Source organism: Cavia porcellus, unplaced genomic scaffold (genome assembly GCF_034190915.1).
Source record: "Cavia porcellus strain 051 isolate PalLab524CR breed Dunkin Hartley unplaced genomic scaffold, mCavPor4.1 scaffold_1, whole genome shotgun sequence".
NCBI classification, from domain to species: Eukaryota; Metazoa; Chordata; class Mammalia; order Rodentia; family Caviidae; genus Cavia; species Cavia porcellus.
The window spans coordinates 49,005,837-49,243,409 of NW_026947484.1; the positions used below are offsets into that span (position 1 = coordinate 49,005,837).

The window sequence follows — 237,573 nt, forward strand, 5'->3', positions numbered from 1 at the left end:
AAATTTAAATAATGATAATTGCTCCCCAGCCGTGGAGCACTGCAACCCTTCCCCCAACCATAAAGGGTGGGTGAAGTGGAAAGATGTCCTGACAGGACAATGGATGGGCCCGGATCCAGTGGTCAGCTGGAACCGAGGCGCGGTTTGTGTTTTCCCACAGGAATCGGGACGAGAACCACTGTGGGTACCGGAGAGACTGACACGGGCCACAAAGCCCTCGACTGAAGATCAGACCTGCCCTACCGGAGATCCATCACAGACCAACCAACAAGATGAATAGAAATAGCGGTAGCCCGAAATGGACAAGAAGATCCTCAGGCATATGCATGGCTCGCTCGCCTAGCCTACGACCGAGTCTAGGGACGGTGAGCTTCCCACACTCCTCCTCTAAAAAAATTATGACATAGCTGGGTAGGAGAGTCAATGACGGGTAAGAGCGTACTCCCCCAGTGCGACTCAACCTAAGCCAGGCCCTACCCCATCCTGCACGTAAGCCGCTGGACTGTTAGATGCTGCCCAGGTCTAAATTTCTCTCCGAGGGGATTTCTTTACGGAGAGAAAATGAGTGCAAGCTTGTGTGCATCCAGGTTCCATCCAGTTTGTGCCTGGCCCTAGAAAAAGGACGAGGGCCTCAGGGCCTTGGCAGACCATGGGACGGCCGACCAGGGTCTAAGCCAAGGACCTACGGTGGGCCTACACATAGGGCATAAGCCTCTGCACCCAGTCCAGGAAGGGCTACGATGCGCACATTCATAAAAAATAAAAAAGGGGGAGATGTTGGGAGCCGCAGCCCCGAGCCCGGTCGCCTTACTTGGCGGACGTGAGGCCTGTAGTAAAGAGTAAAGCCTGAGGTAGATTACCCCTCCCATCGAGCACGTTAGTTTCCTGCTTACCGCGTAAGCAACCCGCTCAACAATATAGTCTGCCTGGCAACTGATGATGTTAGCCAATCAGCTTGCCTTGCTTACTTTAACATGATTGGACACTGTATCCGTATATATACTGGTGCCACCCCTGGCGGGGAAGAAGAAGCCCGGAAGTAGAAGCCCAGAAGGAGCCGCGGGGAGCGGACCAAAGGAGGCTTCGGCTGGGAGCGATCCCAGGGCAGGCTGTACGGAGAAGGAAAATAAAAGAAAAGGTTGTCCACTGCCAGACTTTGTCGTGTGCCCTTCCTGCCGGCCGGGAGCGACATCGACATTCCCAGAAGATCACTGCTTCTGTTGGTCTCTCTCAACCTTGGGTGAGGCCTTGGGGTAGACCGCGTCCTAGTGGACGTTCTCGTGCGTACGTGCACATGTGATGCGTGTGTGAGAATGCAAGCATTTCATGAGCATACTTTGGGGAGATGTTGAAGAGTCCAGGCCTCTTCTTCTACCTTTGAATCCTCTATTTGCCTAGCACCGTGTTGTAGTTAGGGGTTGTACAAAGAACAATTAGAATCAGGACATGGAGTTTATAATATTGTTTTTGGATCATCACTGGGAGTTAATACAAGAAAATGCAGGAAATCTATCCGCAACACCAAAGACATAGAATATTTAGTCAAGGGCCTAAATCCCACAGCAATGTCCCATGTGAGTCCAGATGAAGACCCAGAGCTCATGACAATGCCTCCCACGAGTGCAACTGGAGGTCCAGAGCCCACAAGAAGGACTTACACCAGTCTCTTTATGGATCCGTGTGAGGAAGACCCAAAGGTCAGTAGTGGAAGCCAGAAAGTCCATTCCAGCGGGGTGAAGGACCTGTGCTGGTGGGATGAGGGTTCTACGCTGGAGCCGAGAAGTCACACAATAAATATCAGGGCTGTCCTGAAAGACACCACAGCCATCCTCAGCAACACGGAGGCCCTGAGCTTCTCCGATGACAAGCACAGTTGAGTACTTGCCAGGAAGCCAGTGTGAAGAATTTATCCTGAAGACCAAGCGGCACACATCTTCCTCTCCAGAGCCAGGAAGCAATGCTCAATGTGAGGACCAGAGCTTCTCCAGGCTTAAACAGCAACTCATAGGAGAACCCACAGCGCCTCAGTGCAATAACGCAATAACGCCTTAATGCCCTCCTTCGCCTACTCCATCTATTTATGCTGGCAACTTTCCTCAGGTGGAGCATCTTCACTCAGCGCCCTGTTGATGTAATCAAGCTGACATTAAGTTGACCACCAGTTCTTAATCCATAACACACTGTGACTGAAACTTGATAAATATTTCTTGTTGATTGAATCAGTGAAAGACATGTTGAAGAGAAGTCCAGAGAGGATGATGACCAAACCCCAGAGTCTTTGTAGGAAGAGGAGGCTGCATCAGAGCCTATTAAACATGGCGCTGGGGGTTTAGCTCAGCAGGCGTAAGTGCCTGCGGGGCAAGTGTGACATCATGAGTTTGACCCCTGGTACCAAAAAAAGTCACGCAGGTCTGAGCTGGTTGGGGAGAAGTGCGTGTAAAGCAGGGGACTGCATACAGAAGCTAGGAAAAGACGACCCCAGTAGAAAACCAAACAGCCTCAAAAACAAATGTCATAAGCTGCAGACCCCCGTCTTATAGTACAGCGGTTTGTTCCCTTGCTGTTTATTTTGTTTTCTTTCTTTTGCAGCACCGGGGATAGAACCGATGGCCTTCGTCACACTGAGCAAGCACTCTACTACTGAGCCAGGCCTCAGGCTGGTACAGTTTCTTTAAGGTACTTTCCAACTTTAATTTGAGTCTCATCATGACCTCAGGCTGCATTAACTCATAATAGGAAACATAGAAAAACAGACCAAAAATCCTCAGGATTCTACCATCTAGAAAATATCACTGTAATTCCACCTTGATGCAATCTCCTGACATCTTGTCCTATGACATATGTAATAAATATGTGGAATTTTGCTTATATAGTTCCTTTATATATTAATTAGATATGATATGTATATAGGTATATGTCACATTTGTTAGATAAAAGATACCCATCTGTCATTATCATCTTTTTTTTTTTGAGATGGGTCTCTCTGTTTAGTCCAGGCTGGGTACCAGGATGGCCTCAAACTCAGAGAGATCCTCCTGCTTCAGCCTCCCGAGTTCTGGGATTACAGATATGTACCATCACACCCAGCCTATCATCTCAGCTTGATGTCCTGGCACACAATAAGTACTGGATATATTTTGATGAATGATTGGATGGAAGATAATTATTCACTGTGCAGATTTTAACACTTGTTAACTCCTAAGGTAACAGTTATATGTGACAGTTTTCATGCTTCTCTAGCCAACATATTCAATCTTTTTACTAGAAGCAACATATTAAAACTATATAGACACAGACTCCTCAGGATGCCTCTTAATACAATCATCTAGATCACTGAGCAGTGACTTATAAATATGGTACTGATTTTCCTGGAATCAGTAATCTTTGAAACCTAGGAGTTAATGTGACCAACAGTATTGTTCATGAAGCAAACACCAATGTCTTTCCCTCCCAGGAGGGGAAAAACAACTGGATGTTGTGAGCATTAATTCACTGGATAACAGATTTGTCTTTTGTTCAAAAGACAAATGACGTCCTGATGATGACTCCAGCCCACTTATTGGGTGCCTGTGCTAGGGGTGCCCCCAGGACCCCGCAGTCCCTGGCTAACCTGGTCCCTGGCTCATAGGAGGAACAGAGTATTTTTCAAAGAAATAAAAAGGAAAATAATGACTACAGACAGCAATCTCTCCTTTATCCTTTCTTTTTAAATTTTATTATTAATTTTCCTTTATCTTTTCCAAAAAGGATATTTTCACTCTGGTTTCAAGTGATGTGGATATTGGAGAACTCAATATCCATTTTTAAACTATCAATAACCGGGCATCTGGTGCCTGTAGAACAAAAATCCATATCTAAAACCAGTCTTTCTATGTAGCTGACCGCCTCACTTTACTTCTTCCACTCTCTTCTCATCAGGAAAGAAGGCCCAGAGGCAAGGGGGTCTCGGGAGTCCAGAGAAAAGTAACCCCACCACGTCAACCTTGTATCCCTTAATGAAGAGTTCTTCCACTAGATGGCGCTATTTTCGCTTCCCGCGTAAGTGCCTCGGGGATGGGTTTGTGGTGTTTTGTTTTTCAGTTTTCTGTTCCTTTAGTAAGCAGCAGGTGACGGTAAGTTATTGATGTTTCTTTGGTTTTTCCTATTTCACATTTACCCTTGGGGACTTCCAAAAGTCCCTTTGCTTCGTAGGGCAAAGACACACCCCGAGCTGCAGCTCACTTTTCCACCTCCGGGTGGAAGTCACTGCAGAGGACAAAGCTCACTGACAGCCTTGTATGTCGTGTGTCGGGGGAAATGATCTCTCACACCTCTCTGCCTCTATGGTAATAAAACAAAGCCAAAGCAAAACATTGACTGCAGAATTCCCGTTTTCTAAATAGGGCAATACATTCATTAAATGATACAGATATCTTTCTTGGTTGGTTAACACTCTCTGCTAAGAGAAACTTCGAAAACTTTGCAGCTGCCCAAGACCCTTTCAGTACCTTGGTAGGTGCAGCCACCACCCCAGTGCTGCAGGAGTTAAATCCAAGGAAGGCAGCAAGAAAACACTGAGATCCAGGGACTCAGGCAGGAGTTGAGACACAAATGTGAACCAGTGGAATTCTACTCCGGATGCTTTTTCTTCAAAATATTAATTCAGGAGAGCAGGCCGGGCTCAGTCGCGGAAGAAAATGTTGGAGAACTGAGGTTTGGCTCTGCTATCGCCCAGATTTGGTCATCTAAATCCTGCTTGTGAGTACTCAGCTCACTTTAGAAGTACAGCGGTTTTTAGGTTTGGGGATGTTTTTACCCAATCCTCTCCTTTGGAGACTAGCAGGAGACAGCCTCCGGGACGACGCGGCGCCCCATAGCCCTGCCGGCCTCTGCCCTGTGCGCGCTCCAGGTCCAGGTGAGGCCGGGCCTGCGACTCTGCCGCGCCGACAGGTGGCCTTGCCCCGCCTCCCTGTCGCCCTGGGCGGCGCGCACAGCCTGCTAGCCGGGCACAGCTCCCGACCTAACATGCTGGCCTCTTGCCCTGGGACTGCGAGGCAGAGGCCCTGGCCGAGGGTGGTCGCGCCAGGCTTCCTCGCGCTGCAGGAACTAGGGTCCCGCGGAGCCCCGCTCACTGCTCCCTGCCCTCCTCCGCCAATCGCCCCGGCGACCCCCGGGTCCCATCCCAGCCCCGAGCGGCGATGATCCCGGGTGTCCGCCGCCTGCGGGCCACGACGCTCGGCCACCCACGGGCTCCACAGCGCCGACGGGTCACCCGTGTTAGCGAGCCACATTCCCAAGGACAAGCAGCGGGTGGCAGCACTGCCCTTGCTCCGGCGCCGTCCACGTCCCCTTCTGCCCCGGACTCGGGAGCCTGCAGGGCTCGGCCCCTCCTGAACTCGCGGGGAAGCATTCACTCCGACCCCTCCTCTTCCCCAAACTTCGCCGCCGGGCTTCCCTGTTCCCCCAGCCCGACCCTCTGCGCCCGCTGGCTCCTCCCACTCGCTGCCCTCCTTCTCCTCCTCCCTTGGTCCCCACTGAGGAATCCGCTCCCCCCGCCGGGTCCGGGATCCTCCCCCCGCGTGCCGCCCCCGCCCGGCCCGACCCCCTCCCCGCGCGGCGCTCCTGCCAAGCCCATGATGTAATGGTGTATGTTAATCAGGAGCATGTGGGGAGCTCCGGCTCGGGCCGCTCAGTCCTCCGCCAGCCGAGCCCGGAGGCAGCCGGCCGCCGGCCGCACCGCCCCGCACCCGCCGCGCCGCTCGCTCCTTGCGCCGCGCGCCCCGACGGCATGGCCCGCGGCCCGCACCGCGCGCGCCCCCAGCCCCGCTGAGCGCCGCCGCGGCCCCGGACCGCGCATGGGGCTCCGAGCCGCCGGGATGAGCCGCGCCGAGGTGAGCCACGCTGCTCTCCGCCCCGGCGAGAGCCTAACGGCCGTGGTGGCCTCATCCCGGGGCGTCCCTTCCGGAGGCCCCCAGAGCCCGTCCGTCACTGGGAGAGCCCGCGACGCCGAACTTGCTCTTCTGCTGTCGTTGGGGGGCGTGCGATCCGCGTTCCCCGCGGGGCCGCCCCACCGCGGGGGGAAGCAACCCCGCGAACTCGGTGGTCCCCGCGCGCCGCGAGCGCCCGTCACAGCGTCGCCTGGGACGGGGGACGCGCGGGCGAGGCGCGGGGCCGTACCGACTCGCCCGTAGGCGGCGGCGGGGGCGGGATGCCTGGAGCACACACGCGCGCACACGCGCGAGCGCGCACACGCACGCAACACCTCGGATCGCCGGGCCGCGGCGGGGCCCTGAGCGAGAGACCGAACGAGACCTCCCTGGCGGGCGGGCTGGCGCAGCGCGGGGGAGCCGGGGCTTCTGGCTGCGCCGCCGCCCGCTGCGCGCGGAGCTCCGGGTGGGGAGAGTTTATTTTTGTCTCAAGCTGCTGCCGCGGCTGCTCACGGCCTAAATCCAGAGGGGCGCCTGGCGGTGGAGATGCTGGCTGTTGCTGTAGATGGAGCTGCAGCCGCTCGGCTGCTTCTCGGGGAGGAGGAGGGAGGAGGAGGAAGGAGAGTAGGAGGAGAAGGAGGAGGAGGAGGAGGAGGAGGAAGGAACTCGGGCTGCCTCTGCCTCCGCCTCTGCTTTGCATTAGCCCACCCCACCCCCGCGCCCCTTGGATGCAGCCGCATTGCAAGTTTTCCGCGCGGGGAAGGAAGAGCCGCTGCTGGGCAGCCGGTCGCAGGCGCAGCCCCCGAGGCCGCCGGGCGGGGCGCGCGCGGGGAGTACCAGCCCCGAGCAGCCGCAGCAACAGGGAGCTCGGCTCCCCTCCCGCACCTGGGCGGGCGGCTTCAGAGCCCTTCCCCGCGCGGGGACGGCCCATCGCCCGCAACCCGGCGCCTCGGGGCTGTGGAATTTCGAGGGGGGCTCCTCCTCCACGGGACGCCCCCACGCACCCCGCCCCGCACCCTCGGATGCGCTGTCCCCGGCAGCTCTCTGCCCGCCCGCCGAGCTCTCACTGCAGCTCTCTCTCCTTCCAGAGCTGATCGCCGCTCGGGAATGCGGGAGTGAAGGGTCCGACTGCCGCCCAGCGGGAAGGAGTCCCCAGGACGCCGGAAACCACCATCCCGGAGCTTTCAGGAGGGGAGAAGAGAGTGCACTCTTTATTCAGTTGTGTGCCTTGCCAGAGATTTTTTTTTAAAAAATCAAAAAAAAATTTTTTTTTTGAAAAGAAACATTTCCGTGCCACTGTCTGTCATCGTCCCTGGGAAAATCAGCCAGGAGCAGCGGAACATCCCTGAAACCAGACGGCCTAGGCAGGAGGCGTCCAGGCAGTGCCCGCAGCGTCAGGCGCCCGGGCCACCTTAGCACCGGGACGCGTCTCCGGAGGGGCCTGTGGGCCTGCGGCTCCCTCAAACTTTGGGGTCGGCGGGGCTGGCGAGGGGGCTTCATAGATCGAGGACAGCCCTCCAACCATGATGTTTCGCGACCAGGTCGGGGTGCTGGCGGGCTGGTTTAAGGGCTGGAACGAGTGCGAGCAGACTGTTGCGCTGCTGTCGCTGCTTAAGCGCGTGAGCCAGACCCAGGCCCGCTTCCTCCAGCTCTGCCTGGAGCACTCGCTCGCCGACTGCGCCGAGCTGCACGTCCTCGAAGGCGAGGCCAACAGCCCGGGTAAGTGTGCTGCCACCACCGCCGCCGCCGCCCCGCCCACCCCGGGCCTCGGCCCCACCCCCTCCCGGGACGGCGCGGCGCGGCCCCCCGGGGGACCCAGTCCCGCAGCGCGCGCGCCCCGGACCTGTTCCTGCCACCCACTCACCTTGGCGGGCCGCGTTGGGGTTTTGTAAACTCCTCAGGCTGTTCTGTGTGGTAGCTACGGTAGCATGATTGATTGATTTTTCTCTCATGCAGTTTCCCGGGAAATAAGTAAGTCAGGTCACGTAGAGTCTGGATTTTCTGGGTTTGCCCCCCCCTCCCTTCTTTTGGGCAGTGTGGCTCGCTGGATTTCAGCAACCCATGAAGAAGCCCGGACTGGACTGTCCACCAGCTGCCGAGCTTGGGTCAGGCTGCAGGAAACGCACCTGAACGTGCAATTTTAATATCCACCCCTAACCCCGTGGACATTATGTTTTGAAGGTTCGCCTTCTTAATACTATGTAGATAACGCCACCGACTATCAAAATGACATTTGCAGCAGGCACGGAGGATGGGATACACTCACTGGCCATGACGTTATCTCTACGGATAGGGATCTCGGAGGCGCTAGTGTGAATTGGGGTTCCACAGTGTTTTCTGTTGGGAAACTTTCTTGCATGGAACCCAAGTGTTTCACCTGACTAGCTGGCATTTACAGACACCTTGAGTGGTATAGAAAGTGAACACATTTAAAGGTCCAACAGTTTACCGTTGTTTGGCGAGGGTGGTGACAGCTTGAAATGATATCCTTAGCGGTCAGGGGTGGCTGGGGTGGAGGGAAGGTCTTAGGGTCGGGAGTTTGGATGCGGAGAGGGAAAGCTCAGTTCAGCACGCTGCAGCAGGAAGGTGAACAGAGCCCCCAGTGTTTCTGCAGAGAAAAGAATGCAGGGTCCTCTCTCCCAGCTGTTCTGTGTTAGAGGCAGCCAGGGCTACACTGCCTGCTATTGATTGGGTCACTAGGTCTAGGCCAGGGGCAGGGGCTGGGGAGTGTGTCTTTTCGGAGTTGCCAGCGCAGTAACGGGGAGGAGAGGCGGCCTCTTCCTCATTCTTGCTGCCTGGGGTGGCCCTCCTGATGCTGAACGCCGGAGGATGGGTTGTTTCCATATATAGCATCCTAGGGTGGAAGTGACCGCTGGAAATCCTGGCAGGCCTTTGCCTGACTGCATCCACAAGATCCCACACTGCCAAGTATGGAGGGTGATTCGGAGGGAGCCCATTCAGCCCAGCCCACACGCCACTCACGAGGGTGACAGCAGCAGGCAGGCAGGCAGGCAGGCCGGCCACCTTCCCTGGGGCTCTATGTTTATAAATAGCGGAGCAGCCAGCGCCTTCCTGAGGGATGAGGAAGGGGTGATACAGCCCCCTCTTCGCTTTCATGTCAGCAGTGGTTAACCTGCTTCGTTTTGCTTTCTTGGGTTTGAAAAACAAGGTTACATAAACCTTTTCGTTAAAGATTTTAAGTGCAGTTGTTTGCGTAGAGCCTGACTTCAGCCCTCTTAGAACTGTTTAATGGGAACTGGTCTGTATGTAACTCAGATGGAGGAGCAACATTTTTTCCCCATGAGTAATGGAGAGGATATTCCTCTCCCAGTATCGCAGCAATCACGTTAGCTAAGAAAAGCAAGTAGACCTAAAGTATTAAAAACACATGGCGGAGCTTCGACACACAGAACTATTCAACCTCTGCAAGGTTGGTTTTTTTTTAAAAAATCCTTCGGTGGTTTTTCCCCCCACAAGCTTTTATAAACCTTTATTCATTTGTATAAGATACCTACTTATTTGTGCTGGGAAGTGATGTAGATGCACAAAATGTAGAACCATTATGTAAGGCAGGCACCGGTTTCCGGTTTCTGGATTAATCGTTCCACCTAAATATTTTGCCTGGCTGGAAACCTTCGCACTTAATTTTGTTGTGCGGCTGGGATAGAGATTCACTGGGGAGCTCCTCGGAGGCTTTGACTGACTTTTGGACGATGGGAATCAGAAAGAGCATGGAAATTTGTCAGTATACCTCTTGTGCCTGTCTGCGTTTCTGGAACTTGATTGAGAAGCAGGAAGGAGGCAAAGGTGTCTACTTAGCAACCAGAGAGGTGGCCCAAAAATCCAGAGACTACTTCAGACTCTCCCTCAGGATATATTTACCGTGACTCTAGGCACAATCCTAGCATTGCTTTGTTTTTTTTTTTTTTTTAATTTGAAAAGTAACCCACAGGACATTAGAAATAGCACCTTTCAAATGAAGAGAAGGTCTACCATAGCCAGCAGTGAAACGTGACCCCTGATAACTGTTCAACTAGATAAGGATAGAAAAACTATAGCTTTTGACACACATTTGGAGCAAAAGGCCTGACACCTTGGCAGAAACCCTGAATTGACCCTCCAGGATCCCTTTGCAATCATGTAAATCAATACTTGCTATTTATGGGTCATCACGGCAAGCTATCTAAAGAATACATTGATGTTAAACAGAAAGAATTCTTAGAAGATAGGGAAATGTTCAGTATACTTGGAAAATGTTTACACTGCAGATATTTAACCTCCGAAGCTGAGTTGGTGCATAAAGTTCTTACCAATTCAGAAAAAGAGGCTGTGTAGAATGAGTCATTCATTGAACTGCTGGGATTTCCTGTACCCAAGTCATCCTATTATTTATTTTGCCTGATGTGGTTGAAACACACACACACACACACTCACATACTCTTCTAGTGGTTAGAGATTTTAAAAACTTGATGAATGAGAAACTTGATATCTGGGGCTCAATGCAGCATAATAAAGAAAAGACAGGGATAGGGTGAACTTGGTTCTGTTCTCTGCAGAACTGAGTTTAAATGGAGAGATTGCTCTTAAACATGGTTTGTTTGAGATCTGGAGGATGTTGACAATAACTTACTTTCTTCAGTGGGTTGAGAATCTGGCAATTCACTGTTTCATCTTTCACCTCAGGTTCATCCTCATTGGAAATGCAAAGAAAAGAATTGTCTCAGTCCCTACTTAGTTTGCATCTTGACTGTCCCCCGAAGGGCCATGGGTTAAAGCGAGGCTCTTTTGGCAGAAGTGGGGTTTGGGGTGCGTCTTTCGGTCATGAGGGAGGGGTCTGCCCTTGAAGAGGAGATTGGACCCCTTTCTCTTTTCCTCTTTGTCTCCTGGCCATGAGTTGAATAGTTTTGCTCTGCCTTATGTGTCCTGATAGAGCCAACTGATCACAAACTGAAGCTCCAAAAACCATGAGCCAAAATAAACCTTTTCTCTTTATAAGTTATCACCTCAGGTATTTGATAACAGTGATGAGAAGCTGACTGGTGCAGTCCCATGGATTTGTATGTAGCCTTCACCTTGGCTTGGCAATGGGTACTGCTACAGGTCTCCTCTCTAAGTTTTGGCTTCTTTGTAGAATGCTCCTGCCCTTAACTGAGGGCCCTTTGGCCACTAGCCCCACATCACCACTGCCACCTCTAGCTGGGCTCCTTTTGCAGAGAGTGATTTCTGGGAAGAGCAGTTCATTAGATCCTTATAAATAGCCAAAATGAAATTCCCCAACTTTATCTGTGATTCTTAAAGGAAAAATAGGATGTGGCATTGTTTGTGACTTTTGTCTTAAATGTGAAATACATTTTGCAGTAAAAACAGTGTAATAAAGATTCACAAGTTAATCCATGAAGACTTTTAAGTCAGAAAATAATACGTATTTTGTGGGGAATTGTGGTGTTTGTATTAATGGCAAAGATATTGTTGCTCATTTCCAGTTAAATGTGGGAGAAAGGTTTATCTGAAATAGTGGTGCAGGAGGAAAAATGATTGTGGATATTGGAAGGAACTCATAGGTGTATTTGCAAATATAGAAGGCTTCTGTACTGGTTCTATGATTTTTATGATTTCTCATTTCCATGGTTTAGGTATGGCATCCTCTACATTTATTTGCTTTTTAAAATCACCAGTGGGGAAGAAGGAAGGTAGAAGAGGTTTTTCTGATGATGTGGATAAGGTCTTATTTGTAGTTCTTTCGCTCAGGTATTCATCAACAAACGTTTTGTGGCAAGCTTTGTATTTCCTCACCCAGTGGGCTGCAGTGGGAATACACAGTGGCTGGTACATGATGCATAACTCTTGCTGTCGAGTAAATGACTGATAAAATAGTACAGATGCCGAAGCATAGAGGGGAACTGAGGAGTCTGAAGGGAGGGCTGCTGGGTTATTGTGAACCTAGCAGCTAATTGTTGGAGGCAGGAGGTTCAGGGAAAGACATGTAGAAGTGCCAGCATTAGACAGACAGTGCTCTGTGGAAGGGACTGGTGCGTGCAGGAAAAGCTGAGCTTGCGGTGGCTAGGAGTGAGCGGAGCGCTGGGGTCTGAGAGTCAAAAATTAGAAGCAGAAACGACAAGTGTGCAGGACTCCGCTCGCCAAAGAATTCAAGTTAATCCTCAGAGGTGACATAGAATCCAAGTAGCCAGTAGGCAGGAGCATGCTGAGAGCTAAGACGCAGGAGGAAGGGGGCACAGTGGAGTGCACGTGTGGTGTGTGAGCCGTGTGTTGTGCTTCACTTGTGTGTGGTACACGCACGTGTGTGTGAGTCGGTCCAGCTGGGTGTGTGCATATACACTTTTGGGAAAGACTTTACCTGGCGCACACTCCGAGCTGTTTGCTTCCAACAGTTTCTCTTTGGGTGACAGTGGCATCACCAGCTTGGGGCAGCTTGGTGGCCGTCAGCAGCAGCGTACAGGAGACAAGAACCAGCTATGCTAGCAGAGGCGGTTCCTGTCCTGGGCATACTCAGAGGGCAGTGGTGGTAAACCTGTGGCCATTTATTCTCATTTAAAGCCCTGAGAGGTTCGCCATCACTTCTTAGAGGGTTTTCTTGGAACCCACATTTTGAAATCTATCAGAGTGGGGCTAATTTGTGATCTTCTGTGTTTGTATCTTTCCAAGGAGGATGATCAATCTCATGATTGTCTAGAAGTTCCTCGTTAGTGATCCCCGTAAGGATCTGTCTTATTTTTAGATTCAAGCTTGATTTTCATTCGTATTATTTGTAGTATTTTGAGGAAAATACAAATAGTATTTTCCTCAACTGTCAAAAACTTTTCATTTAAAGGATTATCAAGGTGCGATGGGGAGTAACTTGGAAATCCAAAAAGGTGTGGATCTGCTGTGTTCCACCTCGCTTTGATTTTGTTGTCCCTCTCCAGCATGGTGAAAAAAATATGCAACCTGACTCAGGTTCCCCAAGTAACTTGTCAACACTTGTTTCTTCTTCTTTAGTCGGTAAATGAAAAGAAACCACTGGGTTGAGTGAGCTTTCGGGGTTGTCTTTTCGCTTAGTGTGTTGTTATTTTCTTTGGTTTGGTCTGGGGTCACTGCACAAGGTCCTGATGGTCAGCTGTTGCTGGTCACCCACAATCCTACTCTTTGCTGTGAATGAGTCAGATGTGGTTGTTTAGCCACTCAAGGGCTCAGCTGCCACCGGGTGTGTGTTATAAACAGCCCCCATCAAAGCGAGAGAAAGGCAGACAAACTTCACAGCAGTCAAATGATCTTGTTTACATTTAAATAAACAAGCAAGGGCAAACCAGAGGCTGGGAGGGCTAAGATATAACTAAAAACTGCCTGGCCTGTTCTGCAGGGTTGTGATTTTAAGGAGAATTGAACACACAGAAAGGAGGGACGCATTGCTTCCCCTTGACCCCAGGAAAAGTTGGGCCGTTTTTGTCCACCAGTGAAATGCCTTGCATAACCTATTTTCCCAGGGAAGTATAGGGCTTGTAGAAAACACTCTTAATACAATCACTACTTTGAGTTTGTAGCCCGCTCCTTCCTTTTCATCCTTCCTAATCATCCCTTCCGAGGCCTGACTGAGCTCATCTGATTCACATAGATTAAGATGCAGAATGAGACGTCTCTTCGGAGCTATTTTTTGCTCCCATGGAAGCCGCCTGAGGCAGGATTTTCCCAAAGAAAGCAGAGAACTCGCAGAGCTGGAGCTGAGAGTGCTCTCTGGCTGCAGCAGGCAAGGCCTGGGCCCTGCTCTGAAGTCTGCGCCCCAAGAGCCAACTCACAGCACCCCCAGGAGCTGGCCTGCTTCCGGGAATTCAAGCCAATTCCTGGGTTTTGTTCCTTTTCCACGTGGCAACATTTTAATACTGTTTTTTGGGCTCTCAGTTTACTAGGCAAAAAACCAAATGATTTGAGGGCCTGGGGATATAGCTCAGGGGCACAGTGCCTGCCTGGCAAGCATGAGGTCATGAGTTCGATTCTCAGTGGCAAAAAAAAAAAAAAAAAAAAAAAAAAAATCAAATGATTCTGATCAAATAATTTTTCACAGTGGATATTTCCAGCATGGCCTTAGCAGGTGATGCCTATCCAAAGAGAAGTGGAACTGGGCTCCTGAGCTCACGTGAATGCATCAGATTCCCCAGCTGAGAGCTGGGTGACATGCCAAAGAGTGAAGTAGCTGCCATCCCTCCTCTCAATGAGCTGTGCTCCAGCTGTAGAGGTAAAGCAAACACAGCTCTCATCATCAGACCAGCCAGAGTTGCTGGACGCCGAGGTTCTAATGAGAGAACGAAACAGGCGTTGGAGAGAGGGGGAGAGATTGGGGACTTGCAGACTGGGAGATGCCAGGGGAGTGGGAGTGCGGCCACTTGAAGCAGGCGCCTGCCAGTTAGTACCTCTGGTACCAGGTGCACTGGGGAAGCCACACTGTGGGGACTCCGACCCTGTGCCGTGTGCGGGGGCGGCCGCTGAAGGTTGAGAGCAGGTTAGAGACCAGAAGCCGGACATGCATTATCCAATCAGTGAAGATTTCTCTGTGAATGGAGAAAGTGGCTTTCTCAGGGTCACTTGACACACTGAGAATGACTTCTAATGTTGCGTTTAAAAATAGCGCCACAAAACATCTGCTCACTGAATATTTTCATCCCTCTTAAGTATCCATAAAATCCTGAGACTTAGGAATAGTTCTCTTGGTTCCTCCCAGTAGGATGCTTTGGCAGCGTGCTTGGATTAGAACCAGCATGAAGCAGTAACATCTAAAACACTTACGGGAAGAGATCACAGTGGCAGAGCCCTCCTTTCCCAAGTGAACATGTGTGCCGATCCCTTGGGGATCCAGTGAGGAACCTCAGTTAAGAAAGTCTGGGAGGGGCCTGACCTGAGGCTGTTATCTGAGGTTGATGCTGTGGGCATGGGTCACCTCTAGAGTGGCAAGACCGAGGTCCATAAGAGACGTAAGTTAATTTAGAGGCGATGTAGTGCAGTGGCTTTTGCGTGATGTGAACGTGCCTCTGAAGGTTTTGTTCACATGGTGTGTGGATGCTTCCTGTTCCCCACTCTCTCTGTTCCTAACTGACCAGAGACCAGTTTGAAAGTCAGTCAACAAGCATGGTGATTTTCCCACACTCTTGAGTTGAAACCCTGGTGGACAGAGCTGTGACCAGCAGATGTCAGATTGGAAGTGGGCTTGCTGCACACAGTGCAGTGCTTGGGCCACCATCTCACCTGCTGTCCCATGTCACCTGCCTGTTGCAGCCCTCATTCGAGGCCAGGTTTAAGCTGGCCCAGATGTCTGAGTGTTTGGATGAGGTCACTTGTCTTCTTCTCCCCCTCTCCCCTGGCTTGCTGTTCTGAGAAAGGTCAGTTTCAGAGTCTCTGGTTGGAGTTTTATGGTAGCTTTGTATATGGAGCGCATGAAGAGACTCCTTTATTGTGGTGGCCACGTATCATTAGAAGACAGGGGTGGAAAGGGCCGGGACAGGACAGGGTACACCTACAGTCCTCTGTGGTCAGTGCTGACCAGTGAATGCTCACCTGGGAAAGCTCTGTGGATTGTTGTAGTCAGAGTAACTCGGGATGCCAGTATGCTTCCTACCACAGAATCACTGGCTTGAAAATCCTTTCGTCTGTGTAGTGTGATCATTCATTACACTATCGAGCCTTCTGTGTATTGCTTTCTGCAATAATTTATGGCCTGCTACTTGGAACTGGTGCTCATAGCCTGGACTGAGTCTGTGCTGGAGGAGGGCAGAACTGGACTCCGTTGCCAGGCTTGTCCAGGTGTTTTGGCTGCAGAACGGCTGCAGTTTTCAGGCATCTGATGATTAGTGTCCATGGAAAATGAGACTCCTGGATATATATATATGTGTGTGTGTGTGTGTGTGTGTGTGTGTGTGTGTGTGTATTTACTTATTTAAATTTTGTTTTTGCTGATGCTGTCAACTATAAAATTGAGCTGGATAGAGCAAGAATGTTAACAGATACTAGATGGGAGAGATCTCTTCCCACTTCCCCAGTGCGCAAAAGTACAATCATTGAAATTTCTGAAGTGGCGGGTCCTGGTCCGTCAGTAGAATCTTGAGTGTTTGTGTGTGCGGCATCAATATGTACATCACACTGACTTCCATGGATATATTTCTGTCAGGGTACATGCACCAAATGTGGGATTTTGACATAGTTAGGCTACGTGATAGAGACAGCAGTGCTGAGCCACTTTGAATTTTCCAAGAAGTGAAAGATTATGAGACGGCACCCATGGCCTTGGGGTAAAGACCATTGTCTCCCCTGCTAGTGAGAGGGAAGGAGGGAGAAAGCGTGTTCCCTGCATTCATGGGTGCAGGCAGGTTCACACATCTCCAGATCAGAGCACACAGTGCTCTGATCCAAAACATGAGCACACAGTGAGGACGCAGGAAGCAGCAAAGGTTTGTAGGAATGGGAAGGGTGGGCCATGGGGAGCCAGTGCCGTTTGCTTTTTGAGTGAGGACTGGAGAGGCAGGGAGACAGCCCTGACTGTGGCTCTGCCGCATCAGGGCAGCAAGCAGGGTGCTGGGGCTGCCCCACAGCTGAGTGCCAGCTCAGCCTCTGCAAAGCCACCTAGGTCCTGATGAATCAGATGGAGAGTGGGCGGGTGTGCGGCTTTGGTGACTGACAGGTCTGCTCCCCACTGTCAGCCAGAAGGGGGGTTTCTGGTGCTGTTCCTCAGGGCTCATGTGTGCCAAGGGAGTGTGACAGGGGAGCGGGCCCAAGGTAAGAGCTGGCCACACAGTGATTTCCTTTGGGCACTGAGCTCAGGCAGCAGGAATAGGGCTGGGAGGAGAGACGCAGAGGACCGAGGCCCAAACCTGCCTGGCTGGGGCTGGTGGGGGCTGCTAGGGGCAGTAGAGCTCAATCCCTAAGGGGTGCTTCAAGGGGCCACATGAGCTGTGCCAGAGAAATGGCTGAGGGACAGGAGTTGTGGACATGCATCTGCTGGCTCCCTTCTTCTCCTGCTTGAGGGTTGCCCAGGGTGCTATGTCCCTGCACTTCCTGGTTGGCACACAGATGACTGCAGAGCCATCTCCACAGGGACCTCAGGACATGGAGTCTCAGAAGATGCAAGGCAGAAAGCTAGAGAAGTGGTACAACTGAGGCAGGACACTAGCAGGTTATATCTGTGTGTAAGCTGCTCTGAGAGCCATTGATTCACAGAGTTGTGACCCAAGGTGTTAGCACTGGCTTCGTAGCTGTGGCATTCATGGCACATCGAAGCTGGCTTTCTGTAGACTTAGAGCTCCATATGAATAATGTCACTGAGCTGTTTAATACTGCCATTCTGCTCAGGACAGACCTGCCCTGTTGGCCAGAGTGTCCCTGCAGACTGAGTACAGTTCTGTGTGCACACTCTAGGTGATGGACAGGTCAGGAGGTGGCCAGAGGAGGGTGGAGCAGGGGGACACTGGGAACTAGGGTGAGCTGGGAAGATGAGCAGAGAGCTGTCATTAGTGACCTGCAAGGTTGGCTTAGAGTGGAGGGTTTCAATTCTGTACCTATGAGGGGCGATTGAAAAGTGGGTTGTTTACTTAAAGTATCTTTTTTATTACAGTAAAAGACACACTGCCATTCCTCTTTCTCAAAATACTCCACCTCTTTCGGACCAGTGCTCTTAGCGCCTTCTGAAGCAGCTCTAACGTCCTCTTTCTTTCCCGAGTATCTTTAGTGTCCTGAATTGATTCAAAACATTTACCTTTCATGGTCATTTGACTTTGGGGACAAGCCAGAAGTCACATGGTACTGATCTGGTGGATGCAATGAATGAGGAGGACACACGGTGATGTTTTTATGAGCTTTCCCTTCCATGGATGGCACATGGCAGCAGCATCATGTATAAATGCATGTATTTATATGTATTTTTAACACATGTCATAAAGACTCAGGAAAGAGCACTTCCAGAACCCAACTACTGCAGAAAGCGGCAAGGACGATGGGATAAGTGTGTTCAAATCTAGGAGGATTTTGAGGGGGATTCAAGACAGCATTTATTTTCCCTGTAATTATTTTTAAAAAATTTAAACAGTCACTATGTATTTAGATTACCCCTGGAGGGTAGGAGGCAGAAGCTGTAATTCTTCTAGAAGGCAAGGAACAACTGGATAACGGTTAGGGTGTCAAGATAAAGTGAGTAAGTTAAAGAAGAAACAGGTTGGGTTTTATCTGAGACGATGACTTTGGCATCGGGTTGTTACACATAGAACGGTGAGTATGTCTAAGCAGGACGGCTCCTGTGTGTTGGGTGCCTGCTCCAGGCCCGCACTACCCTGCACTGTTTGCATGCGTGATCTCACTTATTCTCCCAGCAACTTGTGAGCTGGGGGAGACACAACCATGACTCCACTTGGAAACAAGCAGCTTAGCTTCCAAACCGTCTGCACCTCTGCACTGCAGGGATGAGTGGCTGTTCAGTTAGCAAAGAAGCTGTGACCTCTTGGGTGACCTCTGGAGTCCCTTCCAACCCTGTGATTGTATAACTTCTGTGCATCAGGAGTAAAGATCTAGAAACAGAACTGATTGGCCGCCACTGAGAAAGGGAGACAGCACGAATGGAGGAATAGATGAGTGGATGAAGAGTGGTCTTAAAATCCTTCTTCGAATCATTTCCAGTGTATTCCTTCTGTACTCCTTGGTTTGTGAAATACACTCCTGGGATGATTTTCAGCTCCCTCTTGAAACAGGCAGCAAGGCGAGCGAGGTCACTGTGGCGAGTAGGGTTACCGTGTTTAAGAACAGATGTCATGAACTGAATTGAATCTTTTTGTTTAGAGTTATCCAAAGGCCATAGTAAACGCTATGTCTGTCACTTATTATCAAAGATAACTCATAAATACAATTTAAATCCCCAAATCTTTTTTTTCTCCATATAGCTCTAAAAGTGACTATTGGGTATTCTTTTTATGGTACAGGTTGAGTATCCCTTATCTGAAAGGCTTTGAACAAGAATGTTATGGATTTTAAAGTCTTTTGAATTTTGGAATAATTGTATAGACATGACCAATTTTAGCATCCCTAATCCACCCCCCCCAAGTCCAGAATATTTGAAAATCTGAAACTTTTTGAGTATAAAGATTCTGATTTTAAAGTATTTGAAAGGTTGGTGATTTTCCCAACTTGTAATACCTTCCATCCTTTTCTTTTCCCCTTCCCTTCCCTTCCTCCTTCATTTTTTTCTTTCATTTGTTGTTTTCTTTACTTTTTCCTTAGCACTTTGCATGGGCCAGGCACTGTGCAAATAGCTACATAACACGAACACTGTAATTACTGAGCGGATGAATTACAGGAAGGAGCAGCGCTGTAGTTGTGAAAATGAAATGTGATACATGGCAGTAGTTTGATATTGTATCAAATGTATCAACCAGAGTCTAGCAAATAGTAAGTGCTTAATAACCAGTTTCCAAATTATGTAAATTACACAAGATAGATATAATTTTCATGTCACAGATAAGAACAGGCTCAGGGCAGCTTCAGATGTGCAAATGTTTCTGATTCTGTGTTGAATCTTTGTAACTCCAAGAATGCTGAAGATTCTAGTCTTTTAGTAAATAAAAGGATTGGCAGTTAAAAGAAAACTACCTAAGGACTTTTAATGATAGCTCTAATGAGCCACACTATTATTTAATATATTTAATCTGGGAAGAATTCTCTCAGCTTGTCAATTTAAATGTCCTTCTTGGGTATTAGTTTTTAAACGTGTGTGTTGCTGTGGCTTGGCTTCCTTTGTTCACTAGCTTTAAAAAAAAATTATATAAATGATGTTAATTCCAAGTATCATGGAATGGGCACTTCTGCTGCTCTGTGAGACTGGAGAGGCCGAGGGAAGAGACCAAAGCCATGCAGGCCACTAAGAAGAAAGACTTAGTGGTGATGGCGAACCTTAGAGCTTTCAATGAAGACAAACAGCCCAGTGCGGCCCGCGTGCCATAGGTTCACCACCGCTGGACTAAGGAATAGATTATCCAGAGCCCGTAACATCCTTGACTTTGACAAAGCAGGAATTGATGGGCTGGGTCAGGGTCTCTTTAGGACTTGGGAATGGGCCAAATACCAACTTTCTGAACGTCATTTAAGGAAACGTGAGAGTTGGTCAAGAGTGAATTCTGTTTATTTCACTTTCTAGCAATATAGCATTAAGATATGCACACAGGCTGTGGGCAGACCAGGATCATGGTCATACTGGGTGTCCGTACCACTTTCTTCCCAAGCACTCGTGACCTGGAATTGGGTCTCCCAGCTCCCCCACTGTTGACTCACACCACACTGAATGAGTTTTCTGTGCTGGGAATGAAGGCTGCTGTATTTACTTGAATTCCAGGGACTGCGCTTACTAAAATGGCCTTCTTTAAAGTGATCACCAGGACCCACCCCTTTTGTTTCTTTCTTTATAGGAAAGCACAGCTTTGTTTTCATCAGATGATGGCTGACGATCATATTCTGAAATTTCAGGGAGTTACAGTGTAGGAAAGTTTGGCTTGATTTTAGCTGGTTTTAACCGCAGTTCCAGCAATGTCCTCTTGGTTTGTACAGAATCCAATAGCCACTTTGGAGTTAGCTTCCCCTCCAGCAGAGATCTGTGTGTCATTCTTGACCTTTGCGAGGGGATTCTGTTCACCAGTGGGGTAAAGCACTTCCTTAGGGGTGTTTCCTTGCATGGCAGTGTGACCAGTCCAAAGGCCCCCCGGGCCATTGCTCCTGCTTCTGGCCTCTCAGGGCTCGCTGGCACCATGAACCTCTGTACAGCCCTAGTCGTGGGATATTTTTCTGGTCCTGTGCCATCTGACTGCACCACTCTCAAGCGCCCTTTACCCTCTGGCTCCTTGTCATGCCTGGCTCTCTGGGGACTTCAGTACATTTTCCTTGAAAGAACAGATGAGTAAATACAATGAAATCTAACTTCGAACCCTAGTGCACAAGGGACTGGCCATTTAGGCTGTGAAAATATCTAAGTACCTAAAAGATTAATCATAAAGACAGTAAGGAGAGCGCCCTCATGCCGTTGCTGGGAGGTGTGATAAAAGCTGATGGATGAGAAGAGTCATTTCTCAATCCCTTGCAGAGGACCTGGGCTGGGTGTGCTGTCTTATAAACAATATTTAAGCACCGTGAGCCTCCATTTTCTTGACTTCCAAGTGGAGTTTCCCACTTTGGAAGTTGCAGGGCTGTTTACCAAGATTGTATAGGGGAAAAGTACTTCATAAGATGTGCCATGCTATGGGTGATGTTCTTCTTCAAGGACCAACGGGGACAGTTAGATAGAAATTCAGGCCCCTGGGTTTTAAAGGTCCAGGAGGAATAGCTGTGATTTCTTTTTCAGAGCTTTTGCTTGATAAGCAAGAGCTGAAATGAACGTATGGTTTTCTCTTGATGAAGGCCAGTGAGCTGGCCAGGAGCTGGTGATTCATCTGGGACCCTGAGCTGCAGGGCCCGCAGGCCGGCTTGTCTGTAACTTGTCAAAGTTAAGTCTGCATCTTCTTTTATCCTTTTAATCAAATAGATCATTGAGTACTCCCCACGAATAGGAAGGGACTCAGCTCTCAGTGCTAAAGAATTTTTTGGGGAAAGTCACATAAAATGTGTTGTAATCCATGTATTCCTGCTGTCAGCATTCCAGTGTGAGTTCATGTGGAGCCATTTAAACGTACCCCGGGGATTCCATCCATTAATTGGGGGTCTGAATTCTTTAAACTTTTATGATAATTTTTAAATTTTATTTTTAAAAACATAACCCTTTATAAAGATTATTATCCAACTTAGAACCATTCAGGATGAAACCTATTAGTATTTTTGGGTACCTCAGCTAACTGAGAAAATAATTATGCTTTGTTGGCCTTTTTTTGGACATGATTTCCACCTTTACTTTTCATGGAACAAGCGTTAGCTGGAAAAGGAGAAAGGTTTCTTTTCCTTGTTCTCTGTCATTTTTAACAAAACTTCCCTCTTTCACATTTGTTTTTGTGGCAGAACAAGCTGTGTTAGCGCATTTTCCAAATTACTGTGGTATTTGCAGATGATTGGTGCGCAGTTAAAATACTGAGATTCTGCACGGTGAGGTCCAATTTCAGTCTCAAGTGTGCTTCTGATGTCGTTGCCTGTGTGGGTCACAGAATTTTTTTCAATGGGAATAATTAGGCTGAGTATTATTGCTGCTGGTTTTGAAAATCTTATTTATTTAATTTATTATTTTGGTAAACTCTCTTACCTTTTCACTGAGAGAAAAAAAAAATCCCAGTGTTAAAACAGGAAATGCTTGGCCACTATGCTGACATCCCTAAGAGTGCACTGGCAAGTGAGATTCCCCAGCTGTTCAGGCCTGGAACGGAGCAGATAAGTTTGTGTGCCACAGAGGCGGAGGTGGCACCTGGCTGTCCCATAGCTCATGGCTGCTCACTGTTCTCCACTGTAAAGGCCGTGTCTGCCCAGCTGACGCGAAGGAAACCCCTGCGATATGACAGCTAACAGCAAGGGCACATTCGAGATCGAATTCCGGATTGGGAAAATGCATGACCCTAAAGGGCAGTATGGGGCCAGTTGTGAAGTTTAAGTGTGCAGTGCATGTTAGGGCATGATGCTCTCACCATATTGTAGTCACATCAGAACGTGGCCTCGGCCTTAGGAGATGCATAACAGAAGTCCTCGGGGTGAAGGCGATGTTTGCAACAGTTTATTCCCCAAGGTGATAGATAAGCTGACCCCAGTGAGGAGTTGGTTATCTTGCCAATGGCTATGCGACAGTAAATTGTGCTGTTAATTTAACTTTTGTGTTGTTTTAAAAGATTTTTTTAAGATAGAAAGTTAAAATTTTTTACCACTTAGCTACCTTTTTAAAGATCTTGTCCTAGAACATTGGCTGAGAGAGGGCAGATCTTGGGCTTTGTCACCTTTGTGTGGAGGTGAAATGACAGGGTTCCCAGTTAACCACGGCCCGCAGACACAGCCTAAATTCTGGGTCATGCTTACGCCACCTTAGCGAGCACAGTTATTCAGAGTGCATCTGCAGAGTGGATTGCACGGGGGTTTCTTTGCTGAACATAGGAACTGTGTCCTGAGGTAGCAGTGCCCCTACTTTTGGTAGAGAGCGTGGCACTGGAGGTGCCATCTGTCATGTGGGATGAATGATGGGCTTGCTAGGGACTCAGTTTCCCATTGGGTGACACCCATTGCTTCTGTACACGGAGCTGGGACCTCAAGTATGGTAGGATGTGATCCCTCCCGGTTCTTCTCCCTTTGATTGATTTTTTCCTCTGAGCTGATTTGAGCTGTCTCCATTTCTCTGGAGCAGCGGAGGCTCCCTTATATTTTATACTAAGTTGCCCACACCCATCTCCTTGACAGTTTTAAGATCTTCTTCCAACACACTTGAGTAGAATGGATACTGGAATCTGTTTTGACAGCTGTTGAAAATCCAGGCTGTTGTTGCGGGAGGTTAAAGAGGTTATTTGTAACACTGTTATTATTCAAGGAACCTTTTGAAAAGATGTGCTGGCTGTTCAGGCAAATAGTGTTTTATAGAATTCAAATGACTGTTTTTTCACAGTTAGGTTATCAAGTGTAATGCTCTTAAGAATTCCATAGCTAGTAATATTTTCCATTAATTTCCCCCACCAAAGCTAACTGTATACGGTGATGGTCTCAATTACCAGCGCCTTCTGAAACACAGGTGTAGACTCTTTAAATACAGTCTATTACCAGCTGTCTCGCTGATAACCTTCCCTTTAAAAGTGACCTTTGACAATTTCATAAGGAATGAATATTTATAGTATTGTGTTGTTGAGCTGCTAAAAGAAAGTTCTATGCATGTAACAGGTGGCTTCAGTTGGCCACTTGCATTGAAACTTGATTCAAATAAAATGCTGCATTATTTCACCATCAGAATCGTGACTGTGGGCTAGACTGACTTTGTTTTCAGCAGACTGCCTTTGCTTGTGGGTTTTGGGGTGCAAGGCGAGCTATCTTGCCTGTGCATAAGCAGGAGCTCTGAACAGATGAGACACAGCAGCTGAAGGATGAGGCATCCGGGTGTTTTGGAGACTGGGAGGAATCTATCAGAGGAGCTGTTGTTTTCCTGGGTTTAGGGCAACTGTTCAGATTAACCCTTTAGACTTGATTGCTCTTTGATCTCAAGCCCGAAGCACTGAAGACAGACGCTGTATCAGGTTAGCTGTCAGCACGGTACTTAACACACAGTAGGCACTCACAGTAAAATTGGTTGAGGAGAACGTTGGAATCCTTATGTTTGGGTTATCGTTTTACTTTTTGGTATGATTTAATTACTGGAAATAGAAGATCTTTCTGTTACTGCCCTTTACCCAATTGCTTGGCAACACGGTTAACATGTTTTCTGATTAAAATAAATGTTCTGATCTAAGTTTATACTTGATAAGATTATAACATAAAGACTCAGAAGCATGAAATGGAATTCGGCACATAAGTTATTTCCAAGAAGTTAATTGTATTAAATATACTGTCTCTTGTGCCTTTCCAAAATTTAGCAAATTTAGCAAGTCAGGTTCTAGCAAATCGGGTAGAATTTTTTTTTTTTTTTTTGGTATCGGGGATCGAACTCATGACCTCGTGCTTGACAGGCAGGCACTTATGCCACTGAGCTAAATCCCTGGCCTCAGGGTAGAGTTTTTTAATAATACAAACAGAATATTCGTATAAGAATAGTTACATAAATTATATAAATCCCACAAACCAGATATTATTTGCATTTTACAGATGAGGAAACTTAGGTTCAGACTAGTTGAAAATGTACCTAAAATCACCAATGTATTTCTTTTTTTTTTTTTGTACCAGAGATCAAACTCAAGACCTCACACTTGCTAGGCGGGCACTTAGGCCACTGAGCTAAATCCTTGGACCCTCACCATTGTATTTCTGATCCCACATTGAAATCTTTGCCAGATTTAAAAGAGAGAGAGAGAGAGAGAGAGAGAGAGAGAGAAATATCTCATAAATTGCTTCTGTAGTTTGCATCTTCTCTTTTTGCAATACATACATGACTCATTTTTTATAGAAATTCACAAAATCATGATATATGAAAGTATTATACAATGTTGTATAGATATGCACATACTATTTGGTGAAAAGTATGTTTAAGCTGCTTTTTATACTTAAAATATCATTAACATTTTAGTCTCACCACAGATTCTTTTAAAACAGTATTTTATTTTATTTTATTTTATTTTATTTTCAAGGTAGTAGTCTTGCTGTATTGCCCAGGCTGGTCTCTGAATCTTAGACTCAAATGATCTTCTTGCCTCAGCCTCCTAAGTACTAGGACTACAGGTGTATGCTCTGTGCCTTGTGATAGCAGAGTATTAATGGTGTTTTTGGGGTGGGGGGTGAGCATCAAACTCATGACCTTGAACTTTGTCAGGCAGGCACTTGTGCCACTGAGCCATATCCCCAGTCCCTAATGATATCTTCTGTAGGTCTTTTAAGGTTGCTGTTCTCTGATTCACAGACCTAAAGGATCAAAAAGCTTCACTCCATTGTGATTCCTTTTTTCTTTCTTGCAGTGCTGAGGATTGAATACAAGGCTTTGACATTGAGCTACATCCCCAGCCTTTTCTTTATTTTTTTATTTGTGAGGCAGAGTACCGTAACTCACTAAATTGCGTAAGCTGGGTTCAAACTTAAGATCTTTCTGCCTCGGCCTCGCAGAGTGCTGGGATTACAGGACTGAGCCACTGAGCCTGTTTGTGTCTGAATTTTATAGCCAAATATGGTATAGACGCTTCGGTTGGATTTTTCATGTTGGCCTTCTTTTGATCCCTTCTACATCAAATTTATGTTAGGAATATAAGTAGAAAGCCTGGGCTCAAAACCAGGATTGTTTAACAAGCCTCGTGATATTTACAAGCCAGTTAGAGACAGTGAGTCTGTTTGTGGGAAGCACATGTCCTTCCAGGAGGGAATAAGTTACCTTGTATTCATTCATTCATTCATTCATTCAGATTTTGTGCCTATTCAGAAATATAGCTGGAACTATATTTTTATTAAAAAAAAAAAAAAAGAACCATACCATGTTAGTTGAAGACCCAGCCAAAGAGAGGCCCTTTGCTAATTTAAAACAATGTCTGTGGCTTGCACTTATTGGCTGTCTGTGGTTAATCCTGGTATCTCCCTGTCGTTTCCTGTAAGGCAGGTGCTCCCTGGATGCATTGCACGCTCTCTGAATATCTCTATGGCTCATCTATTTCCTTGCAGCTTCTGCTCACATGTCCCCTTCTCAGGAAAGCCCGCCCCCCATCCTCTGTAACCTCTGCACCCTGAATTAGTTTATTCCTGGTGTCTCACCACATGACATCTTGCATTATGTATCTTGTGTAGCATCTGGATTTCCCACTAGGATTAAGGTAAGTAGAAAGACAGTGTTGTGAGTTTGTGGGCTCCTTTCCCCGGGCACCAGCAGTGCTATGTGAGATATAACATATGCATTAAGTGTTTGTTGAACGAAGTCCCTGAATATTCATGTGGTCTGGATGCAGCAAGCACTGTACCCGGTGAGCAGTGTAGAAGAGAAATAAAGCAGAAAGTTCTTGAAAATGCCTGTCGATGGAGGGCCTGGGTTATAAAAGGCAGAAACGGCTAGGCAGCTCACTCCTCTTCTCTCTCTTGAGTGGCTTCAGGTTCTTCTCTTGGCTGATCTGATCACAGCTTCTGTGGGTTGACCTGTGTCATTTTGAGGAATATTATGTTCTTCTCATGACCTTCCTAGCAGAAAACCCAAATGTGGCAGGCTGAGGCTTGTGTTTATTTTTGTTTTTGTGTTTTTGAGAAACGGTCTCACTAGTTCAGGCTGACCTTGAACTCACGGCAGTCTTTCTGCCTCAGCTTCCAGCGTGCTGGGTTACAGGTGTGCGCCACCATGCCTAGCAGCCTCTGAGCTCTATGAGTCCCAGACCAGCAGACAGCCTGCCTCCTAGCGGCCACCCCACCCGAGAAAGAACAGAGGCTGCCGAGGGGGCACAGAAACCAGCAAATATTGGCAACGGGACAAGAGTGTTTTGATTATAGTTTTCTTGCTTTAGAATCAGTCACATGATTCAGAATCTAATTTCTCTGAGGAGTGCATCATAGAGAGACTTCAAAATGTTTAAGAATCAGAGTTCCTGATCTCAGGCCTTGCTTTTCCCCCCTGTACTAGATGTCACTCAGGCTGGCCTCACACAGGGTCAGTGTCTCACAAAGGGCACACCCAAAAAGGACAGAAGAAGGCAGCTCTTGGCTAGGGGCTGGCATTAGCACCTGTTGTGCACAGGAGAAATGACCCTTCTGGGAAGCCCGTGCATCCCTGTGGGAAGGGCTGACTAGGGCTGTGACCCAGAGACTCTCATCGGGGCTGCTTATAGCCCCTGAGGGCAGCATAGATGTTCATGGGTTGAAGTCTGCTTCTCACAATACTGAGGGGCCCTTTGCTTCTGGCATTTAGCAGACAGGGCCACTAGATGCCTGCATATTCGGAGTACAGGACATCTATCCCCATCTCGCTTGCCTTCAGCGTGTCCACCAGGAAGCCGGGCCATGCAACAGACTCCATTGGAATCATCAGAGCCTCGAACTTGTTCCAGAGTGAGCAGAAGATATTTTTTTGCCCAGTTTACATGAAGGGAAGCCTGCATTTTGTTTTGTCCAAGACTTTGCGGAGAGCCATTGTCCACACTGGCATTGCAGTGTTGAAATCTGTGTCCTGTCAGCGCGAATAGCGTGACATTCATAGTCACCATTGGGGACAGCACCCACCCTGTGTGAGCACCCGGTCCAGCACTGGGTCCTTCAAAGAGCCCGCGCTTGGGTGCTGCCATATTGCAGTGTGTGTTGGATCATGACGAGTTATTGCCCTGGGATTTCTCCTTTCCATTGCAGCTAGGACAGAACAGTGATTTAGTAAAAATAATATGTTGATGAAATCAAGTCCTCTGTGCTTTTCATATCAGAGTGCTTGGTGCTAGAGGCCTTCGCTTAATCCTAACTCCCGGCCGCAGGCCTCACAGCTCTTCATCATGAACTGTGACCCAGAGGACTCCCGCTGGGTGCTCCCTCCTCCTCGGTGCTCCTTCTGGAGCACCACAGAGCCCAGAGCCCCTGCCACCTTGCAGGGCCACTGTCACTGTCCTGTGATTCTGCTCCTGCAGAGTGACCCTAATTCACTCAACACTGATCCGCACCCTGGCCGATCAGCTGTCTTTTTATGTTTGTCTCTTTGGATGGCCTCCGGGCTCCCTTCGGGTGGTCACTCGCATTAGCCTTAGCTTTTATCTCGTGCAAGATCTGCACGTGCTTTATATAGAAAAGTCTGGAGTGTGGCTGTGCTCCCCTGGCTTCTTTCCTTCTCCACATGTGTTTCTTTTCCCTGCTGTCACTTTACTAATTAACAAAGTGAACATTCCATGGGAAGATGTTTTTAAATAACGAGAAGTGAAAAAGAAACCATCATCATTGATTCTGAATCCAGAACTCAGATGTTCAATATTTTAGGGCATTCCCTTCCAGGCCATTTTCTCATTATATGTAAGCAGAGTAAGAATCATGCATTTGTTTTTCTTTTTGTTGTTTTGAGATGGGACCTTGCTGTATAGGTCAGGCTGACCTTAAACTCACGGTGATCCTCCTGTCTCAGCCTCCTGAGTGCTAGGATTACAGATGTGTGCCACCATGCCCAGTTGAAAATCATGCAATGTATAGAGTTTGTATTTTTTTTCTTCTTCACATTTCACTTAATTCTATATCATGAACATTTCCCTCTCATCCCTAATTTTAGAAAACTTATTTATATAAAAACAAGATGACATAACAAGACTCTACACACCAGTGCTGAGTGCAGTCGTGTTCGGTACTGTGACATTCCGAAGACGTGGCTGTATTAGATGTATAACATTGCGTTGTTGGCATGATACCTAATTTATTTAGTTGTTTCTCTCTATTGAACATTTGGATGATTTCTAGCTTTTGTTTCTTTTTTTTTTTTTTTTTTTTTTTTTTGTCTTTTTCCTTTTTATTGGTACCAGGGATTGAACTCACGACTGCCTGCTTGCAAGGCAGGTGCTTATGCCGCTGAGCTAAATCCCCAGTCCCGATTTCTAGTTTTCTCTCATTACGGATATTTATGTTTTTGTCCTTTAGGTCATAATTATTATTCTTGCTTCCTGCAGAATCTAATTAATTTCTTCATGATTAAGTAATTCTTGATCATTATTAGTTTCATAATGTGAGGTTTTATTGTATTTCATATGTGAGGCTATTTTCACTGTCATGTTTCTATTCTTCATCTGTCAAGTATTTCTTGCATGAGCTGGAATGGTTCTCAAATGAATTGGAATAATAAGTTTTGTTTCCCTGTTCACCTTTTTGGAAGACGATAAAACTGGAAACTAGAAATGTATGAAGGGTGTTTACTCCCTGCTCGATTATTTGAGAGGAAAGCATAAGAAGAAATAAGGAAATAATTTTGGGAGGAATGACAGCTGATAAATTATAGTCTCTGGAAAATCATTTTACCATGCTTAATTCTTATTGAAAAATAGTCCCCCTTTAAGGGCTGAAATAGTGGCCATCTAAATTAAGTGCACTTAAAACCAATATGTAGAAGTGTTTTTCTTCAGCTGATTTAAATTTCTACTTGAACAAGTGTGCTCATATTAATAACACCCAGCCTCTTCCAGGGAGAGGCCCCTCCCTGGAAGAGGCTGCCTCTCTTTGGAATCAGGGCTGTGTTGGGTGCTGGAGAAGAGAATTCTCTAGCTCTGGCACAGGGTGAGCTGGGCAGGATAAGCCAGGAGGTGGAGGCAGAGTGGGCAAGATTATAGTGCCCATGGTAGGGTGTTGGATCCCCCAGTTTGGACAGGCTTTGTCCTGCAGGATTTACTGACCACATCCAGGAAGATGCTCATATATCTGCCTACTCTGAGAAAATACCTTTGCCTCTTCTGTACACTAGTATCCTAGGATTACTATTTTTAAAAATAGATTTTCAGAGATTTGCCTCAGAGGTGTGTAACACAGAAAGTAAAAAATCTCTCCTAACTTACAGCCCTCCCTGCTAGTTGAACGCTATCTCCACACCCATGTTAGCACGCATGCTCTGCAGAAGGGCTGCAAGAAAAATGCCCCTTCTTAAATTACTAGTGTTAATTAATCAGCCCTGTTCAGACCTTTGAAGTCTATAGACCCCTTATGGTTCTCCTGGTGGAAGTAAGATAATTAGTACAAATAACAGGACAGGGCTTGTCAGTTGTGGGAAACTGTACCAAGAAAAAGCCTCAGAGTAAGAAAGCGTCAAAAGCATGATTTTTTTCTTTTTTTCTTAGTGTGCGTTCGTGGTGCATAATAAATTGGTTTGTTGTGGGGGATCGGGAGTGCACATGTTACAGTTTGATCTTCCTTACTTCCCTTTGCTTTCTTTCCCCTACCCCCGTCTCCAGCTTCCCTTATTCAGAGGTTAAATTTTTTAATCTCTGAGTCAGATTTAATTGGTGGCTGTACTTTACCCCTCGGGAGCACATTAAAATAGTCACTATGACAAGATGACTAAATCATGAATGAATTTAAAATATTAAGCTAGACTCCGTCATACTAACATACCAGCAACTTGTTGGAGCTTAGTTTTTGCGTTGGAATTTAAGAGACAGGAACTTGCATTGCTAACATATGACTTTGTTTTAATTCCCAAGCACTGCAAATGATGCATTTCACAAGGCCCCTTTCCAGGTTGGGATCAGCCATGAGTGATTAGTTATATTGCTAACCATAACAGGAGTCAAATCATGATGACAATGAAATTCACTTCATTCATTCAGAAAATACCCACCCTGTGCCAGGAGCTTTACTCAGTAATAGGAAGACAAACTTTCACACCTTGCCCGGCCGTTCTTTAGTATTTTGTAACTGCTGTTCTATCCGTCTACACCACCTTCCTCTCTCACATGTCACAACAGCTCTCTCATCTTTCATGTCCCAACACAAAGGTCATTTTTAATGTCTTGCCATTTTAGCTTTCCAGACTGTCCTGGCAAAAATCCCTCACGAAGGTCTCACACTTGAGTACGTCTCTGCTGGAGCATTAGCTCACTGTCTTATAAGTATGGAATCACAGCCGTGCTGAATTCCTGGAAGTGCGGTCTCCTTATCTTCATAGCTCCAGTGCTAACATGGGCACAGAGTTGGGGCTGGGTACATACTTGTTGAATATGGCTGGAATATGAGCTAAAAAAAATTAAATGAACTGTAAAAATCTGGTAAGGTTTAACATTTTTATATTCTCAACTACAATCCAAAGGATCAAGGGACAGTCTTGAGAGATATCACTCTAATATCTTAATGTAGATTTTTTGCAACCTCCTTTTTTCTCTGATGGGTATGAGGAATTGAACTCAGGACCTTGTGCTTGCCACTGAGCTATATTCCCAGCCCCTTAATGTAGATTTTTAATGCATGATTTATGAATAGATACTTGAACTAAGCAGGACACTAAAAGTGAACTGGGAGGAGAAGCTTCAATATAACATATCTTATCTCATTCAAAATTATAGAAATTACCAATCTTCAGATGGAAGCATTTTAGGAAAATATAAGGGAAGGATTTTTGTCCATGGAGCATATATGATTTCCAAATTGTATTTTTAGTAGGAAGTTACTGGTTTTTGTGTAAATCATTCCAGAATGAGGCTGTTCCTCTAAGAGTCTTAACGATTCAAAATTGTAATTTAGAAATTAGAGTCAACATCTTTTCAACCCAGGAAAAATCAAATCCAGATGGATTCACTATGGGTATTTTCCCTCCGCGAATCAAATCCCACTTCTCAAAGGAGGGAAACTTTGTCCCTTCCGTGGAGTGTGGTGACTAGATCAAGCGACGTGGCCTGGGAACATGCACCAGCCAGGTCCTGACAGGAAGGACCTGGTGTCTCAAAAGTGGAAGCGGGGAGCACTTAGATGAAATGGGTCACCTACACAGCTATGCACAGAGTGGAAGGAAGTCACCAAGTGCTGCCAAAGCCTCCCAGAGCTCACAGAAAGCCATTGCTAGACAGTCCCCAAGGAGTAAAGAAAAGGACAGTATTGGAACCTTGCAAAAAGGTCAGCTGTAGAGAAGGAGCACATTTTCCAGGAGCTCTGTGGTCTTGGGCAGGGGATGGCAGCCGATGCCAAAGCAGGCCTCAGGAAGGGAACCGGGGTGTAAATACCCTTCTGGTTCTCTCTCTCTTTCCTTCACTTGACCATTGGCCAACCTGCTGGGTTATCTGGATGAACCCAGAGAGCAGGAGCTAGGGAGATCTGGAGGGGCAGTTGGGGAGTGTCCAGTCAGGAGGAAGCATCTTCAGGTTGAGCAAAGCAGCCCCTCTTCCCCACTGCTGTGGTGAGGTCAGTTGGAGGGCTGGCTGGTGAGCCTCATGTGTTAGGATCTTGTGGCAGACCTGTGAGTCCGAAGTCACAAAAGGGAGTCCAGTGCAAATGTGGTGTGTATGGTGCACTAGCTTGAAAACAAATCAAAACTTAAACATAGATCTATTTTGGCTTTGAGAGAATTCACATCAAAATCTGAGTTCCCTATGTTTGTGAAAACTGGAAGGTTTGGCAGCTCCAAGTGTCGGAAGGACTTGCTGAGCTCTGGGGAGCTGCCCTTTGGTCAGGGGGTGCTCTGATTCACCAATCCCCACCACTGCTTATTGTGATCTCAAACCCCTGTGGCTTCTCCCTGTCCCCTGAGACTGCTGAATGTGCGACCTTTGGCCTCGAAAGTGCAGTTTAGGGAAGGAAGGACACAAGAGCCAGGCTGAATCTAAAAGAGGCTGAGCTTTGTGTTGGAAGATGCACTTCTTGCAAAGGGGAGCAGAGACAGGAGGACCCCACTTGTCCCAAATATACGGGCAGAGGGTCTGCTGGACCAGCTTCACTTTTGCAGCAGCAAGTGAAGCCCCAGATGTTAGGCTGGTCTCAGGGTTTACCTGCAGCAGATGACTGTTGAGGGGGATGTGTTTCGCGCTTACTCCAAATTTCAGTGCCAGGGCGTGGGAGGGAGGAGGAAGGGGACATTTAGCACAGTGTCCTCAGGGCTCATCTGCGGCATGGCGAATGTGAGGATCTTACTCCTTTTTAGATTGTGCTCCCATCGTGTGGGTACCCTTCCATCCAGCTGTGCACGTCTTGGTGGTTTCCACCTCTGTGTCTGTTCTGAAGGATCCTGCTGTGAACATGGGTGTGCACATATCTGTCTGAGTCCCTACTAGCAGTTACTTTACAATTGAAAAAATGCAAAGTGTAAGATACAGATAATAACATGAGTCACAGATGATAACGACAGTGCATCTACGCGAGGCACTGACGGAGTGCCAGGCACGGAGTGAGGATGTGCCTCACGTGTTTATTGCTCGGAATGAGTGGGCCAGTAAGGCAGGTACAGCGGCTTATGAAGTATGACGGAGAAAAGCGAAGTCTAAACAGGAGTTTACACGCTTTGGATTATACGGCTGGAAACTGGTACAGTCTGCATTCAAACTCAGGTACTCAGTTTGCAGAGTCCTTGCCTTGCTTGCCTGAGGTCACTGCCCATATCATCATGGTCTTCTTAGTCTTTTTCTTCTGCAGATGTTACAGGTGCATTCACAGGCTGGCCTTGCGCTCACTTTGTAGCCCAGTCTGGTCTCAAACTCAGGATGATGCTCCTGCCTCAGCCTCCTGAGTGCTGGGATTACAGGCATGCGCCAGCGTGCATGGCCTTCTGTTTTTAATTGGGCTGTATCTCAGTAATTAAAGCAAACAGCAACACGGTTAGTAGTTATGTAATGTTCAGTCCTGGGAACGTATCATAATTGTTATGGTTATGCTATCACAAAAATTGTTTTATCCTGACTTTATGATACAGTACTGTGATGTGTGTCTTTTTAAAAAACTTTTTTAAATGTTCCTCTCACTCTTTTCCTTGGTAAACAGTAGTTTTGCTGCGTCAAAAGTTATTCTTCCTCTTTCTTACCCTCCTTGTAAAACAAATCTTTTACTTTTCTGATTTTAAAGGAAACAGACTCACTACAAAAACCATACCAAAAAAGTTAAGTAAACTGAATATAAAGGCAAAGTAGAAAAATAAATGGATAATCTATGCTTTTTCAGTGTAAACAATGTCTTCAGGGACGTGATGTAACATTAGTATGTGCCTGCCCGTATTTCTTCAATGCAGATTCCCAAAAGAGGACTCGTTGGGGTGACCTGCATTTAAATTTCTGGTAGAGGATCTCTAATAGCATGCCTGCTTTAAAGACATTTGCTTCCTTTTGTCACATTGCTATGTACGTTATATATTACATGTAAGAGAGAGCCATCATTCGAAGAAGCGAAGTCTCAAATATTAATATAGATTGTTCAATATAAAGGCAAGGCGATTGTCACATGAAATTACTACATTTTTGTCTATTGGCACCATAATCCTAGCAGTTAAGGGTTTTTTGCTTGCTTGTTTGTTTGTTTTTAAAACTATGAGAAGGATAGCTGGAGTCCTCAGATTTTTTTTCATGAAAAGCATTTTTTGACTGCACTATAATTTTTTTAATATAATACCGCTTTGGTTGCCTGAAGACAGATGGCCCTCATGTTTCTGGTGAGGACTCAGAGTAGAAAGGGCTGGGCTCCAGTTTGGGCCCAGCTCTGTCTGTCTCCCTGGACTTGCATTGACGTTCTTACCTAGTCGATGAGGAGAGTACTGTAACTCAGTTAGCTAGACGAGATCACACCGGAGGTGAAGATTTAAAATACTTTGTGAACTATGAAACCATATACAAGTACACTGGTATCATTAGCAGCTAGCAACAAGGGTGATTCTCTTCCTGAGTTTTCTGGTATAATTCTTTCTGATTCTTGTTCATGTTACAGGTTAATTAGCTGGATAGTCATCCTCTTAAAACTGTCTCTTTTTTTCCTTCTTACAACACTGGGTTTTCTCCATCTGAAATAAAAATTTCGGGACTATTTATGGACTTGGACTCTTAGAGGCTTGAGAGAAGAGATATGTATTCCTGCAGAGACCAGGTCATTAATCCTATGCTTAAATTCTACTTCAAATCGTCTGCCACATTGTTTCCAAATGCCTGAGTGGGGTGAAGAATGACCTTTTGGCAGATCGAATTGTAATTTTGGAATTTGGGAAGCAAAGCTGTGTCCTGGTTTTTCTTCTTTTAAAATTGCAGCTAAGCCTTTTCTGTTTGGGGGTGAGTTGGATGCTGGCCTCTTGCAGAGCAAAGGGGGCACAGGCCCCTCCTCCCAAGCACAGCCCATCTTCATCCTGGGGCACCTGGAGCAGCAGCTGCTTAAGAAATAGTATTGCAACAGTAAGTGTCCGAAGTTAGGACTTTCAGAGGGTATTTTCTAGAACTATTGCTGTTACTAGTTTTTCCCCTTCTTCTCCTTCTCCTTCTGCTTGCATACAACAGAGCTTCGTCAGATTCATCCAGTACTCCCATGGACACAGCTGCTTGGAATCCAGGGCACTGTCAACAGAATATAATTTCTCTTGGGCTTGCTTGTCTACTGGAACTCTGCCCTGAGGGCTTTGATATTGAGTCGCCAGATAGCCCCTTTCCATCTCTTTCTAGACTAACATTATCCTTTTGTGTTATTCAGAACTTTGTTAACTTCCAAGTAACTGTCTGGGATTCCCAGTGTATTAAAAAGCTTGTTTTTGAAAAATAAGGAGTCTTGCCTGCAGGAGCCAATGTGGAAGCTGGAAGCCCCTTTCCTTGTGAGAATTCTTGGTAGGAGCCTTTGTTTCCCCTGCAGAACGTCAGCCGAGGGTACTGATTGGCTGCCCTTGAAATGCTCAGCAGCAGGCTGGATCCTTCCTGGAGAAAGGAAGTCTGCAGGGTAGCTTAGCCACTCTTGCCTCTGGGTTCTCCAAGAGAGCTGGTTTCATCTCGATGGTCCTGCAAGACCACAGCCGCGCACCAGGTGAATGCAGCTGTATGTTGATGTGTTTTCTAAACTGCGTTTTAGAATCAGAGCTTTGGTTTCCACCGTCATTCGAAGAAAGGAACAGTCACCCAGCTTCTTAGCGTGTTATGTGGGGGTACTGGGCCGACCGCTCCTCCTGGGGCTCAGGATGGGCCTCACTGACACATCACCTTGGTGACACTGAGAATTCGTAACCTATGATGCTTGCTTCCTTTTGAGCTCAGGTTCCCTAAAACTCGGAGCCTAAATTAGTGCTTCATAACAATAACTCACGTCTCTATTTCCTGGTGGCTACCGCCTCTCTCTTCCAGTGTGGATTAGCTCGTCTCCTTTCTTTCCAGCTGTCCTGTCCGAGTGTTTATTTTAAGCCATTTTTAAATCCGTTATGGAAGTACGGAGCGTCCAGATTATAAATAAAGCGCATCGCCCGTATTGTTGCCTTGGCCACGGTATCGATTTATCTTTGGTGTTAGTCTCCTGTTTCCCTCTGTGTGTGTCCTTTATCCTTGCGGATCCATTCATATTTGGATGAAGATGAAAAACAGGAATAAGAGTCTTGGCAGAAGCTTTGGCAGCAGTTTAAAAGTCTAAAATTACAATTTGTACCGGACCAATATTTTCATTTTCGTGTAAATCAAAGAGTGATCACTTGACTTAGGTACAGTGTAACGGTTCATTAGTGGACTTTGCTAGGGTTGAATAATGAGCTACATGGCCAGGGCTCCTCTGGAGGATTTATCCACCCCTTAGGGTATTTATAGGACTTTTAGTTTGGTCTTTTTGAGACAGGGTTTCATTATGTAGTTTAGGCTGGCCTCTAACTTGCAGCGATCTGGCTGCCTCAGCCTCCCGAGTGCTGGGATCACAGTTTGCTAACACTTCTGGACTTGCAGGACATTTTTAAAGTGAGGCTTGCATCTGGTGTTAGGAGTTGTGTTTTTTGGCAGAACCCAAGGCTGAAGACTTGGAGAGAAGAGTCTGACCCTCAGATACTGTCAGGCTACTATCAGTGGAACTGCAGTGTGGACCCCGGAGTTGTGAGGCTGCAGTGTGGCTGCTGGAACTTGATGTGGCCAGCCAGACCCAGGGAAGCCTCCTGGCTTAGAGAGGCTCATGGAATGGGGCGTGGCGTGGCTTATATGCCTGGGGTTAGCGTCCTTTTCCTTGGAATGTCCTTCCAGGTCTTAGCACTCCCTCGGGTGAGGTGGGAGGTCCCAGGACACATCCACGGGCTGCACAGTGTGTTTGCTAGTTGCTCGAGGGCTGCCTTAAAACAAAACTCACCACCAGAATGGCTCAGCCAGCAGCTCTCAGGATCCAAGACACTTCTGATGTGTCTGTTGTAGCCAGCCTTCTCCTGGCTGCATGGAACAGAAGCCGGCTCACGTTAGCTTAGGGAGATGTGGGGGTGTGTTGCAGGAATATGAAAACACTCTCAAAGGAGTGATGTGAGATTCCCAAGGACACAAACTTGTGCAGTCCCTGGAGGAGCTACGATTGGGAAGCTTTTGGGACTCAACTTTCTCAGTTTGCCGTATCTGTCAGGCTGATGCCTGGGTCCCTGTCACTTGAAGTGCAGATCAGCTGCCAGCAGTGTGGAAGTCACCTGGCATCATGTTGGGAATGCAGATTCTTGGCCCCGTCCCCTGATCTACTGAACCCCAAGCCGCACGTTGGAGTACGAGGAGCCCAGGAACAGGCTGCTGGCTCCTGGCCGAGGTGTGGGCATCCCAGATGAGGAGTATGGGCAGGGCTGTGTGTCACAGCATGAGCACAGTTGGAGCCATGATTCTTGCATCATATACGCTGCCTGAGACTGTTGTGTCTTTTATCTTGGGCCACCTCTCCTGGCGCCACAATGGTCCCCAATTGCCAAGGCAAAGTTGATAGAGAAATGGAGCAGCTTATGTAAAAACATAAAACTAGTTGTGCTGCCATTACTATATTTTTTGGTAATTTTTATTGTGGAGAACAAACAAAATCAAAAAGAATAAAGGCAATCAAAGCAAAACAGTGTTAGTGATACAAGACTTTAAAACAAGGTAATAGGAAATCAACAGTGGTTACCATAATGCTTCTTGTTTTCTTCAAAATAGCTGCCCACACCCTTAAACATAGTAAAACTCAAACAAAACAGAACAGAACAGATCCAATAACAACAAAACAATGAATGCAATAAACTTCAAAACAAAACAAAACTTCAAAACAAAAAGATAGTAAATCCAAACGGCTACCATAATATATCTTGTTATCTTTGAAATAGCTTCCCATGGGGCTGGGGATTTAGCTCAGTGGCATAAGCACCTGCCTTGCAAGCAGGCAGTCGTGAGTTTGATCCCTGGTACCGATAAAAATGAAAAAGACAAAAAAAAAAAAAAAAAAAAAAAAAGAAATAGCTGCCCATGGCATCAGATATAATAAAATCAAACAAAACAGAATAAAACCCAACCCAACAGAAAATGAAAACAATACAGGATTTTAAAACAAGATAATAGGGAATTAACAATGGCCACTCCTTCAGAAGGAGATCCTTGTGGATGCTATATTGCATATTGTTATCCTCTGAATAGATGATCAAACCACCAGCTTTAGACCTACAAAGTCAGTGAAACACTAAACACTACAAGCATTAAGTTGTATTTTACCTCAGTAGCCATCATCACAGCCTGTGTTTCTCTGGATCAACAGGTCGTTTATGGCTGGGGGCTGGGGAGGGGCTTGGCTCTTCTTGTCTCCCAGCCTGTGCACAGGGGCTGGCTTCTGGTTCTCCCCACAGTGGTGGATACACAAGGAGGGCTTAGCTTCTTGTTGACTTCTTGTTCTCCTCCCCTCAATCTGCAGATGGCACTGACTCATGGGAAAAGGTTGGCATCTGATTCTCCCCACCGCGGCCTGTGCCCGCATTACTACTTTAAAGTTCCTTTTGTGTTTATATCTTCCTTTTCATGAGCCCAAAGATAACTGAACCTGAAAATGGGTGGAATATGTATAAGGCTGGCAGTTTTATGAATATGGATTTTGGAGTCCAATATCAGTGAACCCTCTGGTGTTTTAACGGTAGCTACCTCTCATCCCAAGCCAGCAGGAGCCCATCAGCACATGCATTTACAAAGCTTGGGGTGTCCAGCTTTATTTGGGGTCCTGTGTGTATGGTTCTGGCTCCCACTAAGCCCATTTGCCTGTGGAATTGATTGCTTTTCACAGTTGCAAGGCATTTGGCCTGTAGCCAGTGGATCGATGGAGCGAGTCCTATTTGCAGTACTACTCTATGGGTCAGAGATTAGACCATTCAGGGCTGGGGTTACACGGTTCATTCATTCCCAGGGACGCTTACGGTTCTCCACTTGGCACATGCAGCATTTTAGAAGGCATTAAAAGAAGAACTTTTCCACTCATATTGTTTTATGTTGATGCTGCCTTTCCTCTGCTCGCACCGTCTTGACCATCCTCGTTTATGGTATAATTAGCCTTTCACTTCTTACTTGGTGGCTCCAGTTTTAGGGGATTTCAAGGAACTCTTCTAGAAAGTGTGGTGGGATTTCCAGGATGCCTTGAAGCTAGGATATTTCTCTTCATAGTATATTGTAACTTTCTCTCTGGATTTATTGAGGAATCACAAATTAAATCTGCTTTACAAAAGTAATTCAGGTGATTGGAAGAGGTTCTTGAATCCAGAAAAAAAAAATAAAAGAAGAAGAAGAACTCTAGTAGTGTTAGGAATGGAGTGATTTAGGACCACTCTTCTGTCTGGCAAAATGAGCTTCTGGTGCTGAAAAATCCACAGCTCTAAGTAAAGAGTTGACATAGTACCTGCACGAGGCAGAATTTTATTCCTAGGGTGTTACTTAAATTGTATTCTATCTAATACACACAGAGTTTCGGTTTTCCTTGCACCACTAGTCTTTTTAAAATTATGAAAAATGTACAAAAGAATACATATCATTCATATACTGTGATTATAAGAGGCGTGCCCCCGTGCCTATCACCCCACCTAAGAAACGGCATTCCCAGTGTCTGTAGTTGTTTCTGGGTACGTGTGTTAACATCAGCGTGCACTGTGGAATTGTACTTGAGAGCACTTCTGTGAGTGTGTACCAAGTGAGAGACTCAGCCCCACTTGGCTTATGCCTCCTAATCTTTTGAAGTTTTTGATCTGTCTGATCCAAACTTAAGAACAGTTTTTAGCCCTTTGAAAACCAATCTTTAACAAGCTAATTATCTTGCTTAAAAATAATAATGTCGCTCGTGGTCCTAATTTCCCAATCTCACACTTGACGATCGCATCCATGGTAGCTTCTTGGAGCCCAGGAGCAGAAGGTGAGCTGCCTCCTCGCTGAAAACCCACCAGGCCCCAGAGAAAGCAAACAAGTAGCAAAGCAGAACTAATGGAAACTATCTCTAAACCAACAGCCTCAAATCAGACAGGGCGGCAGGATTTCCCGGATGCGTGATGAGGGCATTGAAGTTATACTTCTTGTTCTCCTTCTCCATTGCTCTCTCCCTACCTCCCTTCCGTTTTCTTTTTTTCTGCTGGGATCAAACCCAAGACCCTGCACATACAAAGCATGCGTTGTACGAGCGAGCCACACCCCTATGCCCACTCTTACTTCTGATGGTGCGGTGTGTTTCTTCCCGTATGAAATTCCAGACAGCTGAGATTGGAAACACCTATTTTAAAAATACCTGTTTTGCTAAAAGTCAGAATTTTGAAAACAGCAGAGTATAGGACACTCAGTAGCCATTAAATTGAACTATTTTAAAACAGAGCTGTGTTTCCCTGGTGACAGAGTGACATCAGTAACCTCCATCCTGCTAGACGTTCAGACTCATGGTCCAAGGTTCTGGCCCTTCTTACGTATAATTTTAATGGCTACCGTGATTTCTGTATTGGTTCCATTTTTGAAATTTGACTATTACTATGATACATAGTTATAATTAATTTTATAGACATCTTTGTGAGTAAAGTTATTTTCTTAAAACAGTCTGAACAGTAAACACGCACACAACCATAAAACTTTTCAATTATTAGTTTACAAAGTTGTCACTTTTCATTGTAGACTTTTTCAAGATCCCATAGATTTACAACTCCGTTTTTAAATAGTTAAAAATGAATTATCTTCACTCCTGTGACTGCTATGGTCAGGCTAGAGCCTAACTTATAGTAGAAGAATAATAAACCTCCTTTGATGGGTGTTTATTAGGAATTTTAGGAGGCAGTTCTGAGACAGGGCCTTGCGTGTAGGCCAGATGGTCTTGAACTTGTGACATCCTCCTGTAGGGGCTGGCTTCTCCTGGGGCCTATTCAGGGTGCCAGAAAGCTGCACAAAAGAAGTTTCAGGTATAGCCTCACCTTTTGGGGAGCACAAAGCCCATCCTTTCTGCTCTAACAGCAAGACCTTGGCCACTGTGCCTCATTCTGGGGCATGTGTGTGTGTGTGCTCACACTCACTCTGGCAGTGTGGCTTCTGTGCCATGGACCTCTTCATCGGGTCACAGTAGTGACCTGCCATGCAGATGGGCTGGCCTGGTCCGAGTGGCATTGGTGTTTATAAGCTGTTTGCAGAGTGTTGCTTGGTGCTGCTAAGACTGGCATATACCTGCTTCCAGCACGGCCTCTGTGGGTGGTAGAGCTGTGGCAGGGAGGACGTGTGCCCTGTGCCATGAGGCCCCTGTGGACCCGTCAAAAGTAAAGGGCACAAGCACTGCTCATGCCCCCCTTCCATGAGAACCAGTCACTCGTGCCTGTCTTTGGGAGGTTTCCTTTGAAGTGTCTTTCATGATGATTTTTTCAAAGATTTGATCTTTAGTGTCCAGAGAGACTCAGTGACTTGGAAAGGTCTTATTTTAGCAAGATGCACGGGACCTGTGCTGGAAAGATTTTGTTGCCTGTCTCCTGTGGTTTGGTGGCTGAGGGTGACCTAGGGGTTGGCTTTGTCCTTCGCTGTGGAAACGCTACAGAAGGTTGCGTGGATGGTCCACGTGTGAGCTTGTGTTTGCCAACACCATCTTTAGCACTTCCCAAGGAGAAAAAGGACTCGGGTCGAGCCATTCAGGCTGGGCGTCCTTCCTGCTGGGTGGGGAGGCAGGACCTGGGGTGGGGACGGATAGGGTGCACCCTGTGAGGGGAGAGGCTGAAGGCCAGGGAGCATTGCTTCCTACCACAGGGATCAGTACTGGACCTGGCCAGAACGGAGCGGCAGTGCAGCGGTTTCACAGCCATCAGTTGGAAACTGCAGCCAGAGAGGGGAGAGAAGTGCGGCTAAGGTCAGGGCCTGGACCTTGTTGCCCAGCATGCGCTGCTGAGCACTGGAGGGAGGGTCTTGTGCACCCTGGCAGGGTGATTTCCGAAGAGGTTAAGGCTGTGGGGCAAATAGGAGTTCAGGGCAGTGCTGTGCCCGGGAGGCAGGAGGAAGTGTAAGGAAGGAGGCAGCGGAAGTTCCAAGTAGCGTTTGCCCTCCGGGGAGCCAGCAAGGGGCAGCTTTCAGCGAGAGGACCCAGCAAGGGAGGCTCCCAGCCAGCTGTGCTGTGATGACAAGTGCAGAGAGAAAATCACCTGAAGGAAGACCTGGATTTGAGCCCTGGGCTTTGCGTTTCATGGTGTCACCTCCTCCAACTCACTGACACATGGTCTGAGGCTGTCACCTTAGGGGTGGGCAAATACTTTCCAAGCCTGGCCCAAGGGTCACATGGATTGAAGAGATGATGTTTTCAAAAGCACTTAGGACCCTGGGTGCCTGCTACAAAACTACAAGACTCTTCTTGGACCCTCAGTGTCTCAATTGTGTCCTCACCTACCGTAATAACTATTAATTTTTGTTGCATGCTTCCTAATTATTATTATTTTTCTTTGAAATAGGGTCTTGCTATGCAAAGTGGCTTTGAGCTCACTTTGTAGCTTAAGCCACTCTTGAACTTGCAATGATCCTCCTGGCTCAGCCTCTCGAGTGCTGGGCATACAAGCATGCATCACCAGGCCTGGATCTTACACTTCCTAATTTTAAAGACTTTGGCTGCATGCATGTTTTTAGAATATGCTCCCAGATATGGAGTGAAGGGAAGAGAAGAATATAAAGAAAATAGCTTCCCTATGTAGCAGCCTGGTAGGGAAATGCTAACCTGAGTAAAAGCAAAGGGTACAAAACTGAGCTGCTTTTGTTCACTGCTAGACAAGCTGTGCCAGAACATAGTAGCTGTTGAGTTAGCATTTGGGTGACAAGTGCCTTGCCTTGCTTCTTGAATGCATTTTGTATTTGTGCTGGACGGCCACAGGGCCACCTGGCTTTGTATTGCAAGTACAGGAAGAAGGCTGTCCTTTCTTAGGTGACATATGACAAGAGCCATAGTTTCAGAGGCGGAAGCAACAGCAGATGCAAGGGCATGGTCTGACCGTCAGCCCCACTCTAAAGGTAAGGTCTGGGGATCATGTTAACTCGCTTCATGAGAATACGTAAAATGTACTTTTCATGAGTCGGAATGCTTTTGTTGAAAACTTCATGAACAGCAACAAAAAAGTTTGCTTTACTCTTGCTGCTCAAAGTTGGCCAAATAAATTATAGCCTCTCAAACGCTCAGGGCCTGGAAAAATGTCACATTACTCGGGGAATGGAATTCAGATTTCAGATAGAATAAAGTTTCTTAGGCAGTCGACCTTAAATTGGAAGGATTATCCTGGTTGTCTGCTTGGCTTCGATACAATCGCAGCATCTTTCCAAGGCAGCAGAGTCCACGGTATGGGAAGGACTCAGCTGCCATCGCTGGCTTTTAGATGACAGAAGAGTCACAGAACTCAGAAGCAGAGAGAGGGTCGGGAGTGGATTCTCCCGGGAGCCTGCGGCAGGGACCAGCCCTGTAGACACCTCCATTTCAGTCCTGCGAGTCTCATTTCTGTCTTTCGACTTCTGGAACTGCGCGTTGATCCATGGGTATTGTTTAAGCCTCTGAGATTGTGGTCATTCATCACAGGAGCCAGCAGGAAATGAACACAGTGTAATATGGCCACCGAAGGGAGGCTCTGTCTCCTCTTGCTGGTCACCTCTCAAGACAAATGGCACTAATTTCGGTGCTCAGATGGCTTTATGAGGGCCAGTGTATGACACTGGAAGAGGAAGGTGAATCCAGCAGGACAAGAGTAGAAAAAACAGCTTTGTAACTGACTGATACCTCTTTCCTACTCCACACTGTGCTTTTTTGTGCACCTTTTTTTTGGTCTTTCTCATGTTAATTTTGAGTGGACCACAGCCCCCCACACCCACCATGACACCTTTTTTGTTTGTTTTTTGTGACAGTCTTGCTTAAGCCCAGACTGACCTTGAACTTATGCCAGCCTCTTGCCTCAGCCTCCCGAGTGCTGGAATGACAGGCGTGTACCACCACACCAGCTTGAGCGGACCCTTCTTGAGTGTCAAAGGAGGCAGTTTGTTGTCCATGATGATAACAAAAGCTAGCAGAATCCTTCAGAATGTTGTGTTGGAGTCTCAGACTTGCTTGCAGGACTCAGGCTCTGTTAGTCTTTGAAATGAAAGTAAAAAATCATTTCTTTATGGCTCCGTTTTCACAGTGTGGTATCTGCCTGCGCTGGGAAGGGGAGAAGCTTGTTAGGATTCCTCCTCGGCTGGGCACTGGGGATGCAAAGTTGGAGCAGCTCAAGTGCTTGGGTTGTGTCTGCCGCGGTCCTCACTTCCCTCCACATGGCGAGCTCCTTCTATCCCTGGATCTTCCTCCAAATCCCACTTTTGCTTTAAATAGGCTTTAAATGGGATTCCCATCCCCACCCCCTTCTAGGGCTCCAGCTCTTCCATCCTGTTTTGAATATTTTATAAAAAAGTTTCCAAAATAAAGCAGGATGTTTGTAGCATTTTCTCTTCCACGCAAAGCTGGGGCTCACGTCAACTGAGAATGAAAGTGAAATGCAGCCAGGCCGGCTTCTCCACTGGCAGTGACAGGGATGTCTTTCTACAGAAATAGAAACCGAACCTGCTCGAGTAAAGAAGGAACAGTGTCGTCTGTCGGAAAGCAACCCGGGCCCAGGGTTTTCAGAGTGCCTGTTATCATCACCCCAGAAAGACATTTTCTCTGCCCGAGAGCATCCCAGCCAGCTCGGCCTGACACGAGGGTACCGACACTAGCCCTTGGGCTCTGAAATGTGCTCCTTTTCATTTTTGCTTCCATGTCTTTCCAGCTGGATTGATGATGATGGTGATGGTGGTGATGGTGGTGATGATGGTGATGGTGATGGTGGTGATGCTGATGCTGATGCTGGTGATGGTGGTTTTTATGGCTAAGTGTTTTCTGTGATAAAGTTAATTCCTGAAGTGTTCATTCCTTTTTGGAGGCAAGTCGAGTGGGACACTGTCATGTAGATTAAGTCTTGCTACTATAAAAGTTCATTCTGATTTTGTTTAAAAAGTTCTTTTCTCCTGTGAAATAGCAGATAGCTAATGATAAAATACAGTAGTTTGAATTGGACACAGTCTTACTATAGTTAAGCTCGAGTGCAGAAGGTAAGCTATAAAAAGCACTCATAGCCGAATGGAGAAAGAGAAATTTTGGGTTTTCTGTCTTCCCCCTCCCTCTAGAAGATATACCCAAATCTGTAGAATTACAATAAAAAGCTGTGAGGACCCATGATAAGTTTAATTTTTTGGTAGGTTTTCACCTTGTACTACTGATCAAAACCTAGCATGATGATAATTAGAGTTTATAGCACTTTTAATTTCTGCATTAAAATCATATTAACTGTGATTACTCAAGGCTATATATAATAACGGCATAGAAATCTTGTAATTTAGTTCATAAAAGGAAGCCTTTGCTTCGTGGCTGGGCATTTATGTCTTAAAGAAAAAAACTAAGAACTGCAGAGGTGAACTAATGAAGCAGAATCCATGTTAACAGTGTCTTAGCTCTTGTCCCTTTTAGCTATGGGAGCCTCACTTATTAATAGTAACAGCAGCGACAATAAAGAGACCTTGTGTCCTACGTTTTGGAGCGCTCCTCCCCCACTCTGGTGGGTGAATGGCAGCCTCTGTCCCAGGAAGCCAGGTGGTCACTTGTCACTGACCGTCACAGTGTGGAGGAGACATCTGAGGAAACCCCCTCCTCAGCCTGACTGTGCCCCTGCTGTTTTGGGCCTGGGGGCCTCAGTGGGATTGGGAGGAGAAGCTGAGGTTTTAGACGATGCTTCTACACCTCACACAACAGGAAAGAAACCAGTAGCAGGTGCCGTCATTGCTGGGGATCGACACAGCCATCCCGTCCATCTGTGGATGGAAACTCCACGGCTGCCTCTTCCCTTGGGGACCTCGGGTCTGCTTCAAGGAGGGGAGCCCAGTACCCACGCCCCAGGGCTGCTGTCAGTGTCCGCCTGGTACTTCCCAATAGCGCAGGATTGGAATTGTTACTTTAAAAGTTGATTATTATATTTGGACAAAGAAACAGCTAAAAATATAAGTGGAAAAAAGGTGGTGTTTTTGTTGTTGCTGCTGCTGCTGTTCGGGGTTTTAGGGTTGTTTTGGTTTAAGGGGTATGGCGTTGGCCAGCCTCGTCTAGCTTTTCAGTCCCCTTCAGCCTGCCCTGGTGACGACCGCCTGCCGTCAGGTTGTCCTCACTTGGATAGGGTGGCCCAATCTAGGTATGTCCTCGAGGCCTCTTCGAGAAGCCTCCGGTCTTCTTTGAGTCATTAGAAGCTCTTGCCTGCTTCCTATGTTCTTTTACTCTTTATCTCTTACTTTTAAAATGTCATCTTTCTTTGAGTGTGACTGCCTTCGTTTCCCCGAATGCCTATTGAGTCAACTCTAATTGCTGTTTCTTCAGTCGAGGGTCATCTTCATTAGTTTAATTACTGTAGAAGCCTGTTTTCCTCAATGTGCTAATAGCATGAAAATGACTTATTTCCATGTTCTGAGTTGTGCAAAGCTAAGAAGAAAAAAAAACTGTGAAAGAAGACACCAGAGCATCCCTTTTCCAGAGTGACCCATTTGGGGGTGCTGCACCTACTACCCTCATCCACCTGGCGTCAAAACCTGGGTGTGTGGCAGGAAGGTTGGGGTGGGTGGAGGGCTGTCGGAGACGTCAGGGGCAGAGTGAGCCTTACAGAGCACGAGCAGCCCAGGAAATACACACACACACACACCAGTTCTAGAGGAAAGAGGGCTGAGCGTAGGAGCTGGGGCAGCAGAGGGCGCAGGGAGGGGGTTGGGAGGAGAGGAAGGGTCGCTGGCGTTGTCAGAGTGGGCCCGATTTCTCTCTCTGGCTTTGTGGGATGTGACGTGCCTGGCTGGCTTGAAGGGGTAGGGCTGTTTGTGAACAGTCATCGTGCTGTGAAAGCGTCTTCACGGTGTTCCCAGGGGTCCTCCCGTGTTGTCAAAAATGTCACCCCTTTCCAGATGTTTGGATCACGGTGCATCTCTATCCCCAGGTTCTGACTTGGCCATTTCTCTGAGCCCCTGTCTTATTTTTTTTAATTAAGTTTATTGGTGTATTTTAGGCATACATAATGATCACCCTCATCATAAGGAATTTGTCTCTGTACATGCTGTACCTTGATTCATTTTTTCCCATTTCCCTCCCCGCCCTCCCGCCTCTTGCCCCCCCTTATCTACAAAAGGATTGTTTCTGTTTTTTCCTTCTTTTCTCATTCTTTCCTTTTCCCTTTCTTTCTTTCCCCTCGCTCCCTCCCTGTCCCCCTTCCCATCTGAACATTTTCTTCCTGTTTTACAATATCTATTGTTCACGTTGGTCCTTATTTACACTTTCGGTTCTCGTATCAGAGAAACAATGCCGTATTTACACATGTGAATCTGATTTATCTTACTTAACAGTTCCTCAGGATGCAGCCTTACCTAAAAGTGTCTCAGGTTTACCCTTCTTTATGTGTGTTACCCTAGTCTATAAAAAAACGCATGTCTTCTTTATCTGTTCACCAGTTGGTAGGCATTTAGGCTGTCTCCAAGATTTAGCTATTACAAACTCTGCCACTATAAACATGGGTGCATAGATCGCTGTGGTACATGCGCATAATTCTTTAAGGAAGAATTAAAGAAGAAGGAGAATAACCGGGTTGAATGGAACCTCTAGCTTTAATTTTTGGGGAAATCCCCATACTGATTTCCAGTCTACACTCCCAACAGTGGAGAAGAGTTCTTTGTTTCCCCACTGCCCTGCTAGCATTTGTTATTGGGTGATTTCTTGATAGTAGCCATTCTATCTGGAGTAAGATAGAATCTCAGTGTTGTTTTAATCTGCATTTCTCGAATGAACAGTGATGCTGAACATTTTTTCCTATATTTGTTTGCTGTTTCTACTTTGTCATTTAAAAAGTATCTGTTCATTTCAGATGCCCATTTTTGGTTTGGGTCTTTAAGGATGGGGGGGGAGAGCTGATTTTTTTTCTAGTTCTTTATATATTCTAAATTTTAGTCCTTTGTCTGAGAAACGGTTGGGAAATTTTTTTCCTACACTGTAGGTTGTCTGTTCACTTTGTTGTTGGTTTGTGTTGCTGTGAAAAAGCTTTCTAATAAAATGAGATCCCAGTTGACTTTTTGTGATAGTCCCTGTGTGATTAGGGTTTTGTTGATAAAGTCTTTGCCTACACCAATGTCTTCAAGAGTTCTATTTACTCTATCTTCCATCAGATTTAGTGTTTCTATTTTAATATTTAGATTTTTTATCTATTCCAATTTTAATTTAGTGCATGGTGAAAGATAATAGGTCTACTTTTAATATTTGGGATATGGAAAGCTAGTTTTCCCAGTACCACTTATTAAAGAGGTTGTCTTTCTTCCAGTGAAGGTATTTGGTTCCTCTGTCAGAGACAGGGGTGCTCAGTATGTCTAGAGTTGTTTCTGCATTTCCTAATCTGTTTCACTGCTCCTTGGCTCTTGTTTTATTTATTTATTTATTTTTGTCAATACCATGCTGTTTTTTTTCACAGTAGCTTTATAGTATAGTTTAAGGACTGACCCCCCCCTCCCCCTTTTCCCACCTTATCCTGCCTGGATTCCACTTCCCAGAAGATAAAGGTAGATTGTGTTTCCACTTGCTCTTTTTTCCATTCCTTCTTTGAATGGTTTTAAGTTTCACTTGGCATCACCTTCCTCTACCAAGCTTACATCATAAGACAGTTTGTACAGGTTTTCAATGTATGGTCAGGGGAACCCTGGTCTCTAAGGCTTTTGCAGAGAATCTGCAAGGTTAAACCTATGTTCACAATAACACTGAGACATTTACTTGCCTTTCTGCTCCCATGAGCTCATAAATGTTCAGACTACAAGTTCATCAATGAGATTTTAGATTCTATGTTGGCAGTAACCTTTAAGAAATAACCATTCTCAAGTTTTAGTATCTAACCAAGAATATCCACAGCTCTCTGAAAAAGCTATTAAAATACTCCTTTCTTTTCTCCAGCTGTGTTTCTGTGCAACAGGATTTTCTTTGTATAATGTAACCAAAAGAGTGCATCACAGCAGACCGATATGCAGTGAGAGACATGAGAATATCAAGACAGACATGAAAGAGGTTTGCAAAAATGTAAAAATAGTGACTCTTCTTACTAAAGTTTTTCTTTCTGGAAAATATAGGTTTCATAAAAATATGTAATATATTTTGACATAATGGCCTTATTGCTGTTTTTAGAAAATTGAATGAATATTTTCAGTTTCAATCTGGGTAGATAAAAGCCACATGAATAAAACTTTTTGAGGTTCTCAGGAAAGTCTAAGCATATACCTGGGTGCAGGGCAGGTAGTATAGTTCAGTGGTGAGTGCTTGTCCAGCATGCACAGAGTCCTGGGTTTGAGTCTAGCTCCATCCCCCACAAAAAGAGGGTAAATGCATCAAAAGACTAAACACTTTGAGAAGTGTGGTTTAAAATAAGCATTGTTTGGATAGCATAAAACTTCAAGTTAATGACACGAATGAATTCTGTAAAATCAGCTGTTGATAAGAAAGTGGCTGTTAGAAAGCACTTGCCTGGTGTTGCTTTCATCTCCTCCACTGGTTATTGTGTTTCTCTTCTCCTTCTTCCCTCACACACTAATTGAATCCCACAGTCTCAGTACCTAATGTAAGCCTTATATGAACATGTGGGAAATGTTTGCTTACTATTTACTCTCTTTTCATAAAATGCTTCAAGGTGCCAGTAATACTTCTCTTCCTTAGCTTTCTCTCATTGCTGAGGCAAAATACCCAATGCTCAAAATGAATGAAGGAAAGGTTTATTTAACTTACAGTGTGTGGAGGTTTCAGTCTATTCTCAACTGGCTCCAAGGTAGGGTGGTGTGGCTGAGGGGCAGCACTTCACTGAAGCTTCAGCAGATAACAGAAGCCACAAGAGCAAAAGAGGAGGAGCACAGAGAGACTCTATTTTTGTATGTAGACTGCATCACTTGTATGGGTGTAGCACTCATACCCATAACCCCAGCATTGGATCATGAGTCATTCACAAACTCTACAAGCCCACCTCCTTGACTGCATGAGGCTTTGGGGGGACATCCAGACTCAAACCATAACAATAATAAAAGCAAGCAGTGTCACCTTTCTTGCCCAAGGGACACAACCATTTACCAAAAAAAAGAAAGAAAGAAAAAAAAAGTTTTCTCTGGTTCTTTCATTTGTTCATTAAAACAAAAGGCAAAGAATCAAGTTCCTGCGAGGAAGATTGGAGAAGCTATGGTATTTCTCCCAATTTAGAGACCTTATCACGTGGAAAGCGGATGTGTGGTTGTCTAATAAAGGCCTGGAGTTGGAGAGGAGACCTGGGGTGGAACTTGTTTTCTGGGCTCTGCTAAGTCATCTAAAAATGTGTCATTTGTACTGTGTCCTCTTTTGGTGGCGGCAAGGTGTGTGGGGACAGAGTAACCATGAAAGGATATGTTAGAGACCCTGTAGCTAGTGTGGAGAGGGAGGTAGGCTTCCCTCCTCTCGGTGATTCTCTCTCTTCCTTCTCCCTTCTCCCCTGCTCCCTTTTGAGCTTACCTTGAACTCCTTCTAGGTCATGCACCTGAAGACTTCTGCACCTGGAGGGTGAGAGGCACCTCTATAGTTGACGACAGCATTGCTTCCTGGTACCTTGAATTCTAGGGAGCTTCTTTGCTAACTTCCATTTTGCACCTGAAGCCACAGGATTAGTATATGATGGTGCTTACTTCTGCTCCTTTTTCCTAGCAATACAAAACCTCTGCTGCTGGTTTACCTGAGTCCCTGTCTCTTGGCCCCTGAGAGATCCGTGTACGGAGAGCACAGGAGATGGATTTGATCCCTCAAGTTACAGTGGAATTATTTCCCATAGAAATAGCATTTGCCTGCGGTTCTTCAAAATTTGTGGTGCTGGACATCACATATTTGGACCCTTGTGGGCCAGAGAGATGTGGTGGGTCATCCTGGGCCCCTCATCAGCCTATAGTATTGTTCTTGATAAGAAGTATTCTTTTAAGTTTTGACAAACTGGAAACTTGAATCTTTTCTGTGTAGTGATTTTTTAAAATTCTAGTTTTCACCATCTGGAAATCAGACTGTTACATTCATGGGATCTGCGTAGTGTCTCACGGCTGGAGTTTGCTGTGTTTTATAGGCTCTGTACTCTGTATTTTTAAAGAGCTGTTCTGTAAACAGATGATGTATTGCTCCATTGAAAGCACAATATAATTGAAAAAACAAGAAAGGTGTTTTAAATCCTATACAGCCTGTTCATTAACTTTTAGAACACCAAGCGTTCCATAGTTGGGTATTGTTTGTATTTTAATGTATACCATTTTAATTTTAATTCTTTGAGATAAATGGCATGACAAATACTTTAAATATTAAAATAATACTAAGTAAAAAGCCATAGCTTTAAAAATACTATTTTACAAAGCTTTACTCCATTATTTTACTACTTATTGGGAGGCAGATTTAATTATATCATAAAAGTGAGTGAGTCTCATATTGGAATTTTCCATACAAAAAGGAGATTTCATTGTACTCCATTCCCTTTTCAGTAACATTGATGTGTATTTGTGAGTGGTGCTACAAGTCATGGACCAGCCCACGTGGCTTTATAAAATCTTGCATTATTGCTAAAAAAGAGGATCTAGGCAAGTAGCTGCCTCTTCCCAAGTTTCCTCACGAGCATGAAGACATAAACCTTCCCCGAGGAAAGGCTAAGCAATTTCACTCCATTTGCTCCCGTGCGCTTTGTATCTGTGCTCATCACTTTACTCTGCGCCAAGTGTCCCTTCACACTGACATAAATCTGGGGAACACCCTTCTGTAACTATGGTGTTATGTGATGGAGCCAGTGTCTTTTTTCCTTTCTGGTCTTTAGAACTCCTGAACTTCTGGTTGTACTGGAGCCCGTTCTTTGGGTGGGACCTGGTGTCATGGCATGGAGTGCAGTGCAGGCAGGGGTTGTGAGTATGGGAATCCTCTCTCCCGTCCTGCTCACAGCCCCTGGGCGATATCTTCAGCCATTGGGAACAAACCGTCCTACCCTTGGATAACCAGATAAACTCTAGGTAATGTACCTTATTCTCTCTTTCCCTTGCTTAATGAGGTGGAAGCTTCGTGGTTGTGGATTCCCCTGGCTCCAATTGTATGTTTTTTTTTTTAATTTTATTTAAGGAGAAAAAAGAAAAAAAAAAACAAACAGAAAAAGGGTACAAGTTTTACAGAATTTCAGAAAAAATAAACAGTAGGAAATCACTAGTTAATTACATATTGCCATCTTAGAAATAGTTGTTGAAGTTACAAAATTAAAGCATATAGAGGGGACTTTCAAACAGTGAGACTGCAAACAGTTTTGTTCAATGATCCAACAAAACTCAGTAATATGGTTATCTATCTTATACACTTAAATATATATGCAGTTATATCTTTTAGAGAACTTTCTTTTCCTTTCTTTTGTACAATGACAATTACACATTTGGGTTTTATTACTCCCACAGTTCTTACTACTTTTTTTTTTGAAAAAAGTAAAACCAAATGTGACATACCAGGACAGAGTCAGTCAAATCAAAAGGATGGACATAATACATAATGTAAAAACAAAATACAAGGTGATCAACAATGGTTACCATAATGCCTCTTGTTTTCTTAAAAAGAATTGCCTATATCATCAGTTATAATAAAATTGAACAAAACAGTAAAGAAAAAACCAATAAAACCAAAACATTGGAGACATTAGAGGACTTCAAAAGAAGATAATAGTCAACCAGAATGGGTGTCACAATGAATCTTATTGTCTTCATAGTTGTTGCCTATACTTTCAAACTTGGTACTGTCAAGCGTAACAGAATAGAGGAAAATCAGTCAAAACAAGATGGTGAGAGCAATACAGAGTTTCAAATCAAGTTAATAGGAAATCAAAGTGGGTTACTATAATATATCCTGCTATTTTTTATTTTTCCCTTAATTAAAAGGATAAAAATGAAAAAGTAGATAATAAAAAGGAGATTGAGATAAAAAAGGGGGCATAACAACAAAACAGCGTAGGTCAAAACATAGCCATTTAAGCAAAATAGTGTTTCACCACAAGATAATCTCGACATAATAGTAGTTACCATAGTGTCTCTTCCCTTAAAATCTTTGGGTATAACTTCGTATACTGTAGCATCAAACATATCAAGACAATGTAAAACCATTCAAGAGACTGACAGTATTACAGGGTATTTAGAATCAACTAAACAGAAAATGAACAATGGTTTCCGTATAATCTCCTTGTCTATGAAAGTTTTTGTTTATATTATCACATATAATAAAATCCAATAACATACAACAGGTTAAAACCGATGGAGACAGAAGAACAAAAGCTTGATGGAACTTCAAAACAAGAGGATATTAAATCAGCACTACCTATTATGATGTCTTGTTTTCTCCAAAATGGCTGTTCCTACCATCCAACCTTCTCTGCCTCATTTCTGTTGAGCTCTTTTTCTGTCATTAGTTGTCAGTTTGTCCTCTTCATTTCCCTTTCTGCTCCATTCATTGTGGCTGCTCTGCCACTGTTTCTGGAATCTTGGTATTTTTCATTTTTAGAATATCCTGCAGTAATCTCTGTAGAGTTGAATTGGTGGTTGCAAATTCCCCTAGTTCCTCTTTATCCTGGAAGCACCTTGCTTTTCCATCAATTTCTAGGGACAGTTGTGCAGGATATATCAATCTTGGCTGGAGGTGATTATCTTTCAAAGCTTGAATTATTTCCCCCCATGCTCTTCGTGATTTGATGGTTTGTGCCGAGAAGTCTGCTGTAATTCTGATGGGTGTTCCCTTGTAAGTGATCTGATTCTTGTCTTTGATGGCTTTTAATATTCTGTTCTTATATTGGATTTCTGGAATTTTGATTATTATATGCCTGGGTGTAGCTCTGTTTGGGTTGTAGGTGGCTGGGGTCCTGTATACCTCATACATCTGAGTATCTTTACCTTTTGCTAAATTAGGGAAATTCTCCTGGATTATTTCTGTGAATAGCTTTTGTAGTTCATTTGTTTGAGTCCCTACTTCTTCTTTTATGTTCTTAATTCTTAAGTTATAGATCCTCTTATCATCTTCTAATCTTTGTATTATTGCTGTTTGTTTTCTTGTTGTTTTTAAGAAGTTTTTCATTTCATGCTCCCACCTTACAAATCTGTCCTCCTGTTCTGATAATCTATCCTTGGTTTCTTTCAAGCTGTTATGCCAGTTTTCAATAGAGTTTTTAGTTTCCTGGTAATCTCTTTGAACCTGCTTCACTTATTCTATGTTTTCTCTATTTTCTCCATCAAACAATTCTCCTCTTTTTTTCTGTTCTTCCATTCCACCACCTGTTTTTTCTTGGGCGGTGCTTAGCATTTCTCTAACTATTCTACTTATTTCTTGCTTTATTTCATTAAATACTTCATTTTTGAACTCGTCTATGAGGCTCTGGAGATACCGCTTTATGTCTATAGGTGCCGTGTCGGATATTGCATATTTTCTATCTTCATTCTATTTTGCATTTACCTTTCCTGGATCAGTGTTCTCAGGATTGGGGACTGAGGACCCTTTCTTGTTGCTTCCTTTTCCCATACTTTTTGTTCCTTCCATACAAGCATATGTAGGAGGCCCAGTTTTTTTTTTTTTTTTTTTTCTCTCTTTGTCTGTTACAGTTTGTTTGACTCCGCTGGCTAGGTGTTCCCGCCCACTGCAGTGTACTAGGGAGACACAGACCTGGGCAGCCTCTGCTGGGCCTGCCCCTCCAGGTCAACCTACTGAATGCTTCACTGCTAGGGTGCACCGCCAGGTGCAGGGACCTGATTTGGGCTAGCCTACTGGATCTTAGTCCGCAGCGTTACCAGGCCAAGCACTCCCCACCACTCCCGCTTGAGAGGGGAATATGCAACTAAAGTCACTGCAGGGCCCTGTTCCGGCTTGTCTGCTCATTCCCAGAATGTCCTCTGTTGGAGCCTCCTAGTCTATGAAAGGGTCCCCATTTCTCTCACTCACTGCAGGTCGATGTAGGGCTCCCTGCCAGTCCTGCTCTCAATGCCGTTTGGTTCGCCGATTCCAGCTCTCAGAGCTTTCTTGGCATCTCTCTCCCTGCCGTGTGGATTGGGACACAGTAGTGGCAGCAGGAAATTCAAATCACGATTTCCAGTGGCGCGGGATTCAGCTTCCGCACTGAGATTTTATCTATTCCTGTTATAGCATCAGGATTGCATTTCCAGTTGGTTTCTCTCAGCTTAGTTCGTTCCTGGGTTGGCAAGGTACATCTCCCCTCGCGTAGGACTCCTCACATGGCACCGCTCCTGGGTTCTAAACTGGTAATCTCAGAGAGCCTCTATGGCTGCTGTTAATTGTCCGCCATGTTCTCCCGGAAGTCTCTCCAGTTATATGTTTACAGAACTGAATTTACTATCTTTGATTCACATAAGATAATTATTTTGTTTTGACAACTCAGAGCCATTCAATGCCTATTTCGATACGATAGTGCAGTTGTTATTTTTACTCCCATCTTCCAAAGTAACAGTAACTCTTTCAACAGTTCTAAATTTTCAAAAAAAATGCAAAATTTCATTTTATAAGGTAGCAGTGGACACATAATGACCTTGAACTGCAAAAGGAGACGTTCAGTGCAAGTGAGTGAAAGTTGAACAAGCCTGGACTTCAAATTGTTTCCAACCAATTTACCTTTAAGGGCAAAAGTTGTGCCTGTTTTACTTATGTGTCAAACAGTTTACTGAAGATCCTGATGAATAACAAATAGCAAATATATATTTATAAACCAGAGGATTCTTTTTTTTTTTTTTTTGTCTTTTTGAGAAAAGCTCTCCATATGCAGTTCAGGCTAGCCTTAAGCTCACTTTGTAGCCCAGGCTGGTCTCAAACTCGCAAGGATCCTCCTGCCTCAACCTTCCAAGTGCTGGGATTACAGGCATGAGCCACCACGCCCAAAACCAGGGGATTCATAAGGCCTCTGAAATTAAATGTTTAATTAGTGTAATGATATTTGATATGGTAATATTCTCCATGGTGCTATGAGAAGAAACAGGAGAAAATGGAATGGTTATTAATTTTTTTGAGACAATATATTCCACCCAGCATATACAGTATGTCTTTCTCAATTGTACCAAAATGGATAGTGTCTCCCCAACTACATTGGGAACTTTCAATAAAAATAAATACAACTGGTGCATTAAAATCCATAAGTGATCAGCAGATTCTGTTATTGGAACCTGAAAATGTGCATCAGTTCCTATGGTAGTGACTTCTTTGCAAGCACTTACTCATTTTTTTTTTTCACTCAGTGGCATGAGTTCAAGCCTGGTTTGTTAAAAATACGGAATGAAGAATCTGTGAGGAAGAAGGAATTCTTCCCTTCTGCTTTCAGAGGAAATTAGAAAGATATTTTAGGTTTGGCCAATTCCCTAGTGGCTTCCCATTTTCGTCTTCTTTGAAGTCAAAATGAACAAATGTCTGGTATTTCAACCACTTACACTGCATGGAGTCATTTCGAGGAGTTGTTGGATTTTATGATTCATTTTCAGAAGTCCTCTGTCTTCTTTGCTCGTGAAGCTTTTGCTGCTGCTGTGTGTTCTCTCTACACTGTGACCAGTTGATACTTGCCGGGAACAACTTCGAAGTGGACCCGTGGATGTGGCAGTGTTCCCATGACAATTTTTTTTCTCTACCACTTGTCACCATACCTTGTTTAAAAATGTCTCGAAAGTTGGGTGCCTGATTGTAACCATGATGTAAACCATATTTTCATGAGTTTATTGATATCTGTATAGTGTGGTAACAACTCAAAGCCTTCCTGACATCAAGATAGATGGTACCTTCGCATGGTCCTCTGCTAGTGGGGCAGATTGGAATGACAGGATTCGTTCTTTAAGAAGTCATTCCATTATTCAGTAGATTTCCCCCCAAGGTATTTGCAATTGATTGTCTCCAGACAGTGTTCATCTTTCAGTGACAAATATGTAAGAACATATTAAATGCTTTCAACTTGGATGAGACGGCTCCGGCTGCAGTTCAGATTTCAGTTGGCACAAGGTGCTGTGGTGGGACAGACATACTTTATTTCCTCTGCTGATTTAGAGCCAGCTCGAATCAGCTCCCGTGGCTAAGCAACACAGCCTATCCGACTGCACTTCAGCACCACCGCCTTGGCAGCCGGAAATCAGCCTCGTTCCGAGTATTTACACCAGGGAAATTGGCAGAGGTACAGATGCTCCTCTCTGTTAAAAGATGTACCATCATACCATTGCAGAAGAAGCAAAATATAATAAATACACAGCTTTTTAAATGCTGTCGGCTAAGGACTGATTACACACACAAACACAGAAATATTAAGTATGCCTTTGGACTTTGAGAAATCACAGGTTTAGCAAAACTATCTCCACCCAAACATTTGTTAAATGTATCTTCCTTTCAGATTTGAAGTAAAGGTAGAGAATGGTAACAGAGCTGAGGGTATGTTTTTAAGGGTTGGTTTGACTGAGTAGGTTCTTCTGATATGGGTCTTTCTATAAGATACATTCTTCAGGGTTGCTTTTTGCCTGGTATGTGAGGAGCCAGCCAACCACCGACACAATGTTTGCCACCCCTCTTTTGTTTGTTTGGATTATTTTTGAGCTAACACTTGTCCTTTGGAAAAGTACTCACTCAAAGATGTCTTGGGGAGGAAAGTATGATGTTCCACTTCACTATTTATTGGATCTCTCTAAAGCAATATAATTTCTCCTAGGGCTAACAATATAATATGGCTAGTATCCTATTTTTCTAAAAAGTCATGTCTTTAATAAAGTATGCAGGAAAAATACACCTTTCATGACAAGAAAAGAACCCTTTTATTGACCCAATATATAATGGTTTAAATATGTTTTTATTTTTTATTTTTATTTTTTGGTACTGGGAATCAAACTCATGATCTCACACTTGCCAGGCAGGTGATTGTGCCATTGAGCTAAATCCCCGACCCTTCAATACATTTTGAGAATAGATTTAGAGAATCATTTCCAGTGTAAGTACAGCTGCCATCAAATATATTCGTAATGGTGATATAAAATAGAATGATTTATAAATGGGAAAATTGCTCAAAATGATCTACACTTATTGATATAACTAACAGGAAGCTATTGTATGTCAGAATGTGAATTAGTTAAAAATCAGTTTCTGGTATTCAGATATATCGTTGTCAAGACTTTGAAAATGATAATGACTTTCTTCCTACCCTATTCTAAAGCATGTTTCAAGTTCTCAAATTCCTCAGGGGCAAGAAGGATACTCTCACGCTTTTGCCTTTTCATTTACATTTTTCTTTTCTGGTTGAGTCTGTAAAATGCACCTTAGCTTTGAGTGCATTTTACATAGCAGGTGTGCTTTCTCTGTGTAACGTTCACTTGGAGCAGATGACGAAAATTGAGTTTAAAATAGAGGCCATTGAGAAATTAGGGAGGGACCATGCATTGGCTGGAGATCACTTCTTTTAGTTTTAACTGAAAGACAAAAACAGAGGCAGACAAGGCAGTTAATTTTTTAAAGTACTATTCCTCTTTGGACCTAAGGGGCTTTTGCTTTTTTTTTTTTTTTTTTTTTTAATTGATCTTAGGAGAACTTATCATCTGAATGATCTTACATTTCGCATGTCTTCACCGGGAGTCCCTGACAGCTACCCAAGTTGTACGCTTCTTCTATGCCAGGCCTGAAGGAACCTCAGAAGCAGTGTTGTGTGAGGCTGGGATTATCACAGTCCTCGTTTCTTAGATGTGGAAATGGAGGGTTTGGGGGTGCAGCGTGTCCTAGGCATCACGGTCAGCAGCTCTGGAGAACCAAAACTGCACAGAGGCTTAAACATCAGAACACACCTCCAAGGATTGCCTGAGAGCGAAAAGAACCAGCGAATGGAAACTGCACAGAACTATCCCAGGAACAAAAATAGCTGCCCCCACCTCCTCTTCCTCATGGATTCTTGAGCAGAGCAATGGTAACTTACCCTCCTCGGCAGGGCCGGGGTCTCCCCAGAGGACCCGAATCAGCCAAATGATAATGAATGCAGGGTTCCATGGCACAGGCCTGCCTCCCTGGCTGCTCTAGGTATCAGGCAGAGCGGTCTGGACTATTTTTAGGTCTGAGCTCTTTTCTTTAACTAGGTACAATGTTGTAAAGAATCCTGGCTAAATCAATGGTCTCTCCTGAGCAAACTGATTTATAATTTTGAAATTGTACCTGAGAGGGGAATCACTGTTCTATTGATGATTTCTCAGGAGCCACAGAAATTCAGGCGAGGTCAGGTGGTGGATGGAGAGAGGACCCGACGGCATGCACAGACCAGGGCTGTGTGGCTGACTTGGCCCCTTGGCGAAGGTTTGGTGTGCTTCAGTTCCCAGATTTCCTGTGTGAATGTTTAAAATAGCAGCTCTCGAGCCCCAACTGCACCAGCACTGGTGAATCTTCATTACTGCTCACCACAGGGAGCCCCAAGAAGGTGTCTTGGGCAGCCCCATGGCGCACAAATGCCTGGAGACTTGTTGGCGTGTCTGTGTTCCCGACACCTCAGCATCCCTAGATTTTAGACCAGATCCTTTCTTTCTTTCTGGTCCCCTCCACCCAAACAAATAAATCTGCCCCCTTGTGTTGACAGCACATGGACGCACTGCGTGAAGCAAAACAGAGACCTGCTCTTGAAAATGTGTCCAAATCGGGCTCATCATGTTTCCTCAAGGCCCGTGAAGCAGGAAAGAAAAAGGGGGCCGAGGGGAAGCAATTCTTTTAAAAATAATTTGTGTGCATTGTATATTTTTCGTGTTGCTCATGTGGAATTTGGGGGTTGAATGATGCCTATTTTTTTTTAGAAGACTTTTCTATGGAAGAAAAGAAGTATCTTGTTGGTTTTTCAAGTATAAAAATGGAAGTACCTATGGACCATTTACGATTTTGAGTAAGCCACTAATTCTCTTGAATGGGAAGAGTTTTATGGTAAACTCTTACATTCTCCTTATCTGGCTTTACGTGGAGAAGTGTTTTCTCCAGTGACCAGGCAACTCGCAGAGCCTGATTGGGGCTCCTGGAGAGGTGGGTAGAGGACCCTGGAGGTAGCTCATGATGTCATCCACAGAGGAGCTTGGCCATATAGTTGTAGTTGCTGTTAAGGGCACTGAGTAATCTGTGTAAAGGTCACATCTGCCCCAACATGGAGGAATTCGAAGCACGGGAGGGAGCTGGACCTTTGCCAACCTGAGCCTCAGCCTCAAGCATCCTGGGACCCACAGGTCTCCTCCACGTGGACGACCCCGGCCTCTTCCTGGAGCTTTACCATCAGGAATTTCTGGCCTGGTCCCCAGTTCTGATCGTTGAGCCTGGGCGTTGGGATTTTACTCTGCAGTCATCCCAGCTGCCCACTGTGGGAGTGGTGACGCAGGCACTGCACTCAGCAGCTCCCCAGGCAGGCACATTGGACCCAGGACACCAAGCAGCCCCCGACTGTGGATGTGTGTTCATTCTTGAGGGAGCATAAGTTTGTCCGGAGCTCACTGGAGCCCTGTGGAGACACGATGTCCCTGAGGCTGCACTCACTTCTGTAAAGGCAGTTTTATAGGGCACACTGGGGTCTCCCTAGGACTCGTGAATCCACTGTATGTCCTACTCTGCAGCCAGGTGAAGATACTCAGAGAAGTTGCCTCAAATGCGCCTTCCTGGACAGTCTCTGCCGTTCTCTCCTTGCAGGTTAGGCAGGCCAGCGTGAAAGGTGGATTCTAAGACAGAAGTTGCCCTGTGAGTGTGAAATTGGAACGAGGAACGAATGGGCTGATGAAAAGAACCACACCTGAGGCTTGGTTGTTTTCTGTTTTTCTCACTGTGCCATATCATCTGTCCCATCCCCGGATCCATCATAGAGCCTGGGAGTCACCCTCCAGGACCTCCCAAAATTGTTTTTACCATCACAGAACCCACTTCCATGTGTTAGAGACCTCGCACAGGTGGGAGGGAATTTCTGTTTACAGGTAATTCTGTAATTCTGACCAGGGACTATTACAGTACAGGAAGGTGAGCCAATATAACTGATAATCGTGATGACAACTCTGATAAGAACTAGCTTGCCCATCTGTGAAAAAGGAGGAAAAGTATAAGGATGACTCCGAAGTGTGAATTTGTAGCCTGTGGGAAAACAATGGATAATTCTGTTGGAGGAAGTAGAGAAGCCAAGGCAGGGATTGGTTGTGGGTAGACTGAGGGTGAGCTTGGTTTGCACTTACTGAATCTGGAGTGTTCTCGTGTTCCCTGAAAAATCGGGAGGAAATGGACCGTGGCTGCCCAGGGCCCCTTTTCCTCTAACTTAAGAAATGAAGGATGTTTCTGTGTTCAGGAGAACGCTGCTCAGTGAGATCATCAAATGGATATCTTTGAGAGGCACTGGTTTGATGGCACCCATTCCTATGTGATCTCTAGTGCATTCACTCCAATCCCACGGTAACATCCGTGTCAGGGTGCCGTGTGGGAAGGACACAGACATTAGACCTCTATGCTTCTCTTCCGGAACCACCTCCATAGACCCTGATTACACAAACCCCAGCTGAGCCAAGGAGCACAAGCATTACTAATCTAAGACCTTTTAGATACCACCTGCTTTGACATCTATTTCAATGCTAGCAGGAAATTTCAGCAACAACCAATTTAGCTGAGCACAAATGATGTGCTCACTGAGGTCTGCTAAAAAGCCTCAGTTGAGACCCAGAAAGTAAATATCATCTTCCCTGTGAGTCACCAGGGCCTGGTAATAGACTGAGTGCTTTATCCTTAGATGCTAAGTTCAGTCAAGGAACCTCTGGATTGCTTTGTAATAGAAAGGAAATCCTGGGAAAGGAGACTTTTTTTAGGGTGGGGGAAGTGTCCATATTGACTAAAGTACAAAAGAAACAGCAAAAATATTCAGGAATCTCTTAAAGTAGCATGTTAAACAAAATAGTGTTTCAGAGTGTTTTTCTTTTTACAAATGTAAGGATCTTGTCCAGGAGCCGTCTTTGGAAGGCATATCTGAAATTGACAGCAAAGGTCTGCTTGGTCTTTAGGATGAATTGACTTGGATTTGGTTTCCCAGGCTTTTTCTAAAAATACTACTACGACAAAATGACCCATTGTTGCCATTTGAGCACTTAGCGCTTTCTGGTGGGTGCCTCCCTTGGTCCCTGTTTCTAACCTTCTCATCCATGACCCCAAAAAGGTTGTCAAGAGGGTAGGTAACCCCAGAAAATGCCAATAACAGTGTTTTGCTAATTGTATAAATATTTCTTTAAACTAGGACTGCAGTGAGACCTGACTCCGGCAGTTGGAGTGAGGGGCATTTCTGCTGTCACCTGGATTTTAGATGTAGAGCGCGCTGAGCAGGGACTCCCATGCCCGTGTCCACCACGGTCATCAGCCTGCCCTGCGCCGGGTGTGAGGTTGCAGAGAACGGAGTGGAAACATTGCCATCCTGAAATTAGCTTCCCCAGAGTTCAGCGGGAACCTGCAAAAGCATTCTGATTTGTTTATGAGCCCCAGTTGGGATTTGTTTATTGACAAACTGAGATTCAATGAAACGTTACATCCGTCCTACTTAGAGAACTCCTCGGCAAGTCTGCCTAGAGAAAGGGCCCCACAGTCAGGCAGTTGACAGCCTGAAATGAAAACTTCTGTACCTGGGAAATAGCACTTTATCATAATATACCTTTTAAAAAACTGTAAAGGCTTTGAAGTTGCCTCTGCAGGTTTGTTTGTGGAAACTACAGCCTCTTATTAACAGTGCAGTCTCGCCACGACTTTCCCTGTTCCCTGCTTACCCCTCCGTACGCTGCGCCTCCCCCTTATCCCTCCCCAAGTTGCTATCTTGTGACTTCGGTTTAAAAACTTCTCGTTGCTTGTGAACCGCATTAGGCACAGTCGGTGGTAGGCACCTGACAGGGTCTTCGTATTGACTGTGAACTCTGCTTACTGGATAGAAGCTACACTGGTGTGTGTGTGTTTCCCTAACCTTGACCAGAGACCTTCAGTACCAAGAGATCAGAAAAGTCAGTACCTGTACTATGTTTTTTTTTAAACAAGGTTTCATTAATAGCCAGGCTCATCTCAAACACAGGGAGATCCTCCTGCATCAGCCTTCCAAGTGCTGGGATTACCAGCATGTGCCACCATGCTCGGCAGTAGCTATACTTTTAACAACTCCTTTTAGCACCTGTTGCAGGGTCCTTAACACATGAAATATTTGACGTTGGAGTTTTATCTCTTCACCACAGGAATTTCTCTTGCCACATTTCCCATATTTCTTTCAGGCTAATCTATATTTTAATGACTCCTCAATTGTCAATGGAGATGGTAATTGGTTCTAATTTAATGTCAGTGCCCTGGATCTAGAGCCGGAAGCGCCGGGGAGGAGCCCCCTTTAGGAGGAGGGTGCTGCTGGGATCTCTCCCTGGACCTGCCTTGCTGCCCATGGGCTCTTGGCTGCCTGGTTTGGTTTTCCAAGGTGAACAGCTCTGTCTGACCATTGCTTTGGGAAAATTGGTCCAAACCTATGTGCATATTTGGTGAGCGCATTTTGTTGCAGCTGGAGAGAGGAAATTCCAGGCGAGGTCGGAGGACAGGCAGAGCCCAGCCCCGTTTGCCATGTTCAGCAAAGCTCCCTTCAAGCAAAAGTGACCCAGTGCCTGGCAGGTGCTCAGCAGCTTGTGGGACGCCTTCATGCCTGTGGCTTCATTAAAATAATAGAGACCAGGGCAGGAGTCATCATCACACCCATTTTCAAGCTGGGAAGTCCAGGGAGGTTGTCTGGGATGCGGTATTTGGGTGACTAGTTAGAAACTCATCACAGTTGGTCCTCAATGCATGTTGTCCCTGTCTCTGTCGATTGTCTGCAACTTAATGCACAGACTGGAACCTAGAACTTGTGTCACCTTGGCAACTCACTACCTTTTCCTGCCAAGAAAATGTGTTTGAGCCTGGTTGATTCTGGGATTCATCCTGCCTCCCGAACCGGTTACGAGGAAGGGTGCCGAGATGCTCTGGGTTCAGCTGGTTAACGGGCAGAACCCAGGACTTGAATCTTCTGACCTTGCTCCAGAGTCTTTTCTTGATTACTTCCTATTCTCTGATGTGTTTATCCATATCATCTAATTGTGTAACTCCAAGCAACCTTTAGTCCCTTAAAAATTCAGAGATGTTACATAATTATGGCGAATCCTGTCTCTTTTACCTTCTCATTCCCAGACACTAAATTAACAAATTTTACTCTGGTCGGTTTTTCTAGCTCAAGTGTCTTGGGAAAAGAGGTAAAAAGTGCAGAAAAGTTTTTCAAACATCACTTGCAGAAGTGTATTTGATCTTTGGGTATTTGAGCCCGGGGCCTCATACAGAGTAGGAGCTCTGCTCCTGAGCCATACCCACAGCTGCTGTCTCTGTAAGAAGGAAAATGTGCCCAAATCTCTGTCTTATGAGGTCAGACCCAAGACTGACCCAGCATATCTTTTCAGAGACTCAAACCATCCCAGCACTCTGGGAGGCTGAGGCAGGAGGATCATAAATTCAAGCCCAGCCTGGGCAGTTTAACAACTTACTGAGACCCTGTCTCAAGATAAAAAAAAAAAAAAAAAAAAAAAGGTGGGGGGTGGGGGATAGCTCAGTGTGAAAGCCCCAGGTTCAATCCCCAGTACTGCAAGAACCAAAATAGAACAAAAACCAATGTAAACCAAGCCTAACACCAGAACCCCCAAACTGTACCTTTGCAGTTTCCTGGCCTGTCTAATCCTGGACTCTTTTCCCGGACTTTCTCTGGCCCTCCTGTGATTCTGGATCTCCTGAATATCCAGCGGAGCCACCATGTTCAGCCCTGGTTTGGGCTTGTTGGCCTGGAACCCCTCACCTTTCAGGGAGAGTCCTTAACTTCTCCGCCAGATTGCAGGCAGAAAAACGAAGATGCAAAAACCTGAGGGTTTACTGGTGGCTCTGGGCCCGGTGGGCCACAGGATCCCTGGAAGATGATTCCTTCCACCCGCTTTGCCCTACCTCAGGCTCCTTGCACCACCGGCAGTGAGAGGGCCCAAGTGCTATTTGTGTCTGTCAGTTTATTTGTAAACTGCAGGTCAAAAAGTAATATTATGTATAAAACCCAGACGAGACAATTGCTCGTTTCATGCTGGGAGAGGGTTTCAAAGGAAATCAGCTGACTTCCTGACTTGCTGAATGAAGTGTGAGTTTTCGTTTCTGTCCTGTTAGGAAGTGACATGTGAATAGGGTACTTGTATAAGCAGGCTTTTATTTTTGTCAATGGTTGGAAATTTGGGGGTGGGGGAGGAGAGAAGAGAAGTCTGTTTCTTTTTGCATATCGAGATCCATTTCTGCAACACAAAGGCAGAAATGAGGATTTCTGAGGACTGCGGTGGTCTCCGGGCCTGAAATCCCATTTCCTCTGCTTTCCTCCTCCTGCTCAGAGTTGTTAGGTTGCCATAGAGACGTGACTCCTCCCCCACAACCCTGTAAGATTAACTGGATACAGATTTAGCAGTAAGTCAGGCCGAGATCAAAATCCAAATATAGGGGCCCGATCACCACAAGTGGGAGGCTGGCGGCTGGGGCCAGGCCCAGTCCAGCCCTTGTGCCTGTGTGAGTGATAGGCGTTGCTGGGAGACCCCAGGCACACCACAGATGGGACTGCATCACAGAAGGAAGATGGTCCCATTTACTGTCCCCAGGAAAGGAGCGCAAAGGCCCCCAGGGGCAGTCTCCAGGATGCAGCAAGTAGAGGCATCTCCAGGATTGTTTCTGTAGCCCGGGCCCTTGCTATGTGCTGGGGTACTGTGAGGAGCACTTCACACTAAATTTAACGCTATTCAGAAGTATGGTGGCCAAGGAAACTTAACTGAAGGTGTTTTTGGGGGGTTTTTTTTGGGGGGGGTGAGGGGTAATGGATTGAACCTCACGCATGCCAGGCAAGCCCCGGTCCTTTTTATTCTCTGTCGAGAAAGGATCTCAGCAAGTTGCCCAGACTAGGCTGGAATTTGCAATCTTCCTGCCTCAACCTCCCAAGTAGCTGGGGTTACAAGGCCTGGGCCTCATATGCGTTAGTTGTTTTTATGTTTTGTTTTGTGCTGTTTTGAGCGACACTGCTCTAGGTTGACTGGTGCTGCTCCCAAAGTGTTGACATCCTACTCTTCAGTTGGCCGTGGATGTGACCTTATTTGGAAACACGGTCTCCGTGCACATCATCAGGTTAAGATGAGGTCGTGAGGGAGGAGGCCCTCATCCAAGGGGACCCGTGCCCTTATAAGAAGAGGAGAGGGGACGTGTTGAGAATGCCATGTGACATCAGAGGCACAGGTCACCAAGCATGACAGCCACCAGTCCCAGCTAGGGAGCAGGACAGATCCCACGCAAGCCCGCCACGCCTTCATTTCCACTTGAGTGATTTCAGATTTGCTTCCAGAACTGTCTGACAGTTTTTGCTGCTCGGAGCCTCCCCCATCGTGGTATGCGGCTCCCTGAAAGCTGTGGGGACAAGTCTGTCCTGACTGTAGCAGATCCCATCAGTGCTGTGTGGTACTCTGTCTGTCCCCTCCTACCCCGGGGAGGGGGGCCACAGTCTCCTTTCCCTGCGAATGGGGTCTTGTTCCTTTCCATAGAATGAGTCCCTGTGTCTGTGCATTGGCCTGAAAGGTTTTTTCTTTAGCGCGCTATATGTCTTGGGGCTCTCCAAACCCTCAGTTTTCAAAAAATTTAAATTGTAATTAAGGACACGTAAAATTCACCGCTTTCCCATTTTTATGTGTGCAGTTCTTTAATATTAATTATATTCATACTGTTATACAGCTATTCCCATCATCCACTTCCAAAACTCTCTTCATCCTGAAAAACAATCTCTTTTTCTCTGTGTCTCCAGATATGTATTAAATAATAATTGCCTTCTCATCACTCTCTCTGGCACCTACCACTAGATCGCCTATGTCTGTGAACTTGACAACTCTAACTCAGAGTGAAATCATACTAGTATTTGTCCTTTTGTGTCTAGTTTATTTCATTTAATATAATGTCCTTGAAGTTTTCCCATGTTACAGCATGTGTCAGAATGCCTTTCCTTTTCAGGACTAAATAATATTCCACTACAGGTATACCCCACATTTCTTTATCATTCGCTGGTGGACACTTGGGCTGCTGCTACCTTTTGACTATTGAGAATAATGCTTTTCTGGACACAAGTGTACAGATATCTCTTTGTGATCTTGTTTTCCGTTCCCTTGGCTGTGTACCTAGAAGTGGAACTGTTGGATCCTGTGTTCAGTCTCAGAGAGGGAATTTTCTGTTCATTAAATCAGTGATAATTTGCATAACTAAATTACCGAACTAATGACTGAAATTTTGTTGATGCCCCTGTAGTTTCTAAACCCGTCTGGCTCTTTTTAAGGCTTGGACTGTTTTCTTTTTTCATAGTGTATGTTTGCGATGCATCATAAATATACTCATTGTGGGGAACTGGAAATACACACATTGATCTTTTTTTACTTTCCTTTCCCTGTCCTGCCCTCCCGTCTCCTGCCACCCTCAGGTCCCCATCCCATCTGCACAGTCTTTTTTGTTTTGTAACCTTAAGTGCATCTTTGTGACTATTGCTTACTGAGACCCTCAGCTTGGCCCTGGGCTTTAGTAATTTTCTTTGAACTGAGAACTTAATTTTGCACGTTGAGAAACTTCTTCATTGGTCTAAAGCCCTGGGATGGGCGGTTCTTCCTGTCTTAGTTCTGGTTGGCTCAGCCCTCAGTTCCTGGTCATTTATTATCGTTCATTCATTCCAGTCACTGTGCACAGGGTTATATACAGAATATTGGGGCTGAGGCTCTCGGCTGTTCACATGCAGTCTTTCCCCATGGAGTGTACAGTCTAGCAGAGTGCACTGAGTTTACACACCAAGTGTGATAAACACACACCACCCCCAACCACATAGAAAAACCAAATGCTTTCAGAGGATGAGTCTGCCAGGTCAGGATAGACACCGAGAAACAAGCTGCCACTCTTAGACATATAAAGAAAGTGCAACAGATGCTATGACAGTGATTGGTCATACTCTTTTCTGTACCAAGAATTGAACTCAGGACCTCGTGCTTGTGAGGCAGGTGCTGTGCCACTGAGCTGTATCCCGGCTCCTCTTTTTCCCTTTGGGGGCCTTGCAGTCTGTTGGCTCTCAGTGACTCGGTTCTTTGGGTCGGTGGTATGTGTGTATTTGTGCACATGCAACAGAACTCCAAAGGCACAAAAGACTACACAGTGAGATAAGAGTCTCCGGTCTCTCCCGGGCTGCCTGTGCATTCCCCTTCTGGTGTGGCTTCTCCTTCTCATCCCAGTTTCCCACTGTGCCTTACGTCTCGGTGCGGAGTCACACTAGCAGGTATATTTGCTTTTTAAACAAAAAGAAAACCCAGACTCAAAGCAGCTAACTTTACCGTCTTCTACCGTCTCCTTCCCTGCCTTGGAGATCAGGCCATTTCAGTACGTGGATCAAGCCCACCACATTCCCTTGGGTGGCTGCAGAGTATTCTGCTGTGGGAACTCACATAGGGAGGATATGGGGGCCCATAAATACTAGACCTAGAAACCAAGAACCTGGGGTCTGAACCCCCAAGTTACCATACATTAGCAGTGTAACTCAGGAGAAAATTACTTAAGCTCCCTAAACTTTAGTTTTTCTGATCTAAAGTGCTTATCATAGTACTCAACTCATAAAGTAGTGCTAGGTACAAAGAAAACACTTAATGCATTGTGTTATTTTATGTATAATAATTTATTTAACAGAGCCCTATTGGCAATGGACATTTAGGTTTTTGGCGACATTTTGCTATGAAAAGCAACCTAGCAATGAGTAATGCACATCACTTCACACATATTCAGTACAGTGGTATGCACTTGGTTCTCTCCACAATTCAGGTTGCAAACCAAAATGGATGAGGACCAAATCAAGTTTCCCCAGAGGGATGACATTGAACCTAACCACTGACTTTGATTAGTTCCCGTCCGATTCCACTGGCAACTGGAATCATGGATAGAAGTTTGCGAAACAAGGGTCCACTGTATGTGGAATAACATTTTAGAGGTAGAATTTCTGGGTCGAATGACCAGGTAGATCCATTTAGATTTTGGCGGGTATTTTCAGCTGGCAGGTCAATGGGATTCTGCCAACCCACAGTATACTTGTAGTGTAAAGGCTGGGCGTGCAGGGTGGAGAGGTGGCAGTCAAGCCAGGCCACTCTGTGGACATACATTGAGATTAGTTCCCAGATGATGAAACAGAGCTGGCACCCGAGACTTGAGTTGCAAGATCTAGGGCACAGCTGAGGTGGAGCTTCAAGGCCAGAAGGACCCCAGAGCACTCAAGGGCCAGAAGCAGGCCAGGGTGGCCACAGGCTGCAGGCTGGGAGCACGTGGCAGCCTGTGCATGGGACAGGAAGGCGGGCTCAGTAAGGCCTACATAGGTTTGGGATTTAACTGCTCCTAGAGGGTCCGTCATGTTGGCTTTAAAATCAGTCCTGGCTGTGAAGCGGACCATAGACCAGAGGAAGGCAGGGAAATAAATGAGGACCCACCGCAATGCCTGGTGCCAGAAGGGTGCGCTTGGGTGCAGAGGGAGGCGGTGGAGGTAGAGGAAGGCAGGGAGAGGAGAAGGCTCGGGGGTCATGGCACCCTCTTGGCTTTGCTGTTTAGCAGAACCGAGAGCTTGGGCAGCAACCACAATTCACTGTGCTTCGCTCACCTTTGTCTATGGAATAAGGAGAATCATTGCAGCGCTGTTTGGCAGTAGTGTGAATAAATGGTTTAATATGTGGAAAACGCTTGGTACATGCTAAATAAATGTCAGCTATTATTGCGTACGGAGCCGGGGAGGGCTGGAAGGACCAGGTGTGGACCTTCGTATCTGTCTCATTACCGGCTTCTTCGCGGTTGGAACAGCATTCTGAGCACAGTAGACAGTCATTAAATTGAATAAAATGAGGGATGAATAGAAATAGGACCCAGGGGAAAGGAAGAGGGATTGGGTGGTTGTCAAAGGAAGCTTCACATTACATGCATACAGTATATTTTAGAATGCATACAAACTCCCATTATATATATCATTAAAATACATTTTGAAAGATTTAAAAAGTATGTTGGCACAGCATATGCTTAACTGTGTCAGCAGAATTCTTGAGTTAAAGTTTTTCTTTCGGGTCTGATTTTTAGAACTAAACGTCAAGGACTAAGGTTTACTGTCCAAAGTTCCTGGTCCCCTATGCTGGGATGTATAGCTGTGCAAACTGTCTTATCCGTTGAACCCAGGAACTCGTGGTACCAAAACATTGCCAGAGAATAACGAATCTCATTTCCTAAGAGTTCACAAATCTGTTGTCATTGAAGGGAGTGCCTATAAAACATAAGACAGTCTCAAGAACCATCCAAAATGGGCATGGTGGTACACACCTGTAATCCCAGCCCTCAAGAGGCTGAGGCAGGAGGATTATTATGGGCTACCAAGTGCGCTCAAGGCCAGCCTGAACTGCCTCAAAAAGATTAAAAAAATAAACCCCATCCAAATCAATGAGACAAATAGCTTCCTATTGCAAATTAAACTGCAAGACCTGAAATTCCAGGGATCCCATTTTAGTATCCAACAGCCAAGCCATTCATTTATTATTTCTAGAAATAGTTATCAAGCAAGTACTAAGTTCCAGGCATAGTTTCAGGCACTTGAGAGCTCAGATCACATAACAAGGAGCCTTACCTTTGTGGAACTTGCATTCTACCAGAAAAGTGAGGGGAGGCAGACAATAATGAGCAATGTCTAGCATAAAATAAATATGTTAGAGCTGGGAAGTGCTGCGGGAGAAGTTAAAAGGCGAGCAAGCTAGGGTTGATGCTTTGCAGAGGGTTGTGATTTCAGATGGTGTGGTGTGAACTTTGTGGAGAAGGTCGCATTTGGACAGAAATGGATTAGAGGAGTTTTGTATTGCTTATGAGGGGTGAGTTGATAGCACACAGAAGCATCCACTGCAAAACCCCTCAAGTGAGGATGCATCAGAGGCTGGTGTGACTGGGCAGGGAGATCAAGAAGGCATGGTGGAAGGGGAGTGGGCACCGGGAATCTTAGCAGGGCCCCATAGTCCACTGCAAAGCTTCTGGCCTGCCATCTGCACAGATGCTAGAAACTCTGCAGGTTGCAGGTGGAGGGTGACATGATCTGGCTTACACTTCACCAGGAGCACTGTGGCTTCCAGGTTGAGAACCAGGACTGGGAGGATGGGTTTCAAACGCAGGGACCCGGCTGGCAGAGGGAGGGAGTGGTGGTGGCCGGTGGCAGCAGCGTACCTGGTGAAGATCGGTCATGCCCTGGAAATACTTCGCAGATATCTGGAAAGTGGAAGCAACAGAATTTCCTGAAAGACTAGAGAAGCTCAGGAATGCCGCCCAGGATGTGTTGAGACGAGATGCTGGTGATACCTGCACTTCCCGGGGGTTGAATCTGTTGGATCTGAGTCAGGAGCACAAGAGAGAAGGTGAGATGGACCTGCAGGTAGTTGTTGCCTTTGCCTGCCGTCTGTGTGGCAAGAGCCGGCATGAGCTCATCCAGGGAGACAGAGTAGAGACAGCAGAGGCAAGGACGAGGCTCTGAGTCATTTCAACGCCAAGAGCAGGAAAAAGTGTAGGAATTAGCAGATGAGGAGGAGTCTCAGCTGCCAGGGAGGCTGGCACAAAGCCAGGGAGTGTGGCACTCCCGATGCTGCGGAGAAGAATGGGCATCGAAGAGGAGAAGGTGACGAATGTTTGGCCAGAACTGCTGAGACGTCCAGCCTGAGAGGCTCAGCCCTGGCACATGGAGGGGAGGGCAGGAGGCTGCCTCTGTGGTCCCTGAGCCCACAAGGGCTCCTGACTTCCAGGAGATGAGAATTGAGCAGCGTGGACAGTGACTCTGCCAGCGATGCAGCCGTGGGCCTCTGACCTCTTGACACCAGTTACATTCAGCCGGACATAAATGGCCCTTTGGGAGCCCCAGCAGATGAGATTTCTTTCCCCTTTGTTTCATATGCTGCTCAGAACCTCTTGGATTCTTGTTGTTTTCATTAAGAATCCCCTCTCCACCCGCAAGCAACACAGACTGCACCATCTCTGCTCACAGTTCGCTCTGTTCATCAAGGAAGGTCACAGACATCCACGTGGCTCAGCAATGGCCCAGAGTCCCCACCTTGTTAGCCCCTTGCCTGATGTTCACCAGCCATACCCCCACCTCCGCCCATCCTGCAGGTGGGAGCAGACCCAGCCTGTTTTGATGCAAGGAGATAAGGACACAACATCTAGGATCTGTGCCTGTCCAGGAGCAGAACACAGTTTGGGCTTTGCTTAAAGCGAGCCACTCGCTGGATGCCATGGGCTCCAGGCACCTGCGGGTCCTTGTCATTCCCAGGGACCCCGCTGGAAATCACAGCAGCACGTGGCTGCCAGTCTCAGGAGCATGCTAGGTGGGTGTTTCCCATAGATGTTGTGCATGGATGTCCCCTTGTGTCATGCTGAGCTGGCCCCGTCCGCCCTATGCAAATCCCACATACTGTAATGTCTTACCTTGGATAAAGGCAACAGAATTCCAGAAGATTGGCATCCTGCCAGTGAATGTCCAATGATGATATCATCAACTTTTAGCTTGATGGCCATTATCTTCCTTAAAGGAATGCTACAATGAAGTATCATAATTCCCTGATTTGAAAGTGTATCTGTCTACCACTATGTGGCTTAAAATATTCTTTTATAGTAAAACATTCTTCTCCTTTGAGCAGCAAAAGTGTTTTCTGTCGGACACTCAGCACTTACTGCATCGTGCTATATGGTTACAGGAGCGTGTGTATTCTGACTGATGTAGGATCTGGAAATTAATTTATGTTTTCATGGGAATGAGATACAATAGTTTCCAGCCAGGCTACAAATTGAAAAAATTAGTTTTCTTCTCTGGATCCAGTTGTCTATGGATGTTCCAAGAGAGTAGATCCTTAGTCATTCTATTTTATTTTTTAGTTGATTTTTCAGACAGGGTCTTGCAATATAGTTCAGAGCCTTGAATTCACTATGCAGCCCAAGCTGGCCTTGACCTCTTGATAATCCTCCTGCCTCAGCCTCCCGTGGGGCGGTTATGTTTTGAATGGGAGTGCTGTAGTGATAGACACCAAAAGGCTTCATTGTGCCCATCAGTGAAGCCTCTTGGTGTCTATCACTTTTTCAAATCTAAGTTCAGGTTTATTTGTTCACCTTAGGGGACTGAAGAAGCCCCTCTGTCACTTCGCAGGGTTGGCTCCCTGAGGGCAGGGGACCGAGCTTGGCCCATCTATGTGCACTACGCCTCCTGGTGCAGTACTTTTGGACTCTAGCAAGTTCCTTTCATGTCACTCAGCTTCTGTTTCATCTGTATCCAGAGGAAATAGCCTGCATTGCAGAGTTAGGTGAAGATGAAATCTTCCGTGTCACGGTCTTGGCCAGTGTCTACGTGGGTCAGGCGTCAGGGACAGCTAGGTTGTTACTGTTCTTCTCCACTGATGTTTCCTCTTGCCTGCAGTCGGGGTCCTAAAGAGCTGGGTGTTGAGCCCTGGGGAAGACCTCAGCATTGTCTTCTTTCTCCCTAAGTCCTGCTGTCTGTCTTCTGCTGGTGACACCCAGTGGAAATGGAAGTGTCCTTCCTCTTAGGAGGAAGTCCTCCAGGCTTGGGGTCATGGCAGGAAGGGCAACCGGTGGCACATGCAGGGCCACTTCTCTTCACCACCACAGCCAGGCCCTGGGAGCAGTGGCAGCCGTGTGCCCTGTTGGATGCAGAAAACGTTTCCCTTCCTTTGACTACACTCAAGTCCCCTAGCATGGCTGGGGTCTAGCCTGTACCACAGGTCCAGCTCTGGGCTTCTCTCCTTTGCCTCTGGACTTCAAACAGCAGTGCACTCCACTCTGCTTACATCCCTGGGTGTTCCTGGTGTCCGCCGCTTGCCCACTGCGGTCAGACGTCCTGAGTGTGGAGGCAGTGTGTGGGGGTGGAGACGCACTCTCCCGTGCATTCAGCCTACTGCTTCTGCCAGGCCTGGCTCCTTGCAGAGGAGATTAAGACAAGGCCCTGCATCTCGCCATGTATTGACCATCTCTTAAATCACCAAATCCTTGTAATTCTGCTTATTTTCAGTAGAAGCAGCCTGACCAGAAAGTCTGCATGAATTGGCTAATTAACAAAAAAATACTTGTGTCTGATAAAAAGAAAAAGAACATTGGAATTTTGTTTGCTGTGTGTTTTCAAATCACCATCTGTAGCGTGGTTCCTGTCGGGCTTCCCTCAGTGGAACAAAACCAAATCTCTGTGTGCGTGCATGTGTGTTACCCCTCCAGAGCTTGGCAGTTTTGAATTTGTACGTTTTACTCTAGTTGTGTAAACTTGTTTCATAACCATAAAGACCTGAAGGTAGTCTCTGAGGTCTCATGTCTGTGTTTGGCATGAAAGAGGTCCCAATTGATAAAAAATCAATTATTGATTCAAAAGAGGAAAAATACAGAGCTGCAATGACATTGTCAGGATTTACAGATCTCATTTTAGTCAACTGCGTCTATGACAGTCCAACCAGGGACACCGTGCCGGGGAAGCCCGGGGACAGAGCTCCTTCTATGAATGTATCCTCTTGTGCTTTGCTTGCGGGGGAGCCGCAGGTTTGGTTTGCAGATGTTCTGGTTTTCATTAGCAGTCTGGTGGTGACAGCTAGCTTGAGTTCCCTCCTGTCATTGCTCGCAGGAATGGTGCTGAATACTCAGAGGAGGCATGACGCTTTGGGGATGGCAGTGACTTCATCAGTGTGCCCTCACCCAGCCCTCAGCCCTCTGGGCAGCAGGTCGTGCTGGGAGAATAACGCTGCCCATCCGATCCGTGTGGCTGGCGCGTCGGGCAGACTGGGAAAGCGCCTCCGCCTGTCTCCGCTGGTTTCCCAACAATCACATTCTCTCTGCCTCCTGCTGACCTTCGCAGTACACACAGGCTACTTTTTGTCTTGCCTTAGAAAGAATTCCCCTTTGGTCCTTCACACTAGGATTCTTGCAGGCTTTTTTCTCCGTGTCTTATAACTCCATACCACCCCCACTTTTCAGCTTCACCTCTCTGCGATTCACCCTTTCAGGCCTGCTGAATAAAGGCTCCCCTTGTACTTCCTGATGCTTTTATCCTCTCGGTCCACAGTCAGTTGAAAAGAAGAGCCAGTGCTCAGGGAGTCCCACTTGATGACGAGTTAAACTCCCTAGGCTGTAGTTTGCTTTCTCATCTGTAAAATGGGGATGAGTGTATTACTCTCCCCTAGGGTCCCTGTCATGTTAAACGAGACAGTGCCCATACAGTACGCCCAGTGATGACGGGTACACAGTCACCACTCAGCAAAAGCACCATCGTCACCGTGTCCTCTACCACCAGCGACTCCAGGAGCACCCCAGGTCCACCTATAGTTTTGCTATTACGTTCATATGTTAAACCTTCAGGCCACAGCCCAGGTCTCCTCTGAAACTCATGTAATGTGATGCCAATGTCCCCCTTCTATCTATATCCTGGATTCTTAAAGAATAATCGTCTTGACTCTCATTTTCTGTAGTCTCACTGCACATTCATTTGCCACGTTGGGTTTGACAGAGCAGCATCTACATATTATTTCCTTTCCTCACCTGCCAGCGCTGTGGGCCTTCTGCTCTCTATCTGACATGGGACCACGTTTCAGATCAGAGACAGGATATGTCTTATTTAAGACAACCAGCTAACAAGACATACCCTTACAATTCAAACCCAAGTCTTCTGACTCCAAATCCAATATAGTTTTTTGTTTGCTCTGTGTGGAGCCATTTTTTGGTGAAGGACCAAGCACTTTTAATTGTCTACCTGGGAAAGCAAGTTTTAAGCTCTTGGAAAGCAGCTGTTTGTCCTGAGTCTCTCTCTGGAGTATATTTAGCTAGTCTCCTACCCATGCTGTAGCTTGTGCGGGTTCCTGATTTCCTTCCTGCTGTCCTGTAGGGCAGAGGTTTGGGTCATGATATGTGGGCTGGGAATGGAGTCCCAGCACAGGGGTACTCTGTTCAGTGCAGGGACACCAGGTATACTGTGGGATGGGAGGTAGGTAGAGGAGATAGCAAAACAGGAGCTGGGCTTGCAAACCTGGCACCCTCTGTCCCCACAAACTAGGTTGGCTGTGGCTCTCCAATGAATCTTTTCCAATCCATCTGGCTCTGTAACTTCTTATTCCTGTTATCTGGGTAGAGTAGCTGTGGGCACTGAGTTCCTTTACTCATCTGTTAGCCTTTCATTCAGTACAAGCTATGTGCCTGGTGCCTGTTAGCTGCCGAGATGAGAAAGATGGAGGACCCTGCCCAGTGGACTTCTGATGGACTTCCGGTTCTGATGGACTTCCGGTTCCGGGTTGGGGGACTCACAGGGAGGAGGGGCAGAGTTGTTCTCTGACCAAGAGAACAGCATTCTTAGCTCAGAGAGAAGAGTCTGCTCCAATCTTCTAACCAAATCCACCATCTCAGGATGTCTAGGCATGGAGTTGCCAGCCTGTGAGCATTAAGACATATTGCCTCTCACAGTCATGACCCCCCAGTACCCCTACAAGTGAGAACACTTAGCTCACCGCGATGGATAACAGTGCTGGGACTGTGAAAGACGCCAATTTCCTTCCTCAAAGGCTTCAAGGAGTTTGCCAGTTAAGCTTCATCTTTACTTCCTCTGAAGTCTGCACAAGAAAGCAGATGGTCACCAAGGAGTGTGGTGTTGGATCAGCAAGGAACTTGGTCAGCCTGATTAAGACCACAGACAGGAGCAGAGGAGTTAGAAGCTGGCTTCAGGAGCTCCATCCCTGGCTTCATCCACTTGATCTCTCCTCTTCGACAGACTGGATTTTGAGAAGGAACCACAGGAAAGGGAAAGCAAAAGAATTCACACTGCAGAACTGACTGCCCCAACTACAAACCCCAACTACAATGCAACCCACTGGCTGTGAGTTTTCTCCTGGCTCCATTGTTGGTAACAGCAAGTGCAGGCCACACGCGCTTCATTGTTTCTAAATCCAAAGCTGTGCCTCGGACTTTACTACTTAACCAGACATTGGCAAGCACCAGCCTCCAGCCAGGAAATCTCCTAGTCCCCAAGAGTTACAGGTGAGCTCTCAGCGGGTTGTTGTTACTGATTCTGGTAAGCTTTTCAAAATACCCCTGATGCCTTGCCAGCGAGCTTAGATATTTTAATTTCCACTTAAGCTGGTAGGCAGGGATGGTATGCTCTTTGAAGTTCTGTGGTGTTAGAAGACACTGGAAAGTATGTGTGGCGAGGTATTTCGGGTATGTTTAAATTGTCAGTTATTGCTCCTTCTGTTTATGCCTTCAAAGAATGTTGTTATGGAGGTCATAGAGATTTGACTGCCCTGCTAAGACTGGAAAGCTACCTTCTTCGGATTTGAGCAGAAATTAATCAGAGTTGTTTTGTACCTCCAGCCTTCCAGAGAAGGGGGCTTTCTGCCCCCCAGAAAAGAGAGAAGAGGGGCTCTCCTGGGAGTGACCTTGAGAGGGGTGTATGCAGCACTGGGCACGAGGGCCACCCAGGAAAGACCCCTTAAAATCAATCAGTGCTCATTGTGGGCAGCTGGGGGAAACAGAGGTCCTTTGGCCCATCAAGCAATTTGAGAACAAATCACTGGGAAGGTTTCTGACTCTGTGGAGATTTGGGTGAGTTAAAAACAAAATATCACTTTTGTTTAGGAAACTTTTACATTCCATTGTGTTTTCCCACACATGCCTTAAACTTGCAAATGCCTCCGCCATCAGAGCTCTGGCCCAGCTCTTGCTTTCTGGGCATCTGAGGGTGCCAGGTGCTGGGTCAGGGTCCAGGGCTGCTCCTTCCCAAAGGAGCACTCTTGGGATCAGACTTTGCAGCAGACGCCATGGCCGTGATCTATGTTAGAAGAGGAGCTAGTGAGGCAGGTTCTAAGTTGCATGAGGTGAGTGTCAGTTTTGATTGAAGATAACTTTTGTCGGGCGCACACTGTACCAGGTGCGCGGCCGAGGGTACTCACCACACATCACTTCCTTTGGTCCTCGCAGCTTTGAGTAGCTTGGTGTTTTCACTGCCAGTGTCACACCTGAGAGGACGCAGGGGCGCAGAGCAGGGTCCTGGCCCATTTTATAAGTACGAGCCCAGGTTGTTTTTTTGGAAGATGAATGATTTAAGCATGCTGTGAATTATCTCAACCTACTCCTTCACCTTAGGATCAGGTTCCTCTCTTTACTTTCACAGTTAAACCTGCTTGAGGATTTTGCACATCCCTGAGGCATCTGGGCCGTGATGGCCTGTGAGGAAAGGAGCCTCAGTTGAGCCAAGGACGGGGAAGAAACACTCATGTGGACTGCCTTGGGTGGCTTCGCCTGGGCCCCGGAAGTCACAGTCTTCTTAAAAGCACGATTGTTTTGAGTCATGATTTCCTGGTCTCCCTTGTACCTGTGTTTTGTTCTACCCAATGGGTTCGAGGAGAGCGCTGGGCTCCTGTTCTGGTGGCTCTGTGTTTGTGAAACCGTGGAAAGCTCATGGGTGTGATTCAGGTCCTCCAAGGAGCACCTGAGCACTGCCACAGGCTGTGTAGTGAGCGACATGGTGGGGTGTTCACCAAATACCAGCTAGAAAGGCAAAGAACTGAGGTGAGGTTGAGCTTTCTGGGCCTCACTTTCTTAATTTTCAGTGTGACAGAGCTGTACAAAGTGAGGTGACACACATTGTAAAAGTTAGTGGAAACTGCAATCTATGGTAGTAACGAGACATTTAGTGTAATGGCCACCAAAGGTTAATGGCTCACTGATATGGACTTACTTTTTTGTTTCGGTCATTTTGAGACAGGATCTCATTGTGCAGTTCAGGCTGGCCTTGAGCTCACTTTGTAGCTCAGGCTGGTCTTGAACTCACAGTCATCCTCCTGCCTCAGCCTTCCGAGTGCTGGCATTACAGAAGCATGCACTACCACGCCCAGCTGGACTTAACTATTTTTAAATTTATTTCCTGTGAACTTTAAAAATGTACCTAAAGTATGTACAAAAGCAAATTTAAATAGGACCCAAGAATTTAAGATGAAAAAGTTCACGTTTCTCTTCCCTGTGCCATACCGCCCTACCCCAACCCTACTATCCAGACGTGGCTAAGTTTTATTTAAAAAAAGAATTGCAGTAAATCTTTACACGGGTTTATCAATGACTGCTGTTTTGTTAAATTATCTTAGTTGTAAAAACAATGTAACCACTGGGCAAGATGGCGCCTCCTTGTAATGCCAGCACCCGGGAAGCTGAGGCAGGCAGATCGTTGGGAGTTCAAGACCATCCTGAGCTACAAAGTGAGCTGAAGGCCAGCCTGAACCTCATGGCAAGACCCTGTCTCAAAAAGATAAAAAACCAACGAAACAAACAAACCATTATAACCATATAATCCTTCTTGTTGAGAAATCTTATTTGTAAGAAAGCACAAGACTTAAAATTTATGCATGGTGAATTTTCTTTCCTTCCCCTAAAAAATGAGTAGGGCACTCTGCTAGAGAATACATTTGAATTGGAAAAATATAACTGTCAGCAAGATAGAAACAAGTAAGTATTGAAATAAGCTTTAATTCTGGGTCCTTTAAAAATGACAACAAAAGTCATCTGAGGCATTCCTGCTTATAAATTCTTTTATGAGATTATTCAGGTTTGGGAGTCTGGAATGCTTATTTCCCTCTAAATTTTCAGTATTAAGAAATATAATGTCTTACAAAGCATGTGAACAGGACTTCCTGAACTTCTTGTTTTTTATGTGTTACTGATGGGATTGTTGTTATATAATTCTGTGATTCTTTGGTTTAGTGAAATGAAAAACGAAAAAAAAAAATGTCAGGGACTTTCCTAAATCAACTGAATTTCTCTATCCTTTATGTTGCTACTGCCTCCCATTATAGACGAATAACTCTTCCTATCAAGGCCAAGACAATTGAGATGTATCATTTTGAGCCAAGTTTTCTTTGGGTCCACTCCAGGTGGTGATAAATGAAATGAGTGATTCTGGGGTTGCGTTTTCCTGTGGAACCTCACTTTCGGGTGCCTGAGAGTCTCCATGTCCTGCTTCCTAGATTCTGCTTCATGTTAGAAATTATTCCTGTAATTTTAACGTCAGGGAAGCAAGTCTTGGTGAGGAAGGCTGACCCCGCTCTGTGGGTTCGCACAGGCAGCAGCCTGTTGAAGAATGTCCAGTACTCTCTCCCTGTCCTCAAGGCCCTCTGACTGGTGGAGCTGCCACAAATAGAGGGCATGTCCCGGCACCAGGTCCACCTGGAGGGTTTGTGCATCGCTAGAGGGACCCACCTACCCTCAGGGGTTCTGATGCAGCCAATCTGAGGCCCTAAGAATTTTCGAGTTCTCAGAGCTGCTGCTGCTGGTCCAGGCTCCACACTGTGGGAACCACTGGCTAGCACATTATGAAGTCATGGCAAAAGGGGAGTGCATGGCTAGTGAGGGAGGATTGGGATACTAGCTTTTGGCTATTGGCCACCTCTGCATTTCAGCTGCCGTGGAAATGGAGAGGTATGTTAGACTCCCAGTGCGTGGAATGTATACCCGTCTTATTTGTCTACATGGATGATGGATTTTAAACATACACCACAAAATGATGTCCATGCGTGCCCTGAATTATGAGTCTTCTCATTTGTACTGCTTGTTTTATGAGTTTTTAGAAAGACGGGTATGGTGTGCTGGACCCTCCCCTTCTAAACACTCTCCACGTTTTACGCCTAGAATGAAATCATCCGCCTTGCATTTAACTAATGGAAACTTGCTCAGCGTGCCAATCAAGGTTCTACGTCCCTGAGACAGAGTTTCCAGAGGACTGGAATTCTGTGCAGCTTTTATTCAAGAAAGGGGATGGAAATGTTCAGATTTATGACACTCTGATACATATTTTCCAAAGCTTGATATTTAAACAACATCTAGTACATTGTATCTGAAGACATACACCCAACTGCAACTTGGTGAGATAAACAGTTATATTAGGTATTTCTTTCTAGCTAGCTTTTACATCCTCATGTATTATTTGTTGTTTATAAATCTTTATAATTATTGATGTATCAGCAGCAGCATTAGCTAACTTAATGAGTGGTCATATCAACCATTGCTGACTGATTTATAATAATCTCAATTATCACTCTAAGGACAAGTTATTGCTTTTTTTATTCATGCTTAAAGTGAGGCTGATGAAGGATTGGATAATTTGCCCCAGGTCCCTTGCAAATAAGTAGCTGAGCAGTTCTATGACTGGCTAAGCCCAAAGCCTAGATCCTCCCCACTGTGTTATTGTCTTTTATTAAAACATACTTTTTAAACCATTATCTACACTTGGCATTGTTAAATATTAGCTCTTCCCCCAAGACCAGTCTAAAATAGTCAGCTTAGTAATCACACAGCAAAGGCAGAAATAGCTGAGCCAGCATGGAAAAGGTATAAACTGGATATTAATATGTAAATGTTTAAGTCAGCACAGAAAATAAGTTTTTTTCTGTTTTTTTGTTGTTGTTGTTGTTGTTTGTTTTTTTCGTTTTTATTGGTACCAGGGATCGAACTCATGACTGCCTGCTTGTAAAGCCGGCGCTTATGCCTCTCAGCTAAATCCCCAGCCCCAGAAAATAAGTTTTATGAGAGAAAAACCATGTTTGTGTGGGATGGGACTGCAGCTTTTCTCTCACTTTTTAGGTGGATCCAAGGGAAGAATGTTTTCGGAGCACCTTAAAATGGAAACAGAAAGTCTTCTTAAAACTTAGGTTGAAAAGGCTTAGGTTTAGGATCTGTTCTAGAGGATGATTTTGTTGTGAGAATTGGGTGAGACCGTCAGAGAGGATTTGCTCCAGCAATCCTGGTAGAACCTTGGTGTTGACGGAAATGCTGATAGCCCATGCTTTTTATTAAAGCCATCACCCATCGCCTGGGACCATGAGCATTTGAAATGTGATGGTACAGGTGAGGACCTGGGTTACTTAACTGAAACGTAAATAGCCACACACAGCCAGTGAATGCGGTGTAGGACAGCCCAGGGCAAGTTGAGAAGCAAGAGGCAGAAATGGAGGCCGAGAGCCAGGGCTCTGGACTTGGGTGGAGAAAAATTCCTTTGTCAGGCCTCCGGGAAGGTGCTTATTGCTGCAGTAGGAGGATATGAAGGGCAACTGGAGGATGTGTGGGGTTCTGGACTGGGCAGACCAGGACAAGCATGGCACTCAGCAGAGGGAGGGAGAAGGCTGAAGGGAACCTTCTGTGGTGGCAAGTGTGGCAGGAATGAGTAGCCGGGCGAGGGTGGGTGGAAGCACAGCGGCGTTTGTCAGCTCCTCAAGGTGTCCAGCCTGGCAGAGAGGAGCAGCTCCTTTCTGAAGTGTGTGATTCATGTTGGCATAGGGATGTCAAGCTTGAGATGTCATAGGGACAGATGTGTATCCTGAGGCCGTACCGGAGATGCAGGTTGGCAGATGGATCCATTTACTATTTGTGCAAAGGTGGCAAAGTTGGTGTGGCTGCCAGGAGCCATGTCAGTCAGACTTCTGGGTGATATTGCATATGTGGTGGGAAGCTTCTAGAAGGTTCCAGAAGGAGAATGGAAGAGTTTCATCAAACTGCAAAAATACCATTCTGAATGCAGTCCAGAAAGTAGACATTAGTAAAAGAGTCAGAGAGGAAGCCAGGAACTCGGTGAGGTTACTCCGTATGCCAGGTAGAGATGGATCAGGACAGCAGGGATGGATATGGAGACAGTGGTGAGAGTTGGGGGAAGTATTTTATAGGTAGCCAATGGGTTTGTTATTGGAGGAGATATGTTGTGAGAGAAAGAGGGGTACCGGCGTTATCCCAAGGTTGTTTTTTTCCTGAGCAATTAGTGATATCATTTGGATGGGACTGAATACCAGGTTTATAACTGAGCTCACATTTTGCACACATTAAGTTAGAGGTTAGGGGTTCCTGGTAGATGCTCTCAGGGGTCGTCTGGAGGCCACTGAACCTGTAATCCTGATGATTTAGTGAGCTATGGTTTAAGGTTTTGAGAACAAGACCAAGCCAGAAGAGAAAGAGAAACCGAATGCTAAGAGTATTCAAGAGTGGGGTAGGGGTTTTTGGAAGTGGAAAGGTCCAGGGTCCCCTTTGGGAATGAAGGGGTGGCCCTGGGGAGGAGCATGGCATTTTGGGTATGGCGTCATGGGGACTGGAAAGGTGCCTTTGGAAGAGCCCCTCATCCGAGAGTGAGTGACGGGGATCACTGAGGAAGAGCCCCACACCAGGAGGTGGATGTGGTACCCCAAGAAGGGAGGACAAGGGACAGGGGATTGTCGGAAGGAGGGAGAGGGCTCCAGGGCTAGGGGTGTCCACAGCAAGGGTGTCGAAGTCCACAGGAGGACTTCGTCGTGGCGTAAGTCACTGGGTGCCTGCTTCTTGTGTCCTAAGCTATTTTGGGGCCATTTAATCGAGATTGCAAAGCCTCTGGGTTGAATAACAGAGCGGGAAGCGTTGACTTAAATTGTTTTTTTAAGCAAGCATAAATGTCAGAATTTAGGGGAATTAAATGCTGAAAAAAGATGTGTTTCCTTTGGAAGGGGGAGCCTTTTCTCATTTGCCTGTAAGTATTTCACACATAATCATACGGCTGCCTTTATACATGTAAGATTTCCTTTTATTTATGATACATACCATATTTTTTCATTGAAATGGCCAGTATTGGTCTGTTTGATATTCAGTGTTAGTCCCCTTAGATTTTTAGCCATTTGAGTGTTTACTTCAGAAAGCAAGATTTTCTATTATTGTCACTGAATTATAATGTACCAGTGGGGAAATGTAATGAGCTATCGAGCAGGCTTCCTTCGGGAATGATTATCCCAGAGACAATTTTCTTTCCTTCTCGCTTACCGCCCTCTCCCATCTGACGAAATCAACACAAGGACAGTGAGTTAAATGAATCAGACTTACAGCACGTTAGAGATCCAGTTCTTGGACTAGAAGGTTCACATTTGTTTATGGATAAGACTTTACATCACGTATCAATCTACCAGTCCAGCCTGATCCGAAACATATGCCAGGAGTCAATAGTTGCTCAAAAAGTTAAAATTGGAATTCTTTCCCTGAGTCTTGTTTATGGAAGAGGGGCTCCTGTGCTGTGGCTGGTGATTTTTCCTTCTGGAAGGATTGGCTGCAGCTGTCACAGGCTAGGGTGGGTCCATGTCTCAGTGATCATGGAAATGAAAACAGGCCATAGCACGAACTTACAGAGGGAAGCTTGGATCGGAAAGTCAGTGCGAATGGGAAGACCCCTCAGCCTGAGGAGGGGAGGAGGGCACAGCTGTGCCCCAGCAGATCCGACTGACCATGCACGAGGGGAGGAGCGAGTTTCCAAGGGGCTGCCGAGGGGCCAGTGTCTGCTCAGTCATCCTCTCAGGCCAGGTTTGCAGCCTCACCGAAATTCTATGGCTTGATGGGCAATCGGGTGTCCAGGAGAGGATCCTTGCCAGGTCTGCGGCCTCCGCTAGAATCCAAAGTGGTTGCGGGTCAGAAGAAAACACAAAGCACACTTTTGATGAGCAACAGGTTAAGGGTCTGGGTGTTCGTTTGTCCCCTGACCCTCTGAGATGAGCCCTGTAGTTTGAGTTTCTTGTATGGTTCATTCTAAGAATGGGAGCCTGAGCATGGGGGAAAGAGCCTTGGGGACATTGGCAGTAGGGAAGAGTATACACTTTTCATGGGCAGCCGCTGCAGCATTAGACCTGGAAGTGCCCCTGCCCACTGTCCCTGGAGGTTCTGAACATCTTGAAATCACCCCATTGTTGGAGGTGCTGGGGCAGTCAAGGGAGATGGCCCACTCTGGCCCCTCTGATCCCACATGGCAGCTCCGGACTGGATGACAGTTTCTTCGTGTGGGTTGCCAGTACCTAAGGGACTTTTGACACTCCTGCTCCAGCCACTATTTCTCTGTTGCTCCCAAAACATCCATGTCTCTGGTCTTCAATGGCCTTTTATGTTTCTGAGAAGCCAGAATGTACCACATCACCGCTGGAGCAAGTTCCCCTGTGCTGGTGTAGACAGTGAGGCCCTTTCCTCCCACCAGGCTGCGCCCAGCGTGAGCTCTCAGCCTCCGAATCAAGGCCTGACTGGTCATCTTGCTTCTCCTCCCCTGCACGCAAAGCTTCCCCCCAGCATGTCTCAGGGACAGAGGCGTGTGCCCTCTCACGTACTGTACTGACTGAGCATCCTTTCAGGACCTTTTGTTTTCTTGACCTTTTAGTTATGTTCTTTCATCCTATCCAGAGCTCTAAACTGAGGTCATAGAAGGTCAGAGTTTTTTAAAAATTGCATATCGATCAGATGCTTTTGCTCGGAAACTCACACACTTTGCTTTCTGGATCTTTGCAGCGGTGACCCAGCGTCCAGTCCCCTCGCCACGTATTTTCTTCTCTACTTTCACTTCAAGGTTGAGGGGGTCCCAATGATAGGAAGAACTGTAAACAAGGACAGCCCAAGAGTATTAGGACAAACTCGGATGACTCAGCATTTTGGCCTTACTCCTGAATTAGGGTTCTTCAAGACCTGCTGTACTCCGCTCAGCGTGCCAGGGTTCAGGGCTCCTAGGTCTCTCGGAGAAAGGACTCGGGTTATGAGGTCTGTCAACCCACTTTTTATGGAAATGCCTTTTATTGCTCAAAGCACAGAGGAGGTCACGTGGGCAGAACTTAATGACATTATCATGCTCAGGGCGTTCGGCTCGGCGTCAGTCATTTCTTAGAGTAAGTTCCCTACTTCTCCTCTGCTTGACAAGTTCTCCTGTCACTCACAGAGCAGGCTTTCTTCACCGGAGATACGGATGTTTTCTAAGAATGAATGAATCCTTTGCAACTAAGGGTTGGCACATGGAATGTAACCGTATTAAAGAGCTAATGCTTTCCTTGAAATATGCGCTACTCACAGGAGATTCGGAAAGTAACCTCCTCTGAATGATTACTATTTACACGTAGTCAGGCGAATGTGTTATTTCAAGATTTCCAGGATATAAATATTGATGCAGTTGCCTTTAATAAAGGAATTATGGACATACATGTCTGATCAAAAATCGTATTTATTGTATATGAACACCGAACTTGTTTTTATTTGCCCTTGAAGGTTGGGAAGCATCTGGGGAAGCGCCACCCCCACCTCTCGCACTGTTGAGGCAGGTCCGTTGGCCACCCCAGCATCATTCCTGTGTGAAATTCTCCTGTTCTCTGCCCCATCGTAAGGGAGGCTGCGGAAGGTGAATTACACTGGAGAGTTAGTTTCCCCACGATGATGAGCACGTCACACCCCAGGCTGTAGGAAGAAAACCAGAAGGGCTTACATACTTCATCTTAATCTTAATCCCTCTCCGGGGCTCTTCAGATCTCTTCCTCCCTCCTAAACTGTCTGGAATGCTCCCAAAGTCCCTTTGTTGGAATGACCAGAGCCCCACGGCTGCGGGACCTGCTTGCACTCATTTCCGGAAGGACCAGGTCCACCCCTTGGCGTTCTAAATGAGGCCCAGTGATCTCGGGGTGAAAGAATGCAGCAGTGGTGTCAGTGGGGATCTTGTGGAGTAGTACGGAAACTCCGCATTCTTCAGGCCACTGGGCTGCCAGCACATTCCTCTCCGGTGAGGTGGAGGAACCCTAGTAGCCCGGCTGGGGTTTGTCAGCCTGCGGTGGGGAGCTGCTGTTTAAAAATACATTTAATTATATTCTTTCTCTCAGTAACATTGATACCATTTTTAGCCCATTACAAATACTGTGATTTTCATTTAAATCACATCTATTATCTTATTGACCCAGTTTTTATTTTGTAATCAAAATGTTCTATTTCTAAGTCGCTTAGCCCAGAATCTTTTCTCGGAAAGGTTACAGGCCCTTTGTGCCACTTTTTGCCCTGTCCGTGGCTGTGTCCAGATGGGCCACATCTGTGTCCCTGCAGTAGAAAGGGACACAAGGCACAAGGTGTGTGGGTTTGCCCGGCTTCAACTCTGACCTTACATGGGACCTGTCATCTGGGAACAGTTTTTGGTAAATGGATAGGAGGAGAGTTAAGAAACCCTGTTTCTACTCAAAATGAAAGAAAGAGGAGTTTTGGGGTTTTTTTAAACCTTCTTTACTTTCTCCTTTGTCCGCCTGTACCTCTCCCACGACCTCCTTTCCAGCCCCCTCTGCAGGCTGTAACGCGGAGTCTCAGCTCATGTGTACCCGGTCTTGCTCTTTGATTCCCTGATGCTTATAAGATCCCTCTTATTTGGGGTCTTTTCTGTGTTTCTTTCCCTCTTGCTTTCTTTTTCCCCTCTACCTTTCTTCTCTTGCTCTTAGCTTCATAGCCCAGTTCTTCATTTCTCTCCTCTGCTGAGACCTTTCTAGACAGAAAGCAAAAGAGATGCCCCAGACTCTGTTCTGCCAGTGTTAGTCACCAGTGCTGAGTCAGGGTCCTGAAAGATTTTTCTCACTTCCTTTCTAGACATTCATATTCATTCATATTTTCTCACTCTGTCTCTCTCTGTCTTTGTCTCTGTTATATCTCTGTCTGTCTGTTTTTTTCTCTCTCTCTGAACCCCTGAACTTTGTACTGAGCTATATCCCCAGCCCTTTTAAAATGTATTTTATTTTTTTGAAACACAAAATACTTGCTGAATCACCAACTTGCCCTCACTGGGCATAAACTCGAAATCCTCCTGCCTCAGCCTCCCAAGGAACTGGGATTACAGGTGTGACTTTCTTTTCATGTTACGTCTCACTGTCTTTCTTGACCCATGGCAGTACCTGGGCTTCTTCCAACAATAAGCAGAACTTTGAGAATTTAGGATTTAGTACCCTTTTTCCTTTGTGGAGCTAGGGGTAGGGTGGGGTGGGGAAGAAACCTGAGAGTGACTTCCTCTGAGATTCCAGGGCAAGTGAGTGGTAGAACCGAGCCACCCATGCATTGCCCCATCAGATATGGGGGTTCTGTCCTCACCACCCTCTTTCTCAGCTAGGAAGATGCCGGGTCCGGCTTTTCTTTGCATTTGTTTTTCTCATTAGCTCTTGATTTTAAAGTGTGTTAGAGTAACTGAGTCTTCAAGGTGACACGTTGGTGTTGAATGAAAACATGTCATGGGCAGAGTCCCTTGCAGGCTTCTCAGGGATTTTCTGAGGAATGAGCCTCGGTTCCAGGTCATTCCTGTTGGTGTTTTTATCCCTCCGAGGCGACAGATGACTGGGACATGTAATATTCAAGCGCGTGCTCCTTCCTGCCTGCCTGAGTCTCCCTTTTAATCAGGAAACCACACTTAAAGCTGCTTCCTGAACTCTGCCCAGCATGTCAGCTTGGCCAGGAAGGACAGGGAATTCCTACTGGTAGCAGCCACCGGGGGGACTCAGGAGTAACTAGAGGTCACGCTGGAGCTTCCCAAGGGAGCCACCAGCTGTAGGGAGGGCATCCCGAGCCCCGGGCTGCCCTTCTGTTTCCTGAATTCCCTTCCTGGTGGAGGACAGGCAAAACCCAGGCCACCCCCAATGCCCCCCAGTCGGTGATCCTGTACTTTGAGATTGTAGCATCTACCAACAGCAACAGTAGTTTCTAATCGAGGAGCCTTGGCATAGTGTTAACTTCTATCCTGAAATAAGGATATTAAAAGCAGCAGTGTTAAAACTGTCATCTCATGTCATGGTCCTTTTATAAAAACAAATATATTTCAATCTCAGAAGGAGGAGAAATTGCATTTCAGAACAAAGGGATCGTTCTCTAACCTGTCTGCACACAACTTCAGGAAAGACTCAGGCGGCATCACTCAGATTTGCATATTAGGTCACAGGCCCACAAAAGCTGTGGCAGGGAAGTAGCATTGATCTGCGATCCTCGGGCCCCCCCCCCCCCCGTCTTTGCTTTGTGGCTGGGAAGTCCCTGTCTGCCCAAGATGGAGCGGAAGGAAGACAAGGGGGGTGGTGTCTATAGTGGTGCCCCGTGCCGGGCACCTACAAAGTCAGTGCTCTGCAGAAAATATTTATTTCCATCTTTTCCAGCATCATCCTCGCAGCAGAGAGGTAAATTCCCTTGCCAGTACTTCAGGGTGGGTCCTCAGGGTGCTGGCCTTCATCGGCTTTCCCCACACTCTTTGGTCACTTTAATCTGAGCTTCAGCTCTGCAAATCTGCAGCTTGACTGTTGTCCAGCATCTCCCAGGTGACCCGGGGAGGCTCCTTTCCCCTTCCACTGGAGGCTGATCTGCAAACACAAATAGCAGCACCCTTCCGTGGAGACCAAGTGGACATTTGCAGATGTGACATTGGCGGGCCAGTCTGCCCAGGTCCCATTTCCTCCCCATGGTGGGCACAGGTGAGGTAGATGTTTGAGGTGGCAGTTGTGGTGTCCACATTTGTAAGGCACACAGAATCAAATCCTTGGGGACTGGTTGAAAGAACTTATTCCCACAAGGTTAAGGAAAAGCCTGTTTTCTTTCCCTGGCCGTGTTTTTTCTCTTTGGATGTTTCTCTTTGTTCTGGGGTGGTGATGTATAGTGGTTATGAACCCAGTTCAGGAGCCAGGGTGACTGGAAAAAGCTTTTCCTATTACTAGTTTTGTGATTTGGGGCCATTTGTTTGAACATTCTGTGTTTCTGTAGCATGGTAATAATAATAACATTTGCTACATAGGTTTTCTTTGAGGAGGAAGGGCTTGGTGTATGATTACTGTTTAACATCATTGCTGATATTACTGAAGAAGTTAGTTTGTGGTGGATCTGGAAAAGTAAAAGAAGCAAGTGGGAAGAATTGATTCTTACCCTTTGTGTTTCCCTGTTGTAGAATTCAGCTCTCTGCTGACCTTGGGTTTCCACTTGTTACTCTCTCATGTTGACAGGTTTTCAAGTTACGTTCTGTTTAGATTGTTTTAAACTGGTGTGTAGTTTTGGCTGGTTACTTCCTGGTGACCTCTGGAGGAATACTTTCCATCTGAAACTGGCTGTGGCTCTCCTTATCAAGTTACACCTTTTGGAGAGGTTTTGTTTGTGATCTGTGACCCCAGCCAGCTTTTCTGCCTAACGTCCCCATCATTGGCCTTTCCTCCTTGAATTGTTCTGTTTTCATTTTCATGTTTTGGTGGTGCTGGGGAATCAAACCCATGGCTACGTGCACAGTGTGCAGGTCCGCTGCCACTGGACCACATCCCAGTGTGACTTCTTGCATTTGGACTTGGGCTTCTGTATCCCTGCTCTTGATACACCACATGTGAACCCATCTGCCAGGTTCTGAGAGATGCCATGGTGCTTACAGAATAATAGTAGAACCGACCTTGCAGCTAGCTTTTCATGTGCTTCCTCACATTTCTCCAATCCCAAAGGGCAAAGTAGCAGCTGCCCTAATTTTTCCCATTACTCCATCCCCTGGAGAAACTTAACCATTTTATAGTGAAAGTCAGGGGCAGTTTAGTTGGTATTGAGGGCATCTTTCATGAGGAAGGCATTCTGCCCCTCTGAATCCTGCAGTGTGATCACCTTTGGATTTCCTCACTTACCTTACAGGATACCTTATAATTAATATTGACCATTAAATATTTTCCTCTAACACAGTCCAAGTTCCTTGGCCCCTGAAGCAAGTGAATGTACCTGCCACCTCTCTATGGTGTGATGAGAAATTGAAACAGAGCTGCAAATTTCCTTCTGAGACTCTGTCATTTTAGTCACACTAAAGGCTTTTCTCTCCCAGCTCCACTGCCTCTTGTCCCTGTGAGTACAGGTTTTCTCCTAATTCCTGTCCCCTTTGCAGAAAGGATAGTGTGATTGGACCGTGAGTGTGTCGCATTCGTTTATTGCCATAGAGAAGTCAGACAAATGCTAGGTTTCCAGGGGCAGAGGCGAGGCAGCTGGAAATACTATTTCTAGCTTTGTAATCAGGGTTTTCCGCTGAGTAGTATTGCAGTCCACTGTCAGAGCTGTGCTGCAGTTTCTGCAAAGACGTGGATACCTGTGCTGACCTGCAGTGGACACGGTTCATGCAGACCCCCAGCCTCCTTCCTAGGGCTCAGCCATGCCGAGTCAGTGACAATTTCAAGACCTGCCTGTGAGAAAGTGTGAGAACTGCTCAGTTCTACCCGTTTACAGAGATGACAGGAATGCTCTCTTCTCTGGTTTTGCAACAATTGGTCTACATAGTCTAAAGGTTGCCTAGATGAGAGCATTTTTGTTCCAGGAGTTCCAGTCCTGCAGGTGTGAAGATGCGCTACTCTCCCTCATGGCAGGAGAGTAGCTCAACGTTAGATCTAGGATCTTGGATTCCAAATGTCCTTTAATTGGAATCCATAACATAGGTGTGAAAGCAGCTTCTAGAGGGGACAAAACTCATTGGCTTTGTGATTCCTTACCAACGCCAGGCTAGGGCCATGGAGCCGCCACGCTGCTCCCGGGAGCTCTCGTGTTGCAGATGCTATGATCCATTCTCTGCAGGGCTCCAGCTCCGGCTTCTCAGTCTTCTTCCCTGAGCAAATGACAGCTAGGCCCCCACCCCGACCCTGGGATGCAAACATCCGAAGGCCTGCCTGACGCGCCCCACGGTAGCCATCTGGCCCTGTTGCCATCCACCTGTGTGATGAGAGCGTCTGTCTCCTCCAGCTCTTGTCATCAGTGCAACAACAGCTCGGCGGCTGTGATCATCCCGCAGCCATGGTAGCGCAGTGCCTCGGAGCCTGCCCTGTTGCCATGTCTTCTCCGTCTCCTGATAAGTTTATGCACTGCTTCCCAGTGCAGCCCTCGAGCCCTCCTCTGCTCTGGCTCCATCACAGTGCCCTTGTCATCATGCCCACATCTTGTGACATGAGTGCTGCACCTCTGCAGAAGGAGTGAAGAATAGGTGTCTCACTGGCGGGATGCTGCCTAAGAAACCCGCTGTGCCCACTGGCCAGGCACCACCTACACACTGTGTGGGGGCAGAAGAGAGGCAGTGGCGCAGAGGCCATACTGGTCCTTAGACCAGGACAGTCCCAGGCAAGTAGCTGCTTCTGTTGAGTCTCCGGCTCCATACGTGTAAGTCAAGGATACTCTGCATCATGAGGAAGGAACCAGGAAGGAAGTGGGTGAACACTGGGACCCAGGGCTGCATCCCAAGCCTGAATGTAGTACAGACAGGTGGCCTTTAGGGTTGCAGGTTCACATAGCCATCGCTTTCTTGGGCCCATACAGAGGTTTCCCCAGCCCTTTGTATGTCCAGCCCTTGCAAACATTAACATTTCTGGCACAGGCCGAGGTGGCCTGGCTGCCTGCGGGATCAGCATCTCCATGGGCCAGGAGCTCATTCAGGATGCATCCTGGCTGCCTCGGCCTCTCAGGTTCCAAAGGCCAGCAGACTTCCTGTACTGTCCTTGCCTTCTTAGCAAGGAGTGTTTGTGTGCTTGTTTGGTTTGGTTTTATGGCCTTTTTATTTTACTCTGTGAGGGTTTGGTCCCTTCCTTTTCTAACCCTTCCTTTACCTCCACTCTGAGTCATCAACAGATGAATGCTTAGACGGTCTCTCACTCTTCAGCAAACATTTACTTGGCGCTGTAAGTAAATCAAAGCCAAGGAGCCCAGCCAGCTAGTGTGACTCTGAACTCTGGGAATGTAGTTCAGGAACTACCTGCACTACACCGCTGACCACCCTTCTGCAAGAGTCGGTGTCATCACATGGACACAGTTAATGCCTGATACCCACAAGTTAAAGAAGGAGAAGGCTATTTTGGATCACAGTTGATAGAGGTTCCAGCTCAGAATCCACTGGCACCAAGGTGGGACAGCATGGCAGAGGGGCATGGCAGAGGAAATCGGCCTATGGCATGGCAACAGGAAGCAGAAAAAGTCAATCGGAAGGGAAATATAACCAGGGTCACGCCCACAGTGACCCGTCTCTTCTGACCTACTAACAGCAAGCCGGCTGTAATGCCCCTATAATCTAATCACCTTCCAAAGGTCCTGCCTGTGATCCCATGAGGCTTTAGGGAGACATCTAGATATAAACCAGAACAGGTGCCCTGGCTCTTTGCGGGGAGGCATGGGGGAGGGCAGCTGACAGCTGGGCAGACTCCAGAGGGCCCCTTGCCCATCTAACTTCCCTTGCCCAGGGTCTCATCAAGGCTCCTTTCCCAGACCTCACTGCTATCTGAACTCTACCGTGCTGTGTCATTCACAAAGCACCTTATTTTCTTTTACCCTCAGAGAATGGGGAAAGCACAGTTGCTTTTATTTTCCCCATATTTTAATTGGGGAAACCAAGAATCTTCTGAGAACTTGGAAGTAATGTTCCAAGATGTTGCCTCTCAACCATCTATTTCTCCCTAGAGAAGCTACCATAAAGTAGCTTCTGTTTTGCAAAGAAACAGTCCCGACAAAAATGTTTCCTAGAGAGTTGTGATCAGCAAGACACAAGGAACTGTAGGTTTCCAGGACCCAGGTGAATGGCGGCTCAGGAAAGATGGGGGACAGATGACCCCGACACTGCCAGTGATGAAGCAGCCACTGTAACTCATTCCCAGCTTAGGTCGCTCATGGCTTTGCTTGCCCTGAGTTGGATGAGTACAGAAAACATCACAAAGGGTTACAAAGAAAAGTTTAGAATCTCATTGTATCTAACTGCTGCCCCCTCAAGTGGCATTTTTGTAACTGTTTTATAAATCAAGATTCATAAACAATTTCCAACCAGCTACTTTGACTCCTGTTTGACTTGGTTTTCAAGCAGATGCCTCCAAGTCCTTTCAAGTGCAGAATTATGAAAATCTGCATTTCTGTGTGCAGACACAGAGGGTCAAGGTAAGCCAATCAGTGATCCATTTTTCAGATGTCTTTTTAGTTCTCCGAAGGGTTTTGTCCCCGTGGACCTGATCAGTGAACTCCTTGCCCGTGAATGCTAGGAATGTGCTAGAGTCCTGAGTACAGCAGGCTTTGAGTTAGAACACCGGAGTTCTAGACCTCAGGTAAAGCCTCAATTTCATCTTGTCAAGCAAAATTTTATGAATAATGATAGCTTAAAAATTTTGGAAGCCCTTTATTAATAGAAAAGTGATTCAGATCTTTTGGTCTCTTAATATTTAGGACAAATATGTAGCTGTATTAGATGAAAATAGTGTAGGATAAGAATTCCTTTTCATACCTATACATCAGATACATAATGTGAGTTCTATAGATTTCTTCGATGCATTTTATTCCTGAAGAGTTCAAAACCCTAGCCCTGATTTATCTGTAGTCCTTATCTGTGATCAGTTAACCAAGTGGCGAGAACAGAGTGCTAGTTAGCAGCTAAAAGCGGCTCCTTGAAGTGGACACTGGGGGGTCTGTCCCTGAGTTTCCTGTTCTGGTAAGATAGCTCCTATCTGGGTCAGTACCAGCACTTGGATCTTCTGTGTGTGCACTGAGGTCAGTCCTTAGAGAACCCTTAGTGGAGTCATGGATTCTTTCCGTGTGTGTGCAAGTTGGCTTCACCCTATTCCACAACCCCAGATCACACCCAAAGATTCAACCAGCTATTCCCAGATGGCTGTGCTTGGTCATTAGGAGAATGTGGGCGGCTCAGCTCAGTTTGTCCCCACTAAGGGAAAGACACCTTCAGATGGCCCAAAGCATCTCTGCCTTGCAGACATCCCTTTCCATGAAGCACCATTTACCAAGGCCTTATTTTCTCCAGGCATGCAGGCCAGGAGACAGGGCAGTGGGTGACTGGACAGAGTGCTTTACAACCATCTGGGGAAGACAGATGAAGTAGGCACTGGGGGAGGAAGAACTGCACGTGATGGGTTTGGAGCCAGAGAAAGTGGTTTGGCAGACAGAAGTGACTCCCAGGCACAAGGATATTTGGGGACTTTTGAGGTGGCCGCATGTAGCAGCACTGGAGCACAAGGTCTTTCAACATGCTTCTGGCAGTTGTCTTCATCCCTAAGTTACCAATGGGAAACCCAAGCCCAGTTACGTGGTTTGACCCATTCATGTTGGGAGGCTTGAAAGAATTCCTGTCACCATTGTGCTCTATCGAGCGGGACTGGGCCCGAGTGATCTCTGCAAGGAGCTGGGCTTAAGGGCTTGCTTTGTTTCATTCAAAGGGTGTGCAGCTGGTGGAGATGCTCCTGGTCAGGGCGCTTAGTGATGGCCTACATCCATCTGCAGGGAGAATCCTCGTGGCTACTATCAGCCTGCTCAGCCCCAGGGTGCGGGGCTGCAGAAAACCCCGCAAGTTGTATGCAACCTACACCCCCAGGCTGTCCCTGAGAGGTCCTGGGTACCTGGGGGACACCCTGGGAAGTTCTCCAGGGTTTCCTAGGCTGCTGAGGCTGCTCCGTGTCTCGGGCAGCCCACCAAAGGTCACACACTCTGTAGTCCAGCAGCTTAGCAGAGGACCTGGGCCATAGGACTCCGAGTTAATTGATCACCTTGGGAAAACGACTCGGTTGAAGTTGGACGCCACAGGATGAGAGACAAATGCCTGAGCTGATTAAGAACAGCCTTCAGCGGAGAGCTCAGCCATCTCGGATCCTGCATGGGAGCAGACAGGATGTAAATGATAAGTCATAAATAAATAAAATTCAAGAGTGAAATAAAGACCCTTTAACTGTACCATCCCTCACAGCGGTGGTGTTTCAAGGCAGAATTAGCCAGTGTGTACTTGACATTGAGACTGGATTGAGACTCGGATGCTTTTCAACCAAACACTGTTAGCCAAGCCCTGTATAATAACAATACTGAGTGAAATAATGGACTGAGCGGGATCTGAAGTATTGAAGCCAGGAGACTAAGCTGATTTTTCAACATAGCCAGAATTTTAAGGATTAACGTTTTTAGTCAGGGTTCCACCCTACAGGAAGCCCCTCAAATAAGCATCAATACTGCCTTGTTTCTCTGTTTAGCATGACTGCTTTATCTCTCTGTCTTGTTGTGTGTTCCTGGATCTTATGAATGGCAGGGTTTATCCAGTAGTCTATAAGATACAAATTAAGCAGACAAAATTACTCTTCAAGTCCTTAGAAAAGCACCAGGTTAGAGACCAACATGCAGTTCCCCTATTTTTCTAATCTGGTCATATTTTTTCTCCCTCAAGCACTGGAATAGATCATTAACTATTGTTTTTGTTTGGTTGAAGCTTTAGTGGGGAACGTATATTAGAAGCTCATTTAATCCATTTACGCATTGGCCCGTGCATTTTTTCCCTCTGAGGGATGAGTGCCCCCACCTCTGTGCTCTGTGAGTCCACTGCTGAGCCCCAACCTGTCTCATCAACTTGTTCAGAAGCCTGTGAAAGGTAGTGTGCTCCAAAACAGGTAACTAAACAGCATTTGGACAGGTGAAACCTGAGTGTGAACAGGAGAGCTGTTTCTGTGAAAACTACACGGCTGCCTTAAGACTTGTTAATGTCAATTTGTTTTTAAAAGGGAGAAGTAAGTTAAATATCTACAAGATAACTAAAGGAACAAGATGAAAATCATGAAAATTTCCTGGTTCATACAGGAAAGAAGGTTGAGAATTCCAGACAGTGGATCCCATCTTGAAAGACAAGGCATTGTGTCTACACCTGGTTACCAGTTATAAATGAGTATGCACTCATTAAAAAATATATATATGTATGCCTAAGGCATGAGAGTGTAATTTTTCTGATTCCACACTTAAGCCAGTTTTTTAGATTGACCGTCAGCCCATCCTGATCATGTTGGGTGAGAGGACTTTTGTAGTGGCTGCAGGCAGGCGCATTGCACACGTATATGTGTCTGCTGAGCTTAGCAAGGTGCTTGCAGTGGGTAAACTCAGTGGAGGAGGGAACGGATGTGCACCTCACTTAGCGTATCTCGGGGGCATGAACTGACTGGGGGAACCTGGGAGAGCCCTCCTCACAGGAGCTTACGTGTGACTCAGTTCCTCTCCCTCCTCTCTTCTTTCTCCCTCTCCCCTCCCTTCTTTCACCTCCTCCTCCTCTTCTTTCCCAGTTCTCTCCCTCTCTCTCCACTGTACCCCCTGACCATGCCCCTCCCTTCTTCCCTAAGCCAAAGCATTGTAACAGAGTTCAAATACAGCTGCCCCAAAATCTGACTGTAATAGATAAGGGAGAAAACATTTGTTTGTTTGTTTGTTTCTGTCTTTTTAAGACAGAGTCTCTATGTACTTCAGGCTGGCTTTGAGCTCACTTTGTAGCCCAGGCTGGTATCAAATACACAAGGATCTTCCTGCCTCAGCCTCCTGAGTGCTCGGATCATAGGTGTATGCCACCATGCCGGCTATAGGGGAGAAAACATTTGAACAAGAGAATGTATTTTGAATTCCTCATTCCATGAAAGACTGGATCTTTGGCTTCAAAAGATTTTGAAGATATATTTAATTACATGAACCACAAACTTGCCTTTGTGTGCGTGTGTGCACAGAATTCCTTAAAATAATAAGCTGTGATATATTAAAGTGTGATTTATGTTAGATCAGAAAGACACTGATTTTTAGGAAGAAAGATCAGGATGTGGTGAAAGAAATCTTCCTGAAAGTATTCCAAAATCTAATGAGTTTTAGGTTGTTTTCTATTCTCTCTGGTTAAAAAACATTTCGGAAAGCGTTTCCTGTGTGTCTAGACTGTATCAGAGCGCAAACAACCACAGGAAGAATGTGAGAATGCCTGGAGAGGCTGGAACATGTTAGCAGAGGTATTGGAGAGCTCTCAGGAAGAATAATATTTTACAGTGAGGCGTTTGTTGTCTTTAACAATAAAAGCCATGTGAACGTGCTGTAATGTGTGCTATGTGGAATGCTCCAAGTGATAAAACAGGTATAACTATTGAATTCCTGTTCACTCAGGGAAGGCAGATCCCACAGATAAGTGCCCCAGAACATGACCTTGGTGGGAAAGCATGAATCCACCCACCTCCAGCAAATAAGAGACCGTCCTTCATTTCAGGAGTAGCACCTGTTGGAGCTTCCACTGGGACCAGTCATGAGCTATTTGATTCTAGAGCGAAAGAGATGCTTTCGTTTTCCAAGTTAACAGGGAACAACTGATGGCTGCTGGGTTAACTAGAAACGTGTTCTTCTATGCAGTTCTGGGCAGCGCCACAGTGTAAGGGCATTTCGCCCCAGAGGACTTTTATGATGGGTAGGGTTGTCCTTTGCCCCCTAGGGCAGTGGTCCAGATTTGAAGCAGGTGGCCGAAAAGATGGATGGCCACGGAGATTTCCGGGTGAAATTGGTCAGTTTTCCTCAGTCCTCATTTATTCCTGGTTGCTCCTCATCCATCTCCACCTCCTCAAACCTTCCCTGATGAACCCTTATTTTGGAGGATTTTCTGGGTCTAGAAAAATCAAACTGTGCTGACCAAACTCAGTACAGGCTTGAAGACAGCTTCTGACAGGATGAAGCAGAAGCAGGAGCAGCAGCAGATGATGATGAAGTGATCTGGCCACTGAGAGAAGGCTGCCATGTCAGTAGGAGAGGGAACCACATAGAAAGAACCAGGCACAGCAGCACTCCGTGGATCTCATTTAAATGGTGCTCGGTGAGCTCTTAACCAGCTGCCCGATATTCTCCTTTACTTCCCCATTAGGGCAGGCTGAACGACACAATTATTTTTGCCCATTCTGGGCACTCCTCTGCTAACCAATTTGTCTGATTATATTTTTCTGTAATTGTATTAGCCCCCATTCTGGGCCAGATGCCATAGCTTATAAATAGCATGTATTGTCAGAGACGCTTACCAAAGAAGACAAATGATTCCCACTTAAGATGAGAATTCTTGCACGATTGACAGCGATAATTCCCCCTTTGATCACCAGTCATCTGTGGTCACACCCAGAGCCACTTGTTGGAACAAGAGATCCGGGCAGAAAATTTAAAAACCGGAAGCTGGTACACAGGAGGAGTACGCGTGGTTTTAAGAAATGTGAAGGAAGTGTGGCATGTCCAGTGGTCCTCTTCTTTCTTACTTGAGTGGAAGGACAGTATTTTATTAGTCACCCAAGAGATAAATCAAGATTTAAACCAACTTCTCATCGTTCAGGCAACGTCTACCCTCAGTAGTTATTAAAAATAAATGGGATTTAAATAGATGTGGAAAGGCCTATTTTATTTCCAATTTCACGCTCTTGTGTTCCGCAGTATTGGTTAGATCCATCTGTGAAGGCTTTGGGGTGAGAGCAGCTGGGAGGGGAACAGGTTTTCCAGCCCAAGACAAAGTCCTTAGCTCTTAGTTCAGCTGTTACCAACTCAGCAAAGGACGTTGGGTGACATGGGCCCAGCATGGTCCCCTTGACAGTGGAGATGTTGCTGACTGAGGACTGTCTCACTGTGATTGTAGCATTAGTGGTCTTGTGTGTGATTTCTCCTCTGGGTGTCGGGTGTTGAGGTCAGGGTTCTGCATCTGGGAAGGGTATTGACTCCACGCTGTCCCTTGCCTATGCCTTGGCAGACATGGCTACCAACATGGGCAGCTGTGATGCCCAGGGGAAGATCCAGGGGGGGTGACTGCATCCTGCACCATCCTGCTTTCACCTGTGGCTGCTGAGTCTCTGTCTCCTTCCAGTGTCTTGGGGTCCAAAATGGTGGCCCCATCTCCCCTTGATCCAGCAGTCACTGAGTTCCACGTGAATGGGGCCTCCTCCTGCACCGTGTGTTTCCCATGCTGTGCTTGGCTTCTGGGCCCCTTGGCCCATGTGTGGGGTGCAGCCGTAGATGGGCGACTGGGGGCAGCTGTTCATGGTGGGACCCACCAAGGACTCTGCCTTTCACACTTGGCTTCCTTGTGCCTCGCGGGTGCAGTTGCCTTCCGGCTGTTCTCCACGCCTAGTGCCCCCGTGGCCACCACCAGATTTACCTTCCCACACGGCCCACCTCTTCCTGAAGAACTGCTGACTGGCTCATGCCACACTGCTCCTCCACAGGCCACCCAGGTGTCGCCCTTACTACTTCCTAAATACCCCGCACGCCTCTGCACATTCTCCTTCCTCTTGAAATAGCCTCTGTCCCCTCCACCTCCTGGCCCCAACCCATCCTCAGGGCTGAGTGCAGTTCCGTACCTGTGATGCCTCCTGAGGCGGCCTCACGCCTCTGCCCTCCGGGTCTGCGTGACAGCCACTGCGTCATCCTAAGGCTGCATGGAACAGGACGCCTGGCAATGTCCTCATCCTCTGTGGGTCAAAATCCCCAAAAGGATCTGGTGGTTAACAGGTGAAAGAGCCGCCTAGAGGAAGTGACCATGCTAGTCCAGAGTCCAGTTTTCCTGTAAGTCAGACTGGTGATTTTTTTTTTCTACTATAGCTTTTCCTCTTTCCTTGCTTTGGAAGCAAGAACTAGATCCTGACTGTATCTAGTGGGTGTTCAATACATTTTTGTTCAGAAAAAGGCAAGAAGATAGGAAGGAAAAGGCAATAATAAAATAGTTAACACCTGGAGCTGTCTGCCCTCCAGTGCTCGGCCTGATTCATTGCCTACAGCAGACTTGGGAGGTCGATGTCTTAGTGTCACCTCCCCATTTCACAGCGGAGGCCGCAAAGAGAGGAGAGATTACGTGAACGGTGCCCAAGGTCATGGTTCTGGTGCATGGCAGAGTTAGGATGTGAATTCAGGCTCCTCTGTCCACTGCACCATGCAGTGGGACCTAGAAGGGGTAGCACAGAGGGAAACTTAAGTCAAGCTCCCTGCAGTGCTGGGGTGATGGAGCAGACACTTAGATTAGGCCCCTGATGCCAGCTTCTGTTGAGGTACACGGAGGACAAATGCCAGCTAGAAACCTCCAGGCGCTCAGGCTGTAGGGTTTGCAGTGATCCTGGGTCTGTAGGAAGCGAAGGATGAGGAGCTGCCTGCTTCCTGGGCCATATTTTGTGCCTTCTCTTCCGTTCACTCTTGGAGCCCCAGTGGCAGGGCTCTTAAAATAGTTACTGTGCCTAGGTCAGTGTACCTCTGAGAGTGGGTGTTCTGCTCTCCTGTGGGAAGGGCTGTCTGTCTGCTCTCAAGGAAAGATGTCACAGACTTGCCACCCCCGACTTAAACACGCATGGAGCATCCCCAGAAACCAGTCGGTGTCTCTGGAAACCACTGTCTTACTGAGCCCACTGTGGGTGCTGGGTTTTAACATTAGGCCACCAGCAGGTATTGGTGTCTCTGGGCATCAGAACTCCAGCTTTTCTGTCACCCACAGAAGTGTTTCGCAGATACACTGTGAGCACATCACACAAGCGTGCAAATGTGATTCCACTAATGTCCAGGGAACACTTTACGTAAGGAATCCCAGAGTGAGTAGAATAAGCCTGCAGGTCTGATGAATCAGCGCTGAATCACATTTAAGTGTGCGTTGCATCTTGAGGGATTCCTTCCTCGCCCTCCAGTGAAAGCCCTGTTTTTCCTGTGGAATAAAAAAAGAATCATTTACACCCAGACCACTGAAATGGTTTTGTGGCCTTTCTGTGAATATACCCACTATCACGGCCCCACTTTTTCCTTTCTTCTAAACAGCATAGAGTTCTCTGGCTGCCTGTCCGATTCCAAGCCCCGTATCTCAGCCCACCCACACCTGCACCAGCACCCTGTGACTCTCCTGGTACATTTTCCTGATCACTGTCCGATCTTTTCATGGCCACCAAGGACTCTGGGAGCCAGGTGAAAGTAGGTTACTGCTCATCTGGTTTTTTGGGAAAAAATATACATGTGTGAGCATCGCTCTTAAGAAGGCCAAGCCACAGGGAGTGTACCCAGTGGGAAGTAGTGGGCCCCGGTGACTCACCTGTCTTAGCCTGCAGGGGTTGAGGATGAGCTGAAAAGGCTGCGCCTGTAGAGGACAGAGCCATACTGACCCGGTGTCCAGCAGAACTGGCTTCTGCTTATGACTTTGGCTAAATGATTTAACACTCCGGAATCTCAGTTCCTATCATGAAACAAGGATGGCGAGGCTTACCTTGCAGGGTTCCACATTCAAGACTCACCCGGTGTGTGCTAATTGCCTGTCATTATTGTTACCGCTGCAGCTGTTGTCACCAGTGTCATTACGGCTGCCTCTCGAAAATACGGAAGAACAAAGCAGAGTTCAGTCCCCAAATGGCTGTTTCCTCCCGTGCTTCTAGAGCACAGCTTTGACTTTAGGATTACCTGCCGTCCTAGGACACCACTCCTAAAACTGCATGAAACTGCATGAAAACTGCAACCACATAGTGAGGAAAGCCAAGGGTCAAGTGTCTTCTTATTCCAACAGGCTATCCCTTCTCTGAGGGGCCCCCCAGCCTCCTGCCCACAAACAGTGAGCCCAGGCAAGATGGGGTGAGCCATAGGGGCCAACGAGGATTGTGTGACTGTCCTCAGGGAGCTTCCCATCCGCAGGAAAGATGAAAGGTCCACAGAGATCTCACAAGGAGGATAGAAAGTACCTCAGCCGCAAGAGTGATACAGCTGAAGGCCTATGGCACTTAGGGAGGGAGATGAGATTAATTTTAGCTAACAGAGGGATGTGAGGTGTTATGGAAGAAGCAAGTCTAGAAGGCAGGTTCTGGGCTTTGCTGTTGATTGGCTGCAGCTCCTGACCAGCTGGGACGCGTCTTATCTTTTGCAGTGTCCTCTGAAAACTTGAGATGATAACAGTACCTAGGGCTGGAAAGACTGAGACACCCGGAGTACTTAACACAGCCCCTGGCCCAGCCTGAGGGCTGCGTATGCCTCAAAAGCATTTCTCAAAGGGTGGGTACAGGTTTCCCCATTGCAGCAGAGGGGAGCAAGCCTTTCCAGTTGGGGAGGGAGGGAGCCCAAGCCAGTGTGAGGTCCGTGTGAGCTGGAGCAGTGTGAAAGGTGGGCTGGAGGAGGTCAAGGGATCAGGCAAGGTGCTGGGACCCAACTGTGGGGATCTCGAGCTCCTATGACCTGGAAATGAACTAGGTCCAGTCCGCACGTGCGAAGCCCAAGTCACGCTCGGCCTCGTGGTAGGTCTCTCCCCATCTGCCTGCCAGGAAGCGTGGTGATGCACGGGTTGCCAACACTCGTGACATTGAAGCTGGAGATCAGCACTCAACACGCAGGGCGGAGTGGGCACCCAAGGAGGGCTGCAGCAGAGCCCACATGGGGTGCCCTGGAAGGCAAAGAGGCAGCAGGGCGGGGAGTTCAGGAGCATGGCAAGGGACAGGTGGGGTGTCGACGGGGTGGTGGGTAGAGGAGTAGAGTGTCACACCGTTATCCTGGCTCCTGCTGCCTTTTCATATCGTATTGCTGAGCTGCTTTCCTGCAGAGTATAGTCATTTGTGCTGTTTGCATTTTGTTCTTTGAGCCTCAGGACTGACGTGTCTCTGTCACTTCGGTGCAGTCCTATTGGCTTGGGATGGGTTTGCATATAAAAATTGGAGGCTTTGAGTGCTAGGTTTGATCTACTTTCACTTCAGCTGTAAAAGCTGTCATTAGTTTTGTTTTTTTTTTTTTTATCATGTAAACTGTTGTGAGAGCCTAATACTGTTTTTAAGTGTTAAGTTCCTAAGAATTGCGTATAAGGCATTTAAGATTCTTTAGGGAAGAAGAGAGTCCATAAATAAATCTATATATGCACCATATCAAGATTGGTTACCACTGAATGTCTATCTGTAACACGGGAACCGTGAGGTGATAAAGTGCTACTGGAAAGTAATTTGTTGCTCTCAAACCAACTCCACACCTTCCCCCAGCCTGACATCCGCCGTGGGGAGGGCAAGGTTCTGGTCCAGCCTGGGTCAGAGGCCCTCGGAAAGAGATCTTCAGTGATCTCCAGAGAGGCAGTGCTGGCTGTTTCTCAAAGGAAAGAGGACAAGTGCACCTGAAAATGAAGTATTTGCTTCTTTGGGCTTTGAAGGCGTTTTTCTTCCTCCTCCTCCAGGGGCTGTTTCTCAGAGCCCTGCAGTCTGGGCTTGGAAGTGATTGCTTACCTGTGTTGTCCTCCCTGATGAGAGACACTGGTCCCTAGCTGTCCAGCAGCCCAGAGCCCCCAACTTCTGCAGGAGCAGAAGTTTGTCCAGAGGCAGAATTTTGGCTTTTTCACTTTCAGGCCTAAAGGGCCTGTTTATTCTATTATGCAAGCAAGAGTGACGTCATCTAGATGCTGATGGCTCCTACCTTGAAGAAGCAGTAGTGCTTCCAAAGCTAGAAAACAACGCAGGCAATAAAAGCATTCTCAGGAGCTGTGAAGCGGGAATGGGCACCTGTACTCCACCGAGGTTTTGTGACAATGGGCTGCCCGCTGCTCTTAGCACTCCGCAATTCTCTGCCACCACTCATTACTTAGCAGGACTAGTCTGGAGCCCACAGAATGTTCCTGGGGCCGGGTTTTCAGACACGGTGATGGAGAAGCTCGCAGTCAAGTCCTGGGGTGAAGGTGACCCCTGCCACTCTGGGGGCTCTAGGGAAGATGAATCCGTGAAGAAATAGCACAGCTCCTCTCCTGGTCATTGTATTGGCCAGGTCTTCTGTCTGTGTAAACAGTACTGTGGTTAGCATCGAACTCCTAACCTTAGCTCCCTCTGGATCGTTTTCTGATCTCTAGACACTGCTCGTTGATACTTTCATGGATCGCTGCCTCTCTCTCTGATCACACAGGCTGCTGTAGAAAGCCAGGCAGGTGGCAGGGACACTTAAGTGGGAAGTGTGATGAAAATCCACATTCCTCCTCCCTCCAGGACCCAAAGCATCTGAGCTTCTTTCTCCAGTATGCCAAGAAATAGCAAAATCCTGAAGTGTGGCCTCCTCATTATTCTCCTTGGGAGCCAGTGTATACAGAGGACACCCAGGTCCCTGCAGCATCACCAGGGAGCCTGGCCAGGGCTTTGTCTCGTTTCCAAAGTAAATATATTTGGTGGCAAAAGCAATGTTGCCAAGGAAGTTTATGCTGTTTTCAGGGAGCAAAGGGCAGGAGTTTTATTGCTGCTCTTTGATGTTGCTTTTTGGGTATGAATTTCTGGGTGACATTCTCTTAAAGTAATAATGCAAACAAAACTTGTTTAAAACTTGACCTTGTCTGTAATCCCAGCACTCGGGAGGCTGAGGCAGGAGGATCACTGAGAGTTTGAGGCTTGTCTGGGCTATGTGTGAACTACATGTAGTGAGAACCTGGCTTGGGAATTTGTGAGTCACAAGAGGGTGATGGAGAGTTGGCCCTGTTCGATGAAGGCCTTTGGATGCTGAATGGATCCTGACTCAGTTTCTACTGTACAGGTGTTCAGTGTCACCCAGCAGGAGGACACAGATGTGTTGAAATATCAAGAACATGAGGAGAAAATCAGCTGGTCCTCTTACCACTGCCACAGGACAGTAGATCTTCTAGCATCCCTGTACCCACAGCCTGCCCTGCCGGTAGTCAAAGAAGTGGGACAGGGAAAGATTTTAAAAGAAGGCAAACGCTTCCCTGCCACAAAGAGCAGCTTATTCTGTCACAAAAAAGCCACAGAATCCTCATAATTTTTTTCTTGAGGGCCAAACTTTAAATTTATGCCTTAGCCATGTTTTAGGACTGATGAAGCAATGGTGTAAGACCAGCAGGCCCATATGTCAGCAGAGCAGAGCTTCGGACTCTTCAGGTTGTTTCTAAGCATGAGATTTAGGAACAGTGATGTAATCAGAGCAGTTGCTTCTGGTAGCAGGTCAGTGGAGTTGTTGTGTCAAGTTAAGTTTTCTCAAGTTTTGCTGGGTAGGATTTTCTACCAGGGTGAAGACCCACACAATGTGGGCTCGCCACACTTAGGAAAGAAAATGAGTCACCCCGCAACACAAACAAGGTCACCTGCTTTAACACCCTGTGGCTTGTAGGGCCCTCAGTGCGCCAATGAATAAGCTGGTTTCCTGTTAGGGAGATCACAGGGTAGAGAGAGTTGGTTTGCAAAGTTTAGAAAACTCAGTTCTTCAGCACAAACCTTAACCTAAATATAGTAGGCTAAAAGACAGTCCTTGCATGGGAGAGGGCCCTTATATTGGCTCGGTTCATCTATTCTTCTGTGTGTGCTGACTTGTGTCAAAATGTTGTAGGCCAAATCCAAAAAAGGAAAAAGCAAGCCCAGGGCTCAACACTCGGAAAGATGTAGGACAACTGAGGAAGGTTTTGGGCAAAGGAACTGCTGACCATCCCAGCGAGTCCGTAGGAGAAAAAGCTAAGCTGGCTGCTGGGAGTCACCATCCAGCCACAGTTTACCTTTCATCCGGGCTTTAAAAGCACCTTAATGTGTTCAGATTTCTCCATTTTTCATGATTTGTGCTCAATTCTCAAGTCATATTAAGGTACTGGTTTCTAATATCAGGGAAGAGCAGACTTTTGTCTAGAAAAGGTGTTAAGCCTTGGTTGCTTTTCCCACTTTCCCTTGCTGGGAAATTCCGAGGCATCTAAAAGGATGCTAACTGGTTTATCATTTTAATAGATGATCCCCCAACAAGAATGGTTTAGGGCTTCCTCTCTGAAGCAGAGTAGCAATTCCCAGAAAAGTGTGGGGCAAAAGAGAATTGGACTCCAGCTTCCCGAACTTGAATGGCAAAAGGGAACATGGCAGAATTCAAGCGAGGTCCCTTGCAGCCCAGGCCACTCTACTGCAGAGCCAGACATCCGTCAGCTTTGTTGTTCCTGCCCACCGCCAGGCCACTATGTCACCTTAGCTGTTACCTGCTGATTCCCAGTGCTCTGTGCAAGACCCCTCATGGAAGACACCCCAGTGAGTGTCAGCACAGGGAGAAGTATCCGTGATTGGCCTAGGTTAGCGTTCTCTGTTGAGGGGAGCACGGTATTGCCCTTGGAGAGCTATCTTTGACCCTAACAGTTGCGTATACTCTGCAGTATTTGGGTAACCAATTTGCCATGGTGTGAGAATCCTTATGTTTAGATTGATCTGTTCTTTGGCTGTTGTTGAAGAAATGAATCGTGTCTTTTCTATTTAAAGCGAGTAAACCAACAACTCCAGAAGCCTCTTGCCAAGGACCCTCACTCCTCCACGTGGGTCATATCCTCCTGTGGTTTATTCCTAAAACCCATTCAGCTTTCCTCCGGAAGCTATCAGTACATAGGTCTGGCTAAGGCCTGACTGGTGGCTGGCATTTCAGAGGCTTTGTCATGGAAATCGGAGTTCCATGCTACAGTCCTCACCGTGTGGATTTGTGAATATTAATGACACAAAGCAGAAGTCCCCCGGAGTCCTGCCTAACTGTAGTCACTATAGATTCCATATCTACTGGGTGAAGTAAAGACTTCTGTGAGGCAAATTGTTCCTCCTCATGACCCACATTCGCTGGAATACTGCAGTATTGTTTTAGTCTCATAAAGCACAGTAAAATGTTTGGTTTTGGTGGAAGGAGTCACTTCTATGTTGGAGCTGTTTGGTGCAGAGGGCTTTTTTTGTGGACTGAATTAGTCTCCTGGGTTTACACTGGTCTTTGAAGGCCTTTAAAGAGTCTCTAATGCTCCGCCACCAATTTGCATTCATTCGTTCTTTCTATACATCTAAGTACCTGTCTTTATCTGTCATCCAGGGGAAGAATTATCTTTCCTGTCACTGTATTCATGGCTGAGGCTTTAGTAACAAAAGACTAATTATAGCAAGAGAAAAGCTTACACATGTATTTAATATAAGCTTCTACACCAAAGGAGCCTTAGAAAGGAAGAGTCAAAGACACAGGGCAGCCTGTGTGTTCTTCCACGTAGGCTTGGGGGACAGTGGATCGTGTGACCAGGTGAGGAGAAGGGTGTGAGCTAATGATCATAAACTGGGGGAGTGAGCAAGAGCTGTCAGCTGAGCGATGTTCTTTCCTGCAGGTATAGAACAGTTCCTGGACTGAAGATTTTACAACCTGCTGTAGGGAAGGGTGGAGGAAGGCAAGAGTGACTTTTCTACTTCTGCTGCTTTTTCACATTACAAAGGCCACCATTGCCTGTCTTTGTCAGGGTGTGTGGGAATATGGGGGTGTGCACTGGTGGGGGCTGATGTACGGTCCATTGTGAAAATGCTGACTGTTTGAAGCCCTAGACAATCTCAACCCTTTCTTTTTCTTCTTTTTTTCCCTTTGATACCAGGGATCAAACTCATGACCTTGCACATGCTAGGCAGGCACTTTGCTGCTGAGATAAATCCTTGGCCCTTAGCCCTTTGTTCTTAACTTTCCTCGGGACCCAGCTATGTCCCCACACTTCTTTCAACTGTCGTTGTTCTATGCAAGATTAAAAATAGTAGAAAGACTGACAGAACGAAGTAGAAGGAAGATGAATGATTCGAATACTTATTTTCTGTTGACTTAGAGTTGAACTCAATGTTTCTCCATGATTTGGGTTGCAAACTGAATTTCCCCATAATATCAACCTTGAACCTAACCATTGAATTTGATTCGGTTCTCATCCAGTTTGGTTTGTGACCACAGTAGTGGAAAGAATCAAGTTTGTGAACCAAAGTGCCCCTGTGTAGGACAAACTGCTAGGGCTTCAGAGAAATTCATGGATGTTCCTGTTTCCCATTGTTCTGAAAGGTTGGGGCCAAGGGTCAAAAATGCAAAGCTATTTTCTGTTTTGTAATTTTTAGATATCTGCCGTCCACTGGGTCAGGAATATTGTGGCGCTGCATTGGAAAAGTAGATATTTAGAAAAGATATTTTCAGCTCAAGCAGAGGATGAGCAACATCCCCAATAACTGAGCCACTTTTTCCTGATGCTGTCTTCTCTAACAATAGCTCCCTGCTACCCGCTCTTAAAGCACAAGTGCTAATATCATGAGGAATGGATTGTATGAAAAACAGGCTAATCTTCGCTGAAAGCGCTAAAAATACCAGTCTGTAACCAAGAGCATTTAAGCACTTTCTTCTGTTTCCAGATGATGTCGGATACCAGATTCCGGGGCCCTGGATGGGCGCTCAGGTTCTGACTTACAGGAGTGTGCTCCCTTCTTACAGGAGCATCCCAGGTGACAGACCCGTGGTACAGACCGATATTGTCCAAGGCATTCTTTGGAAGTGACAGGCAATGGAAGTGGACTATGTTTGATTTTTTTTGTATGGGAAACTGAGTTATAGAGATCACAGTCTCAGACTAGAACCCAGCACCGCATCCCTGTAATCCCATCTGCAGCTGAGACGCTCTGAACCGAATCCTTCTGCCTCGCTGGTTCCTCAGTCACTGTTCCACTGTTCCACTGCCTCGTCCTTACCCAGCCCATCTCAGAATGTGTGAGGCATACAGTTTCTGTCTGATAATCTTCAGGATTTGCTGAGAGGATCCCATCTGGGCCTAAGACAGGAAAACATGAGAGAGTGACTTGGAGGAGTTGGAAGCCAGATGACTGGGTGACAAGTGTGTGGGTCCGGAGAGGACAGCAGTTGCCATGCAGAATTTGCAGGACCATGTTTGCTGATCTTCAGTTCAGAGGAAGCGCATTCCCAGGGCCCTTGTCTGAGGTCATCGCATACTTTATTATAGAGGAACCTTCCCTTAGACTCTGCGCCATTGTGGAATAAAAATTTACAGGGGAAAGTAGCATTGTTTTTAACAGAATTGCCAGATTTTCTGTATAAGGGAAGAAATGACTTCTCGGAAAATAAGAATTAATCGGACAGTGCGTAGCTAGTTGGGCCTAGGGAGCACTCTGTTGCCAATGCGTCTGTCGTGGAGTGGCTTCTTGCAGTGGGTGTCATTTTCAGGTCTGTCATTGGCGCCCTCGGCCACATGTTTCTGGATGCGTAAGCAGAGGTAATGCATAGGATATAAGTGGGGAGCATTTTCCCCCTGGTTGTTTTTTCTTTTGGTACTGGGGATTGAACTCACGACCTCACACTTTTCAGGAAGGGCTTGTGCTGATGAGCTATATCCCTGGCCCCTCCTGTGTGTTTTGATATGGTTATGTTAAGGGAAAATTTATGTCCATGATTCTGATTTGGCCACCTCTGCCTAATATCTTTTTTTCCAGAAAACTCTAAAGTGATGGCTCGTTGAAACAGGACCCAGAAACCTCTATGTCACCCCATTCTTTGGATCGTCATGCTAAGACAACCCAAAGCAGCCAGTGACCCTGATAGCTCACGAAGTATTTTATATTCTTTATTATCTCTCCTGCTGAAAAAGCTTGTTGCAACCTCATGCCTTGAATCTTCTCAGAAGACTCTGCCAGTGAGAGTGTCGTTACTGTTAGATAATCATAACGGTCTGCTCCGGAGTCGTCCTCCGCTCGCAGGTCTGACACACCCATCTCACTCACACCCCATCCGCCAGTTGGGCCAGGAAGAAAAGAAGAACAAGAAGAAAGCGACAACTTACTCCCTTTCAGACTTTAATTCTGTATTGCTTTGGATCCATGCTGAGATTTACACTTCAGCTATTATTAAATTTCTTAATGCCTGTCAAGGTTTGGATTCCGTAGGAAGAAAACACAAATGAGGCTGTCCAGACGTACCACAGAGATCTCCCCTTAACCTCAACCGCAAAAGGTGGTGGGTGGACCAGGAGTTAGGGCCACCCTGGGGCGTAGTGATTGGCTGCCACTAACCTCAGTTTCCCCCACCACCTGTCTGTTTTGAAAACACCATATGATGTTATTTGGAAAGAGATTTGTGAAACTTTGAAAGTAGTGCTTCCCAGAAGGTAGCTGGCATTAATTACTCTTCATAAGTCAGACACTAAGTCGAGGTTGAATAAGTGAGTGAGGGTATCAGTCTTTATGTTTGGGGGGACACAGGGACATTTAGAAAGACTTTTATTGTATGAAAAATATGTAGGGAGACTGAGTCAGTGGAGTTGAAACCAAGAAGGAATTGGAAACCTCCCAAAACATGAGTGGTAGGAGCCTGTCTGAGCACGGCTGCAGAGAGGGAAGGATGGATGGTCTGTGTCACATCCTGTTTTAGGAAGCATCATAGAGCCTTTGACAAGAGACCTAAAGTAATTGTGTGGTCCTAATATGCAATATATGACTACAGAACTTACCAGAAATGCAGGGGTGAACCGTATGCAGGAGTGTCAGAGACAGGTATTTTGTTAAAGGGGTATTAGGTTCAGGAATCTTGGGGTGGCCTTTAATGCCTAGGGTTGCAGGGAAATTGCTTCACACATGGAAGAAACTGGAGGGGTGAATTTTGAGGGGAAAGGCTGTAAGCTATGCATATTCTCATGACTCAGCACAGCAGAAGTATCCGAGGCTCCTTCAGTTCCACACTGGCCTTTTGTCTCTGTTCGGCCCATTTTCTCTCCTCCATGATCTTTGTATTTCCCAGGCTCTGCCTGCATAGGAAGGAGCCACAGGCAGATGCTGTGGTTTCTCTGGGGCTGTTAAGCACTGGTACCCACGGTGGACATGTAACAGACCTGTCATACCTCTAGCCCTCTGTGTGCACACACCCACTGAAAGCTCATCTGGGGACTTGCTGACATTTCCCAGGTCCTGGTAACCCTGCCTTTAATAATGCTTGCTGATCACCGGCTGTATTTTAAGCATGTACTTGTGCATAGCCTGACTTGTTCCAAAAAGTATTTTGAGAGGAAGTTGCTCTTCAATTAAGTCTGCTGTAGATCCATACCCTATGGCTGCATGCTTAAGAAAGACAGACAGACAGACAGAAAGAAAGAAAAAGAAAGAAAATAATGCAATAAAGAACAAATAGGTACTAAACCGGAAGCAGACAGCGAACTCGATTGACTCCAAACTCCTACTCAACCACACAGGGCAGCCTGTTTCTCCCATGTTTCATGGCTCAGATTTGAGCGGTGCTGCCTTTCCTATAGGCAGTTTCCTAGAAAGGAGGGAAGGAAAGATGGGTACACAACCTGGTCTCGGGGTGCTGACACCGAGATGACCCAGCCTATGTCCTCTGCATCTAGATGCCATCTACATTTGTTACCCCTCCCAGCAAGCTGCAGGCCTGTCAGTGCTGCCTGTCTGGGGAGATAGGAGTGTGCACTGTGGCTGTGGGCTTCGTGGGCTTGGCCATGTAATCCACCAGACTCAAAGGGAGGACACTAAGGGAGTCACAAGAGTTGAGTCCTTCCCAGAGTACCCCAAAGGTCTTAGACCAGGCCCAGGGTTCAGGAAGCATTCCGAATCTACTATGTTTGTCTCAGGAGACCCAAGTGGCAGTGCCACCTGAAGACCAGAGTGGTCCCCTCTACATCTTGTGTGGTCACTGAAAATGCCGGTGCCCTATGTTGGTGGAGAAATCATGCCCACCACGAAGGTGAGACCCACAAGGCCATCTCCTCTGCCCCAGCCTCCACCTCCTGGGATTCTTCCCTAAGAATCACTTCTTGGCTTAACTTCCTCCTCCCCGCCACCCCAGCTCACACACACACACACACACACACACACACACACACACTCACACTTTGTCCACTTCACACCAGAACTCTGAAAAGTGCTCGTTTGCCTCTGTATTTTAAATCACAAAATCTAGATTCCTCCCTGTGGTTTGTCTGTTTTGTGGAAGAGGAGCACGGATGCAGGAGTCATTTTGAAATGACTGTGTGTGTGATCACATACCATACAGAAGCTAACACTGAAGTCTAAGTTATTCCACACAGGGGACAGGAGGCCTGTCACCTGGTGTATCCAGGCAGGCATGGTCTTCTAGGAAGCAGTGGCTTTTTGGTACCCTTTTTGAGAGTAACTGAGACTGAGAGACTCACTAAAGAGGAAATTTGCAGCCCAGAATCAATCTGCAGCTCAGCAGTGGAGCTCTTGTCTAGCATGCCCAAGGCCCTGAGTTCAGTCCCCAGCCCTGAAAGGGGTGTGGGTAGCTTTCCACCCCTTTGTTTTAAACGCCAGGCAAAATATTGGCATAGAAAAGTTTTCCAGAGTCAACCCATTACTGACTCACATATTAATAGAAGATTGGGAGTCAAGAAAAGGAAGAAGGTAGAGATTTTAAAGTCGGGCCTGGTTTTAATTTGTATGTGGTTATTTCAGCTAGTCAGTGAAATGCATGTGCACACACACACACACACACACACACACACACACATGCACCCCACCCACCCCATACCCTGTCCCAGGCATAAATTAATTTTTTAAGGATATCATGCCGTGGATCATTAATTTAGGAGGTACATTCTCCTAAATGCTGCAGGCTTATGCCCATAAGTAGTTAGCAAGTTAGAGACACTTTGAATGGTACCCCCAAAATTACTGGTGTCCTTCCAAAGGCCGAGCAGTTTACTTTCAGGAAATGGATTACTCACTTGAGGAATGAGACCAACACCCAGGCTGCTCAGTTTCAACGTACTTCAAAATGTGAACGGGAATCTTCCTGCCTTAAGCTTTCAAACCTTTTCCAGATGGGCCCAGGGTCCCAGGTGTCCTCGTGTCCACAGGGGCTCCTCAGCCCTGGGCACTGCCCGCGTCCAGCCTCTTCTCCCACTGATGGTGATGATGAGGTTGGTGGCTTGTAGTGGCTGCTGGGAAAGTGGTTCCCCAAGAGTCTGCTCCATTTCCACTTGCCCAACACCCAAAAGGTGCAGGGCAACAGGCTGGTGAGGTCAGTTGCCTTTGCTGGTTTCACCTCTGGCTGCAGCTGCCTGCTGCTGCCAGAAAGCATCGTGGCATGGTGTTTTATTCCCCCAGGCCTGTGCTTCTGCCCCAGCAACTAAAGTAGCAATCGGGAGCCCCGTCTGTGTGCACTCCACATGGCGTTCCGCAGGCTGCCTCAGAGCTGGGCCTTGGGGACTGAGTTCTCTCATTGTCAAACTCTCAGACAGTAAGTGGACCCTGAGGTGAAGAACCAGGAGACTCTCGGGGTCTGGGAGTCACTTTACCTAGAAACAAAATGGAGGCATGTTAGCCTGAAAAGGATGTTTTGAGGGGAATGGCTATTTCGTGAAAGAGAGAATTGTGGTAAAATATGAATCATCTAAAATGTAAGTGTGGAGGTAACAACTTGGCTGGTTTAAGGGTACAGTTTTGTGGCATGAGGTCCAACCCAGACAGGAACGGTACCATCGGCAGTGAGGCCCCTTCTCCCTGCCTAGCCCCAGGAATGCCCTGCCCAGTCTGTGAATTTGGTCTCTGTAGCCTCAGTCTCCTGAGAGAAGAGAGATTTCAGGTGGGAGGGATCTTGTCTGCTTTGAGGTGATAAGGGGTGCAGTCCAGAGCTCCCCAGGAAACTTGCTCAACTAGTATCCTAGTACAGGCCCTCGCATCTGCCCAAAGTGGGGCCTCCCAAGGTCTGAGCCCCATCTGCTGGCCAGTTGCACCCATCCCAGGGAAGGCGTGGCCCAGATGGAGAGTGCAGCGCATTTCTAGGGTAGCTGTCAGCCACATTGGGAATATCCTGAGCTCCCACTCAATTAGCCTCCTACTGTTACCGCTGGGGATTTTCTTATCATTTGTTGGGAAGGTCTTGCCAGAGAATTCCAGTATTCCAGAGTGAGTTTAATTGTGGATGATTTCATTCTGCCCTCTTTATGTCGAAGCCAGAGGCTTGCGTCATATAGCAGTGAATTCAGGGAGATTTTTATTTGCATGTGAATCATAGCTTTTCCAGCTGAATGTCACTTACTTGGAATTTTTGTCTGATTTTGTTTTTGTTTTTGTCTCTGGGTGTTTTTCCATCAGGCTCTTTGGCTAACCAGAAAAAAAAAAAAAAAACAGAGGGAGGGCTCAAACTGACTAGAGCAGGGTTTGAGTTGGCAACTCAAAAAGGAGAGTATTATGAATGTGAAAAAAAGAAAACGGATGCTTTATTTTGCTTTGAGGGAGGGACCCAAGCCAAGTCAAATTGAGAGCTCTAATTCGGGAATAGTGTTATTACAGGTCATTGGGAGTTGGTTACACGCTAAATTGGGAGGCCAGTCACATGAGGGAGGAGGGAGGAACAGGTCACACCGGGGGCGGGCAGGGCTCTTTCACAATGAGGTTTGATTTTATTTCCTACCTGGTTGAAAGGTACTGGTGTCGGCTTTGGAAACCAAGTCACTTAGGTGGCTGCTGGTGGCTCCCAGTCCCGGCCCATCCGTTGTTTTGTAAGTGAGCTTGGCCTCCCGATCTGTGTGCTTTCTGGGGCTTTATTTAGGTACTGGACTCTTTTTCTGTGATCAGTGGGGCCGGCCTTGTGCTAAAGGTTATATGCCTGTTCTTCACCTTCCTCTCCCCTTCCAAGGAGCCTGCTTCCTCTCCCCAAAGGTCTGCTTGTGTGAGACCTTGGGGTCAAGACGTGAGCTAGTTCTCCACTTTTTAGATTATCTTCCATTTGCTCTCTTACCTTGCAAAATAGAAACCAAAGGAAGACAGAAAGAAAGAGATGATTCTTGCCCCCTCCCCCCAACTATCAACCTTTGATGGTTCTTGGCATCTTGGGAAGGACCCAGCAGGGTGTGTGTGCTACCCTGATGACTTTTCTTGAAGAATCTGAAGTTGAGCTATGGTTACAAACAAAAAAACCAAGCAGCTGAATATCTAGAATTCAGTTCATTCACTTGTCATGCAAAGCATTTGTGCCCATGACCCTAAAAGGGGCGGGTGCCTTATTAAGTCTGTGACACAGAGCCTGCTGGTGCCACCAGAGCATGTGGACTGGCGATGCTTGTGGTCAAGTTAGGAATAGGAGGTGTGTGGAAACTTTCTATAAAAGGCAGCCGGATCCTCTGTGTGCATGCTCATGGGAGATCAGGAGCCAGGCACCATTCACGGCAGTGCCAGGGTATTAGTGCTTGACGATAAGCAAGTTCCTGTGTGCCTCGGTCTCCCCTAAATACTATGTCAGATGAAGAGAGGGAGAGGTGGCATGAGACCTCCCTGCACAGAGCTGGCTGCATGTCCCTCATCAGTGTCACTAGGTGGGGGACCCTGTGACATCACAGTGCTCAGCAGATGCTCAATAGTGATGCGCTGTGCCCAGTGGACCCCAGAGGAGGGGAGCCAAGGAGGAGGACAAAGTGGAGAGGGAGGCGATGGGGCGATCTCTTATGTGATAATTCCATCAACGCACGCGTTTTGCACCTAACATCTGGCTCGGCTGTAATGCGATCGGCTCCATATAACCTGTCCAGCGCCTACGCCCTCCCCGCTAAACTCCGAAAACTCTTGCAGTCCTCTGAGCAAGAGAGTTTCGCTCCTGTTGCCCGCACGTGTCCTGGCTCATCGTTAGACCAGTGAGTGGACGCTTGTTTACCACAGCTCTCCAGAGCGGCCGCTTCCAGGTAATGCTCAGGCTCCAAGGTCCTCAGACCACCTGTGGACCCAGCTCCCACCTGCTGCCTCAAAGCAGGAAACATGGACCTCCCCAGGCTTTGTCATCAGCCTTTCTGTATTGTCCTTAATGTCATCCTTAACACCCACGTGGGCTGAATGGTGGCTTCCCTATCAACCTTTCGAAGGACCAGTCACTCCTCCTCTTAGCTGGATTGCTATGAACCAAAACCCCAAGGGATCAGCCCTGCCCCAGAAATTTTAGGATATTTTACTTGCCTATTAATTGTTTGAAATCTAGTAACTTCCTCTTATAAATGGATCTTTGCCACTCTGACTTGACTCCTTGCAGCCTTGTGGAAAGAGATCATTTTCTCCGCTCTGGTTTCACATCACTCTTGCTCACTGATCAGCCCAAGTTTGGAGCCCCCAGTTCTTCGTTCTGTCTGCCCTTGGTTCTCAGACAGCAGCCTGGGTCTGGATCACCTGGAGAACTTATTAATAATGAGTTTCTGATTCGGTAGCTCTAGGGTAGGGTGTGGCATTGCAGTTCTGATCAGTTTCCAGGGTACCACCCCTCCACGCTGTTTGTGCCTGTGTCTTAGGCCTCAGGGTCACCTCCTTGCCCTCCCTACCCAGCAGGAGGGTGGATGCTGTCCCTCGGATGGGATCCTGTCCCTCAAGTGATAGTGACAGTAACTAACAAGTGTGTGGCACTCACTGGAGACCAGATGATGGGTCCGTGCTCTACAGGGACTCAGCAATCCAGGCAGCACAAGCATCTTTTGAGACTCCCACTCCTCAGCTGGGAGAGCCGAAGCTCAGAGTGGCTCAAGGTTGCCCCGGGTACAGCGGTAACTGAGCGCGAGATCTGGGAATTAAACCCAGACAATACAGAGTCTGTGGTCTGGTCCTCTTTGCTTTGCTGTCATTCTTTTTCTTTCTCCCAGGTCATTTAGAACATCTGAAACTCCCACAATTCTTGGAGAAAAGTACCTCAGAAAGGTGCCCCGAGACTACCGAGCCTGTCTTGGGTACTTTGCAGCCAGCATTTTGGGATCCAGGTTTCTGGGGGATTGGGTAGCTGTACCATGTTGTGTGTGAGGCAAGAGATGGGTGTTCCCAGAGGGACAGGACTGGTCCCTGTGTGGGAACATTCTGAACAGGTGGCCTCTGGAGGCCAAGGGAGCATACTGCTGTGAAGACACAGGGGCACCTCACTGAGACAGACGGACAGATAGAGACAGGGAGCGAGACAGACAGAGATAAGAAGAGACAGACAGACAGAGATAGGGAGAGAGACAAGAAAAGAGAGACCGAGAGATAGAATAGGCAGAGAAACACAGAAACAGATACTTAAACAGAGAGACGGGGAAAGAGAGAAAGATTAATTTGGCGCCTGAGTCACTGAGGGGAGGAGGTTGGTTGTGCTGTGCACAGGGCCTGTCTGTAGTAGTGTGTTTAAGGACAGGTAATGATGATATTCTCTTGACATCTGAACGACTCAAAGCTAGATCCCCACAGGGGTAACGGTAATGGGTGAAAAAGTCTTTGTGGATTTTTTTTTTAGTTTGTTTGTTTTTTTGTTGTTGTTTTGCTAATGTTTTAGAAGGTGGCTGGAGATCTTTTGGGGTCCTCGGGGGTGCTTCTTTGGAAAACGGGTTCTGACTCTTAAACTAGTTTCTGCTTTTAGAAGTGGAGGCCTTCTCAAAGAATTTCTCTACCTCTCTTGGTCCAATTCTCCTTACACTCTGTGTGAACAGAAGATGTTTCGTGGGTAAGGAACTTTCCCGATGGCCGTGATGCTTCAGACTCCATCGGAAAGGACTCAGGCCAGCACTCAGCCGTACTTTGGCAGGGACCATAGATAAGTGCCTGATAAACAACTGTCCCCACCTCCAAAGACAACCATGTAAAGCTAAATTGAAACTCCAGGCTCTTGTCTTCTGTGGCATTGCCACTAAAGTCCTCTGTTGCCAGAGGTCCTCATCTGGTCAGTCCTGCTGCTGCATTGACCACTGGGTCTTCTTCATTTCACGGCAGAATTCCCTGAAGGTGGGAAAGGCCTCATCTGTCCGCTTCCTAATCAGAGAACTTTCTTCTCTGACAGTCTAATGCTGTCCTCGTTACCCACAGCCTGAGCATGTCAGCATTAGGGGAGCTTCCCTTCCCAAAAGGCCTGGAAAATCCTCCTCTGATTGCCTTGACTGACCTACTAACCCAAAGGCAAGCTGAATGCACCAGAAACAGGTGAAAATGAGCCATCTTTTCCACCTGCCTTTGCATAAGTCCCCAGCATTGGCCCTGGACTCCAGCAGAGCCAGCCAGAGAGGGAGACAGGCCTCTAACTCCCTCTTCAGGGCAGTGCCTGAGGACAGCTGGGTGTGTTCCAGGGTCACCTAACTCTGTCCTTGTAGTAATCCAGGCCTTTCTTTTCAAATATAGCACTGGTTAATGTGTGAGTGAGGGTTTGAGCATCCTGCCTCCACAAAATCATTTCAGTCCTTCCCTCCATAGCATGACTTGGAGTAACTCAGAAACGTCATTATTTCCAGTTTCATACCTAAGTGAGCGACACGTAAATGTGACTGTCAGCATGTGCCATGTGCATATTTTGGGAATATATCTGTGCTATTCCTTGGTGACAGTATTTATATGGTTACACAACACCCCACTTGGCTCTTCCATTCCCACTTAGACTTTGGATTCCTAGCTCTCGAGATGGGAACGTTTGTCTCTAAGTTGTTGAGCAACTTCCTCATTTATTTTAGAAAGTGTGGGACCCAGTGACTTAACAGTCTAGAATTATTTACAGATACAGACGCGCTCACTGGGGTCAGGGGTGGAACCTGTTCCTCCTGACCTTCGCAGACTTCCTGAGGTTTATAACCTATCAGTGCAGTGGCCCTCGTGGGATTGCCATCGGACAGAGTGAGCTATGATTCTGTGATTTGCCCTCGGTGGAGTTATGCAAAGGTGCTACCTCTCCACCCTGTAGGGACCTTCAGGAAGGATCTGGGCCTTGGAGTTTCTCGTTAACAAATGATATTTCAGTGAGATCGTCATGTACTTTGGCTGGGGCTCTTGTTCCTAAGCGCTTCTCATAGAACAAGGCTTGAATCTTAGAATTAATAGAGCACATTTTTCTCCTTTGCAAGGTCAGCACAAAGATCGCTGATTATTTGCAATGACTTATTGATTATTTGCAGACTGATTATTTGTAGCGTTCTGGGTTTTGGTGGTGGTGGCCAGGAGTATGATAGTGAAGACGAGTGAGTTGGAAAACTTCCTGCATTTGAACTATTCATGGCCTTTACCTCGGAGAGATTTCGGTGTAAATAACTAGTCAAACGTGGCTTGCAAAGATGCACCCTATGCTTATCAAAAGCACCATCATAACTTTTTCACCTCTAATTTATAGTTTAGAAGACCTGTTCCTGTGCGGCCTTGTTAAAACGATCATCACTTAGTGCCCCCCAAAAATTGGTTTTGGTTTTCTTTCTTTCTTCAATGGATGTTTGCAAAAGAGTTGTATTAAATACATTTGCTTCTGCTGTCTCAGCCTTTCAAATCTTTTTCGCGAAGATTACTTTAATTGGTGTCAGTTACAATCAAGAGAAGCACCCATTATTGCTTCTGATTTCTAGCAAAATTTTCCATCTTAAATAGAATATTGAAAAGGAGGGGGGAGGTAATAAAGACTTTGAAAATTGAGATAATCATTTGATTTTCTTTCCCATATTCCTGTTTCTGCTTGACTCAAAAGCTAAAGTAATCAAATGAGAAAGGGGTGGCTGAACAGTATGTGCGTGACATTAGCTACTGTTGCTGGAAGGTCGTCCTTGGAGTAAGAAATGCAGGAATGGAATGAAACAGGGTGCCAGGATACAGTCATGGTCATTAAAAGAGGTGGGGAATAGGGACATACCGATGCATGGGGGCAGTGGGGGTACCATCACTCCCCATAGGGCTTACACTGTAGAAGAGACAGAGAATAAATGGACAGGATAACAGGTTTCAGGGTGATACATGTGCAGAAAACAAAGCAGGCCTGGGCAGTAGCAGTGCGAGGGGAGGCGGGCAATTTACAATAGTTTGGACAGTCGGTCCCAGGAGGAAGGTGACATTTGAGCAAAGATGGAGCCATGAAGTGCTAAGAGTGGGGCAGAGGGAAAGTATTCCAGGCAGGGGAAAGAGTGAGAGCCAAGCGCCTGCTGTGTTAGAGGAAGCCGGTGTGGACAGCACGGAGGGACAGCCACTGGGCGGGAGACTGGGTCGTAGAGGGATTCAGTAGGCGTCGCCAGACCTCTGCCCTTTGCTCAGGATGAGATGTATTTGTGCATTTTCTGTTGCTATCAGGAAGGACCTGAGGCTGGGTACTTTGAAAAGAGGTCCCTTTAGTTTGGAGTTTAAGAGACTAAAAGTCCGAGGTGGGGTGGCCCCGTCCCTTGAGATGCACGGTTGTGCGTGGCATCACGGGGGTGGGAGACTGTCAGAGGAGGCAAATGGGGCCAGATTCACTCCTTTTATAACAACTGACTCTAAAGGCCGGGGATTTAGCTCAGTGGCCTAAACGCCTGCCTGGCAAGCACAAGGTCGTGAGTTCGATCTCTAGTACCAATCAATCAATAAATAAAAATGTAATATTAAAAAAAATAACAACTGATTCTAGTGGGAGCTCTCGGGAGTCCCACAAGGACTACATGAATTCCTTCTGAAGGCAGCACCTGGTGACCTAATAATCCCCACCATGGGACTCTACTCCTAAAAAGGTCCCATCACCCCAGACTGCCACACTGGCGTCCACCTTTCCCACACATTAATGGAAACCCTGAGACCATATTCAGACCGTAGCGGATGGGACACTTTTGGAGTATTTAGTATGGGGAATGTCACAGCCTGTTTTCTGGTGATAAAAAGGTCATTCTTGTCAAGTGATTGTTAGGACTGATAATAGACTGGTGATGGGAAGTGAAGTCCAGAACCCTGGTGAGAGGCGGTCAGATCCTGGTGAAGATTCCACCCCCAGGATTTGCTGCCAGCTTACATATGAGATAAGAGAGAAGGGAGGCAAGGATGCTCAGAGGTTTTGACTTGACCAACTGCAAGATGGAGAAGGGATTTGCAGGATAAGAGAGACAGAGCAGGTCTGGTAAGAACAGGAGAAAGAGTGGGCTTTGGCTGTGTTGACTTTGGAGCCCCCGACTGGAGATGGAGAGGGTGCAGTTGGGTTGGGGAGTTTGGGGCTCAGAGGAGAAGAAATCTGGACTGGAAACCCCCATGCAAGGGTTGTCAGCATGTTCACAGGTCAGAAACCTTGTTTTATGTGCCGCCTGGGAGTGGGTAGCTTCACCTGCAGCGGTGAGTCACAGCTAGGAACAGGTCAGGAACCGGAAGTGAGTCCCAACCCTAGCGGAGCCCATGACTGAGATTTCAGGATGAGTTCTCAGCTGGCCTGAGTCCTTCAGGAACTAAAGCACCCTCCTGGAGCATCCAGCTATAACAGAACCTGAGGACAGGTGGAAAGTCCAGATAACTCTGGAGTGGCAAATGAGTCTTATAGGTATCTTCTGGGACCAAAGTTACCTGGCCTGTACTTTGAGCACAGTCAGGTACCCATGAATGACCAGCACTGATGACCTCCTATTTTCAGAGAAGGATTCTATGCTCCTAATGACCTCTGTGGTCCACTGCCTCTATCCTTGCCTTTTCTGTTGATTTCAGGGGGCAAAACCATTTTTCAGTCAATTTTTTATCAAGTAAAATGAAACTCTTTGTATTGGTTAACTATTGCTGTGTAACAAATTACCCCAAAAATGTAATGGCTTAGCATAAGAACAAATACCTGTGTGTCAGTTTTCTGAGCTTAGGGCAGCCTAGTTGGGTAGTTCAAGTTCAGGGTCTCTCATAAGATTGTTGTGGTCATGATTTGACTGGAGATGGAGAAGTCCCTCCCTCTGGCTCTCTCCTCTGGCTCTCAAGTCAATTCTGGCTATTGTAGAAGGCTGGGCTTCTTCCCAGGCCTGTATCGTGATGCCTAAGTGTCTTCACAGTGATATAGCTGTCTTTCCCCCAGAACAAGTGAACCAAGAAAGCCAGGTAGACACTGCAAGGCCTTTTATGACCTAGTGTGAAGTCCCCACCACACCATGTTGATCACATCCAGCTGCTCTGAGTGAAATAGGAGGAGATTACTTAGGGCAGGAATCCTAGGGGGAGAAGACAGGCCATCTTGGAAGCCAGCAGTTACCCTTCCTGAAGGTAAGAAGGAGGCTTTCAGCTTCAGAACTCATCTAATCCAGGTCATTTGCAGAGCTCTGCCAAATTATGGGGAGTCGTTCCCCCAACTCAAGAGGGTGCCTTGGGAGATACGGCAAGTGCAGTGCTGCCGCAAGAATCCCACTGTTTGCCATGTCTCTCCTTGATTTTTGGGCGCCTGTGTGAGTTCACCTCCTTACCAAATGCTTGCACGGTGATGTTATCATCCGCTTTTGAGTTGTGCAGAGTCACACTAAATTTAGAAGGCTGTAGTACCTGATATATCTAGGATTGAGTTTGTAATGTAAATTCTTCCAAGGAGCATTTAACCATGGAAGACCCATGAGTATTCCTGCCTTTGAGCACGTTTACTTAACCAGGACTCCTTGTGTGTACACTTAATTCCCAGCCATTTCTCGCATGAGCAAATTGCTTAAATGCACTTGTGAGAAGCCCTTTTATGGTAAATGTTATTAAACTGAAAACAAGGGTATAATAAAATAGCAATTTAAGGGTAATTTACTAACAACTGGAGCCCTTAAACATTGACACACCATTGTGTACTAATAATACCAGACTTGATATTTAAACATATGCTGTGTCACTCCAAGAATCGCTAGGACAGTTTTCTGATCCTTATGGTCTTTAATTATCACTCTTTTAATTTTTCTTTTACTATTCCTCTGTCATTGGTTTACAAGTTATAAATCTTTAACTTTTGCCCGCATTAAATAACAAATCTGTACATCTCTGCCTCACATCCCAAGCAATGGTAAACTACTACACAGATGTCATAGGGGTAAGGTGACGTCATCAACAGTTTTGCATGCTGCTTCCTGAAGAGATGATATTGGGGTGTGTGATGGTAAGATTGCATCTCAGAAGTGATCTGTTTGAAAAACAGAAGGATTCCTAGGTCTTCTCTAAAGAAGAGAAATTTCCGCTGTCTGGAAGTAGAGTGAATACAATAAAGGCACCAGTGGGTATGTGGCAGGAGCAGGCTGTTATGTCCCAAGTCCTCGCATGGAGAATCTGTCTTCCCTTTGGAAGAAGTGCTCACACTTCACAGTGCCCAGGGGCGGGCATCCCGAAAGGTTGATTCCATGTGAACTAGAAAGCAGGGAAGACCGGCCTGCTAATTTGCTACAAGGAGCGATCGTCAAGAGAGCCCAGACATACTGCAAGTCCACGTAATCAGCACACGCTGTGCCAGTAGGCAGATCTCCACAGGAAGCTAAATAATAATCAGAAGCCATTTATTAAGTAGCCCTGAAAAATCTCCTTTGTGGAATCTGGAAAAAGCTCAAGTCCGTGTGGTCAGCTCATTCTCTCACGCAGGTCTGAAGGTCACTGGGGAGTGGGTGATAGAGACAGGAAGGCTGAATGAGGGGACTGTGTGGTGGCCGCAGGTCAGCTTCCTGGCTATCTGCAGATGGAAATACTTTACCAGAAGGACTGAACTACTCGAAGCTAGATAGCTAAGACTTCCTTTTTCCTTGGTAATGTCTTTGTTATCTTTGGCTGCATAACAGATTACTCAGAACTTAGCAGCTGAAAGCAATAAGGCCACAGTCACATGCAGTTTCTGTGGATCAGGACTCTTAAGTGATTCTGACTCAGGGTCTCTCAGCGTCATCTCTGGGACTGCTGTTACCTGCAGGCAGGAGATTGATTTCCATTGGGGTCTCTTCATGGGGCTCGTTTGTTGGTGCTGGCTGCAGGGAAGAGGTCTTGGCTGGTCATTGTTGAACTGGTTGGGTCCCCTGTCAACATGGCGGCTGCCTTGCCCAGCAGGGAGGGATGCAGCCCCAGACTGCTATTCCCAGCATGCTCTCTGTGCTGGAAATGACCCAGGAAATCCAACATGTGCTCCAGGGAAGGGAGTGGGGGTGGGAGCATGGCGCTCAGTGGTAGAGCGTGCACCTAGCATGCGTGAGGCACTGCCCTGCCAAAAAAAGAGGGGAGTACCAAAGAAATTATGGGCCACAAAAGGCATAATTTAATTGTGGGTGTCCAACCTTGCCTGGGCCGCTCTGGTAAAGAAGAATTGAATTGGGTTGTGCATCAAGTATATAGTTTGTGTATATAAATAATAAATTTGTATTTTTATGGTAATATTAAAAGAGGGCACACATTTCTTAGGCTTTAGATTGGACAAGATTGATATTGTCTCTGTAATTTCTTTTTTCTCCAATTCCATGGCTGGCCAACAACTCTGCAGTTGCAGGTACTCTGTAATATTCTTGTATTACTGTATTTACAGCTACTAGGTATTAGCACACAGTTAAGTATAATTATATATTATAAATACTGATACATTTAGCATATGGCTAAGCCATCAGCATGATAACCATTAGGTGTCTAAGCTAATCTGCTACTTTCATTATGCCACCTTGCCAGCCAGGGGGCCAGGGGTAAGCAACCTGCCCCACCTGGGCCTCTCTGCCCTCATCTGTAGAGTAAGGCTGGTGCCAGGACCTGCCACACAAGCTTCTCAGGAGGATTAAGTGACCTATTAAATGCACAGGGTTTCAAAGAGTCCCCAGCACATAGAAAACACTCAGTGTCGGTTTGCTCTTGGTGGTGGCAGCTGTGGCAGTAGCAGGAAGGGTTTGATCTAGCCGGGTGGTTACCTCAGAACCAGCCTCATTTCTACCTCCCAGTGGGGGCAAACAAACCCATGGTTGTCTTCCTGGCCGTGCCACAGTCCCAAAACCTCTGATTTTTTTTTTTTTCCCTTTCTTCTTGCTGTGCTTTTTTCTCCTCCAAAACCCCAGGTTAATTCCTGGCAGGAGCAGTTCCGAGAGATAACCTGTTTAGTTTGCACTCTGGGTCCTGTTTACAAGTTTTGTTTTTGTTCCTGAGTTTGTTTTTGTTTTTAGGCTGACCTTTTGCAGAGGGATAGAATATCCAAACAAGGAAATGACCTAGCAGAAAGCTAGAGAGTCCTTTAGCCTCGTGCATTTTTACTGAAGGTGCTTCCCAAACACCATTTTTAAATATGCATATTCAGGGGGTCCCCTGGCCGCCTCCAATAAGTGACACCAGCTTACAATCCTCTCAGCCCTGTGCTTGTTTCCAGAGCCTCTTGAGACCCTTAGGCTCCCCAAATAATTGTATCTTCATCCTAAGCTTATTCCTCAGTTAAAATGTGCTTGGTGTATGTTGACAGTACATGGATGACATTAGGCCTTTTTGCAACTTCTCCCCAGCACCACTTTCAAAAAGGAGACCATACTTAGTGGAACACACGAGGGCTGTCTTGTGTCAAGTGGCAATTAGCTAAATATAGAGTCCAGGGTTGGGAGGGACCTCTGAGGTCATCTGTCCCTGCCGGCCTTCCCCATCTGAACGTCTCCAGTCTGTGCTGGCCAGCTCGGGAGTCACCAGCTCCACAGGTGACTCCCCCCCACTGCAGCTGGCCAGTCCAGGGGGGAAACACACCCTGGGTTTCAATGGTATAATGCAAAATCTGAGAAGGTAAAATGTGTCCCTGATAATTTTATATCGATTCTACATTGAAATGCTATTTTGAAATATTGGGTAAAGTCCAGTGTAGTGCTGAAGTTAAGTTGGCCGCGTTAAGTTTCCTCTTGTTTGATGTGGTTTGCTAGAAAGCTTAAAATGCCACGGGAGGCTCACATCATGTTGCTGTTGAACTGTGCTGCCCTTCAGTCCGCCGGCTCTAGGCCTCAAACCACCAGGAAATGGGTTCTGGGGCCTGCCTAGCTGGCCCCCGAGCTCTTCTGAGTCTAGTTCTTCCCCACATCCTGTCCTGACATCCCCCCCCCACCCCGTCTACCTGGTGACTTCTGCCCCACGGTGTTGGCTCTTTAGCAGCCCTGTGACACCCCACTTTTAGACAGCCAGGCACCCCTTCATATTGTTGTACTCGCCATGGCCCTGTTCCCTTTCACCATCTTCCTCTCTATCTCTTTTCCAGTTTGATTTTTTTAATGACTTCCCCCTGGATTGTCTCTGGTCTCTGTTATTTCTGAAATTTGAGATCCAAACCCACTCATGTCACTCTTATGTGGGTCTGCAGAATCGCTTCCACTTGGTCCTTTTTCTACTTTGATCTCTTTTAATCTAAGAGCATTAGGAAAGGTGAATGCTGCTCGGACCACTCTTGACTGATGAGGCAGCTGAGGCTCTGAGAGGTTAAGTAATTTACCAAAGCCCCACCGCAAACTGAGTGGCAGTTCTGGGATGTGTGCCCAAGGTTGCCTGACTTCAAAGCCTGTGCTCCTTCACCAGACACCATCCCTTCCTTGTTGATTGTGTTAGTCTGCATGCCATTACTGTAACAAAATACCAGAGACGACAAACTTCAAAAGAGAAAAGGTTTATTTTGGCCCCTTGTTTGGGAGGTTTCCATCCATGTCATTTGGGCTTGCTGCTTTGGGGCCTGGAAGCCAAGAAACAGAGAGAGGAAGGAGGCATGATTCCACTATCTCTTTCAGTCAAGAGTGTGCTTCCTTGACCAGAAAATCCCCTACTGGGCTCCCTACTTCCTCATGTTTCCAGCAGCTCCCAGGAACATTTGTAGTTTTTCGTCATGGGAACCCCTAGTAACCCTGCAGATGCTGCTTAAAGCCTGCCCAGCTCAGTGGAGAGCAGTCAAGCTCCACAACAAGCCACTTCTCAGAGGCCAATAAGCAAAGTGCATTCTGTGTTTTGAGTGAGAGGAGCAGAAGGGGTCCTTGTAAGTGTGTGACAAACAGATGTCCACACAGATGAGGCCATTTTGGTTGGTGAAGTGAGGCAGTCACAGGGACAGATCTCTGAGTACGCTCATCTATGGGTCCTACGGTAGTCAGTTCATGAAGCCAGAAACCATAATGGCGGTTCAGGCAGGTCCCGGGTGGGTGGGAGGACAGGGGATGATGGGAATTCACGTCCAGTGAGGATGGAGTTTCTACTTGGGGTTGTGACAAAGTTCTGCAGATGAATGCATACCTCTGTAAATGCACTTAATGACCCTGAGCTGTATACACAAAATGATCATCATTGTGCACATTTTACCAAAATAAAAACAGATCCTCGCTAATGGGAAAGAGCCTACATAGCACATGCAGAGAGGTATCCGGGCGCTGAGGCCCAGATCCATGGCTCATTTCAGCCTTGAGGCCCTGGTGCTTTTTCTGACTTCGAGTCATACAAGAAAGCTGCAGACTTATTGTGTGGAGACTAGGGTGGTAGTGCGTGGGGTCCTTTCTTTCCTGACAGTTTTCTCCACATGGACACTTTTACCAGTTCCATACAAATCCCTTTGACAGTATTTTAAGGGCTTCTCAACAAGTGTCTGGGTTGGAGAGACAGCCTTGCCCCAAGAAAGGTGGGTGGACCCAGGACCACACTGGCTGATCTTAGTCCTGGCCCCTCGCCTATCAGGAGAGGGTGAGATTTTTCCTGAGAGGCAAAGTTGAACTCAAAACTCTTTGTTTGGCTGGATTCAAGTAGCTGTAGCCTCTTTGAAGATGTGAATGAGAATTGGATGAAGATCCAAACATCTAACAGTTTTTGATTTATGCTTCATTGAGGTCCTCAGCCCCTAAAATCTGGAAGTCAGTTAATCCATCTAGAGCAAAGGGCATTTTGAAAAAATGTAGCCAGGGTCCACAGACTGGGGACTAAACTCGGAGCGCGGTGTCCAGAGTCATCACAGGTGTGTTTGCTCATTTGCTGTCTGTATTTTCCTTTCCAGGAATCATTAACCAATGGCAACAGGAATCCAAGGATAAAGTGATTTCCCTGCTGTTAACTCACCTGCCTTTGCTGAAGCCAGGAAACCTCGACGCAAAAGTAGAGTATATGAAGCTGCTGCCCAAGATCCTGGCACACTCCATCGAGCACAACCAGCACATCGAGGAGAGCAGGCAGCTGCTGTCCTACGCGCTGATCCACCCGGCCACCTCGCTGGAAGATCGCAGCGCCCTAGCCATGTGGCTGAATCATCTGGAGGACCGCACGTCAACCAGCTTCGGTGGCCAGAACCGAAGCCGCTCAGACTCTGTGGATTACGGGCAGTCACACTACTATCACCAAAGACAGAACTCCGATGACAAGCTCAATGGGTGGCAAAACTCTCGGGATTCTGGGATTTGCATCAACGCCTCCAACTGGCAGGACAAAAGCCTGGGGTGTGAGAATGGCCACGTGCCTCTCTACTCCTCCTCCTCCGTCCCCACCACCATCAACACGATTGGAACCAGCACAAGTACAAGTAAGTCCTCCCTCTGCCCCACCTGCAAGCCTCAACCCCCTTCCCCCTTGAACGCAGTGTGGTTTAGTGACTTGCTGTGTGTGGCATGTGGTGCTGCAGAGTCTGCACCCCGGAACCCTGGGAGAGTAGGGCTGTGGGGAATGGGCTGGGGAAGGGCTCTCTGGACCCCACATTGGTGGTTCTTTGACTCTGGCAAAATGAAAGTGCTGGGCATGTCAAAGTGATGGATGGGTCCAACTTTGGGTGGCAGACCACCCAAAAGTAAAGAAATAAGAGAAAATGGTGAAAGAAGGAAACATCCCATTTCCACGAAGAGAAATGCCCACACCTTTTACCCAGGGGCTTGGGATCCACCGGATGCTGGGTTACTGGGTGATTCTCTAGGCCTAATGCTAACCCCATGGCTAACCAGCCGCCTTGTAGGCTCTGTGTATTTTTTATTTTTTTCTTTATTCATATTTTTCTTTTTAAACTTTTTTAATGTTGCTCTGGAATGTGTCCTCCTGCACATTTCCTGGTTGAAACCCTGGTAGTCAGGGCCTCTTTTTACTCACGAAAAGGGAAACCAAGTTCGCTGTCCTGGGATGCTCTGTGTGCTGTGGATGCTGCAGGCTTCCTCTGGCTCAGTGCCTCTTCCTGGGAAAGGGGGGCAGGAGCCGCTTGGTGGCAGGGGACAGCAGGAGGACACTCCCTCTGCTCCTTGGGCAGCCACTAAAGCAAAGCCCTGGGCACTGATGCCCAGGAATCCTCTCGTGGTTCACCACTTGGGCCAGGCAGAGTGATCAAGCCACTATCCGTGCCACCATTGAGGGACAGCCGCCTGTCACCAGGCAGTATTCTCCAGGGCATGGATCTGTACAGATGGTGGCACTGCCAGGATTACCCTCTTGGGGGAAAGATTTTTCAAGGAGACCCAACCATTCCTGTTAACGTGCAGGAACCCCCAATTAAAACAGAACAAGAAGATTAAAAATTAGCAAGGGTACCCTCTTGGCCTCTGCCTCCATTCAGATCTTACAGCTGCCAGGCCTTTTCAGTGGCTCTCTCAAAGATGTAGAAATGTTGCATTACAGCTCCATTAACTGAAACAGTTTCTTAGTAGAATAACCAAGAAAACACTAAAAGCACCTTGCTGTTGCTGCAATGTGAGGCTTTGTTAAAATTATTTTTTCTGTCTTTACACTTAAAGATGAATTACTTGAGCATTTGGGGAACAGGGTGGATGTAGCATCTTTAGCTCATTCTGGAGGGGTTTTCATGGGGGTTGGCATCTTTCATAGACTGGTACTCAGTAAGGACCATTTCCACCAGTCCCTCTGTGATACACAGCGATGGCTGGGACTATGTAGCCGCCCTGCTGGCTCTACTGTCCCAGAGTCCCTCGGCCCAGCTCTCCTGGGTCAGCAACGGAACTGATGGTGGTTGCGAGACTCTGAGAGCTAGGAAAGAGGAGGGCTCTGAGCTGCCTCTCAAACTTGGCCTTATGTCTTTTTAATGTAAATTGTCTTGAAATTAGTCTGGGGCCATCACATATTTCCAGCTGCTGATTAATACAGTCCAGGTTGGGTCTTGACAAGATTGGCATGTTCAAGGGGTTTATCGGGTTTTAGTCAACAGGCACCTATTTTCATTAGGGTGGCAGCCAAGCCCCATGAAGGGGAGGAAGGTGAGAGGGTGACTTCACGGCCTCCTCCAACTTGGAATCCCGTGTCATTCATCAGTTGCAAAGGCCTTGGTGATTTAACCTGACCTGCAGATTACATGGAAGAAGAAAGAGGTTGGACCCCTCTCTTAGAGCATTAGAAGATGCTCCTTCCAGAAAGCTTCTAACCCTTAAGCCATATGGAGTTTGCATTGCAATGATACCCCCTAACAAAATGACAGTGACATTGGTTTATGCCTCTGTGTGGTCCAGGATGGCTCTGTTATATCCTCCAGAGCTACAGGCCTTTGGGTCATTCATTAACTCATGCCCTTCTCAGGTGGACACTTGGTACCAGAGACACAGCTGGCACAACAAGTGGCAAGAGCTGAGACTTTGTGTCTGAGCTCTGCCAGGTCCAAATGGCAGACCTGCAGGTTGGTAACTGCAGCATGGCCCAGTTAGTTACCCTGTGGTTGGTTAGCTCAATGAGACTGGGGAAGTGCCAGACCCTGGCTAATGCAGTAACAGTAAGCAACTGCTGGGTTTTTGCTAAACAAATAAATAGAAACTAGGAAGACTGCTAACATCCAGTTCTGTGCCATTGTGTTCAGTTCTGATGGTCACTTAGTAAAAAGCACCTTTTCCTGAGCTGTAGGCCATGCACAGTAGAAACGTTCCTCAATTTGCTATGAATAATGTCCCAATAAACACACTATAAGAGCTGGGCATGGTGGCACATGCCTGTAATCCCAGCGTTTGGGAGGCTGAGGCAGAGGATTGCTGCAAGTTCGAAACCAGCCTGGGCTACAAAGTGAGCTCAAGGCCAGCTTGAACTGCATAGTGAGACCCTGTATCACTATATTAAAAATAAAAGCCCACCATAAATTGAAAATATCATAAGTCAGAACTGTACTTAATACACCTAACTGTTCAAACATCATAGTCTGTCTTACCCCTGACCAGCTTTAGACATCTGCAGAACACTTGAATTATCCACAGGTGGGCTAAACCATCTGCCACAAAGCTGATTTTATAACAGAGTATTGACTACTGTATGTAACATATTAAACACAGTCCTGGAAGTAGAAAAACTGGTTGGATGGGTGTATGTTCACCCCGTCCTTCAGCTGAATGACCAGTAGGTCTACCCATTGTACACCCGGGACTGTCTGTCATTGATGGAGCCTCACACATGCTGGAACTTTAGGCCATTCCACTGAAACTGAAACGAGTTGGACTTAATGTTTCCCCAGTGTGTGCCTAGCACTGGTTGAGTCATGGGAAACAAGGAAGCTTAAAATACTGTTCCATGTTTGAGAAGCCTGCTATATAGTTTGCAGAGAGAAGATCTATTAGTCTCACAATTAAAAATTGGTCCTTTTTGCCTGACTTACTACGCACAGAAATTTCACATATTTCATGAGTCATATAAAAGGGTACTAAGAAATAATACTGAAAGAGTTTCTGTGAGACATAGGGGACTCAGTGTCAGTTGAATCAAGTATGTCTTAGTCTGTTTTATATTGCTGTAATAGAATACTATGGACTGAGTAGTTTATAAACAACAGAAGGTTCTTTAGCTCACAGTTCTGCAGACCTAGGCAGTTCAAGATCAAGTGACCTCATTGAGTGAGGGCCAAACTTACTTTTATAACAAACCCACTGCTGTATTAACAACATTGATTCGATTCTAAGAACAGTCACTTCTTCTGGGCCCCATTATGTGGGGGATGGTGTTTCCAGCACGTGACCTTTAGGGGACACCTTCCAACAGAAGCTGGGTCTGTACTGTCGGTGCTGCAAATGTGTAGGCTGGAGAGAACTCTGTGCACTGCAGGGCCAAGAAGAGGTTGGCAGAGGAAATGGGAAGTGAGCTAGGGTGGAAAAGTGGAGAGTGGGCTGGGAGTACTCGGGGTAGGGAGGTTGTGAGCAAAGGAGTGGGGTCCAGTGTGCGGGCAGGGCTGGAAGACAGTGATGGAAAGGAGAGAATCATGAAGGGAGAGGGAAGGAAGGAGGAAGGCAGTGAGAGCAGATGGAAAGGACGGGTTCTGAGAGCCTCTCGTGAGGCCCAGCAACTCTGGGAACCCAGGTGATTCCCCAGTGTTCCACCTCTGCAGATCGGTGGTTCAGTTGAGAAACTCCAGTGTTTCCTTTATTAATCTGCATTCATTTTTCTGATGATCAAAAGAACACATTTAAAAGTTTTCAGTACCATAGACTGTAAAAAAGTAAATTAGCAATGGCACTTACCAGCATGGTGTTTGCTCCATACTGGGTGCTGTTTAAAATGCTTTGTGTAATTGTTTACGCATTTAATCTGTATGACATAGCACATTATTATCATGCTCCTTTGATGCTTGGTGAACAGAGACTCAGAGGCTTTGGTAAGATTTGAACCCAGGCAGTCAGGCCCAAGTCTGGCTTCTAACCTAGATTACAATGTGCCCAATGAGCAGCTAATAGACTCTTGTTTCTCTCTGACCCTGGGTTGCCCCCCCACCCAAGTCAGCCAGCTGTCCTTTGCTGGTCTCCACAGCTCACAGATCTGAGACCCTGCCCAAACTGCTGCCCATTCCCAGTCTTCAGGCTACCATGTGGCTCACAAAGTCACAGAAACTCCCTGGGACAGAGCAGTTCTGTGCCACGGTAGCTCTGTCTCGTTAAGCCCAGGTGTGGCCTCCGGGTCCTCCTCAGCCCCTGGAGGCAGCCACTATAATCCACTAAGAGATGCATGTGAGCTGCAGCCTGCCTGCCCGTTCTGCCTAAACCGTTTGCTAAACAGCAGGCACTTAATAAACTCCTGGGCTCACTGGGCAGATGTTCACAAAAATAATGCTTTTCTAAAGTAAATGAGAAAATGTCCCTAGGAACACGCTAAAGATTCAGCAGTCACATCGATCACCTAACCTGCTGTCATATTGTTGTAGTGACATTTAGTTTTACTCTTGTTCTTTTTGTGACTTATTTACCAAATTGGTTTAAATACCAGCAGACTGTTGGAAACATACTGCAGTCTTGATGAGGGAGGTGTAGGGAGTCTCATGAATTTGTAATGGATGGGATGAGATGCCATAAAATTATTCACATGCAAAAATGAATGCCTCTGACAACTGCCAAGATCTAAAGCCCTGAGTCCAGTTACCTGTGTTGTGTTAATGTCCATTGCCTGCTTTGGGTGATGCAGTGTGGTCATGTGACTTTTCATCATAGGGGAAGCTGGGTGGTGAGTATATGAGCGCTTTCTAGGTAGAATTTTTGCAATTTCTTGTAAATCAAAACTAAAAGTTAGAAAAAATTACTTCTGGGCTATCCAGGTCCTAGGTTTATATATATAGTGGGAAGTAGGGTTATTGACCTCCCCAGATAGAAGAATCCTTCAGTCTATGGCATGATACAGACGTGTATCTAAAGCCAAATGGCTCCTATGGGAGCTCCAATTTTGCAACTAGAAAACAAAAATCTATCCATTTCCTTTGGCCTCTGTTCCTGAGGCCAAGATGTCTCTTAGGGGCAGCCAGATTGCTTGAGGCCTGGTTGGCCATTGCCAGCACACTCTGGTCAACTTGCAAGAAAGTATCCAAACACACATATTCAAAGGGAAGAGAGAGGCTCGGCCACTTTAGGCAAGACTGGTGAGGACAGAGGCCTTGGCCAGTGGCCTTTGGGGACTGGATAGCAAAAACCAGGCCTGGGCTTTAGGTTACCATTGTCCTTTGAAGCCACTAATAATACATTTAAGAATTCTTCATAAGTTCTCATGCAGTTATTTTGTCTTTCACAAACAGGCTTTCTTTAAGGGTGGGAAATTTCTTCTTTCTAAAAAGAAAAAAAAAAATCTAGCCAACCTGGCACAGAGCTAAAGAGATAACTAATGAAATAGTTGGTTTGCTTCCTTTAGAAGCATTTCTAACAGCTGGCATGATATATTTTTAGCTTTAGCTTCCTTCCCCTTTGGGGGGAACTTTTTTTAGTATGGCATTGGCCTTCGCAACACACACACTGTATTGTTAAGACGGCTCTGTGACATCGTCAAGAACTCCACGGTGAGTCCCCCGTCCTCTTCCCACCAGTTCAGGCGTCTTACAGGACCTTGCTTTTCTTCCCAGAACCTACTATTTGTTTTCTAGGGTTCAGGGGAGAGCAATCAGAAATGCTGCAGTCAGCGAGAAGTCTGCTATTTATTGTGCGTTTGAGACCCCGCTGCACGGGAAGAGGCCACAGCCCACGCGGGTTCTGTGTACCTTGGGTCACGAGGCTGGGCCGTCCACTCCCTGGCCAGGATGATGCTTTTTAGACTTGAATGACGGGCCAGGGATACACCAGATGGGCTGGCGAGGAAGGCGATTGTGTTCATGCTCTCTGCCTCCTTTGAAACTAGTGTGGACTCTGGCTGGAATGAATGGCTGAAGTATCGCCAGCCTCATAAAGGGAAGAAGGAAGAAAGGAGAGGAGCAGGATTGCATCTTGAAGATTCATTTTCTGCCCTAGCAGTCTTACGATTTCTATTATCTCACAAGATTTAGGGTCATAGTCTAACACCAGCTGCTGCACAGTGGAAAACTTTTCAATTTGCATTTACTTATTTTTTTCTTCTTCTTAGTTTTAAGGATTCCAGGGACAAACTCAGAGTAAGTGCCCTGAAGAAAGATGAATCATGAGTCATGATGTCTTTAATATTAGCTTTGTTGTCTTTAATATTAGGCATGTTAAACCCCAGTTTCATGGTTTCGGGTACCAAGGTGAAAATAAATCTTAGTGGCGGCTATTACCGTCAACGTGGGCTATGTTTTCTGCTAAATGTTAGAAACTAAATGTCACTCTTATCCTCCCCTTACCCTCACCTAGCCCGCAATATTTTGTTAGGTAAGATGTAGTATCAGGTAATAAGAAGTATAAACCAATTAAAAGGAGGATGTGAATGAGGGTGCAAAGCCCAAGTATGGCGGCATGCACCTGTAATCCTTGCTTTGGGAGGCTGAGGCAGGAGGATGGTAAATTTAACCCCCGCCTGGGCAACCTAATGAGACCTCATCTCCAAAACAAAAAAAACAGAAAAGAAATGGAACAAGTGAGGCAAGGGCTCCCAAATTTGGAAAATGCGAGAAAGGGTTTTTGTGGACTGGAGAGAGGCTGAAACTTCCCACACCCTCCACAATAGTTATTCCTTGTCAAAAATTTGGACCGCTTCCATAGACCTGTGCCATGGCTTGTGTTAGCAAACAGGGCCCCTGAGAGCACAGAAACTGCTTCAGAGTACTGTTCCACAGCCATCCTTGCTGAAACAAAGACTTTCAAAAAAAAAAAAAAAGCACAGCAAAATTCACATGGATGAAAAGATTGGATTATTTGGTGCCTGAATCTTCTGCTTGACTCAGGGAGATGTTTGTATTAGTCAGCTTTTTGTTACTATAACACAATACTCGAAGCAAGCTAACTTTACAAAGGAAAGAAGTTTGTTCAGCCCACCATACTGGAGGTTCAAGGGCATGGCACCTGAATCAGCTAAGTTTGGGAGAAACAGCCCTTTGGTGGTATCACAGCAAATGGCAGTGGCAGGACTTTTGGGAGTAGGGAGTGAGGGAACAAACATCACTGCATAGAAAGCAAGAGAACCTGAGGGGGCCGCACTCAGGCTTTTATGATGTCTGTCTTGCAGGAAGCACCAAGGGCCCATGAAAATGATGGCACCCCCTTCCCAAAGGCAACACCCTCTGTTGACCTTAGGTCCTCCTACGACATCCCCACCCCTTACAGGGCCTGCATAATCTCTCTCTGCCACACTCAGGACCAAGCTTCTGACCCATGAAACCTTGAAACCACAGCAGTGTTTCTGTAAAGGGAGCTGGAAAGCCTAGGAGGCCGCCTCAACGGAGAGCATGGCTTCAAAGTCCACAGTCACCATAACTAGACGGTATCACCATGGCCAAGTCCCCTGATGCCTAAGCCTTCTTTCCTCATCTCTAAAATGGGGATAGATTTCAGCTGTAGTTCTCTTGATCAGGATGATTGATGTGTTCATGTTAACAGTCATCGGAAGCAAGGAGCCAGGAGGCCTTGCATCCATGGTTTCAACCTTATGCAGTGTAATGACCCTTTCTCTCAGGATGGAGCCCTCGACAGGTTGCTTTTGTCTTTCCTGCATAAATCGCACCCTTAATGTGTTATTGTCTCTGACTTTTTCAATTGAGGCAGGAATTTGAAGACATTTGCAAAAAAAAAAAAAAAAAAAAAAAAAAAAAAAAAAAAAAAAAGCAATCCCAGCATAGAATCATTCTAGCTTCTGTTTTTTTCTTTTTGTAATTTAGCTTATTGTTTTCTCACACTAAACTCAACAGACCTTTAAGCAAAAACAATATTTCCAAAGCATTTGGGTTTTCAGGCAGATAACATTTTGTATCTCACGTGCCACTGTTTTTGTAATGCTTAGCGAAACTGTTTTATTTACAATGAACACCACTGGCTTGGACAGGTGTGGGGAGGGCTTCACCAGGCCCCCATGGCAGACATCTAGCAATCAGTCGGCGGTAGCAGAAAGACACAGATAAAAATCACAGTTGTGGAGGAGTTGGGGAGTTTTGAACATCAGCAAGTACTTTAAAAGGAATAGACTGTACTGGTTGATCCAGCAAGTTGGGTAAGTGAAGAAAGCTTCTTACTTAGAGAGGTCGTGGAGATTAATTGAGAAGCTTCTTCCTAGTAGGAATTGCTCTGCAAATTCCCTTATTGTTAGTGTGAGTGTGAGAGGTCTCCTCCCCACCAGCCAGACCTGCACCGAGCCAGGATAGAGCACAAGCTTGGGGCAGCCCTATGAGGAAGCTACTCTTGTACACATTAAAGTCAAGGTACTGTAAGACCCAGCACCCCACAAATACCAGCCTCCCCTTAAGGATTGTTACACTGATTGATCTTACTAAATACCTTAAAAGAGGTGAGATTTTTAAAAGGAAGAATTCAGGAGTAGGGATGTCGCTTCTTTGGAATCCGTTACCAACAAGAATAATTTTTTAATGAGTAATGTGTAAAAATAGTATTCAAATTTATTAAAATGATGCCCAAGTAATAGAATAGGAATTATGGGGGATCGATGAGGCTCTATAGAAACAAACATGGCTCTACAGGCTTTACATGTAATCACATGTCTGTATATTTATGAATGTGGCTGTATACATACATACATGGCTACACAGGCTGGGTAAGTGTGGCCAGTCCCAAGAGTTCAGAGTAAGAAGAAAAATAACGTTTGGTAGTGAAAAGGGTGGGGGAATAGTACCTTCACTCACTTTTCCGTGTGACAAACTCTGGGGGGATCCCCTGTCTTTACGAAGGGGTGATGCTGGATGCCCTTAAGGGTCCTGCTCCGCAGTTTCATTGTATGCTTCCAAGGTCGAAAAACCTCCAGCTCATCAGATACCCAGCACGCATCACCATCGTCGTATTAGAGATGGGAGAAGAGCGAAGCATCCGAGAGAAATGGCAGGTGTCTTGGAGTCAGGAAGAGACCCCTGCTGCACTCAGCGCACAGAGAGTATCCTGGTCCCTGCATTTTAAAGAGCGTGACTGCTAGCAGCGGCCACCTGGAATACAGAATCAGGAAGTGTGGGGTGGACTGCAGTTTCACTCTGGTAAAGTGAGTGCCACCCCGGTGCCATGGGTCACCTATGGAAAGACACGAAGGTGTCAGTGAAGAGAGAGGGAGAAGAAGATATCCTAAAAGTGGGAGAGAATGCTGACTAAGCAGTGACTTGATAAGTTAGAAGCATGTTAAGGTTTATTAACGGGGAGGCACCACCACGCGGTCCTTAGTGTCTTAGAAGATTGCTGAGCAGTACTGGCTTAGGTCTCAGCAGATGAGTGTACCCTGAAACATGCTCCACCTACACTTGCAGATTCTTTTCTTTCTTAAAGAAAAATAGCATCACCAGAGGTGCAGTCAGTCTGGTTGCTGGTACCATGAGCCTGCTAAGAAGCCATACTTGCACTGTGTTTGTGGTTTCATCATGATGGGGTCCTTTTAGAGGAAAAGTGGACTGGCTGAGGAGGTCTGATAAGTCTTTGTTTTAAGAGCTCCAGTAAATACCTGGTTTTATTGCCACGTGACGTGGCCAACTCAGACATTTCCACAGTGGGAGCAGGGCTATGCACGTTTGGGGTTGTCCAAAAACTGACCATTTTAGATTAAAAAATAAAAACCCCTTTCTGTAGCCAAGTCAAGATAAACTGAGACTTGTATCAGTCTCTGACTGGCATCAGTGGGCAGCTAGGGCACTCATGCTTAACTTTGGGGCCCCAAGATGTCACAGAGAGCCTGAGAAGAAGGGGCCGGCTGGGTGGGAGGAGTACTGAGACACTGTGTGAACTCTTGTATCTGTCCTTGGAATCGAGGTGAAACCTAGGATTGAAAACACATTTGATGGACATGTTTCATTTTGCCTGAAATTTCATTTTTAAAACTCAGATCACTTTCCCAGGGACTAAAATTGTGATATGAGATCTGAATTGTCTAGTTGCTAAATGGTCTTTATTGGCAGGAACTCTTAAAATCTGAGAACCTCATTCATTCCTAAGATTCTTTATCAATATTAATAATCTATAAAGTCTGTCAAATAACAAATATTGAAAGGGTTTCTGCAGGTGATTTTTGTGACATATTTCTTATGTATATGTGTAATGCATCATAACTATTCATCTTGGGGAATTGGTACATATATCATATCTTTATAATTTTCACTACCACTTTCCCTCTGGCTCTACCCTTTTCCTCCGCCCCCAAATCTCCTTTTGGTTTCCACAAAATCTATTTCCCTATTTACTACCTTCTCTGTCTTATTTACCTGTTTACATTTTGGGCTTTTCATTTAATAGAAATCATTTTATATTGAACTTTCTGTGTTGGTTTTATTTCATTTAGCATTGACTTCAAGGTGCAGTTGTATTCCTACAAATGACTTTATCTTTCTTTATGGTTGAGATAGATAATGTATATCTGTGTATCTATATTTCTGCATATCACATTGTCTTTATCTGTTCATCTAGTGATGGGCATATGAGTTGTGCCACTGAAAACCTGGGTATGCATGGATCACTGTAATCTGATGACTTTAAGTCTTCAGGGAAGATATCCAGAAGAAGCTTACTATAGCTAGATCAAACAGAATTTTTAGTTGGGTCTCTTTTTTTGACAGATCTTCTTACTGGTTTCCATAATGGCTTTGCAGTCTAGTTTACATTCCCACCGATAAATGTAAAAGGACTCATTTTCCTCACAACTTCACCAGTATTTTTTATTTTATAAGACTTTGATGATAGCCATTTTTTCTGAAGTGAGATGAAACTTAGATTGTTTCGATTTGCAATTCTCTAATGGGTGAAAATGCTGAACACTTTTTCATGTATTTATTGGCCATTTGTAGTTTTTCCTTTGAGAAGTATTTGGCCATTTTTTGATTGTGTCTTTTATTTTTATGGATCTAATATCTAGAATTAGTCCACCCTAGGTTGTCTCTTTACTCTGTTGGTTGTTTTCTTTGCTGTGCAGAAGCTTTTAAATTTGGTGACTCCCATTTGTTAATTCTTGGTATTATTTCTTGTGCAACTGAGGTTCTGTTCAGAAGGGCTTTGCTTATGCCTTTATGAATTTTACTAGTTTTATCTTCCAGTAGATTCATTGTTTCTGTTTTTACATCTTGGTCTTTGATCCATTTTGATTTGCTTTTAGTATATGGTAAGAGATATACTTAACTCTTCCCTGTAGGTGACTTTTTTTAGTGTATGTTACAATCATCTTCTTTATATGTTGGGATTATTGTTGTATGTTGAGAAACTTACTTTACAGTGTTTCATTTTGTTTTATTTTTGCAGTACTAAGGGATTGAACTGGGGCCTTTGCACTGAGCTACATGCCCAGGCCCTTTTTATCTTTTATTTTGAGATAGGATCTAAATCGTCCAGGCTGAGCTTGAACTCATGATCCTCTTGCCCCTACCTCCAGAGTGCTGGGATTATAGGCCTGCTTGGCTGTTTTTAGCAAATCCCACTTATATCAAATTGCATGAGTGGGGCAGGTGGTGGCTCTAACCCCCTTTACAGCTGTGCCTGTAAATTCAGAGAATGTGGTCTTCCCAAATCCATTCAAGAGCAGAGGAGAAATGCTGACACAGGTCTTGGCTGCAGTATAGCCTGGAACTGCATCCACTGGGCACTGGAGTTCTCAAGACTGCAAGATGGTTGGAAAGTTGGAGAATTTTGGTGTAGGCCTTAGGGAGCTAGATTGTGGGAAAGTGTATTTTTATTGCCATGTGTTTATTGTCGCTCAATACAGTATTTTTTTGCCTGTGATATTGTCATTAACTCTGCTAGGTTTAACAGGATAATTATTTTTGTAATTTTTATTTTAAAGAGGATAAAACCAAGCAAAATAAAACAGAAAAAGCTAATCAAAACAAAAGAGTGTAAGTGAGATAAGACTTCAATACAAGATAATGAAGTCAACAATGATTACCATAATGTCTTCAAAATAGCTGCCCATCCTTTCAGACATAGTAAAAATCAAACAAAACAGAACAGAATAGAGCCAATAAAAACAAAACAATAAATGTAGTAAAGGACTTCAAAACCAGATCATAGTAAATCCAAAATGGGTACCATAATATATCTTGTTTTCTTTGAAATAGCTGCCCATGCCATCAGATATAATAACATCAAACAAGACAAAACAGAATAAAACCCACCCCAACAGAACAATGAAAATGATGCAAGACTTCAAAACAAAACCATAGGGAACCAACGATGGCTACCATCTTGAGAAGGTGATCCCCCATAGATGCTACTTTGTGTATTGTTATCCTCTGAATAGTTGATCAGACTACCAACTTTAGGCCTGCAAAATCAATGAAACACTAAACACTATGAGCATTAAATTGTATTTTACTTCAATAGCTATCATTGCAGCCTGTATTTCTCCAGATCCAGCTGGTCGCTTATAGCAGGGGCAGGGAGGGGCATGCCTGGGCTCTTATCTCCCAGTCCACGCTGGAAGGGGCTGGTGTCTGGCTCGCCCCCACATGGTGGCCTGCCCATGGTGCCGACTTGCAGGGAGGGCTTGCTTCTTGTTGACTTCTTGTTCTGGCCTGCAGTCCACAAATGGCACCAACTTACAGGAAGGGGCTGGCATCTGGTTCTCCCCACAGCAGCCCATGCATGGCACTACCTTGCAGGGAGGTCTTGCTTCTTGACTTTTTGTTCTCCTCCTAACAGGACAATTTTAACACCTCAACTGAACAGATATGCAAATATTAATCTAAAAGTCATAAAGGCATCTTTGAGTCAAAATGTACATTTGTTTACTTTTGGCAATGTGACTGTACATTCACTGGGATCCCAGTGCGTTAATTGCTAAGCCTCAAAGTCTGAAAGCACCTGATTCTCAAGAGGGTCTTTTCTTTGACTGACCATGTGGTTGAGCCCAACAGGTTCCTAAAAGTAGATCTGAACTGCAGATCCTAAAATCAAGGTAAGCGTTGCTGCTCTGGCTATGGTTCACTGTTAGGCAGGAAAGAGTACTGTCAACAAATGCTGTGCTGCTTGAAGGATTTCCATCTGGGAAGTTTGTGAAAAAGAACTGAAAACTTTGGATGGTCACAGTTCCTCCTCCAGTATTCTGTTGGTGATCTCTCGGTTTCTCTAGCTGGGGCCAGCTGCATAATTTTTGCTTCTGGAGCTATTCTTTTGCTCCTCTTTCCCCACCACTCAATCTATATGCAGTTCAGAGACAGCAGCTAATGATGGGGTACTGGAGAAGCAGTTGCCTGGAGAAAACTCCCTAAGCACACTCAACTGCAGTAGCATGACACAGGGTCACACGCGTGACCACATCCTCCCGTCTACACGTGTTAGTGCCAGTCACCTTCCATCCTTAGCAGTTCCATGAGCAGACTCTTTGAAAGCTTGATGGAAAGAATAAGTGTATTTTCTTTCTTTCTTTCTTTCTTTTTTTTTTTTTTTTTGTACTGGGGATTGAACTCATTCCTTTGAGCTTGCCAGACAGGCGCTTATGCCTCTGAGCTAACTCCCCAGCCCTAAATGTGTTTTCTTAGAGCAAAGAGCAAGTATAGGATTTCATGCTGGCTTCTTGGATCTTCATTCTGGGAAAAGAGCTGCAAAGTGAACAGGAGGCTTTCTCATTTTGCCAACCCCTGCAATGGCTTAAGAGCAAGAAGCAAGAGTTGAACTTGCAAACTTGTAACTCCAGGCGGAAGGACTGCTGAGGTTCCTTGACCTGGGTCACTGTTAGCACCACTTCATCATATTGGGTAAATCACTTAATGATTTATCTAGGACACACCTCTGCCACCTTGAGTAATGGGGACTGAGAGAAACGAGATGTTTGCTGGATGTAGTTTGCTTTAGAATCCTGATTCAGATACAGCTGGCCCATCTGCCCTCCCTTTTTAGATCAGTCCACCCCCTTGGAATCATCCAGACAGGCAGAGATGTGAATGGGCCCTTGGCTGATCTGGCAGCTCTCCAAAGAACCTGCTTGACACCCAGATTCATCTTCACCTTAATGAATCCTAAGAACTCCAGTTCCAAGACTGTACCACTGAAACACTGATGAAATTTTGGTCCCAAACAAGTCCATGATGGTGGGGATGAGGATCCCATTGGGAACCACACATTCAAGCCCATGACCAGGTAGCATGGAGATGTCCTTCTGGCTGGAGACTTTACTTGCCCTCAATTCCTACAGGTGAACTCAAGGTCTAACTTCCTAGGATCGTTCCAACTTGGGTCACCCACAACTTCCAACCTAAAATGGACATGGCCAAGTTTCTAGAACTGAAGAGTTGAAGCAAATAACTCCACCTTCTCCACACTACCTTTCCTCTGACCCTCTGGTCCTTGTAGGAGTGTGTCAGCAGCACCAACCTAAGCCAGTCACTGGATAGCAGAATCAGCCCAGAAAGTTCACAGCTGTACCTAGTTGTGGTGCAGGGCACATACTTTGAGTTAGACACTCCCTGCTCTATGGAGTGCTACCTGTGTGACCTTGGAGAAACACCTTGACCTCTCTTGGCCTTGATGTCTTCAAACTACACACCCTCCCTTATACTTAACACCCAGAGAGAAAATCCTCTCTGGATGTTAAATATCTTTTGAGTTTTCTTGATTTTTAATTTTATTTTAAAGAGAAAAAAGAAAAATCAGATAAATCAAGAAGCTTGTTTCAAAACCAAGACAGGAGGAAACCCCCACAGTTGGCACAGTGCACACTGCCATCCTCCAAGTAGATGCCCAGACCACCAGCCCCAGGTCTGCAAAGTCAGCCAAACAATACAAGCATCAAGCTATTGCTATCACCTCACCCTGAGTCGTCTGAATCAGCCAGATGCTTACCCAGATCAGGGAGATGCTCTTCTGGTTTCCCAGCCCGTACACTGGCTGTTCACTGGAAGCTGTGGTCTGCTCCTTGCTGAGTCTCATATACCGGTCTGAGGGTGGAACCTGCTTCATAGGAAGGTGTGGTTCTGCTTTGTCTAATCTTTTTTCTTGAAAGTGAGCTTCTTGGATCCTTCCATCCTCCTACTCCAGTCTGTGCTGGTGACCTTCAAACTAGTTCTCTTGGTCTAAAAATGTGGGCTACTTTAGTTCTCAGAGATGTTCGTCACTTTTAAAACTAATTTCCTTGCCTTCACTTTCTGTCTTCTATTTCAAGAACAATCAGGTAATAGCTTCTTAGAGAGCTACTCTCCTCATTTCTTTCATTTTTCTGATTCCTTCTTTCTTTCCTTCCTTTCTCTCCTCTCTGGGTGATTCCTATAACTTTATCTTCCAAACCTACTCTAATTTTCAATCTCTGCTATCATATTTTCAGATTTCCATGAGTTCTTATTCTTTGAATGTTCCTTTTTGTGTGATATTTTATTCTTGTTTTATTAGTACAGAAAGTTTTTTTCTGGTTTTTATGGAGCTGTAACACTTGATGTGGTTTTCTTCTTCTATTATTAATGTCTCCTGAGAGTTTCTTTTCCTCCTGGCTTTGGACTCTATCTCCAGCAAGGGGCAGTCCTTAGTCATCGTCACTGGTTCTTGGCTTTCACATAAGGAATGTATATATGAATTTTATCATAGAAAAATCAGGTAGGCACCTGGCCTCTGTGTGTGTGTGTGTGTGTGTGTGTGTGTGTGTGTGTGTGACATCCATCACCATCTATAATTCTCTTGTGCACCAGCTCTTTCTCCTAGGGGCATCCTCTAGCCTCTCCCTGAGAGGTCCAGGCCCAGCAGCTAGGGCTTTTCGGGCTATTAAGAAGACAAGTGCTGAATGACAGTTACTGACGGTGTGGGGCAAGGTATTGAACTTAGTGGCTTCCCAGCCCTTAGACACACTTTAAACCAAAGCTGTTTTTAGCCCTCCCTGTACCCATGCTGTGAGAGGGGCCTGCTCCTAGCTTCTGGGCAGTTCTTGAGCTGTCAGGCTTTCCCTGACTTCAGCCATCTGGGGCACCTTCCTGGTCTGCGAGGCACTTCCTCCTTGCCCTCCTGTTTTCCGGCTTCCAACGTTTTGTCACCTTCCATGGTCTGTTGATAACCCCTCATCTCCGGTCATCCTCTCTCTTGCATCTTTTGTCCTTCAGTGTTTTCAGGAGGAACAGCAATGACATCTGCATGAAGTAGAGGCCTATTTTAATTTGTGTACTTGTTGATGATCTGTGTCCCCCACTAGAATATAAATGGCAAGAAGTCTTATTTACCACCACATTTCCATTGTCCAGAACTTTGCTTGGCGTATTGGAGGTGTCCGATAAATGCTTATCGAATGAGTAAGCAAATTACGCATGAGTAATGGTACTATAGTGCTGATAGCCCAATAAATAACTGTCTTACTATAATTAGTGTAAGCTTTGAAACTTAGGCAGTGGAACTTAACCCTTATGCTACTCTGAGCCATTGGCTTCAAATGGAGATGGTCTCTGTCTCCCCACCTCCACTCTTTCTCTCGGTCTCTGTCTGTCTGTCTGTCTGTCTGCCTCTGTCTTAGAAATCTTCAGTGGACATGCCCAAAATCTCTTCTCCTCCTTCAGAGCTCCCTTGAACTCTCACTTTTCCCCAGAGCAATCTTCCCATCCTAACCCTCCTGCTTGTGTGATGATACCTTTCTCAAGGTAAAAGGTCTGCACTGGGAAGGTCAGCACCTGTCAGAGATCACACTGTGCAAGCATAGGCCTAGGAGAGCTCGCTTCCTCTCATGCACTGTGGCACCAGCTGCCTGTCACCTGCTTTCCCCAGTGCCCATCTTCATATCTGGAAATGAGGCTGGAAGAACAGAAATGCTGATGAAATGATTCCTGAAGGTTTTTCAGGCTTTATAATGACAGGTTTTACAGTCCTCCTTAGTTATGAAGTACATTAAATGACAAAATAAAAGAGTCTCTAAAGCTCAGGTCTTACAGGAGTCCCATTCCTGGGACAATGTCCATTCTTCTCAGATGATATCAGTAGAGACACAATTTGGTAGCTCGATAGATGTGATTTGGTGGCCGTGCTTTGATGGCTTCTAGTAGTCTACACATGGATATCCCAAGTGGAAACCTCACACAAATGTAATTCCATGATTAAAAAATGCAGAAGTCAGTAAATACACCCAAGCTGAGTAATGGGATTAACTATCATGAAGAATAATAAGTCTTCCATGGGTGGCCAAAGAGGTGTTGCTTTTTCCAGTCCACAGACTCACAAACTGGACTTGCCTTTACAGAAGTCTCTTCAACGAATTGGGGGAAAATGGGAGGGTCCCCTACATGCTGTGACAAGTGGTAGAAGCCAAGGTGAATAGTCAGCAAGAGGAGGACAAACACAGAATGTCCAGCCCTGGAAAATCCCAGGGCGGTGTTAAGATGAGATGGCATCAAGCCTGGAAAAACTCCAGTACCATACAGTTGCCTTTTGTAGGCCCTCGCTCCTGCTGTATTGCATGACTCTTTGATTATGCGGCTGTGTGCTCCCAAAAGCCTGGAGATTCGGGTCCACCAACATATAAAACTCTAGCGCCAAATGAAGGATTATCCTTTTACATCACTGTCCTACTCCTTTGCTGTTTTTCTACACTCTTTCAATGAGATTGCCATGAAAACTGGTGACTGTTGATCTAATGTAAACCATGAAGATAAAAAATGTTAGAATCAAAGTTTTAGCTTCAATATTAACATGTTTTTTAGTGACCCTGGGCAATTGATACCTCTCTTTGATTTCTTAACTAATAAAGTAACCATGAGGGATGGATTAGATGATGGTTATCTCATCATGAAATCTCTTCCTGCTTTAATGTTCTGGAATTTTTTGATAATGTAGGCCATAGATAAATGCAGGGAACAAATTAGAGTGTTATTGCTGCCTTCCAGTCTTCTGAAAATAATGTTCTTAGGGAAAGAGTTCAGGAAGGGTACCGCCATCATTAAAATCCCATCAGGCCCTTCTGCACTGGGCACAGAAAGTGTTAGCTGGAGGCACTCTTCAGTCGGCCTTGGCTTTACCCTCCACTAATTTTCTTGAGGTCCCGACTCAAGAATGTGAAGCTCTGTCCCAGCCGCCCCTGGGACCAGGTGAGAGGCAGAATGTTCACTTCAGGAGACACAGTCTTAAAGCACAGCCTGTCCTTTAGGGAAACAGCAGGGTTATTTTAACATTTTTAAAGGAAAAAAATATATATATATAAAAGCCCAGGTTGTCTCACTTAAGTCTGCTGTTTCTCTAGCATTTAAAAGTAAAAAGATCTGATCTGGATTGGAGTTTTTTAAAAAATGCACTTGCCTCTCCTCACCACCCACACGAGACCAGAACCATAGCTTTATGAGCTGTCTGGGAGAACCCAAATGGAAGAGAGATGCTTTCCATGTGGCCAGGCAGGTGATTTCTAATTTGGTTCTGGGGAATCTTTTGCTACTCAGAGCCATGGATTTTAAACAGTTGCATGGAAGGAAACTTGAATCCAAGGAATCAGTATGAACATTTACCACAGACACCAAGGAGAAATAGCTTTTTGACATTCATCTAATTCCCCTCACACTGTCGCTCTAAAAAGGAAGGTGAGATTCAGAGAGGCATCTTGGTCTTGGCACATCACCACCTCCTCAGAAACTCCCGTTAGTCATTGATACTGTGACAAATTAATTGAAATTGAAATCACCTAAAATTTTGACTTCCTTCAGCAATTCTTCACCTTCATGCAAAGTGTTATTTAGAATATTAACACTGCCTTGTAGCTCCTAGCTGCTGTGTGTTTCCAAATGATAGAAAGCAATGACTCAGAAAATGATAAGAAATGCTGCTTGCATCTGTGTGTGCCTATCTGGTAGGTATACTCTTTTTGGCATCTGTAGCCTTAGTCACTACTACCATGCCCTGTGCATAGAGAATGAGTGACTAAATTAGAAAGTTAGCTTAAACTCTTTTTCCAAGAAGGTAGCAACTAATATTTTTTCATTTCAAAAATCAACTTCTTATATTAATGAGCCTTTATCATCATTCTTCCCAGTGCCTAGCATATGCCCCATACAAGGCAGATGATCAGCAAATATTGAATGGATGGGTAGATGGATGGATGGATGGATGGATAGATAAATGGGTAGATGGCAGGATGGATGAATAGATAGGTGGACAGATGGATGGGTAGATGGGTATGTGGATGGATGGGTTGATAGATGGGTGGGTTGGTAGGTGGATGGACAGATGGATGAATGGGTAGGTGGATGGATGGATGGATGAGTGGATGGGTAGATATATAGTTGGATCAATGATTGGATCATGCAGAGAACATCCATTTCATATGATTCCCATAGCAACAACAGAAGGTAGGAAGAATACGTGTCACTGTTGTTCTGTTCTCCAGCTGAATATGCTGAGGCCCTCAGAGGCTAGTGGACTTGCTCAGGATTTTAGATATTGATTGTTCAATGTCCAGCCCTATAGATTAAGATCAGAGTTCTTTCCACCATGAGACTCAGTATTGTTTTGAACTTAAGAACGCAGGTCAGCAAGACACTTCCTTGATGTCTGATCTTTGACAACTCCCTTATCTCGCCACACCTCAGCTTCCTGTGTGTGAATAGGGGCTGGGGAGGGGGTGATGATGGAACCTACCTCTGCAGGGCACTGGATGGGGATTACATGGAACAGTGTGTGGCCACACTTACTTGAGTCCCTGACATGCAGTCAGCAAATGGTAATGGATGTTGTCATTGTGTTCACTCCCATGTGACCTCATCAGGGGTTCAACGGATTGGGAAAGGTGGTGTTCAAGGGTGGATCTTTGGGTTGCACTGGGGAAAATGACTGTATAATGTCCCTTCCCTGAGCAGGTAGGATGGGAACAGAGCAGAGACAGAGAATCCATTCATTCTCCCTTTCATGGGAGCCTGAACATGCAGGAGCAATGGGAGGAGCCCAGAATGGGGAGGAATGATACTTCCGCTCAGCCCTTCCTCCGGGATCCAGCCCTTGGGGAGCAGCTGGCAGCTGCTGTCCTTCCACACCCTGGCTGCTCAGTCTACTGGCACCACAAGGCCGACATACAGACATACAGAGAAACAAATACCATGGGGAAAGCAGTATCCCATCCAAATGAGATGGAGTGTAAGAGGGAACTGTACCACATAAATAAGGTGATAGCATAATTGAAGAGCGACCCTGGCAGAGCTGAGAGAGCATCCATTGGGCACAGTGGCTTTTTCAACATTGTGCCCTCAGCTCTTAGAGACTGGCACATGGTGGGCTCTCAGATGTCTGGTGAATGAATGAATTCACCTACTCCAACCCCTTTGTTTTACAAGTGAGGGACCCAGTGTCACCCAGCCACATAACAGGTTTTTGGCCTGAATTTCTTGATATAACAGAGGTATTCAGGATCTTCGAGGAGGATTTCAGGCCACCAGAATGGCTTGCAAATGTCAGGATGGAAAGAAGCTCTCACAGGAGTTCCAGGCACTGAAATTTAGTAAAAGAAAGGTGTTTGGTGTGTCCTGGCTCCTTCAGGAAATAGGTATGTGAACAGGAAAATGGGTGTGGGAACAAGGAAGAGCCAAGCTGAGTGTGCATCAAGGGCAAAGACTGACCAGGCAGGTGGAGAGAAGTCCACCTGTGTAGTCAGAATTCTCAACAACCAAGGTAAACATTCATTTTGGTGTGACAGGTCCATCTCCTGTCAACCTGTGAAACATTATCAAGTGATTGAAGAAATTTTTTCAGGACAATGTAATATTTCAAAAAAGCTGCATGAATGTTATTAGAACTAGTCCTTTGAGCTTTCTCTTGCATTAGCAGTGTTGATTTATATAGAATTAGTTCCACTCTGACAACTGATAACCCGAATCTGTGGCATTTTAACATTTGCAAAACACATTCATGTACATGAAATGATTTCATTCCCCACCCCCAACACTTCCATGAGGTTGCATTTTGCTAGCTACTAGTGGGGAAAATGGAGGCCCAAAAGGGTCACATGAATTCCAACTCAGATCCCAGATTCCTGTCGTTTTCGTAGGCTGCTTTGGTTTCAGTGGAAACCTACACACACCATTAAGAATATAAGCCACTAAGTCACAGTTGGGTCTCTGGCATGTTCTAAGCTTGAGTGTTCACACAGATCTCCCGGCGGCCCTTTGAGAGGTAGGTTCTGATTCAGTAGGCCTGGGATGCACTCACAAGTCGTCTTTCTGACAAGATTCCTGGTGAAGCCAGTCCTGCAAAAACTTTTTTGCCTTGCTGAGAGTCATTTGTCAAGCAAATGAAGAGGAAGTGTGTTCTTGGGTTTCCTTTGTTTTTTTTTTTTCTTTTTAACTTTATCTTATTATATGTGCCATCACATGCGTTCTTGGGTTTGTGCAGCTGGTTCACATTCAGAAACCCTCCCTCCTCCTGCTTAGCATCAGTGAAAATGGCCACAAGGGGCAAAATATATGTCTAAGAATTCTCCAGAAGCACCTTCTCCAGTATCATTTGGATTAGCAATCTGGTACCAAAATATCAGCAATTTTATCTGGAGATCAGGGCAGAAGTGATACAGTCTTGGGCAGGAGTTTGCACAAAACAAAAGCAAACAAGATTGGAGAAGTGCTGATTTGAACTTTGATTTTAAAGGTCACTTGAAAAGTAAATGAGATGCTCTTAGTGTGGGGCATTCTTTTTTTTTTTTTTTTTTTTTGTCTTTTTCCTTTTTATTGGTACCAGGGATAGAACTCACAACTGCCTGCTTTCAAGGCAGGCACTTACGCCGCTGAGCTAAATCCCCAGCCGTGTGGGGCATTCTTACGAAGACCAGTCAGACCCAGCAGCTGACCTGAGAGGTTTGGAATGATGAAGGTGTGGGAGAAGCCTGATGCAGGAAGACAGACTGGCATGGGGGTGTCCTCAGTTCCAGCTACCTATTAAAGCCTAACCCCACGTTAGGGGTTCTCAATTGCCTGGTCTAGGACTGGAGTTTTTAAATATTCCAGGAAAGTTCGATGTCCCACTGAGATTGAGAACCACTGGCCTAAAAGGAAAGTGTAGCTTGTCCCAGGATGGGAGGTGTAATAAAGACTTTGGATCAGGACCAACTCAGAATAGTCCATTCTGAGTACTCACCATAGTCATGTTCTTGCTGTGAGCCCTCGATCTGCAAATGCTGAAGATGTTTCTAGAAGAAATACAAGGTTAGCTTTCTGCGAGGTCTGAACACAACATTTTCATCACCCAGTGAGCACCTAACATTGTATCATTTGTTTCTGTTTAAAAGTGATTACTATATATTGATGCATCCAATTGAACTCACAAGGACAGTCTTAACTCCTGGGGGATTGAAGCTTAAATGGCAGTCACTACCTCTTTGCAAGTAGGAACATAGGCAGTATTGGGCTACCTTGTGGGGACTATTTGAAATAGTATAATCACTAAGAAAAAATATAGGCACCAGACAGACCACACAGAAAGGCCAATTTGCAGTGTAAGAGCTGAAACAAGGTCTATCTCACTTTATTCAGCTTTATCTGGGAGCGTGTGTTGGGGGTGGCTCAAATTGTTTGTAACTGTGTTCATTTCTACAAATGACTGCAAAATGCTGCAAATATTGATTTTGGGGTTACAAATAGATTTGTGTAAGTAGGTCAACTCGAAAGTGTAGACACGTAAATAGATGAACACACACAGACAGCGATCCCATGTTTTGGTTAGGGGAAGGGTGGCCCTGCAACAGACAGGGGACAAAGGGAGCCCCAGTCCCTCAGCCCAGCCCCTCTGATCACCCACATGATCACCCTGTTTCGCTTGCTGCCAGGGTCTGACGGCTCCAGACAGCCTTCTCCGTCTCATACCCAATAAGAAATGAAAGCTATTCAATCTGTGCCCTCCAAGTGCAACAGTCCTGCGTGCTGAGGCTTTTTATTGCAGGACGGATTTATGATACCCAGGGAGACATATGGAGAGCAATTACCTAAAGGCTGTTTCTCCGGGATAGGGGAGAATGGCATGGTTTAAATGAAAAATGCCATGTGAAGTCAAAACTTTCAATCGTTGTGTGTAATTACAGACCACGATAAATCAGTTGTACCAATGCAGTAGCAACCCAATCGTGTTTCCACACACATAGGGTCAGGTTGTGACAGCTTTAAATTCAGGAGGAGGATGGAGGTGACGTGAGATTTGGATCTGGGGTGTGTATTGCCTCGATAACTTGCCTGGAAATCACATGGTGGTTCAGTCAAATATAATCAAGAAGCCACGAGAGCCTAAGCCATCCAGTTTCTCTTAATTAAAAAAAAATCAGCTAATTAACAGTGTAAACTCAGATTGGGTTTTTTTAAAGTGGTCATTTATGTGTTATTGTTACATTTGACATTTAGATTGAATGCTTTAATGAAAACAAGAACCAATTCCCTAATCAGTAAATTGCCTGCCTAGCGCCTTGCTGGGAATCTCTCATTTTCCTCCTTTTTCGGAGGAGCTAAGTTAAGAATTAGTCAGGACTGCATAATACATTCCTAATTATTTATAACCCCTTCATGCTAGAGAGAAAAAGAAAAGTGTTGCTGGTTGATCAAGGCAAAGTTTAGGGTTTTCAGGCTCAGAGAAATCCTAGTTCCAGTCACCCAAGTGGCCACAGAGTGAGAGGTGACAGCAGGATTTAAACCTCATCATGATGCTGGTCCTTCTGATTGGTGCTGTCACCCTGTGAGTCATCTTCCCTCTTATTGTGGAGCCTTTAAGCTCTACAGGCAGTGAAGACTTTGCCTCTGGTTCCTTTCAAGGCAGGCACTGGACGTGGTTTTAAATCATTGGCTCCTTTCAAGCAGTTGACTCACTTCTTCTCTTGGTAAGCCTTGCTCACAGTAACAAGGTGTAAAAAGATGCCCTGATGATTCGTGCAGTGATGGGCTGTGACCTTGGGACGGATGTGCCAAGAGGGTCTTGATTGCTCCATTATGAAACCCCAGGCTCTTTGCAGTTCCAAGCTTGGATTGCCTCGTGGCTCCCCACCCTGGGTAGCAGCAGTCTGGGAGCCATTAAGTGCAGGGCAGATGTCGGTTACTTAAATCTAAGAAGTTCTTCCTGAGCCAGATATTGTGGTGCACACCTGTGATCCTGGAACCCTGGGAGGCTGAAGCAAGAAGATCATAAGTTTGAAGCCAGGCTGGACCACTTAGCAATTTAGTGAGACCCTGTCTCAAAATATAAAATAAAAAAAGCATTGAAGATGTAGCTCAGTGTGAAGGCCCTAGGTTCAGTCCTCAGTGCCACAAAGGAAAAGAGCTTCCTGGGTAGGTGTACAAGCTGGTGAAATACCAGTTCGAATTTCAGGGTCATCTTGAATTTTTCTACTATTTCTCTTCCCTGAATACAGTGACCAGAGCATTTTTGACACTTACATTGGAAAATTTTAAAGAAAATACCAGCTTAAATCAACTCCTGGCCACTCACTTATCTCTATAGCTTTCTTTAGTTGAATTCACAAACAAAATAAATCAATACTGAAGTCCTGATTCAACCCAATGTCCAGGAGACTGGGCCCTGGCTGTGTTGTCCCCCATAGTCCCCTGAGCTGGTGCAAGCATCTGCTTTAATGGTGTCACCTCCTTTCCACAGTTGATGTCCCTGGTTTTGATAGAATGGAAAGAGAGAATATGGATGTATTTTATTTAGGACCACTTGATTTGAAGCTAAAATCATGAATGAGATTCTACTGATTTCTGTAAAAAGTGTGTATCGGCTTCTTGTCTAACCTATTTCATAAATAATGATGCTGAGGAAGTCAAACAGCAGTTATCTAGAATAGATTTTCTCCTGGATGACACCTACGTCTGCCCTTATAGAAACTGACAAAAGAGGACAAATGAAATGTACCCAAGATTAATGCAGTAATAAAAGTCTGCCAGAAACATTCTAATTTATTTCTTAAAAGCCCAGTGTTTAAGGGATAATGTGAAGGCAGGAACACACAGCTTTCCTCTGCCCAAAGGCTGAGCTGTCTGAAAGTAATAAGAGCTGACGCAGGTGACAGGGACTCTCAGTGTCACGAACACTTCTCAGGAGCTGTCCCTACACTGAGACAGTTTCATTTTAATTAAATAGGGAAAGAGATGTAGCTGTGTGTACTTGCCAGACTTGTTGGGATGAATGATCTTTGTAGCTTTCTCTTCTTCTTGAGTCTCAGTTTAGTTTGGTTTGGTTTGGTTTGGTTTGGTTTGGTTTGGTTGTTTGGTTTGGCTTGGCTTGCCTTGGCTTGGCTTGGCTTGGCCTGGTCTGGTCTGGTCTGGTCTATTCTGGTTTGGTCTGGTCTGCTTTGGTTTGGTTTGGTTAGCATGGGAAAGTAGACACTTTCCCTTCACAGAAAGCATGTGGCTTTGCCCTCAGGCTTGTCAGGAGCACCACACCAACCAAGCACATCTACGCTGTGTACCGTGCTCTCGTTTCCCCGTAGAAGGAGGCGGAGTCCCAGGCCGTCAGGGGGAATCATCTTCTGGTGTCCAGATGTTCTGAGCACTGGTTTTCCAAACTTTTGAACAAGCAGCAGAGTGAGCATGCACTGTTGAAGCTTTTAACCTTCCAGATTTGTTTTTGCTGACGCAATGATTGCACAGCATGTGACCTTTAACCTCAATAATTAATTCTCTCCTTTGTTCCTTGCCTCTCCCCCTACTTACACAGATCTGTCTGTGACCATCAACATGACTGGTGTGTTTTTTTTGTTTAGTTTTGTTTTTTGCATGATGTCACTTACCAAATACTCTGGCTTTGTATTTTTTCAAAATGTATTTTTGCGATACTGTTAATCTTTTCTTTCCCCAAAGATTCCCACCACAGGGCCTCAGATTACTGGTTGTGGCATCACAAAACCAACCAAAGAAGAGGAATCCAGGGCCTAATGCCATTCCCCCCTGATCCTTGCTTAGATGTTGGCTTGCTTCCTTTCTGTTTTTTAAAGCAAATGCCTGGAATTATTCATGCAAGTAATGTTACCAGAACTTTCTTCTTTGAATGGAAAGCTTCTGGTAGTAGTCATCAGATGCCCGGAAGCCGGTGTTCTCAGAAGAAATTCATAGGGTGGAACCTGAAATGTGCTTGATAAGCAAGCCTGCACCTCAGGGAGTAGACAGGAGTGCTCCTCCCTGCTCCAGTTCCTTTGGAACAATAGTCTTCTTGTAGCTTCCCGTGGGTTGAGCTTTTTTGTCTCTTAAATTTGACAAGGATCAAGCCCTGTCCTGCAGCAATTCCATGTTATGAGTCCCTAAATTGGTGTTTCCGGCCAAAGTTCTACCGCTGCTTCTAGACTTCTCTTGGAAGCAAGTTTAGGAAGTATTATGAAAGCATGCCGTTCGTAACAGCTAAGGTATTCCTCCTACCCTGCTTTGTCAACACATAGTGTTTGTCTCCAAAGTCATAAGGAACTGGCCAGTACCTTCTCCTTCAGGAAAGAAGACCTAATAACATTTTAAAATGTGTGGTCTCATTCTTTTCAGATTCTTAAATTTCCTACCTTTTCAAATTCCTCCATTAGTGTGACTTACGTTTACAAAGTTTAGTTGTACCTACTCCTAGATTGAATTCTATCACCTGATCATCTGGAAATTTGAAAATCTAACCCTGCATGTTTTTCCCCATGAAAAAGACAACATCTTGAGTTTAGAATATAGACAAATATAAATATTAAAATTTTAGATTATTCCTATAGGTTTGGATTCATAGGGCACAATGAGACCACAGAACCCAGCCTTGGTTTGAGACCATAAGTTACTTGGTTTAGCAAAAGAAGGCCATAGAAGAATCTCAGGATATTTAATGCCTTTACTCAAAAGGAAGTCAAATTTCTAACAGTTTCAGCAGTCCAGATTCTAGACTCTGCAACAAAATACTAAACCTAAACATACATATCAACACATAGTGAAAGCAGAGATGTCACAGTGGACTTGAGTTTGAGGAGGCGACCTAGGAAGGGAAGCCAGCACATGCGCTCCTGAGGCTGCCTGCATCTCATAAGAAAGACCACAGTGACCAGCAGTCATCTCTGTCCAGGAGAGGGCACTAGGTCAGTAGCACATAAGGACCAGGTGACTTCATAATTGGTATTTAAAAATTGGGATCCCCATTCAAACAACCACCGTACTTCAGGTCTGCTGATCAAAAAATGTCTATGCACTTAGCATAGATATTAATGCATCTATCATTTAAATTTATCTGCTATTAATTTCAATAGTGAATTTCCAGGTCTTTTTGCTACCCAGGGGTTTGTGGTTCACAATTTAGAAATTACTGAATTAAACTCTTCTCAGGAGGGTTCTATATCTAAAATATGAAGAATCTTCACTGATAATAATTTTTAATGTACAAATTGCATTCCATGTGTAAATTTAAGGAGAGCACAGAAGTATACAGCATATCTTTGAAAGAGCTCATGAAAGTTAATTTGAGTCAAATTTTGGTGCAGGAGGCAGGCTGCCTCTGTAATTCACTGTCTCCTTCACAGCGAGAATCATCTTTAACCTGCCAAGGAGATGTTGGTCTGGCCTCCCAAACCTCCCTTTACCTATAAACCCTGTTATTTCTCTTATTACGAGGTAGTTCTACTTAATTTTCTTCGAAGAGCACTAAGTATCCTGAAAAACCTCTTATCTCAATAATTAAAAATCAACAATATGCAATATATTAACCATTATTAATTTCCTATTGTTTTGAAATTCTGTATCATTGTTTTTATTGGGGTTTTTTCCTCTTTAAAATAAAAAAAGCATTGGTCAGGGGAAATGAAAACACGATCAGATTCTAGGCTTTCAAGGAAATATTGTAAAGAACAGAATCCAGAGCCAGGCATCATATTTTCCCTAAAAATATATCGCAAAGGGTCTCACTGATCACGCAGGAGATGAAAAAGAAGAAATTACAAGGTTGGAAGACTTGACTGGTCCTGAGTAGGACCAAGTTTATCACCAAATAAGAAGACCCTTTGTATTTCTGTCCCACTGTTAACTGCTGTAGCAAGGTTATTTTGGGGTGCTTTTTTTTTTTTTGGTATTTTAGCTAGACTTAATACTTATTTCACTTTGAAGTCACTTGAATTTATAAGTGTTCTCAATATGGTAGTGTCCTGATGGTGCATTTAAGGAGACCTACATAGAGACTTGAAATTTCTCAGAGAGAGGTCTAAAAATATAAGCATAATGAATGTGTGCTATACCCAATACCAAATATTGGTTCCATTCATTCAAGAGCAGAAGAGGCGATGTGCAGTATGATTTTGAATATAATGAATCCATCACCCTGATGATCCATCACTGTCACAGTCACACACAGAGTACCAGTTTAGGACCTCAGTTCTGCTGGCGCTCGCCAATTTCTGACCTATGTGGCAATTCTGTAAAGGCGCCCTGGTTCGGCAGCACTTATAACCATGGGATAGCTGATGTCTGAAGGAGTCATTAGCTATTGGCGACGACACTGCAGTCAACAAGCAGCCACATTCAAAAGCCTCTGGCCAGAATTGTTCCGGGGCAGCTACCACAGCTAAAAAGCTATTCAGAAGTCTGTTTTTACTGCTCGTTCCTCCCTGACTCATAGAGAATTATTTTTTCCTCCACCACATATGCACATCGCCTCCTCAGTGTCACCGCTTCAGATGAGCTTTTTAAAAAACAACAACAATAAAGCCAGCCATGGGCATAGGTGCCTGACCTCTGGTCACCTCATTAACTGCACAACCGTGTGGCCCATTTTCTTGCACCTTCTCCTGCCCGTGACATTTATTATTCCCTCTGCTGCTTGCTATAAAAAGAAAAGACCACATCACTCTAGAACTCCAAAGTCAGCTTCACACTCACCACTGTCTTCACCCTGAGTCCTGTCACCACGCAGTCTCCACTGCAGAGGACGACAACCTGCACTGGCCCCGGCCCTCAGTTCTCTCTGCAGGAGGGAGGCATTTGCCCACATGAATTGATCTTGGTTCAGTGTGATGCTCAACCCAGCTCTGAACCTCAATGCCAGTCAGAAGCTCCATGCCAGGAATGGTGCTTGGTGGCTCCCAGGGAGATGATCCTGGGTTAGGTGACCACTGAGGAGAACCAACAGGCTCCTTTGATAATACGGAGGAGATGGAGCCTTTGATTAAAAAAGTCATAAAACAAGGCCGTGGCACCTCAGGCACAATTGAGTTTTTGTTGTTGTTGCTTTTAGAGGCAGAGGTCAAGTTCATGTCCTGTGGCCTGTGGCTTCAGTTAAGCTCAGGACAATGTTTTCTTAAAAGCTGTGCCTGATACGTGTAGGTTCTTACATGCAAATCTCTGTGAGATCATTAAGTCCAATTAAATATTTAGTCCCAAATCGCAATAGCCAGTGGAGTCCTGGAAGCTTGGTAGCCTCTCCAAGGATGCGCCTCAGTAGTGGTAGGAAAGGGGTGATTTTAGGAACACTTTAGGTGCAAAGAAGAAAACCAATGCCATCCTATAATGGAATTCAGCTGCTGTCTACGTCCAACACTCTTCTCAGCACTCAGAGATGAGGAGTGCTGAGTAACACTAACAGTAACAACCCTGGTTATCAGTTATCAATTCAGTTAATGCCTGCAGGCAGCTAATACTGGGGCCCCCGCCAGCTCAGAGCCGGGGGCCCTCTTTGGCAAAGCCATTTCTACATTTGGGGCCTTAATCCCAGCTGAAGAATGGCAGAGGGACCCCGTTTCCACTTGAGGCACACCTGACTGACCTCTCACAGAGCCCCCAGGTCGGAGAGGTGCCAGGAAGCTGAGCCGTCCAAACTGAAACGTCCCCGTGCTCAGCTCAGCCTTAAACAAGTCTGCCCAGTTTTGCGTAAACATGGAGACAGGCATGAAGCAGATTTTCTGAATGTCTGGCTTTTCTTATTGGCTTCCCTCTTCATTTTTACTGCTGCTTCCTTTTTACTTATTTATTTTTCTTTCTTTCCTCCCTCCCGCATTGCTAATTCTGTTCCAACCAGGTAGCCCTGCATTTTCCAGGGAGCCTATTAAAAGAGTTTCTTCACTCATCTACTTAGTGAATATGCAAGCAATTTGAGGTCATTTTTTAAAAAAGCAATTTCCCCTTTGCATATTTTTAAGGTAGATGATGATTCCTTGCTTTGGATACAATTTACTCAAATTAGCAATTTCTCGGGTCACAAATACCAGCCCAGCGGCTCCCTTTTCTTCTTCTTCTTCTTTTTTTTTTTTTTTTTTTTTTTGTTAGGGAAGAAAGTTGCAGTGTTTCGGATCCCTGTGCACTAAGGCGGCCCCCCGGCCACCTGGGGCCAACTGGAAATGGTGACCATGTGGGAGCCTGGTCACCACATGCTGATCATCAACAGCCCCACCCACTATAGCCCACTATAGCCCCACCCACTATAGCCCACATTTTTTGGCAACACCTTTCGACTGTAATCTTTATCTTTTAAACAGTGATCATCCATCGATTCAGACCTTTCTGAGGGTGCTGGCCCAAAAGGAAATCAGCTTTAACAAAAAGCCAGGACCCTTCGTCATTGGGGTATCTGGTCTACCTACTGAAGACCACAGAAAGGTCAATGCCACAAAGAAGTACAAATCCAAAATTGGGCGAGCGAGTGTCTCCCCGAGATGGAATTTAATGGCTTCCCTGAAAAATGTTTTAAAATGCATGTGGCTCAATTCCATGTTAGCACAGCAGCAGTCAAAATAAACCGGACCTGTCAGGAACTGGCACTGAGAGACTGTTATGAATAGACTTATTTTGTGAAGTTGTCACTTTACACACCCAGAAAAACCAACCAAGAGTAACCTTGGCTCCCTCGGCAATGATGTTGGTTAAATACCTCCTTTGAATGCCTTCTGTTCAATTTGGCTAGTTATGTGAATTTTGTTGCTATTTCCTAGTTTTCTGGGAAAGAAATTAAAGACCAGGGCTGCGCAGATGTTGCCCACAGTGCGGAAGGGCCGAACATGCTGGTAAAACCCATGCCCGGCTAAGCAAGAGCCCTCGGGCTTCTGAATGAAAGCCTTGTTACCTGGAAGTGTTTGCAGTGTACAACTTGGCAGGAACCTAGGAGGCCAAGGGGAAGAATTGGCCCTTTCACCCAGAGCTGCCGGTGTCCTGCACCCCAGGCCATGTTAGTGCTGGGAACCCTCACTGAGCTGGTGCCAACCTCCAGCGCTGTGTTCCCCGATTCCTGATCAGAGGCATCAACTCGCACCCCGTAGTTCAGCCCTGCCTGTGTCCCTAATGGTGACTGGCCTGCCATCCTTCAGGAAGTCCTCCCTGACAGCGCCAATAACCAGAGTTTGTGCTTTCAAAAAAATAAATTGTCCAGCATGTTTTCTCCACTTTGGGCAGATGGCCATTTGACTGAGGCGTGTGGATCCTTGTGCAGGGTTAGAACTAAAACCCATGCACGCCATATACCAGCTAAGCCAGGTGTGAGGGTCACTGAGATTTGGCTTCCTGGGAGCAACCTGGCCCACCAAGAGGTCCCCACAGCACCTTCTTAAACCCTCTGGAGAAAAGGACCCTGCCAGGCCTGCATCCCACCTGTTCTGCCACAGGCAGAGTTATAAGGCAGTTAGGGTACCTGGGGTGCAAAGGTATTTTGGAATCTGCGTCCCAGGCTAAAGGGGGGGGAATAACCTATTTCATTTTATTTTTTTTTTCCAGTTCTCTCAGGCCAGGCACACCACAGCCCTTTGAAACGATCTGTGTCCCTTACCCCACCCATGAATGTGCCAAACCAGCCTCTAGGACATGGATGGATGTCTCATGAGGACTTACGAGCTAGAGGACCCCAGTGCCTCCCCTCCGATCATGCCCCCCTGTCTCCACAAAGCAGTGTAGCCTCTTCAGGAAGTGGTGGGAGTGAACACTTAGAAGATCAGACCACTGCTCGTAACACATTCCAAGAAGAAGGTAGTGGTATGAAAGGTGAGTGACCACCGAGGGACCACGATGTCCCTCCCTTTGTTTGGAGTTGGAAGGGTAAACAGGAGCTAGTCAGCAAGAGAGAGAGAGCCAGGCCAGCCCCTCACCCGGAGCCTGCAGCTGCCAACCATCCCCATAGGCTGGCCCTACAGGAAAGGGCCTAGAACCCCTTCCAGCTGAGCAACGAGCTCAGCACCCCCAGACGAGCTCCTGAATCCCACTCACTGGCAGGGACAAGGGATCATCTGTCCCTAAACCCACCGAGCTGCTTCAGCCCCTGCCCTGCTGCTGTGGCCGGGGCCTGTCACTAATTCAGAAAAACAAACCAATGATCTGATTTTTCTTTTCCTTCCTAAATGTCTCAGGGCAGAATTGCTTCCTCTCTCCCTTTTTCTTTGATATCCAAAGAAAACTCTCCACCCTTTTCCTTGCCTGGGCCATGAAAACACACCAAGAAGGCCTGACAGTGATCTAAGCCTGATTACGGATTTCACATAGGTGAGAAAGGCCTTTTGGGTGGCCTAAACAGAGGTTGCTGGAAATCTCCCGTGTCTCCTGAAGACTCTCATCAGGAGATACAGATTTCCAAATCACCCATGATAGGCTTGAGAAGCATATGAGATGTTCCGTATTTTTAGACTCTCGTTGTTCCAGGGCTCCAAGTTTTGGGGGAGAGGTGCTTATTAGAGACAGAAGCATAGCAACGGGCAGTGGAGAGACGGGAGCCAGGCTGGCTTCGGGGACTCCAGTACCGAGAGGACATTCACAGACCTGGGGTTTGCTGCTCTGGTCCTTCCCCTTGCAAATTGCTGGCCATCAACATGAGAGACTCAGTACCCAGTCTCCTGCTACCTGGTGCCAGCAGCTGAGAAACACAGCCCTTTGATCTGGGTCTGCCCTATACACCCACTCCCCATCTGCAGTGGCCCCTGCATTGAGGGTTCTGAGCAATTACACAGGGGCTCACCCTTTTCCTCTGATAGGAAAGGGTCTTCACCGGTGTGTAACAGACAGCAAATGCTGTTTCAGGTATGGAGGAGATGCCGGTCCTCTCTCTCCTTTACTGTTTCCAGGGGCTGCACCACCATTTTGGAGAAAGCACAAAACACTCTTGAGTTTATGCTGTGAGGTTTCTAGGCAGTGGGGAGGCTCAACCATGCTCTTGATAGGCTTGGCTTGGTTTCTGTCACCGGGCCTGAGGTGCCTGAGGAAATGTCCAGCCAACTTCTTTGCAGGTTGGCATCCCAGTGGCCTGTATGTGAGACCCGGGCCTGTGAGGACCCTGGCAGCAGGGGGCGTCTGAGGAGAGACCTTTCAGCCCAGACAAAGCCCTCCCTGGGAAGAAAGCTGATCCCATCTGGCTTCTGGATATTTGTTTTCTTTCTTCCCTTTCTTTTCTTTTTTCTTTGTTTTGTTTACTTTTTTTTTGAGGCCCTCTGTCTACCTCACACATTCTCCCAAAATAGGTAGATATTCATTGTGAGCAGACATTTTGAGGTAAGAAATGAATAAAGATATTCCCCAAAGGACATGAATGAGAAAATAACCGAATCCAATCCTTGTTTTAGGCTAAAAGCCGAAATTTGCCAAAGTTTCAGGTCTATCCCATGGTTACTTGGTAAGAATTATCTCCTCAGCCTTTATTCAGTCAGAAAATGACACAGACAAAAAATGGCATCTCTAAGACTTTCTTTGTAGGCCCATAGTTTTTGGTCACAAAATGGGTTATCTGGTGCCTATACAAAACAAAAGACCCCTTTTCATGTATTCCTACCTTTTCTGAACCTTTTTCCTACCTTTTTTTTTTTTTGACATTTCCTTCTCTCAAAGAATTGGATAAGGAGTCAAAGTATGAATCATAGTGAGTTAAATGGCAAATTTGAGTGAACTGAGTGAAGGAACATTTTAGATGATGAAGGATTCTACTTGTTGAGAAGTATATTTGAGTTCAGTTGACAGGTTAGGAAATGGAAATGTCCACATCAGAAACATTAGGATTCCAAAGTGTCAGGGGGCCAGTTATTACCAAACCCCTGTGCTTTACCCCACCCTGCTAGGATGCATCCTCTTCTTTGGCAGGTTATTCAATGCAATGCTCTAGAAGTGTGGCCAAGAAGCAGCCCTTAACACACCCATCCCAAGGGCTTGTTGTTTGACTGCCTTGTCTAAGAGCAGATGCTAGTTTAAATTTCCAAATTAATGCACTCTTGTTTTTTAAAGAAATGCACCATGAAAATCAAATGAAGTGCTTCTTTCAAAAGCCAGGTCTTTCTCTTGGACCTACGTCATTTCCTTCTTGTGACCCAGGACCTGGGGCAGGACTAGGGTCCACACCTATTCAGGATGACATCCTTGAACTGCCCAGTTAGATGAACAGGGAGTCTGCAGTAGAGCCTGGTTGAATCCGCAGGTCTTCAGGAAAGGCATTTGCCTAGATGTTGTACCTTAGGGAAAGAACAGAAAGTCACCGTCGCTGAACTTGTCTTGGTGTGAATTTGTCTCTCTGGCCAACAGGTGTGCAGAGCTTGCTGGAATAGTATCTTCATCCTTTCCTTCCTCGTCAGCCAGACCGACTAGCCAGCCTTGGCTACAGTCACCCTTTCGGAATGTACCTCTCGGGTCAAGAATGTGGAATAAACTCTTCTCGCTGTTTATCCTTCACATGCACTGCTCTAGCCCTCTTTCTCCCTGATGTTGGCACACCCTGCCACTAAGTTCTTTCCCAGGTAGACCAGCTGCTGCTGCTCAAAAGAGTAATACCATCTGCCTAACTGCTGCGTGTTTCCTTTTGTAGTAAAACCTACCCTGGTGGTTTAAGTTGGTTCCAAGTTCAGACTGACTGTCCCTTCCCTCTGCAGCGGGCTCAGGCACCGTCCTCAGGCTAAAGGAAACCTGGGATCGGCCATTCAGCTTGAAACTAACCCAAGAGGGGCGGGGAATGAGCTGGAATATGAAATGTTCCTCCCTTCCCCATTCCCCATGGAGGCTACTGGTTGTACATGTTTAGACTGACTATGATAGTTGTGGTTTCTAAATCCAGTTGTTCTTGTTCTTAGACTTTCCCTGTGATCTATAGAGACACCAATCCTGAGTTCTTCCCTTCCTGAGCAGCATGGGGACAAAAGCTGCTCTAGTTCTTCTCTCACATGAGGGCTTATGGTAGAGGGGCAGTGATTCCCCTAATCTCCCAGAAAGCAGAGCGATCACTTGGTGGAGGGATCCTATTTGCCACTCACATCTCCTGCTCAGTGATGCTATTGACCTGTGTGAGACTTTAAGAAAGCCAGGACTGTTGATGAATGATGTGCCCAGGGGAGGAAGGGTTCAGCGGTTCACTGTGGTCCTCGGTGAGGTCAGTGATGTGTCTGAGTTCCTGCAGAGAAGCTTGGACAAGTGGCTCTGGGGCCCCATTCTTCTAGAGCAGCCAGCGGGTGCCTAATGCAAGGCACTGCTGTGAAGCTGTACTGTCTTGGAGACTCGCCCTGGGTTGGGGCAGGCACCAGAAAGGGTCCTGATTCAATGAGAGGGGAAAGCAGGGAAAGTACCTGGAGGTGAGCAGCCTGGCGCAGAGTCTCAGCGTGATTAGCATGAAGGTTTGATGCCCTGTGCAGAGGATGGGGAGAGAAGGGGAGGGGAGGGCTTAGCCCAGGAAGCCCTGTCTGTCTTTTACCCTGCAATGATTGAAGGATTTCCTTCAGCAGAATCGCTGAGATTTGTGTAGTAGAGAGGGAGCTTCAAAGCAATGTGGAAGCCGGACCTTGCTGAGGAGGAGAGAAAGGTGCTCCAGATGTGGAGGCCAGCAGAAAGGTAGAGAATGTTTCAGTAACTGGCGAGGGAAAGGAAGGTGGACCCAGGCAAGCAGCAGTGGTGGTGGAGGCGGAGGACTGGTGACGACAGTGCAGGGGAACTTCCTGAATGGGGACAGTGATGGTGTGGGAGGCGTCTAGATTGATGCCCAGGTTTCGGCCTGAGACATCTGGATGACCCTTGATGTCACCTTCCAGCAAAGGATGCACAGGACGAGAAAGAGGATGGGGACAGCTTGGGGCATGGTGAATGTGGGGAAGGGTGCACGCCCCTCAGTGTCGTGGATGGGAGTGTGACTGGTGCTGGGTTCTCTTCTCACTATTACCAATCAATATCAGCTGGGCGTACTCACAGCACATGGCGCAGACGTACAGGTAGGGACCGAGATTGATGTTTTATTTGTATAGAGATGTGATAACCAGAAAAGGTAGAACCCTTGGCTCCTGCAAGACACATAACAGTGAAGAGTGGAGGTGGCCAGGACTTGAATATGTGGTCTGCCTTTTCTGAGCGTTCTTTCTTAGATAAGGAACTTGGGGAAACTTTCTCTGTAGCAGAGAAAATAAATCATCTACTCTGAAATAGCCAGTGTGAGGCTTGGAGGTGTTTTTTGAAAGGTAGACCTTTAGTCCTCTGCCTGTCTTGGAATGAGGCTAGAAAATTATTGAGAGGTGAGATGCTCTTGAAGGAAAGGAAACCTGTCTGAGCCCTTTGGAGGAGTGGTGGTGAATACTGCACCTCTCAGGGCCATAAAGAGCCGAGTGATGGAGTGGGAATGACACCGCCCCCTGAGTGCCCCGGTCACCTTTCAGCATGTCTGTCACTGAAACTAGTCATTACTTTCTGAATGTTGACTTCCAGGTGCTGTCGGGACCTCATGTCATCTGCACACATCTGCTGCCTTTTCTTTATCTCCGAGTGTCAGTATGTGACCCGCACGGATGGGTCCTTGCTCATTGATGCTCATTGCTCATTGATGTCTTTGAAAAGTGAATCCCTAGATTCCGCCCAGGTCCTAAGGCCCTGCGATTTGTTACCTCCACTACTGGCCCAGATCAAGAGATTTCAGGAGGGTGCCGTTGTGCAGAGAGCAGCTTCAAATGCAGGGCACAGTCACTGTTTCATGATGCAGGACAGCTTGTGGAAGAGCTTGTGGACATCGTGGTGAATGGGAACAGCAGAGAGACAGTCGCTTCCTCTGTCCACATCATACACCTCACAGTGGACATTTCCCCCAAACTAGCCAGCTCTGTGCCTCCCTAGACCCATCTGTGTCCCTGTGAGCTTGGAACCCCTCCTGTAGCCCACCATGGACGTGTCCCAGGGTCAGAGAGCCTGCTGGGGAGGATTCACTGCAAAGGGCCAGAGACCAGGCTTCCTCCAGAGGCCGGGACATAGGCTGCTCATTCACTCTGAGATAAAGATAGGCTTTGGCCATCTTGATGGTGTCTCTGAACTGCTTTTTGTTCCTGTCCTGCTTGACAGTGAAGAGTTGGCACCTCCTCATCTCTTGGCTGGCTTTCTTCCTCTATCCCTCAGAGACAGTGATGCAGTCCTGTCTGGGAGAGAGGGAGCCCTTTGTGATTAGCCTGGCTCTCCAGGAGCGCCGCACATGAGCCCTCCCAGGGGAAGCTGGGTGAGCTCTTACAGCTGGGTCTCCCTTCTCTCTGTGCCACTCCCGCTCTCGGCCCTCGCTCGTTCTGTCCCTCTCCTCCTCCTCCCTCCTGGGACCTTTTTATGTGTGACTGGGTGCCCCATGCCCTGTCCACCAAGCTGACACTTGCAGCCATTCCTACTAAGGGAAAGAAGCCCAAGGTCTCCTTGGAGCCCAGAGCCTGCGTGAGCATTGGACACCCCATAGCTCCTCTCTGCCCCTGACTTGGCCAGACTCTAAAAGGAAAATAGAAATGGGCACAATTTAAAATGTGACCCCTTTGGTAAAAACCTGCAGGTAAATATAGAACATACACAAGACAAGCGTAGCACTGTTACCAAACATGGCCAGAAGAAGATAAACCAGAGTGGACTGCAGTAAGGCCCTGAAGGGGCTTCACGAGGGATGTGGACTGGGGCGTGGGAACCACTGTCATGTGCATGGAGACAGTGGTGCTGTCACCCAACGACTTCCTACCTGCTAAACTGCTTTCCTACCTTGGCCCCAGAAAGCCGGGTGGCTCCTCGTGACTTTTGGTATTTCTCGCTTGAATGATCTCACCTGAAGCAGCCACAGGGCGCTACTGACAAGGCAGGGTGTTCTCCAGCTCAGACCTCCCTTCCAAGAGCTTGGCCAGTTGACGTCTTCCCCATCTGACCCAAACCAGAGACACTCAAGTGATCAGAACAGTTCACGTGTCTTCCCCAAATCCACTGGTCGCCCATGTGACTCACCAGACCTGAGCCAAAGGAGCCATCCTTGGCTCCTCTGTCACTTTCAGTCCCTGCTCTTCGCTGATCATCAAATACCATTGTGTTCTACCCTTTCCTTCTCCTCTGGTGCCTGTCCCAGGCCTTGTACCCGTGTCCCGGCCCCCTCTCCAAGTTCCCCCTGACAGCCTCATCTTCCTCCCAGACCCACCTGATGGTGCTTCTCCTGCGCCCCTTCCAGCACCTTCTCAGCACCCACAAGATGCTGTCTACTGTCATCACCTGAGGGTCTCCTGTCTCCGTCATCCAACACCCCTGCCTGGGTGTCCTCCTCTCCAGCCATTCTCCACCATTCCCGGGAGCATTTGCTCTGCCCGGGATGCCCTGGGCTCTGTGCTTTGTTCCTCCTATGCCAGCTTCCTCAGTCTTCCCAGTGGACTCTAGGTTGCTGCTACTGCAGGCAGCAGGTTGCGAGAAGCAGTCCTCACTCCCTGCCACAACCCCAAGCGCTCGATCTTCCCTGCTGCTCTGGAGCTCTGAGCGTGCTCAGGCCTGTGTTGTGGCCACTGTCCTTTAGGAGTGCGTGAACCAGCCATGCTTTCTGGGTAGAAAGCTCCTTACTGGCAAGAACACGTCTTCCTCAAGCCCGGCCCCCACGGAGAGTGCCCTGGCGCCTGGCAAGGAGTCCGCCTGGCTATCACCAAACAGCTTTCCCTTTCTCCCTCTCCTGGAGAGTGACTTTGATCTCTGGGACCTCCAGCAGTGTGTCCAGCTGCGTATCTGCTGGAAAGGGGGTGCCCTGAATGTATGTGCGCCTTCCGTTACCTTCCAGCCTCTCCCGTTTGCCTGCATCTTCCAAGCACAGCTGCAGGGCTGGTGCAGGGGATCTGAGGTTGCAGTCCGTGCTTAACAGCATCCAGCAGGGTGCCAGATGGGCCTTGGGAAGGGCCCCGGCTCTCGGAGCAAATCCTCGACCACATCTCATGGAACCTAGCATCTGAGTCACCAGGATTCCTGGCCAAGGCAGTGGCATCGTCACAGCTTGGGGGTCTCTGGTTTGCTTCCCTCTTGAAGCAGTTTTGCTTCATTCCCTGATGGAGGAAGGTGCCTCACCACCCGGCAGGGAGGGGAAGGTTGGCAGGCTCTGTTCTTCAGAGCTGAGACTTCCTCGCCTGTGCCCTTCAGGTCTGGCTGCAGGAAGCAGAGAGCCTGGGCAAGGCGTCCAAGCCAGGCACAGAGATGCTTGTTGCCCAAAGGGCGGCACCCTATGCCCACCTTGGGGAACAGGCCAGGGAGCTTGAATCTCCCGAAAGTCACCGTTGAGAAAGGCTTAACACATGCTGGTGCAGTCTCTCCCAGGAAACTGGCTCCCAGGACCTGTATTTTGATGAAACAAGTGAGCTGGCCTCTCCCGGGCCCCTCTACAGTGGGACCTGGCTTCAGAACAGTCACGCAGGAAAGAGCCACCCTGGGAACTGCCCCTCTCCCTTCTTGACTCGGGATACCCCTTCGTCACCTAGGATTCTAGAGCTTCCATTTTCTGTGACTCTGAGCTGTAGGGCACTCGGTGAAAATGTGGTCTGTCGGGTTGGTCCTCGCTCTTTCGTGAGCACTGTGGGCTACCCAGACTTTCAGTCCCGATGGTGGCATCTTCTGATCCATGACCTGGGACTTTTCAAAGGAGCAAACAGCACCCATGCATCTGGCGACAGAGCAGTTGGGTATGTGCAGTGGGTCTGGAAGCTGGAACTGGAGCAGAGACCCACATGCGGTGGGGAGTGGTCTGCAGGAAAAGCTCCAGGATGTCTGTCACGGGAGGGACAGTACCAGGCTCCAGAGCTGCTGCATCCCAGGCTCTGACTCTGATGGCATCTGAATTGCATGCCCATCTGGGGATGGTATTACATGCCTGGGGAGTACGGTGGTTCATGATGGCCCCTGGGGACCCTCTTTCTTCACAGTAGATTAAAAGCCTTCCAAGCACAAAACCAAGTGATTTCCTAGACTGAGATAACTGTGTTTGTTCTTAAAATGCCATCCAATGTCTAATTGAATTGTCTGGAAATTCCTCTGCATTTGGCTTTCATGAATTAATCACAGCAGCCCACGCCCCACCCCCACCCCACACCCCGGCATTGCAGGAGTGTGGCCCCAGTCCTCCTCCCCTAGGCCAGGAGGCACAGCCTGATTTCAGAGTTGGCCAGGCGTTTCTTCCACCCCACATACCTGCTCTCGACATTGAAAAATCATAGGGTTCTCACCTGTTTTCAAATGCAGGTGGTTCATTGGTACCTCAGAATCAAACACTTAGCAATCAGTAGTACAGAATTTTGCAATCAGCACAGTTAGTAACAGATAATACTGCATAGAAAGCATGCCTAACACCCAGTGCATTAACTCATCCAAGTGCTCTGAATCTTGCTCTGTTTGGTCCTTGTTTTGTGAAAACTGATACATTATAGAAAAGAGCCGTTATTTGGCAGACTCCAGTTCTAGACTGCCTTTCCCCGCCTAAGTGCCCTGTGATCCAGGCCTAAGGACATTGTTATCATCTCTCAACTAAGCCAGGAGTGTATGGTGATTCTGGGAAATTTTCAAAGACCCTACAGCTTTGAAAGTGCTGATCTAAAACACAATGGGCAAAGCCTTTGTTTCGTTTGTCCACAGTGAGGTAATCATTCTCTGGATTTTCAAATGCAGTTACTTTTTAACTTTCCTAACTCTAGTATCTGGGGTTATTTCACATGTGCTTTGACATTTCCGTTATCACTGGGTCTGGCCATGCTTTGATCTTTCACGTCACGGTTGACTCTCAAGGAAAAAGTCAAAGCTCCATCCACATTCTATACCTTGGAGAAGCGATCAGACCCCGCCCTAAGACAGTGCTAGTGCTGGGGTCCAGGAGGCCCTTCGTCCCACGGGGGCCTAGGCAGGCAGGACAAAGTTCAGGCTAGGAATTCCAGTCACTCCACACACGGGGTGCAAGTGCTGCTCGGCTGGCTTCTCTCTGTGGAAGTGGCCGAAACAGAGTCCGGGGGCCACTGAAGCTACCTTCATCCCGAGATGTAGCCTCATCATGTCTAGTTTAACACCTACGTGGGTTCTTCCCAAATGGACAAGGAAGTGACCCCAACCAAGCCTCCTGTGGTCATGAGCTCCTTCTGCAAGAAGCTGTGGCTGACACTTGCCCAGCAAACTACATGTTATTCCGGGGAACCCACAGACCCCAAGCAAACAACCCCTGGTCATAGAATGAAAGAGCCCACCGGTGGGGAGGTCAGGGACAGCTCGAGACGTGTGAGTCCATCTGCTGCCCAAGTTACGCAGAGAGTAACTAACACTGTTTTCTTCTTGTCTTCCGATCATCACCCTCCTTTCCCTCCCTCCTGCTCCCTCCTCCTGTCTCTCTGCCTCTCCCCGCACCTTCTGCTGCTGCTTCTCATTCCCTTCATGCCTCTTCTCGCCCCGTCTCTTGCACCTTTTGCACCCCAGATGTGCCGGCCTGGTTGAAGAGCCTGCGCCTGCACAAGTATGCCGCGCTGTTCTCGCAGATGACCTACGAGGAGATGATGGCCCTCACCGAGTGCCAGCTGGAGGCTCAGGTACACGGTCTGCACCCACCTTGTTCTGGGGGCTGCCAGGGGCTGGGTGCATCGGAGGTGGCACCCGTGGGCTCCTGCCTATGGGCCCAGTAGGAGACCAAGGCCACAAAGGTGACCACAGGGAAGAGGCTAGAGGTATGGGGCATTAGGACAAGACCAAATCTAAGCACCTTTTCCAAGCTCCAGGGTTCTCAGGGGAGTCTGTGGATTCTCCTGGAATAAATGATATTGGGCTGACACCCTGCAAAGTCAGGGTCCCCAGCTCGCCCTGCCCCCCAGGACTTCACAAACAAATCGGGCCAGCACTGTTGTCTGTGGTCCAGTCTGGTCACTTATCAGTTAACTTCTAATCAGACTGGGACTGGAAGCACTGGGCCAGGCCCCAGATATGTTTTAGTGCATTCCCAAAATTATATCTAGACCAGTCTTAGTCAAGATTGGAGTAAACTGTTTTAAATATTTTTTTTCTTCTAGTCACATTGAATATTGCATAGGGCCATGATAAGAACGAGATTTCCCCAAGGCTCAGACTTTCCTTCCCTGATGCAGGCCATAAAAGGACAAAGTTCCTCCTCCCTTCTGAGGCATCTTTCTCAGGCATGACGTCAAAGGCCAGGTTTACAAAGGCTCCAGAGTTAAACCCGTCTCCTACCGGCAAAGTCCACCGAGCTGACCCACATCCTCCTTTCCCTTGTTTAAAATACTATTTGCAGCCAGGCATGGTGACGCATGTCTGTAATCCCAGCATTTGAGAGACTGAGGCAGGAGGATCATTGTGAGTTCAAGACCATCCTGCGTTACAAAGTGAGCTCAAGACCAGCCTGCACTGCATAGTGAGACCCTGTCTCAAAAAGACAAAAAAAAAAAAAAAAAAAAAAAAAGCTATTTGCATGTTTCAGGTTGACCTCAGTTTCCTTTGAGAGGTGATTTTAAAGACCTGGAGGTCAGAATGGGTTCTTCCCCCACAGGAAGGAGAACGGGCACCTTTGGGGTGGGGCTGGCTGAATGCTGCCTCCCTCAGAGCCCTGGGCTCTCGCTGGTGATTCAGTACCCTCCATTAACCTCTGTGCGCCTGGCTGAATACCAGTATTGAGAGCAAGACAAAGCCCAGAGTCACTGCAGATTCTCAAAGAATGAAAGGCGCCGATTCCAACTTCCTAACATTTCTCCACTGCTTTTTGGATCTTGGTCACTACTTGAGCTCTCAGGGGTGGATGAGAACCATTTTTAAGAGCATGTCTATGTTTGGATCAAAGTTAAGGGGAAGGGGGAAACCTAAGCCAATTATTCAACTTGAGAAGAAACAAGGAACACAGCACCAACTTTTCAGAGTACTTTAATTCATTTGAGCCCAAGGTTAAGGTGAACTAGAAATACACCTCAGTATTTATCTCAGAGATTCATTCATCGCTTGAGGCTTATTTATCCTCCTTAAAGGAAATGTTGCTTTTATTTTCATCCTTTTCCCCATTAAAAAATTACTATGGGATGATCACAAGAGGTCCCCAGAAGTTTTTATTAGGAACCTGATTAGAAAAAGAACCTTCTACTAGGGAATTTGCAGTACCCGAAGTGAACAAGACTCTACTGGGACCCTTAGGCTCACAGTTTGAAAGATAAAATCCACAACTCTCAACTGCAAGTCCTAAGTCCATCCTGAACTGATGGATGGTGGACTGTGGATTGAAGTTCATTTTCTACTCTGGTTTTCCCTGTGGAAAATAAAAGGGGGCTGTGAAACTGAGAGACTCGCCTGTCTTTATTGACTCTCCACATGACTGTGCTGGGCTCCAAACTTCCTACAGATGTGTAAAAAGGAAAGGCTGAGAGAGAGGTGCGCTTGACCCCAAATTCTCCCTCAAGAGACTGAAGAAGTTTCATGCTGGCTGCTCTGTAGCTCAGTGTCCCAAAAATGGCATGCAAAAGACACAGGCAAACCTTTCGTCAGATGGAGGGAGAATTGAGTAAGAAGAGGTTTGTGGCAGTGGGTACCAGGACAAGAGAGGGGTGCTGACCAGCCTGCCAGCATGCAGAGCCCAAAGGACACATAAAGTCCTGAGTGGCCAGTGAGAGGCTGGCTGGGCTGTTTGTGAACGTATCTTGTGTTTCATTATAGAACGTTACCAAAGGCGCCAGACACAAAATCGTCATCAGTATTCAGAAGCTCAAAGAAAGACAGAACCTCCTGAAATCCTTGGAAAGGGTGAGTGATCAGGGGGTGAGGGTCTACTTTTGATAACTGCTACTCTTGCCTGGGTAGCAAAAAGCAAGGGTGTAACCCAAGTTCCGCAGGCGGGGGCAATAGCGTTGGGCAAAGAGACAGAGCCGGCGATTTGGAGAGGAATTTCAGACTAACTCCTCAGTGGAGTGGGTCCCCTTGGCCCCGAGAGGAGCCCTGTCTAAAGTGTGGATGCAGAAAACAGCTCATTCCATTGTGACAAGTCACTCCACCTGCCTCTGTCCCTTCTCCTCTGGTGTCTGCGTGGCTTCTCCCTTATTTTGCATCACAATGGCATCGGGTAATAATTGTCATTTTTAGGATGTGGTGACAGTATGATTTCATGTAAGGTCCAAAGGAAAGCTGAGTCCTGTCCCACACACCACAAACCTGTGTCACCTCTATCCCCAGCACTGGGAATCTCGTGCCCTGGTGGTGGGAGCGGAGTGGGGGATCCCACAGCTGTTTGCAGCTTCGTGGTGGAGCAAACACTTCTCCATAACCCTGGGAGTGAAGGGGCGAAAAATGAGCCTGGGCCAGGTGAAGTGAGTTTAGAGGACATCATTTTAATGGCAGTGTCGTGGGAATTTTTTTTAGCTTATTCAAAAAGTGGGATGCGTGTTATTTTGTATGCACTATGTAAAGTTCCATTTATACATGTCCTGTAATGATGTTACACACATTCAGAGAAAAATTTCTTTGAAAACCTCTTGGTGGACAGGCAGGGCTGGTCAGAGTGAATCTCAGAGGTTCGAACCCTGAGGTTTCGTTGTTCTTCATTTCACGCTGACTCCTTCGCCAAGCAGCTCCAGTGGTAATTACTGTCATTTTTAATCTAAGAAACTGTTCCCTTTTTTGGGGGGGAGGGACAATCCCCAAGGCTAATTATTCTGTGTCTGTTAGGAACTATGGAAAGCATTTTGCAGGAGGAGAAGGTTGCTAAGGACCTTGGTGCAAGAACGCTTTCCCTTTCTCCTTGCTGGCGCATCCTCTGGGAATTCATCTGCACCCCTGTTACTGAGGAAACGGACATTGACCTGAGGTTGCTGTGTCTCTGTAGCCATGGCCCCTGTCAGTGGCCTTGAGGTGCCACGACCCACCAGCTGGCCTCTGATAAGCCAGTCATGTTCTGTGTCCTCCAGTCACACCTAGAGTAATACCGACCCCTCAAAAGTGCTTCCTCCCCAGTTCCCTGGGATGGGAAAGAGAAAAGATGCTGTGTGTGTGGCAGCCATGAATGGCCAAGAGGAAAGCGACCGTGAGTTTATTCACTGCGTTCGTGGAGACAGGAAGCTCCGCCTGTTTGGTGGTCAGGTTGAGCTTAGCTCAGAAACCCCTGGTGATGTGTGGCCATCCTGCCTGCTGTCCTTTCAGGAGCTGACAGCCTGGGTTGGGGAACACTTGAGTCCCCGGCCCCAGGGTCCCAGCCTCTCCTCCTGTGTAAGAGAGGAGCTTGTTGTCACCTGTTCCCACGCTGGCACAGTGACAGACTCAGAGCAGGCATTGGCAGACAGTGCCTGGGCAGATGACGCTGCTGGAAATGCTGTTGTCACACCCTTGTCTGTCTCCAGCATTCTTACGTCACACAGAAGCCAGATCTCTAAGGAGATAACTGGACCCACCCACAGCCAGTACATAGTCAGCGGGAGGTGTAGACAGGCTCAGTGCTCCCATCGTCTACAGGTGCTGACCACGTGTAAAGCACCTGTCCTCTCCTTGCCTGAGTAAGTGATCCTGGTTCCTGCTGTGGGCACGCTGGGGTGGGCACTGGGGCAAACAGATAATTGGTAGCTCAGGACCTCACGGTGCAGTGTGATCGTGTCACCACTAAGCCACGTGGGGGGGACTTCAGGGGTGAAGCAGGTAACTCTGTAGGGTGAGGGGGGAGCTGCGGCTAGGAGGGGACTTGATGGCCCTTCTGTGATGAACCAAAATGGAGAAGGATGTGGGAGGTCACTAGAGGCTACCATGGGATTATCAGGAAATCTGGGCTTGGGTGTCATGACATTTGGGAACAAAAATATACAAGGAACTACTGGGCTGGGTAAGGGGGCATTTGGTTTGAAGGGATGGATCTAAGAGGGCTGCAGAACCCCAAGGGAAGGGCACATCAGTAACCAGAAGAGCAGGTCTGGAGCCCAGGACCCAGCGGTGTCTGAGGGACGTGGTCCTGGGCCATCTGTCATCTGTAGTTGGGTCTCCTTGGAAGTGTGTGTCAGGGTAGGACTGAGGACAGACCCTGAGGCACTGTAAGATTCACAAGCACCCAGTGCCACAAGCACTGTGCCCTGAGCTCCAGGGCCCAGGTCAGTAGGTGGGAAGCTGGGAGTCTCCCCAGCACCAGCAACAAGTCACCTAGACACAAATGCTTTCCCCTGGAATTGTCCACCCGCTGGTCACAGCACCGTGATGAGAAGGTTTCAGGAGAAAGGAAGGGGACAGATGTGGGAAGCCACAAACCAGGACTGTGGGCATGCGAGCAGGCCGTCAGTGCACGGTCAGACTTCTCAGCATAGAAGAGGGGGCTCAGACTGTGAGTGGTGCAGATCTCCCAGCACGTCATCCTCCCTTTCACCTCGCCTCCGAAGTGTGAAGTGTAGCACACACACACACGCTCACCCTGCTTCTGTGTATTTCTGGTTAGAGGCACAGAATGCTTCTCTGCAGGGCTCAGTCTTTTCTTCAGATGCATGGAGACCTGTGCCTTGAAGACAGGACTGATTCCCACTAACAGTAAACACCACCAGCCTGCTAGGAGCTGATCCTAGGCAGGTGAACCCTGTACTTCTTTTTAAAGAAGTTTTGCATGAATGCACGCATCTCAACTCAATCTCCTGACACGGCCAGGACAGCTGCGTGTTCTAGGGGCGACACACTCCAAGGTTATCTCTGTGCCCCCTGTTGTCTGTCCTTTACCCTCATGCTGTTCACAGCCCCACTTTTTCTGAATCCCCCACACAGTAATAGTCGAGGCCCCTCTTTCCTGTCCCCAGAGCTTGCTATCCTGACACCGTTCCACGGGCGTCCTAGGCACGGTGAGAATTTGAGGGTGAGGACAACAGCTTCCTTGTGCTGTGTCCCCGGGGAACAGCCAGGCCTGACCGAGGGTTGAGCAGCTGTCGGTGAGTGAAAGGAGAAGGAGAGGGCAGACTTAAGTCACCACAAGTGTCCTGTTCTAGAATGGGACATGTCACGCCATGTGCTGGGGACACTTCGCCTGAAGCCCTCTTTTCCAAATGCCTCACCAAACCCAGCTTCTCTAAGGCCCAAGAGAGCCAGGCCAGGCAGGGTCCGGGGAGTCTGTCGCTCCCTCCTGTCCTTTAGGTGATCGCTGGGCTGACCACATTCCCGTTACCTGCTTTCACACCTCAGTTACCGGACGGCTTCACGTCGGCTGTTTGCATTCATAGCATAGGATTGTATTTCTGGTACGGAGGATCAATAGACACTTCTCAGCCTGGTGAATTCACTCCCACAGCCAGGCACAAGCGCTAGCCTGAGTTCATGCAGGCCGCTTCTGCCCTCCTCCTCAGGGTAGGCCCTTGGGGTCAGTTGAAGAATTCGTTTTAGAGAGGCAGGAAAAGGGGCTGCCAGCCTTAGTGCTGACCCGAGAATGCTGGCCTGGGTAGGCGTTTGCTTAGCTGGCGGGAACCCGAGTGCTTTCCTCAGACAGTGGCTGGAAGGCACAGGGAAAACCGAAGCAAAGCTGTGCGTGGTTCCCGGAAAGTCCCCCTTTGCAGCGTGTGTATCTTGGCGGCCACTCTTTGGTCCATGGTCCCTGATAACTAAGATCAGATCTGGGCGTGGGGCCCTCGAGTGTTTCGTGTTTCGTAGGGGAAGGGCTGCGGCTCTTTGCAGAACCACATCTGTGTCACCGTAAACAACAAACGCCTCCTTGTGCTGGGACGAGAGCAGGCAAGGGCTTGGTAGCAGGCCACGGCCTCGATTATTCATTTGCTGCCCTGAGTGATGGTGGTGGAGTGAGATGGCGTGGCAGGGACACGAGTGACCCCAACTCAGCTGGCTCAGGTTCCTTGTCCTCTTCCCTCCCCCTCCACAGATACGGGCTGCACAGGGCCTGGTGCCCATGACCCTGGTGCGGGTTGAGCACTGGAGATGGGAGTCAGGTGCCCCAGGTGGCAGGGCCAGCAGGGCTTCCTGCACAGGTCCAAAGTCAAGGACTCGTGACTGCTTCATGCCCTGGGCTCAAAGCCTGGGCCGAGCTGTTCCTGCCTCCTCTGTGCCACTGCATTTGGCACAGACCCTGCAGCCTTCTTCCAAAAGGCAAATGAGAGCTGGGCGTGATGGCACACATCTGTAATCCCAGCACTCAGGAGGCTGAGGCAGGAGGGTCACTGTGAACTCAAGGCCAGGCTGGGCTACACAGAGAGACCGTGTCTTTCTCACACACACACACACACACACACACACACTCTCTCTCTCTCTCTCTCTCTCTCTCTCTCTCTCTCTCTCTCTTTCTCTCTCACGCACATGCGCATGGCAAATGACTTTCTCCCTACCAGAGGCTGCACAGAGGCTCAGGCCAGACTTGGACACTTCTGCAGGTGAATTAGAATGGCACTTCCTGCATAAACACTCCTTGCCAACTAGGCTAAGGCTCCAAACCCTCTCCCTAAACACAAGTGGGCTCCTGCCAATGACAGGGTGTGGCTGCTGGCATCCCCAGCTGCCCAGAGTTGACACACCTGTGTCCCCAGTGGCCACCGCCCCTTTCCTCTGTCTGGTGGATTCCTAGGAAAGGCTTGGTTGCGGAAACAACTGTACTGTTGAGATCTGTGTTCCCTGACATCTCTGGGAAGACAGGATCCCAGCAGTGGTTCAGGTCTCTGTGTGTCAAGCTTTTAAAATGATAGCCTTGCTATTCTGAGCTCTCCCGAGATTGAGTACTTCATTACTAATCAGGGCCCCAGTTGACAGCATCCTTCCGGGTCCCGAGAGGAGTTGGATCTGCATGGGTGGGGGTTGGGGAGTGTCACAGAGACGCAGAGGGCTCCAGCCAGCAAACCAGGGAAGACCCCATCCTGACCCCCGCCACACTGAGCCCCTGGCCAGTTCCAGACCTGTCACTCCTAGAAGAATCAACTTGCATCCTTTGACCAATAAGTAAAACCTCCTGTATCAAGCTATATATGTGGAAATATCTGGTTTTATTACATGGTATATAAAGATGCACATATAGGATCAAATATACAGCAAATGTTTAAATTTTAAAATTTTAGGAAAAGCTACATTTCTATCTGGCTTCAAGCACACTCATCCCACCATCCGTGCACCCTCTGCAGCGGCTCTGGAGTCCTCTTTTCTGAGTGTCTTTAGTTGCTCTGTCCTGGCTGCCTTGGTGTCTTGAGCGGGTTTTAAATGCTTCCCTTTCATGTCATTTTGACTTTGAGGACAAGTCAGTCACTGTGTGGTGCCAGGTCCTGTGAATAAGGGGGAGGAGGACACAGCGTCGTGTTTGACGACTGCCTTTCTGTAGGATGGCACAGGACAGCACTCGCTGTGTTTCGATCACACTTGGGAAGACCCTCCGGAAAGAGGGCTCCGGAGCTGCTTCAGAAAGTGGCGAGGATGATGGGACGTGTTCCAAGCCAGGGGGAATGTTTTGAGGATGATTCATGGCAATGTCTTTTACTGTCACAAATATTTTTAATTTCACTATTTTGATAATACACCCCAGATAATTATTATAATATACATTCCATGTATTTCCTTCCAGAATCATCCATTTAAAACTGTCACTTCCGTGCTAAAAACCTTCCTCTTGCTTAGAATAAATTAATTAGATTAACATCCCAGTCTCCACGATGAGCCTGCAGAACTCCATCCTCCCCTTGGCCCTGCCTGACCAGAGACTGTGCCCTGGCCCCCTGGGGTCCCCTCCCCTGTGTCACTCCCCCAGGAACCCTCCCTGCCCCCAGCATCAGGCATGAAGTGCAGGAAGGATGCAAACTCCCAAGGGAACTGTAGAGGGCGCTCTCGCCATGTCGCCTGCTCCAGTGCCCGTAGCCCAGCGCTCAGTAGGTTATAAACCTCACCCGACTACCTTAATCTCACTGAGCAGCTCATAACATAGCAACCAGCAGGGACCTGTGGCTTTACAGCTGAAGTGTTCAGAAGTGTAACCACTCAGCAGGGAACCGGGGTCCTTAACTTTATAAACACCCTGAGCCTGCGCAAGAGGAGGGCACAGAGATGGTGTGAGTGCTATACCCGCCCTCGGGGAGCTGGTGGCCTGCTTATAATCTAAGGAAGAAGAGGCTTGCTGTCCCCCACTTTTGCTCTTCCTGTTTTTCTGTCTTCTGCCACCTTGAAGTGTTGCCCTGTGTGGTGCCACCCTACTTTGAAGCTGGCTGATTGTGGACTGAAACTTCCACAAACTGTGAGCTAAATAAACCTTTCTTCCTTCATTTTGGATGTCAAGTACTTTGTCTCAGCAGTGAGAGAAAAGTAACCAAGACAGTAACCTAAGAAATGTGTTTTACCAGCTGGGCCTGGTAGTAGATACCTGTAATCATAACATTCTGGGAGGCAGAGGCAGGAGGATCGCCATCTCTATCTCTTAACAGGGCTTTTCAAGTGATTTATGTTTTCTCACTGCAAATTCGTTTCCCAAGTTTTCTCCTGGGCCAATGTTACAAGTAGGTTATGGTGGCCTCTTTTCCAAGGAACAGCCTAACTGATGGAGCAGTGGCAGCGTGCAGGGCAGGGAGACAGGCAAACCTCACACGGTCTTCTCCTTTACCCCCGCAGGACATTATTGAGGGGGGCAGCCTGCGCACCCCACTGCAGGAGCTGCACCAGATGATCCTGACCCCCATCAAGGCCTACAGCCCACCGAGTGCCACCCCTGAGGCACGTCATCGGGAGCCCTCAATGCTGGGCCCCGAGAGCCCAAGCCCCGATGGCAAGGACACGGCGGCCACCGTAGTCACCAGCACCTCAGCCAGCACCACAGCTGGGGCTAGCGGCGGGCTGCAGCCACACCAGCTGAGCAGCTGTGACGGGGAGCTTGCCGTAGCCCCCCTGCCAGAAGGGGACCTGCCCGGGCAGTTCACACGCGTCATGGGGAAAGGTGGGTTCTCTGCCAGGGACTGGGTAAACTGGCATCTGAGCAAGCGATGGGCCTGGCTCTGCCCATCCACAGGCAGGAGGGCTCAGCCTCTCTGAACCCTCAGCTGGGTGTCCCAGGTCCCTGCCAAAGCACCTATGGGCTTGGACAGAAAGGTGAGGAGGAGACGGGGGACAGGGTCCTCCCCCAGCCACCAGTGCCTCCCCAGAGTGAGAGGGTGGGGGGAGGAACAGCTGCCCCACTTGGCACCAAGCAGCCGCACTCCACCTTTACGATTGATCACATGTAAAGCACTCCAGCACTGAGCCCTCCAGACATTGTGCTTCAGCTAGGCAGTGTGCTTAACCCTCAGAATTACCCATCCTGCCGAGGGGAAACTGAGGCGCGCAGGCCAAAAGTGTTTGAGAAGTGCTTACATCCTCTTGCCTCTTGCATACTCCTGCTCTGCCTGGGCCCCTCCCCACGCCCTAGGAAGCCTTGACGGCGTCCTACCTGAGTGGTGCGGCTTGGCAGCTCTTTCCTTAAAGGGTTTTTGTACAGTGCCCAACCTGCACATCTGTAGTGACAGCCTTGCCTAGAGCCCTCCTTCCCTCACCCCATTTTCACCACTAGCATCTTGCACCCTCATCTTCTGCATCTCAGCAGAGTCCTCCCCTAGGCTGGTGAAGCTGCCTGATCCCTGGGCTGAGCACAGGGTCCCTCCCACAGCCTTCCTCTGTTCAGGTCACACTGGGTTACAGCTGTCCGAGGGCTCGCCTGTACCCCATTCTGATGTCAGGAGCCTGCCCGTGTTCAGTGAGTCCAATGTGGGGGGGGAGAGTGGGAGCTGGACCCAGAGCCAGCAGAAAGCACCCACAACCATGGGCACTACCTGTGCGGCCCTCGGGGTGCCCTTGCTACCCAGCCTGGCCTTCGCCTCCGCTTGCCCGGCCCTGGTGTCCAAGTCCCCCAAAAGTGTCCAACAGTAGAACAAAAATCTTAAATTATTTTGAAGTTAAAAAAAAATTATTTAAAGATGCAGAAAAGGCTAGCACCTTTCCTTTGGAAAGGGGAAACAGTTTCCTCCTTGTCCAATAGTCTAGAACGTTGGAAGAACCAAGCTTTCACCAAAAGAGTTGTCTGTGCCTCCGAGTTGTAATAAGAAGCCCCGTACCCGATAAATCCTTGCAAAAAGATCTGGCTCGGAAGGAGGGGCTCATAGCTTCCCCAGGGACGTAGTGGTTCGAGTGGACCCCTGCTCTCCCGTGGGTGATACCTACTGAACATGGGGCTGGCGCCCTCCCCGAGGTGGGCCCAGCCTTCTGTGGGAGCCATGGCTTGTGTAATAATGTAGATGGTTCTAAGTTTTCATTCTTACGAACAGTGCTGAACTGAAACCCTGCATCCGGACACCCGGGTCAAGAGGATTCCGGGCCAGGTTACTTCGGGAAAGGAAGGACCCCCGGGATACCATGCCCAACTCCCAGCTTGATCTGTATGGGGTGCCAGCCTTGCCATCTGCCTGGCTTCTTTTGGTGGGCCTTGTAACTACCCCCCCCCCCCACGTCAGAGCCAGAGGCCACAGTGATGAGGACAGAGCAGGCCCCGGATGTGGCTGTGAGCATCCAGCCCTGCCACACTCCTAGCAGTTCCTTGAGTGGGGGAACCCCATGTGTCTGCACAAGCCCAGCCCACTGAGAGCATCCCCCCGAGCTGTCTGAGTGGCAGGTTTCCCAGGTCGCCCACATACCTGGCAGTCACATACCTTACAGCACCAGCCTCAGGCCCGAGTCACAAGTGCCACCACTCACCACCTGGGACCTGCTTCACTAACTGATGGGGCAGGGGGGTCACGCACCTGCCATAGCCGGGTTTGGCCTGGACGCCCCTTACAGAGCTGCGTTTAGCCAGAGCTCCAGCCTTCCTCTCCTTGAGTCTCTGAGGAGTCTCTCCAGGCTTAATGTAGAGTGGAATGGCAGAAATGAACCCGGGCAGGGCTCTTCGGTGACCAAGCCTTTGCTTTAGCCGAATGAGGTGTCTGTGGGCCTTTTTCGTGGACTTTACATAAAGTCACACCTCAGAGGAAATGGAGCCACCGTTCAAGTAGGTTCACGCTCCTCTAATCCACGCCTCTCCCCCATGTCCACAGTGTGCACACAGCTCCTGGTCTCCAGACCTGACGAGGAAAATATAAGTTCCTACCTTCAGCTCATAGACAAGTGTCTGCTCCACGAGGTGAGTCGTGACCTGCCTTGCCACTGTTCTCCTCTCGGCCCAGTGATGTTTCCCTGAGTGTCTGTGACTCGATTGCTCTGTCTCCAGTGCTCGTTTGGAGAGGGCGGAGGTCAAGAATAACAGCCGGGGCAGAACCAGCCATTGGCGGGCTCCACACTAAAGGTTTCCTCGGGGTCCCACACCCAGAGCTCCAGGGTGGGGGCCACCGGGGAGCGAGAGGTTCCCTCCAGCCTGAAGTGGTCGACACAGAGCTGCCATCCGGCCCTGGGCATTGCCAGGTGCTCTTAACGTTGAGCACTGAAACGTTTTGTGTCTCAGTGCTGGAAACTGGAGGAGAAAGAGAGCACACAAGAGAAGTTGTGAACGTGTGTGTGTGTCTGTCTGTCTGCCTCATGGGTTGATGGCAGTTTGCTATTTGGATTTGTGGCTTTTACCAGAACAGGATTTGCCTTTTATCCCTTAAAGGGAGACTAAGGCAGGCCAGGGTGGCACCTACCAGACCCTCAAGCTGGGCACAGCTGGGCTGGTGACTGCCTTTCAGGGTCACCTGGGCAGAGTTGGGCCTTGGGGTAGTCATCCGGGTTCCTTTCTCCCACGAGGTCTGACCCTGGTCTGATGGACAGGCACACCTCCCTCTGGCCCCTTGTCCCTTCTGTGTCCACCTCAGTGTGCCCAGTCACCCCAAAGTTCTTTGTCTCTGTGTGAGCATAGTGACCAGCTAGCTGGTGGGGAGCTCAGGCAGGCTGTCCTCTGAAATACTCTGCTCTTCTCACTGATGGTTCCCCAGAGTAACCCAGCACAGTCATGATTGCCGAAGCCTCCGATGGGGCTTGTTGGTTCCCAGGCCACCACCTCATAGGCCCAGACCTGCTAGGTCCAACTGATGCTGGTAAACACCTCTGTATCTGGACAGAAAGATGGCCAGCACCCCTTCTCTCCCAGGCCTGCTCTCAGTATGAGGCCCAGATACTGGAGGACAAGGCACCTTCCACCACCTCACCTCAAGTCACCCAAGTCCTCCAGGGCCCCTGCTGAGCAAGCCTGGGTCACCAGGGGTCGACACCAGCCTGGAGCATTGGCCTGCAAGCGGCACCTCCCTTCCTGTCGCCCTGTGCACCCTCCCAGGGCTCCTGGCCCTTGCGTCTCCCCTGTTCCCCTCTGGCAACCCTAAGTGACTCTGTCCACAGATGGCCCTTGTGCCTCACCAGCTGTTTGCTGGAGGGTAGGAAGGAGCTGTGCCACACTCATGTTCACAGACCAAGGGGCGTGGGCTCTACCCTGCCCTGGAAGAGAGAAGGCTGTTCAAGGCTTTGATTAGATTCACTTCAAGGAAGTGCAAAAACGCTCATGAGCAGAACTCGGCCTTTGTGGAGGAGCCCCACCGTCTCCTTCCTGCTGAGGCCAGCTGGGCTTGGGGACCCAGGGCTCCCTTTCATGGCCAGGCGTGTGTTACTCACTGCCTGGATGCAGAGATGTTGGCCAAACAGGAGGCTCCCTGCCTCGCAGAGATGAAGGCACCACTTCCAGGAACACTTCCGAAGAGGATGAGAAAGCTGTCTGCAACCAGGCACTTGGAGTCCTGGGTGGTGACCCCTAGCTTTGCACATCTCACACGCTGCCGTGACTCTGGGAGTTGGGTCCTTGCCCACTTTGTGGGCCTTCTCCTCAGCACAGGCGCTGCAAGAGCATACCCTGGAGACACAGAAGCCAGCTTTCAGAAGTTCTGGGCCTACCACACCCTCATGGACAGTCCAATGCCACCCACCAGAGGAGAACCAGCCCTGCTCACCTCACTCACCCAGCCCTACTAAGGTCCCAAAACCGATTCAAGGGAGCCCGGTGCCTGGGGTGTCCTGTGAGCTGGCCTGTCTGTGGAACCATTCATTCCCTCTCATGCTGGCCACCATGGAGAGGCTGCATGTGTGATGACATCCTTGGAAGGACAACCATGCAGCAAGCCACTTTCTCCCCTGTCACTTGGAAATGCAAGCCAGTTTCCACCCTCCCGCCTGTCTCTGGACCAGCTCAGCCTTGTAGCCTGGAGACTTATTTGTGCTGCTGTTGGGGCTGAAGGTCATTGTTGGACAGCACGTGTGAGGAGCAGGCACAGTGCTCCAAAGGGCAGCTGGCTGGGGCATCTAGGAGCAGCGTGTGTGGCACTGTCACTAGGCACCTGTTCTGAGCATGCCACCCTCACGGCACCTCTTAGGTATTTCGATCACACCCAGGCTGTGGAAGGTTTGCAGTGATTCCAGCCCTCCCCATCTTCATCCAGAACCTTCTCAGATGCAAAGGGCTGGACCCCTCCCCACATCATCACGGCCAGCACAGCTGCAACCTGTGCCCTCGACATCTGGCATTCAGCTGGTCTAAATTAGGTGCCTTCCGCTACCTCTGTGGACCCCACAGAAGCACCTGGCTCCTGCCGTTGCAGGTGTTTTTCACACTCAGCATTGCCATCAAATGAGAGGGACCAGGGAAGATCACATCCTCACCATCAAGAGGAAGGGCCTCGCAGAGCGCCGATAACATTGCCCCAGTGTGACAGTTCTGTCCCGTGTTTAGGTCCTTAAAAGGTTAAACAAGAAAATGAAGCTTTTTGTTTTGTTGTTTTTTAATCTTCATTTAAGGAACCTGTTTCCTTTTGGGGACAAAGTCGCTTAAGCTGTCACTCTAATATTTATTACTACAGTACTTAAAGAATCTCTTGCCTTATTGGCAAGGCTCCATTATCTCCTGCTCACGGAGTCAGGTGAATTCCCCAGCACGCTTACCAGTCCACGGCTCCAAGCACCTGGCAGGGGAGCCCTGATTCCCAGGGGGTCTTTACCACCTGGGACACCACACATCTGTGCTCCACCTGCAACATCACCAGTGTGCTTGTCACCAGATCTGTTCCATGGGGCTCTGGGTGTGGGCAGGGCCCCTGGTGCACCTCAGAGTCCTTGCTTTGGGGACTCCTAACCCTGGGCACCATGAAGCAGACCGTGTAGAGAAGGATGTGGGACAGGGACAAAACACACCTGCACACCAAGTACTAGAAAAGACAAAGTACCGAGAAGACATCAGATCTTCCCGTTTCCCTAAACCACAAGGACTGGTGCACAGGGATTTTTCTGTAGGGCATAGAGTCACTTGACTAGAGATTTTTCAGCAAAACTTTGAAGCACAGAGGATCTCCTCTGTGTTCTGCAGCCCCACCAACCACTCCAGGGTGACCACACAGCATCGAGCAGATCAATTTTTGGAGTGGTTTAGAACTTCCATTGATTATGAAAAATGCAGGGTGCCTGCAAAAGCCGAGGTATTCAACAATCGATTTTTTGATTCATTCTTGGTTAACGACCAAAAAGAATGATCAGGGAGCCGTCAGAGGAGAGGGGAAGGTGGGTTCAGATCTGCCCGAAACATAGCCAGAAACGGTGGTTGTCAGGAGTGGAATGCATCTGCCGTACCAGGTGCCTCCGAAGCCGAATAACGCGACACAGGTGGCTCCCAAACTACACTGACTGCCGTCCTGACCAGAGTGGAAACAGGTGAAGAAAAGGCAACTGCAGAGACGCCCATGTTTCCCCCTATTAATTGCATGTTGCTTCCCGTAATGCCAGGCTGTCTCACCCATTTCAAATGCCTGTTTGTTTTTGCAGGCGTTTACAGAGACACAGAAGAAAAGACTGTTGTCATGGAAACAGCAGGTTCAGAAGCTCTTCCGGTCTTTCCCTCGGAAAACCCTGCTGGACATATCAGGATATCGACAGCAGAGAAAGTATGTTGCAGTCTCACCCTTGGGGATATACAGTGGTTCCCCTGCACCTCACCTGTCTGCCCTGGTTCCTGGGACAGGGAGGTGTCTGAGGGGATGTGGTTCTTGCTCTTGAGGATGCTCTGTGGCTAGTTCTGTGTTGCATGCCCCATACAGGTGGGGCTGGGGAAGGGCTGGACGCGCTGTGTCAGGATGACGCTAAGCAGGAGAGGGCGGCAGGTGCTAGTTCGTGAGTGTCAGCAGGACACGGGTGGCCGACTCACCTAAAGGGGTTCTGGGAGGACAGAAATGGCTCTTCCATCAGCACCTTAAGTGGTAGTATAATCTTTTTCTCCCCTCTAGCTGCAGACAAGCTAATTATAGTTGGTGGCCGGGTGAAGGGCCCAGTGCTGGTCTATTTTGGTCTGAGCTGCTCGGTCTAATAGTGGAGCTGGTACCATTCTTGATTTTTCCATAGTACTTCAGCTTCTCTGCTGCTGTTAAAAATAAGCCTGCTTATACCGAGAACCCGTTCCCTTCGTGTGACTTTAAGCTGAGGAATCCGGTTGCGGATGAAAGGTGAACAGGAGATGGTCAGGAGGACTGAAGCGGGGAGGGTGCCGTGTTTTCAGGATGATAGGAAATCATTGGGGGATGGGGGCGCAAATACCCTGAAAATAAGCCGCGCTCCATCTTATGATTTAGAACAGGAGCAGACAGAAACTTCTTCACTCGCGCCCACAGATTCTGGAATCTGTGTTATTAAAATTTGAGGAATTTATTTGCATACATGTGTGCTTTAAAACATCAGTTTTGCATTAAAGGTGATAAAACCAGCTGAAATTTATGAGATGTCATCATGAAAAATTTATTTAAAAATTAGTGCTACCACATTAGCAATTGTTATTTATTAAACAAATATTTATTTAGCACATATGAAGGGCCAAGTGGTATCCAAGTAGTTTAAAAGGACTTCATCCTTGCGACAACTCCATGAGACAGCGCTGCTGTGTTCAACCTCAGTCTACAGATGCATTGGTCCGTGGTAGTCACAGGCCAGTGCCATCCTAGGATGGAGGCTTCTCATCCCTGCAGAGCCAGGTGACACTCATGGTCCCAGGCTGATGGGCAGAGAGAGCTGTTTCAGCAAAACTACTGTTGGCTCCCTGGCCCAAGCCCTCTAGGATCACCAGCCCCTGGAGGATGGGGTGAGACACAACTGTGCAGATGCCTGGTGCTCCTGATAAGAGGCGAGGCCGTCCTCAGCATCCTGGCTGCATCCCTCGCTCTCTCCCTCCTCCTCCACACAATGGTGTGTCACCATCTCTGGGCCTGAGGTCCTAGGAAGGTGAGCTTCAAAAGGTAGGAGGCATTCAGAGGCTGACATTGAAGACAGCACTTTGAAACTCTGCTTCTCCTCTCCAAAGTCCCAAACCCCGACCCTGAGCCATATCAGCGAGCCCTGCTTGGGGGCAACATAGGCAAAAGCCACCCCAACCTGTCCAGGGCATCATCAGCTGTGGCTTGGACTGGGCTTGCCCAGGCGCTCCCCAAGTGTCAGGGTCCTGATGGACCAGAGAGAATGGATTCCATCACCAATTGTGGATATCAAGAAAACCCTAGAAATTCTCCTTAAGTATTTCCTCTGGGGTCTTTTGATGCTATTAATTTGCTTTGAAAGGCCTGTTTCTCCAGTAATACAGTGGTAATGCAGCCCAGCCCCTGCTTGAATGATCGCAAATCCCAAATTAATTGCTTCTTATTAATATTATTCTATCAAAGACTTCTCATGTACCACAAGATAATGGACTCCGTTAGATACCAAGAGGCACCGAACAGGAGCATGAGAAAAGGGAACTTGCTTTGTCACTCTGTTCCCTCCTGGGAGAGCATGGCTGTGTCATTAAGCTTATTGATCTTAGTTTATGCTAAGTACTGGGGTGTTCAGCTAATCACATTCCTACCCCAGAATGTCCTGTTCCCCTGGCCCAAATAACCAAGTCCTAACCCTAGCAGTCCTACGGTCCCTCATTCCCCCAGTAAGCAGCCTGTCATAGAATCCTCCACACATTATATTGCTTAAGATGTCAGGCATGATGCCACGGGCCTGTGATCGTAGCGCTCGAGAGGCTGAGGCAGGAGGAACTCCCTGAGTTCACCAGCCTGAACTACACAGCAAGACCCTGTCTCAAAAAGAAAAAAAAAAAAAAAAACATCAGCAGGCTTTCTGGAAGCACACATTCTTTTAGCACCACTCATTGACTGCTGTGTTTTGCATATGAAATAACTTTTTAAAAATCCAACCACAACAGAAAGTGAGAAAAGCTATCTGCACTAAATAAGGAAAGATCTTAGCAGAATACTGAATCAGCTACCAGGTGGCCAAACCTCCTGACAACCCATAGACAAATTGGCACAGTTCCGACCCCACACCCCACCCTTGGTCCCGGTGGCCACCTGTGCAGACCTCCCAGAGCATCCGGACACTGACCACTGAAATCACTCCTCCCTCTCATGCTCCTGGGTCCTTAAATCTGCAGGGGAGAAGGAGAGGTGGTCGGGAGAGAGGAAAGAGACCCAGAACCTGTTGAGGTGATTTCTGGCCAGAATCCAGAAGTTTCCTTGGCCACAACAGCTTGAAGTGGAAAGAATTCTCTGCCGCCTTTTCCCCTAGGAAATTTGGGAATTCTGGGGAGAAGAGCACTGTTTCCTGAGCTAATGCCCCTTTCCCCGCACACACCCACGCCCTGCTGCTCAGGAAATGACTGCCCCGAAGGCCGCTGGCCCTGTCCAGCTCCACGCGCAGCGACGTCACCGCCTGCTGCAGGAGCCGCCAGCCCCAGACAGGCTGGCCTGCTCCATCTAGTGGCCACCGGCAGGAGCACGGCCCAAACCTCAGAGTGACTAAAGCTGACTCTTTTGGAAAGAATGTGCTGGGTCCTGAAACCCCGCTGGCCTGCAGCCTCCCTGAAGCAGGCCTGGTGGAGAAGCTGAGTTCTTGAGCGCTGAGCTCACCGGCCCGGTCAGGGGAGTGTACTGCTGCCTCGGCCGTGTGAGGCCCCTCTGCAGGGAGGGACTGGTGTGGGGGACAGGTGTGGCCCAGGCCCAGGCCCAGACCCTTGCAAACACCATTGTCTGTTGTCCCCAGGACAGGGCCCACTGCCCTTCTGGACAGTCTCATGGTGACAGAGACTGGGCCTGCACTGGCTTCTGTGTCCAGCGGCCGCAGTTAGCCAGCAGCAGCTGATTCAGCTGTGGCCCACCCAGGATGGAGGGGGCTGTCACAGTCTGGGGCTTCTCCCTTGGCCACACAGAGGAGTCAGAGATGGACCGCAGTACCGGGGGAGGGGTGCCTGATCCGGTGCTGGTACCAGCTTGCCAGGGTCTCAGAGGGCACCCTGCCCTCACCCACACATGGCACCACATAGGTGGGAGGAGAAGGGACAGCCACCTCCGTGACAGCTATGGAAGGAGGCAGGAGACAGTGGCAACTCAGCTGCTGGGTACCTGTCTCGGGCTGCCCCCTGCTGGCCATGGCACATTGGCAAAATTATGAAGCTCTGTGTCTCTAGTTGACCCAAGATGGCAGTGAATATTCACACGTTTTTTAAAATGACAGTAAAAAATATGCATCCCCCTCAAAGCCCTGCCTGTCTCTTCACTCACTCTCATCCCATCCCCCTTACCACTTCCTGCAGCAGCTCTGGATGTCCTGAGTCCACTCAGAACATTTCCCTGTGATGAGCATTTTGACTCTGGGGAGAAACCAGAAGCCCAATCTGGTAAACAAGGTGGCAGAGGACACAGCGTTACTTAGGACACATTTGCTAGTCATTGCTATAAACGGTTGATCAATGAAGGGTGAGCAAGAAAAAAAGATGCAAAAAAAGTGGATCACAGAGAGACACTGCAAACCCACCCTGCCGCTCTGCCTCTTTGACACACTGTGTCCATCATTCTTTTCCTGTGATTGTTTACTGTATTTTTGATCAGCCTTGTGCCCCATCGGGCTGAGATCCAGGATGAGACCAGGGTCACTCACTGGCTCCACGTGGCTGCCTCGGGGCCATCTCGGTGGCTCCTCTGACTGCACTGGGAGCACAGGAGTCCAGGAAGCGCTGACCTCTCCTCGCTCTGTCCACTTCTCTTTGTAGCCGCGGCTTCAGCCAGTCCAACTCCCTGCCGACGGCTGGCTCTGTGGGCGGCGGCATGGGCCGACGGAACCCGCGCCAGTACCAGATCCCTTCCCGGAATGTCCCCTCTGCCCGCCTGGGCCTTCTGGGCACCAGCGGATTCGTCAGCTCCAACCCACGCCACACCGCCACCAACCCCACCATCATGAAACAAGGAAGACAGGTGGGTGCTGTCCCCAGGGGCCAGGAAGGTGGCTCAACCCTCAGGCCTTCTCTCTAGGGGACCCCGAGGTGAGGGGCAGTTGTTTGTGGTATTTCCCTGCCACGCACGGCAAGCCACGGCTGTGCTTGGAACACCACACCACGGAGCCTAGACAGTGAAGGCTGTCACTTTGCTGTGACCCTCAGCCCACCCCAGCAGACCTTGTCTGCCCCAGGTCTGGGCACCAGAGGTCCCTGAACATCTAGAGTTGTCTTTTCTGTTTTGCAGAACTAGTGATTGGTTACCTTAGGCCTTCATACCGAGCTCCATCCTGACCTTCCCAGCCCTTTTTTATTATCTTGTGAGAAGGTCTTGTTAATTTGGCCATGCTGGGCTGCCGCTTGTGATCCTCCTGCCTCAACCTCCCAGAGTGCTGGGATCACAGCCCCCCACACCACCACACCTGGCTTCTCTGCCTTTGCATCTGTGACACATAGCTCTTTGGTCAAGCTAATCTACTGTGAGTGAGAAGCCACGGGAGGAAGACTGAGAGAGGCCATCTGAGAGAGTAGCTATGTCCCCAGACGGTCGCGATGAGGCTAGAGCTGGTCTAGTTGGCCTCACTGTCCCATATCCCTGCTGGTGGCTCTGTGATAGGTGACACACAGAGGGTCAGCTTCAGGTTCTTATGGGGAACTAGCAATGAGGGGTCACCCTGAACCCACGAGGACCACACCAGGGGTGACAGGCAGAATCCCCGCTCCAGCTCTGAAAGCCCCCAGGTCAGTTCACAGGAAGTCCCTGCCAGAATGCAGGAGATAACCCCTTTTCTCGTTTCTCCTAGAACCTCTGGTTCGCCAACCCTGGCGGCAGCAACAGCATGCCCAGCCGCACGCACAGCTCCGTGCAGAGGACCCGCTCGCTGCCCGTGCACACCTCGCCGCAGAACATCCTGATGTTCCAGCAGCCAGGTACGCGCTGCGGGGTCGCTCTCTGCCTCTCCTCTGGGCTCACAGTAGGGCAGGGACACCGCTGGCCCCAGCCTCCACTGTCATGTGCCTCTCCTATGCTTCGATGTGCCACTGATGGCTGCCGGGCTGAGAGCCAGTACACAGAGCCCAGAGCATACAGTGGGACGGAGATGTTTTGGATGCTGCTTGTATCCCTAGTTTGATGATGAAATCAGAGTGATCGATCACTGATCAGAGTGATCTATAGCAGGCAGGGGCAGAGGGTAAGGCAGAAGGAAAACTTGTCCTGTGGATGCGGGTCAAGGAGGGCCTTGGCAAGCCGGGACTGGTGGGCTGCTATTGGCCCCCATCACTGGAGCCGTGGTCTCCTGCACGAGCAGCTGGATTCGTGCACGGCCATCAGGTCACTGCAGGCAGTGACCTCACAGCCACAAAGCACCCGCCTTCACCACGAGGTGGCAAGCAGAGATAAATTGTCCTCACGGGGAAGTGCCCACCCCAGGCAGGTGGGCACGAGACAGAGGTGCTGTGGGATCCCAGGAAGAGTCCCGTGGCCCTAGTGGGCAAGGGAACTTGGCATGGGAGCTGCACACCAGGGGAGACGGTGTGGAGGTAGAAGGAGGGCAGGGAGAGTGACGGATAGCAGGAGTCCAGGGACCAGAGCATGACAAGGCGGCTTCAGGGACCAGGGAGCTGTTAGAAGGCAGCAGAGCGTGGGGCTCTGAGTCCAGGCCAGGTCGCTCCCACTCGGCTCCCTTGCTGGGGAACTCCGGGAGATCCCAAGAGTGGAGGGGGCGGGGCGAGGACCCACCCAAGGCCACCCATCTTTCCCTGGTCACCCTTTCCACCTCTCCCAGGTTTCCCCACCTCAGGGGCAATCACCAGGTAGCTGGTTTTCAATTGTTCAGCAGAGCAGTGGCCTCCAGGTGTCTAAATACCTTTGCTTTACACATGGGACAGAGAACCCTGAAGCATCTGGGGTTTTGTTTTCAATGGACCCCTTTCTCAGCCATCCCAAAACTGCCTCCAGCCATCCCTGGATGAACTGTGGCATTTCTAACATGACCCAGCACAGGACAAAGGGGAGTCCAGATTTCCCGAGTGTGGATACCCAGGTCAGTGCCCTGGAGCTACCGCAAGTTCCACCTCACGCTCTCTGCACCATGCCAGGTGGCTCCTTCTGGGACGTGGCCACGAACACCAGGACCTAGGACCTGGCAGAGAGGAGGCTGCTGAAGTCTCTGCCCCTCACCTTTCTCCAGGCTGCAAATGTGTGCTCATCCTCAACAGTTAGGCATGATTGTCAAGATCAATGTCACCTCTGCTTCCAGAGGTGGTAGCCACTTTCACAGGACAGTGCCTGTAACCTCTATGCCGGCTTCTGGCACATGAGACCTCCAGGGGCCTGGGCCAGGCACCGGGACCAGACTGCAAGTACCTTATCAGGATGGCAGAGATTGTGAAGACCAAGTGGCTTTCCACTTTATACAGAGAGGAGTCACAGGAAACATAGCCTGCAAGATGTGCAGCTGTGTGTGGTGGCACATGCCTATAATGCTAGCACTTGGGAGGCTGAGGCAGGAGGATCACTCCAACTTGGAGACCAGCCTGGCTGCATGCTAAGTTTAAGGTCAGCCGGAACTACACAGCAAGACTTTGTAGGAAAGAGAGAGAGGAGGTTATAGGTCCAATCCAAAGTTAAACATCCGGGAAATGGCCTTAGAGTAGCAGGTAGTTTTTTTGCCCTGGTCCTCAGAAATCCTCAAAGCATTCATTTCAAATCAGGTGGGCAAATCTTGAAGACGACTGTGCATTCAAAGCAAGTGGTGATTCCATAAGCTTAAAAGTAATGCCAGCTTGATGGAAGCCCTTAAATATCTCCAGAGAATTCAGAGCACCTGGGGACCAGAGCAGCCTCCTATTGTGGGTCAGGAATTGGCCACCCTGCTCAAATTGCCAAGCTGCTCCCTCTGCCCAGCTCCTCGAGGTCCAAGGGTCCCCGGGGACCATCCCGGATGGCTTCTGGTGCAGCACGAGTGCTGCAGGTGACTACAGCATTGTAGTGGCCTCAGCCAGGAAGAGGAACACTGGGCTGGGGCCCCCAAGGGGGAGGATGAGACCTGAGACACACCCAGGGGGTGCCATGAGCTTGCAGCACGTGTGGGACCCTTCAAGAGAGGCTGCAGGGATGCATGGAGAGTGACCCCTTAGAAGCGGCTCTGCCCCTCAATCCAGCCAGAGCGGGTCTTGCATGGCCCTGACCAACACTCAGACACCACCGAGGCTCCTTGTCCTGCTGTTGGAAAAGTACAGGAGTGAGCAGGCATCAAAGGAAGCCACCGGAAGGGCAGGTAAAAACTGCTTCCTTCCCCTGCCCATCACCACACTCGAAGCCCTCCTCGTCAAAAAGCCTCTGTAGTGGAATGCAACAAGCTGGGGGCATAGGGCTTGGGTGTCAAGGGGGCCGCTTTCCAGAGAATGGCCGTTAGGGAGAGTGGGGACTCTGCAGACTTTTCTTCCCAGCTCCCACAGTGTTCGGGAGGCTTCCAGACGAGTTGTCCCCTTGTGGCCACCTGGAGGGGGCAGCCCCCTACTCTAACAATTCTGTCCTGATCACCTCTGGGATTGCACATACTTCTTCTGTTTTTCTTGTCACACCGTCTCTCCCTTTCTTCCTGCCTCTCCTCGTTGTGATTATCCAGAACCTCTGTCCCCTGCCACCGTCCCTTTCTGTCCCTCAGCCTCCCTCATTGCTCAACAGCAGGCTCAGCGTCAGTGGCAAAGTGGGTTCCAAAAGTGTCCCCTTGCATGCCTTGGCCTGTACTTGCTTTAAAGTCTTAGATAAATCTGCTTGTCAGCTTCAACACCTGGCAAAGGGCACTGTGGAACTGCACCTTAGATGCCACTGATGTGACACCAATGTGACACTCAGCCTGATGGGGTGACTGGTGTCTGCCAAGGACAAGCCACACGGGCTCCTGGGGCAGACCCTGTGATGGCATCTCTTAGGGCACAGGTAGCCGTTCCCTCCGAGTCTTTGTGACCCAGGGCCTGAGCCTGGACTGCTGTGTACCTGTGCAGCTTCTGAAAAGACACGCTGACCTTTGCCCTGGGAATCCTCACTGAATCCTGGAATGGTCTAATGGTGAGGACAAGAATTTCTGGTTGTCTTCATTGCTTTCTGGTGCTGCGATACAAACCCCGCACCTGCAACTTAAAGGAGGAAAAGCTTATTTGATCTCCATCTCACTTCACAGTTAGTCGGTCAGCTCCAGGGCAGGATCAGCATGGCAGAGGGGCCTGGAGGAGAGCTGCTGGTGTCATGGGGGCCAGGAAGCAGAAGGAGGGCAGCAGCCGGGGGGGGGGGACACCCATCCCCAGGGACCCACCTCATCTGACCGGATCCCGCCTCCGAACAGCGAGTCAGCTGTGAGCCCATAATCCAGTCACTGTCCAAAAGCCACACCCACAAGCCTTTTCGGGGACATTCTTGAGCCAAATGATAACACGAGCACAGGCTGAATATCTTGCATCCAAAATGCTTGGGACCAGAGGGTTTCAGAGATCCATTTTTTGGATTTTGAAATATTTGCAGACTTTACCAATTAACCAAGCCTAATGGGAAAATCTGAAGTGCTTCAAACTCTGAAATGTTGGCGCATGGCATCTGCGCGCATGGTTTAACACAGCAGACTTTGAGGTTAGGGCTGCCCAGCCTGCACACGGAACTGCCTTCTGTTTGACACCGAGAGGAGACTTGGGAGTGAGAATCTTGCCTCACCAAGGGCTGCAGCTGTGTCAGCCCCGGCTGGAATTGTAGCAGGAGCCCTCAGGTTTGGCAGTATTGCTAGCAGAGGTGGCCTTGGCACCTGGAGTGGGCGTACAGGCAAGGGCAGCCTGATGGCCCGCTGTGGCTTTGATGAGAGCTTTGCCCACCATGCCGCCCAGGGCTGAGGTTTGTAGCCTGCGGTGGAAGCCACCACCCCCTAGCTCATCGCCTGTGCATGGCGAGATGCCATGGATCTGTTTTTATCAAATACACAATTAAAAAGTCTCACTATTAGGAAACTCTGCAGTGGAACATATGGGCTTCTCCCGACAGTTAGAAATTTCTTGGAGCTGCTCGGAGAGAGTAGTGGGGGTCGCAGCTCCCCAAGTGCAGAGCCGGCGATGACAATGGGAACTCACCAACCCGCCTCCTAAAAGAGCAGTCACCGAGGCTTGGAGATCCTGGAGCGGGGAGCCCCTCGTTTCTCAGCCCCTCCTTTTGCAACCCGCAATCCCAGGCTTGGAAAATGGCACTTTGCTGTGTATTGGCAAGAAATCCTGCAGCTGAGACACTTCTCTCCAAATGTCGACCATCTTTATTTATCCAAATCTCTCCACAGTGTTTGTTTAAAGGGGAGCGCTAGAGAGTAAACGAAATCTTACAATGAGCATATGGGTGGCTATAATTGCTGAGGTTTTTTTTCCCACATATTTGCCAACTCGCTATATATAAAACTGTGTTTCTATTTTCTAGATTTCACACCCCGCAGGCTAATTTTTCCATGCATATGATTTTCACATGAATGGATGAAAATACGAAAATACTCTTCCCTCTGGGATTGTCAAACTGCCCAACCGCGCCCCTAGCAGCAACGGTGGGCGGGGCAGGAGAGACCCCTGTCATTGTCTCTGACTCCCCACTGCCCTGGGAGCTGGACTGGCTCACAAAACCCATCAATGCTAGAACTTGGGGCACAGTGGACTCGGTCTTCTTCCCATCACCTGCCCTAGCAATCCATTTCGCCAGGGCGAATTTCTTTGAAAAATTTAAATGATGGAAATTCCATCTGCCTCGGAGTTAGCTGGGAAACATGAACTGCAAAAGCTCTTAAGTCAAGGGAGAAAGATACTTGGGTTTAGCCATTGGTCTCAACTTCCCGGCCCCGCCAAACCACCAACCTCTTCGTGTGCCCCCTGGTGGAGAAGGGAGGAAGCCTGCAATGGCCTGAAATGGGCGGGGTGGCTTTCCCAGTTGTCTAGGGGAGAGGAACTGAGGCTCCAGGAAGGGAACCATGTGTCAGGGTCACACAGGGAGGGAGACACCACAGTAATGCTGCAGTAATGCTGAGCAGACACCGCAGTAATGCTGAGACACCGCAGTCACCTGGTGCAGACTGGAACAGGGCTGTCCGTGGCCTCCGTGCATAGGGTTTAGCTGGCAGGACTCTGGTCCACAGGAGTGAGGAAGTTGCACTAGTGAATGACATCGATGTGACCCTCCTCTGGAGTTTCCCCTTGCTTGCCATGGTCCTTGCCAATTTCTGCAGCAGCTCAGCAAGTCTTTTCTGAGTGTCTTTCGGGGGGGTGATCAAAAACACAGGGAAAGTGGTGGCTGCGAGCCATCCAGCAGAAAGGCTCATAAAAACCCGAAGCCGTGTCCTCACCCGCTTCATTCACCGGATCTGGCACCATGCAACGTCCGGCTCTCCCCCAAAGTCAGAATGACGGTGAAAGGGAAGTGTTTTGAATCAGTTCGGGACATTGAGGCAGTCAGAGCAGCGAAACTAAAGACAATCAGGAAAGAGGCTTCCAGAGCTGCTCTAGAAAGCAGCAGAAATGATGGGATAAGAGTGTTTGAAGCATGCTGGGCATGAGAGTGCACACCTGTAATCCCAGCACTCAGGAGGCTGAGGCAGGAGGATTGTTGTGAGTTCAAGAACAGCCTGGGCTACAAAATGAGCTCCAGGCCAGCCTGAACTGCGTGGTGAGACCCTGTTTCAAAAAGACTTTAAAAAAAAGGAGTGTTTGAAGCAAAGAGTAGTGTTTTGAGAGGGCTCAGTAGCAGTGTGTCTTGTACTGTGATAAAATTTTAAAATATAAATACTCCATATTTTTTTAATCAGCCTACATATGAATCAGGCAGGAGCCAAGGCTGGGTGTTACAGGAGGTGTGAGATAGACAAAGCCTTTGCATCTGTGAGGCCCACAGGAACCTCAGGGTGGGGCCAGGGAAGAGGACAGGGCTCCAGGAGCTGCCCCTCTCAGGGAGGGTACAGATGTACCCATGGGGAAGGCGTCTCTGCCCTTCCTGCTCCAGTGCTGAAGCCCCAGGGGTGACAGTGAACTCATAGTCACCATGGCTTGCAGGAGGTCACTGGACCCAGGCCTTTGCCCTCTCCAGTCCCCACCTGGGATCCCAACCCTGGGTTGGCCAGGCACACTCAACAGGTGTCTTCCCACCGACTGCTCTAATGAAGCAGAAGGTGCCGGGCCTGGGCCTGGGCACCAGAAGCAGAGCTAAGTCTACTCTGTCAGTATCTGTGGGGGCTACAAGGAGGAGAAAACCAGGAAAAGGGATCATGCACAGGGGTAGGGGAGGTGCCATGCCATTCACATCTCCCAAGAGAGTCCTTTCTGTGGAGCAGCAGAGCTTACCCTGCAAAAGCAGGAAAAGCTTGAGCCATGAGAAGATGTGTAGACTGGCATTCTGGGCAGAGAGAGCCATGCTGCAAAGGCCCTGGGGTCAGAAGGTGCCTGAGAGGGAGCAGAGTCGGGAGCATTCAGGAGGAGGGAGGTGACAGGAGGCTGGATCCCAGGGAACCTCACGGGCCACAGCCAAGGTCAGCTCTCACTCAGATGGCTCGCTGCTGAAGGGTTCTGAGCAGCAGTGGTAGGCCATGACTACACACAGCTATTTTTAGTCTCCAGTTTTCTTCCAGCACCTGTGACCACAGCACAAAATCTAATAGACCCCAGACAGTGGTTGAACCTGCATGTCACTTTCATGCCAGCCCTAAAGGTCCCCCGGGTTCTGCCGAGGCCCTCACCTGGCTGGTGCAGCTATGTAATGTCCTACGTGCTTCCTACTATCCTCTGAGTCTCTGTCACTAACACAACCCTTTGTCCCCTGCAGAATTCCAGCTTCCTGTGACTGAACCTGACATCAACAACAGGCTGGAGTCCCTGTGCCTCAGTATGACCGAGCATGCCCTGGGAGGTACGTGTCCGTCCTTCGTGTCTTCCTCACCACGAGGTCTGCAGTCTGTACCCTGGCAACAGCACCAGGAAGAGGAAGGGGACATGGAGGGAGGGCTGGTGGGGACAGAGAGAAGCCAGGCTCAAGTGGACCCGCTTCAGGCCACATCCCTCCACGTGGCTCTGCAACGGAGGGGGCATCAGGGACCTAGAGACCAGAGACACTGTGCTGTCTCCCTTCCCCAGCAGCTCCGCCCCAGTGGTCCCAGCCAACGCAGGGAGCTAGGGTCACTTGCAGCTGGAACATCCACTGGCGCAGTGCTGGACACTTTCCTGCTCGGCCCTGGGGCCCCAAGGCCCAGCCAAGCACATCCCAGCATGCTCTAAAAATAGTCTTTGAAACAAAGATCCCTGCTTGTCTTGCTAACTCCCTGTTGCTGCTTGAGTGACACCTGGAGCCCCAGCAGCCTGCACTGTCCCTCCGAGTGTCACAGGGACAGGTTAGATGTGCCTGTCCCCAGCCAAGCCAGGAGTGTAGGCCGTCTGTGCAGGGCCCGAGGTACTGTGGCCCAGGGGCTCAGTCTGTGGCCATCCTGGGAGCCCTCAATGCCCTCCTGCTACTAAGCCTATGCCTGTCCCTGGCTATGGATTTGTGGGCAGCTGCAGACATGGGACAGGAGAAAGATGTCTCCCCCTTTCCTGCAGCCTCCTCAGAGTCTGGGTCACAGTCCCAGAGAGGACTGAGCCTTCTCAGCCCTCTCCAGTCTGCACATAAGTCTGCCACCCCAAGACAGGCCAGCACCCACCTAGGACTAAGCCCTACACCCTCTGGCATGGGTGAGCAGAAAGGCTGATGTCATCAGCTTCCGCTCCAGACAGCCTTGTCCTCCAGACCTGGGGGAGTTTTGATTAGTCTCTGTAAATACAATTTCGTCCTGAAACCAAATATGAAATACATAAATATCCTGCATGGAGCAGAGTAGAGGTCTAGGGCCCTCATGACGTCACAGGACTTCAGACCAAACAGGTGGGGAAAAGCCCCAGCCCCTAGGGTTCCTGCAAACTCCATTTATAAACCACTGCTCCCTCCCTGGCAGTTGAGAACCTAGAAGTTTTACAGCTTTCCTGGGCCATGCGTGACCATAGTGGCTGCCACTGGCTCTGCCCCTGTGCTTTACCAAGGAGACTGGGTTAGCTGACAGCCCTGGATGAGTCCTGGGAAGCCACCCAAGGGTGTCTCAGCGAGTGGACAAGAAACGAGGTGGTGTGGTGCAGCTACAGAGCTGGCAGCCTTAAAAAAAAGAGATGCACTCATCCTGCCACCACTGAACTTATGTCCCTGGGAGGGAAGGCCCTGAAGGCCCGATGCTCAGGCAGCCCAGGGCCTCCTGCCCCTGGCGGCCCCGGAATGGGTGCCCGGCTCCATGGAGAGTCGGCAGGACCACGGCCCCTTCCCCGAGGTTTCATGGAGCTCCAATAATTGGCAGTTTGGAAGCGCTTATCAAACTGAGTCCTAACATTACCATCATTAGCAGCAAGAATGCCACATGCTCTTTTATAAAGGAGAGGGCTTCCTGGGAAAGGCTTCTTTTTCCTTTTTTTTTGAACCTGCTCTTCTGTTTTTATAGAAGGCCTCTCTGAACTGATGGGCTTTTGCTCATGTTTTCATCATCTTAATCTCCTAAGCCTTTTTATTGCTGTGGGGTTTTTCTCAGTATTCCCTCTGTTGGGAGGTTGTGTAAGCAGTGTCCAGAGCAGAGGATGCAAATTCAGCTCAGGGTGGCCTGGCTGACACCATGACTGAGATGGTGATTGAGATGTTGCTCCACCAGCCAGCCCCTTCCTGTATGCAGGGAGGAAGACCTCAAGGGGACAGAAGACCTCAAGGGGGCTGCCAACGAATTGTCGCTTTACAGAAAGACAAATGACCAGGGGCAGGAAAACCCCTGCACCTCTGACCTCGTGTGTTGCTTTCTCTCCCAGACGGGGTTGACCGGACCTCCACAATCTAGAAGCTGAAGATGAGAGGGACCGCGCTGGCCGTGAACTCAACTTCAGGGTTGCACAGAATCCTCCAAGATACTCTGCAGCCTTTTCCCCCTGGTCCCTCGCCCATTTTGATTTTGTGAGAGTGTAGGTCATCCTTGTAAACATATCAGTAGACCTGGGATCGGTTACCTTGTCATTTGTTTCTGTATGGGATGGTTTGGTGTGCGGGGTGGGGAGGGGGGTCTCGGGAAATGTGGGACTTGGAGGGATGCAAGTGGCTTCCTAGATGTACATGGGGAGAGGGGAGGGTACTGCCATGAAAGAGACGAGAGCCGGACAGGAAGGAGGCAGAAGGCCCGGCCTGGGGAGCCTTCTCAGAGGACCTGGCTTCATAGTCAGGCCGCAGGAGGAGAGGATACATGTGACCAAAGCGGGGTGGCGGCTCGTCTGTGTGTCTCCCCTGATGACCGGATTCCCCTGAGCACCCTGCTGGAAACAGCTGCACAAGAGGGCCGTCTGGCAAGAGGCGGCAAGAAAGAAGAAATTCCCTCCAGCAAAATTTCAGATAGACTTTGATTTGTGTATTGTTTACATAAGAATTTTAAAGGGTACATAATGTGTCGCAAAGAGTTTGGGTAGAACTTCTCTTCATACTATGGGTTTTTTTGTAAAGGATTTATGGTTATGGAATTTTTTTCCCCGCTATTTTTATAATAGCAGCAGGGTTGTCTTTTAAAAACAGCTGCCAAGCTCTGCTGCTTGGGAAGACGGATGTGGTCCCCGCAGGCCTGAGTTGTTACCTGTAACCATTAGGGAGCGGAGCATGTGGGTGCCGGTGACCAGTCTCAGATCTGCTCAACGGTCACCCAGGTTCTAAACACCCTGCAGCCTCTTTCTGGGCTGGATTTGCTGTTCATCTAAAGACCTCTCTCGGTCCACCCCGCCATGGGCTTCAGACTCGCATCCTGGACCTCACCCACAACACACAGGAGGTGCATGTTCCGCTGCTTTTCCCCTGCCAGAGGCCGAGACCTGGAGAAAGCGCCCTGAATGTCTGCAGTGGGGTCGGGAGTAGGAACTGGAGTCTGAGGCTGTTGAGGATGAAGAGGAGAGAGATGCCCAGCAACAGTGTCAAAAAGAAGGTCAGCCAGCAAGTGTCAGAGAGCAGTGCAGGGAGACTGGGCCTCGAGGTCCAGCGGCACCGCGCCAGCCCGGCTAGGAGAGCAGGAGGAGCAGGAAAGGTGAACCTGGTGACTATGCGACCGTTCCATTCAGACCGAGGGAGTCAGAGTTGCCGTGTCACTGGCTGGTTCATCCATCCTCACTCATTCCGCGGCGGGAGGTTAACAACACACGGTGGTCCCTCTGTTTCTTAAGGACAAGGAAGGCTGCGCGGCGGAATTTGAGCAGTGAAGGGAATTAGAGGAAATCAAACAGGAGTTGTTTTCTGCACTGGGAAATTGGGTTGTGTAAGTGGCGGTGTGCACACTCAGCCCAGAGGCGAGACCAGGGAGCTGCAGAAGGCCTGCTTATTAAATGAGTGAAATCGGTACTTTTGTTTTTTGTTTTTTAAAGAGAAGTCAAAGTCAGAATCAAAGAGATAAGACCATGGAAATGACTGTACTTGCTTATGGTTGTTTAAAAAGTGACGTGCACATAGATTTAAAAGGCCTTAATAAAATCCAAACAACTTTCTTTTTATCAAGATCAAACATGTACACCCAGCCCGGCCTCGGAGGCCGTGGCAAGAGTTCTGAAGGCCTTTTGTCGTCCCAAAAGTGAGAGCACCGTGAGCAGAGAGCGCCTCTCCTGAGCCCCAGAAGTGGGGCCCATAATCACGTGCAGTGCAGTGGAAAAAACAAAAGCAAAAGCTTCCGACCTACATGGGTGTCGAAGTCCAAAAGATGGGAATCTGCGTGCAGAAGGAGGCAGCGTGTTTTTAGTTGATCTTTTTTTTTAACCAAGTGCCATTAACATCTGCCCCGCCTATTCCTGGGCTACGAGGTAAGGTTAGGAATGCGCAGGGCGGACAATCACAGGGAAGGCAGAGAGAGCAGGGCACGGCCAGAGGGTTTGAGGATGTGTTTGGGGGATGCTGAGGATGTTGAGGAAGAGGAGCGGAAACGGTGATTTCACACATCGTCTTGGGAGTGAGAAGAAAGCATTTGGATCTGCGGCAGAGCCCGGGTATGCGTCTACAGACTCGTTCAGAAAACAGATTGTGAATGCAATCACGTTAGCATGAATCCTTTAAAAGGAAGAAGACCTTAAAGTATTTGCAAATCTGAATTTCTATTTATTCCTTCACTGAATATAGAAACAATGGTTATCTGATTATTAGAGATATTATTTTGGATATGTTACTTATTAACTTGCTATGGCTGGTAACCATGATTAAAAAAAAGTGTTATTGATAACAACATAATTCTTTTTTTAAAAAAAGAAAAGAAAAGCTTATTTTTCATTGACTATGTATAGATTTATCTACTTAGTTGTGTTTTAGTGTTTTAGTTGTTTTTTTTCTTTTTTAAATGGAGTGTGCTGATGAATTCTAGGAGCCCGTCCCTACCTTGAGTCCTGTGTTGACTGCAGGTATACAGCTCAGTTTAAAAATCCTCAAGCAAAAAGAATTTTATTTATAAGAGAATCCAACCATTGCATGCCTAAGGCTGTAAAGTCGGATATTTAGTAACAAAGCGGCAGTGCCTTTTTTTGTATTTACCCATTGACCCACCCATGCAACTGTTTTATATTAAGTAAATAGTACACAATTTAAAAAATCTCAGAGTAAAGTCTATTTCACTACACGGATTTCCCCCACCCCCGTTCTGGTTTAAGCAGTGTGTGCCGGCATCTCTATGCCGTCCCAGGGACGGCGGCGTAAACGATATTGTTACCATGTATGATGTTTTATTGGTGCTTTTTACTCATAGTGGTTTCTTACCAGACGCAGTAGGAAGAAACACATGAACTGTGTACAGGACATGAAACATGCTGCTGATATGTTTTTTCCACTTGCTTCTTGAGTTTGACTTTTTCAGCCAGAGCCAGTGAGCCGAGGAGACCCTGCTGGGTCTGCCTGCCGAGGGGGCTGTTGGCTCCGAGCTCCTGAATCCTAGGGATTGAGGGTCCGCTTCTTGAGAGTTGGGGTCGGAGCTGCAGCTGGGCCCACCTCCCATTTTGAAGCGACACTGAGGGAAACCAGATTTTTCCTTTTGAGGTGTCGCTGGCTGCCTGCCTTTTACACAATGGGAGGCTTCTCTCCAGGCCTTTGTTCTGCGCCTCTTATGGCTTTGGCAGGGACAAGGTTTGCAGATTCACACCCCCCCCCACCCCCAGAAGCTGGGCTGAGGCTGAGCGGGGCTCTAGAGGGGCTGCCACAGAAGGGCAGCCGGGGGACATGCAGGCCCCCACCCGCCCACTCCCGCTCGGTGCCCTGTTAACAAGCATCACCCGCAGGAGGCTCATTTGCACACGGAGCTGTGATAACACTAACTGTTGTGCTCCCTTTCTTTCTTTTTTACAAGTCATCAGAGATGTTTGCAAAGTGAGTTTTATTTTTGTGTAATCCCTTTATCTTTACTTAAAGGTGAATGTTGTATTCCTCTGGGAGGAATAGGAAGAAAACAGGAATGTTAATAATGTCAAACAGAAGACTTCCTCCCTCATTAATATATAACCCTCATGTATTTATGCCTAATGTAAGCTGACTTTTAAAAAGCTTTCTTTTGTTGCATGCCCCGTGCAGGCATCTGTATTGTATATGCATGCATTTTTGTCCTGTTTTCCTGTATAAAGTTAGTGAACAAAGAAATATTTTTGCCTAGTTCATGTTGCCAAGCAATGCATATTTTTAAAATTTGTCATATATGGAAAAAGCATGTTTGTTACATGTAAAAGCTTTACTGATATACAGATATACTAATGTTTGAAGATGCTGTTCTTTGCAAGTGTACAGTTTTCAGATGTTACCAGTGAAACACCCTTGTGGTTTAAACTTGCTACAATGTATTTATTACTCATTTCCTCCCATGTAACTAAGAATCATGGCTATATTTCATATCAACGTTATATTGAAAGTGAAGGGAAATGATTAATACAAGATTTTGTAACACTGGTGTGTGTGGGTTTGCTTTTGTTTTTTTGTCAACATGATCAATTAGTAAGCAAGGACAGAGTCTTAGAAGTAAGCCAGCAGGGAAGCATTAGCATGAAATCCATTAATGTTCTCACTGGATCCTGCTACACAGACTCCATTGTCATGTATGAGCTCCTTCCTTAACAGGTGGGGAGAGGGGTATAGAAATTTATGCAGTTTCATCCGTATCCAGTTTTATCCGTATCCAGAATAGCCATGCCTTACTTTTCTTATTGCTGAAACAAAATACCCTATGCCCAAAGTTAAAGGAGGAAAGGTTTATTTAGCTCACAGTTTGTAGAAGTTTCAGTCCATACTTGGCTGGTTCCAAGGCAGGGTGACCTGGCAGAGGTACATCACAAAGGAGAAACAGTTCATGGCAGCAAAAGACAGCAAAATCAAGCAGGATAGGGAAACAAAAGCCTTTTTCTGCCCCTTTTATCTTATCCAGACTGCTGCAGTTAGGGCAGTGCAATCTAGATCCAGCAATCACCCACCCTTAATCCCAGCCCTGAACCATGAATCCATCACAAACTAGATTCCACTACCTCCAAAAAGGTCTCATCTCAAAGTGCATGAGATTTGGGGGGGACATTAGACACAAACCAAAACAAGCTGATAAATGCTGTCTGCATTGAGTAGTAAATCACTAAATACAAACTCCATAACTTGGCTGTTATTGTTGTGTGTGGCACCTTTCCACCTTTGCTGCCTTTAAAATATGTCACAGCACTGTTACAAAAGAAACAGCAGCCTCCTGGGAGATTGACCTCCATGTAGCTTGGAATATCATTCAAACACTTGTAATTCTAGTTTACTATATAATGTGTATTAAGAACAGCCTGTTTTCAATTCTGGCTTTAGCATTCTCTAAGCTGTGTGATCTTTTTTTTTAGTTCTTTAGCCACATTTAGTCACTTTTCTGTCGTTGATAAAATAGCTGAAATGCACGACTTGAACAGCTTGTGTGGCCTTGCGGTTTCAGAGGTCTCAGTGCATGGTCACTTGGCCCCTAAGCAGACGTGTCATGGTGGAAGGGTGTCACACAACACAGCAAGAGAGTGCCCACGAGGAAGTGGCCGGGGATGAAATACACCTTTCAAAGTCACAGCCACAGTGACCTGCGTTGTCCAGTCAGCCCCCATCTCCTGTAAACTTCAGCTGATGAAGTCAACCATGGACTAACTGTTCGAGGAAGTCGGGCTCAGCCCACTCACTATGGTGACATTTCAATCCAATGGAGCTGACACTTAGGACAACTGCTGAGCTTTGGATTTTTTATTTTGTTTTGGCTTTGATACTCAAAATTGATGTCTCGGCCTATGATAGGTTGACATTAGCCCAAAAAGGAGCAAAAACAAAACATGAGGTAGAGCTCACTGCTACCATAAGCTAGCGACCCAAGGGTTCTCTGAAGCAGCTGCCACAGGACATCGTGATGATGACCACACAAGTGACTCCCTCTCTGCCAGCCTCAGCCACTCCAGAGACGTGGAACATCCAGATTAGTCCCATAAAGAAATGCCTCAGAAGCTAAGATCTAAAAGGAAGTTTCCAGAAATTCCAATTCCAGGAATGCAAATGAGCTCTCAATATGACTGGAGTATTGTAAAGGGAGATGACACAAGAAAGAGGAGACTATTGGAACTTTGTCCCCAGCAGTTAAAGGGAAGGATGGGGCAGCACTTTTATTAGCAAAAGTCTCATCCACCGCCCGACTCTTCTCTGGGAAAACAGCCTTCAGGGTGGACCTGACCATTTCAGAGCACAGTGAGTGGTATTTCTCCATGACGTGAACCTAAAAATTCAATGTCTGAGAATTTCCTCTGTGGCATATTTTTCACACTTTTTTTCACTCTTACGTGGTTTCTGCTTTGATTTTTTTAAAACTCAGTGGAGGAACATCCTGGCGACCTTATAAAGCATACACTTTATAAAAAGACTGCTTTGTGTTTACATTCGACTCCAAGTACATGTTTTTTCAACAGTGTACTGCACATTCTTTTTTGAGGTTTTACTTTTTTAAAGTCCAATCCAGGAGAAACATGATCTGAGCCTCAGTGAGTGAATGAATGGGTCCCACAAAGCTTCTGGAACTTGACCCAGTCAGTGAACCCTCCTGGGGGAGCCACAGCCAGGCTGAATGTCCCTGTTTACTCTGAAGTCCTTAGGAGAAATTCCCAGGTTGTTCTGTGCCATGAGACTCTTTTAACAGGAGAGGGGAGATGAACCCACAAAACCCCAGATCAACTTTGTCCAACTGACCTCGCCACTTTGCTTTCTGATGTTTATCCCACATCTGATCAGGAAGAGGATTAACATTCAGCCCCAGAACCTGACCGGGTTTAACGTTAGCTTGTGACTCTGTGACTCATTCCAACATGTGAAGACAGCAGGACCTGGTGAGAGAAGAAGATGCACATGTGACAGATAAGACACTGCCCTCCATCCATTGCCGAACGTGCCAGTCCAACCTTAAGGGCAGGGCACAGCCTGCTATGCCTTTTCTCATTCCTTTGCTCCCCCATCAGAGGGCCAAAAGCAAGAACCATTTTTAGGGATGGAGCAAGGTGTTAGCTACGTTAGACCCTGCAGCTATCATCTGCCCGCAGAAACAACCTGAGCGGCCATTCATGCAGAAACTGCCTTCACAAGAGCTAGGGAAATCAGTTCTTGGGTTTAGCCAAATACTGAGAAAAGACACACTGAAGGCAACAGGAAAGAAAGAGTTGCCTGAATCACTTCTCCCCCAACTCTGAGCAACACAGCATGGAGAGAGATGGCTCCCACCTAAGGAGGAAAAGGAATCTAAGCCCACATGTTAGACTTGACACTCAGTGCCAGGCTGACGCCTGTGGTGCCTACTTCAAGGCCAGTGCCTGTGGACTCAGCCTCTGGCAGGTGACCAAAGAACTGTCTCCACCCCACTCCCAGTCTCTGCCAGCACACTAAGTCAGGCTGCACCTGCTGAGGGGTAGGACAGGGAAGTACGCGTAGGATTTTACATGGTAACTCAAGTGCCAGGCCAGTAAAATCCAACACTGGGCAGGTCCAATGGTCCCACCCCAAGATGGAGTCTCTGGACGTGCCCAGGTGCCAAGTGAAGACCCATGGCCCCAGGTAATTGGACTTTATTCCAGTCAGCACCCTCTGCAGCAATCTCAAGACCCAAAGAGCCCACAGTAGCAAGGACCTTGGTTCTGCTCCTGTGCTATGCTGATTGCAGACAGCTTTGGTTCCTGGGTGTAACATAGCATTACAGCATAGCATTCTTGAAATGTTTGATGACAGCTAGAATTCAGCAATGAGACTTTCTCTTCAGTGCAATGGACAGAGTAATTATCTGCTTGGCGAAAGAAAAGGGAAGAAGTCACTGAGTTGTTGCAGAGGAGCCTGAAGCCCCCTCAGGGAGGCCCAAAGCTGGGCAGGATCCCATGCATATGACCATAGGTAGTGACAAAACCTCTAGGCTTGCCCAGGCCCCAGCTGAAAGCTTGCTGGAACATGCTACCCTTCCAGGCACTCTCTTGGCTCATTCTGAAAAGCATATCAACTGTGGGTTCAGAACAAATTTGAGACTGGATTTCCCTCTAATGTTGAAACAGTGACGATTCCAACCATGAATTGTGGTGAACCTGTGCTTAAGCGCCATCTAGTGCTGAAAAGGCAGAAGTGACCTAAGACGGGCTCAGGAGAAAAGGAGCAGCCTGCTTAAAACTTCTCAAAGGACAAGAGCAGACATCATACACTGGCCAGCGTCACAAAGTTTCGGGAAAGCATACGTTCATCTAACAAAGTAAGTACCCAAATCCACCATGAAGAAATCAGTACATGCAAACTCAGAATTTAAGCAGATTCGATGAACTTCAAAACATAGAACTATAATGTAGTATTCTATTAGAGAAATGTCACAGAGAGATAAAAGTGACTTTTAAAAAACAGAAACCCTTGAGCCGAAATGTACACTATGCAAAATTTAAAAAACAACAGAAGGGGTCAATAACAGAATAGTTTAAACAGAAGAACCAGTGAGTTCAAAGATAGGCTATGTGAAAATGTACACATGGAGGAGGGAAAAAAGAGTGGAGTGGAATGAAGAACTCTTAAAGAGCCTTTGGGATGGCAGGAAATGAGCAAATTCTCAGGTTGTTAGGGCTCAGGGTCGGGCTGGGAATCCCAAAAGGTAAGGAAGTTTATTTAAAGAGATCATAACAGAAAAGTTCATGAATTTAGAAGAGGATACAAATATCCAGGTACAGAAAGGTGAAGGGCACCAGTCAGATTTAATTCAGCCCCAAAGGAAAGTCATTATGCACTGATAATAGGGATCAATTTCAATTTAGCAAAACGTCTACAGAACTTCTCAACCAAGAGCTCCAGGGTATGAGGCCTTCTTAGCAGCATGGGGCATGGTCCCCAGGAGAGATCTCTCAGACCTCAAGGCAATGATAAGAGAACTCTGGCAGTTATACAAATACATGGAAATTAACCAACTCAGCAACCACTGTATCAAAGAAGGAAATTTAAAAGTTTCTTGGAACAAATGAAAACGGAAACAGAACATACTAAGCCTGATGGGGAACAGCAACAGTAGCACCAATACAGAGATCTGTAGCCACCAGTGCCTAGCTCAGAACAACAGCCAGAATTCTCCTCAAGGAACTAAACAGAAGACCAGAACAACCCCAACCCAAAACCAGTATAGGAAAATAAGTAACAGGAATCATACCAGAAGTAAATTAGAAACTAAAGCACAGTACCAAAAAAAAACCCCACACACAACACAAAAGATCAATGAGATGAGTTTTTTGAAAAAAATAAACAAAAAACACTTAGGTAGACCAAGAAGGAAAAAGACTCAAATTAATAAAAATCGTGAGAAAAATTTTATAACTGATACCACAGAAATACAAAAAATTAATAAAAATTATTATGAACAACTATACACCAACAAATTTGATAATTAAGAAAGAGGTTCCTAAACACAATTACCTCACCAAGATCAAAGAGACTGAAAACATGAACATACAATAATGAATAATAGGACTGACTGAGTAGCAATCAAAAGCCTTCCAGCAAAAAAAAGCCCAGGAAGAGAAAGTCTCATGGCTGAATTCTAGCTATCATCAAACATTTCAAGAAGAAAAAATACCAATTCTTTTTAAATTATTCCAAAAAATTAAAGGAGAGGGAATTCTTCTAAATTCAACCTATGAGGTCAGCGTTACTCTGTAACAAAACCAGAGAAAAAGTCAGAGGCCAATATCTTGATTTTATAGATGCAAAATTTCATAATCAACACTAACAAACAAATCCAACAGCACATTAAAAAGATTATTCACCACGATGAGGTCAGAGTCATTGCAGGATAGAAGAATGGTTACAAACAGAAATCAGTAAGTCCAATAGACCACATCCTCAGAAAGACAAAAACCATGACCACCTCAACAGATTCAGAAGAAAAAAAAAACAGCTGGTAAAATTCAACATCTCTTTAGGATAAAAAAACTTCGAACAAACTATGTATAAAAGCAACCCACTTTCCTAAGGAGGCCATATATAAGGAGTATAGTGCTAACATCATATTGAGGAAAAGTTGAGAACTTTCCCTTTAAAATCAGCAACAAGACAAGGATGCCCACTGCCAGAGAAATCAGGCAAGAAAAAGAAAGTTGAGCATCCACACTGGACATGAGTAGGTCAGTCGTCACTGATGGTAAATGACATAACCTTACATGCAGAAATTCCAAAGGCTGCTAAAAACACTCTCAGAACAAACACATCAATTTAGCAGAGTTGTAGGATACAAATCAATTATAAAAATTGCAACACTGCTATATGTTACATACATGCATATGTGTGTGTGTGTGTGTGTGTGTGTGTATGTGTGTGTGTATGCCAGTAGCAAATTACCTGAAAATCAAGAAAGCAATTTCATTTTCAGTAGCTACAAAATAAGGTATCTAGGAATAAAATTAACCATAGAGTGGAAGATGTCTGTAATTGAAATTATAAAACCTCGGTAAGAGAAACAAATAGGACACAAAAAATGGAAAGACCTATCCTGTTCATGGGTTGTAGCTAAAGTGTTTGTACTATCAGAGCAATCTATAGATTCAGTGCAATCCCCATAAAATAAGTCCTAAAATTCATAAAGAACCACTAAAGCACTGAACAGCCCAAGCAATTCTAAGCAAAAAGAAAGCAGTGGGCATCACACATCTGACTTCAAAATACATGGCAAAGCTATAGGAATTGAAACAGCATCATACAGCACAAAGACAGACAGACTGATGGAACAGAATAGAGAGACGAGCATGAATAGAGAGACCCAAAGCTGGGTAGAATCCCATGGCATGTGACACAGTAGTGACTGTGACAGAAAGTCTGTGCCTGCCCAGGACCCTGGTGGAAGCCTGCTGGAACAGACTGTCCTTCCCAAGTACCCTCTTGGTTCATGCTGAACACACAAACCATGGACTTAAATTAAAGCTGGGCTTGGAGTACCCTCTAATGCTGAAAGAGTGACAAACGCCGACTATTAACTTGTGGTAAACATCTACCTCAGATGGATGGTTTGCAAGCAAGCATTAGAGAAATAATCTCTTCAAAACAATGATAAATCGGATATCCGGGTGCATAAAAATGGAACCAGCAGCCTATCTCCCATTCCATCCAAAAATAAAATCTAAATGGATTAAAGACTTAAACATAAGACCTAAAACTACCAAAAGGAAACCAGGACAAAATGCTTTAAGACACTGGAGTCGACAATGACTTTTTTCTTTTAAATAAGACCCCAACAGCCTGGGAAACAAAGGCAAAAACAGACTGATGGGAATTTGCAAAACTGAAAATCTTCAGTGACAGAGTGACGAGACAGCTTAAGAAAAAGGGAAACGTTGGCAAACTATACATCTGGTATCTAAGATACACAAGAAATCCCAACAGCTCACTAGCAAAGGAAAGGAAGGGAAGGAAAGCAGGAATGGGGAAAAGAAAGGAAAAAAGAAAAGAGGAGGAGGAAAACCAAATATTTGATCTACAAATGAGCACAGATCCGAAGAGACACCTCTCCAGAAACACACAAATGTCAAACCTAAGAAAAACGCTCCATGTCACTGATCCCGGGGGAAACGTCCCTGGGGGTACCCCAGCTGGCTCCGGTCAGAATGGCTGCCACCAAAAGACAAAAGATTACAAGAATTGTAAATAAAGCTGGCAAGAGTGAGGGGAAGGAGCCCTCACACACTGCTGGGGGGAAGGCACCTGAGCTGAGCCATTACGGAAAGCAGTCGGCAGATTCCCGGGAAATTACAATTAGACCCGCCGTGTGACCTGGCAGGCCCGCCGCTGGGTGTGCACAGAAGGCAATGAAATCCATGTGTCAGGCCTCGGGACTCTCGTGCAGATACACAGCAGAATCCAGAGGAGCCAGGAAAGGAGATGCGAGCGTCTGTGTGTCGTGGATGCGTGGATGAAGGGAATGCAATGCACTACACAGTAATATTATTCAGCCACGACACCGTGAAACCCTGTCGTTTGGGAGGCCTAGAGATCATTCAGTTAGGTGAACAAAGCCAGGCACAGAGAGATCCTGCGTCACCTCCCGCACATATGGAATCTATGAAATTGCTCTCACGGGGACTGAAGGTCAAATGGTCATCGCTGGAGGCCAGGAGGAGAGGAGAGGAGAGAGAGGAGAGGAGAGGAGAGGAGAGGGGAGGGGAGGGGAGGGGAGGGGAGGGGAGGGGAGGGGAGGGGAGGAGAGGAGAGGAGAGGAGAGGAGAGAAGAGGACAGGAGAGGAGAGGGCAGGAAGTGGAAAGCCGATCAGTGAGGACAGAGTCACACAGGAGAACCGAGTGCTGGTGTCCACTGCGCACGGGGTGACCATTTCTTTAGACACTACAAGGAAGGCTTTTTCATGAGTGCTAGAGGAGGGAGAGGCATTCACTCCAGTGTGGACATGACATGGGGATTCATATAGTAAAACAGTACCCCCAAAACAAAGCAATAACCAAAATACAAGCAGGAAATTGGGGAGACTGCCTCAGGGACCTTCCAGATTTAGGGGCAACAGACAGCATGTGGGTTGGAGGAATTCAGAATGCAGAGGGTAAAGGGGGCAGGGCGGGGACCAGGGGAAGAACCAGGGACACTTTGCACCCAAACATCTATTCTTTGCCTCCCCTCCCCACCCCGTTTCCATGCAAAATAGCATATGTACTGTCCATGATGGTGTGGTAAATCAGTTTGCAGGGCTTTTGAGGGCTCCCCAGCGGTCTCCACAGTGTGGATCGGCAGAACGCCTTCAGCCAGCCCTTTCTTGTCTAGATGCCGGCTTTGTCGCCAGCCATGCCTGAGGAGAACTGAAGATCTCACTTCTTTCATACGGGAGAATGAGTTCCCACGCCGAAAAGAGATGTTGTGTATGTCAGAGTCCCCCTGAGAGACAGTGACAGAGGGACACGGGAGGAGAGAGAAGAGACTGATTCAAAGAATTACTCAACCCTAAGGGCAGGCAAGCCTGAATCCCAACAGCAGCAGCTGAAGAATCAGGCAGAAACTGACGTTTGTCTCAGTGCCTTTGACTGATTGGATGAGGCCCACCTGCATCATCAAGCATAATCTTAACATCAAGTAACTGTGGCGTAAACCCCGGGTACCACCTTCAGGGCGACCCAGATCAGCGCTGGATTAAACAGCTGGGTAATCACCTACTAGAGGTCACCTGTCATTTTGCTAGTTAGTGCTAGGCTCCTTGCTGCCAGCAATGAGGGAAGCTGTGCTGTCTTTCCTGTACTCCCCACAAGGCCTTGACTACTTTTTATGTTCTCCCCTCTAATACACATCCAGTCCTATCCGCACCTCTTACTTGCATTTCTCTCCAGTGGGGTGAGCTTCAGTTTTCACACTCATTTATATTTTCTTTGTGCGTTTGTAGTATAAAATATGAGGCCCGAGTCCAAACGTATTTTGTGACTACATTATTAAATAATCTCTCCTCCACTGATTCGCCATGTCACCAACTTCCTTTGTGCATTCTTTGTCTATTTCTGTGCTTCCCTTTTATTTTTTGGCACCAGAGATCAAACTCACGACCTCACGCTTGCCAGGCAGGCACTTGTGCCACTGAGCTAAATCCCTGGCCATTTTTTAATTTCAGTGTTTAATCCTGCATCCACACACTCCATTGTTTAATGATGGCAGCTTTAAAATTTCATTTAATAGCAAAGGGGAGATGTAAATTTAGAAAGATCATCTGACCTCATTGTTGGACATGGATTAGAGGAGAGAGCAAGGGCAGGGGAGGAGAGGAGAGCCAGCAGCAGCTAAATCTTCCTTCAGACAAGTCACGAGCTCTACAGTGTGGCTGTGGGACAGTGCTGTGAGGTTCTGGGGAGACAGATGCAGGCACAAAGGAAGATCGAAGGGTGTGGAACCCCTATGAGCACTGGCTTCATAAGGAGACAGTGAGGAATCTGCAGCCTTGTGTATTAGTCTTGTTCCATTGCTGGGACACAGTACGCAGCACCCACAGTTTAAAGGAGAAGTGGCTTCCTTTGCCTCATGGTTTCAAGGGACTCTGTTCACAGTCAGCTGGCTCCAAGACAGACACACCGCATAGGGCATCACAGAGCAAAGGTGGAATTCATGGAGGCCAGGAAGGAGAGCAGGGGACAGTGCAGAGAGGAAGGGATGAAGGACCAGACACAGTCCTCAAAGCTACCCAGACACACCTAGTGTGAGGGCCACCAGTCCCCTGGGCCAATCAAGCTGACACAACCACGCTGAACCCTCACATCTTCTGTCCAACACTGGCCACCCAATTGTTACAATGACATTGGCCATCCAATGGTTACAATAGTTAACAAGGAACATCTGTGCAAACAGGGCCCCCTGTTGAGACACACCAAGTGTCGGTGCTGTGCCTCCACCAGCCGTAGGTGTCAACCTGGCTGCACATTGGGATCAACTGGCAGTGACCCTGACTGCTTGCTTGTTCAGAAGTCTGGCCTTGGCAGGGTGCGAAGCCCCAGGTGATTCCCACCGGTGTCACAGAAAACCACGTGCACACCAAGGAAGCTTCTTCTACTACCTCGGTGCAGGCTCTACGTGCTTCTGCAGGCTGCGCAGTGGGGGACGAGGGAATGTTTGCAATGACTCCTTAGAAAACACAGAACAACCCACACAGATGCAGGCGGTTCCTCAGGTGCCCTGCCTGTCCTTGAAGCCCCACGGAATCAGCAGTATGGGCTTAGCAAGCTCCAGCCACCTCTCCACCACCACCACCACCTCTGGTGATGCTTTCCCTACCGAGGCGGGTCTGATGCCTTCATTAGGTTAATGACCTTGGCTCCCTGGCTGCTTGGCCCAGTGAGAATTTCCCAGCCCAATTACCCACATATTTATCAGCAGAAGTCAATTTTCGTTGAAAACCACAAGGACTCCTCTCCCCCTGGGCTGCAGGGACCAGGCTGGCACCACTGCTGCCTCCTGGAGAACTGCTGCCTGCCAGGGCTGAGGACAGAAGGACATGGTCTCATGGGAAATGGAATGCATCCCCTCTGCTCACCCTGCATCCCCGAAAGCAAGGCACACAGACATGTCAAACTCCAGAGGGACCCAGAGCTGCCACCCCACCCTGCCCAGAGAGACACTCGGGGTGACAAACCCCCAGCTGTTACCGCACACCACCTCCCCCAAACGGTGCAGGACAGCAGGGGTCCATGTTTGGCCCCTTTACCCCCATGGGACATCAACCCACTGCAGACAACCTCCGGTCACCTTACCTGGGCTTGCTGCTTCTCTGGAGGAGCCTCAGCAGTATCACAGGCAAGGTGGTGTCCTCCAGTAGCCTGCCACAGCATGGCTGGCCAGGGTCCAGACAGCTGGGACTTGAGTTTGGACTCTGACTCTGAGAGCTGATTTCCTCCATGGCTCTGCTCCAGCCAGCCTGAGGATCAAAGGCCTTGAGCACTGTCCACTGCCTGACAAGTGGCTTCTGAGCCGGGCTGTCACAGGCAGGGGCTGTCACAGGCTGCTGTGACTCAGTCTCCCTTCAAAGGCTGGGTTCAGTGGGGAGCCTTAAGAAAGCCAGCCAGCGCGTTTGAGGCACTTCCTCAGAAACTATAGAGGGCAGCAGAAGCAGCCCACACCCCTCCCATCCCCTTCCACCTTGGTTCCCGATGGCCTCCAGGTCCCACCCTCTCCTGTCTTCCAGATTCCTGTAGGAGGGCCCTCCCCTCCCCCTCTCAGAGGCAGAAAGATCTGCCAGAGTTCAAGGCCAGTCTAAACTGCATAGTAAGACCCTGTCTCAAAAAACCAAAAATAAATAAATAAATAAATAAATAAGATTAAAAATAAAACCAGGCACAGGTTTCACTATTAATATTTACACTGGCCAGGCCTATGGGTACACACCTATAATCTCAGCACCCAGGAGGCTGAAGCAGGAGAATCACTGTGAGTTCGAGGCCATCCTGAACTACTTAGTGAGACCCTGACTCGAAAACAAAAATTATACCGAATATTAATATATAATACATATTATATTATCATTAACATACAGCGAGTATTAACAGTGACTATAACAGAGGGCGGCATCCCGACCCGTGGCTAGGGAAAACCTCAGAACCCAGAGTCCTGCCTGTGCTGTGGTCAGTGGCCAGGTCCTTGCTTCCCTGTGTCGCTGCAGCACCCAGCAGGACTCAGGAGCCACAGGCCACGGGGGTGCTGCCCCTCAGGGACCCTCTGCAGGAGATGTCACCCTGCAGGCAAGAGGGTGCCTAGGGTTCTCCGGAAGTCCCTCCTTCTCCTGCCTTGGGAGAGAGAAATGAGGGGAGCTGGAGCCAGCCGCAGGTACAGGCCAGGGAAGGCGGAACGCTCTGGAAATGAGGCTGGGCTTCCCAGACTAGGTTCCTGCGTGCACATACACATGTACCTGTGTGCACCTCGGCAGAGCCGTGCACACGCGCGCGCACACCTACCCCAGGGTTGTTAAGCAGCAAAGTCAGATCCCTGGGCACCTACCAAGGCAGAGAAAGGTCATTTTAGGCATTTTCCCTGGCCAAGCTGCCACCTTCTGGCAGCCACGAGGAGGTAAGGGAGGGAGGGAGGAAGGAAGCCAGGATGGGAGGAAGGAAGGGGCGCGGCAGCTGGCGCCCTCTGGTGGACAGTGGCTTCTCACGCCGCACCCCACTGAGAGGCAGAGCTGCCGAACGCGCAGTCCAGGTTTGCTGCTCCATCCAGGAGCCTGGAGGGGACCAAGATGGGCAAGATGCTAGCGGTGCTCACACCATCTCGGATCACTGGCTCTCCTGGCCAGAGCTGACCTCCTGCCTGGTGTCCGGATGGCAGCTGAAACATCCTTCAATACACAATTGGAAACGCCAGGTTGAACCCGCGATGGCTGAGCGCACCCCCAAGTTCCCAGTCTCACAACACTGTGGCTGGCGGTGGAGCTCAGAGAAGGCATGAGACCTGCCCAGAGCCACGCCATTTATGCATGCTGGAGCGTTGGCTTCCATCTATCTTTAATGCATACAACTGGTACGGAGCTCAAGGTTACAACGGAGTCCAAGAGAGAACCCTGTTCCCAGCCACCAGCCCCAGCCCAGCCTTAGCTGGTAGCTTCCTGGGGATTTCTTGCTGTACATTCTGTGGCTGCATATGTTTTTATTTTTGTAAGTACCTGCTTGCAGTACATGATTATGTTCATCGTGGGGAGTTGCTACCTGCTCACATCTTAATTTTTTTTTTGGTTCCCTTCAAAAGATTTTTCTAAAAAGGCGCAAAGGGTTGGAAGCCATAACCCCTCTCAGCTTTGCCTTTGGGCTGTCGCTGAAGATTATTCTGTGCAGTGAATGTGCAAAGCTGTGCCGTTCTCTTTGAAAAAGCATATAACCATGTGGACCTGCTCGCAGTGGATGGGCAGTTAGGGGTTGCCAGGCCTCTGTGCCTGCAAATGTACTGCAGCAAACCTCCCTGTGTGTTCCTCTCGTCACGCCAGCAGAGGTGTGGGTTACTGGAAACATGCCTTGTGATTCTGACCAATGTTGTCAAATCTCCCTCTTTTAGTGTACCAGTTGACACCCTCTCCTTTGACAGGAAGTGGGACTGGGCTTCCGAATTCCAAAGCCCAGGCTGTCTCCATGGTAGCCTACACCCTCACCCAAAGTCATGACCAGGCCTCTACCAAACAAGGACCAGACATCTTGTAAACCACCACTGGCACAGCATGTCTAGTCAGGAGGATCGTCTTCCTGATTCTCAGGGTGTACTGTGTCAACAGGCAGAGCTCCTGGACAACTGGCCCCAGGTGGGGACCGCACACTGACCTCACCAGGCCTCCCCAAAGGAGGCAGAGATAGGGCCTCTGACCCTCGGCCTTTAGAGCTCTGGCCCCTCCCTCAGCCACTGTGGTGACCATATTTTTGCCACAAAATACCTGAGAAAAACAACTTAAAGGAAGAAGGGGTTAATTTGGCTCACAGTTTTCGAGGTTTCGGTCCATGGCACCATTGTCGTGGGCCTGTGGTGAGGCAGAACACGATGGCGGAGAGGCATGGTAGGCCAGAGCTGTTCACCTCAAGGCAACTGGGGAGCAGAGAGAGAGAGACAGGGAACCCTGAGCAAGATATTCCCCTCCAGGTGATGCCTCCACAACCTCCTTCCTCTGACCAGGCCTGTTGTGGTTTAGACCTCCAGTGTCCCCCAAAAGGCTTGTATGTTCTGAGTGCAGCTTTTGGAGGTGATTAGATCATGGGGTACTATCCTCAGCAGTGGGTTCATCCACAGGGAGTTCAGAAGTGACTGTGCCTTAGGAAGTGGAGACTGGAGGGAAGCAGGGGACGTGATTCGGAAGTGTCTGTGTCTCTCCTCAGCCCCTCCCCTTTCTCTCTGCTTCCTGGCTGCCCTGGGATGAGCAGCTGTTCTCCACTCAGGTCTTTCCACCATGTTGCTTCTGTCTTGGAGTCAGTCACTCATAGACTGAAACCATGAGCCAAAATAAACTTCTCCTTCAAGTTATGGGCATCAGGTATTTTGTCCCAGCAACAAGAAAGTGACTAAGGTAAGTCCCCATCTCCCAACAGAACATTCATCTGTGAACTCATCGATGGATCCAGCCCTCTTCTCGAAACCCATCCCAACACTGAGCCTTCTGAGAGACCTTACTGATGCAAAGCATAATGGCCACTTCTAGCATTAATTCACACTCTGGCCCTGGTGAAAGAAGGGTCTCACTACAGGGAGCCATGGAAATGCCAGCTGCTGCCCAGTGCACCATCTTCCTGGCTGCCCACTGCTGAGGGCAGAGAAACCTGCTCATTGCCTGCTTTCCCTGTCCCCGCTGGCACCAAGGGATTCCTGACACTGAGGGGACTGGAATGTGGGAGGTAAGCAACTTCACCTGCAAAGGACAGAGGACAGACTGTCCAAACACCTCCTGCACACCAAGGATCGCCCAGGGGACAGGGGACCAGGGTCTGGGATGGCATGCATGTCATGTCTGACACCTGCTTCAGGAATTCCAGGTGTCAAGAAACAAAGTTGGTCCCCTGACCCTTGGGAGAAATGGGGTAGAGGTGGAGCCTTCAAAAGTCATCTAGGCAGCTCCTGGCAATGCCACCCCCGGGGCCACCTCATGAGCACAGGAGGGCCTGGCAAGCCAGGTGACCAGCACTGCTGTACCCTCCTTTCACCTGGTCAGACACCACACTATACTGGTAGCCCCTGCGGACCTTGCTCTGGGAGCTCAACAGTGACTTCCCAATGCCCTTGGAGTTACAGTGCAAAACTGATTTGAAAAATAAACAGAAGGTCATTTCACTTTCTGACTCCATGAAGAACACCTAAAGTAACTGCCTTAAAGGGAAAAATTTATTTTGGCTCATGGTTTTAGATCGTGGTTCCATGGCCCTGTGACTTTGGGCCTGCAGTGATACAGTACACTCTGCAGACACGCACAGCAGAGAAGGCCTGTCCACATCATGGCATCAAGCAAAGGGACAGCAGAGCCAGGTCCCAGCACCCCCTGCGAGGGCGCAGCCCTGGGGCCTTAGCTCCTCCACCAGGCTCTACCTCCTAGACAGTCCACTAGGTCCCACAGCGCCCCAGGCTGGGGACAGGAGCCTATGGGGGACATTTCAGATGTAAACTGTGGCAGAAGGCGAGTCCTCTAACATTCTCAACACAAGTGCTTTTCTCCTGAGATCAGACCTAGGACAGCTCAGTCAGCATGCTTCTGGGAGAAGGGGGTGAGACAGGGCTTGATATGTATTTCCCGTTGCCCTTTCATTCCAGCTGGCCTGGAGCTCGTTGTGTGGCCCAGCTGACCTTGAACTTGTGGTGATCTTCCTGCGTCAGCCCCCCGAGTACTGGGATACAGTCATGTGCCACCATGCACACTCTTTTTGGACTCATGTCCTAGGTGGCTTCTGCCACCAGAGAAAATTACCTCCCAACCCGGTGAAAAAGCAGTGGGTCCACGGTGCTCACATAATGCATAGGAAATTTCTTCAATGCGTGAGAAATCACTTTTCATTTTTAGGTGAGGTAATAGTATGGCAATTATGTCTTTAAAAACAGAGCCAGGCTGTTTATCGTCCCCAACATTAGGCTGGGCTGGCTCCACAGTGCAGCAGGTGACCTGCCTGCCACAGGCTGTCCACTCCTGTGTGTCACTGCCAGGTCACAATAGGAAGAGTGACAGCGTCACCACGCAGAGCAGGTCCAATCTTTATTAAAATCTCCTTTGCATGCAATGTTCCCAACGTGGTTCTTTATTCCTGGAGCCTATCGTCACACAGTTTCTCACAGGGGTCTCTGAGATCAAGCAAGGGGGCTGACCGGCCCTGGTCCCTATCCTAAAGGTCCCCCACGCAGCTTGGGGAGCCGAGAGGTCCCTAGTGTGGTTTTCAGCGTGGCCAGCAAACACTGTGGTCACTGCAGAGATCTGGTCAGCCCAAGTCCCAAAGGCATTGCCAGCACTTTGGCAGGCTCAGGACTCAGCAAACAGCTAAGCGTGGCCACACTGGACTGGGCTTGCCACCTTCAGCAGGGCCTTCACATCTATTCCGTGGGGGCCTGCTGACACTGGTGGCCCAGGGCTTCAAGTTCTGGGTGGGTCCTCAGCTCGTTATTGTTTATAGATGAATACACCTCTGATTCATCCATTCCCAAAGGAGCAGGGTGGAGGGTCGATAAGGACATGGGAAAGACAGGCTCAGTCAAGAGAAGCGGAGTGTTTCCGTCCATTTTCCTGAGGTTGGGATAGTGTAAAGGGGAGGTTTAACTTGGCTCATGGTTCTGGGGATTTGGCCCATAGTCAGTTGGCTCCAAGGCAGGAATATCACAGAGGAAGGGCACCATGGGACAAACTATCTTAGTTCATGGGGGCCAGGAAGCAAGGAAACAGTATCATAAAAAAGGGAGGAAGGACCAGATAATACCCAAGGTCACATCCCCATGACCTGCCTGGACACACCCAGAAATGTACTTTTCTAATCTGCTAGGTGAAAGAGTTTTGGCCCAGACAGGTCACTGTAGCCGGTAAAGCCAAGGAGCTCTATCTCCCCCACCGCTAGGAATCTACCTCAGGCGCCACACTAGTGCCAATGGGCTATCTGTGCATCCCTAAGGTCCCCTCAGGCACCACCCCTAACCTAAGCTACATATAGGCCCCCACTCCATGTGTTCCACGGAGAGATTGCCGACCCCCGGGGGAGATGCCGCACGCCTCAAGGGATTGGGGGTATCTCTTCCCGCATTCTCAAAATAAAGGTCATTTTTATTTCATACTTCTTATCTTTTTAAAAAAATTTTATTTAAAAGGAAAAAGAGAAAAAACAAAACAAAACAAAGCGGTGTAAGGGTACAAGTAATACAGAACTACAAAAAAAAGTAAGAAATCACCAGTTAATAGATTACACATTATCATCTTAGAGATAGTTGCTCAAGTCACAGTATCAAAGCATACAAAGTGGACATTCAAACAGTGAGACTGCAAACAGTTGTGTTCAATGATCCAACCAAAAACATTAATATGGTTAGCTATTTAACACCCCTAAACACACTTGCAGTTGTATCCTTTAGAGCACTTTTTTTCCCCTCTCTTTTTTACAACAAAATTTACACATTTTGGGTTTGTTACTCCTTAGTTTTTATTACTTTTTTTTGGAAGAGAATAAAGTCAAATATGGCAAAACAAAGCTGTCAGTCAAAACCAAGGATAGACATAGTACATGATGTAAAAACAGAGTACAAGGTTATCAGCAATGGTTACCATAATGCCTCTTGCTTCCTTAAAAAGAATTGTCTATCTCATTAGGTATTATAAAGTTGAACTGAATAGTAGAGAACAAGACCAATAAAACTTAAACATTGTAAACATTACAGGACTTCCAAAGAAGATAATAATCAAACCAGAATGGGCATCTCAGTGAATCTTATTGCCTTCAAAGTAGTTGCCTATACCCTCAAACTTGATACTATCATACAGAACGGAACAGAGTCTAATCAGTCAAAACAAGATAGTGGGAGTATTACAGGACTTCAAATCAAATTAATAGGAAATCAAAAGGTTACTATAATATATCCTGCTAATTTTTAAAATTTTTCCCCTTAATTAAAAAAACCATAAAAAATAACTAAATAATTTTTTTAATAAATAAGGGAGAGATTGAGATAAAAGAGGACATAACAACATAACAATACAGGTCAAAGCATGACTGTTTCAGCAACCTAGTGCTTCACCACCAAATAACCCGACTTAATAGTAGTTACCATACTGTCTTTTTCCTTGAAATATTTGAATATAACTTCATATACTATAGCTTCAAATATTTCCATTCAAGAAGCCCAGAATAAAGCCATTCCAATTAATAAGTGAAAACTTTATAAGGCTTCAAGGCCACATAATGGGGAATCATGATTACCACATACTTTTATATATTTGAAACTATAGAAATGATCCCTGAAAGTAAGCCTTCATACTTCTTATCTGTTCAGCCACCACCAGTCCCCCACAGTTCTATCACTAGGCACTTTGCAAGCCAACCAAGATGCCAAATAAGCTTCACCATCACAGTGAGAAAGAAGGATCATGTAGAGAGAAGAAACTGGAAGAATCCATAACGAGGAAGGTTTGGGTCTAAACACCGCCGAATCCCCCACGGCCCTAGCTGTGCGTGGGAACCATGGGTCATTCCCCAGTCCCGGGACCACAGAGCCTCCCAGAGACACACACCGTGCACACAGCCAGACGCACATGCAGAGACCGGGTCAATGGGACTTCAGGCCCTTGCAAGCAGGAGGGCACCGACTTCCCCGATTCTCTACCAGGCTCAGAGTCAGGAGTAGGGTTCGGGGTCCTAGGAGTGTTGTCCTTCCGGGCAAGGAGAAAAGGGGCCATCATAGGATAAGCCCTGCTGTGAAAACAGTCTCTTTTGAGTGCTGAATTGTAATCTGCATGGAGTCCCTTCCCGTAACAGCAGCTATAATAACATAGCAATGGTGTTTATTGATCCTGCACCAGGTCCTAAGCACTTCACCTGCTAAGTACTCTACAGAGAGCACCGACTTAGAATCCCAGCAGCACTACCGAGCACTGTTCCTGTTCACAGATGAAGAAACTGAGGCCCAGGGAGCTTACAAAACTGGCCCCAATCCCTCTGCTGGTGAGCTGCGGAGCCCCATGGACACCTGAGCTGTCTGTTCCTGGGGTCCCCCCCATGGGAGCGGTCACTTCACCACCGCCTTTGGTGAGATACGAAGTTTATGAACCCCTCAAGGTCAAGCTTCCCATTTGGGCTGTTATTTCATTAAGTCAGGGGGCCTGATGATCCTTCCGCATCACCTCCTGAGGTAGACTGAACGCCACCCGTCATGTTTGTCACTGTGTCCTTGGGAAGGCCATAATGGGGAGGCATGGGATGAGCTGGACCTCCTCTCCTACAAGGATCCTGAGACAGAAAACCAGCCCCTGGGCCACAGTGGAGCCTCTCGTAGTCCTAGGCACTTCCTGTTCTGCTCTCCGCCACCCTGAGCCCATCGCTGCCCCACAACACCCTCATCAAGACTGGGGGTCCACTGCCAGCCCACTGCCTGTAAGACTTAGCTTCCTCTCCACACTGTCATCAAACACACCCTCCCATGGAGCAGTTGTTCAAACATTGACAAAATTAAAATTCAGTAAGCCAGGGAAAAGATTTTATATTGTAAAGATCAAATTCAATCCACAAGAAAGCGCTCTGAAAAATGCAAAGCGGTTTGACAGGGATTAACAGAAAATAGTGTCACACCTCAACATCCAACCTAATGCTTCCAGATGGTTCCAGAAGGCAGGCCTCTTCTCCATGGCAGCCACCTGAGTGTGTCACACGCTCTGTCCCACATGTCCTCTCCTCTGACCACTGCAAATCCCACACAAAATGTCCCCGAGCCCCTTTAAATACAAATCCCTGTCACAATGTCCCGGGTCTCAGCCTCTAGTTTCCGACAAGCTACGGAGACCTCAGGGCTCTTTTACCTCAGCGAAGTTCTAGGCTCCCCGATGCCATGTCTGCTTTCCTACTGGAAAAACTTTCAGCCTTGGAGTTGATATCACCTTCCATGCTTTTCTGTCACCAAGTGCAGTTAGTTTTGGCCAATTCCTTCAGAGTCAAAATGCAAAGTAAAAGATACAACTTGAATTTCTCCCTTTCTAGTAGCTCATCACGTAGGCACCCACACTGAATTCTCCTGACCGTGACCTCTCTGGGCTCTTTAGGCCTGGACTGACTCTAAGGACTGGGAACTATAACGTACAGTTTAACTATGTGTTAAAACCTGCAGCTTGAGCTGGGCATGGTGGCACATGTCTGTAATCCTGGCACATGAGAGGCTGAGGCAGGAGGATTGCAACTTCAAGGCCAGACTGGGAAATGTCATAACACCTATACTCCCACCCCCCAAAACAACAATCCTCCTGTCCCTTCTCATATTTGGGGTACCAGTGTGGTCCTTGTTCCTCTGGGGTGCATCTACCTGTCAGGAAGGACTGAGGTGTTCCTCTAGCCTGGGTGTAGTGAGAGCAGCTGCCCCTGCTGACAGGAGAAGCCACTGTCCTCCTGGGCTTTCCGTTGTCCTGGGCCTTCCAGACACCTGACTCCTCAGAAAGCCAGGCTAGGAACTGGCAAAGCACCTGATTCCAGAGCCATCGTCTGCCTTCTCCCAGTGCCAGCATCGCCACCACGGAACAGGACCTGTGGAAGGGAAGCACCAGGCAAGTGCCCAGCGGCCACCCAGACCTGCTGTGTCTCCCCGCCTGGGCCCTGCAAGGCAGCCCATGCAAGGCCACTCAGGGAATTGAGCGCTGGCACTGGGGAAGGTGGAGTGCCCAGGGATAACTAATGACAGTTCAGCACCACCTCTTCAGCAGCTCCAGGGACCTGCCAGTCAGTATCCCACAGAGTGCTTAATCCAAGATACTAAAATTAGCAACGAGATGTCTGCTTTCCTCCTACCAAGCTGACAGATGCTTTAAATTGTAATAAAGGGAAACTACACTTAGCTGGCTAGAAACTCGGGTACAATCAGCTGGGCTCAGTATTGCACTCATGGAATTCCAGCAGCCCAGGAGGCTGAGGCAGGAGGACTGCAGGTTTAAATCAGTTTGAGCAACTTAGTGAGTGTCTTAGTTACTTTTTGCTCGTCGCTAAGACAAAATACCTGAAGCCCAAAGTTGGCAAAGGAAAGGTTTATTTCTTACAGTTTTTGGAGGTTTCAGTCCACACTCAGTTGGCTCCAAGACAGGCGGGCATGGCTGGGCTGCCTTCCATGGCGGCTGCAAACAGCAAAAAGGAACCGGCAAAGAGCAAGACACACTTTCTTCCTGCCATTACATCACATCCTGGCTCCACCCCTTTGTGGGTGGAGCACTGACACCATCATCCAAGCACTAGACAATGAACGAATAACAAATGCACAATTCAAACTCATGAGGCCTGGGGGCCACAGACATAAACCATGACAGTGAGACCCTGTCCCAGAATAAAAACTTTACACTGAGGGACATAGCTCAGTGGGAAGGTCCTGGGCTCAATTCCCAGTGCCGAAGAAAAGGAAAGAAAAACAGGAAAGGAAAGAGAAAAAAAAGAAAGAGAGGATGAAAGCTCTAGACTTGGTCAGGACATTTCAACAGGGTTGGAGTCTGACACAAGAACCCAAGGCTGCTGGGCCAGCATGGCCACATGCCAGGGTAGAATGGCACCTTCTGAGACCCCGGGACAATCAGGACATCCTAGGATTCTCCTTCCCTGGGATCCCACCACTGGGGGTTGTTTAAATACGATCAGAACTTCCCTGAATGGAAATAGTACCCAAGGCCCCAAGCTCCAAGAAATACTGACACCAAGTAAATTCACATTTGACTCTGCAAGATTTGTGAAGTTTCATAAAACAGGGTGTGTTGGTGGCTTACGGATTGAATGTCAATATTCAGGCTCACTGCATTAGTCACTTTCCTGTCACTGATACAAAACGCCCACACCGTAAGGAGGAGAGGTTTACTTTGGTTCATGGTTTCAGTGGTTCGGTGGATGGTATTCTGGCTCCAGGGCAGAAACAGCACGATAGAAGGGTCTGCAGAGGACAGCTGCTCATGTCATGGTAGCTGGAAAGCAGAAAGAAAAGAGAGGTGCTGGGGACAAGAATGTGGCCTTCCAGGTTACAGCTTCTGTGATCCAACACTTCCGGCCAGGCCCCACCTCCAAACAGCAGTCAGCTCCACACCCATCACTGGTCAATCCACTGATGACCATGGCGCCCATGATGCAAATCCTTCAAGGCCCTCACTCTGAGCACAGAGTGGGGGACATTTTTAATCTAAACCATAACACTTAACTATCCAAAAAAAAAGGCCACATTGAAATCAGAGCCTGATTGGTCCAGTATTTCATGGTGGACATGTGTCTCCCTCCTTGGAACCCAGGGGGACGGAGGGAATTAGTCAGACCCATGGCAGCTTTGTGGTCCCCGGGTCAGCCAGACCCTGGCCCAGCAGTGTCCCCAGGGAGAGGGTGCAGAGCCTGCAGCTGACCCTTAAAATGCATACACACGCTCAATCATGGAGGAAGGAGCGATGTCCTCAGCCTGCAAGCCCTGTCCTCTCCAGGCACAGTCACATCTCCATCATGACACAGATTCTCCACCTCTGTGTTATGCAGTCTGGAACTGGTGGGGCCGAGAAGCTCCATGTTCTCATTAGGGGAGAGGCATGGAGCCAGCCCACCGGAAGGAGACTTAAAAGATGGTCCCCAGCATCCCAGCCCCTGGAAAACATGCCTTTCCTCATGTCCCTTTCTACAGCTCTGTCCCTAGAGTGGCTGTCACCACAGTAGAGCCACCACCCGCTCTCAGCATGAATGGGCCATAAATCCCTTCATGCTCCTGAAAAGCAAATAATCCTCAGTGGACAGAGTAGCTCTGATTAAAGGCACCACGGAAAGAAGAAGGGTGGCCTCCCAGGCCCAGCCAGGTGTGTGGGGAGGGACCCGTGATCTGGCAGAGAGAGCAGCTCAGAGTCAAGCTGAGGACCACCCCCAGCCCCACAACCCCAGGATGTCACACACTGGACATCATGGAGGAAGAGCTACCCCAGCTGTGACCCGCAGTCTCAACCCCAGCCCAACGCACTGCGGGGTCACTCTCTGGGGTTGTGCCTGCTGGCTCTGATCTCTGGGGCCACCAGAAGTGGAGCTGAAATGAACTTGGATGCTCTGACCATGGGGAAAGGAGCCCAGGGATCCCACGGGCCTGAGCCCAGCTCAGAACTCCAGGGCCCCGCTGCCGAAAGGAAAAGGCCTGGAAAAAGAAACCAAGCACTACCCTCTCCCGGGGACCACACAGCTCTCAGGCACATTCCTGCGAAGAGAAACCAGCCGTCACTCATCAAACACCTCCCGATGCCAGAGGAGGACACAGCAGTGCTGGTCCACGATTCAGGATGCAGGGAGGGTAGGACACCTGTCTCTGGTCCCCCCACTTCTATGAACAGGAGACTGGGCCTCCAATAGACAGCCATCTGCAAGTGTTTCCGTGCCAGTGTGCATGTGTGCACGTGTGTCTGTCCCCAGCACTGGGACGGGAAATGCTGTCTCTTCCTTCTAACCAAATTACTCTGTTTTCTGACCTTAAAAAAGAACAGCAGGTTTCCTTGGACGATTTCAAACCTTATTAGCCCCAGTGGGAAGTGACGCTTTAATGGGGCCGCGACGCGCTCAGCCTGGCGTCCACGCACGGCCCTTCTCCTTGGCGACACCACGGCCGCTCCGCTTTAATTTCCTCGCTCGCCTGATAAGGAGCTGGCAAATGCAATTTGTGAGGCTGCAAGCCGGGCAAACTCCAGGCTATTAGATGAGTCACAGGCGATCCAGGCCCCTGCGCCGAGCTCTGCGGAAGGACAGAAATGAGCTCTGATTTGTGGGCCGATAGCATGGGGTGGACGCGATTTTCTCAGCGTCTGGGAGCTGCGGGCCCTGCCCTCTCGGTTTCGGGTTCAGTGTCATCCTTCATCAAGGGAGGCTTCGCTCACCTCGCAGCCCGGCTTGCCAGAATCTTCCTGCAGACCTGCAGCCTGGCAAGACCAGGCAGACAGAGAGCATCAACAACTAATGCTTTTGAGCACTTAGCAAGCAATACTCTGGTGCTTTACATAAATTATCTCTCAAACTGGGCCAAGTGGCACACGCTGGTAATCCCAGCACTTGGGAGGCTGAGGCAGGAGATTCACCATGAGTTTGAGGCCAGCCTGAGCTACATAGTGAGACCCTGTCTCAAAAACAAAACAGAACAATTTGTTTTAGTTGTTAAATAAACTCTTTCATTAATTTTCCTAACAAAAGGAAGGGTAGTACTATTACCCAATATTCAAATGAGGCGACAGGGCCCAGAGAACAAAGCAGTAGAGGGTGGGGGACCTGACTGCCCCCAACAGACCTCACCCTGCCAAGGGACCTCAATATCACTCAGCAGGAAATCCAGATTGTTCCATGAAAGTCCGTGTGTTTAAGGATCAGCAACACCACCCCCCCCCATGCTGTCTGATGGCTCTCCTGAGACCAACGGGCCTGGCAGCCACTCTCACCCCAGTGACAGGTGTGCAGGACCCGTCTCCTGAGGCCAGCAGCCTGCAGTCACCAGGAAATGCTGACTTCAGCCCTCGCTTCCCCAGGCACTGGGGCGCCCTTCCTCAGCCCTCCCAGCGCCCCCAGGGTGCCTTTCTTCCAGTCACTCAGTCAAGATCTTGCAGTCCCCATCAGTTGCTGCCTTCTCCCACCCCTCCCCCACACGCTGTCCTGGACCCCGCCTGTCCACTCCTCCCAGCTCACATGGCCACCACCCTAGACCTGCCCGGCTGCGCCACCACACAGACAGCGCCCGCCACTCACCATCCCACCTGCAGCTCCAGAGGCCACATGCAAGCCAGGAACCTATGAAGCCGGACAAGGGACTCAGTGTGGATCAAGAGGACCAGGGGGCCAGTGTCACATCCCAGCCTGCTCGCAGGAGATGCATGTCCCCACTCAAGCAAGCAGCCACGAACAAAAGAGGTGACTTCTTCTGCCTCTGGGATACTCGGGCCCTTGGTGGATTGGCTGGTCCCCAACTACAGCGGGAGAGACCCCACTCTCCAGAGCCCTCCAGCTCATACGGTGTCCCCAGAGACACAGCTGGAAATCCCAGGACCCCCTCAGGCTGACACAGGAAATCAACTGTCATGCATAGGACAGAGGGAGCCTATGAACCCCAAGAAGGCAGCAAGAGAGCCAGGACAAAAGAAATAAAAGACTCAGAAAAATTAACAAAATCGCTATCAATACGGACTCTAAATGTAAAACTTTCCAATAGAAAGATATAATGTAGGAAAACGAGGGGAAAAAAAAACAAGACTCGACTTTATGCCATTGATAAGAAACTCATTCTAGATTTAAACACTATATGCCAAAGGGGACACAAAAAATATCCCATGAAAATGGTAACCAAGAGAGTAGAGATGATACACCACATGAAAGGACTCTAAGTTAAAGACCGCCACAAAAGACATAACGGGCATTATGTTGTGATAAAATGGTCATTCCACAAGAATGGCCCTGACTTGTGTACTGAAAGGCAGAGACTTGTATACTTAAAATCACAAAGTATATTAAAAAACTACAAACAAATGGAAAGACATTCCGTGTCATGACTGGAAGCTTAATGTTATCAGACGTGTGCACAATCAAAGCCATCTGCAAACCCAGCCCAATCCTTCTCAAGGTCCCAGTGGCGTATTTAGAGAAATAAAAAAAGCAATTCTATGATTCATGCGGACCACAAAAGACCTCAAATAGCCAAATCAGTCTTGAGAAAGAAGACCAAGGTTGGACGTCATACTTACTGGTTTCAAAACACATCGCAAAGCCTCTCTAATCGAAAGTTTGGTGCTGGCGCAAAGGAACAGGACAGGGCCCGGAAACGGACCCCAGCACACAGGGTCAGTGGGCCCTGCGCAGCTTTGCCAGCAATAGACAGTGGACAAAGGACAGTCTCGGAGACATGGTGTTGAGGACAGTAGGGTATCCACGTACAAAGCAATGAAATTGGATCCATGTACCACGCGCAAGAACAAAACTCAATGTGGATCAAAGATTTAAACAGAAAACTTGAAACTATAAAACTCCCAGAAGAAGACATGGGGACGGTCATGCTCACTGGTTCAGGCAGGGATTTTATTAACTTTTTTTTGGGGGGGGGGTCTGTTTCCTTTTTATCGGTACCGGGGATCAAACTCACGACTACCTGCTTGCAAGGCAGGTGCTTATGCCGCTGAGCTAAATCCCCAGCCCAAGGCAGTAATTTTATCTAAATTACACCAGTAACAGAGGCCACAGAAACAATGACAAGCAAGTGGGACACATTCCAATTAAAAGACTACACAGCCACAGTAACAACCAGCAGAGGAAACGGAACCCAGGAATTCATCTCTGAACCCTAAGGAGCTCCTGCAGTTCAGTATTAAAATAAAATAAAAATGCATTTTTAAATGAGCTAAGAACTTGGACAGACATTTGTTCAAAGAAGACAGAAGGTGCGCACCTGTCATCCCAGTGCTTGGAAGGCTGAAGCAGGAGGATCGCTTTGAGTTTGAGGCCAGCCTGGTGGGCTTCAGACTGAGCTCAAGGCCAGCCTAAAGTACATAGCGAGACCCTGTCTCAAAAGAAGATGGAGGACGAGGAGGAGGAGAAAGAGGAAGAGGAGGAGGAGGAGGAGGAGGAGGAGGAGATATATGGACTGATCAGCAGGTACAGAAACATTGCTAGCTCAGTACCACTAATCAGGGCAGTGCAATCGGAACCACAGTGAAGGTCACCTCCCTGTCAGGAGGGCTGAAGATAAACAGAGGGGCGGGGAAGGAAGGGAGAGGAGCAAGCCCTGGGAGAGATGTGGAGAAACCCGAAGCCCTGGCACCGTGGGTGGGAATGCAAAATAGCATGACTATGGTAGAAAGCATATGTAGAGCCTCCAAAAGTAAAATGTAACTACCAACCCAGCCAGAGATCCCCCTTCCGGATATTTATCCAGGTGAACTGAAATGAGAGTCTCCAAGAGGGACCTACACACCCCTGTTCATGTTAGCACCACTCCTGCTGGTCACTGCAAGCACCCAGAGGAATGGACAAGGAAAGGCACCACTGCATATGACACCATAGAACGCTATTCGGCTCTAAAAAGTAATGAAGCTGGGGGTGGCAGTGCACACCTGTAACACAGGAGGCAGGAGGATCAAAGTTCGAGACCATCAGGACAACTTAACAACACAGCGAGACCCTGCCTCCAAACAAAGAGTCAAAAATGAGCTGGGGATGTAGTTCAGTGTGAAGGCTCTCGTTCAATCCCCAGTGCTGTGAAATAAATAAATCAATAAATTAAACGGGAAGGAATGTAGGGCTAGGGATTTAGCTCAGACGTGCAAGGGTGAGGTTCTGAGTTTGAGCCCTAGTACCCCCAAAAAAGGGCTAAGGATGGAGCTCATCACAGAGAGAGAGAAAGAGATTCTGCTTTTAAAAATGTCTCTAGTAATAGAATGACGTGAAGGGGACCAAGAATTAGGAGAAGCAGGAAGAGACAGGAGGGATGAACAGGAAGAGAACTAAAGTGTTATGTCCACATCCAATGCCCACAATAAATGCAGCCATTGTGTACTGCCAGTGTGGACTAATAAAAAAAACTTCTAAAAAATTCCAGCACTTTGGGAAACTTAGGCAGAAGCATCACAAGCTTGAGCCCAGCCTGGGCAATTTAACAAGACTCTGTCTCAAAAAAAATTTTAAGGAGGCTGGGAATGTGTGGCTTGGCACACATTCCCCAGGATTGGGGGGAAAAGTACAATAGTCAAATTCGTAGAATCAAGGAATGGCCGCAAGGCGGGGTGGTAGGCACAAGGGCCAGCCGACAGGGCAGCTCACAGCAGGGCCGCAGGAAGCAGAGGGTGGGGGGAAAAAAAGGCTTCCAGGCCTGGCCCCAGCAGTACGTCTTCCCACCGCACCCCAGCTCCCTGCAGCGAGGACCCCAGCACTTCTGAAAGCCCTGCCTCTGAATGCATGGGTCTTTGGGGGCCATCTATACCTAAGCATGACAGATGGGGACTAGAGCAAGGTGATGAGAAGGACCTGCTGTGTGGAATGAAGCCCCTGAGCTCACAGCATACTCTGGAGGGGAGGCTGGGAGTTTGCTGCTATTCCCTAGTAACAATGGGGTCCTCTTCTGTTTAAATCTTGGGAATGTTTGCCAGAGACAGGAGCTCAGAATCATACTGTGAACCTCCACTATCCAGCCTCCAGGATTGGCCCATCTCCTCCTCCTCCTCCAGGAGCACTGAAAAGCAAATCCCAAACACTAAGTCAACTCCTGCAAAGCACCAGAAGCCTTGTCCTCCTCCTCAACTCCCTGCCCGAACCCACACTGAGCAGGGCTCTCTTTCCCCACAGCGCACCCCACTCCCTCTCTCTCCCCTGTGTACCCCCCTCCCCACAGCGCACAGAAAGCTCTGGGTGTCTCTCCCTTCCTTCCCCTGGATCCCATACCGCAGTACCTGTGACTCTCAAGCTCTCCCTAAAGACCAGTATATGACCTTCAGTATATGACCGTGGCCCACACCCTCCCTCCTGAGAAAGCAAGTCCTTCCGCTCTGCATCCATCCCACAGAAGGCCTCCCTGCCTCAGTTTCCCTCTTCAGTAAGACCTCTTCAGAAAGATGTCTGAGCCTGTGGTGTTTAGCTCCTCTTTTCCTGTTCATTCCGCAGGTAACTTTGGTACTGTAGGATAATGATTTTATGAGCTTCCCTGAATTAAGCTGGGAACCGTTAGAGGGTCACCCTCTAATTCTGACTCTGGCCTTCCTGCAATCCTTCCTCGCTGTCTTCGGCTTCCGGGTCAGTCCCTGGGCAGCGCATGTGTGAGGTTCCTGTGATTTGGTCTCCAGCCATCTTTCCAACGCTTTTTGTCCACTATGCCCTGAACCTGAGACTCACCCTGGGATCTACCAGACCCTGATTCAATGTGTCTCAAATACAAGGGCTGATCAGAAACTATGGCATGTGTTTAAGTCTTCTTAAGTTTATTATGGCCAGATATGGTGGCACATCCCTGTAATCCCAGCACTAGGGAGGCTGAGACAAGAGGATCACTGAGCGTTCAAGGCCAGCCTGGGCTACAAAGGGAATCCAAGGCCAGCCTGAGCTGCATAGTGAAACTCTGTCTCAAAAAAATAAAAATAAAAAGTTGATAATGGTGAGAAACACACTGCCATTAGGCCCCGTTAGAACCCTCCCTCTTCAAACACATTTGTCTCACCATTCTGGCCACTTTTTGAAGCAGCTGTGGAATCCTCTCTTCTGAGTGTGTTTACACAGTATGATCAAAAATGCGGTGATTGCCGCTGAGTGCCGCCCAGTGGTCAGGCAGACTCGTAATCACCCTAGGGTGCGCCCTTGCCCACCTCTTCCATCAGCCTGGCATCAGACCTGTGGCTTTGGGCTCTTCCCCAAAGTCAAAATGACCATGAAAGTACAAGTTTTCAATCATTTCAGGACATCGAAACAGCCATGACAGCGTGACCAAAGACATTCCTGTTAGAGCCCTTCTGGGGCTGCTTCCGAAGGTGACAAGAACAGGATGAATGTGCTTATGGCAAACGAGGCACCCTGAGGGGGCTTTATGGCAAGGCGGCTTTTACTGTGACACTTTTTAAAATTCATATCTTCACCGTAGTTTTCAATTATGCCATGTGCGTGTTGAGAGGCACCTCTCTGAGGACAGGGTGGTCTCTCACAGGGCACCTCCAGATCAGAGCCCTAACAAAGCCACTTAAGGAGAGCTCTGTGACTCCGCCTCATTTGTGGAAACTCCTAGTGACAGGTTGCTGTGGTGCAGGCCTGGGGAAGGCTTCTTAGGGTGCACAGGACTCGCCCAGTCTGCATGTCCATTGGCAGCCAGAGGCCTCCTCCACCCCCAACCACAGAAACCAAAAGCCTGTAAGGTCTGAAGCATCCACTCCCAGGCCCTTTCCAGGAAACGCTTGCTGGGCTCTGATCTGAGCCCCCAGCCCTGGGAGCTGGAGAGGTAAAGACCACCCCAGACTAGAAGTTGGATGATGGTGACAGTTCCCGCACCTTATCCATGAGCCTACAAACTTCCATTGTGTCTTTCTTCCCCAAACACCACGTGAGTTGTAACCTGGAGCAGTACTGCAGGAATTATTACGGACCCTACATTCAGCTCTGCTCCTTTGGCTCCAGAGGTATAAAGTGTTGGGAGCCTGCCATGTTATTCATGAGAGCATATTCATAAGATGGCACCCGCCTGCCGCCTCACTGCTCCCCCGCCCATCGTGTGCCCAAGATGGCACACACATCCTGCTTCCTGGTTCTTGCTCGGCTTACTGTCCCCGCCATATATGGTAATGATTGATTGCTTCCTTGTTGCCGCCCAATCGCCTGTCCCCACGTGTAATCCCATGATTGGATAACATTAGCTATATAAGCCCAAGTATAGGAAGTGCCCGACGCACAACACGGAAGAAGCCGTCACGGACGGACGTGTATCGAGGTTGCTGCCCAGTCAATAAAGGTGCTTGCAGAGGCTAAGTGTTCGTGTGCTACATTCCGCGGGACGGAAGCGGCTCCGGACAATAAAGATGTATATTTCCTACTTCTAACAAAGGCATATAAGTTTTTCAAAAGTCTGATCTGAAGACAGCTCATGTTTTAAGCAAGGACCCTTTGACTTTTCCCATCTCCTTGGTGAAAGAGAAGATCATTTATAAGTCTTTCAGCCAATTCCTCTGGTGGTTAACTTAAGTAACAATTGTGCTCCCATCGCTCTTTCTTGATTGATCGGTGTGGATTTTATTCAGCCGTGTTAAAACACACAAGCACACCATCCCTGGTCCCGATAAAAATGAAAAAGACAAAACACACACACACACACACACACACACACACACACACACCTGTAATCCCAGCACTCAGGAGGCTGAGGCAGGAGGATTGTTGCGAATTTGAGACCATCCCAGGCTACAAAGTAAACTCAAGGCGAGCCTGAACTGCATAGTGAGACCCTGTCTCAAAAAATAGGGCTAGGGATTTAGCTCAGCAGCGTAAGCACCTACCTGGCAAGTACAAGGTCATGAGTTTGATCCCCAGGACCAAAAAAAAAAAAAAAAAAAAAAATCTGATCTTCATATTTCGTTATCATTTCTAGACACAAAATGTGTACCTGGCTAATTTACATTTTTTTATGCATGATGTGTGTTAATTCTTCCAAGCTCATCAGGGGTCCATCTGTCCTAAATTATAGATGCTCTGTCAGCCTGAAGATAGCATCTTCTAATTCCCCAGTCATCTACACTCCAGCCATAGTCTTGTTCACAAACTTCCTTCTAAGTGCATGCTGGGTACTGGGTGCATGCTGGGTACTGGGTGCATGCTGGGTACTGGTGTTGGCAGCTCAAGCCCAACTTCAGCGATGCTCTGCTTTCTGCAGAACCGATGATTGGAACAAAGGTAGAGTTGCACTGACTTTACTATAGATCAGTCAGAATTCTAGAAGCCAGTTTAGTGGTGCACACCTGTCAAATCCCAGCTACTCAGGAGGCTGAGGCAGGAGGATAGAAAGTTCCAGACCAGCGTGGGCAAATTAGTGAGATCTTGCCTCAAAATATGAAGGGCTGGGGTGTAGGTCAGTGACACAGTGCTTGCCTAGCATGCATGAAGCCCCAGATTGAACCCCTAGTATCACACACACAAAACTGAACCCCACAGAGTCGGCCTGTTTGCATGACAGCACTGCTTGGAGTACCCTGGCCAGGATGAGCAAAAAGTGCTAGGGAGTGGTTAAGGGGGCCCTGGGTTCAGTCCCAGCACCAAAAATTGCCTCAGCCCCACACGTGGTGTCTCTGATGCTGCACAGTTCCCTTAAAACCAGCAGCTGATATGCCATGGCATTGGGCAGCTTCCTTGATTTGATTTTCACTGAAAACTGTATTTCCAGGTATCGGGCAACCAGAGAAAGGAAAGAAACATCTGCCCTTTGCTTGTAGGAGAGCATTTACAGTACACTTGAGACCAACTTTGCTAATAAACATAGTGAAGGGCTCTACTTTAGATCTAGGTGGCAGAAATGTCACCCACACTCTGTTCATGACATGATCGCACAGGAAGGACAGAGTAAATTAACAAGAGCTTATTGAGAAGCAAATCCGAAGTTTTGCAAGAGTGTGTAAATGTGAAGAGGCTGAGGCAGGACAGTGCCAATGTCACAAGGCAGTGGCGTATCCTGGGCAGTTGGAACTGCTTGGAGCCTTGACTGTCACTGAGGATACACAGATCTACTTCAGCAAAGTGAGAAGGTAAGGGGTGACTTTGTTCCAAGAGCTCTATACCTAGCATCCCATCCTTGGGAAAGAGAGCTGTCACTACACTATTATGTGGAATAAACTGGAAGTGGTTTAAAAGTCCCTCATTATGAAAATAATCAGTGTGAGTGACTTTCCATGAAATGCCAAGAAATGATTCCAACAGTACTACAAGATAAGCTGTACCAGGCTTAGACACCAAGGTAGGGGCAGGGAAGACACAGACTTTAGGACTTCCATGTATTACTGGAGAGTTACCCAGGCGAACGGGAGAGACTGGAAAAATGAATACCAAAGTATCCCTGAGTTCGAGAAAGAAATTCTAAACAACCTGGGGAAAGGTCGTTGCAAGCTACAGATACGATGCTCAGTGATCGCTGTGAATTTTGGTGAATTAGTGTCTCTCCTTAATTAGTGCTGGTTATATTCAGACAAAATCACAACCTGATGGATTCACTCTAAATATGACTCCAGATGTGACTATCTTGCTTATGCAACTTAAAAAGTAAAACAAATTATTAGCAGTAGCTCTCTCTGGATGACACAATTTAATGACTAGTCTTCTTCACACCTTGCTGTTCTCTAAGTTTTCTATGATGAACAAGCATCAGGTCTGGGTAGGATCCGTGTCAGACCAGAGAAATGAATTATTTCTACATTGGTAACTGTAGCACGGACTGTCTTGGCTGCAGACGGTCCCTGTGAAGGGCGCTTTACCTTGAGACTCATTAACTGAGAGACTGCGGCCACCTCAGCAGGGGACTCTGGTACTGATGGCTCAGTCACCCACATGCCTGTCCAAACAGCTGGAACTGGGCAGTGCCAACTTGCTGGTCTCAAAAGCTAAACCATCCACTTGTAGTTCTCAGCTTATGGAACACACTGTAACAACCCAAAGGAGCTTTTTTGTTGGTCTTTTGAGACAATGTCTTGCTAGGATTATGCTGGAACTTGTGATCCTCCTGCCTCAGCCTCCTAGGTGCTGGAATTATTAGGCATATGACACCTGCCTGGCTGCCAAGGATAATTTTTTGTTTCAAAATACAGAATAGATCTCCACAAAGAGCAGGCACACATATAGTCTAAACTTTCTAGGTGAGTGTGTGTGTGTGACAGAAAGAGGCAGAGAGACAGAGACATATCATATGGACAGAGACAACATGCTTGCATATGCTTTAGATATTTTTGGAAGTAAATGTAAGAAAATACGTATTTTTTGGAAAATATATATTTTCCAAACCCTGG

The 237,573-nt window shown here is 47.6% G+C and overlaps 1 protein-coding gene and 1 long non-coding RNA gene across 9 annotated transcripts; one reads left to right on the plus strand and one right to left on the minus strand.

The window, feature by feature from the left end:
* Nucleotides 1–5,729: 5,729 nt before the first annotated feature.
* Nucleotides 5,730–204,367, plus strand: Samd4a (sterile alpha motif domain containing 4A). Of its 7 annotated transcripts, none has more exons than XM_063247926.1 (13): nt 5,730–5,870; nt 6,995–7,625; nt 128,379–128,897; nt 160,698–160,961; nt 170,622–170,731; nt 172,848–172,934; nt 179,721–180,042; nt 182,168–182,253; nt 185,901–186,019; nt 190,150–190,351; nt 191,175–191,301; nt 198,203–198,286; nt 200,248–204,367. In XM_063247926.1, exons 2-13 carry the CDS (start codon nt 7,430–7,432, stop codon nt 200,274–200,276), a joined length of 2,145 nt encoding a protein of 714 aa, XP_063103996.1. In that variant the 5' UTR covers nt 5,730–5,870; nt 6,995–7,429; the 3' UTR covers nt 200,277–204,367. The 7 variants fall into 7 exon arrangements, with proteins under 7 accessions (XP_063103996.1, XP_063104001.1, XP_063103998.1 ...); XM_063247928.1 differs by lacking the exon at nt 5,730–5,870 and adding an exon at nt 6,232–6,372; XM_063247931.1 differs by lacking the exon at nt 160,698–160,961.
* Nucleotides 204,368–221,195: 16,828 nt separating this feature from the next.
* Nucleotides 221,196–224,720, minus strand: LOC134471071 (uncharacterized). 2 transcript variants are annotated; one of them, XR_010040433.1, is made up of 3 exons: nt 224,421–224,720; nt 223,924–224,047; nt 221,196–223,807 (listed from the first exon to the last, which is right to left on the minus strand). It is a non-coding gene; the product is annotated as an uncharacterized LOC134471071 (long non-coding RNA). The 2 variants fall into 2 exon arrangements; XR_010040424.1 differs by having other exon boundaries at nt 221,196–224,047.
* Nucleotides 224,721–237,573: the final 12,853 nt, after the last annotated feature.

What these genes read in the sequence shown, in the direction of transcription:
- Samd4a (XM_063247926.1), top strand. Translation starts at nt 7,430, where the DNA reads ATGATGTTTCGCGACCAGGTCGGGGTGCTGGCGGGCTGGTTTAAGGGC. An exon ending in AGGCGAGGCCAACAGCCCGG is followed by an intron (nt 7,626 to 128,378) that starts GTAAGTGTGCTG and finishes TTTCCTTTCCAG; the next exon opens with GAATCATTAACCAATGGCAA. An exon ending in CCTGATGTTCCAGCAGCCAG is followed by an intron (nt 191,302 to 198,202) that starts GTACGCGCTGCG and finishes TGTCCCCTGCAG; the next exon opens with AATTCCAGCTTCCTGTGACT.